This window comes from Natator depressus, chromosome 8 (genome assembly GCF_965152275.1).
Source record: "Natator depressus isolate rNatDep1 chromosome 8, rNatDep2.hap1, whole genome shotgun sequence".
NCBI classification, from domain to species: domain Eukaryota; kingdom Metazoa; phylum Chordata; order Testudines; family Cheloniidae; genus Natator; species Natator depressus.
This window is the reverse complement of record NC_134241.1, coordinates 54,200,168-54,480,935: the sequence shown is the minus strand read 5'-3', so window position 1 is coordinate 54,480,935 and position 280,768 is coordinate 54,200,168. Positions and strand designations below refer to the sequence as shown.

The 280,768-nt window shown below is 43.4% G+C and overlaps 4 protein-coding genes and 1 long non-coding RNA gene across 11 annotated transcripts; 3 read left to right on the top strand and 2 right to left on the bottom strand.

The window, feature by feature from the left end:
- The first annotated feature begins 7,518 nt into the window (after positions 1-7,518).
- Positions 7,519-94,633, top strand: COLGALT2 (collagen beta(1-O)galactosyltransferase 2). 2 transcript variants are annotated; one of them, XM_074962190.1, is made up of 12 exons: positions 7,519-7,862; positions 59,559-59,669; positions 65,225-65,342; positions 66,313-66,447; positions 71,286-71,490; positions 81,338-81,457; positions 83,092-83,168; positions 87,656-87,762; positions 88,816-88,948; positions 89,521-89,648; positions 90,813-91,019; positions 92,815-94,633. In XM_074962190.1, exons 1-12 carry the CDS (start codon positions 7,633-7,635, stop codon positions 93,089-93,091), a joined length of 1,848 nt encoding a protein of 615 aa, XP_074818291.1. In that variant the 5' UTR covers positions 7,519-7,632; the 3' UTR covers positions 93,092-94,633. The 2 variants fall into 2 exon arrangements, with proteins under 2 accessions (XP_074818291.1, XP_074818292.1); XM_074962191.1 differs by having other exon boundaries at positions 92,901-93,064.
- Positions 94,634-103,993: 9,360 nt separating this feature from the next.
- RGL1 (ral guanine nucleotide dissociation stimulator like 1) lies at positions 103,994-263,057 on the bottom strand. 6 transcript variants are annotated; one of them, XM_074961112.1, is made up of 19 exons: positions 262,954-263,057; positions 229,140-229,297; positions 212,784-212,894; positions 179,340-179,548; positions 159,912-159,989; positions 149,413-149,597; positions 143,839-143,963; positions 142,649-142,864; positions 137,452-137,555; positions 136,019-136,103; positions 131,279-131,368; positions 128,867-128,953; positions 127,301-127,333; positions 125,319-125,440; positions 124,547-124,636; positions 121,414-121,600; positions 116,393-116,647; positions 113,566-113,680; positions 103,994-105,618 (listed from the first exon to the last, which is right to left on the bottom strand). In XM_074961112.1, the coding sequence occupies exons 2-19, from the start codon at positions 229,182-229,184 to the stop codon at positions 105,431-105,433; spliced, it is 2,325 nt and encodes a 774-aa protein (XP_074817213.1). In that variant the 5' UTR covers positions 229,185-229,297; positions 262,954-263,057; the 3' UTR covers positions 103,994-105,430. The 6 variants fall into 6 exon arrangements, with proteins under 6 accessions (XP_074817213.1, XP_074817214.1, XP_074817216.1 ...); XM_074961113.1 differs by having other exon boundaries at positions 142,649-142,861; XM_074961115.1 differs by lacking the exon at positions 159,912-159,989.
- APOBEC4 (apolipoprotein B mRNA editing enzyme catalytic polypeptide like 4) lies at positions 259,331-260,674 on the top strand. The gene is given in 1 exon segment (XM_074962024.1): positions 259,331-260,674. A coding segment is annotated over 1 exon segment (1,344 nt).
- A 175-nt stretch (positions 263,058-263,232) lies between the features above and the next one.
- On the top strand, positions 263,233-270,654 carry ARPC5 (actin related protein 2/3 complex subunit 5). The gene is made up of 4 exons (XM_074961111.1): positions 263,233-263,495; positions 265,494-265,565; positions 267,878-268,054; positions 269,375-270,654. Exons 1-4 carry the CDS (start codon positions 263,352-263,354, stop codon positions 269,435-269,437), a joined length of 456 nt encoding a protein of 151 aa, XP_074817212.1. The 5' UTR covers positions 263,233-263,351; the 3' UTR covers positions 269,438-270,654.
- Positions 266,772-279,950, bottom strand: LOC141992254 (uncharacterized). The gene is made up of 3 exons (XR_012640560.1): positions 279,832-279,950; positions 277,975-278,169; positions 266,772-267,271 (listed from the first exon to the last, which is right to left on the bottom strand). It is a non-coding gene; the product is annotated as an uncharacterized LOC141992254 (long non-coding RNA).
- Positions 279,951-280,768: the final 818 nt, after the last annotated feature.

The window sequence follows — 280,768 nt, the reverse complement described above, 5'->3', positions numbered from 1 at the left end:
GTCTATATAATACTAATTATATAATAGTGTTTTACATGTTCAGTTGCCATACAAATATTTACCAATCATTTTTCACTATGGTCATGTAAAGTAGTATGGGACTTAAGGACGGGTGGAATGGGTGATGATGAAGGGAAGTGGGGAAGAGAGGAGGATGGTGGATGAGGGAAGGAGGTAAAGAAATTCAAGGTAAGGGAGGAAGTGAATGAGAGAGAAGCAATGACACAGAAAGGAGGGGAAGAAATAAAAAGAAACAGTGGGGGAAGAAAGGAAAAAAGCAAGAGTGATGAGGTCAAAGGGCACAGGAGAAGAAATGCTGAAGGAAAAAAAGAGGAAGAGAGGCTAAATTGAGGGAGGATGATGGCAGAAGTGTTGGTAAGATGAAAAGAGAAAATAAGTAAAGACAAAACCCTGACAATGTGCATACTAACAATTAGAATGAAAACATCACTGGGAAAGAGAGACTATATGGATAGAAAATATAAAGTGAGGGAAGGATGAGGAAGGAAGAATATGAATAAAGGTGGTATGGTATATTTTATTAATTTATTTACAGTTTGTAGAATCTGGGTAGATTCAAATTTATATATATATATAATCTCTAGAAATAATCACCATTGAGTCCTTTTGTGAATGTGGCTTCTACAGTTCAATGAATGCAGGGTTTCCCTTTGCAGAAGTTGTCAGCTCCTTGCTTGGCACCTGGATTGTAGAATTTCAAACACTGGCCCAAACTACACAGTCAAATCCATCCCTGGTTAGGAGGCATTAAAGCATAGCTCAGTGCTGGTGTCTGCTCAGTATGCAGCAGCATTAAAAAACAAATATATACTTGGTGCATTAAGAGAATAATAGAGAAAAAATGGCAATGACATAAATGAAACAATTAAATGTCCCCTTCTAGGGCATTGTGCCTGGTTTTAGTCAACCTAGCTCAAGAAAGATCCGGCAGAGACTAAAAACGACCAGAGACAGGCAACTAAAATGCTTAGAGGGAAGGAGTGGACTGGAATTATTTAGCCCGGGAAAGAGAAGAACAAGAGGGGACTTGACTGAGGTATTCAGACTTAGGCAGAGCATAGTGGAAAAATGAACAGTCCCTTCTCTTATCCTTTTATGATGATATGGTAACAACTGGGTCCATCAGTGAAGGATAAATAAAAAGACATCTCTATTTATTCAGCATTTAATCAGTGTGTGGATTACACTAGTGCAGGAGGTCACTGAGGGACCAGTCCTGCTCCTCTTATTCTGGCAGTTTTCAGGAGCTTTGCCTATCTAAGAAGTGTAGCTTTGATAGGGCACATACACCTTATTTCTTTGTGACCAATGAAAGGGCTAAAGCCTTTTAGTGGTCACAAAAGAGGTGGCTGGTTTTCAAAGACTGTCTGAGCTACCAGACCTGGAAGGAAGAGCTGGCGGCTGTGGCTTGTTTGGCTCCTGGACAGAGGAATGGACAGCTGTGCCTCCTAGGTATGGAAAAAATAGAAGAAAGTAGAGTCTTCCAAGGCCTGTGGGTGGTATGTTCCTAGCAGGGGAAAGAAGCTGCTCTCCAGCTGATCCAGGGAACAGCACACCTGAACTAGGTATCTGGGGGAATTTGCTGCCTGACTGAACTAATGGAGACTCTGGTTCTATTAGAGAGAGTACCCATAGTCAAACTGTTCCTGTCTGTTTGGTATGGACACTTGGAGTGGACTCAAGGAAGATGCCTGCATTTGTTTTATTTCCTTGGGATCTATGACCAAAGGAAAATGAGAGTGTTGCTTCCTCATGGCCAGAATAGTTGTTTTTTTCCTGCCTTTTTCTGAACCTGCCTTACACAGGCTAGTATCTCAACCCTTGGAGTGACTACCAGTCCTGTTATGGCACAATTGGGCCTTGAGTCAAATGCACTGGCTGGATTTTAAAAAGCAATGGGATATTTTTGACCAATAATAAACAAAACAATTATATGAGTTGTAAAAGTAGCTGCTGCCTCCTGCCAAGTATCAGAAATCTGACCTTTTGTAACCCTGACCCATGTTATTGGGAATAGGAAATGAAGTTGAGTCTGACTCCTGTGTCATATCTTTATTATACATGGATAAACACACCTCATGCTTCAGGGTGTAAACTAACCTCCTACAAGGGTTGAGGGAATTGTTCCCATGTACCAACATAGCACAACGGGCCAGGTGAATTGGCGGGGGTGGGGGGAAGGAGGAGAGAGGGGAAGCATTGAAGAGGAGCTACCTTCCTTGAAAGCATCAGATGCTGCTGGAGGCAGGATACTTTGCTAGACAGTCTGATTTGGAATGGTAACTCGTGTTCCAAAAGGGCCTTTGATGCCATTAACAAAACATGAAGAAGCAAGTAATATAAAAAGTGTTCAAACCACACATGGCTTTTGTTAAAGTCAGTGTGTTAAGAACATAAGAATGGTCCTACTGGGTCAGACCAAAGGTCCATCTAGCCCAGTATGCTGTCTTCTGACATTGGCCAGTGCTAGGTGCCCCAGAGGGAATGAACAGAACAGGTAATCATCAAGTGACCCATCCCCTGTCGCTCATTCCCAGCTTCTAGCAAACAGAGGCTAGGGACACCATTCCTGCCCATCCTGGCTAATCGCCATTGATGGAGCTATCCTCCATGAATTTATCTAGTTCTTTTTTGAACCCTGTTATGATCTTGGCCTTCACAACATCCTCTGGCATGCTGGTGCAGGTGGGCGGTCGACCCCCCTCTGTCCCTGGCCCCTCCTCAACTCCGCCCCTGCCCTGCCATGATTCCAACCCCTTTCCCAAAGTCCCCACCCTGGCCCCGCCTCTTCCCCTGAGTGCACTGTGTTCCCGCTCCTCCCACCTCCTCCCGGAGCTTGTTACGCTGCGAAACAGCTGTTTTGCAGCGGCAAGCGCTGGGAGGTAGGCAGAGAGGCGGGGATGCGGCGTGCTCAGGGGAGGAAGCGGAGGTGACGTGGGGCGGGGGGGCAGGGAGGGGAGCTTGGCTGCCAGTGGGTGCAGAGCACCCACTAATTTTTCTCCGTGGGTGCTCCAGCCCCAGAGCACCCACGGAGTTGTCGCCTATGCACAGGGATATTAAATTTAATTATATTATGGTCACTATTACCAAGAAGTCCAGCTATATTTACCTCTTGGACCAGATCCTGTGCTCCACTTAGGACTAAATCAAGAATTGCCTCTCCTCTGGTGTGTTCCAGGACCAGATGCTCCAAGAAGCAATCATTTAAGGTGTCAAGAAACTTTATCTTTGTATCCCATCCTGAGGTGACATGTACCCAGTCAATATGGGGATAATTGAAATCCCCCATTATTATTATTGAGTTTTTTATTTTAATAGCCTCTCTAATCTCCCTGACCATTTCATAGTCACTATCACCATCCTGGTCAGGTGGTCGGTAATATATCCCCACTGCTATATTCTTATTATTAGAGCATGGAATTTCTAGCCATAGAGATTTTATGGTACAGTCTGATTAATTTACGATTTTTACTTCATTTGATTCTACTCTTTCTTTCACATATAATGCCACTCCCCCACCAGCACAACCTGTTCTGTCCTTCCAGTATATTTTGTACCCTGGTATTACTGTATCCCATTGATCATCCTCATTCCACCATGTTTCGGTGATGCCTATTATATCAATATCCTCATTTAATATGAGGCACTCTAGTTCACCCATTTTATTATTTAGATTTTTAGCATTGGTATATAAGCACTTTAAAAACTTGTCTCCTTTTAGCTGTCTGCCATTACAAGGTCTGATTGAATGGGACTCTTAATATTGTTATTCTTTATTTGACTGTTTCTGATCAGACCCTGCCTGTATTTTATCATTTTCCATCCTCTCGTCCTCACTAGGACATAGAGATTCTCTATTAATAGATCCTCCCCGAAGGGATGTCCAAACCATGTGTTCCTCTGCACCCGTCGGCTTTCCCCCAGCCCTTAGTTTAAAAACTGCTCTACGGCCTTTTTAATGTTAAGTGCCAGCAATCTGGTTCCCCTTTGGTTTAGGTGGAGTCCATCCTTCTTGTATAGTGTTGTGTAGCTAAAGCCATGCTCAACCTTTTGAAAACATCCCATAGTGAATTAAGTGAAATAGGTTAGAGCTAGGTTGTCCCTTTACATTTAGCTGTGTGCGAGGAAAGGGCTGTGCTGCCCAAGGAAGGAATTATGTTTCTTCTTCCCTGCTCTCTATTTCCTCTTAGGAGAGTGTAATCTCTATTGCTGGCCCTGACCAGTAGCAGATGACTATAGCGCCCACCCTGCATTGGCTCAGCTGTGCTGGCTCTGTGTTAAGTGGGCAGAGTCAAGGTTCCCCCCTCAGCAGAGCAGGAGGGAGCACCAGGTGCTCAAGCCTTTATCTTGAGAAGGGCTTAGTACCTGCAGTGTCTGTTCATTTCTGTGGGAGCTGTGAGTACAATTGGCCCAGATCCACAGTCTCACACAGTATGTTCTCAAATGAACACACACGGGAAAATGATAAAAGACAAAAATGACCTAGCACCTCTGGGTGAACACCCTTCAAAGCAATCACTCCATAACTGACCTGTCAGTCCTCATCCTCAAAGGAAGCCTGCCCAGGACTTTCAAAAGACAAGCCTGAGAGCTTAATTTCATAACTTGACTTAAAATTGGTCTTAATAAAGACCCTGGATTTATGGCTTATTACAACAATCTGGAACCCAGTAACCCCCCTTTTTGTCCTATGCCTACAGTGGTGTTAATGGTCCACTTCATCTTTAGTGTCCCTTAGAATACATGCTAACTACTTACGCTAAGCTATCTGTTCAATCTTGTATTTAGCTGTCACACTTTGAGTATCTTTCCCTGATCTGAAGAAGAGCTCCGTGTAAGCTCAAAAGCTTGTTTCTCTCCTCAAGAGAAGTTGGTCCAAAAAAAGATATTACTTTATCCACCTTGTCTCTGAGATCCACAAAAGTGTTTAGGCGCCTAGCTTCTATTTAGGAGCCTAGATATCTTTGTGGATCTGGGCATATGCTCCTATTAAGATCATGACCCCAAAAGATAAATTGTTACAGTGGGTGTTGTGTGGTGGTGTTGTTAAACTGTAATCTGTTGCATTGATGGTCCTTTCAGGGCCATTCATGGGAACATTTCTGGAGAGGGTGAGTTAATGAAATGCAGTGAATATTTTAGTGTCTTAGCTAATTTCCAGCTGGGATAACTGCATTCTGCTTATCTAAATTTCCTCCTGCAGTTTGTTTTAGATACAGTATATTAGTTGATTTCATCTGGTTATTCTGAGGCATCTATTCGTAAAACACTTTGTACAAAAGTGCAAAATAACTTCCTTTCCTCAATTGCTAAGAAGTATGGCTGTGGGCTGTGAATTAGCTACTGCCTTCTATCCCAGAGATAGCATAGGTACGTAGTGGAATAAGAAAACTCTGTGTACCTACCGAAGCCCTGGGGATGGGGAGGTGCAAGCCCACCCACATCTAAGCCCCAACCCCCAACCTAAGGGGAGGAGCCACTGGTCTCAGGCAACAAAAGATTACGGGGGGACAACAAGGGAAAAAACAGGGACAGGAGTGTCAAAAGCAGGGATCCAGAGGAGGACACAGAGCAGAGAACCATGAACAGTGCCCACTGCTCCTCAAAGGCATCCTGGGAGCCAGAGGACACAGCCCAGAGGTGTGACTTAAGGGAGGATCAGAAGTAGGCCCCACAGTTCCAGTTTCCTCCTCCTGGGCCAGCATCAGGAGGAGATTGGTGTGGCGGTCTTGTGACTTTGTGGGGCCATGGATGGGGTGTGCATAGATCAGGAAGTGTAGGGAAAAGTGCAGCCAGAACTTAAGGAGAAGATTCTGGAGAAGCCGGAAAAGGGGCTTCAACATAGCACATTTGATGTAGATGTGCACCATGGTCTCCCTCTCACCACAGAAGGGGCAAGTGGTGGGGAAGGTGGTGAACCGCTCCAGGTACACACCCTTGTTTACTGCTCCATGAAGGAGCTGCCGGATAGTATCCCCAGTGGGCTGTGGGACCAGGGTGGAATATGGACTGGCCCACTGGGGTTCCTCACCCTCCATGGGTGGTAGGAGATCTCACCACTTGGTGTCAGGACGGGATACAAGGGTGAGGAAGTGAAGGGTGTGGAGCACGAGTGCGTATAGCTGTTTCCTAGGCATGGTTCAGAGGTGGACCGGCTGCATGTTGCGCAGCCAGCTCAGGTGGTGCAAAGGGGGTGGGTAGGGAGGCTCACCCGGCAGGGGCCCAAAGGTAAACTCTGAAGGGTCAGGGGTGAGGGATGGGCAGGGAGCACCCTCCCGAGGACCTACTTCAGGAAAGCCTGAGAGGTGGGTAGTAAGGCTGCCATCACTTCCTGGAGTATATGATGGGGAGTATATGATGGGGGATATGAGGAGTGGAGAGCCCCATGTGCCAGCTGAGAGCCAGGGGATCCACCCAATCCTTCTGGTCAGAGTCCAAGAGGTTTCCGATCCTGGTGGTACCAACCAGGACCAGTCTCCGGCACACCAAGGGGGACTCTGCTATCTGCACACTGAGGTGGAGGTTGTGTTGCATAGGCTCTGCAAGGAAGTCCTCCCCCTCGGTGGCTGCTGTGGATCTGGTCGCTGAGACTAGCTGCCAGGTCCTGAATACGTCCTGGTAAAAGACTGGCATCTCGGAGAGGTCTCGGAGGAGACCCCTCGGATTGAGGTAGAAGAGTTGCCGGTCATATCGGAGGCGGCGGAGTAAGGTATGCGCCAGTGCACTCCATGCTGGACTACTGGCACCATAAAGGAGTCTCTGAGGGCCTGGAGGGGGAAGAAAAGGAGCTGACTGCGGAGTGGGAGCAGGCCCTCCCTGTGCACTCTCCTCCAGGGGGAAGAAATCCCTGTGTCTCTGTTTTAATTGTGTAGGTTCTTTGGGATGAAAGGTGCAAAATGTTTCTTTTAAATGTTTACATGGTTGGGTTGGTATTTTCTTTGTTAAACTGATCTCTTATCCCTTGCCATGCCACAGGCCCAAACTCTACAAAGCACTTCAATGGGATTTAAACTGTAGGGAAGGGGAGCGTATGTTATAAAACACAGGGTGCAATTATAAAATAACAATGGGTGAGTATAAAGGCTGCATACAGTACTACTTTCTCTGAAGTCGTCATCACTTTTGGGTGCACAAGAAATATGGGGTTCGGACACTTGATGACAAGCTTGTACAATTCTGTTTGCCCAGGTCAGGGGACTTTGGTTTTTTCTCTTTTTTGGACTGGCTCATAAACGATTCGATTTTGTTCTGATCGTCCTGGTAAGGCCCAGCGAGTAGATTTCGGGGGCTGGTAAATATTCATGACTCGTTTGGAAAGCTGCTTTGTGGGGTTGTTCTTGAGCCTGACTGGGAGCGCAGGGGACACAGCCCAGAACAAGGAGGGTTTTACTCCCTCAGAGGCGAGGGCTGTGCGGCTTGACCCGGGACGGCTGGAACCGGAGGGAGGTGAGCACACGGGCGTGTCGTGTGTGCAGCCCCAGCCCCCTCTCCATCCCGTTCAGCCTGCCCACCAGTGTGCGCCGCGAGGACCAGCAGTTCCCCGCCACCCCCCAGCAGCGAGGCTCAGCCCAGCCGGCTGGCGGCTTCTGCCCGAGCGTCGCGCTCCGGAACATGGCTGCGCCGCCCGCTCTCCGGCTCCTGCTGTGCTGCTTGCTGTGGGCGAGGAGCGGGGCCAGCTTCCCCCCGGAGCCGCCGGAGGGCTCGGCCCCTTTGCCGGAGTCCCCTTTGCAGAAGCCCACCGTCTTCATCGCCATCCTCGCCAGGAACGCTGCCCACGCGCTGCCCCACTGCCTCGCCTGCCTCGAGCGGCTGCGCTACCCCAAGAGCCGGCTGGCCATCTGGTGAGGCGCGGGGCGGGGGAGCCCGGGGCGCCCGCTCGGGGGCAGTGGGCGGGGGAGCTGATGGCCCTGGCCCGGGCCAGCGGGAGCCGAGCGGCGGGCGCGCTGCTCTGTGGGGGAGAAAAGTTTCTGGGCAGCTGCCCGCGGGAACAGGCAGCGTCTGTCTGGCCAGTGCGGGCGGGGGGGTCCTGATGGCAGCGAAGGGGGGTGGGGGCCGGGCACGGGAAAGGGGGAAGCAGCGCAGAGGCTAGAAGGGAAGGGGTGCAGGGTAAGGGGGGGCAGTGCAGAGGTCAGTAGAGGGGGGCAGGTTAAGGGGGGCAGTGCAGAGGTCTGGAGGGGGTGCAGGTTAAGGGGGGCAGTGCAGAGGTCAGTAGAGGGGGCAGCTTAAGGAGGGACAGTGCAGAGGTCGGGAGGGGGTGCAGGGTAAGGGGGGCAGTACAGAGGTCAGTAGAGGGGGGCAGGTTAAGGGGGGGCAGTGCAGAAGCCAGGAGCATAATGATAAGAAAGCAAGGGAACAAGTAACCCACTGCCTCCAGCGCTTCAGCGATCGAGGACAGTGATTTTCAAGCTTTTTTCATTTGCAGACCCCTAATATTTCAAATGGAGGTGCAGCCCTCTTTAGAAGTCTTAGCCATAGTCTGCAGAGACCCAGGGATCCAGGGACCACAGATTGAAAACCACTGATCTAGGGCAAAGAGTCTTTGTCTTTGCTGAACATCTGAGGGCTCCCTGCGTTTCAGGACTCCTGATACACTGAGCAAGAGGTATCAGCCAAGGGCTTCCCTCTGAACTTTTTCTGTGCTGTGCTTTCCTAGCCCTAGCTGTTCTACTGAACACGAGGGTCTTTCCCTACTGCATTGGTTGGGATCAGGAGGAGAGCAAAGCTTTGCCTTACCCTTTGTGTTCTTAGCTGTAAACTTTCCCTGGAGCTACTGCTTCCTATGGAGAAAAGGATTTATTGGAACGAGCTGACAGCGTGGCTCAGATTTTGGGGTAACTCCACCCCATCCATGCTAAGAGGGGAGGACTCCAAAATTAATCCCCTTCTCTGCAACCTACCCACATGGCTTGATACATTAAACCAGGAGCAGATGTCCACTAGCCTCTCCGGAGGAGAGCAGCGCACACATCCCAAACTATGGAATGTGTGTTTTGGCTATAAAGACCATGAACACACTGGAGGTAGATAGGCAGCAATGATGTGTTTGGGAGGGCAGGGCAAGGCACATAAAGCAAAGCAGGGATTACAGCTCATGTTTTAACAGCCAGAAAAAACTTTGACTGAAACCACAGTTTTGTTGCAAAATTGCAGGTTTTGATGGAAGTTTGCCCACCTGCAGGCTTGATTGTTGGGGAAAATCCTTGATTCTTATGCAAAAATCCAGTCCTGGGGCCAAAATGAAAAACCAAAGTCTTTGTAGAGACAAATTGCTATTATATTATTGCCATTATTATACCGATTGAACAGCTGTACTTCAGTTATTAGAGAAACAAGGTGGGAGAAGTAACAGCTTTTATTGGACCATCTTTTGTTGGTGAAAGACAAGCTTTCCAACTACTCAGAGCTCTTCTTCAGGTCATGTTCTTGAGTTATGTTGAAGTATTTGTGATGTGATCTTAGGCGTGCTTAAAGCATGTATGAATAGGTGCCTTTCAGTATTTGTGTAAATCCAAAGAAATGAAATAAATAACATAGCTCAGTAAAAAGAACTGATTTGTCAGTGCTAACTAGGTCTTAAATATTAGTATTTTGCAGATGTCCTAGGGGTGGCATTTGCCTAGTTTGGAAGGTGATCATGCTGAATAGGTACTGGAAGTCATTGAACAGAATATATCCAACAGCACTGGTAAGATACATTAAAAGGACCATAGCTCATGAGCAGTGTGGTAATAAAACATATTTTGTGGGAAAGGAAGAAATTGGCCTTGAATTCAATTAGCCTACTGGTATCTGAAGGGGAAAAAATCCTTTCTACTCAGCCAGACATTAGTTATACATGACTGGAGCAACAGAAGCTGGTAGATAGGATTCTAAGAAGTAAGAACTTTTGTGGGGCCAAGATTTAAAGTAAGAAACGCTGTTTTAGAGCTTGCACCTTATCCAAAGTCTTTTGAAGTCAATGGAAAAATGCTTCTTGATTTCAATGAGCTTTGGATTAGTGATTCAGGAAGGAAGACTAGATTTTTAGGCCTCAACCAATACCAATGGAAGCTTGCATTAAATTACTTAATCAAACATGGACAAATATCCCTGCATGCATTTCAGGGAGATAGTGGTTATTTACCTTCAAATACTCTACACAAAATTACTGACTAAAAAAATGATTGGTTCTAATCCTCATGTATCATTACTTGGAAATGGGATCTCTGTTTTGTGCACTATGATGTCATCATAAGTATTGCATTCTGAACTACGGACCAGCAACATGACTTAGAATAGGGACAGGCAAACTTTTTGGCCTGAGGGATGTGCCTCCCCAAACAGCCAGGCGTGGACTGGCCCGAATCCCTGCTTCTTGCTCCCTGATGCCCCCCACTCCCCAGGACTCCTGCCCCATCCAACACCCCCTGTTCCCTGACGGCTCCCCAGGGACCCCTGCCCCATCCAACCATCCCTTCTCCCTGTCCCTTGACTGCCCCTGGAACCCCTTCCCCGACTGCCCCCCGCTGCCCCATCCAACCCCTCCTCTCATTCCTGACTGCCCCCGGGACCCCTACCCCCATTCAACCCCCCTGTTCCCCGCCTTTTAACCGCTCCAACCCCTATCCACACCCCTGCCCCTTGACCATCACCCCAAACTCCCCTGCCCTCTCTCCAACCCTCCTGCTCCCTGCCCTCTTACTGCCCTGCCTGGAGCACCCGTGGCTGGTGGCGCTACAGCTGTGCCGCCTGGCTGGAGCCAGCCATGCCACCGCGCAGCTCAGAGCACCGGGTCAGGCTGGGCTCTGCAGCTGCGCTGCCCCAGCAGCTCGCAGACCCGCCGCCCAGAGCATTGCGCCAGTGGCACAGTGAGCTGAGGCTGTGGGGGAGGGGGAAGAGCAGGGGAGGGGTCGGGGGCTAGCCTCCCGGGCCAGGAGCTCAAGGGCCGGACAGGAGGGTCCCGCAGGCCGCATGTGGCCCATTGGCCATAGTTTGCCCACCTCTGACTTAGAACCATAAACGGACATGTTAGGGGTAAATGAACAACAAATGCATGTTTTAAGGATCTGAGAGTTGAGAGGTATTCCAGCAATGTGTAACATAGCTCATTTTAGAAGTTTGTCTCTGGGCTAGTATGGTTTGCTAAGCATGTAGTCAATCCTGTTCTCATGTCAGTGGGAGTGCTAGGTTTAAACCTAGTTATTAGACATGTGTCAGAAAAAGTTTACTAGGCCTTAAACCTTGCCTGCAATTCAGTTAAATATGTTTACCTGACATTTAAAAAAACCCCACATTAATGAGAGAGAAGTTCAGATCTGATAACTAAGTAGGATATATCAGGGGTTCTCAAACTGGGGGTCATGACCCTTCAAGGGGTCACAAGGTTATTACGTGCGGGTCGCAAACTGTCAGCCTCCACCCCCAAACCCCGCTTTTCCTCCAGAATTTATAACAGTTTTAAATATTTTAAAAAGTGTTTTTAATTTATAAGCGGGAGGGGTCACACAAAGTCGTGCTGTGTGAATGCCCATAGTGACAGAAGCATTCTAGGGGACTCCCATGCAATTACAATACAAGATGACTAACAATATGGTGAGATTCATTATCAAAACTAAGTAAGACAAAAGAGTGAAAAAAAGAGAGAGGTATTCTTAAAAGGGGGCTCTGCACAGAGGTGAGGTGTGGTTAATATTGGAAATGCCTCTGGAAAAAGTGTCAGTTTTTTTTTAAATGAAGAAAGAAGGTCTGAAGTGGGTGTGCAGTGAAAAAGAAGTTCTATATCCTATGGATTGCCATAGAGAAAGACTGATTGTCTGATGATGATAAGGCATGAGGTAGATCTTCTTAAAGGGCTGTTCCCACTGAAGTCAATAGCAAAACTTCCACTGGTGTGAGATGGTGCTTAGAGGCATGGAGTATCCAGAGCACAAGATACCCACTAGGACAGAGGTGGGCAAACTACGGCCCGCTGGTCACATCCGGCCCGCGGGACCCCCCGGCCCCTCTCCTGCTGTTCCCCCTCCCCCGCAGCCTCAGCTCACTGCACCACCGGCGCAATGCTCTGGGTGGCGGGTGTACGAGCGCCTGGGGCAGTGCAGCTGCAGAGCCCGGCCTGACCTGGTGCTCTGTGCTGTGCGGTGGAGTGGCTGGCTCAAGCCGGGTGGAGTGGCTGGAGCACCGCCAGTCACCGGTGCTCCAGGCAGTGCAATAAGGGGGCAGGGAGCCGGGGGGTTGAATAGAAGGCAGGGGAGTTTGGGGTGGTGGTCAGGGGGTGAGAGTGTGGATAGGGGATGGGGCAGTCAGAGGGCGGGAACAGGGGAGTTGAATGGGGGCAGGGGTCCCAGGTGGGCAGTCAGGAATGAGAGGAGGGGTTGGATGGGGTGGCGGGAGGCAGTCAGGGGCGGGGGTTCCGGGGGTGGTCAGGGAGCGGGGTGTGTGTGTGTGTGGATGGGGCAGGGGTCCCGGGGGTGCCGTTAGGGGGCGAGAAGCGGGGGTCGGGGGTTGGATGGGGCAGGAGGAGGTTGGATGGGGCAGGAGTCCCGGGCGGCGGGGGGCGAGAAGCAGGGGCGGGGGCTGGGCCACGCCTGGCTGTTTGGGGAGGCACAGCCTCCCCTAACCGGCCCCTCCATACAATTTCCAAAACCCGATGTGACCCTCAGGCCAAAAAGTTTGCTCGCCCCTGCACTAGGATGAGAAGGTTCAGAGACTGATATGAAACAAATGAAGCCCTGCAAACGATAAGAGGAATTTTTCTGAGGTAGATTGCATTTCTGACCTACCATGCTTGACAGAGTCCCTTTAACAGACAGGATTTACCTTTACCATACAACAGGGGTTCCTAAATTTTTTTCCCTAGGGCCCATCTGTGCAGCTGAAATAGGCTCTGTAACTCACTATTAACCCTTCTTGAGGAAAATTATTAATTTTAATTATTACCTACATATAAACTATAACACTGTAAATAAACAATGTACATGTTTCCTTTCCATTGTAATGTAAACAATTGTAGTGATAGAAATCCCTAGCAATATGCACTCAAAGAAATGCATCAAGATCTTTGAAACCAAACAGTTTTAGTAAAATTACACTTTAAAAAAATGTTGAGAGCAAAATGTGGCGTTCAAACAGGGAAAACACAATGTATAAATGTACAATATATAAAATTGAACAAAAAGCAACCCAACAATGTTAACAAAATTGTTTAAAAAGTGTTATTTCTTGATTTTAAAACAAAATAGTTGTCCAACTTTGAATATTATATTGTGTTTTAAATTTTTTTGGGGTGTAAAATCTGAATTTGTGTGGTGTGTAAGTAAAGACCCAACCCTATTCTCTACTAATTAGAAAATAATCAAATATTGTAAATAAATATATAAAATAACATGTTATAACACACTTGTTATATTATAACAATGGGTACTCATCCTATCTGGCAAAGGAGAATCCAAACTTCAAGTATGTATTATCATATTTTCTTACCACTTTCTTTATTATTTTGACTGGCTCATTTCGTGTAGCCGTAGATGGTCCAGGACTTTAATTATCTTCTCCACCAGTGCTCCCTTCTCGTTTTCGAAAAATAAATTGATCCATGTCAGGTTGCAATCCGGCTTGCCCTTTTTTACTGTTGTAAATGGCGGACTGTGTGTACATTGGTAGGTTACCTTGCAATGAAACATACTGGTGCAACTGCATTCTCCAGTCAAGCTCTTAATAAATGTTTAACTCCACGTGACTCGTGTAATCTAAGTAAAAGCTATATAAATGTAATGTTTTAAGCTGCATATATTGGACAGAGTATAGAAAAATATTATTTATTTATTAATAAAACCAAGCTGCAATATGTCAAGTTTAATTCTCACGAATACAACGGTACGTTTCACCAATAGATTGGTGAGACATGACTTCCCTTTACAAAAGCCGTATTGATTCTTCCCCAAGATATCATGTTCATCTATATATCTAATAATTCTGTTCTTTACTCTAGTTTTAACCAATTTGCCTGGTACTGAAGTTAGATTTACTGTCCTGTAATTGCCAGGATCGTCTCATTGTGTCTTAGGGAAGTACAATGCCTCCCCTCGCTCCTGGGAAGCACAGTCTCAATTCCACTTTTATAGGAGGGTGCAGCGGGAACTCAGCACTGTAGCTGGCCACATCCCTGCCCCCTTTCCTACTCTCCCTGCCCCTGGGGAGGTGCTAACAAAGAACAATCCCTGGGACTGCTGTTGGGGCTACTTCCTGTGTGGAAGGCACGGAAGAAGAGAGGTTTCTTGAGCCCTCCCCTTAAGTACCTGTTGAAAGGTAAGACACAGTTTGGCCCTCCTGCAAGTACATAAGGTTGTGACAAAAGCTTCCAAAATTCGGGGGATGGAGTGCTTCCAATGCCCAGCCATGCTAGAGTGCCTTAAGGAAACAGGTCAGTTGGATCCTGGTTGTATCTAAGTGTTGAGGAATATTTGTGGCCATTCCATTTTAATGGCCATTTTCCCTTGTTTTTCCTCAGGCTGTGTCAAAAGTTAAAACTTCTTCTTGTGTAGTTTTAGTGTGCGTACACTTACTATGGAAGTTTTCACTGGGATGGGTTGGGCTTTCTCAGGGATGTGCCAGTTACAATCTGCTGTGAATCTAGGAGAAACTCATTTGGGTTAGGAAACTGGCATGTTAGGAGGATTTGCTAACACGGTTTCATCAGAATTCTATCCAGTTACCATTAAAAGTGAACTACAAATCAAAAAACCTCCCTTTGTTCCCTCTTTACCCTCCTTTGTCATGTGAAGAGAGGCTAAAGCTACGTTTTGTGTTTGTGGAGCTTTTCTCTGCTTATTTGGTACATAGGGAGTATCAGGTCCTGGCTCTTCCTCGTTTTTTTGGAGGACTTTGGGAAGATCTTTGGAGATCCTGTCTGGTGACATCACAGTCAGCTGAAACATGAGTGGCAGCTCTCCCGGGTCAATTTGACATTGAAGCTAAAATCTTACTTGAAAAAGCCACTTCCCAGTGGTGCTGAGTTGTTTGACCCTCACTTAGCTCAGCTATGTCTACAGCTGCTGCAGCTGCATCTCTGGTTGCCGTATAGACATCCCCTGAGAGGAATCAAAAGGCATTTTCTAAGGATCAAATTAGAAACTATGGGCCTGCTTCTGATCTCACATACAGCAAGTTTACCCCCACTGTATTTCTATTGACCAGTGGAGTTACTCCCAGTTTATATCAGTGTACATGAGCAGAGAATCAGGCCCTATTTCTCTGAGGTCGACTCAGATGCGAGAAAGGAATGTACTGTTTGTAAGAGTGCTAATTATGGCTAGCTAGAACCTGATGGACCAGCCATAAGACTATGTCCAGCAGAACTTAGAATGCCAGACTCAGACCTGTGGCACTTTGGCATGAAGAGTCCTTCATTTCTTTCTAAAGTACTTTTCAATGGCTTCATCTCACTGAGTCATAGCTTTTCCAAAGGTCACATTGATAATGACACTGTCAAGAAGGTTGCAGATCTCTGCCATATACCCTTAAAATGTAAAGAAAGCAAATGTCCTTAGTTTCATCCATCAATTCCTATTGCTTCTGAGTTTTGAGCCACATCTCACTGTTGCTGCTGAGAGTTCCCTTGCTGCTGATTGTTGGACTAATCCAGTGGCTGCTGAAGTCAATGGGAGTATTTTCACTGAGTTTTGCGAACAGTGGATCAAGCCTTTTCTGATTAAATGCGCATGGAGTCAAGTCTTGCAGAGTACAGTTATATGTTGTGAGATGCACTTTTGCAGGTCCACTTTGGAAATGATTGAGTATACAATAGGTGTGGCCATTGTTTGGTAGCAGCTTGAGATAAATCCCAGATGAGTGGAGGTAGCTCATTGCTGATGTACTGTAAAACTAGCAACACTAAGAGAATGGTTTATCCCTAAAGGTGTCAATGATGTGGCTAACAATGGAAGTTTATAAAAACAGTGTGATGGTGATGCAGTTTTCATAATGTCAAGATTGGTACAGGATTAGTCTACTCCTGTTTGATGCCAATAGAATGTGAATATTTTCCTATCATGTGAGTTCATAACATTTTTAAATGTGAAGCAATGTACATATATGGGAATTTCCATTAGTGAAGCAAGAATCATTTTAACTTCCCATGCTAAATACTCTTCACTGTGGAATATTGGAGTTAGGAATCTGCTGTTTTATGCGCTCACTTCTGTCTATTGATACTGTTTTGATGTATCTCTAAAATCCCTTTTCTGTGTTATGAAACACATCAGATTGTTATAAATGGAATAATTTTGTAAAATAAACCTACTCTTCACTGTTTGCTTTTTGCACATCACTCAGTTTGGATGGTGAAAGTTGACTTTGTTTTAGTTTCTTAGTTAATTTCTATAATCTTTTGTTAGTTTAACATAGTGACATATGGGTTGACTTTTATCATTCATATAGTACCTCTCCACTGTCTCTCATCATGAGGAATACCACATAATTTTTTTAAAATCCAATTTTACGTTTGTCCCACAGGAATTTTGTGTTATCATGTAATAAAAATTCTACTTGGAACTTACATTATTAGGTATTTTGCAGTGGCACTCAGATCTCAACTGAGATCAAGGCCCCGTTGTGCTAAGCACTACAAACACAGCTCCTGCCCCAAAGAGCTTACAATTTAAAAAGACAAGACAGACAGAAGATGGGAGTATATTATCATCTTTTACAGATGGGCGAAACTGAGGCAGATTGAAATTCACAAGGTCATCAGGGTTATCAGTGTCAGACCTAGTATTTGAAAACAGGGGTTCCTGACTCTTGCTGAGTTGCTGAGATCACATTCTCACTTCCAGTACTGTAAATTATTCATATCTGAAACGTAGAACCAATTATTCATATCTGAAACGTAGAACCAGGAAACTGAGATTATACAAAATTGCCTTTATACTGAAGAAATGATTTTCTTCTTTTGTGTGTTTCACAGACTTGGCAGGTTGAACTGTATGACATCATGAAATGCTTCAGTAGAAACGTTGGAAAGGAAATCTGAAAATTACTGCTGTGACTTTAGTCTGTACCACTATCCTCAAATGTATTGCAGCTAACAATATTGATGAATTATGGAGCAACACTGAGTAAAATGTCAGCTGTAAGAATATAAGCACATAGTTATTCCTAATTTCTATGGATCCCCTTCTTGTACTGGAAGCTTCTTTAAGGGCCAGATTCTGATAGTCTTACTCCTGCTGAATAGCACCATACTTCAGAAGTGGTCCCATTGAAATCAGGTGATATTAGGCATGAGTAAGAGTATCAGACACTTTCCCAAAATGAGTAAAGGAAGTAGTGAAAATAAAAATTCTGCACCGCTGTTGAGGTGTGTAGTGATTATGAGACCTGTTGGACTTCAGTGAGTGCTATGGGTGCTCAGTATCTGTGAAAATGAAGTCACTTTATTTCGGCAACTAAATTGTGGTGTGAATAAACTGGAAAACAAAACAGATACACCTCTACCCCAATATAACACGACCTGATATAATATGAATTTGGATATAAGGCGGTAAAGCAGCGCTGCAGCCAGGGCAGGGCTGCGCGCTCCAGTGGATCAAAGCAAGTTCGATATAACGCGGTTTCACCTATAACACGGTAAGATTTTTTGGCTCCCGAGGACAGTGTTATATCGGGGTAGAGGTATATTTGCTTTGTGTGACTGTCTGTCCAGTGCATCTGAAAACACACCCACCCACCTTAGGCATCAAGGTTACAATTTTCCATAGCCAAGCAGATGCAGTATGCAATAGAATGTGTGCAATAATCATTTGGCTGTGTGGATCAAGGATCACTTTCCAAAGGCCATATCCTATTGATGCTGTTCCCCACCCCCTTCCTCTGGTTTATACTGGTTTTAAGTTTTGGTTTTAAGGGTTAGTTTGGAAGTAGTTTCTTGGATGTTTTCAAAGGTCAGAAAGAGTTGGTATTTAGATGCTTTGTATATAAATGTACTGTCACACGTCTTTGAATCCCATTAGACTGTAGCTAAAGAATCTATGCAGCTTGTTGGAGTGCCTAGTAGGACCAGTTAAAGGCTACGCTGTTGCTAAAATGCCAGAATTTACTCTGTCCTTGCAAGATGGAGACTTCTGCTCCTGGGAACCCAGTGTGATTTTTGGAAGCTTACTCTCTTATGGATCTGGATGTAGCAATCAGTAAGCTGTGATAACCCAGTGGGGGTTGCCCAAATAGATTTTAAATTCAGGAGTATGCAAGTAAAACCACAGTGTGCTCCCACCCCTAATCTGCCAAAGATAACAAGCTTTCTTCATATGTTGTTTCTCCTGAAAGAAATCCTTATATTTATGAAGTTGTTGTGTGAAACTTGTCAATGCATCCCAGGTTTTTAAGTATAGAGTCTGAATCTATGCACGCTGTCTCTCTCTCTCTGGGTGAAGAACACTTCTATCAAGATTTGTTGTTTGCTCATGTCTGGTCCACATATGCTTTGTATTATGTATGCATGTATTTAGCTATATTTAAATCCCTCCCTCCACCTCAGTTTTCTTCAAAGTATGAAGGTTAAAGAGCTTCTCCTTGTGTGTCTGTAGGAATAGCCACCGAAGATTCTGTTTAAAGGATTATGTTTCTAGCCTGGTAATATCGAGCAACTGTTTGCATTGTTGCATACTTCTGCTGCTTTTAACTGTCATGTAAGGGGTGTCACTCACAGGCTGATTTTTGCTGCTTTACTGCTGGTTATAAATCAATGCTGAATCTCGTTAAAAGCTCACAGGATCCCAATGTTGCCTTCGCTTATCCCCCATGCAAAATCCATTAGACCAAATTCCGGGGGTCGACATGTGTATAATCAAGAGCAGAATTTGATCCATCATATGTTTCTATATTGTAGTAATAGCATATAATGTCCTTGTAGTCTCGTGTGACAGCTGGAATTAGAGCAGAGTGAGTCAATTATAGAGTTCATATTATCTAGTATAATACAATTTTAGAGGCTGAGCCTCAGAAGTAGTGAGTGCCCACATCTCCCACCAGCTTCAGTGGGAGTTGGAGGTGGCCAATACCTTTTGGGATGGGAACATTATCCTCTATAGCCTCTTTGATACAAACTGTAAGATACTTTGGGATAAAGAATTTTTAAATAAGATGGTCACAGAGGTAAAATAAATACAGAACAACTAAGAGGTATAAACAAGTGAGAAACTAGTATGGGAAACAAAAAAATGGGCCCAATCCACTGACCTCAGTGAAGAAGCTATTTTAAGTTATACCAGCTGAAGAACTGGCCATATAGGTTCTATGATGGATTTGAGATCTTTTTTTGTGTGGATATCATATGTTGTCCTGGTTATTTGGATGTTTGCTGCAGTAATGTATTGGGTTAGCTCAGTAGAGGACTGTCTTCAAAAGAAGGCAGGAAGGAAAAGAATGGCTCAGGATAGCCACCTCTGAGCAAAACATGTGAGAATTAGTAAGGGAAAATGCCAGAGCTATTAGCTTTGATGTTTTTGCCTCCTCTCCAACCAACAGACAAAACTGGTTTGGATCAGAATGGCCAAAGCTTGGGAATTCAGAACTCTGGCAGATTTTAAAAGGGCTTCTCTTTGAAGAGAATGGGGGTAGTTGTTTGGGGGAACCAGACTGAGACATAGGCACCCTCTGGTGTGTCTGGAGAAGCTAAGCCTGCCTAGGTCACCATCACAGGATGATAGTTTTAGATAAGATAGACACATCTGCAGATTGTTATTTCAAAAGCCTTTCTCTCTCTTTGCTTTGCTCCTACCCCTAAAACAAACAATACTTAGATTTTAAGAAGGCTGTCTGTTTGCTGTACGTCACTGGTCACAGAAGCCCAAAGGAAAGAACCGCAGTCAGACTTGCTGGGTAAGTACAGTTCATACATAGGGTAGTGTACCCCAGGGACTGGCCAAAGAGTGGGAAAACTGCAAAATTTCATCCCAGGAGAAGTAAAGGCACAAGGCCTGATACCTGTGGGGGCGATTCAGGGACCAGTGAGGGGACAGAGGTGCAGCTAGCCCTGTAACCATGATAGGTTGAACATAACCCTGCCCAACCCTCCCCCCCCTCGAAACTCTTCCCCCCACCCTGTTATAAAATTACACTAGAGCTGAGAAATAAATCCACCAAAGCAAGGACATTCCCAGTGTTGCTTTCTGCCATGCATATGCATTGCAACATGTGTGGTTATTTATCTGAGAGCCCGATGAAGCTGGATGGCTTCCCGTATCCTGTGAGGATTCTTTAAAAATGAATTGTAATGGTGCATTACACATGGAGAACCAAGTATTGGGAGCTGTCCACACAGCTGTCTGCAACGATGGCGAGTATTGTGGAATGTTTTGAAAGGCCATCTGTGTTGCAGTGCATAGAGAAGACTCAGCAGAGTGCAGGATTCTGTGGGTGACTTAACTCACAATTTCCTTCCTTTGGGATGATGTCTCAGACTTAATGTTATTTCAGCTTGTTTGTTTGCCTTTAATTTCCTGTGTTTTAGTGGAAGCATGGTCTACACTGACAATGGTTTTGCCCTCATTTTCGGGGTGGATTAAGGCTAAATGTGGCCCATATACATGCACCAAAAGTCCAGAGTCTTGAGACAGAGTTTTGTCTTCCTCCAAAGGGCTTAGCTCGCTCTAGCAGGCATTTGGCTGCCCGCAATAAGATGTAATGCTATTTGCTACTCTGCCTCCAATTTACAGCTCCTTCCAACAATTCTAATCCTGATAATCTTGCTTTAATAACTCTCCCCATCTTGAGATAGTAACAGGGTCTCTGCAGACCAGTGGCTGTCAATGTGTGAGTTGTAACATCCTCAGAAGAGGTGCCAACAGCTCTTGGTAGTTACCAGAAACCTGCTCATGGTTTTCTTTTTTCAGTCTTTGTTCGCTTATCCACTCTTGCAATACATCCTCCCTTGACACCAGGAAGGTCAGATAAACTTGCATTAAATCCTGTGGTGCCTCCTTGGTACTAAGGATTCTTGAGTAGATCTGAGAAGTAATTGTGATTGACTAGACTTAGAGTTGAGAACCCAAGCCATAGATCATTAGTGCTGTTTTGCTATTGTAATCTGGCCACAGAGTGAGGTGTCCATAGATTTCAAGTGACGTTATAACAAGGTAGAGAGAGTAAGACCCACATTTTTCAAAAGTGTCCAGTAACCTTTGGTGCTTGAGCTTTGGCTGCCTAATTTGAAACAACTTGGACCCGAGCAACTACAACACTTCCATTTCATGTAGTTCAGGCATTTGTAGTTCCCACACCTCTGACCAGACCCTAATTTTCTCCAGCCAACTGTAGAGACACACACAGTTAGTAGACGCTTTTGGCCTAAATGCCTTGCCTGAGGTCAGACATTTTATGGTGGAGCTATGAACTGATCACCTTATTGCCAGTCGTTGGTCTCAACCACAAAACCCACCTTCCCTAATTCTAATCTTGCAGTTGTCAGTGGCAGTCATGCAGCTGAAGGTCTCTCCTGTTCAGTAATAGCTGATGGAGTTAACTAAGGTGAATTAGAAGGTCTCTTTTTTGCTTATCTTGAAGAGAGTTCTTGGGCCAATTCACAGTTATGACAGAAATGAATTTGTCTCCTTGTATTCTTATTGGCTTTTAAGGTTATTGACTATGGCCAGGTTGTGGGCTCTGATGATGAATCTTCTGTTGAAGTCTTGACTGATTAGTAGAATACCCTTACAAACATCCACCCATCACAGTATTCTTTCATTTTTCTCATTTAAGATGCAGTGGTCTTCAGTCACAAGGTGTGCTAGTAACAGACAGACACAAATGGAGCTATTTAGTTATGCAGCACTGGAGAATGGCATCTCCTCCATAAGGCACTGCAGCCAGCCATGCCCTCTCAGCCATTCTGCTCTCCTTTCTTAGTGTATTATTTTTTTGTTTAAGAATGTCACAGAGCACTTAAGGTTTTCATATTCTAAAGACAGATTTTTGTCACTTATGCAGTATCTTGTCATTTCTGAAAATCTGAAAGTGCTCTATAAACATTGATTAAGCCTCATAATGCCATCTTGAGATAAGGTAATATTAGCTCCATTTTACAGGCTGGTAAACTAAGGTATAGAGATTAAATGATTTCTTCTTTCTACTTCTGATCTAGTCATTTGCTAAGGTAGGAACAGAACTCAGAACTCCTGACTGCCACTCACTTATTCTAACCACTTAATTATGGAGACACTACATTTATGTACAGTTCAACCTCACTGGCATATACTGCCTTGAAGATATGGCGATGGGCATAAATAAAGATGTATCTGGAACTTTGTTTTAGGTTGCAACTACCAGTTTTACATAACAGGCCAATCTGTTTCCACCTGCCTTCATTATAACCAGTCTCCCAAAGCATTTAATAACAAAGCTTCATTTTGTATCCTGCAGGAGAGAAGGCTGTGTTGTTATACAGGCTTCTATTCTATACTCACATTCTCTGGGCAAGGATATAATGAATTTTTAAGCAGGCAAAGTGCCGTCTGAACTAGTGGGCATATGCATCAGCAACCAAAAGGATCATGCATATGTATGGGGGGAGGGGGTGGTAATGCTATTTGAAGGCATGAGTTCCAGCTGGGAAAAGCTCTTTGAGCTGGGATCTTTCCCGAAGCTGCTCTACATACACATTCCTCACATGGGAAGTTCAAACTTGCCCCCTTCCAGGGGTTTGGCTTTAATAAAGAAAATAACGGTAAGAGAAAGATCAGGACTACTGACCTCTAACCCTCTCTCCCCAGAAAGTCACGCCCATCTCCCTTATATCCAGGTGAACTAACGAGTCACCAGCTTCAGTGAGTCACGAGAACGCACTTAGCCCTTTCCTAGAGGACCAACTCCTGCCAAATGCTTGGGATAAACACTATCAGCCTGTTGTCTGGGTGTTTTAGGTTTATATGACTGTTTAAAGTGGGGATATGTCATTCATAATCCAGCTCTGGGTTGTCTTAACTGTCAGTTTTTAAATAACATTTCTTTATTCAGTGTCGGAATCAGATTTAACAGTGTATTGATTGTTTCCAGTATTTTAATAACCTCTGAGAATTTCCCCACCCTGAGAGTTATGCCCCGTCTTTGTCACTGGATGTGAGCACATTTTGGATATTGTAGAACACCCTCATTTTTCTTTCTGGTAAGTCAACAGGTGTGTAGTAAATCTGTGGTGGTCTGAAATTCAACCACATGAGTAGAAACTGGTGCATGCATGTAATGGAGTTATCACACATTAGATAAAATTGACCGAACTGGGGTAAAGCAGACTTAATTATAAGGTTTATTCATTGAAGAGATCTGAGAATCATTATATTCACCACTTTGGTATGTAAAATGTTTACTCATTTATAGCCAGATCCTGCACATAGAAGAAAATGGAAGTTTGATCAAGCCATTCACTGGTTTTGTCTTGTATCAGGCTTTCATAGAAGGTGTTTCATTATAGAGGATTTGAATGGTGTATATTCTTTAATAGTTTTTTATATTTAGGTGAAGTGTTTGTGCTTAGAAGATGCTTCATCTACTTTAGATAATCATAAAAGAGTGATGTAAAGTAAAAGACTTCATTATATTTAAGGAGCAAAACCCAGTATATCTCTTAATATCATCACCACATCCTTCTGTGTGCAGGATCCAACAATAATTGAATAAACATTTTACGTACCAACTGCAGCTAAAATGCCTCTTCCACTTTCCTGCTGTAAGCGATGCCTTCAGGAAAGGTGATATGACAAACTGGACATCACATTGGAAGGAGCCTGTCATGGTTCCTGCAGCCGTTCTACCACTGACAGTGGGTAGGGTGTCAGCTGCCATATCATCACAGCTAACTGTGGAGTTGGGCTGTACAGAAGCCAGTGCATAAGTTCTTTCCGCTCCTCTGTCTTTCCACTTCTCACTTCCTACTCCAGTAGGAACCAGGCAGCTCTTCAGAAATGAACGAATGTCTCCAAAATATAAAAAAACTCTCTCTGGCTGGAAACCAGGTGAATTTGGGGGTATGACCACACAGCTTTGAAGCTTGTATGAATCCAACCTTGTAGTGAGGCAAAAGAGCGAGGGGGAGAGTATGTAAACCAAAACCCCAAGGCAAGCTTATTGTAAGTTCCTCGCACACCCAAAATGCCTAATTTCACACAGCTCCAGGTGCAGTGGGCCTGATTCTCAAAAGTGCTCAGTACTCAGCATTGGAACTGGGTTTTTTAAAAAGAGCTCAGCACCTGAAGTGCTGAACTGCCTGGGGAATCTGGCCATAGGTGTCACAATGGAAGCTTCTGGGGACAGAGCGCCTTTGAAAATCTGGTGCTTATTTAGGTTTCTAATGGGTAGCTGAGCTCTTCTGGAAATCTGGCTTCATGTCCTGATGTTTTCGGTCAAAAGATGACTCCCTGTATCCTGAGCCGAATAGGGAAAGGAAGAGGTGCCCAAGACAAGCGAAGAGATTCCCAAGACAAGGAGGGCAGTATTCTTCAAAGGACAGAATGAGGCAACTTGCTTCCTGGGGTGGAGTGGACTTGCAAGTGCTTCCAGCAGCACCTTTGGAAAAGTTCTAGTTTGCACCCCCAAATCTCTGCCCTCTGGGCACTGTCCGGGCAGGGCAAAGACCACACCCCTCAGGGCTGTTTAGTGCTGCCAGCTGTTCTTGCAGCTCCCTCCCTGCTTGGGGAACATACAGAACCACAGAGGTCCTTGTCCCCTCTCCCTCTATTCAGGATAGCCATTATGGGGCAGCCATAGTCTGGCCCTTTGGTCAAGGGCAGCTATGCTGAGGTGTGTTTGGATTACTGGCCCCCCAAGCCCTAACAGAGTTGGGTGTGGTATGGGTGTCCTAATTGCTATATCTCTGTGGCACCCAAGAAGTTGTGGGTTGGCTTTGTTTGTTAGCATTAGAAGGTGACAATTTGCTTTGCCATTTGAAAGAAAGGGTGGGCACTGGGCAGTGGTATTTTTCCCGGAGCTGCAAGAGAAGAAATATCTGATTAAAAAAAAATTTTTTTAAACCAGATGGTAATTGCTCTTCCCTCCCTAAAGGGATGTTTGCTTTTTCTGTTCTTTGGTCCCTCTGCAAAGGAAGGCTGCACATGTCTGCAATCTGTTTTTAATTTGATGCACAGAGGTGCTGAATAATAGGTTGCAGTAACCAGTAACTCTAAGGTCTGCTGCTCTCCTGCAGCTGTTGGTAGGTGATCATCTCTTGTGTCAGCAGATCCAAAGATCTGTTTGTCCTGCTTGTACGTTACCTGCTCCTAACATGGAGAGTGGCTGGAATCGGGGTGAGAAGCGTGGACTATGAGTTCTTTAACACTGTAGTAGTTTGAAGAGTATTCTCGATACTTTTAATCACTCCAGTCCTGAGAAGAAATTCAGTTGTTCTTAGGAAAACCAGAGAAAAGGCAAGTGCTACATTCCCAAATGCTAGTATTTTGAACAGCTTGTGACGTGGAAGCCGGATATTCAGCTCTGCCAAATGCAAACACGTCCATGTCTTCTGGTTATTGATTTGACTCCATGCATTATTCACCACAAACTTTCTGCAAAGTAAATTTAAGCAGCCTCCCATAAGTAATAGCCATGCGGATTCATGGTCTATGGAGGTAAGAATCACAAGGAAGAACAGGAGCCTAAGTCCCAGCAAGGGCTGAAAAGAGATCTCTGTGCCCCTGTAGTTTATGCAAGCAAGGCAAATATGAACGTGGAAAATATCCCTTTGCTGCTGTGCAACTGAGGTTACTGAGTCACTAGGCAGACTCTGATAGAGCTTTTATTCACCCTGTGCTTTTTCTCTGTCCCTGTGCTTTTTCTCTGTAACATTGACACAGTCTGAAGCTATGTCTTCACTGCCCAAAGAGGTGTGTTTTTACAGTGAGGTCACTGTGTGTTAGCTATCTTGCTTTGAAATCCATGGAGAGACAAGGCCCCTGTAGCTATTACCTCAAGGTCACTAGGTAAATCCCAGGTGTGTGTGGCGGGGGTATAAGGTTGACCTCGACTAGCTACATTGAGGTCAAAACTACCTGTGAAGTAGTGAAGAACTTGAGCTGGTCCCATTTAGTTCATACACCTTCTCTGCTGTGTAGGAGTGGGTTGATTATTAACTTTTGGCTTCTTCCTTTTGCTGCTGGTGGGTATGAGCGTTGCTTTTTGGGTAGTTCTCTCCTCCAGCAGCCACTCAAGGACCTGAGAAGATGGATACATTTTGCAACAGTAGCATCAACAGCAGTTTCACAAGAGCAATAATAGCACATTCTGGAGTTTTGATTGCCCCCCACCCCCATTTGCTTGTTCCTTCCCAAATTCACTTCACTGAGGCTTGTGTGTGGGCTGCAGAAAGTAGTGTTACCTTTGTACATATTTATATGATCTATAGCTATATATTAACTCCATCTTAACAATGTTTTCTGTAAGTGAAAGTTGTTGCCAACACTGTATTCTCAAAGTGGAAAGCGGAAGGAAATCAAACCCACAGAACCTACTTCTATTTCTGTTGCTGCTGCTAAAGGTATCCAACCAGTGGACCAAATTCTGTGATGAATCCCAGTCACATGCCACCTGAGGCAAGTTGGGCATACACTAAGAAGGAGGGGATTTTTTTGGTCTAAATTCTCAAGTTCCCTTGAGTTGTTCTGTCCTTCAGGGACAAGTCAAGGCCCACACTCAGGCTACTCAGCATTAAGAGACGGAAGCTTGAAATTTAGGGTGAGATTTGAAAGCCACAAATGGTAGTTAGGTGCCTAACTCCCATTGTCTTTCATTTGAGGTTAGGCACCCAAATGAGTGTCCCCAAAATGAGTGTGATTATCAGCTCCTTTTATCTAATGAGAGCATCATCTCATTTGCAAATATCACATCATATTTAGCATAACATACTTTTTAAAAAGTATTTGATTCTGTAATTAACAATATAAAAACAATAACAAACAAATCTAAAGGAAAATCAAGACCTTTAACTTTAACATACATGTAGAAATCATTATGCAAAAATAACTAAAACCATAGTACACTTTCATAGTAGAGTATGAAAAATAAAGGCAATTAAAAACAAATGGCACTAAAAAAAGAGGACAATTTTTATAGATGTGTAAAATACGTGGTTTAAAGTCTGGATAGATATCATAAGCAACCAACCACAAAATATCATAGTTACTTTGAGATAAAATAATTGTGGACAAAATTTTCAAAAGCTACCACTGATTTTAGGTGCCCCCATTTTTGGTTGCCCAACTTGAGCCATATTAAAGGGGCCTGATTTTCAGAATGTGAAAATTTAGGTTTCTCAAGCTGAGCCCCCAAAGTCACTGGTTTCTTCTGACAATTTTGGCTTATGTGTCTAATTATTAAATTAGATTGTTAAATTATATGCCTTTAAGACACAGCCCATAGTAAGGGGCAGTGCACAGCTTCACTCCCATCTGGGGAGAACAGGCTGCTATTCTGTTTGAGTGATTCCTCCAGCCACGCTAAGGGGAGAGCAATTTGCAACACCACTTGAAGGGATCTAGTATGTCATCCTGCCAACTCTGAAAACCAGTTCACCGGGTGGCAAAGCCATGGCTCCTTCTTGCTGCCCCTTATCAGTGAGTTGTTTCCCAGGGATGTGGGGGAGAGCAACTCCATTGCAGCATCTGTACTCTCCTGAGCAGTGCACTAGGAATGCTGTTCTGGCAGCCTCCTTAGTCCTTGCCCACTCTACTGCCTGGCTCTGTTAGCCTGGGCCATGTTCTAGCTCTACAGGAATATTTTAAAGAGTAAATCACAAAAGCTACTCTGAAAGTATCAGCTTTTTATCTAGAGTGTATTAGAGTATATTGATTTATAACAGTTTCTCTCCACGTGCTCTTGGGGAATTTCCCCAAGCCAAACAAAACTCAGCGAGTTCATTCTCTGGTTTATTAATCATTCATACGAAAGAAGCAATCTGAGTGGGATCCATATGCAAGTCTTTAAGTTGGGGGATGAATTTGGTACCTTGTGTACAGAAAACAAGCCTTCCATGGTTGCATTCAGCAGCACACAGCCGTTTATAATCGTACCGTCAAGCTTCTTGATGAACCGTTTACAGCTTCACTCAGTTGGGGTTTGTTGAGAAGTCCAAATACTGGGTCACCTATGGAAAATGACTTGGTACATTTACACAACCTGGAACAGCAGCTGTCTGAGGGGGAAAGAATGTTTGGAATGTTCTGAAAAGGAAACATCTGATTGGCTGAAAATGAGGGAATGCGATGTATCAATACACAACAGTTCTCCAACCCTGTCTGATAAATTCCGTGGGTAAAAGACTGTCACCAATAGCAGTCAGGCTTACACTTTAACACAAGCACATCAGCCTAAATATTCTTTATGTAGCTTTGGGACAACAGCGTGAAGTGGTACCAAAAGAACTGGAGCTGATGGCAATGGTTTGTTTTGGATAAATGACTGATCAAAGCCTGAAGCAACACCACACAGCATATAGTGATGCAGCGTATGAAGACATCGTATCTCTGATCTGACAAAGTTGCTTTCAATAACTGTTTTTCTGGTTCTTTAAAAGCATTTCATTTCATTATCTCCTACCAAACTCCATCAGGTTACTGGAAAAACCTATCCACAGCCTGTTCTGAAGCTCACAGAGGATAATAGTTGCCATTGGGTCTGCTGCCTCTTCAGATATTTTTTTTCCTACATGGGAAGGCTGTTTTTGAGGTTTTGGTTACACTGTCTTTTCAAATACTAAAATGACACAAGTTCAAAGAGCTTGACTTGAATACGAAAGTCTGTGCTGCTAAGCACTTCCCCACAATTTTATAATTTCCTAATTAATGCAGGGGCTAACTCACGTGGTGTCACGACTAAGCCATGGAGGGATGGAATGATTATTGTGAGAGAAATGTTGGAGTCCTGTTTCTAACTAATGTAGTTACCGTACCCACAAAAAATTCTTCTCAATGAGTTGTTATTTCAGACTGGTGAGCTCATAGCTGTCTGCTTGGCAAAGCTCAGCTCTGACTTCTTCATACAAAATAAGATTGCTGCCAGGTTTTTCTGCCTCAGACCTGAGCTTTCAAGAAAGCTCCATTTTGCAGAACAAGAGGGACACTTCCATCGGTGGCATTTCCTTCTGTCTTTGACAAGCTTCTCAAGAGGACTCAGAGCCTGCCTTTTTTGGTCTAGCAAGTCATACAAGTTTAAAGCCTAAGGATTTCCTGGAAATATAGTGTTTGCATCTGGTTTAGGTTGTGTTTTCAAGCCAGATCATGGGTAGGATTCAAATGTAGATATGATGGCACAGAAATGTCATAAGCTGTTCTTGTCAGATTTTGGTCCCAAATGATGGGAAATTGATACCTACCATCTTGAATTGTAATAGCCATGTGAGATTATCTGTGTCCATGTAATTTCTGCCATCTTGGACCAGACTCTTATTAGAGTGGTCATTCTTGTGAAATTTCAGTTGCATCCCTAGGGAAGACAGGTTCTTTCCAGTTTTGAATCCGATCCAGAACCCTAACTGGTGTGTATCTGGATTTTGAATACAAACCCCTTGTTTTTCTGACCCACCACTATTCAGAGGTTGTGATTTATGGCTCTGGTTTTGACCCAGCTCTGAGGAAAAACCTATAGAATTCTTTTGTACAACACACTGGTTTATATCCAGCTGAGTTAGGAGCTGAACTTGCTGCCCGCTGAAACTCTCATTTCGTGGGTGTGTGTGAGTGCGAGAAAGAGGTTGCTGCTTTATGTGTTGCATATTGTGTGTCTGTATGCACGCGCTATATTGTATATAATAATTTGTTGTGAAGGGTTACTGTTGCATGACCTCTGTTTACAAGTTATGCCCATATTTGGAAACAAATTGCCGAAGCTCTGAAAAGCAGATGGGTCTAAAGGATGAGCTGCTAGTCTGAATGGCACTGAAATAGTTAAGTCATGGGCCATGAAAGAAGTATGGGCAGCGTCTAAGTGTCCTCGAAGAGGACTGCTGTGCAGGCATCCTCCAAAATCCACATGCCACTGACTTGTGATGATTTGTGGGATCTGTCTGTAGCAGTTATGAATTTTAGTTGATATTATGAAGTTGTTACTCATGGGCGGTGGGTAAACCCCCGCTTTGGGGAGGCTAGCCCGGTGGCTGTGCCCCTTCCACCCGAGGCTCCGTCCCTCTGCATGCCTGAGCCTCGAACCCTCCCTCCATAACAGGAGGACTGGAGGAGTCCCGGTCTGTCCACTCCAGCCACCATGGCCTCCTCTCCCAGGCCTCCGAGCACCAGTCCGGGCCCAGCCACATGGGCCGAGCCATCACCACCACCCTGAACTGCTGATCCTCCTTGACCTGCTGGGCCAGCCCCGGCCACACTGGTCCAAGCCCCCATTCCTCCCCAAGCCACTGGGCTGGCCCTGGCCATGCTGGGCCCAGCCGCCACGGCCTCACTCCCCTGTCAGACCCTCCCGCCCACCACTGGCTCGCCGCATTCCCTCCTCGCTCCCCTACCCCCGAGGAGGAGGGATGCGCCAAGCAGCAGCAGGCAAGCAGCAGCAGCGTAGGCCATGGGGGTCGCTGGGAAGGGGCAGGGCCACCACTGCCCAGATGTCCCGCGGCAGGTCCGTGGCAGCTGCACCAGGGAAGGTTTAGTCTTCCCCAGCCTATTATACCTGCCACCCATGTTGTTACTATGAAAATTGCTATAGCATGAATGCTTCTATTTCTGTGTATTCACCATGACCTACAAGCCTGAAATCCATGTCTCTGCCAGACCAGCAGGACTATCTGCACCTGAATAAGTCTTACCTGGAGAGAACTAAAGAGTGACTGTATCCTATTAGAAATCAGTTCTCTCCACCTTCCCTCTGCAAGGGCTTGTGTCAGGGAGAATGAAAAATCCCCAAACACAGAAATAAGACAGCAGGGTGCTGATGCTAGCTTTTAAAAACCACAGAAGGGGAGAGGCACAGGAACTTTGGACAAAAGAGAGGGGTAAGGGATAGACAGGCTAGTGTCAGAGAAGAGCTGGGGGAGAAGGTTTCGTGTTTCAGAAACCAAGCTATGCACTGCAGCAGATGGACACTAGATGGCCCCGGAGCTCAGCCCAAAGAATGCTCTGGGTACTCCTGAGGGCATTCTGCACCAAAAAATTAAAAATTCTGCGCACAATATTTTAAAATTACGCAAGTTTTATTTGTCAATAAATAAATGCAGAGTTTCCAGCATGGCAGTGGGGAGCACAGCCCACTGGCTGCATGAAGGTGGAATATCACCCTGCAGCCCCCCACCCATCACTTACCACCAGGACACGGACTCAGCGGTGAGGCTGCACCTGACCCTTACACAGCAGAAGACCTGGGCCTGCCCCAGAAACATCCTGGGGCCCTGCCCCTCTACGCCAGGTGCACCAGGTGTGGGGCAGGTAGGCTCAACCAGGCAGGATCCAAGTGTAGAGGGGCTCAGTGTGGGGGGATCCAGGTGTGGGGTGAGAGGATCCTGTGTGGGACAATCTGGGTGCAGGCAGCTCAGTGCAGGGGGGTCTAGGTGTGGGGGATCTGGATGCACAGAGGCTCGGGGGATTCCAGGTGCAGGGGCAATGGGACTCTACAGGGGCTTGTTGGGGCCTGTGAAGGGGTCTGGTTTTGGGGGGCCTCAGCAAGGGGCGGGGGTTCTGGGTGCTAGGGGATTGGGGCTTGGTGGAATGGGGGTCTGGGTGCAGCTAGTTGGCTGTCAGTGGCATGGGGGTCTGGATGTGGGGGCTCACAGTGGGGCAGGGGGTGAGTCATCAGGGTGGGAGTTTGAGTGCAGGGAACTCAGTGGAGGTGGTCTGGGTGCAGGGGTGGGGGTCTGGAGGCATGGGTTCTGGGTGCAGATGGGCTCAAGATGGAGGGGTTAAGGTTCAGTGGAGTGGGGTTTGGGTATGGAGGGCTAGGGGGGTTCTGGCTGTACCCGGTGAGGCTTGGCAGGGGTGTCTGGGTGTGGGAGGTCCAGATGCACAGGGGTTGGGTGGATGCGGGAGCAGCTCCCCGTACAGTGATCCCTCCCCCCACAGCTGAGGAGTGATGGGGGCAGGAAGCAGGGGAAGATGCTGAGCTTCCTACAGCTGGGGGAGGTTTCTGGGGGTGGGTCTGACACAGCCCCAGCCACTCCTTACAGGGGAAGAGGAAGTCCTGTCCTCTCCTGACTCCAGTCCAGCTGGGACTAGCAGCTGATCCCGGCTCAGGGTAGGAGCCACTAGCTGGGGTGTCCCCCGTCCCGCAGTGATTTACCTTTCCACCTGCTGCTCTGGGTGCCTGAAATGTTGTACCTGCACGGCTGGGGAGTGGTGCGTGACTGCTCTTGCACCTTCCCTTTGCTTCTCTGTCAGAAAGTCATTTTTCTGTGGGGAAGCAAAGAAACTGAGGCAGGGAAATGCATGGTTTAGGGTTTATTATTTTTGCATAGATCTGTGTATTTCTTTTGTGATTTAGTAAAGAGCAATAATGTGTTATGCTTCTGCTCAAAGCATCTGTGTATTCTATGCTACACCTACTAGGTGGCCCCTTGAAGAGGTAAAACAGAAGGCCCACGCCTTCGAGTGGAGTTCTAGGGTGTGTTGGAGCAATGGGGGTGGGGGAGCGGGCAGTCTGAGGGGCCAGCACTAGTTTCAGGAACTGGGGCAGTGGGTTGTTTCATCTAAGCTGTTAGGAGTGGGTGTCAGATATATCTGCACCCCAAGAGTGTGATCAGAAAACAACAAAGGGATCCAATTAGTGTGAACAGTGGGAACCCAGGGAATACATCTGCTCACAAGGAACAACTCTACCATTACCGTGTGGCCAAACAATTGGAGAAATAGGGGACACATGGGCACTAGGAATTAAGGGTACAGAGTCAATGAGACACGGTCTGAATGGGTTAAGCAAGCGTTTAAAAAATAAAACTCCTACCCCGCTAGGGGGTCACAGAGCACAGCCAGTTCATGCCAAAATGAACTACTTAGGGTAATGTTTTTCCACCATGATTCCACGTGGTACATTCTGAGCTTTGAAAATCAAGTGACACTAATTGAAAACGCTTGCAGCAGAATTAATGAGTCAATTTTTCATCCGTTTCTCCTTTGAATCTTGTAGGCAACCGCAGAGAATAGAATAGAAGGATGTTTAGGAGGCAAAAGAGGATTTTAAACCAAGAGGCACAATTTTGTCAGACAAGTTGTTTGATGAGGGAAATCAATGGCAGAATGAGTTTTGTTTTTTTAATTTATTTATGTAACAAATCCCTCTAGTGGGCAATCAGTAACACAACACATACACAATATTGATTAGAGCTGTGAATGGGTTTTGGATGAAAAGCAGGCTGATTTCTTTGAAAGGATCTCCCAGGTCTGTAAGCCTGAACCTGATTTCATGGGAACCTGGGCCTGTATTATGGCTTTAGAGTGGCAAGCAGCTGGAACTTGGTGGCTTTAGCTGAGTGTGTTGGTTGGAACGTGAAAGTAAAGCAAAACTCGAGGACTGCAAACCCACAATGAAATGAAACAAGAAATTAGGTTTGCTTGCAAACTGAGGAGTTTTACAGGGGTCTTTCTCACTCTCTCATGCCTCAGCTCACTAAATAAAAACATAAGTCCCTTAGAACAGTGGTTCTCAAAGCTGGTCCGCCGCTTGTTCAGGGAAAGCCCCGGTGGGCCGGGCCGGTTTGTTTACCTGCCGCGTCTCCAGGTTTGGCCGATCGCGGCTCCCACTGGCCACGGTTTGCCGCTCCAGGCTAATGGGGGCTGCGGGAAGGGCGGCCAGAACATCCCTTGGCCTGCGCCACTTCCCGCAGCCCCCGTTGGCCTGGAGCGGCAAACCGCAGCCAGTGGGAGCCACAATCGGCCGAACTTGCGGACGCAGCAGGTAAACAAACCGTCCCGGCCCGCCAGGGGCTTTCCCTGAACAAGCGGAAGACCGGCTTTGAGAACCACTGCCTTAGAAGATCCCCAGTCCCTTAATTTTTTTTATATTTACCATGTGCCAAATTTTGTAACGCATAAAGCTGTCCATTGTCATGTATTATGTACTGTGTTGTGTTAGTGAGTACAGTGCTCCAATAAACACAGTGGCTATTGATTCGATGGTGCTTGCAGGGAGCACTTACTGTCGGGTATTGCAGTTTGCAGTGCAGTGGTTAGAGTTGTGTCTGGGGTGGGGAGGAAAAGAAGAAGGAACTGTTGGAGGTTGTGGGAGGAGGGAAACCAGCCCCAACAAGATGTTGGAACCCACATTCCCCCAGCTCACAGTGAGGAGTCAGGACCTGAGCACTTCCTTTCTTTCTCCCCTGTTGTTGTGTCTGTAGAGTGGGACTACTACCCCACCCCTCCTAAACCCTCAGCAGAACAGACCATGTGTCTGTGGACAAACCTGGCAGGTCTCAGTGGTCTGCAGGAGGTCAGGATCTTTTGTGTAGTGGTCTTGTGCCTTTACACCAGCTGCAAGCCCCAGGCCCATGAACCTGGTCCCTGGCAGTTCAGTTCCATTAGCACTCCTATGTTAGCGATTGCCCCCAGCTGCAGCTGCCCCTGAGTCGCCTGGGAGGTGAGTGTACAGAAAAGACAGCACATCGCTAATGTCTGATTATCAGTGATGCTAACAGCCCCCGTTCACTTCTGCAGGAAGCCCACTTCTACTAGCCCCTGTAGACCCAGGCCCTTGGTGTCTCAAGCTGTGCTCCCAACAGTTGCGGCCCCTTCTGGAAATGGGATGCCTTCCTTGTTCAGGTCCTACAATGAATTAGTGGGAGGACTGGGATCAGAATCCATGTGTCCTGATTCCCTATTCCACGCTCTCAATACTAAAGAGACTAGACACTGCTATTGCTACACTCATTAGCCTGAATAATTATTCTAAGATGCAAATTTCCTCCTTTCTGGAAATTAATGAAGTATTGCATTTAGCTACTCCTGTTTTTGGAGTATATTTATTTTCAGATGCAAAGGGGACCAATCTGAAGCACTTTGGAGGGCAGCATTTATAAATGAAGCCGTCAGGTTGGTAAGCGCAAGGTGTAATACTGCCTTGTACTTTACCTTGTATTTTACTGCTCTGTGCAAAGTACACTGAATCCTTTAGATTTCTTTTTTCTCAAGTGCAAATGCTTCAGTGCTCTTAAAAATAAATCTAAAAATGCAATCAGTGCCTGAAACCAGACCTCAGCAAACAGCTCCTGTAAACAGTGGAGACAATATTTTGGTTAGAAAACAAGTTTTTGTTTTTGAGCATCTGAAGGGTTATTATAAACATGAAGACATTTTTTTGGAAAAGATCATGAGAGTGCCCTAAATTACTGCTGTCATTGCAGGTCCTGTATGAATTAAACAAGCAGCCCTACAATCTGTGTTAGAGAAGATTCCTTCTCACCATGTCTAGTGGACTGAGCACAGGGCTGGAGTACCAATCTCAGCTCTGACATTGACTCCTTCTTCTGTGATCCTGGATAAATCCACTGATATATCTGCTTTGGTTTTCCCATCTGCGAAAAGAGATGATAACTCCCATTGACATCAATGAGAGCTTTTCCATTGACTTCAATGGCCTTCAGATCAGGCCTCTACTCTATCTACCCAGTCCTCATTTCCATGTATGTACTTCCCAGAGGTGTTGTGGAGATTAATTAGTAGAGCATTTCCCCCTCCCCTCCCTATTATCCCTGGTTCGCTGAAATTTTGAAATTCAGAAAATGTTGACCAATTAATTATTAATTTTGTGAAGTGTTTTGAAGATGGAAAAATGCTGTATGAGAGCTAGGCACTATTATTACCTTTCCAAATTATTCTGCAGTTTTTGAATGTAGTGGACAAAACTATCCTTCACTTTGTGTATAAATTCTGAATATTTCTATTTTCATCTAACCTGATTGGCTGAGATGGGTAGTTCTTCTAATTGTTTGATTTACTATATGTAGCTTTTAGAAAGTTGCCAACAGTTATGACGCAGTGCATTTATTTCAGTACACTGCAGTATTCCATCCGGTATGGAATAAATTACATTTCATAGCACTATTGGTTATTTGAGAAGTGTTAGGCCAAATTCTGCAGAGCTCCCATTTGAACTCATAGTCTATATTCTGCTTTCATGTATACAGGTGTAAATCCTGAGGAACCCCACTGACTTCAACAGAGTTATTCTGGATTTCCACTGATGTAACTGAGAACAAAATTTGGCCCAGTGAAGTTATGCCAGGGTGTGAAACCTCTATAAGGAAGAGGAGAATGAGGTCCATGGTATCTTTAGTTCACTCATGATGTCTGCTTTCTGGCACTGGATTAATGAAAATGCACAGCTAGCCAACACCACATGCTATGTGTAGAGTGTGGTTAACTTTCTCTTGTTAAATGCACAGGAAGTATTTGTTTCTTGGGCTGTTAAACTAGCTTTCTGTAATTTAATCTCCAGTATGAACACTTCAGTTTCCTATGCTGCTTCATTACCAATCCCTTCTTTTTGAGGTATAGAAAACTAAATGTATCCTTCATCTCTGGTTGTTTCTTCTGAGTGTTCTTTTTGAGTCTTTAATAGCTCTGTGTTTTTTCTGTATTTTCCGTTAAAAATAAATAAATAAAGGCCAAACCTTTGTTTTCTCAAGCCTGAGGCTATCTGGGGGCCCATATAGAGCATCCTAAGAGCTGCTCTAAATTACTTTGGCAGTCCTATTCTGCCAGGTGGGGATTGCTGGAATGCACTGCACTCTGGTCATGTCCCTGGCCCACCTTTGACATGTCACCTAGGGTGGCAGGCGAGGAGGAGGAGACTGGAAGCAGGTGGTGTAGAGGTGTCTATGTCAATATAATGCCACCCAGGGATTTGCCCATTGTAGGGAAATCCCCCCGCTGCCCCTTTATGGGGCCTGAGGCTCTGGCCCAGAATTTGGAGTAAATGGATTGGTGTGTCAGTCCTGATGATGCTCTTAATGGGATACCTGGCTTTAGGAGTGAATGTGATCATTTAATATCTCTAAACAGAGAGACTTTGTATTAATAAGACTCTAAATCCCTGTCATGATGACAAGTGCAGTATAGTACCAGAATACGGGTTTTGCCAAATTTTTCACAGGTATTGAAAAATTAATAAAGAGAAAATGTGAGAGATACAAACCTTCTCTTTTCCCCCACTCCTCCAGATTATCTTGGCCTTTGGGTAAAGCTCTTTCCAGCTGGAAAAATTACCATTCTTCAGCCACTTGTTATTTTTTATTTTTGAGCCTGGTTTCTAGCCAACACTTTTGCTCCCTTTCTTTTCTCTCCCTTTCCTTCCTTTCTCGAGTTAATATTCTCCAACATGGAATTGCATCAAATGCTTTTCATAAACCTATCAGCTTACTTTTTCTGCAAGACTGTCATTAATTTTAATAGGAGTCATGTGGCCAGATCTGCGTACATAGCTTTGAAGATGGACTCCTCCGGCATGGCCCATCACTGCTTTTCATTTGTCTACCATGTGGCAGACAGTGATATATTTCTGAAGCAACCATCAAAGTACAGTAGATACTGTGATCTCTCTCTCATTAATATTTCAAGGTGCTTTTCTTTAATAGTTCCCTTACCCTCCATCATGGTTCCTCCTGACATCTCACAGCTTTGCTGTAGCTGACATTGCTGTGATCAATGGATTTATTTTTTTTTGGAAGAACTAGGGATTGTGTGGGTTTTGTGCCTGATATCTCAGTTACCACCACCAAGCAGTATTTAGTGAATGACTGATTTTTTTAAACAGAATGGAACAAATTCTGACCTGCTGTCAGAAGGTTCAACTCCATTGAACTCAATGAAAAGTTGTACCTGCTTATACCAGGTCTGAATCTGAGTTGCTTAAAACATGAAATAACAGAAGGAGAGCATTTAAACTCATGCATGTGAAGAATGCCCCTCTGTGCTAGGATATCTGAGGCACAACCCACTGGCAGCCTCTGTCCTTTTTATCTATGAAGTTGCATAGAGCTCCCTTCCTCCAGAGCTCCTGGTCCTGCTGCTGAAATGTGTCATCTCTTGTACTAGCATCGACAGTAGACAATCTGCTCCTTTGTGTAGCCTTCCCTCAGCCTTTGTTCCTTTACTGTCCTTCTCTGGCCAAGCACCAGAAGCTGCTAAGGTTCTGTGCCACAGATCTTCCTAGCAGTTCTCATCCCTGCTTTGTTATGCTGCTTGCATGCTGCCTGGCTTATATATGCCCCGGTGGTCTTTGGGCTTGATAGGCACCTGTGGGAGGACGTTAGGAAGAGGGAAGATGTTTTTGGTAAAGCTCAGAAGATGAGAGTTCGGTCCCTAATTCTGTCTCAGACTGTCTTATGTGACTCTTGGCAAGTCCCTTGACTTCCGTGCTTTCTTCTCCATCTGGAAATGGAGATGATGATACTTCCCTGGCTCACAGACTAAACTCATTATCAGTTGTGAAGGCTAAAAAAATCTCACAAGTGCCAAGTCCCCATTGACTGTCAATGGCCCTTAAGTGCCTAAGTGCTTTGGTATCCTTTGAGAGAAGGTGCTGTAGCTGTGTGAAGTTGGACTTATTTGATTGTTTTACCTGTTGTCGGTTTGGGGGGCCAGATGCCAAGTGGGGAGCAAGCTGGATGGGGCCACATACCTTTATCCATAGGCCTTGCAAAACCTATGCCTGGCTCCTGCGTAACCCCCCAACTACCTTGTTCTTTTTTACAAAAAAACAAAAAACACAGCTGGCAATTCTCCTTTGGTCTGGTTCCCTGGTTGCCACTTGGCCCCAGACCACTCAGCGTATTTACTGGCCTATTTTTAAACACTGATGCCCTATCAATACTTTCTATTCCTCAGGAAATGGACCTGTCACCATAGAACAGATAAAAGCATCAGATACGAGACTCCACTCACTTTTATCCTCCTCTCTAATTCATGCTTGTACCTATGTTCTGAGCTGCTGGTGCTTTGTCCTTCTTATCCGTGTCCAGTCCCCATTGCTATCTATCTGTTCCTAAAGGTTAACTTTTCCCTGATAGGAAACATCATTCCAGTGGAGAAAAATTGGGATTGAAAATGTGATTGAGGTATTTAAAATTATGAAGAGAATAATATGAATCCTAGGGTTGGGTTGGGTTTTTTTTTCATTTTTTTCGAGACGCCCTCAGATACTATGCTGCTGCAGGTTACACAAGTATGTAGACAGATTTAGGCCCTTTAATTTATCTATTTTAGTCTATATAAAAAGGTTTTTATACTGCACTCATCCTTATAGTATCTGAACACCTGCTAGTAGTGCATTAAGCAATGTGACTGCATTCCTGTCACATGTTGTTTGTTCGCTCATCCTCTCCCAGAGGTATGATGCCAAGGAATCACTTGAAATGATAGACAAGCCCATTTAGAACAAATAAAAGGGAACACTATTTTATGGTTTGTATAGCTATCTGTGGAACTCTCTGGTGCAGGACAACATCTAGTCTAACACTGGAGCTGGGTTTCTTTGAAAAGGGCTGGATAACTTTCCAAATGCTGATAACATTTGTAACTGTGGAAGGTGACAAGGGTAATCAAACCTTGGGCTCCAGGCTGATCACAGCTGGGGATCAGGAAGGATTTTCTCTTCATAGAATGTTTGGGTGGATATTATTAGGTGCTTTGGCTTTTCTCTGAAATATCAGGTATTGACTGTAGCTGGTGGCAGCAGTCTAGACTAGATGGGGAAATAGTCTGATGTGATATAGTACATCCTAGTTGAACCTGTTTAATCTTCTACCTTCCTTGTAATGCAAGTATGGAGCCCTGCCTTTGGGCCTGATGCTCTAACTCTTACTTAAGCAAAACTGGGGTGAGAGAAGGCTGCAATATTGGGGCTCCTACTGGTAGCTATAATATTCTCTGCATCTCAGCAACAACACTCAGAATTTCTTCTTGCTTGTCTAATCTGTTCAACTGGGGCATACTTCTGTGGATCTCACAGTCCTTTCTGTCCCCAGACAGTGATTTCTTTCATGAGGAAGAAATGCAGAGTCATATTTGTGAATGCAAATGGGTGAGAGAGCTTATTTACAGTGCAGGGTCCACCAACCAGGTTTCTTCCAACAGCTGCACCACAGCAATACATACAGAGCTGTGACTGGCAAGTAGCACACAGACATGCACACCGCCAACAGAAACAATGTTAGAGGCCTGCTCTAATCTGCCAGTGATCACGGAGTGCATAGTTGAGGTTTTACCTGCTTTCCATGGGCCAGATCTTGGAAAGGGCCAAGCATTTCCTGCAAGGAGCTGAGCACCCTCCATACTGACCTATTCTGCACCTCCCAGGGTCAGGCCCTTGGCTGGAGCTTTGCAGCAGATGTACAAAGATTTGCAGTATTCTGAAACCTTGTCAGTCCCAAGGATACCAGGATGATTTTTAGTCCCTTGGAAGTTGATATAAATTCTGCTATTGACGTAAGTGGGAGTAAGATTCAGTCCTCAGCCTGTGTTATCATTAACTGGAGATGGGCCAAAGCAAAAATCTGGATCCAGACATTCCTGAACTTGGAACTGAATCCAAACTTTGCAACTTGGGCCCATCTTTAGCCTTAGCATCCAGTTTCCATCTAGCGGCAGATAAGACCAGCTGGTACTATCCCTTTCTGTGGGTGGTGTTTGTATGTGTCTGGGTGCCAGCTCTCTAGATCAGTGGTCTCCAAAGTTTTTGGATCGTGCACCCCCACAGTGTCCCCGAAGAAGGGAGAGGGGAAGACGTGCCGCAGACATGCAGAGCTGCCGCCGAAGAAAAAAAAAGGCAGAGTGCCGTCTGGCTGTGCTCCTCCTGCCGCACACCCCCTAGGATCCTCTGGCGCACCCCCTGTGGTGTACGCACCCGACTTTGGAGACCATTGCTCTAGATGTTGTGTAGATAATGGAAGAAGTCTTTCAAGCACCTGTGGACCAGAGTTGGTGTAAAAGCACAGGGCCTCCATGCAGATGGTTCTGGCCTCCCACGGATCCTTGTCAATTCTCTAGGACAGGGGTGGGCAAACTTTTTGGCCCGAGGGCCACCTCAGGGTTGCGAAACTGTATAGAGGGCTGGGTAGGGAAGGCTGTGCTTCCCCAAACAGCCTGGTCCCCGCCCCCTATCTGCCCCCACCCACGCCCCGCCCCTGACAGGCCCCACCAGGACTCCCACGCCTATCCAACCCCCCCCATTCCCCGTCCCCTGACAGCCCCCCCCAGAACCTCCTACCCATCCAACCCCCACCATTCCCCGTCCCCTGACAGCCCCTCCAGAACCTCTGCCCCATCCAACCATCCCCTTACCATGCCGCTCAGAGCGGCAGGACTAGCAGCCACGCCGCCTGGCCGGAGCCAGCCGCATTGCTCGCGCGACGGCATGGCTGCGGGGGAGGGGAGACAGCAGGGGCGGGGCTGGGGGCTCCCAAGCCGGGAGCTCAAGGGCCGGGCAGGACGGTCCCGCAGGCCGGATGTGGCCCGCGGGCCATAGTTCACCCACCTCTGCTCTCGGGTTATGGGCAAGCCCTATATAACTGGTCCATGGGGGAGCAAATCCCCACTCTCCCACTGTGTAACTAGAGGGGACTAGTGAGGATCTTTTCACAGCATTGAGATTTCCTCTCTAGAGTCCTTCTCCCATGGATTTTATCACCTGTCCTGCTTTTAGGTGGCTATTCTTTGCATTTCCCTGCAGAGACCTCTCCATCCCAGGCCCTGGTTCGCTCTGACTGAGGAGACATTTCCACCTTTCTGATATCCAGGGTGGAGTAAACAAGCCACACACACCACAGTGAGTGAGTAGGAAGCAGTTAGCGCTAGAGCTGGGAGAATTTCTCTTTTCAGTGAATAGTAAATTAGCTGAAAAACGCACCGGGGGGTAGGGGGGCACCAAAACTATTTGTAAATTTGGGTGAAATCTGGTGAATAGTTTGGGCTGGAGAAAAAATTCAGAAATGTCTAAATAGTTTGTTTTGACACTTCACTTCGAAACAACATTTTCTTAGTAGCCTTAGCACTCCTTATTCAACACTTGCTAACAGAAGAGCCCTATCTCCTTGTAACACTCCAGTAGTGGACCAGTTGATGGTATGATGGTAGCCTTTAGTCTGGAATACAGTAGAACTCTAGATACGTCCCTGACATGCTACTGTACCCTAGGAGAGAATGACAGCTAGGTGCCATGCTCCAGTGAACAATGACGCTTTAAAGCCAGTCAATATTCGAAGCTGGGCAGTGTTCCCTTCGCTGCGCTCTGGGGAGCGGTGCAGCCTTTTCAAACCTATTGGCTTTCTCCTCCCAACCTCCACAGGTTCATATATCTGAAAGGTTGGGGCTGCCCCCTCCATATGGCCATTGGAAGACTGTAACGTACAGCCCTGAAACCCGGCAAGGTGATGTACTGCAGGCTGCACCATGACGAATCGCATACCTGAAGCCTGAAGTGTTGAAGTCAGTCAGCTGCTTGACTGGAAGATGTCTCCTGGCAATTATTCCAAGTTTTGGAATGCTCTCTGCAAAACATTGCATACTCTCTTTTCAACCCCTGGAGCTGGCTGCAACATGCTGGCTGCTAGGTCTGGAGGACCCAGTGCTGCCTTTCCATGAGTAGGTTGTTTGCAGTCCTCAGCCTGCAGCAATGACAAAATATTCAATTTGCTGATTTCGGGAGAAGCAGAGGGTTTTGCAGAAAATCCCCACTAACCCCCTTGACCGTGTCTAGGTACCTCATGTTAAAATAAAAGCTGGCCTTGTCTTCCCTAATGTTTTATAGCAAGATCGCTAACTCGAGCTTGTGGTTGGTGATTACGCAGCCATAGAGTGACTAAGCTGATGATTGGTAAGTATCTTTTTAGTTCAGATAGTTATATATCTCCAGCTGCCCCTCTACTTAGCACCTGTTAGGTCAGTTTCATTCATTCATCCATGGTTGTGCTTGTTCCTGCAAAGCATTCTGGAGCTGATGGCAGCTGTATTTTGGAAAAGGCATGCTAATTATTTGTAAGGCGTCTGCACAAGACCAAAAGCCACTGATGCCTCAAATAAATGAAACACAACCCCCTTCCTGTGTACCTGTTGATATATTTAAAAAGTCCCTTATCATGCATTAATTAAAGTCCCAGCTTTCGTTACACACAGTACATATCTGTGTTCTGGAAAGGAAGAAGTTATGATTTGAAAGTGAAAGCATTTCCTAATGCAGCTCCCATGCAGACACTCTCTTTATTACCCCGTTGGCCTCTCTGTCTGAAGCACAGTTTACTGTCTGCTCTTGCATTCCTTTACTTCACATTTGGAGTTTGAAGTAGTTCTCTCCTCCAGGTGCTATATTTGTTTTTGTCCTCTGGAAGTATATTGTAAAACCGCCCTGTACATTCTTTTACCCCATACAGCTCTGACGGATACAAATCTTCTTGTTTCTGGCTTCTTTGAGCATATGTGCAGCTGCCATCGCTGTCTGTGAAAAATCAGGAAGAGCCTTTTGATGGTTATTATATATCAGCATGTTTTCCTTTGGAAGAGTTATTTGTTCAATCTAAACAAACCTACCCATACCCTGTAAAAGGACACTGTCAGCTTAGAAATCCTGGGCCAGATCCTCAGCTGGTATAAACTAGCATTAATGTCAATACCATGCTGATTTACACCAGCTGAGGAACTGGTCCCATATATTCTTAAGTGAACCATCTCCTTTTATTATTAATAACACCTTTAATTATTAAAACTGAATATTAAAAAAATCTCATTTATTTTCCTTAATATAGGTTGTTTGTTTACTTGTTCCAAATCAACAGAAGCCACATTTACTTTTGTTTGTAGCCAGTTTCTTAATTCTGTAATATTTGGGTTGCAAACTGCAGTGTTTGTGGTTTCTTAAAATTATTTTTAATACAGTATAGGCTATGAAATTTTGGATTAAATTGTTATAGAAAGCAAAACAGTTTAAAAATCAAAACCATTCATAAGAATATTTTTCTTAGAGAGAGTCTCACAAAAATCTTGATGAAAGAATTGAATGTACACAAAGCTCAGGTGCATCGTGTTAATCACATACAGCAAATACCATTGTTCAAATTGACATAAAGATAATCCTGAAATAGATATTCAGTAACAGTCCGCTGTATCAAAAGAATAACAGAATTCTGTTGGATCAGTATTGAAGCCAATATCCCTATTGACTTGAACTATCTTATTTTAGAAACAAGAAAAGGTTTTGCATTACAATAATCACAAGTATGAAGCTTTTGATCTTTAATCTAAACTAGGAAAGAAACAAAACAGAAGCAGAAAACCAAACACAGCAAATTCTGTCTCAGGCAGAAACTGCTTCCTCTCCCCTCAACCCCTTGCCATCTAGAAAGTGTGTGTGTGGGAATGTGTATATAATTGTTCTGCGTTTTTCCCAGACAAACTGTAAAACCCACTTTATATTATGAGAATCTAAATGTTACACTTGTGGTACTATAAGATGTACGAGATTGACCTATAGATTTCAATATTGAACTTTCATTAGGTAGATACATTTTTTTGATAACTGGGGGGAACATTCAAACTATTGCAAAAAATACAAAAACCAGAAATGGAATTAGTTAGAGCCTCCTTTCTCCAAATACCAAAGGTCCAGGGGGCGTGATCCAAAGCAGAGTCAATGGAAAGTCTCCCATGGATTTCCATGGATTTTGGATTAGGTCCAATATGTGGAGATCAGAAACTTTAATGAAGTTTTCTAGATTTTTCTGGTTTTGGTATTCTTTAATTAGAACACCTGCTAATATTTTCGGGGGAGATTTCCACTGAAAATCAATGGGAGTTGGGTGCAGGAGATGTTCAATTTCCAGAGCCAAAAATATCTTTTCAGTGTCCTGAAATTTCTTCCTGCCTGTTTCCACTTGATCATTCATCTGAGCGGTTTTATTGGTTAATGTCTCATTTAGGCATTAAAGGAAACAAACCATCCCTCAAGAGCTTTGATAAAGGTAGCTATTGACTTATTAACATAGTTAACTGGTTCAGAGGTCAACAAAAGCCCTGGTCCTTCCAACACTTGCAAATGTGATTGACTTTACTCCCATGAGTCATCCCTGTGAAGTCAAGCATGCACGTAAGTGTTTTCAGGACCAGGGTCAAATTTTATCTGCATTTTGAATGGTCTCTAATGTAGGGGTAGTTGATGGAGAACATGGGGAGGACTGGTGCAGAAGGGAAGGGGCCTGGAGTGAAGTGGCTGATGTCCCTATGGTTCAGTTTCACCTGGGGATTCCCTTTATGCAAAGGGAATACATAGGGAGCCAGTTTTTGGCCTCTAGTACACAGCAGATGTGAGCGGAGGATCACAGGCCTCATTTGGGTGGGCTACCTGTGGGATATTGATGCCATTTTAATGTTTGCTTCTGAGATGTGACCTGTGCCCACGGAGCTTAATGACATTGAATATTTTGGCCTGGATCTATTGTTAATAAATGTAAATCTTTCATACCAAAGTACTCTGAGAAATGGAATGGACACCCAAGAAGAACATCCTTAGGGCCAAGCTCTGGAAGGCTGTCTCTGCAGCTGAAACAGGTCACTGCACGGAGGAGGGGAAGGATTTGAGGAGGCCATAGTGGGGCTCCTCATGCCAGTGCATAGCTCATCTCTGTGTGGTGTCCCTCTGCAACAGGATTTGGGGGATGGGCAGGAGAGGGGCCAGTGCATCTGCTATGAAGATCCATTGGCCATATCCTGCTCCCTCTAGAGCAGGGGCACAATGCCTGCAGTGGCTGTTTGAGACTCCCCCTTAAGATGTGGATAGTATTACTATATTCAGCCATTCTTCATTACAGATTAAGATGGTATTTTGCCAGTTATATATTAAGGAGTTGGCTCTTTGGGAGCCAGTTAATCTCATCTTTCCCTCTATACCGAGCCCTGCCTGCCACAGATGCACCTCCTGCTATGACAATCTGTGCAATAATAGAAAAGAAAGAGCCAAGAGTGTCTGAGAGATTTCTCCACCTTGTGCCAAAACAATGACCCCCTCCCCCCCGTGCATTTCTATTTATGAATCATGCTCTCTTTTGTTTACACGGCCACTTAAGTTTCTACGTTTTGCTGCTGCCAGTGAAACACACCAACTAAAAGCTGCTGAAGAACATGAAACATGGCTTATTGAAGAAATGTACTTGCATTCCTTTTCTGTGAGGTTACACTCTTGTATGGCTGCCCAGCCTGGGGAGCGTGTCTGTCCTTGTTGGCTCAACGCTCTAACAATCCTTCATTCACGTAATCCCCTGTGATCTACTTGAGACCCAAACTCTCTCTCCTTCAGGATTATCCTGAGATCTGGAGGGATACACTTAAAGGTGAAGAGTTGAAATGAAAACCAAGTTATGCTCAGCATTATGGCCTTAATTCAGCAAAACGCTGAAGTCCAAGTGAAAAGTTAAGCACATGCTTAAAAACCTCATGACTTCCATGGAATTTATGCATGTACTCATGTATGTTTTGTTGCATTGGAGCCTGTGAGTTGATGCCCGCACCCACTAGGCAAGGGGGTTATCAGTGGTGAAATAATAGGTTTTGTGAAATCCATTGGCATTACCTGGCTAGCTGAATGTGTCCCATAATGCATCACTCTCTCTGACACCGTAGACAACCTGGGACTAATGGTACTGTGTCTGTAACTTCACAGAAGAATGGATTCTGGGCTGTCTTAGAAAACCAGGCAGGAATGCTGGATTTCTCAAAGAACAAAGCGAATTTTAAAGGAGATGAATTGTTCTTTACCTGAGTCCCCTCCACACCCTGGTGAGTAAGGGCATTCAGCCCACAGAGCGGGACTTCACTCACTTTTCCTTGCTGTTCACCTTGACAGGTGCAGTGAACGTCATTTGACTTGCTGTATTACTGTGTAGACCGATGCTTCAGCTACTGAGGTGGGAGTTGAGGAATTGTGATTAATCAACATTTGATAATATTATTTACTCCCCCCAATGGGGAAGGATGGTTTTGTAGCTGAAGTAAAGGACTGGGAATCAGGAGATCTGGATTCTACTCCCAACCCTGCCACAGAGTTCTTGTGAGACACCATGTAAATAACATAACCTCTCTTGGTTTTGGTTTCCCATGTGTAAAACCTCATTTAGCTGCAGTTAGAGTTATTATTTGGGTAGTGTGCCGAGACCCCTACGTAGAATGTGGTATAGCACTGATATTTCTGAAAAATGTGCAAGAGTCCACTGACTTACAGTAGTTGCTTCCAGTTAATTCTCTACTTGCTCTTGGAAAAGTCTTCTCCCTGGGTTTCAGAAGTTAGCCGTGTTTTGATATCTCTTCCTTTAGGAAACAAAAATTCTCTTCTAGTTTCTTTCCACTTTATAGTGTCCTAGTCAAGATTTGTCTTTGGTTTACAGGGAGATGTGCCAGTTGGTTGTTTAGGGATTTTTAAAATTCTGGCAGCAGCCGCACACCCCTAATGAAAAGACAGGAATAAATGACTTGTCTGTTCTTTATTTACCACTTGCTATGGGAATTCTAAAACCAAATTAATATTTGGCTCATATTAGGATGCTATTGCTTTTTTTTTGGTTACTTTCAGGAGGACTAGGTGTACACCAGAAATAAACACAATAATTAATCAGGACAGCATGTTAGCCACTGGGCCTGTCTCTCCTCTCACACAGGTGAAGTTACTCCTGATTGACATCATTCATATGAAAGATAAATCAGGCCCTCTATAAATGCGCCATCTGTATAATCCAAACTGTTTGGAGCCCTCATTAGCTTGAACAGGTCATATGAAACAGAAGTTACCTAGCTCTGTACCTACCCTCTCCTCTGAAGCTCTACCCTCTGTTAGTTTATCTTAAACTATCATAATTAGAATTATATATTAAAAACCCTTCTGTTACCAAATAACATTGTAGATTATTAAAACTGAAATCATTTTTAAAATCAAATTTACTTTTCAATAGTGACACTCATTTTAGTATTTTATACTTTGCTAAAGTTGGGTTGTGAAACTAAGCCAGTCAGTTTTCAGGAATCACTTGTAAAATTCTCTGGCCTTTGTTATGCAGGAGCTCAGACCAGATGATAATAATGGTCTTTTCTGCCTTAAAATATATATATCCATGGGTTTGACTCTCTGCATGCAGGGACTGATCCAAAGTCCCTGAAGTCAATAGAAAGACTCCCATTGACTCCAGTGGGTTTTAGTCAGATTCACAGTTAGCTCCACATTCTGCTCCTGTATGTCAGTGCAGTGGAGAGCAATGCTTAAATGGAATAAAAATCTGGCTTTAGTTTAACTATTGGCTTGAATAAAATTATGAAACATTTCTGTTGCTCTAAAGTTTTATAAAACCCTTCCCCTTCCTCCAGAATCGCACAGAGTCCCTACTGTGGCGGGCTCTGTGCCATGCAGGTATTATAGACCTTCTATGGCACCTCCTCAACTCCTGCCCTCTGCAGCATTGGTTCTGCTGCTGGAGGGCACTGTGCACCCATTTGGGAGTGGCAGGATTTGTCCCATATGCTTTTTAAGCTCACCTGTGCCAAGTGGCTTACCCAAATCTGCAAGCTCAATGAATGTAGGGCAAATTATGGATTTGAGCATGCAAACAGATTAGGTGACTGCACATCCAAATACCCCTTTGCTCCTGGAATTATCTGATTTGTGTGGGCCAAGGACAATTTGTTCAGTCACATACACAATTTGTGGATACAGGGGGGCTGTGCACAAGTTTTGTGGGCATAACTTGGGTGAGCGACTTTGACTATTTATAACCGTTTTCTCTACATTAGATCAGAACATGTAGAGAAACACTTCAAATGTAGCCTTCTTCAGGACTCCATTGCAAACAGGAAGGACCCTGTATAACTATTTATTGCAACAGCTAACCTGCCACAAACGCTTCATCCCTGGCTCATAGTCTCTTAGGAGATGAACAAGATGATCAAGTGGAGCATTTCTACCACTAGCTTCTACAGCATGATTGTCAAAGGACCTCATTACGAGCCTGATACAAAATCCATAGACGTCAATGGAGACTTTCCATTGAATATACAGTACAACCTTAGAGTTAGGAACACCTCGGGAATGGAGGTTGTTGGTAACTCTGAAATGCTTGTAACTCTGAGCAAAACATTATGGTTGTTCTTTCAAAAGTTAACAACTGAACATTGACTTGAGACAGCTTTGAAAGTTTACTATGCAGAAGAAAAATGCTGCTTTCCCTTTATTTTTTAGTCGTTTATGTTTAACGCAGTACCGTACTGTATTTGCTTTATTTATTTATTTATTTTATTTGTCTTTTTTTTTTTGGCTCTGCTGCTGCCTGATTGTGTATTCTGGTTCCAAATGAGGTGTGTGGTTGACTGGTCAGTTCGTAACTCTGTTGTTCGTAACTCTGAGGTTCTACTGTAGTGGCCTTTGTATACAGTTCTAGGGTCTCAACCCTGCTTCTGTTTAAATGAATAGTAAAAAGACAGTTAACTTAATTTGTGCCGGATTAGGCTTTTGGTTAACTGTTCCACTATTTGATCTTTACTGTGAAAGGTCTAAGAACCTTTAAAGCAGTCATGTAAAGAAAGAGAAGCTGCTTTTACCGTTGTCTTCTATTTTGGAAAACCAGTTGCCTAATGTTAATCTGCTTTCCAGTATAATATTTTAAAACTACAGTGAACTCCATCAGTAAAAGCTCTTCCTCCCAGCCTACCCAAGTGAAAGAGTTAGGGAATATTAAATGCAGTAGGAAAACTACTGCAGGTCACTTGTGTTCGATTTTTCCACTGCATGTGTTATAATGCTGCATGGAAACTGGGAGGCTAAAAGGCACACAGTGTTCCTTCTGCCCGACAGTACCTTTCCTGCAGTGGTGAAAAACAGCAAAATATTCTCCTGTGCTCCTCCGACACCACACCTGAGGTAAATAAACTGTAAATAATTTGAGAATTCAAAATAGGGTGCTAAAGGAGTGAAAAGCTGATGGAATTTTTTATAACTTCATTTTTTTTTTGCAGGGGGAGGGGCAGAATTGCCAAAACGTAAATTAACACACACAAAACCTAAGTTTAAAGAGACAGCAGGCTAAAAATACTATGCAGTATTTATAGCAGCAAGTTTCCTTACCTCTGTCAGGAATACGTTAATTAAATCTGTGAATGTTTTAAATGGCTTGCTTACTTTCACCAGCTGTGATACTTAGGGCTGGGTTTTGTTTTTGTTTTTTTGGATGGGGAGGTTGTACTTCACTTAGCTTGGACCGTGAGGGCTGAACTACATAGCAAAGTTAGATTGGTATAAGCTACGTTGTAAATTGAAACCAGTATAGTTGATGCTGATATAACTCCCCATGTAGACGGACATTCTTATTCCAGTGTAAGAGCAGCATTTTTGGTTCAGATTTCAATTCTTGGGAAGGGGTTTTAGTTAAACTGAAAAAAAGTCATTCAGACTCGATAAGAGTGTCTATGTTGGGGAGTTATACCAGTACAACTGTACTGGTGTAACTGGTAACATTTCCCATGTGGACCAGGCCTGAAAGTAGAGTGTCAGTTTCTCGTTTGTGACTTGTAAGCCCTGCAAGAGGATGTTTAACAAAACCTTTCTGTTAACCAAATCTAGATTTGGACTTTAAAATCTCCCTTTTAATTCAAGGATGAATGACCTGACTTAACCCCTTCAAGAGAAAGGACATTCAGTGTTAAAACTTCTACCCTTATTGATAGTCACAAGCAGAGCAGGTTACTACTTGAATTGAGGGAATTGTCTGTCAGATGTCTGATATCAGTGCCCTGGACAGAACTACCATAGTCAGAGTGGGCCTGTTTCTGTTGTACTAAATGGGAGTTTTGCCATTGACTTCAACAAGAGCATCATCAGCCCTGTTATTGCCATAGCCTGAACGCATTGAGGGCTGATCTAAAACCCTTGATGTCAATGGGAACCTTTTGAAAGGGGAAAATGGCAGTCCAGGGTTTTTCCCCTTTGCTCTGCACTGTTCCCCATTCTTGTGAGATCCATGATCACATCTTCCAGTATTTCATGCTTTACTTCAATCCCTAGCTTCTGGAGCCATTTCATTATCGTGCGCAAGTTTTAGTGTTATGGTTTGGGGTGCAATCCAGTCAGTGAGGGGTTGTGTCACCACTTGCCTGCAACCTTGGGTGCCTTACAATTAGGGCTGTTGATTAATTGCAGTTAACTCATACGATTAACTCAAAAAAATTAATCATGATTAAAAAAATTAATCACGATGAATCGCAGTTTTAATCTCACTGTTAAACAATAGAATACCAATTGAAAGTTATTAAATATTTTTGGATGTTTTTCTACATTTTCAAATATGTTGATTTCAATTAAAACACAGAATACAAAGTGTACACTGCTCACTTTATATTATTATTTTTTATTAAAAATATTTGCACTGTAAAAATGATAAACAAAAGAAATGGTATTTTTCAGTTCACCTCATACAAGTACTGTAGTGCAATCTCTTTATCATGAAAGTGCAACTTACAAATGTAGATTTTTTTTTGCTACATAACTGCACTCAAAGCAATGCAAAATTTTAGAGCCTACAAGACTACTCAGTCCTACTTCTTGTTCAACCAATCACTAAGACAAACAAGTTTGTTTACATTTACGGGAGATAATGCTGCCAGCTTCTTATTTACAATGTCACCAGAAAGTGAAAACAGACATTCACATGGGACTTTTGTAGCTAGCATTGCAAGGCATTTACGTGCCAGATATGCTAAACCAGGGGTAGGCAACCTATGGCACGTGAGCTCATTTTCAGTGGCACTCACACTGCCCAGGTCCTGGCCGCTGGTCCTGGGGGCTCCACTCCTGGCCTGGGGTACTGGCCGCTGGCCCCCTGCCAGCTGGGGTTCCGTCCGCCGGCCCCGCTCTGCCCACTGCCGGCCTTGGGTCCCAGCCACTGGTCTGGGGGCTCTGCTACCAGCCTGGGGCTCTGCAGCCACCCCCAGCTGTGGCCCACTGGCCCCAGCCTGGGGCAGTGAGGGGTGCAGACAGGGGCAAGAGGGGCTGCAGCTCAGCAACTCCACCTTAAAAATTGTTCCAGCACCACTGTACTGGGATATTTTTAAGTCTTGATTTGCTGCTTACATCGCTATCACGCCATTTGGAACAGCCCACTGTGTTTGACGTTGAGATTAGAATGTACATGCAAGAACTGGAATCAGAATTTTCTGACCGATTTCAAGATTTCCAGTGATTTGGCCCAGTGCTTTCTTTTCTAATTAAACCTGAAAAGTTCAATGAAGGCAGCTTTGATTTGTCTGTATTTCAGTGGATGGGTGTTGAAGATTTCAAAATGCAGCTCATTCAGTTAAAAAGCTCAGAATTGTGGGCATCAAAGTTTGGAGATCTGCGGAGTGTACTTTAAACTACCGAGAGAGATCATGGGGCCTCTATTCTGACCTGCTGGATGTCTCTGCCAGTGAAATTTAACTGTTTGAAGAAAATTGCATGTGCAATGCTTTCAGCATTTGGATCCACATACTTGTGGTATTTTCACACATGAAATCTGTCCTCTGTCCCTCTCAGAGCCGGTTAACAATTGATCACTCAGAAGCCTGTGTGCAGCTTAAAGTATCCAAATACGTGCCAGACATTGGAAAACTCAGCAAGGAAAAGCAAGGGCAAGGATCACACTAAACTGATGAAGTGAGCTGTAGCTCACCAAAGCTTATGCTCAAATAAATTTGTTAGTCTCTAAGGTGCCACAAGTCCTCCTTTTCTTTTTGCGGATACAGACTAACACGGCTGCTAATCTGAAACCCTGTCACTAAACTGATAAGATCTGCATTTTAATTTAATTTTAAATGAAGCTTCTTAAACATTTTAAAAACCTTATTTACTTTACATGCAACAATAATTCAGTTATATATTATAGACTTATAGAAAGAGACCTTCTAAAAATGTTAACATGTATTTCTGGCACACGAAACCTTAGATTAGAGTGAATAAATGAAGGCTTGGCATACCACTTCTGGAAGGTTGCCAACCTCTGTGCTAAACATTCGTATGCCCCTTCATGCTTTGGCCACAATTCCAGAGGACATGTTTCCAAGCTGATGACACTTGTTAAAAAAATAATGCGTTAATTAAATTTGTGACTGAACTCCTTGGGGGAGAATTGTATGTCTTCTGCTCTGTTTTACCTGCATTCTGCCATATATTTTGTTTTATAGCGTCTCTGATGATGACTCAGCACGTGTTCATTTTAAGAACACTTTCGCTGCAGATTTGACAAAAGGCAAAGAAGGTACTAATGTGAGATTTCTAAAGATAGCTACAGCACTTGACCCAAGGTTTAAGAATCTGAGGTGCCTTCCAAAATCTGAGGGGGACAAGGCATGGAGCATGCTTTCCGAAGTGTTAAAAGAGCAACACTCCGATGCAGAAACTACAAAACTTGAACCACCAAAAAAAGAAAATCATCTGACTCAGATGATGAAAATGAACATGCGTCGGCCTGCTCTGCTTTGGATCGTTATCGAGAAGAATCCGTCAGCATGGACACATGTCCTCTGGAATAGTGGATGAAACATAAAGGGACATATGAATTTTTAGCGCATCTGGCTTGTAAACATCTTGTGACGCCGGCTGCAACAGTGCCATGTGAACTCCTATTCTCACTTTCAGGTGACGTGAACAAGAAGGAGGCAGCATTATCTCCTGCAAATGTAAACAAATGTCTGAGTGACTGGCTGAACAAGAAATAGGACTGAGTGGACTTGTAGGTGCTAAAGTTTTACAATGTTTTACTTTTGAATACAGTTATTTTTTGTACATAATTCTATATTTGTAAGTTCAACTTTCATGATAAAGAGATTGTACTATAGTACTTGTATTAGGTGAATTGAAAAATACTATTTATTTTGTTTTTTACAGTGCAAATATTTGTAATAAAAATAAATATAAAGTGAGCACTGTACACTTTGTATTCTGTGTTGTAATTGAAATCATTATATTGGAAAATGTAGAAAACATCCAAAACTATTTAAATAAATGGTATTCTATTATTGTTTAACAGTGTGATTAATCGTGATTAATTTTTTTAATCACTTGACAGCCCTGTTTACAATGCTTTGCTGCTGTAGCTGCCAGCCTGGGACTCTCATAACCAGCCTACCAGAATACAGGTCACACCCTGATGTGTCTGTGTGCTAAACTGCTGAACCAGGGCTGTCCTCTCCCTAGCTGCCTGTCCACTGCTCCACAGCCCCACTTTGGCTTCCACTAGACTTGGTTACAACCAGCAAGGGGACCCAACATATTCTTAGGCCTGAATTCCCCCCGAACCAGGTGCTCTGCAAATGTCCAGCCCTCTCCTGGGCAGCTCAGAGAAATAATGGACTTTCATTGTGTCTGCCTGAAGAGCGGGATGGTCAGACAATCAAATACACGTTCCATTGTCTGGGTAAGATCTGTTTACCAACTTTCCTTCATATGCCTGGTTTCAACACACTTTATTAATAAGTCCAGCATATATCCACAACTCTTAATACACACTACATCCATACATCACCCAAGGATATTAATGATCAGTGAGCTATTAGTTTTCAAATGATATCTCATAAGTCATATTTTGTAGTAAGATTATTATAGTAGTTTGTAGGGTATAAATGACCAGTGCTTATGGTCACACTCAGCATACTGAAAAAAGAAAAGGAGTACTTGTGGCACCTTAGAGACTAACAAATTTATTTGAGCATAAGCTTTCGTGAGCTACAGCTCAGTTCATCGGATGCATCCGATGAAGTGAGCTGTAGCTCACAAAAGCTTATGCTTTCACGAAAGCTTTCACAAAAGCTTAGTCTCTAAGGTGCCACAAGTACTCCTTTTCTTTTTGCGAATACAGACTAACACGGCTGCTACTCTGAAACTCAGCTTACTGTCTTTTTTTTAATGAAAATTTCTAGCCCTCGTGGTTGCAGAGAAAATCTTGAAAACATGACCAGAGTGCATCCTAGAGGCTAGAAACCAGAAGAACAAGTTTCTTATTTTTTTTTAAACATCTCATGGCTTATCAGCCAATCTCATGGTTTTGGGGGGCTCAAATCATGATTTTTGAACGTCTGGGATTGGCAATATTGTATAGGTTATTCTACTACAGTTTAGGTAAATCAAAGGACAGGAATGGCTAAAATGGCCCAGTGAGTTCATCAACATGGCTCTAGGCCACTCTGCTCTTTCATACAGCGATGCAAGCCATGCAGATTACAGGTCCCAGCATGCAGTGCTCCATCTCTAGCTAAGCAGCTCTGTCAGTCTGACCAATTGGATCAGGATGGGGCATTGTATGCTGGGAACTATAGCTCTGTGCCAGCATGGCCATATTAACAATGGAGTTAGGGACTCTTGCCATCTGCTCCATGGGATGCAAATTTGGTGGAATTCCTGGAAACTTGTTTTAATACAGCACTCGGGCAGAATCTGGGTGCCCCTGATTTAGGATCTGTAGCTACCTGTAGGGTTTGATTTTGTTTTTACTACTTTACACCAGCAGGAGGCAGTCCAGTCACCATTCTTAATATGACCTTATTGCTGGTCACCTTTGAACTTTAATGAGGATTGTGTGCTGTCTACATACTGGGTGTGAACTGTGCTGAAATTTTGAATTTAGAAGTTGTCTGTCATTCATGAAACTCCATTGAGAGCTGGGGTCAGGGCAACACCAATACGCCCAGGCAAATGCTGCTTTAAAAAAAAATCAAGCTGTTTTCTCAGTGTCAGTTTTCAAAAGAGGCTTGTTTAGTGCAGAGCTGCATTCAGGATGAGTTTTTAAAATGTCAATAGTTTGAGCACAAAGAAGGCTCCTCTACAGTGGAGAATATTGTGTGTAACCGAAGCGTCAGGACTGGCTAGTGTGAAACTGTGCATCCTCACAATGAGTCCTCTGTCACTTGCATTTATCCCTGCACCACCACAGAGCATTATAATAAATTAGTCCATGTTTGTCTAGACAGGCCAAGTACAGCATACACTTTTCACACATTGCCCTGTCAATGTGCCTCAACCCTCTTCTGGCAGGAACCATTTCTGTAGGGGAGAGTATAGCCCTTTCTCCATGGCTGTTCAGTGCACCACCTCAGACAGCCAGTTAGGGAGCAAATGATGGTGGTGTTTTTCGTGATGTGGACACCTCTGTGATCTTGGAATTGGACTGAGACTATCAGACTCCTTTCCCTTATGCCACGGAAAACAATGAGAGAGTAACCTCTAAGTTAGAATTGGAGAGTTGAGGTTAAAAGGCTCTGAATTGTATTACCAATCTGCAACCTACTGGATGTCCGATTCTCCCCTGAAAGGTGACTGTGGCAGAGATTGTCCGTGTGATTACAGAAAAGCAGAGTTTGTAAGGGAAATCATGACACTCCTTTCGTAGCTCAGTGCACATGGCTGCAGTAGAAACTTGGGTTGGTGTTTTGTTTGGTTTTTATGCAATCGTTGTCATAAAATAGTCAACATTTCCCCACAGTTTCCAGACAGCAATATTGGAGACATCACAGTCACTTCTTATCCCAAGGACAGATGCATACTGCTGCTGTAAGATACCACTGTATGGAAACAATGGGTGAATGCCGACTTTTAATGGTGTTAAATGTAAATAGTTCTGAGAACAATAACAAAAATAGCTGTTGGGAATGGCCTATTTTCGAAGCTCTAAACTGGAAAAAGTAAAGGTTTGCCAAATTGCTAGTCACCGAGCATGTGTGATCCAAGAAGTGACTAACTTTGTTGTGTTTGAGAGTTTAAGGCTTATAAATACCACTGGATGGACACACCTGGAGACTGAAATCCTTTATCTGAGCCAAATCCTTGTCTCAGTGAAGTCACTGGCAAAACTCCAGTGGGAACAGGATTTAGCCCCTAACCCACAGAGTAGGTACAGCATAGGCTCCAGCTATCCAGGCTTCCCTCTAGTGACCTCTCTGGTGACCTAGAGATTCCACCAGCTTCCATTCCATTTCACCCCTCAGCCTCCCTTTGGCGAGTGCCAGCTAGTGCAGCTTTTTATGGAGGCTTTTGTGAAAAGGACGCTTGTCCAGTAGAACTGGACTGAGATCACAAATACATTTTTTGTCACATAAACTGGTGTTTGTGTTGATTGCAGTGTTTTATGAAAGACTCCAGAAATTAGTGTAGCACAAGTCAAGTGTTTATTTTCAAAAAGTGCTCCATCTTGGCTCAACCCGGAGCACTGCATGCTGAACATGTAGTCTGTGTGCGCTGTGTCTCTCTTAAAAATGAGGACAGGTATGGAGCTCACTGTAGAATTCCCATAGGCTCCTGCAGTTGCATCTCTACACTAACAGACAGTATGATCAGACTTCTGTCTCCATGCTTGGACTGGAACAAGCAAGGAGGAACTATTGATATAAGTGTGAACTAGCTGCTAATGGGAGAGTTGCTGTAACTCTGTAAAAAAACAGCCTATGTGTCTGTCTGCTTAACCCAAAAGGACGTCTGTTCAGCTAGTCAGCATTTCATTCCCAGGGGGAGCTGCTTTTCCAACCGCCAAGAACAGTCCTCATGTCTGTAGATCAACATCTGGCAAAGGGAACATTCCCTCATATTAATTATTTTTAAAGGAAATTGCTTTTCCTTTGTTAATGACTGTCTCAATCTCCTCCTATTCCTTCACTTTGCTCTCCCCATGATGCTGACATTTTGGGGTTGTGTAGTTCTCAGGGCTGAGTGGAGAAAGAGTCCACACTCGGCGTTGGCGTAATATGAGAGAGCATCCCCAGAGTAATAAAGGATCTGGCCCGACACCAGAGCCAGAGCTTCAACTCCCCTCTCCAAACTACAAGCAAACCCTCTCCTTCTCCTTTCCATGTAATCAGCAGGATAGAAAAATTGGGGGATGTTGTCAAAGGCACAAAGGGGAGTTAGGTACCTACCCAACCTGTCTTGAGCATGTTGTGTGCCTAACTCTCCCTTGAAAACCTCCCCCGTCATCATGATTAACTAGGGTCTTGTAAAACGTGATGGGAGGCACACTTGGAAGCTCTTTGGGGAAGACATGTCTTTTTGTTCTGTCTATACGGTGCCTAGTACAATGAGGTCCTGTCCCACGATTGGGGCTCCTAAGTGCTACTGCAACACAAATGATTGCTAATGCAGGGACACTAAAAAGAGTGCCCTGATGTTTTAGGAATGTGGATTGTAAATGTTAGACAACCCTTGAAGTTATTGGTGCAGCTGGCTAAAACCACTACTTTCTTCTGTTACAGGCCGTGGCTTTTTATATTCATTGTGGGCAACCAGGAGCACCAATAAGACTCCTAGGACTGGCACTGGGCTAATTCATTTTCTTTCTTTCTTTCTTTCTTTCTTTCTTTCTTTCTTTCTTTCTTTCTTTCTTTCTTTCTTTCTTCAGGAATAAATGTCCCATAAGTAAATAATACTGTCCTGAGGCTATTTAATTCTTTTTCAGCTTATTTAGCAATAATTACAGAAGTCTGTATCCTTGATTTTCCTCTCACTCAAACCAGGTAAATCCCCTGGAGACAAAAGCTTCACTGGTATGGAACCAGTGTAAACAAGAGGAGAATAAGACCCTGTTTATGTCTCATAAGATCATATAATATTGTAAGAAAAAATACCTAAGACCTTGTCCTGAAAGAGCTCAAAGAGCTGCACAAATTAAATATGGAGGGCACAGATCCTTAGAAGGTTCAACAGGGTGAAGTCCATGGAGCTATGCTAAATTACACAACTGAGGATCTACCCAGTACAGTGCCACTGAAATGTGTCTGCCTCTGGGACCACGGTAGTGCTCAGCACGCTGCATGGCTGTGAGGATAGGGAATATTTTGTCCAATGCCAGTGGGCAAATCCCAGCTCTTAGGAAAAGTGCTGTGGGATCCTTAATGTTACTGTGAATCTGTCAGGACTCCAGTCTGTAAGGTTTCCTGCAAAGGACCCAATCATAGCAAATTGCATTTGGAAATAGAGTGGTGCTCATCTTAGGGAGCATGAAGGGCTGAATCCACCCTGCTGAGATTTGATTCCAGTTGGGGTTTTTTTTATACCTGATTCTTGCAACATGGGAGCACACATGCAACCTCAGAAAAGTGGGTGGCAGAAACAGTTGAAGAAGCCGCTGGCCTTCTCCTATGGACTCCTGAGCTCTGGGACCCTCCCACCTTACAGGGTCTTAGATCCAGGGCTCCAGCCTGAGCCCTAATGTCTACACTGCAATTAAACAGCTGCGGAGTCTGAGCCTTTAGCCCGGGCCAGCTGTGAGTTTTTAATTGCAGGGTAGACATACCCGGACAGGTGCTGCAGAGACACAATCCCACGAGGGAAATCCTAAGGGATGGTTGCATGGATTTGTGTGTATGTCTCTTGCCAGGATTTGGAACTATACATACACTCCCAATGCAGATTATATGAGCTCTTGGCAGGCCTAATGTGTCCTGCGTTAGGGCAGGAGGAGTTATAGGGGTGCCAGCCAACATACAGGTGCACTTTACTATTTATACACAATGTATGTCCGCCCATTTGAGGGCATTTCTTTGTCGAGAAAGAATTTGGTCTTACCCTGTCCAGCCTGTGCCTGCTATTGAGATGCTACGTTAATGGGATTCTTTGTGCCCTTATTTCTCCAGGGCAGCCACTGACCATAACGTTGATAACACCACAGAGATCCTCAGAGAGTGGCTGAAGAATGTGCAAAAACTGTATCACTATGTGGAGTGGAGGCCTATGGAGGAGCCTCAGTGAGTATCATGGCCAGTGATTTCCTGAATGGTTTGCGGGTTTCAATATCAAGATTATAGAAATCTTTAAACCAATGGTGGTTTAAACAAATGATTGTTGCACGATTTACATTCAGATTCTTTAAGGCCCTGTCTCAGCAAAGCACTTCAGCACATCTTTAACTTCAGGGGGAATACTCATGTGTTTAAAGTTAAGGACTTTGGCTGATGGGGACCTATCAGCAGAAAGCAGTTCTATTCAGTCATTTCCCATCTGAGCCTGCCTTCCTTGCACACTCAAAATTCTCCATGAAAGGTACAATGAATTAAAGATTGGTTCCTTATTTTCCAGGAGACTCAGGGAAACATGCTCCATCTCCCCAACCCTGGTCAAAACTCTGTTCCTGGCTTTCAATATTCAGTACTTTTCCATCCAGGGAATTAGTGCAAGCCCCAGGAAGGATATCTTGAGGCAAACTATCATTTACTTAGAATCATAGAACCGTAGAATCATAGAACCATAGAATCATAGAAGATTAGGGTTGGGAGAGACCTCAGGAGGTCATCTAGTCCAACCCCCTGCTCAAAGCAGGACCAACCCCAACTAAATCATCCCAGCCAGTGCTTTGTCCAGCCAGGCCTTAAAAACCACCAAGGATGGAGATTCCACTATCTCCCTAGGTAACCCATTCCAGTGCTTCACCGCCTTCCTAGTGAAACAGTTTTTCCTAATATCCAACCTAGACGTCCCCCACTGTAACTTGAGACCATTGCTTCTTGTTCTGCCTTCTGCCACCACTTTGAACATCCTAGCTCCATCCTCTTTGGAACCCCCCTTCAGGTAGTTGAAGGCTGCTATCAAATCCCCACACACACACACACTCTTCTCTTCTGCAGATTAAATAAGCCCAGTTCCCTCAGCCTCTTCTCATAAATCATGTGCCCCAGGCCTCTAATCATTTTGGTTGCCCTCTGCTGGACTCTCTCCAATTTCTCCACATCCTTTCTGTAGTGGGGGGCCCAAAACTGGACACAATACTTCAGATGTGACCTCACCAGTGCCAAATAGAGAGGAATAATCACTTCCCTCGATCTGCTGGCAATGCTCCTACTAATGCAGCCCAATATGCCGTTAGCCTTCTTGGCAACAAGGGCACACTGCTGACTCATATCCAGCTTCTCGTCCACTGTAACCCCTAGGTCCTTTTCTGCAGAACTGCTGCTTATCCAGTTGGTCCCCAGCCTGTAGCAGTGCATGGGATTCTTCCATCCTAAGTGCGGGACTCTGTACTTGTCCTTGTTGAACCTCATCAGATTTCTTTTGGCCCAATCCTCCAATTTGTATAGGTCACTCTGGACTCTATCCCTACCCTCCAGCGTATCTACCTCTCCTGCAAGCTTAGTGTCATCCGTGAACTTGCTGAGGGTGCAATCCATCCCAACATCCAGGTCATTAATGAAGATGTTGAACAAAACCGGCCTCAGGACCAACCCCTAGGGCACTCCGCTTGATACCGGCTGCCAACTAGACATCGAGCCATTGATCACTATCCGTTGAGCCCGATGATCTAGCCAGCTTTCTATCCACCTTATAGTCCACTCATCCAATCCATACTTTTTTAACTTGCTGGCAAGAATACTGTGAGAGACCATATCAAAAGCTTTGCTTAATTCAAGATGTATCACATCCACCGCTTTCCCCATATTCACAGAGCCATTTCCCCATATTCTCATCATAGAAGGCAATCAGGTTGGTCAGGCATGACTTGTTTTTGGTGAATCCATGTTGACTGTTCCTGATCACCTTCCTCTCCTCCAAGTGCTTCAAAATGGATTCCTTGAGGACCTGCTCCATGATTTTTCCAGGGACTGGGGTGAGGCTGACCAGTCTGTAGTTCCCCGGATTCTCCTTCTTCCCTTTTTTAAAGATGGGCACTACATTAGCCTTTTTCCAGTTTTCCGGGACCTCCCCTGATTGCCATGAGTTTTCAAAGATAATGGCCAATGGCTCTGCAATCACATCAGCCAACTCCCTCAGCACCTTCAGATGCATTAGATCCAGACCCATGGACTTGTGCATGTCCAGCTTTTCTAAATAGTCCTTCACCTGTTCTTTCATCATTGAGGGCTGCTCACCTCCTCCCCACACTGTGCTGCCCAGTGCTGCAGCCTGGGAACTGACCTTGTCTGTGAAGACCGAGGCAAAAAAAACACTTTAGCTTTTTCCACATCATCTGTCACTAGGTTGCTTCCCCCATTCAGTAAGGGTTCCACACTTTCCCTGACCTTCTTCTTGTTGCTAACATAACTGTAGAAACCCTTCTTGTTACCCTTCACATCTCTTGCTAACTGCAACTCCAATTGTGCTTTGGCCTTCCTGATTATACCCCTGCATGCTCGAGCAATATTTTTATACTCCTCCCTAGTCATCTGTCCAAGTTTCCACTTCTTGTAGGCTTTCTTTTTGTGTTTAAGCTCACCAAAGATTTCTATGTTAAGCCAAGCTGGTCGCCTGCCATATTTACTATTCTTTCTGCACGTTGGGATGGTTTGTTCCTCAGCCCTCAATAGGGCTTCTTTAAAATACAGCCAGCTCTCCTGGACTCCTTTCCCCCTCATATTAGCCTCCCAGGGATCCTGGGCATCAGTTCCCTGAGGGAGACAAAATCTGCTTTTCTGAAGTCCAGGGTCTGTATTCTGCTGCTCTCCTTTCTTCCTTTTGTCAGGATCCTGAACTTGACCATCTCTTGGTCACCACTGCCCAGGTTGTTACCCAATTCTACTTCCCCTACCAGTTCTTTCCTGTTTGTGAGCAGAAGGTCAAGAGGAGCTCAGCCCCTAGTTGGTTCCTCCAGCACTTGCACCAGGAAGTTGTCCCCAACACTCTCCAAAAACTTCCTGGATTGTCTGTGCACTGCTGTATTGCTCTCCCAGCAGATGTCAGTGTGATTGAAGTCTCCCATGTGATTTGGAAACTTCTGTTAGTTGTCTGAAGAAAGCCTCGTCTACCTCATCCTCCTGGTCTGCTGGTCTATACCAGATGCCCACCACAACATCACCCTTGTTGCTCTCGCTTCTAAACTTAACTCAAAGACTTTTAACAGGCTTTTCTCCAGTTTCATACTGGAGCTCTGAGCAATTATACTGCTCCCTTACATACAGCGAAACTCCTCCATCTTTTCTCCCCCACCTGTCCTTCCTGAACAGTTTATGTGCATCCATGACAGTGCTCCAGTCATGTGAGTTACCCCACCAGGTCTGTTATTCCAATCACATCATAGTTCCTTGACTGTGCCAGGACTTCCAATTCTTCCTGCTTCTTTCCCAGGCCTCTTGTGTTCATGTACAGGCACCTAAGATAACCAGCCGATTGCCCGACTTTCTCAGTATAAATCAGGAGGCCTCCCTGGTTTCACCTTTATCCTTGTGTTTCCTCCCAGTATCCCATTTCCCCACTTACCTCCGGGCTTAAGTCACCATCCCCTGGTGAACCTAATTTAAAGTCCTCCTCACTAGATTAGCAAGCCTGCCTGCGAAGATGCTCTTCCCTCTCTTTGTTAGGTGGATTCCATCTCTTCCTAGCAATCCTCCTTCCTGGAACAATATCCCATGGTCGAAGCAAAGCCCTTTCTCTGACACCACCTGTGTAACCACGCATTTACCTCCACTATTCGATGGTCCCTACCTGGGCCTTTTCCTTCAACAGAGAGGATGGACGAGAACACGACTTGCGCCTCAAACTCCTTTATCCTTCTTCCCAGAGCCATGTAGTCTGCTGTGACCCGCTCAAGGTCATTCTTGGCAGTATCACTGATGCCCACATGGAGGAGTAGGAAGGGGTAGCAGTCCAAGGGCTTGATTAGTCTTGGCAGACATTCCATCAAATCCTGAATTCTAGCTCCAGGCAAGCAGCACACTTCTCGAGTTTCCCAGTCTGGATGGCAGATGGATGATTCTGTCCGTCTTAGGAGGGAATCCCCGATCACCACCACCCGTCTCCTCCTCTTGGGAGTGGTGGTCGTGGAACCCCCATCCCTAGGACAGTGCATTCCATGCCTTCCGGTCAATGGAGTTTCCTTCCGGTCCCTTCCCTCAGATGACTCTTCTAAACCATTCTCCGTCATAGTACTTAAGTTGGTACTTACAGGGACACTGTTGAGTTTAAAGAAGATCATAGAAATGTAGTGCAGGAAGGGACCTCGAGAGGTCATCTGGTCCAAGCCCCTGCACTGAGGCAGAAACACTTAAACACAGACCATCCTTGACAGGTGTTTGGCCAACATGTTTTTAAAAGCCTCCAATGATGGGGATTCTACAGTCTCTCTTGGAAACCTATTCTAGAGCTTAACTAACCTTAGAGTTAAAAAGTTTTTCCTAACATCTAACCTAAATCTCCCTTGCTGCTGATTAAACCCATTACTACTTGTCTTTACTTTTTGTCCTACCTTTTTTAACATCCATATTAAAGAATAAAAATCTTCACCTATTAACAAGATTTCAGATTATGAAAGTGAGAGGATTTTTAAAAATCTAATTTAATTTCCATCCTTTGTGCTGTCTTTTTTTTTTTTACTTTTTTGCATTTACAAGGACACCGAATTCACATTTGTATGCAATCACTTTCTCATTCAGGGTCTTATTCCCCAACATAGTGCTCTGGTGTTTGTCTTGCAAATCCAGCAGGGCAGTGTTTGCTTAATTTTCAATAACAATCCTCTTTCAACTGGCCTTTTTAAATTTTAATCTTGGAAACTTCCTCCTTTAGGTTTTTTTAAAAAAATTTGCTTTTTAGTGAATATGAATTTTTCAGACCCAGTTCCTCAACTGTTGTAAATTAGCACAGCTCTGTTGAGATCACGGAGTCTGATCTGTTTATATCAGCTGAGGATCTGGCCCTGGGTTTCTTTCTTTCTCCCTCCCATATCCTCATCAGTAAGGAAGATTCTGCTATCAGAACACAAACTCCAAGCTTCAGAACAATTAAGCACATGTGTAACTTGACTCACAAAATTAGTCCCATTAAGTTCAGTGTTAAGTGTTAGTTTGTTGGGATGGGGCCTTAGGTAACAATGGCTAATGAGGTACAAGCCATGAAAGAATCCAGATCGCTCTCCATGAGCTGTGTTGGCTCTGCTGGGTGTAGGGGAGTAATGTGAACAGATGTGACTCTTAATATCTAGCAGGGAGTGGCTATATGAGGTCAGATCCTCAGCTGGTATAAATCAACATCATTGCACTGACTTCAGTGGAATGACACTGGTTTACACCAGCAGAGCATCTGGCCTACTGAATGAGAAGCTGTTTTTGACATCACCCCTTTTTCACTATAGCCATGTGTGAGGCAGGAAACACTGTAGCACAGTGTGTTCTTTACAGCCTTGTGTACAAACTCCAGGAATAAACTTGGAATCACTTTTCTTCAGAACCTGCCTTTTTATTTCTGGTCTCCTACCACCTGGGTCAGTTGAGGTGACTGTCTGTTTTCCTTTTATGCTGAAGTCAGAAGGGCAATGTAATGACCAGGGGTGCTGCAGCATGGACGAGGCCAGAAGACAGTAACTGTTTTTCTTTCATAGGTCTTACCCTGATGAAATTGGGCCAAAACACTGGCCGAGCTCCAGGTTTACCCATGTGATGAAACTCAGGCAGGCAGCTCTGCGAACTGCAAGAGAAAAGTGGTCAGACTACATCATGGTAAAACAGAGGTTTGGTTTATTAACTACAGTTGGGCAGAACATTTTCAGGCAGTCATTCTGCAGCCATGCTCGGAGTGGGGGAAGTGGGCAGAAACAAACCATCTCTGAACTCTGATGAGTCCCCCAAATGGCTGCCAAAAGTTCCTCCCTTCTAAAAGAAGAGCTCTTTGTTTGCTCTGAATTCGGCTTGAAAAACACCTGTGGCATCAGCTGATCTGATCAGCAACAGACTGTGTGTATGAGGCGCCAGTACTGCAATTAGATCTATGTGCAGAGCCCCGCTGAGTATAATGGGGCTCGGCATGGGCCCAAGGATCCACCCACAGAGACCGGACTATGTTTGCCGGGGAATGTAGTCCTGCTGGTGCTGGGTGCCCTTTTTAGAATCCTGCTGGCTATCAGTGAAGTTTGGTGACACCAAAAAGAAGTTTGGCAGAACAGCATGGAAGGGTGGGATCCGAGCCACTTTACAGCAGTGATCACCATCTTGCTGTATCAGACTCCAAAAGGGTGGGGTGTGTCTGGTCTCAGGAACCACTGCTGCTATCTCTCCACATAGCACATAACATCCAGCATGGGCGCTAGCAGTGCAAGCCTCCCCCATGGTCTCCTTTAGGGGAAGAAGTAAGCTCAGTCTCTCTTCCCATTTAGTGGCCTTTCCACAGAAGCTGCTAATTAGTGCCACTGCTGGATGTGGTATTTTTATAGTGGATGCTTGTCCACTGGGAAATAGACTGAGCCCATCAACGCCTTTCACACGGGCTCTCAGTAGCCATGAGATGGTAACAACTTACAGTTACTGTCAACCTAGGTTGGATTCAGACCAGTGACTTAGAGGCAAAAGTGTCCCTAGCCCATTGCTAATCTCGTGAGCCATTCAACTACTGCCTCCCCTAGGAAGGGACATTGTAAAAGTTTATTACTTTATCTGGTGTTGAAAAAGTCCTTTCTCCCTTTTCCTTCTCTAGTTTGTAGACGCAGATAACTTGCTCACCAATCCAGAGACCCTGAACCTGATGATAGCAGAGAACAAGACCGTGGTGGCACCAATGCTGGAGTCTCGCTCTCTCTATTCTAATTTCTGGTGTGGCATCTCCCCTCAGGCAAGTCACATCTTCAGTGGGGTTAGTGAACAGCGTTGAGGGGGCTGCCTCATGTGTGAGCTTTCTCTGGAGTGTTGTATTAATTTAGGTGGAATATAGGGGCCCAAAGATGTAAACATAACCCCGTTACTGTCCAGCATTAAACAAGATTTGGTGTTTGGTCTACAGTGATCTCAGCCACCATGGCAAACACACCATTAAAAATCCTTTTAACTGTTTATTAAAAATACAAAAAAGAAGGAAAAACAGTTAAAGCATTTGAAATGTAAAGTGTTAAGTGAGGCTTTCATTTTAACAACAACCCTTGTTCCCTTTCTCTTGAGCTGGAGAGAGTTTTAGAAGTAAACCCCTCTTGTTTGACCATCTCTTAGATCAGTGGTGGGCAACCTGCGGCCCATGGACTGCACAGCGTAACCTGCTGGTGGGCCGCAAGACAGTTTGTTTACATTTGCACGGCCGCCTGCAGCTCCCAGTGGCCACAGTTCACTGTTCGCGGTCAATGGGAGCTGTGAGAAGTGGCGACCAGCATGTCCCTGCAGCCCGTGCTGCTTCCTGCAGCTCCCATTGGCTGGGAATGGCAAACCGTGGCCACTGGGAGCTGCAGGCGGCCATGCAAATGTAAACAAACTGTCTGACGGCCCACCAGCAGATTACCCTGATGGGCCGCAGGTTGCCCACCACTGCCTTCGATGGTATCAGAGATGGCGATAACTGGCCTTTTGGGGAAAAAAGAAGAAGGCAGTTGAGCGGAGATGGAGATTCTGCTGCTGTTGCTGCTGCAGTCCAATCCCATTTCATCCCAGGTGGTCTCTAGGGTTCAGCTGGAGCTGGTAAAAGTGGTGATGTTATCTGGCTCCCTCTCTCTTTAGTTTGGTCTGGTCAGGACATCTCAGGATCAAAGTGATGGAGACCCAGGGACCTGGGAAACGGGAGGGTTGGCAGCTATGATGGTGAAGCTCGCTCCAGTAGCTGCCATCTCTTCTTCCATATTCTCCCCACCAAAGTCTCTTTCTTTAAAGACCCAAAAAGGGAGTGACGGGTGGAATAGTCCATCTCCTCATTATTTTGTCCACCAATTAGGCCTAGTTTCTGACATGCCAATTTTGGTTCATTGATTTCTTGTTTCTACCGAGCATGATTTTAAGACAGTCTGTAAACCATATGAGAAGGCCCTTTTTGTCTGGACTAATTCAGTCTCTCTCTCTCTTTCTCTCTCTGGTTTTCATACATTTTCCCATAAACTTTGTTATTATAGGTTGTTGTGATGTCTTAAGAACTTTTGCATCCTTTTGACAGTAAACTCACTATTAGGGTAAATTTGGAGGCCCTGTTATTACAATAGGGCTCTGCTCACACCCCATTTGGCCGAGTTATTACAACAGGGCTTCACTCACCCCACATTTGCCTGTGATGCTGTGGGGCCCACGTCAATTTTGCTGTCCTCCTGAGTTGCCTAGCAGTGCAGGCTGCTCTCTATTCTGAAGGGATGCTGCTCCACCTCGGATGCAAATCAGGCTGATTTGAGCATTAGGCAGCCACCTAAGCTTGCTCCTTCCTCAGGGGCAGAGTTGCATACCTCATTATGGTAGGAGACCCTGGAGGTAAATCAGGGGACGCGTCGGTCAGTTTTTCAGGATCCTTGGAATAAATGGGGGAGGGAAAGCTTTTAGGGAATCCTTTCCTGAGCTAGTGCTGTTCTGACTCTCTCTGGCTTGGAATCTTTCCTCCTTCCTCTGCCTCTGAGCCTTGCCCCACCTCCTTCTGTTGCTGGGTCCTGCTCTCCTGCTTCCTGGTGGGGAGCAGCATGGGGTCAACCAGCTGCAAAAGCCATTAGAGTCTTGGCATGGCAGGCAGAGGACAATTGGGGTGGGTGGGGATGTGCTTGGGGATTATGAGGGTTTTTATCCATGTGGGACTAGGTGGCTCTCTGAATACTCCTGAAGGGCTGGGATCTCAGAGGAACAATAAGCAGGTGTGTGTGGTGGTGGTGGTGGGGGGGGGGAGTTGGGGGTGGGGGGGGGAAGAGTTCTCATTAATCAGCCAGGAGCATGAAGGCCTGCGGAGACAGGTGGGGCTGATATGAAGGAAGGAAATAGAGAGACAAGAGCAGAGTTAACTCAGCGGCCATCCATTATTGTAGACGTCAGAGAACTTGGCTGCTGCTCCCTGGGGTTCTTGGAGCTGACCCCAAGTGGACATTACAGTGTTCAAAGTCATCAACATTTTGAAGTGCTGGTTTTGTGTTATCGTCAAACGACAGCAGTGAAGCTTTCCCTCCCCCATTTATTCCAAGTGGCGTATAGCCTGGATGTAGAAAGGGCGAAATCCTGAGAAGACTGATCATGTTTTATGGGTGAGGCTGTTTGTAACCAAAAAATGCTGTGTAATGGCCCAATCCCACCAAGTACATAAGAAAACACCAGTACACCCGCAGCTGCACTGATGTCTATGGGAGGTGATTCCTTGTGTTCTGTGTAATCTGGATGAAGTTAAATACCACGGATACATAATTTTAGCCTGGGTTTTCCAGTATTCTGGCACAAATCAATTAAGAATTTACTCTTCTCCATACACTACTCCATTGTGTGAGCATGTCTCCTTGCGCTTCGACTAGATTTATACAGTGCCGTATTCCAGTAACTGATTTAGAGAGGAGAATCAAGCCCTGTTCTGTTCACGGCACTCCTAATAATTTATTCCCTATCTATACTTTGGTATATATTACTAACAAAAATATTGCACACTCTAGAAATTATTATATTTTTAGGGCCATAAGGAGATTGAGAGATTCCAAAGTTGATAAATGTCTCCTTGTCTGTAAATGAGTTTTGCAAGAGGATTAATTAAACAGAAACATCTTCAGATCCAGAGAAGATCATTTAATTTCAGGTTCTTTAATTGCTCTGACTCATACATATAAATATCTCTAATTCTATACTCCTGCCCTTACCCAACTCTTCGTTTTAATATTTTGAAGAGCCATCCAGAAATTCATTATTAATTTTATTGGTGCTATAGGGAAAAGAAGTGTAGAAAGAACTTCCTGCTCTTCCTTACTCTGTGGCCAATCTGGCAACTCCTTATTCTCCCAATGACAGGCCAGACTAAAGACTACTGATGTAAGTAAAAAATGGCAGGATAGCATCCTAAACTTCTTCAATTCTTTAGTTTGCTATTAGGAATTGTTATTAGTAAACGTATGGATAAAGAAAGTTTAAAAATGCATGAGAATGCTGGTGGTAGCATCCCTTTAAGCCTTCAGAAAGAAGGGGTCAGATTCACAGCTGACATCAGCATTGCTCGGTTGACTTTAATAGATCACAGCCAGTTTCCACCAGCAGAGGATTTGGCACAGAATGCTACAACTCTGACAACAAGTTTCCAGTTTTCCATCATTATTGATGTTAGCTGCGAAAAGACAGTAAAGAAAAGAAAAACAAGATGAAAATATGATCTACAGACTTCCTGGTAAATAATGGTTAGAGTGAAAACAAAACATCCACTTTTTTTTTCCTGGCCACTCCTAGTTTTTGCACTTCTAGCCGAACAGTTTCACACTCCTTCTGGTCCGTTTTCTTCTGGGGACTAGTGCAGGAATAGCAGCTAGAACATGTATTGAAAAGCAGGGTGCAGCAGCAACAAGTGCAGAGCACAACATCTAACTTGTCAGGAAAATAACTATTTGGCAGCAAAACTGACAGCTGGAGCCTTTCCTGATGATGCACAACTTATATGCAGAGCGAGAGAAAAGGCACTGTAAGATGTTTGCTCAACTTCCGTCTGTTGCTGGGATACTTGTGGAACATTCAGGAATTAGGGTTGTTGTTTTATTTTATGATTATTATTTCATTTTAAGAAGATCAGAATTTGCTATGGATCCACACCAGTCCTTGTCATTGTTCAGCCATCTGATCAATGTATTAGGACTGCCTCAGCCTGAGTATTAGGTCGTTATTTCCATCACTGATTGTGTTAGTAGCATTACACGGGCAAAGGCCAGATTTAAGCCACCACAACCCAGGTTGTGAGCCCACAATGATGAAAGGTCCACCTGGGAGGGGAACACAGTAATATGGTAATCAAGCACCTTTCCTAGGCAAACTCCTTTGGTGAAGCCCCCTGGAATTCCAAGTGCCCTGGAGTGAATCCACCCTCTGGTACAGCTAGCCCAGAGATGCAGGAAGAAGACAAATTGAGCACACCCAGTTTCTAGTGGGAGGAATCTGTCCCATTGTGACAAAAGGCCTGTTCTAGTTGCTATTGAGACAATGGGAAAATTCCCATAGACTTCAATGGATGCAGCATCAAGACCAGCATTGTGTCTGTCTGACAGCTCTGCAACAGAAAGGGGATTTGATGTTTAAGGGGATCGCTGTGAAAGGGCCTGATACTGTGAGCTGCTTAGTATCCTCCTGTCCCATTGACTTCAGTGGAAGTTGAGGGTGCTCAGCACCTTGCAGGATTAGTCTTGGAGATGTGTGTGCAAATGTAGGTTTTAGAGAGTCAGGGAGAAATACCTGGCCAGGCTGGCTTCGAAGCTTTTCCGCCCAGGAGTTTTGCGGTGGTACAGCTCAGGTCTCCGTTAGCTGCTGAAAAGGGAAGATGGATTCATGCTGTAAGGTTTGGGGGTACTTGTATCCAGGGGTTTGGGTCAGCCCATTAGAAAGAGTGGAGCAATTTGGGAAATTCAGTTCCAAGTGCAGATGTCAAACAGCCCCAAAGATTGGGAATGAGAGGACGTGGGATTTTGGCACCGGTCAGGCTCTCTTGAAAAGAGTCAGTAGGCTAGTCATTTGAAATGTCTCACAGTAATAAAGTGCTGGCTCTTTGCATTTCAGGGCTATTACAGAAAGACACCGGATTACTCCCTGATCAGGGAATGGAAGAGGTTGGGCTGTTTTGCTGTCCCGATGGTTCATTCCACGTTCCTCATTGACCTGAGGAAAGAGGCCTCAGACAAGCTGATGTTTTACCCCCCACACCAGGACTACACCTGGACCTTTGATGACATCATTGTCTTTGCCTTCTCAAGCCGCCAGGCAGGTATGTTGGTGAGCTCACAGGCTGGGAAGGCTGATCGGTGGAGATGTGCAGATTCCCTTCAGTTCAGAGGTTAATACTTAAAGGCAGTGGGTTGAATTCTACCCTCACTTACATCCCTAAAACGCAGCAGACTTTAGTAACATTTGGTCAATGTGTTTTTCTGCGATTGTATTTCTCAGAAACCTTTTTTAAATTGGGAGTCTCCTCTCTGGACTCTTGGTTGTTACACAGCTGTGCCTGACTGTGACTAACTTTAAGGCTGCTTCTGAATGGCCTGAAGTCTTTTATTCTAGTGACCACTGTCTCCCCTCTTCTCCCTTATTCCATCCCTTTAACTTTCCTGTATGAAGCTGTACTGACAGCTTCAGAGACCTTAATCCACAGAACAAGTATGGCCATGGGCAGCAGCTGTCCAGGCCTGCTCTATGCTGCCATTGGGCCTCAGCTCTATCTTCTCCCCTTCATGCTCCTTCTCCTCTTCTTGCCCTTTCCTCACCACCTGTTCTTTCCCAGGCACCAAGCCTCTTCTCTGTCCTATTTCAGCGCCAATCAGGTACCAGAAATGGTACCATGTGACCTAAGAGTCCTATCAGAGGTAACAAACTATGGACAATGAACAGCTCATTCATGATTGATGGGGCAAGGGTTATCTGTTGACATGGTTCCCTGAGTAATTTCAAATCACAGATAAATCCAAGGAGATCACAAGCTGCTTGGGGATCATGGACAACCAAAAAAATACCAACGGACCAACCCATTCATTCACCCACCTTTAATAATACCAATATGACCTACTTCACAAGGAAGTTGTGACTATTAATTAGTGCTTTGAGAATGGGAAGCACACTGGGATCTTTAGGTGGATGTTGCTATGTAAGTACCAAGCATGATTAGTATGTTTGTCATGTGGAGATTTACAGTGCTCTGTGTGCATGATCTCGGTTAAAGTCACTAGGATTTGTACTGCTAAGCGTCTGGTCACCAAATGAAAATTCACTCCCTGGGCATCACTTGTCTCCTCCCTGAGATTATGTTTGGAGGAATCCTCGAAATGGCCTTATTGCTTGACTCTCTCCTTCCTGTTAGAAGTGCTGAGCTGAGTAACTGACAGAGCTCTTCTCTAATATGTCTCTAAGCCATTGGGTATGGGAGGCTCCCCCCACTGACAGGTTTTCCCTGTGTGCATCTGTAACAAGGCCACCTGGAGGGGGGCAGTTTGCCCAAGGAACTCCAGCGGACTTGCAAACTGTGTGGTGTTGCAACCTGGTGCATGGGGTTGCAGAATCATTCAGATTTGATCCGGTCCTCCCTCTGTCATGATGGAAGGACAGCTGGGCCAAATCTGAGTGACTGGCATTGCAACCTGGGGCACGAGGTTGCAGCATCATTCAGGTTTGGCCCAGCAACCCATCCATCATGACAGGGGGTGGCCAGGCCAAATCTGAGCACCACTGCACCCCCGTGTCCCAGGAGTGAGGAACTGGGCCAAGCCCCACGGGACGAGAGCTGCCACTGCAGGGTGAGCTCACTCGCCAACCCTACCACCCCTGGGCCCATCTTCAGTGTTTATAGAAGGGTGGGAGGCCACAGTTTCAGATTTTGCTCCACATCCCCCAAAAGCTCTGTATTGGGGCCTTACATCCTGGCTCCCACAATGAAACAGAACAAGCACTTGTTTTTAAATCTCCTGAGATGTCAGAACACTGGAAGTGCAGCAACGCAGGTGGCTCTGCATTTAATCAGTGAAAATAATTAGAGCTGTCTGAGCTTTTTGTTCTGCAACCTCAAATTGCACAAAATCTACCCAATTTCAGGATTCATAGGAACTTGAATCTCAGCCAAGTTTCACTGCAATGTTCTTTTCAAGTTTGTATGTAGGTTGTAACATGGTTGACCACACACAGTTTCTACATCCACACACAGGATCAAATTCAGCTCTGCAAATTCCCATCAAAGTTAACTGCTAATGCCAGGGCTGAGCCTGGCCCTCAGGTCCTAGCCATCAGGGTGTGCTATAAGCAGGGCTGCAACACAGTCTCCGAGCTTGTAATGGAATCTGCACAGTTCTTGTGCACTGTACATGGAACTGCCTATCAGGCCTTTGTATGAGAGGACATCCCAAAGCGCAGGGGCTCCTGTAAAACACACATCAGCACGTGAGCGAATACGTGGTAATATGCACAGACTTCCCCACAATACACCTGAAACAAGCCTGGTGTTTGTGTGGCTAGGCCAGTCCAAAAGACACGCAGTTGTACTAGGAAAAATGCCTGCCTTGTGGATGTGCTGAATGGTAGTAGCTGTGCCCATATCAGATGAGCATGTCGGAGCCTGGGTATATTTACAGGTGACACGGAAAGGGGAAAAAACGGGGGTTGTGCAGGTGTGTGCTCGCTCTCTCTTTAGATTAATCCAATATTTTCTAATTATTTAGTCTTAGAAATATCAAACCATCAAATCTGATCTGCCTTGTTTTTGCTGGAGAACTCCCCAGGGAGTTTTCCCTAGCCCTTAATTGAAGGCGCAGGGTGCTGATGTTTTAACAAAGAGAGTTATTCTCCCAAGTGTTCAAGTTAACATAAACCACCAACCTTCACCCCCCCACACCTCCCAAAAATTTTTAAATCACCTGAATACTTTCCCATCTCAGTCAGTTTCTCTCATGCCATAAGCCTGCCACTTCTCCAGTCATCCATAGGGTCCTGAAGATAGTTAAGACCCTGAATTTCTAATGTAAAACTCCTGCGGGAAAAGCTCTCTAGCTGGCCCTATTTAGACTTTCTTTCTGCTTTATAACGAAGTAAAACAGGGCAACCCCGCAGTTCTTTTTGTGTTTCACATCCCGCTTAACCCCTTTCTAATTGTAATGTGGATGAGCCCAGGATCTTCACAGTGGAACCTGTTTCAGGCAACATAGGGCAGCTTACAATGTAATTTTGAATCCATGTGCAGCTCAGAGGTTTCTGCAAGATTTCACTTCCTCTTTTTTCCTGCTGCGGGGGCCTACATTACTTGACTACAGATAATGTGATAAAGGCAAGAGATATCTGAAATGCTTCGCAGAACCTTGTTGCTTCCCTCTTCTCCTGTCTGTGACAATGGTTTACTGGATTCTCTTGGTTACAGGACCATAGACAATCTGACAATGCCCCAGTGCAGTGAGCTCTAGCTAAAGGACAAAGCATACTGGATAAGATGCTCAGCTGGTGTATACTCGTGTTGATCCATGGACTGCAATGGAGCTAGGCCAAATTACCTGAAGATCTGGCTGCATGGGAATTTCAGGACCCTAAAGATAGGTTTTGTGAATGGAGCGATTAGTGGGGAGGAGACATACGCATCCAGCGACAGCCTCCAGGAGACACTGTGAGAAGGGAACTGAGAGGCTTTTCATGGGCTCAGTGGGCTTCTTGGAAAAGAAATCTGATCAGGAAGAAACTCACTTCTCTCCTATCACTGGGGAGGCCCTAATCACAGCCACTCAGTAGGAATGTTCATTATGTTTTCAAAGGACAGTCTCCTACTCAGCATGACTGTCAGCTTAATGATGTGGAGTCAAGTTTCATTTATCTTCAAGAGCTGTGCTGGGAAATCAATGTCTGGCATAGAAGGCCGGCGGTTAGAGCCAGGAGAACAGCATGCTTTAGCATAAGGGCTGGGATCGTCCAGTCAGCATTTTGAATGCACAGGTCAGATGAATGGGCATATTCCTGCCTTGAGACACTCAGAGCATAGCAGAAAGGGAGTTCCATGTGTAGTTTCCATTAATGTTAATGAGATCTGCTCTGTTAAATAATGGGAGGAGTGTTGTCTAGTTGTTTGAGCTGAACTGTGGGCATCTGGACTCCTGATTTCTTTCCCTGGCTCTGCCCCAGACTAGCTGTATGATTTGGTGGGGGTGGGAGGTGGAGCTTGCGGGGGACACAGAGTCACCAACTCTCCATGTTCAGTTTCCCTTTCCGCAAATGTCTCCAGTAGTGACACCCAAGTCACAAGGCTCTTCTGAGACTTCATTCATTAGCCCTTGTAAAGTGTCCTGAGAGCCTCCTATGGAATGCTGTATACAAGCATGAAATAGCCTACTACTGCTGTCACTAAAGATGACAATAATGAATCCCTTCTGAGTGGAGAATATTCAGTACCTTTAACAGCAGAGTAGTGCTATCCCAGAGAGGACTCTTTATTTAATGATTGGTGACAATCATGAGTAGCAAAACTATGCAAGGCAGAGTCTGGATTAAAGGATCTCTTTGGAAAGGTTGGGTTTTTTGTTTGTTTGTTTTTGAATAGCTGCCTGTATTTTTCATAGCTACTAGTGTGTTGAAAAGGGGGTGTCTTGGGCCCAACAGGGGATAAGATATTAATGAAACCCTTGTTCACTGTTACAGCATTGAACAGTGAAGTGTCATCTGGGGTTTTGTGTCAAGTTATTGCCGGTAACTCCCATTGTAACTGTCACAGTTCCAGGGTAACTGTGCCTGTATTCCCCAGCCTGTGGTCCACTCCAGGAGTGCCCAGTCAGTCTTCAGTTCTCTAGCTGTCACCTGTCACTGGGTAGGGACCCGTGTCCCACTCCCTTCTGACTGGAGGGTTTTAAACCTGCACAGCTCCCTGCCTTACACTGGGATATGCCCAGCAAGCCAGTCTGCCTAACAGCCAGCACCTGTGCATTGCTTTCTCTCTGAGGGCTATGACCAGTGTATTGCCAGCAGTTACAAGTAACCACACAGCTCTTTCTAAGCATGCACCGTTAGTCTGACAGTAAAAGCATTACAGAGAGAACGTATAAAAACCCATAAAAGTTCCTAGACGCATGCTAAAAGTGTAGACTGAGCCTGAGTCATCCTAATCACTCCCCCACTGAAGGATCTGGGGTAACCCGCCCCTAGGGCGTAGTCAGTAGAACAAAGTCATATGTACAATCCCTGGCCCGCAGTGATGCAGTAAACTTAAAACAATATGTCCCCCCCAGTTGCAATATCTGTCACAGTAACAATCATTATTAATTATTATTATTTATTTATTATTATATTTTACTCATTATTTATTTGTATTACCATAGCATCTAGGTGCCTCAGTCACAGATTAGGACCCCCATTGTGCTAGGCACTGTACAAGCACAGAACAAAAAGACGGTCCCTGCCCCCAGGAGGTTACAATCTAAGTACAGGACAAGAGACAACAGATGGATACAGGCAGACGGGGAGTACAAGGAAACAGTGAGACGGCATTTTGGTCAGCATGACAGGCAGGGCTCCCAGCATACCAGCAGCCTAGCTGTCATCAAGCGTTTTGTAGGCACCATGGCAAAGGAAGGTTATGAGGAGGGATTTGCAGGTGGATAATGAGGTAAGTTTTGCGATTTTCATGGAGAAATGCCTGCCAAGCATGTGGGGCAGCACAGAAGAAAGCGCAAAGATGCTCGTTTGAACATTTATGGGCTTTCATTAAAGTTATAGCAAAAGAAGGAAAAGCAGTTAAAGCATCTGAAATATAAAATATTAAGTGAGGCTTTGTTCTTAACGGTATCCCTTTTCCCTTCCCTTCAGCTGTATGGGGCTTTTAAGGGACAAACCCCTGTTTGACAGTCTTTTAGATGGTATTAAAGATGGTATGAAATTTGTTGGGAGTGGAGGAGGGAAGAAGTTAGTTGAGATGGTCTGAAGCTGTTGTTATTGTGAAGTCCTATTCTGTTTTCTTTTACAGTTTTCTGTCTACACTAGCGACCTTACAGTGGCACAGCTGAACCGATGCAACTGTGCTGCAAGATCGCTTGTGTAGCCGCTCTGTGCCGGCGGGAGAGAGCTCTTCCACTGACATAATAACACCACCTCCAACAAGCGGCAGTAGCGATGTCAGCAGGAGAAGCTCTCCCACCGGCATAGCTTTGTGCACACCACTGGTGCTGGTGAAACTTATGTTTTTTTAACACCTCTGAGCGACATAAGTTTTGCCGACAAAACAAGACAAACACCAGGGAAGCAAAGCAAAGTCAGGTAATGCAGTTTCTGCCATTGGTGCTGATTTCCATTTGCAGGCATGCTGCTGGAGAAACACAGGCCCAGCATACAGTCTGATTAGCCACTGTGGCAAATTTATACTGGTGTGTAACTGCCTCTCTGGTCACAGGCTCATTGCAGTGTTGCACCAGATGGAGTTGTTTTGACTGGCTGAGCCCAACTCTTTAGTGTGAAGATAAAAGGATAGAGAGAAGCAAGGGGAGAAATAAGCTGGGGAAGGAAAAGAACAGATGAGGCAAGGGGATCAGGATGCTGAAGGTCCAGTGGTGTCATGGGGGGAGGGGGGGCATGATGGTAAAGCTCATTCCATCCAGTCCATGCATCCCCCTTTCTCCCACTGAGTGATCCCTCCAGAAAAGCCATGTCCAGGAAGGTTTGACAGCCCCATCTCAATAGCATTAACCAATGAGACCACAGTGTGATGATTTTTAATTATTAACATTTTCTTCTAGAACTTTTCAGTGCATTGTGAGGCCGCCCTGTGACTTCCCCAGCAGCTTGGCAGCTCCCATAGCACGGCTCTTTTACTTAAACAATCTAGTTTGTACCAGTCTATTTGTCTCCATTTGTTACCTTGGACAGCTTGTATGTTGTTCCTCCAGGATGTGCAGCTTGGGTTAGCAGCTTGGGTTAGGCTCCTCCCTGGGGTGATAACTCTGGTTACTTCACTAGAGTCACCATAAGAATGACTTCTGCCCAGGCCAAGCATAACACTGGCCATCACTGCATTGCTAATAATAATAATGCCTACATCTATGTGTTTCTCATATTTTCTCAGTGGCAGTGTTTGTTTTTATCCCACATAACAGGAATTGGAGGGATATTTCCCCACAAAGTGCTACCATTTCAAGGTAGATAAGAACTTTTTCCTTTGTTAAGAGAGATTGTTTGGAACAACAGAGAGCTGCACAGTTGAAAGCAGGGCCGGCTCTAGGCACCAGCAAACCAAGCATGTGCTTGGGGCAGCACAGGTCCAGGGGCGGCGTTCCGGCCACCCTTTTTTTTTTGGCTCGGGCGGCATTCAGGCCACCCTTTTTTTCGCTTGGGCAGTTGCGCTCTCAGAGCTTGGGGCAGCAAAAAACCTAGAGCCGGCTCTGGTTGAAAGCCTGTTAAACAATGGAGGGTAAGGAGTGTTGATCGGTGAGCCAGATAAGATTGGCTGATTAGATCAGTGTCAAATCCATTAATGTCAGTGGGCAGTATTATTTTACTCTTCCATTTGCCTTAATGACTCCTGACAGTGGAATGTGGTTTGGCAAGGAATCCAGTCACTATTTACTTGTGGAGAGGAGTTTATAATGGCAGAAACATAACAGTCACGAAAGCAGACCATTCCACTTGACTGAAAATCCTAGGGATTATGGCTAGCCACTAATAATCTAAAACATTGACATGCCAGGTTGTAGCTGCTTTTAATTTATTTTTCAGTTCTGAGCTTGTTTTTTAAAAATCAGAGCTGGAAATATATCAAGTTTCAATTTTTCCATGGTTGTGAGTGTCTGGATTTCAACATCCTTCAGACAACAGGTAATTGACAAAGGGCACAATCAAAGCCCACTGAAAGCAATGGGACTTTTTTGTCAGCTTCACTGCCCTTTGGATCAAGCCCTACCTCTCTAAAGCAAGGTCTTCATTTTGATTCACAGAGATGTATTCACAGCTTATTGCCTAATGAGTTAGTGATGACACTGGGCCATATCGTAGTCCCATTAAAGTCTCTAACAAACTCCCATTGAATCGAGTGGAACCAGGCTTTTGCTCATAGTGAATTGCTAGAGAATCTAAAGTGAATGAAATCAGCAATGTATTTGTTTTCCCCTGACTTTGAGATCTAATATGAGGTTGGAGGTTGGTGCATTCTCTCCCACCCCCCAGTTTGAGATCCTTATCAGAGGATAAGGAAACCTATGAGCAGGACAAAGCTGTGCAACATTTTATTATATTTTGTTAATTAAAAAGCATCTTAGTATTTTCCACTTGCTTGTTTCTCTCGATATAGAATACTCTTTGGGCTCCTCCTTTTCCCTCCACTGTTTGGCAGGTTCTTGGCTATGGTAAGAAGTGGAACCTGGATAATAATATGCTTAGCACTTCTGTGGCAGTTTTCATCCATAGCTCTCAAAGTGCTTTACAAACACTGATAAGTATCATCATCTCTTGTTTTACACGTGCGAGAAACTTAGGCTCAAAGAGACTAATAGCAAAGTGCAAAATGTCACAAAGCAAGTCATTTGCTGAGTCAGGAATGGAATTCAAGTCTGTACCCAGTCAGTGCTGCTTTACAGCTTAATAATGCCTGATAATGCTCTGTCAACCCATTTCTGCCCTTGGCTGACCACATGCTGCTCCCACTGAAGTCAGTGGATCAAATTCTGCTCTTGTTTACACTGTGTCCTTTTGGAGTAAGTCAGTAGAGTTGCTCTGGATTTACACCAGTATAACAAAGTAGAATTTGGCCAAGCCAGGGCAGAATGTGGAGCCTTGCCTATACGGGGAGACTTCGGTCGAGCTGTGTATTTTTCCATGCTTGTCTTTGCCAGTGGTTCTGTGCAGTTTCCCAAGTGCAGTCCAGGGCAGAGGGGAGGATGGAGTCCCCTCACCAGCTATACATATTGAATGCTCAGAATTACTGATTTGCTTCATACCAAGCTGCTTTATCCCAGGGAAGAAATCGTAACCGTGCAGACTGATAACAACAGAGCCTTTGTGCACTGTCAACGGGGAGTGCTGCTCCGTGGGTGGAAATGCCTGCAGCCTGGAAGCACTTCTGATACTTGGACATTCCCCTGCTTCTTGGGCCATATTTTCCCCCAGGCTTGGACGTTATTACTAAACTCTCGGACTCGCCCTCAGAGGCTTGAGGCCTTCAATATGGGATCCTCTTACTTTGCTGCCGCCTTGCCATTTGAAAGTATCTCTCCTGTATGTTTAGACATTGGGGCCCCATCCTGCTGCCCTTTCTCACATCAGTCCCTTTGACTGTGAGTAAAGGCAGCAGGATCATGCTCAGGTTTTGGAACCAAGGGTTCACAGTAGAGAATGGATGATATTTTGTGAAAAATGAAAATGTATTTTTAGAAGAGATGCCAGTGCCAGGTGTGGGCTGCAGAATCCCCACTGATACCTCCCACCACCACTCCCTAATGTATTTTGCCCCCATTCTAACCAAGGACTTTTTATTTAGCATAGTCCATTGGAGATGTAAGTCTGTTTGAGACTTCAGCTCTGCTCTGCTCTTTGGTTCTGATCCAAAGCCAATGGAGTGACTCCCATTCGACTTTGGTGGTCACTGAATCAAGTTCTCACACTGGCCAGAACACAAAGCAAGCAGTTCACTTGGGGTTTTGGGGAGCAGAGAGCTCTTTATGCCTCACCACCTTTGATCTGTTTGGGGGTGGCATAGACTGGTTTTGATAGGAGTCACCACTGTCCATTGCTCTAGGGCTGGTCTCTACAGTGTGTGGGGTCGTGAGAGTGAAATGAGGGGTGTGAAAGTGAGAAAGATCACTCCTCTGGGCTGTGAGATGGGCTCCCCCCCAGGAGAGAACAACAGGCTGGCAACTTAAAAGACCGTGAAATCTGTTTTTATGGGATGTGGAGAAATCGGCTGCCTAGAAGTTGGTCATTAGCTAAATATCAAACAAAATTATACTAGAAACTGCACTGATGGTTTTTAAGTGGTTGCTTAAGAGGGGAGACCTGTTGGGGCTGGGGTCCATAGAGTGGGTTTCACTATAGCCATATAACCATCCTTTTCTCCACTTACAAAGCCAACAAGCAGCCTGGTAAATTACCTGATTCTGTTTCCATTTTCTCTTTATTCCCAGGCATTCAAATGTACATCTGCAACAGAGAACGCTATGGCTTCCTCCCGGTGCCACTGAAATTGCACCAGACACTACAGGAAGATGTGGAGAACTTCATTCATGTGACAATTGAGGCAATGAGTAAGTCAGAGCCTGCCCCATCTCTGCAGAACCATCCTTGGGATGCCAAGTACTTTCTTGTTGAATGGTGGCCCTTTGCCACCTGCCTCAGTGTTGCTTCTGTGCTTGACCTGCAGAGGGACAAGGTGGGGGAGGTAATATCTTTTACTGGACCAACTTCTGCTGGTGTGAGAGAGACAAGCTTTTGAGCTACATAGAGTTCTTCCTCAGGTCTGGGAAAGACACTCTGAGCATCACAGCTAAAGACAAGATCAAACAGATAGTTTAGCATCAGTAGTTAGCATGTATTCTAATGTAAGGGACCATTCAAGGTGAAGTGAAATGCGTTGGGTAAAATGTTCACTGGAGTTCTGTAAAAGTGTTGTTGGAAGCATGGGGGAGAGTTTGCTCATCAGATGCCCAGCTGTGTTCTCGGGAACTGGAGGGAGCAGCATCCTATGCTAAGAAGGTCCTTAAAGACTGGATTAAAAATCATGGCTGAGATGTTCAAAGCCACCTAAAAGGATCTGGGCATCAAAAATTAATGGGAGCTGGGGTTCCAAATCCCTCCTTTATCATCCTCATGTGATGGCTGTGTTCCTAGTGGTATCACAGTTGGTTAATAAGAGCTGGTTACAGGGCTGGGATCCCCCCAGTTTGCACCAGTCACAGGAAGAATCTTGGTGCTGGAACTAGAGGTGAGCCCTGCCAGGGCTTGTGCAAAATCTCCTTCTCTTTTATTGATCGATGTATTTAACACAATATTACACAATAACAAATAAAGGAAGCCAACCTGCCAGGGAAATTCCAGACAGATGATTAGATTAAATGCAATCGTCAGTCTCCTCCCAGCCAGAGGAACAATGATTTGGATTGGCTGCTGAGCAGCTCAGGCAAGACTCAAATCAATGGCATGAAGGTGCTTGGTGGAGCTGTGCTGCCCCGGAGGTCAATGCATAGGTTTGGTGGGGCAACCAGTTGTGCGAGGTCATGGATCTAGTGGCATGGTACTTCCATGTGGATCCCATAGGTCTATGGTGTTTCGGACACCTTGCTCCCTGCCCACTTCACATCATCTTACCCCCGCCTCCTGACGAGGGCACAATTTCCTTAAAACTCCGTGGGGCTGTCCTCAGGGAGTTCTCAACCCCCTCTGTCCCAGTCCTGAAGGTTGGTCAGCAGTGGGGAGGAGCAATCTGGCCCCAAAATCATTATTAGAGCTGCGGGTTTTACTGGTTTTTTTGCCTATAAGTCCCTCACCTCCTCCTCCCCCGATAAGTCACCACAGCAACAGGAAAGCTCCACCAGCAGCAACCCCCCCCCCCCCACACACACACACACCAGACCGTTATTTAAGTTTTGCCAGAGCTGAAACGTGAGCTCCTCTGTCATCCCAGCCGGAAAGACATGCTCCAGCATGTGCATTGATACACTGTTCTCGTGGGTGTTTGCAGTCCCATGGCGTCTGGCTTTCTGCCTCTCGAGGCGCTCCTCTGGCACATGACGCTGATTAGATCGCAGCATCACACGCCACATCTAGTGCCTCTCTGTTCCAGGGGAAGCAGTGAAAAGTGATGACAATGAATTTGGCTGGGTTTCTTTGCCACTAGGCAGTTCAGTAACCAGCCACTGTGGATGTTTCTATTCTCTTCCAGTTGATCATCCTCCACTTGAGCCCTCGCAATACATCTCCATTCCCTCAAAACACCCAGACAAGATGGGATTTGATGAGGTAGGTGTGGTGGGTTGTTACCTCCAGGGTGCAGTCTGGGAGCTGTTGGAACCGCTGTGCCCCCTAACAATTCGTCGGAGTTGGCCTCTCTCACACTGCTCTGCTAGTGATTCAGTCAGCCTCTCCAGGCCCTGTTATCACCCATCATGACAGCAGGTGGTGCCACACACCCAGCTGAATTACCTGAGTGCTTTCCCTAAGCCACTCATGGACAAACAGGAGGCCCCCAGCCAACTTCCCAGCTCCCTAGCCTTGCACCCCTACTGGAGTATAAACCCAGAATTATATCGTCTTGCACTGCACAGGGGTCTGTATGATACAAGCTCATTAATTAACTCGCTCCCGCCTTGATGTGGGGAAGATATGCAGCAGCCTTTGTTTACAGAGCTAGGATTCCCAAACCCTTCACTCAAAAACTCACTGGTTAAGATAAAACATAAAACAAGTTTATTAACTACAGAAAGATAGATTTTAAGTGATAGTAAACAGATCAAAGCAGATTACCCGGCAAATAAATAAAAGCGCAAACTGAGACTAATATACTAGATAGATAGGATTTGAATTAGCAAAATCTCACCCTGACTGATGATACAAGCAGGCTTATAGATTCTTGAGGGATCAGCTGCATCTGCTTTGCAGCTTGGGTCCTCTTTCCCCATTCCAAGGCCTTTGTCTTCCAGAGGTTCTTTCAGGTGTTCAGTTGTGGGAGAGTGAAGACAAATGATGATGTCACTCCCCACCTTATATAGTTTCTACATATGGCAGGAACTCTTTGTTCCAAGCTAAGTTCCCAGCCCAGTTTGTGGGAAAATACGGGTACCAAAATGGAGTTCACTGTCATGTGGTCTGGTCACATGCCCTTGCATGCCTTGCTGAGTCATAGCAACCATTACTCATAGGCTGACTGAAACATCCCCAGATGAGGACAGATCTTTTCCATGGTCCATTGTCTTTGCTGATGGGCCATTAGCACTGTTTAGCTTCTTCACTGTTGTACCTGAAAGGCTAGCTGTGGGTGTTTCCAACTTCACAACATCTTTCAATAACACATACACAATAAAACTTCATAACTTCACATACAATGATAGCACATACAATACAATAAGATATTAATCTTTGGCAGAGTAAGACTTTTAGAATGATACCTCACAAGCTATACTTTGTACAAAACATATCATAATTATATGATAGTGGTGAATATGAGTTTACCATGGTATAGTGCCTGTATGTACTTTTATTTTGTTGTGTGGACATGTGCATCATATAGGAAGCCTTGTCACTCCCACCACAGATAAGGCTGCAAATCAGTTTTCATTTCTATCCCGTCTTCACATGTTCATCAAAACTTTCCAAAACATTGATATGTTGGGTTGAAATTTTCCATGGGATGGATCCTGGTGTCTTTACTTGACTAAAACTCCCCCTGATCCAATGGGGATCCTTTTGAGGCATCCACATGTGAATTTTGATTCCTGATTTCATAAGAGCTGAGCAGCTGTACTTGATGTCAGTGGGAGCTGTGGGTGCTCAGCATCTTTGGACATCAAGCCTTGAGGTGCCTGATCTCAGATGTCCCAAGTTTGAAAAACTTGGCTGAATCCAACGTTCAGGGATACCAGTGGGAATCTTTCCAGTTACTTAAATGGTGATTAAATCAGGCCAGGCGTGATTTGGCTTCACTTCCAGTGACCTCCTGCAACCACTAAGCTTTACTCTTTCTATGGGTTAGGATTCCTATGGATAGGTCTCTCCATCCTAGGGTTAGGATTCTTATTAGTAGGCCACTTGGAGTTAGTGATAGGGTTCCTACGGGTAGGGCTCCCAGCCCTAGGGTTAGGATTCCTATGCATAGGCCACTTGGGGTTAGGGTTCCTATAGGTAGGGCTCCCCGTCCTATGGTTAAGGTTCCTATGGGTAGGCTGCTTGGAGTTAGGGTTCCTGTGGGTAGGGCTCCCCCGCCCCGGGTTAGAGTTCCTATGGGTAGGGCTCACCACACTAGGGTTAGTGTTCCTAGGAGGAGGACACTTGGAACTAGGTTTATGGTTCCTAAGGGTAGGGTACTTGGAGCTAGGCTTAGGGTTGCTAGGGGTAGCACACTTGGAGCTAGGGTTAAGGTTTCTATGGGTAGGGTTCCCCGCTTGCGGGTTAGGGTTTCTGTGGTTAGGATACTTGGAAGAAATGTTAGGATTGCTATGGGCAGTGCTCTCTGCCCTAGGTTTAGGGTTTCTATGGGTAGAGCTCCCCACCCTAGGGTTAGGGTTCCTCTGGGTAGGATACTTGGAGATAGCTTCATTTTTCCCGAAGAACTTTAGCACTTATGGGTTTTTTAAAATTTCTCCTGCTTTCCATTAAGAAGCAAGGACACTGTTTTGATGACCTCGCAAAGCTGTTAGAGATGGTGACTGAAGAGAGTCAGGTGTTTAAACTGTAAATACACAGCACTTTGGATCACTTGGGTTATGATGGGGTCTGTATGTATTCACTGAATATTCTATATTGTTTGTCCTAATCTTCTTTTCCTGTTTGGGAGCCACATTTCCACTGTGGCCTTTTTGTTTTGATTTTACTCAAGACAGCTGGGAACATGTTTGAAGCAGAACCCAGGAAGTTTGGTGCATAAATCATCCCTCTAGAAACTCCTGCCCCTGTAGTGATAGAGCTGGCTAGCCACAGTCAGAGGCAAAGTATCAGCAGAAAGAGACTGGGGAGGAAGAATTCCAGAGAGAGACTGTGCTATGAATAAACTGGGTTTACATTTTGTGTAGAGCCAAAAAAACCTGCATAGGACCGTGTAGTGCCTGCATGTGTAGCTGCCAGAGACAGTAATATAATCACAGAGGGAGCTACTAAAATTGGAGGAGGCTTGTTTTTTGTCTTTAAGATGTTTTGTTTTCTTGGGTTGGTCTGGAGTTTCTATTTGTATGGCTTGTGTCATGAAGTGCGGATTCTGTGTGACTGTTTGTTTGGCCATCTATGTTTGGAGTCGTTTGTGTTTCTGGGCTGTTTCTTGTGGTTGCACTTAAATTGCCTGATATTTTATTAGTATTACTGCCTTTGCACCAAGCTGGGTCTCAGTCTGGTTTTTATTTGGCCAAGGTTTGTTCCTCAGGCTGAACTTGTTCTTGCCTGCCTGAGGACAGAAACATGGCCCTGACATTCTGTGTTTTACCAAGGAATGTCTGTGCCTGGTGGGACCGGCAGTCTGCCCTTGACCAGGCAAAATATGTCTGCTTAGCTTGGGCTAAGTGCTGCCCTCAGATCTGTTTTCTGGCCCAGAATGTATCTCAGGAGCACACCTATGATTCTGATTGAATCAGCAGAAAATTTCCAGGATGTGCAGTAATTAAAGATACCCTGCATTGCAGAACCTGCTTCCACTTGTGTCCAGTTCTTAGGGTGATAGGCATATTGGTAATCCCAAAGATAGATGCAGCATTTGGTAAAGATCTGTGCTCTTTACCACATGCCAACCTCATCCTCCCTTTGAATACAAAAGGGATATATTGTACTGGGTAGAGACTGGCCCAAACAAAAGCCTGGATCCAAACATCCCAGTGTGCTGGGGAAGTTCAGATCCAGCTCCAAACTGCACAACTGGCCCCTGCTTTCTAATTCCATATACAACTGTGCATTCAAAGAGCATTACGGTTGCAAAGTGAAGCATTTAAAAGTCAGGAAATGCCGAAGTTAATGTTGCCCACACAACCTTGACTCTGCCCCCTGTGTATTTATATTACCCTCCGGTTTCTAATTACTCAGATACAGTTTTCTCATCCAGGCCCCTCCTTCACACAGTGTTGATGGTGCCTCGGGAATGTGGCACTGTTCATTTAGTTTTTTATTCTCACTGCTCAATGTATGAAGCCCTGCTGCATTCACGGTGCATCGTCCTACCTGGAATCCTCAGCTGTCCAGTTAGGGGTAGAGCTCTGCTCAGGCCTACTCTTAAAGCCCGACCTGGACCTGAACCCAAACTGAGCACAGCTGACCCGAATCCAACCTGAGAGTGTTGAGTCATTTTTTAGAACTGACCCAACCCTGATTACCCCACGAACCTGGGTCAGCTTTATGTCCCTGCCAGATTTCAGGTTTCTGCTCCAAATTGGTGAGGTGCTAGAATTGATCCAAAAAAATCAGATTTTGTAGGTTTTTTTTAACAAGGCAAAAGTGCTTTCTTCCCACCGCCCCCCTACACACATGCACACACACACATACACACACACACACTCTTCATTTTTGAACATCATTGAACATTCTTTCCTCAACCTTCCCATAAAAACCAGCAACTGGACTGAGAACAAATATTCTGAATTTCAGCTCAAAAGATAAATGTCTGACAAATTTATAGTAACCCGAAAACAACGCTCTTAAATGGAAATGCTCCTGGAGCTCTAACAGGGTTCAAAACCTGCTGAGCTCCAGCACAGGCTTGTATCTGGACTTTGCACTGAGCCAGAGTGTTCTGATGTCCTTCTTTCTTAACCCAGATTTTCATGATTAACCTGAAGCGTCGGAAAGACAGGCGGGATCGAATGCTGCGGACGCTCTATGAGCAGGAGATTGCAGTCAATATAGTAGAGGCTGTGGATGGCAAGTGAGTCTTTGGAAAGATCTGGTTCTGCATAGCAGAACTGTTGATTAGAAGTGCTACCTTGATTAATTTCAGACAATTCTCTTTGATGCCCTGTGATTATGAGTTATCATTTTTAATGTACTATTTGGTGCAGTTTTGCAAAAAAAAAGTTTTCATGCTGTTATTTTATTCTTCTCTTACTCTGATCAGTCTCCATTAGAGATCTGGTAAGATAGTTTAGGCCCAGAAGTAAAGTCTTCTTCAAGGCAAAGTTCTATGAATAGAAACATTGTCATAAAATTAAATAGGGGTATGACAATGAAAACATTTTTGTGGCGTTTACATGTTCTCTTGCAATATGTCCAACCCCATTGTGCTACATTATAGTAATGTAAACACTGATAAAGTTTTCTTTTAGTTGTAACTCTCAAAGCAATATACAAAATCTCCATTTTACACACAGGGAAACTGAGGCACTGAGGTCAAGGTTGGGGTTTACTAAAGGAGTCAGGTGCCCAAATCCCATTTGAAAGTCCCAGGCTGAGTGACTTTCCCAAGGCTGCTCAGAAAGTCAGTGGCACAGTTAGAAACAGATCTTGGGTCTCCTGGTGTCTCTCTGCCTTAGTGGCCTCTCTAGTGCTAGGGCATTAGAACTTGACAGTGAAACTGACCATAAGCAAATATAATGCTGACTGCGCTAGTGCTGTTGTTCAAGGTGAGAGAAATAAAAAAGCAAACAAAATCCCACCATGGTGGAAAGTGAGCTCGGTGTTCTCTAGCCTTCCAGTTTGACTATAGCTGAAGTGTTATTAACAATATTACAATGACCCTTCTAAGATTGCAGTTTCTTGAAACTGTTGGGGGTGAGAATCCTAAAAAATCTCTTATGTTCAGCATGATTTAGATCAAATTAAACTGCATTCAGCTACAAATACACAGCCTATTTTGGGAACTTCCCTAGCTCAGGGAAGTCTTTTCACTGCTAAACAATTTCACTGGTTTTGTGCCTGAGTAAAAAAAATAGTAACATCTATAAAAGTTCTTAATACTGAAAGCAGCTCTCTCTTTCCTCAGGGCATTGAATACAAGCCAGCTGAAAGCTCTGAATATTGACATGCTACCTGGTTACCAGGACCCTTATTCTTCCAGGCCACTAACCAGGGGGGAAATTGGCTGCTTTCTTAGCCACTATTATATCTGGAAAGAGGTAAATAATGTCTGTGCGCTGGCGGGTGTATTACACTTGGATGCTGTGGGAGGGAAGCAATGTTTTATTTTTAGATAGTCTCTCTTATTTTGGTGTGAATTATCCAGGGTCTCAGTAAAGGTTATGATTTTCAAAGACAGGATCAGCAGTTAGGCTCTTAAGTTCACACCTTGGCACATAAGCAACCTGATTTTCAAAAGTGCTGAGACTTGAGCAGCTCCTATTATGCTGTCAGTTTGCAAACAGCTCCCAGCCTGTGTCACACGTCTGGACTGTGGTCATGACCTTTTTCACAAAACCCTTCGCCAGCCTGTTTGGGGCAATGTTGTGCTTGGGGAGAAAAAAAAAAAGCAAAGAAATGTTGTTGCAGGATTTCACCTGTGAGTTTTCTCTGATTCTAAACCTGTGTAGAATTGAATGGCACCAATTTTGCTGACCTTCATACTTATCAAAGAGCAGGGGGGCTCAGTCCTGCTCCCAGTGGGGTCCTCGGCATAGCTTCAGAGGGTGCAGAACTGGCCCCTCAATAGCATATGGGCCATTTCAGTCCCATTTGAAAACATCCCTTTCAGGTGGTGAACAGAGAGCTGGAGAAGACTCTCGTTATCGAAGACGACGTGCGCTTTGAGCATCAGTTTAAAAGGAAACTCATGAAACTGATGGACGATATAGAGCAAGTCCAGCTAGACTGGGAGCTCATGTAAGTAGTCTTGTCCCAAGAGCTTTCACTGCCCTAAACCAGCTGGAAACTCTCTCCCCTGCGCTCACATGCACGGAGCATTTCAATAACATGGACGTACCCTCATAATAATCAGACAGGGCTGCCTGCAGGGAATGCAGCATGGAGGAATAAAATTCCAAAGAATCAATAATGGGGGATAATTTTAAAGGAGCTGGAGTAGTTAAAACCTCCATCAAATGAAGCACATTGCGGGTACTCTTTAATAAACAGGTGCCCACAGTGATATAGCCATGGCCTCCCAATAACCCTGGTCCCCACTCTGAACTAATTCCCATGACACAGGGTGCATGTTCTCACTGTGAGAACAGGGTATTTGAACCCTTTTGTTTAGTCATTTAAATACACACTCATTCTCACAAAGAGAAGCAAGAGGAGAATGGCACTGTCCAGCAAACAGACTGAGCTGGAAATCTTTGTCCTGTTTCTGAAAACAATTCCACGTTCACTGCCAAGGGAGCAGAGTTTTCGAACTGGCCAGCTGAAGAAGGGGGAGAAGACCTTCTAGGGGGCTCCTCCTCCAGGCAGTTTTTATAATCCCCCGGCCGTTTGGTGCTTTCTGGCACTCAGGTTGTGTGGGTCCCTGGATCAGTGCCTGCGACAGTCCAAAAGCAAAACGTTTTCTCTTCAGATGTATTTTTATAAGGGATAAGCCGTCTCTGGTGGCACTGATTTATCTGGGCTTCATCCAGAGAAGGGATATGGCTGGGGAATTACCCCAACCCTCCTGTCTGTAGGATGATGGAGTTTTAACAAGAGGCTCCTGAGAGGCCTCCAGCACCTCACTGGATACGCACCATAGCGAATTCAAATCCTTGCTTGGGTCAGGATGGCGCATTGGTTTTGGGTTTTGTAGTCTCCTTGGGCTGCACCTCTGGGTTAAAAACACAGGCAGATGTGGCACTGGAGAATTCCAGGAGTAGCATTTGACTTGTGGGTGCACTTTGGACCTGATCCATGGTCCAGTGACGTCAATGGAAAAACTCCCACTGACTTAAAAGGCCTTTGCTCAGCCCTGGTTGAAGTGGGAATGCCTGATGTCCCAGTTACAGTATAATTGCACTGCAGAGCTGATCATGGAAACAGGCCTTAGTTTCCACTGCGGTGGGTTTTTCTCCCCTCCAGCTACATTGGTCGGAAACGGATGCAGGTGCAGCGCCCCGAGAAGGCAGTTCCTAACGTAATGAACCTTGTGGAAGCAGATTACTCTTACTGGACCCTGGGGTATGCAATCTCCTTTGAAGGGGCTCAGAAATTAATTGGGGCTGAACCTTTTAGCAAGATGCTGCCGGTCGATGAATTCCTGCCGATCATGTACAACAAGCACCCTGTGTAAGTAAAACCCCTTCCTTGCTTGGGAAGCCAGCTGGCTTTGCGTGAGCTGTACCTTGCCAACTGATCTTAAACTGGACGTTGTGTTGCTGTTTGTACAGTGCATCTCCATAGCATAACCTAGTAGGCGGAGCAGAGGACTGGATATTAAGATTCTTGGATATTGCCAGTGCTGCTGCAGATGTTGAGCAAATCTCCGGACCTTTCTCTGCCTGAATTTATGTAATAATATCCTACCTCGGAGTGGTCTTTTGGGATTCATAAATTCATATTTTAATCTCTGATTGGAAGTAACTATATAGGTGTTTTATTATGATTATGTAGATAGTGTCTACTTTGGAATACCTTACCTGGCATAGGCCCTGGGAAAGATCTCTGTGCAACTCAGAGCCTTTCTTTTCAAAACCCTGCTTTTAGGGCCTTTTCAGAATCTACATGGCACCTTCCTACTTCGCTGTGTTGCAGAATCCAGGGTTTTCATTTCAAAGGTGTGTGGGGCAGGGAGAAGTCACATCTTTTAACCAGCTCCCAGCCAGACTTATCAACGTTGTCTCTCTCTTTGTGGGGAAAGCTCTGCAAGGCTCTCACTCAGAGCCCCGGAAAGTGATGTGGGTCTCAAGATACGGGAGGAATCTGTTTTCAAGGGTGGATCGCCTTGTTTTGTAAGAAAACAAGGGTTTTTTTTAATTCTCACCTAAAGCTCCCCCTAACCTTGTTTCCAGAGTCTAGTTACCCATTATGACATCTCCCCAAAAGAATTTGGGGTGCCACATCATTGGTCCCTGCTTCCAACAGGTACTGCAGTGTCCCTCTGACAGTTGTCTTCTAGTCCTGTATACAGGCTTAGTGATCCTCTGATAACATATCTGAGACAGGCCTTTGTTCTCCTCCAACACCCAGTTCTCCTAATTGGCCACACCACTTACTCTGTGGTAGCAGGGTACACTCTTCAGCCTCATCTGCATCAGTAGCAGCTTCTCTGGTGGTAGGGACGCTGGGAGCACTAATGCAGACAGGCTGCCATTGACTAACCATTGGGTTGCTCAGAACAGGTCTAGATGGGATTGGAAGTTGTGGCGCTTAAAACCCCAGTGGCCAGTTGACCACTTCGCAAGCAATGGCAAAGTAAGTCATGTGCTGGTAGCGATGCCATAGAGGGAGATTTTAAGACAACTGCTAGTATAGACAAAGCCTTTGTTATTTCTTGGCCTAACTTTGCTCCCATTGGAGTTGATGGGAGCATTACCATTGATTTCAGTGGGAGCAGAGTTAGGCCACCCCTGAACTCATCTAAAAATTGCACCCCAACAGTGCAAATAAGAAATGATACAGGGGGCCCAGCAGTTGAATTCCAAATGCCAACTCACATATCCAGGTATCTCTGCAAGACTGGGGCTACAGTCACAGTAGAATTTCCAGATGGATCCAGTATGCTTCCTGTCCTGTTCTCTCATAGAGTGTTGCTATTCAAATAGCTGCAGGGTCCTGCTTCAGAGGTGGCTGCTCCCTAGTGGCAGGTGAAGTGCATGTTTTCTGAAATACTTTGTCATTCTTTAGGATCCTTTATGTTATTGTATAAAAATCACTTTTCCAAAAGGACTAATAGGGTCCTCACTGTTCAGTTCATCTCAAGCCTGCAATCATTTGCCCAGGTTTCACCCTGCGAGGAGCATCTAACTCTACTGACTAGTCCTAGCTCAGTAGATTGGCTCATAACCCATGGAAAGGCAAAGCAAACACAGTGGTGCTGAGCAAGACTTATTTCTGCTAGTGATATTTGTTTTTCTTTCTTTAGAGAGAAGTACAAGGAGTACTATGAGTCCAGAGACTTGAAGGCCTTCTCAGCAGAGCCCTTGCTTGTTTATCCCACCCATTACACAGGGCAGCCGGGTTATCTCAGTGACACAGAGACATCCACCATCTGGGACAATGAGACCATGTCGACTGACTGGGACAGAGCCCATTCCTGGAAGTCCCGGCAACAGGGCCAGATCCACAGCGATGCCCAGAACAAAGATGCCTTGGCCCCCCAGCCATCTCTCGATGCGTCATTGTCGAGGGATGAGCTATGACTGCCCCCCTTGCTAAGTGACTCTGACAACAACAGCAGAACCTGCCTCACAATTTAGCTTTCATCTAGAAGCTTCTAGAGACGTCAGTGTGGTCTCCTTCTCGCCGTCTTTAGTGGCAAAGCAAATTGATTGGATCTGACTGACTTAACCTAACCAATCTCTATTTTTTGGGAAAGGGAGTGGGGGGAGGGGCTTGAACCAGAACGTTCCAGATTGGCAGAAAAAAAAAAGACTTCTAAAAAGCGTATCGTAAACTCCAGTCCATTCTCACAAGGGTTCGTAACTTTGAAACCTCTGTGGAGTGGCGAGTTGGCTCCATGGCGCACTGAGTTGACACTAGTAATTACAAAATTTCCTTGAATGACGTCTTTCTACAGTTCCTGGTGTAGAATACTGTATTTATAAAGATTAATATATATAGGGGTTCTGAGGTGGACACGTGTAAGTCCTTTCCAGATAGTTGTCACTGTGCTGCTGCATAACATTAACTGTTGTTGATTTGCATTTTTTAACCCCATTCTCTGAGAGAAGCCGCAAGTGTGTGTGTGTGTGTGTATGTATGTTTTAAAGGATCACTGTCAAGATCACGACTTCAAAAATGGCCTCATCTGTGTTGCTGTCTACACCTCTTCCATAACGTGAGTCCCCACTTCACATTGCAATACAAAATAGTTTCAGGAGTCCTCTCTCCTACGTTTCAAGACACCCCTCCCATCCCATCTAGCCATAAGGAAAGAGAGGATGGTCACAGTCTCCTGAGATGTGTCTGCAACCTCCTAAACTGACGCCTTAGCTGTTTCAGTTTTAATAATCTATTTTAAAATCCATTGTGCTTTTTGCCACTTATGCTCTTCGTTTTCTTTTTCTTTTTTTTTTTAATTTGTTTCATTCACACTGAACAGTGAAACTAAATCAGCCAGCGCTACTTCCTGTTAATGGTCAGTTTCACTTCCTGTTTCTTGGCTACAAACCTTTTGGGTTTCCTTCCCAATTAATATAATAAAAAACTATTTCAGTTTCCGCACTGATAGGTTTGGGCCTAAACTACTTGACAGTGTCCCTTTAAAAAGAAAACCATGAAAATGTTAATGGTGTCAAGTCTGCTGTTCTTTGTTGGATGGCTGCATTAGAATTGTATATTGCAGGACAAAAAAGGCAACTTGCCTTTTATATATTTTTAAATGTGAGGAGTGAGCTTGTTCTGTTTTGGATGAGTTCTGATATACTCAGTATTGGGTAAGATGTCAGCATAGTAAGTCATGTTGTTGTTTTTTAAAGTGTCCCATAAGGCAGGTGATCGTGTGCTACACTTCTTAGATTTAGCTGATGTAGATTTAGATCTTTTTCTGTACAACTCAAAGTTGGGGGGAAAAAAATCCTCCTGGCCTAAAATCTAAAGAGATTGTTTCACTTTCTGGATGAGCTGTACATTGGAGCGTGTGGTTGGTTTTGGTTTTTTTAATAATTGCTGATAATGTTGTGCTCTCTCCTAAAGAAGACATGTTACGGTCTATCAGCAGGTCTGATAATACATAGAACTGGATGCAAGATGATTAGCTGTGTGGAGTCTTAATTTACATGCAGCTCTTGGACTGAGAATGCTGGGTGAGCAGGGCTGGGGGTCTGCCATGCTGCTTCGGGGCATTTTCACAGCAGTGTTGAAATAAGGCACAAAAGGTAACAAAGAGACACAAAGATCATAGCTACAACATTCTGGAGCCTGATCTGACTCTCAGTGGAATCAGTGGGACTCTTGCGCTTAACCAAATCCATCATGGATTTAAGATTTTGTGAGCCTGTTCCCCTGGCCCCTAACCACAAACACATGTTCCACAACTACCCCATGTGGTGCAGCCTCGTCAACACCCCAAGCTGAAGAAAGTCATGAAACTAGGCTCATGTGGAATAAGGATTGTGGGTCATCCTTGGGCCATAGTGAATGATTTGGGGTTTTTCCCCTAGTACTTAATTTGTAATGAAATAGGTGCCAGAGCTCAAGCAATTAGATGCTGGGGCTTGAGCAATTTTTTTGCATTCATAACTGATGCAGCAAGCCCAGAGGTGCCAGGGCTATGAACTACCAAGCCCAGGCACAAATTAAGTGTTGTTTTTCCCTTTTTAAAAAGCTTCCATTCCCATAATCAGGTCTTTATTCTCCAGCCTGCAGGGCAGACCTGAGCTCCATTTTGAGCCTGGCTGGCCGGCAGGTGGCACTGTTCAGCGAGACAATGCTTGCCTTCTGATCTGCTTTTTTAAAAGCACCATTTGAAAAATATAAACATGCAGAACATGGTGGGGTGGTACAGCTCATCGGAAGGGGCTTTGCTTTGACCCACTGAAGTCAATACGAATCTTGACATGGACTTCAGTGTGGGAGCAGGAGCAGGCCTTTTGTGCAAGCCCACTTGGAGAACAACAGTGAAACTAAACATCAGTTTTAAAGTAGCCAGGGCTAGAAAGGGAAAACTGTGCAAGAATTCAGATTCTCTCACATTTCATTATGGATGTGAACACAGTGTCACAAAGATTTCACATGCTTCCCTCAGAAACGGGGCAGGTTTTGAGTATAGGACTAGGTGGCTTCGCCCAGGAAGCATATGGAAATGCTGATATTAGCATGCTTCTCGTTGTGAAAATAGCCATTTCTCTTCAATTCAGCAGTAACACTGCTTTAGACGGGAGCAATCCCTGGAAACCACAAGGGGAAGGACACTTTGCAGACGGAAAGTCCCCGGTTTGGCACATCTCCATGTGCATAAGTGTGTGTGTGTATATGGGGGTAGATGAGGGTTCTTGGGGCTAGGTAGCAGAGAAGAGAAAGCAACTGTCAGAGAGGTGGAACGGTGCTCTAAGCATTAGCTCTGATAACATGGTCACCGCTGAAATAGGCAGCATTGGTCCTTGTTGCTCACAGAGAAGGAGCATGGGCATGAAGCCAGCTGCCTGGGACATAGTCTCCAGAAGGGAGGGTTACCAACCCTCCCGGATTGGCTGGGAGTCTCCCGGCATCGGCACTGATCTCCCAGAGGCTACTGAAACCAATCTGGGAGATTTTAATAGGCCGCTAAAAGTCTGGCGGTGCAGCGGGGCCAAGGCAGGCTCCCTACCTGTCCTGGCTCCGCGCACTCCTGGAAGTGGCATGTCCAGCTCCTAGGTGCAGGGGCGGCCGTCTCTCTCCGCACACTGCCCCCATCCCGAGCGCCGACTCCACAGCTCCATTGGTCAGGAACCCGCAGCACGCACACACCCCTAGCCACCCCCTCCCTACACCCTGAGCTACTCCCCTGCCTTCACACAGCACCTAGCTACCCCCTTCCTTGCACCCTGAGCTACCCCCCAGCCCATGCACAGCCCCAAGCTACCCCCCTCCCTGCAGTCTGAGCTACCCTCCTGCCTGCACACAGCCCCAAGCTACCCCCCCTCTCTGAACTCTCAGCTACCCCCCAGCCTGCACACAGCCCCAAGCTACCCCCGTCCCTGCACTCTCAGCTACCCCCTCGCGCCTGCACACAGCCCCAAGCTACCCCCGTCCCTGCACTCTCAGCTACCCCCCCGTCTGCACACAGCCCCAAGCTACCCCCCTCCCTGCACTCTCAGCTACCCCCTCGCGCCTGCACACAGCCCCAAGCTACCCCCGTCCCTGCACTCTCAGCTACCCCCCCGTCTGCACACAGCCCCAACCTACCCCCGTCCCTGCACTCTCAGCTACCCTCCCCCGTCTGCACACAGCCCCAAGCTACCCCCCTCCCTGCACTCTCAGCTACCCCCCCATCTGCACACAGCCCCAACCTACCCCCGTCCCTGCACTCTCAGCTACCCCCCCTGTCTGCACACAGCCCCAAGCTACCCCCGTCCCTGCACTCAGCTACCCCCCCGCCTGCACACAGCCCCAAGCTACCCCCCGTCCCTGCACTCTCAGCTACCCCCTCGCGCCTGCACACAGCCCCAAGCTACCCCGCTCCCTGCACTCTCAGCTACCCCCCCCGTCTGCACACAGCTGCAAGCTACCCCCGTCCCTGCACTCTCAGCTACCCCCCCATCTGCACACAGCCCCAAGCTACCCCCATCCCTGCACTCAGCTACCCCCCTGCCTGCACACAGCCCCTCACTACCCCTTGAGCTGTTTTCAAACTTTTTTAGCTGAGTTCACTGCTTTGAGTTATAGTTTTTGGTTGCGTTTCCCCCCAACCCAGAAAGACTGGGTGGCCTGCAGAGGTGAGTCAGGGGGTGGAGAGGCCGCTCCCTCACTGGACCCTGCTGTGCGGAGCTGGCTTGAGCCCTGCTGGCCCTTTGCCTTTCTCCGCCCCCAGATAGAAGTCAAACTATGCCTATGTCCCAGGCCCCCCCCGCCCCGCCCCTGGTCTGGAGCCCCGAGTCCACCCCCCTGCTGGGCCCTCAGAAAGAAAAAGGTTCCGAACCCCTGCTGTAAAGCACACTTGCTTTCTTGCGTGCTACTGTTCTTTGGCTGTGTTTGGCTGCCGTGAGCTTATTACGCTGGTCGCTGCTGTCGGGGTTCCCAAAGGTGGCCGCAACACAGACTCTGGGGTGGTCCGCTGGCAGGCGTGGCAGTTGAGGGGGGGGCAGATGTAGAGGCTGTCCCTGCCAAGCCCAGGAGTCCCCTGCCCCCCCGATACATGGCATTCCCACACCTCACCCCAACCCCCCCCCCCCCAACCCCAACTGCCTCATCCCCCTCTGAAACACCATTAATGCTGCTTCTGCCCTCCCCCCCAATGAGCTGGCTTTGTGAGCCATCTTGGCTCAAACTGGTCTCGGTATTGCCCCCCGCCCCCCCACACCTCTGCCCCAGGGGGTGTCCCTGGGGCTGAGCTCCTGAGCTAACTGGGGTAACCGGTTCTGTTTCCTTTCTCAGTGTCTCCCCCCAGCTCGTGGGGGAGGGGGCGGTGCTCTCCGCCTGCTGCAGGAGACCTGGGCAAGCTGGTGCTGTGGCGGTCCCAGGGCTGAGTAGAATGTGCCACGCCTGCCACCGGTGAGAGGCAACACCACTGGCCCTCAGCCACCCCTCCTCCCCCTGGGTTCCTGGGTGGCGGGGCCAAGGGACCGCGTCACCTTGCTGATGGTAAGGAGGGACATGGCGCTTTGGCTCAATCTGGGGCAGGGTAAAGTCAGGAAGTTTGCCTTAATTCTGCAAGGGAAAGGGTGCTGGTAGGGTTGCCAACTTTCTAATCCCTGAAAAACCAAACACCCCTGCCCCACCTCTTCCCCCAAGGCCACACCCCCATCTCTCTCTCTCCCTCCTTCCCACCCCCACCCCCCCACTGCTCGGTTTCCCCATCCCCTGGGACTCACCTGCAGAGCTGGGCTGGGAGGAGCTGATGCGGAGCCTGTCTGCCGGATTGCCTCACCCCGGAACTCGGGGCACAGTGGGGTGGGGGTCCCTGGAGTGAGGGGGCTGGGGCAATCGGGGCACAGTGGGGGTGGGGTGTTGGTCCCTGGAGTGGGGAAATTGGGGCACAGCAAGGTTGGTTGGTCCCTGGAGCGAGAGGCCAGGGAGGGGAAATTGGGGCGCAGCAGGGCAAAGGCAGGGGGTCCCTGGAGCAAGAGGCTGGGGAAATCAGGGCACATTGGGGCAGGGGCAGACAGGTTACCCCCAGACGGCGCCACTACTTACTTTGGAGCCAGCCAGTTCTCTCTGTCAGGCTGGGGGCAGGAAGAGCAGCAGCTCCTAAACAGATCTGCTCCTCCAGGCGCCAATATAGCTGCTGCTCTTCCTGCCCCCACCCCCGGTGGCAGAGGCTGGTTACTGCAGGTAACCAGATGTTTAGCATCTGGTCAGGATGCCTGGCAACTCTCAGTGCTGGGCATCATGGGGCGCTCTGCCAGTGGGGAGGAGGGGTGGCACCTGCCCTCAGGCCCAGCTCTGAAGGGCAGTAGAATGATGTACCCCATGAGTACTGGCCCCCTGTTGGTACATATAGTATCCATGTATATAATAAATAGTAATTGTCCTCACAAAGTGTTAATAGTGGACTGCTGTGCTTATTGCCACTGCACAGGTGTGCCACAGGAGAAAGACATTTGGGAACCCCTGGTCTACGCCCCAGGCTGGAGGATGAGGGGACAAGGAGTGTAAGATTGCTTGTTACATTTTGGCAGGTGAGGCTTCTGCTTGGCAGGCAATGTGTGTCACAGCCTCAGCTGTATCGAACAGACCTTGTCTATGAAGAAAGGAAATCAGATGGGGGCCCAGGCTGTTAAGACGGCGCTCTCAGGTTGGTGCAGCGCAATCTCAGTTAAGCACATCTGTTGAATGTTGTAGCTGCTTGAGCAGGTAAAGTAAGGTCATAGTGTTTTATTAAAAACAAAACTTTTGCTGATCCATCAAGAATGTTTTCAATTCCTTTCAATACTACGCAGTGAATGATGCAGGGGCAGTAAATGCCAGTTTCAGAAAAAGGAAAGAAAAAGTTTTGCATAATTTCATGAGTCTTATTTTATTAGCTAGATGCCTCAGTGTGGCCTCACCTCTTCTCCCTGCAAAATGAAACTGATTCTTTCCCGCAACCTGCTACTTTCCAAACTTACTTATGAGCAGACTAGGAGCAGGAACATCCTGCTGTGACACTGCATTCCCACTTCTATTAAAACACTTTTCTCCCCCTTCCCTTTTGCAGTTGCTCATTACTTTCAAATGAATTCCTTTCTAGAGGCAGTTGTTCATGCTTTGGCTTAACCAGAGGTAAAGGCTTTTTGGAAAGGAGGTGCAAATTTAATGCACTTGTTTTTTATTATACATATCTAAGAGAAAAAAAACACACGTGCCTGGCTGTAAGTCAAAAAATAGCTGAAGCTAGTAACTTCAAACGTGGCATGTTTTTGGAGATCTCATTGCTGCCTATTATTATTGGACATGTTAAGAACATGCTGAGTCCTATACACCACAGATATCAAGACAGCCCCTGCCCTTAAGAGCTTACAGCTCTGATAATTTGTAATGAGCTCTGTGTAGGCACAGGGGTTCACCTCTGCTAAGCTGGTTGCAGCATTACAGCCAAACATTTAATGAATACATTAGAAGCAAGAGGAAGGGCAAGGACGTGGTAGGCCTATTACTCAATTGGGGGGGGGGGGGGGGGGAAGGGAGGCAGAAGTGCTAAATGACTTTTTTCTTCCAGTTTTCACCAAAAAGGTTAATAGCGATTGGACGTCTAACATAGTGAATGCTAGTGAAAATGAGGTAGGATCAGAGGCTAAAATAGGGAAAGAATAAGTTTAAAAATTACATAGATAAGTTAGGTTTCAGAGTAGCAGCCGTGTTAGTTTGTATCCGCAAAAAGAAAAGGAGGACTTGTGGCACCTTAGAGACCAAAAAAATTTTATTTGAGCATAAGCTTTCGTGAGCTACAGCTCACTTGATCGGATGCATGCAGTAGAAAAGACAGTGGGGAGATTTTATATACACAGAGAATATGAAACAATGGGTGTTACCTGATCACTCTTGTTACAGTCTGTATGGTAAGGTGAGCTATTACCAGCAGGAGAGAAAACAAAAAACAAAAAAAAACCCCAAAACCTTTTGTAGTGATAATCAAGGTGGGCCATTTCCAGGAGTTGACAAGAATGTGTGAGGAACAGTGGGGGGAGGAGGGGGAATAAAATAGTTTTACTTTGTGTAATGACACATCCACCCCCAGTCTTTATTCAAGCCTAATTTAATGGTGTCTAGTTTGCAAATTAATTCCAATTCTGCAGTCTCTCGTTGGAGTTTGTTTTTGAAGTTTTTTTGTTGAAGAATTGTGACTTTTAGGTCTATAATCGAGTGACCAGAGAGAGTGAAATGTTCTCCAACTGGTTTTTGAATGTTATAATTCCAATGTGATATATGCCATCATGTGCCAGCAATGCCCCTCTGCCACGTACATTGGCCAAACCGGAGAGTCTCTACGTAAAAGAATAAATGGACACAAATCAGACGTCAAGAATTATAACTTTCAAAAACCAGCCGGCGAATACTTCAATCTCTCTGGTCATCGATTATAGACCTAAAAGTTGCAATTCTTCAACAAAAAAACTTCAAAAACAGACTCCAACGAGAGACTGCTGAATTGGAATTAATTTGCAAACTGAACACCATTAAAATAGGCTTGAATAAAGACTGGGAGTGGATGTGTCATTACACAAAGTAAAACTCTTTCTCCATGTTTATTCCCCCCCGCCCCCAACTGTTTCTCACATGTTTTTGTCAACTGCTGGAAATGGCTCACCTTGATTATCACTAAAAAAGGTTGTTTTTGTTTTGTTTTTTTCTCTCTCTCCTGCTGGTAATTGCTCACCTTACCTGATCACTCTCGTTACAGTGTGTATGGTAACACCCATTGTTTCATGTTCTCTGTGTATATAAAATCTCCCCACTGTATTTTCCACCTCATGCATCCGAAGAAATGAGCTGTAGCTCACGAAAGCTTATGCTCAAAGAAATTTGTTAGTCTCTACAGTGCCACAAGTACTCCTTTAGATAAGTTAGATGTCTTCACATCACCAGGGCTTGATGAAATACATACTACAATATTCAAGAAGCTGATTGAAGAGATATCTGAGCCATAAGTAATTATCTTCAAAAAGTCATGGAAGACGGGTGAGATTCCAGAGAAGTGGAAAAGGGCAAATATAGTACCAACCTATAAAAAGAGGGAATTACAGACCAGTCAGTTTAACTTCATTACACAGAAAGATAATGGAGCAAATAATTAATCAATCTATTTGCAAACACCTAGAAGATAATAAGATAAGCAACAGCATGGATTTGTCTTGAACACAATGTGTTCAAACCAACCTAATAGCTTTCTTTGACAGGTTAACAAACCTTGTGGAGGGGCAAATGGTAGATGTGAAACAGTATCAAAAGCCTTACTAAAATCAAGATATATCACGTGACCTCATAAATAAACTAGGGAAATACAACCAAGAAGGAGCTACTGTAAGGTGGGTGCATAACTGGTTGGAAAACCATTCCCAGAGAGTAGTTCACAGTCAAGCTGGAAGGGCATATCAAGTGGGGTCCTGCAGGGATCGGTCCTAGGTCCCGTTCTCTTCATTAATGATTTAGATAATGGCATACAGAGTATGCTTACTAAGTTTGCGAATGATACAAAGTGCTTTGGAGGATAGGATTAAAATTCAAAATGATCTGGACAAACTGGAGAAATAGTCTGAGGTAAACAGGATGAAATTCAATAAGGACAAATGCAAAGTACTCCACTGAGAAAGGAACAATCAATTGCACACATACAAAATGAGAAATGACTGCCTAGGAAGGAGTACTGTGGAAAGGGATCTGGAAGTCATAGTGGACCACAAGCTAAATCTGAGTCAACAGTGTAAAACTGTTGCAAAAAAAGTGAACATCCTTCTGGGTTGTATTAGCAGGAGTGCTGTAAGCAAGACACGAGAAGTAATTCTTCCGCTGTGCTCCATGTGGATTAGGCCTCAACTGGAGTATTGTGTCCAGTTCTGGGCGCCACATTTCAGGAAAGATATGGACAAGTTAGAGAAAGTCCAGAGGAAAGCAGCAAAAATGTAGAAACATGACCTATGAGGAAAGACTGAAAAAACTGGGTTTGTTTAGTCTGGAGAAGTGAAGACTGAGAGGGGAACATAACAGTTTTCAAGTATATAAAAGGTTGTTACAAGGAGGAGGAAGAAAAATTGTTCTTGTTAACCTCTGAGGACAGGGCAAGAAGCAATGGGCTTAAACTGCACCAAGTGGGGTTTAGATTGGACATTAGGAAAAACTTCCTAACTGTCATGGTAGTCAAACACTTGAATAAATTGCCTAAGGAGGCTGTGAAATCTCCAGTGATGGAGATTCCACAAAGAGCAGGTTAAACAAGCACCTCTCAGGGATGATCTAGATAATACTTAGTTCTGCCATGGGGACTGGACTAGATAACCTATTGAGTTCCCTTTCAGTTCAATGATTCTATGAAAGGGCTTTGGCTGCTCTAATGGAAGTAGCTGGGTCTCAGCTTCCCTAAGGCTCCTGCTTGTGCACTAGTCTCTAGCAAGGAACAATCCAGTAGCTCAGAGGTAAGATACTCATTTTCTGTGCCTATTTTCCAAACAGCTTTCGTGCTGGGTGGAAAAAGGGAAGGAGAAATAAATCATGAACATGTATGTTTTCCCCATTTGTGTCAAAATTTTCGACAAGAATTTTCCAAGCCGCTTTGGAGCACCGAAAAGACGCGCTGGTGTCATTCAGCAGTTGAGTTGTCCGAAGAGCATTTTTAGATTGTTCTCTTTCAAATGATTTGTTTTTCCACTGTGCTATAGATGTCTGATCTAGACCCTTAACAGCTGTTGAATATTCCAGGGCCAGCTAGGTAACACACACAAGCTAATGCCTAATGGTCTGATTTCAGTGAAATATTAATGGAAGCTAGAACCAGAGGTTTGACGAAGAATCAGCAGAAGGAGAATTGCAAAAACATTTTGTTCATGAGAAATTACTTTTAAAACTGACCATCTTAAATAAATGAAACCATTTTTATCCAACAGCAATTTCTTTCCCTGTAAGAAAGGAAAAGACGTTCAACAACATAACCGTGGCACTATAAAATCCAGATTCGCAGCTCTTTATATTGTGTGGGTGAGGGGCTATGCATTATATACCATAATGTAAAACTCACCAACACATTTATGCATTGCCTTTACTGAAGTACAAAGGAAACTGAACTTTAGTTCTGTTGTAAACCTGATCCAACACTAGACACATCTAAGGCTCAGTTCAAAACTGGACCTATTCATCCCCGAAACAAAAATACAACTTGAATTTAAGATACCCAGACCTAGAGAATGAGCTGCCTTTTAAATGGGAATAATAATTCTTTTCATAGTAAAGACCCAACACCATTTAAGACATTTATTGGTACATCATGGCTATTTGGTAATGGAATCTAGGCCCAGCTTTGACAATCAGTGCTACAGAACTGGTAAAACATGCTCCAGACTTGTATAAAATTCAAGATCTGAGTTTATTTTAACCAACCCTAGTATTCTGAAAAGACAATCTGTTCTGTGAGTGTTGCTTACAATCCAATGTGTCATTTATGGCTTTCAATTAAAATCTTTTATGTGACCTTTTAATTACGCATGTGTTCTGAAGGGAGACTTGTATCTTCGAGTTAAGAAATGCGTCATTTAAAGTTTCACAGAGAATAGCAGCTATGGGAGCCTTTACAGAAGGTTAAATTCTTTATTCCATCTGGAAGGATGTACCATGTCAGGAAACTATTCAGTTAATAGAAGCATATAAGAGGGCGGTGGTTGAAGATTATGTATAATAATGCTACAAGTTTATAAGATCTGTGGTAACTTTGGGCACTGAATAATAAACATGCCTGTCTTATGCCACTTTTAAAACACAAGGTAATATAGTTGCTCTCACTGAATCAATGTGAATTAATGTAGAGTTCTGCACCTGAAGAGGGATTGCACATTACAAAGAAGTATATCAGTGAATTTGGAGAACTTGCAACTGTGCATGCAAAAGGCCTTGATTCCTGTTAAACAGGTTAGGTAAGCATAAGGAAGAACACACCGTAGTGGCATTAAGATGTGAACAAAGTCCAGAGAAGTAATGTTGGTTGAGTTTCCTTGCCTTGCTCATGAACAAAATATGACATTCATCCAAAAGCAACTGTGGCCCATTTTCTGGCTTTGAACAACTGCAAAAACTGTTTGTCAGTTCTGTGAAACCAACCTACGTACACACAATTTCATTCTTTCTTGTGTCTCTAGACTAGCATTTTGGGAGGGTCTCAACCCTTCTTTCTTCTTCACAGACGTGAACGCCTCCTGGAGGCAACACTTGTCAGACAGGGTGAAGAATTAGCAGCCATCAGCTCATCCACACCCTTTGGAAATTGGTGTTCTCATTCAGCTGATGGCTGCTCGGATCCTCCCGCTTGATTCAGGTGGAATTTAATTGCAACAGTTTTCTTCTCCAATGTATAAAAATAAATTTAAAGTTCTTGTTCTAGGTAATACTGGCACAAAGGAGAATCTGCTTTCCAAGGAGGAGATTTAGCTTATGTGGAATTCTTAAGACAAGGTTGGTTGGCAATTCCATTTTTCCCTGTATATGTGACCTCACCTTCCTAGGCCAATGTGCAAAATATATTTCCATAGTGACTGTCCCATAAGTCTCTCTCTCTCTCTCAATGTTCATCTCTATCTAGATCTATAGTGAACGCACACTTTGCATTCCAGTCTCAAATCTTTCCATGACACCTTCATCTTCCATTACTTTGTAATACTGGATGGTATCAAAGGAATTTTCTTTTTTCTAAACCGAATCTCCTTTGTGTTAGCTCATTCTCTTCAAAGTGTGATTTTGCTGTGTCTGTTAGTCCAGCACCCCCTTTTGGCAGTTCTGGGAAGTGTCAAGCTAGATCGGCTCCGCATCTTCACTTGCCCATCGAGGGAGTTTTTTTTCCGTAGGATGAAGTCAAAGTTGACCTGGCTGTTCATGGCATAAAATACATTAGCACTGTCGGGGATGACTAACTCTGCAAAGAGAGGAAACAAAGTCAGTGGTGATGTGCTCTACTATTGATAATACAGTTATCAGCATGAAAAGAAATCTCATGTGGGCAAATCTGGCTGCAATGCCCACATGCGACTCTGATTTGGCAGCAGTGCATTCTGTCCTCTCAGACTTTCCCCTTGTGAACAGGGACATGTTATGATGACAAAAAAACTATATTAAAAAACATTTAGGTTGCAAAGTCAAGCTCTTGGAAAGTTGTAAAACTGGCATTTACTAGTTGCCCATGCAACTATAATTCAGATTCCAGTGAGGGGGGGAAATTGGACGTGATCATGTAACTGAAGACTAGCATAGTGCAGATGAGCAAGGGGTCTGAAATAGGGTTACAGCACAGGCAACTGTAAGGCACTTGACAGCTAGGAAATGTGATTGTCCTTGCAATCTTAATGTGCTTTTAGTGCATTTTGTATGTGTGTAGTTTGGTAGGCTTTGGGTGGTTTTATTAATAGAATTTGGTTTTACCTTTTATGTGCAACTGTAACCACCCCCTCCCCAGCTGCAGACATGTCCAGTGATTTTGATAGACCCCCTTCCCCCCTGCTCTCACCCCCCACAAAAAAATAAAATAAACCCCCAGACACTCTTAAGGCCCAATCCTGCAAACATTAGATGAGTAAAGCGAAGCATGTGCGTAAGTGGATTGTAGGCTCTGGGCCTGGCTCTCCCACTGCAGTTCTGTCTGACTATTGAAACTGTATTTCTCAGAGCGAGCACTGCATCACCTCCAGCTGCTGCCACTCTCAACACATACCACCACCACAAATGCATTTCATTGTAGAGAGATCTACTGGAAAAGAGATCCAGGGCGGTGTCACTGTAAAATAATATACTAATAGGAAAGAAAGCTTTCCAGGCTGACTACATTAGGGACTTCCCTCATAGTCTACCAGCCCGTCCCAGTTTTGGGCACTAAGAGGTAACCATGTCATTGCTACCCCGTTAGGCACATATGTGGTGGTCATCCCACCAGTGTGGATGTAGATGTTGGAAGTGGAGTCGTTTTCCTATATGCTGTAATGTTTAAATGTTATCAGCATCCAATCGGGGAAAAAAGTAATGAAAAATCACAAAAAGGGCCATAATGCAGACTTTAATTTTGACCAAAATTGGCAGAAACCTTCTAAATGAATTGATAATGCACCAATGCACTCAAAATAGTACTGCTTTGAAAAGTTTGGGACATATTTAGCCCCTGATGATTTGTGTGCATTTTCCTGTCCTTTTTTGCCTTCAGTTAGAGTAAAAGGCTGTAGTCGCACGACAGCAAGAGCTTGTTTGCGCCACGTAATACCTCAAAATATCTGTCATCATTTATAGAATGGACTGATGGGAGCAAAGATTTTTTTTGTCTGCTATTTTTATGAATCTGTGCAGATAATAAGCCCCTCTACCCCTAATTACAAAACATATTTTTTACATTATCTATTCGGCCAGAGACATAAGCCTAAAGCACACGTGGTATAACTGTAATTATCATCTTACTATCACTGAATGCAGTGACAGTACATGTAAACTATTTCTACAAACAGTAATGATTCGTAGTAGGAGGACTATAGAATATCTTATGTGAATATATTGTGTAAATAACAAAGTATTACTGTGTACTCTTATATATAACTTGCATATAACTATGACCTACTGAAGGTCTCATGCAATACTCCCCAGAGCTATATTTATTCTCAAAAACAGTCTCAGTAATTTGCAGATAGCTGAACCATTTCCACTCCCCTTCAGAATCTGTGTCTGATGCGTTCAGTGCTCTTCTGCTACACTCATCACTGTCACAACCGAGTGCATTGCAGCACACCAAATCTTCGTGGTGGTATTTGCATCTCTTTGTTGCACAGATACTTTCCCAGCTATGCTGCACAAAGGCTCATGCTGAAAACTGCTCATGCTGTAGGTACTGGGAGCAAGCTTATAAATGACAGCATGCAGTTAGGTTACTGACACCCCACAGCTGATATTTCGCACATGTTCTTGGGATGGGAAGGAATCACTTCTCTTTTGCACAAAGCTGGGGGTGGGGGGGAGTAGTATTCACATGGCAAGTATCTCAGAGCTGACCAACACACAGCTCCAAAACCCAATAATTCAAGGATTATTAGACTTTCCTGTTGGTTCTACAACATGGTGCTGCTGTGAGTGAGATCTGGAATGCCAACAGGTGCAACAGAAACATGAAGGCTGAAGTAACATGTCTGTTTAAAGGCAAAGGTTCAAAGTGCTCTTACGTTCACAGATACACATTTCCAAGCCAATCTGTCTATGCTTGTAAAAGGCCTTGGGTGCCATTAGCATTTTGTGGTGCTAATTTGGAGTCATAGGCAAGGGCCTCTGTAGCTACAATTCCCTTCCCGCTCCTGGCAAATGACATGTTTAATTTTAAGGTGCACTAAAAGGCAAAGGCAGAGCCAGACTGGCTTGAGAACTGGTCTGGCAGATGCCTATGCAGAATAGTGCCTGGAGTACAATTTTGGGGTCACTTGGTGAACAAAGCCTCATCATTCTCCTAATCAGTTTTTACAATAGGGCAAATTACACAGGAAACTCCAGCAGCGTTTTAGTTGGGGGCACAGATAGTGCCGATGCAGAAGGCATGCGGTGCAGAGCTGGGACGTGAACTGAGAATGAGCATGCTCGGTATGTGCCACAGGTCCACAACACAGAATTCAGGGGAGCTAAGAATAGGCACACAGTCCACATCATTGGCACACAAACCAGATCTGTAAAGAGACTTAGGTGCCTAAGTTGGTCCCAGTTTTAGGCACTACTGTGATCTACAAAACCTGTGTTTGGCTGCTGCCCAACCCTGTAGGTGCCTAACCTCATTTGGCACCCAAGTTTTTGCTCTAGACGTTCCCCAGACACCAATGTTTCTGCCTCGGAGCATGTGTCCTGCTGCCTCACTTTAGGGACCAGGCACCTCTCATGCCTAAGCCTCAGGATGATTCTCAAACCCAGGGCCACCAGGCCTAGCGTCCTGTGGGACTTGATCTGGTAGGGATGCTCAGAGGCCACTTAACTCCACACAAGGCGGTCAGGGATGAGCCAACTTGCCCTATAACATTAGCTCAATAGTTAGGGATGAGTAGTCACACTGGATGCAGGTGAGCATAATGAGGAACAGGGATTTGGACAGGGACCTGTCACCTCCGTGAGGAGTCTCCTGACAGGAGGAACAGCTTTTGCTTGTAACCATTAGCCCAGTGGTTAGAGTACTCACATGGGATGGGGTAGACTCTAGTTCAACCTGCACCCCCACCCCTGCCTGATGAGAAGGGATTTGAATAGGGATCTGCCCTTTCTCACGTGAGTGCCCCAGTCCCTGAACTAAGGGCTATTCAGGTGTCGGCGGCTTTTCAGCTCTTGTTGAAGCTGTTCCATTTTAATTAAATAGTAACTGGGCCACAGGGAGTATGAGACTCCCTCTACAGTCCCCTAGTTTAGGTGTTCATCCAGGTTCTGCGAGAGTCTGGTTCAAATCTATTTTCACTGCACGTGCGATGTGGTGAAACCCACCAGAAAGGTATATGTAATGACCAGGTGTCAATCTCTGTCCACATGCCATGATCCAGTCACTGCGAAAGTTTGCAATGTTAGATTTAGTCTTTGAATTTGATATCATCTGCAAGCATTGCTTGGTAATGCTGTAAACAGAGTGGGGGCTCCAAATGTCTTGCATTTGGACATTTCCCCCTGTGGGCTCTCTCACCAGATTTGATTGATTCTTCATTTGCATAATTGTCACCAACAATAGCAGTGTATTGACACTGCAGTCTGACGATAGTGTGCAGCAGCTGATCAGACAGCTCTCCAAAAGTTTTGTACTTGCCAATATCATTGCACATCAGCAGCAGAAGCATCCTGAGTTTAAGAATAGCTGATGTTGGCTCATCAGATGCTGGTGGCTCAACCACTGACAGATTTTTCTCCAGCCAAGACAGCGTGTTGCTCTTTTGGATCTTTCTTAGAGATCCACCCAAGTTGAAGAGGGAAAGTGGGACAGGTGCCAGCTTATGCTTCATCAAACACTGGATATCAACATCTCTGGACTGGGCAAAAACTGTCAGCTTGCTGAATATCTGATGATCAATAGTTATCACTTGTGCTGATTGTTTTGTTGAGACTACCAAATGATTTCAGATTATGCCTTTCTATGGGCTAAAAGAGGTCTCCCTTAGCCCTTTGCAGACACCTGGTTATGAACGGCTTAATTTATTGTGTGCCAGTCTCTCTGATCGTGCACAAACCTTCTGCACTTTCAGGTGGGCCCACAGTAGATGTTGCAGTGTTCACAAGTGACTGTTGTGTGGGCTTGTTCCAGGTTCAATGTTAAAAAGATCTGTCATTCTTTCAGTCACAACTTTTTAATACCTTGGACAGCAATTTAATCGGCAGCCATGTGTTTTGTGGTAGCTTCTTTGTGGAGATTGAAGGCTGCATTCCACACCTTTGTTTTGTCACAGCTGTTACAGCTGCCTTAAAACGTGCAGTCAGGTAATCCTGGGTCAGAGCCTTATCTTTGGTGCAAAGATGCTGATGATTCCTACAGTCCTTGTTCAGAGATTGCTCAAGGGCCATGTCACGGTGTAAGTACCCCACCGAAGAGTCTGGCAGTCTGGTACACTGCTTCCTATCAACTTGGGCACAATATATAGCTGGCTTCTCCTCCTCCAGAGATCTGGCTTCTGCTACATTTACACAACCCATCTGGCATAATTCATATGACTACACTGTCATAGTGGGATCATCTCTGCAAAGGTTTCAAGCTCCATGGACTTGTTTTTGCCTCTCTTTGCTGCTATGTAATCCATCTGTGGTTGCGAGCAATGTGTTACCTAGTTTTCCCAGGATGGAAATGTATCTGAACAGTTTTTCCCTTGGGTAACATAAGTGTCCATGAGCTGGTACAATGCTTGGGCGCTGTTCGTCAAGTCTGCCAGAGCATTCTGTGCTTCCACTCCGTTTTCTCTATGTGCCTGCGCCACATCTTCAAAAGCTTCAATGTGTGTTCGAGCTTCCTCCAAGAGGTGGCTCTTCTCATCTTCTGGGAGAACATCAATGTTCAAGGAATTGCCAAGTGCCACCCACTTCAAGAGAGTCATCGCCTCATTCATAAGTTTATGGATTCTAATGCCATGGTTATATGCTTTCCCTCTTAGAGCATGGCTGAAGCACCATAAATACTGTATCACCCATGAAATTTGCTGCATGATGCATGCCTCCCATCTCAAGGTAGTCATTGTCAAATCTGTTTTGATTCCTCCATTTAAATCAACAGTGCTTTGCAGTAGATTGCTTCACCATACACGACATAGGTCCAGTTTTGGCCCAGAGAGTGGAACATATCCTGAAAATATTTCATCTTGGTGTGCCCTGAGTTAATATCAGTTGCCAGTGAAGGAGTCATTGGACAGTAGCCAATATTCATAAAATGTAAACTAGCAGCCAATTTTTTTTCTCAGATCACTCCATGCTACAAAGAATGACAAGTATTTTGATAAATTACATGGTACAAACAAGCTCATACTGTCGTATGACTGCAGACTTTTGCTTTAACTGATGGCAAAAATGTATGTGAAAATGCATAAAGTATATCACATGGGGCTAAATATTTCCCAAATTTTCCAAAACAGTACTACTTTAAGTACATAGCTTCTAAATACACTTGATAATGCAGCTCTCTGCCAGTTTTGGTCAAAATCGGACTATGTTTCTTCGAGTTGTGGCCCTTTTTGCAATTTAACAATTTTTTCGGATTGGATACCTGAAAATGTTCATACATTATGTGATACAGAAAAATGGCACCACTTCCACCATCTACATCCACCCTGTTGACGATCACTAGATAGGTACCTAGGCTGTGATAGCAATGAAATTTTTCTAGCTGATGGGTTACCCTAACTCATTAACAAGACACTTTTTTTAAATCTGGCTGGTAGACTATCAATAAATAGCTTCCCTGCACGGCAGCCCAAGGGATCTCTGCAGCAGCTGAGACTAAATGCAATTTCACAGTCCTAAATAAATTATTCCCTCTTTTGCATAGTCATGAAGTGTCCCATTAGGTTTGCCCTGTGGAGGGAGGAAGGGGCGGGCTGGAATGCCTCCAACAGATAATAATGAAAAGGCTCTCAGAGAGAGCTGCTTTTTCATGCCGGGTATACATCCTTGGGTCTGCATGGCAAGACTGAATGATCCTAGGGAATGAGGCAGAGCTTTGCTAATATAGTGATTTCCTGACAGGGAGGTTATGGTTAGAAATGTGAGAGCACAGCACTCACATCTTGGGTCATTATCCTTCTGTTGCAGTTCAAATCGGCTCAATTTACAGAAAAAGCTTGTTTGGATCTAACTACCAGACCCAGAACTCCACCGGGCATTTGACAAATCTGGCTGGGTTCTTTCTGCCTCTTACATCCATCGCCCAGAATAAGGGTTCAGAACCAGAGCTTAGATGACAAGTTTGTAGAGGATTCATTAGGCAGAAGAGAATCCAGTTTGTTCTTTCGCACTTGAATGGGCTTTTCAGCGATTACAGGAGTAACATCTTACTTTTAATTCAGCACATTAATAGGACAGGATTCATAGAGAGCTAATAGGGGCATTAAGCTGACTCTAGTGGAATTACATGCTTCAAATTTAGGCACATACCAAGTACCTTGCTGCATCAGGGTCTAAGCATGAAGGTATAAAAACCATTTTTACATCATCCCCATACTGACTCTAAACTATGCTTTAGTCATCTGATTTTTAACTCTAGTAATAATAATACATAATAATGATCTTATGTGGAAAAGGATCTTAATCTGCTTTACCAATAGATTCACAAACTGCATACAGTAGAGAAATCATTTCAGTGATCACTGAAGCATCGCCTTGTTTCGGGTGAAGCACATCTATTTAACAGTGTGCAGCCATAATGCACAGCAATTAAGAACAGGAAGTAAAGTATATTGTGCCCCTTTGAAACTGCTGGGAATTTAGGCAGGCTGAAAGCACCTCGTACTGGCCACTGTGAGAGACAGGACAGTAGACTAGACAGACCTCCGGATAGTCTGTTGGAGTGTGGCAACTCTTATGTTCCTGCATGGAGGCTTTGCTTTGCACGTGCCTATCTGATTTGTCGTGCTCACTACTTCATGGATCCGTATTATATAGGAAGGCAGGTAAGCTGCGCTCAACTCCACTCTGTATCATGGTAGGGAATCAAAGAATAGTGAAGTCAGATGGCCAGAAGGTGAGGGTGCAGGGTGAGGAAATACCTGCATGCTAACCCTCTGTGGGAAATGCTCTGTGGATAAAAAGGAACCAGGCCTGGCTGAGTGAGGGGGAGCCAGGGAGCAGCTGCTCTCTGTGCTGTACTGCAAGAGAATTTTCATTGCAAATTGCTGCAGAGACCACTTCTGTTCAAGACAGGACAAACTTCCCCGCGGTAGCTTGCACATGCCATTGAAGATGGTAGGGACCACATAGCTGGTGGAGTCCAGCTAATGGGAAACTGCCATGCTGTCAGTACAGGGGCAGGCTGGAAGGAGTATGCAGCTAGGCAAATCATATGTCCAGAGATCTCAGGGAAATGGCCCGGTGTTCCTTGTGCTTTTTTCGGCAGCATGGAATCTGCATGCTACACTCCCAGCTCTTTGTTCATTCCCCTGTGGCCCTGACTTCACGTCTCTTTACACTCTGAAGCTGGGATCTCGGACTGTACGTCGTCCCGTTCTGCACTTGCTCATATCCAAAGTGGAGGACAGGCCTATAGTGATCAATGAATCAATCACAGATCTACTGAAACTATCTGTCAGAAGAAAAATCCACTGTGTTTCTGTAGTTCCTTCATATTCACTTTCTTCCTACAAATTCTGAAGAGCTTTTTAAGCAGCAAGCATCGCTGTTTTCTTACCTTTGTCCTCAGCGATGACCTGAACAAGTTCGTAATCCTCGACTGGGTCAGCCTCCAGGTTGTGTTTTGACATAGCTCTCTGAATGACAGCCGGAGTCTTGTCTTGGCTAGTCAACTGGAAAAAGAATTTTGCAATGAGGGTTTTTTCTTCTTCACTTTACTTGTTATCTAAACATTGTAATTGATGTATAAAAGTCTGCTTTGAATTCATCACTGGCTCTGGGGGTGAGTTTCCCAAAGCACTAAGAAACTATTGCCTCTTAGGAATTAGATAGAAGCTATTAGTGGGCACAAAAATGTGCTACTTACGACTTTTATGCAGGAAGATAGATACTGCACCAACTGCGAGATCAGTAAATAACATAATCAGCTCCCTTGAGCAAATGTGTTGAAAGATGAGGTGTCATTTGTACTTGGCTTAAAATTTCTACATAAATAATTTCTCCATCTGTTGCTCATAGGCAGCAATTAATTTGGAATCTAATGGGGTAAATACTTGCTTCGAAACCTTGTGAAGATTTTTTGGCCTTGTATCTAGTCTGCAGTCTGCTGTGGAAGTGTCACTTGTTCTGAACTAACCTAGGGCCTCATCTCAAGCACACTGAAATCAGCAGAAAAATTCCCAGGCCCATAGTTCATTGCTCTTTGCAGCACCTGAGGGATCAATTCCTTTTAAAAAAAAAAAAAAGTGTCCTGCAGGCTGCAAAATATTTATTTGATTCACCCATTCAAAAAAAAACAAACAAAAAACAAAACAAAACAAAACATGGAGTGTTTGTTCCATGGCTTGTGGGTGAGGCATAGGTGAGGTATGTAAAGAAGTCAACATAGGAAAAGGGCCCAGCCCAGAGAAACACTGATAGCATCGTCAATAGTGACATTTACATTGTTATACATGCTTTGTTGTATATGCTGCCACCAATCCTAGAGCCTCTAAGTCTTGTCAGTCCCTGATATAAGAGACCACCATGAAGGCTGCTCTCTTCTATGGGTACGGCCTCACTACCCACAGGATAGGGGGCAGTGATCCATCTATCAGGGATTGATTTATCGTGTCTCGTCTAGAGGCGATAAATTGATCCCTGTACTCCGCCTGTACTCGGCAGGAGGAGTAAGCGGAGTTGACGGGGGAGCCGCCGCGGTCGACTCGCTGCTGTGAGGACGGCCAGATAAGTCGAACTAAGATACTTCGACTTCAGCTACGCAAATTGCTTAGCTGAAGTTGTGTATCTCAGTTCAAACCCCGCCCCCCTCCCCAGTGTAGCTCAGGCCTTAGTCTATAGCTGTGTGAGATCATTCAATCAGCTGGGATCCCCTGGACATAACAGAGTCCCAATCATGACCACTCTGCTGCAAGCTGGAATGAGGGAGTGATGAAGAAGCGACTTCAGCAATCCTGTGCCATCAGAGCATTGCTTAGATCCATTAGCTTTGTTACCACTTTGTGCCAGCAGCAGCTACACGGCTGCGCATCTGGTTCATGGTCTATATCTTGACAGTTTCCCTTTAAAAGGAAATGTTTCACAGAGGATCATCTACAGCTGGATGAGAGGGATTCCAAGTGGAGCTACAGGATGGAAGCATTGCTGCACACTTGCTGGTAGTTTTCATTATAGAGGGAACACTGCTCAGTTCAAAAGCTTGTAAGACCTTCCATTGTACAGTCACTAGTTTTAGGGGGTATTGAGAAAAAAAATTCCCTCCAGGCAGAAAGTTGGCACATGCAGTCTCAGTCAAACCTGCCACATTCCTCATCTGAGTTTAGAACCTCAAGTATAAAAATTTGTTATTTGTATCTTCTATCCCCAAAACTAACAGCAGAAGTGGTTAACATTTTTCACTTGGAGAAAACTGGGATAAATTTGGACATTTTTCAAAATGAAATTGAGAAAAATATTCTGATATTCTCAGTATTTTTCCATTTTTAAAATTTTCATTCTCAGTGTTCCTTTATTGTTTTTATTTATGATTTGAGGAGAAAGGGGGGTTCCATTTTCCATTTTGGTTTTCTACCTTCAGGGCTTTCTTTCCATTGCCAGTTTTGACTTGTCCACTCAACCGTGTGGTGAGATTTTTTTCAATATCAAAAATATTTATTTTTAAAAATTTTAGTCTTTGATATTGAAAAAAATGTTTTTATTACAAATTTGTTAAAATCTCTGGGGAAATTTTTGATAAACTAAAAATAGATCAGTTTCCAAAACCCATACAACAAAACCCTGTTTGAAATGTTCATGAAACTTATTTTGATTTTTCAACTAATTCTAATAAATACAAATAAAACTTTGAATTTGGGACAAAGATTTTTATGATTAAAATCCAAATCTCATAATGATGGATGCATTAGAGATAGATTAGATATGACAGAAGGATATTGTATCATACCACCACCTTACAATTATACGCCCTTTGAGATCCCTATATAGTTAAGTACCAGGTATTATTAAATAACATCTTTCACTCAAAAGAACTGAAACTCAAGAGGGATGTGTGGGGGGAGGAATCGGTGTGTGGAGCAGGGGGGTGTCCACTACTAAAATGCAGCTACCTCTAAAAGTGGAATGCAGTGCACATTTACCAGTAGCATTACACAACAATTTGGGACAAGCAATGAACTGAAGCCAACCGAAACCCCAGGGGGATTTCAGAAGATGGAACATATTGTGAAGACTGGAATGCACGAATCAAGGACATAATGTGGCCCTTAGCATTTAAAATCTTAGCTGCTTTGATTTGCACCAAGGCTGAGACCTTGCATATAATTGGTTACCCTGAACAAAAACATCTCAGTACTAATAAAAACATTTAACTCCTCCACATCACTGACCATGATACTCTTGTACATGTTGCCATTGTTGTCTTCTATGCTGATCCGGATGATGCACATGTCTTCGTTCTGCTGGTTGTAAACAGGAGGCAATACTGTTGAGGTAATGGATGTGACGGAGATGGAGCGCTTGTGGATCTTGGGATTGGAGGTTAAGGAAGGAGGGGGTGAGATAGTGTTGGTTAAAGATGACACCCCTGAGGAAGATGTGTCCATGGAATGGATGGAGGAACAAGAGGAGGAGGATTCAGAGAGCTAAGTAATGAAAAATAAATTAAGAAAAAAACAACAACATACAATTAGAAACATGACCATGGAATTTTCATTTCCGGGGTGGGGGAGGGGGGAGAGAGGCACAATCAGGAATTCAGTTACTGTAAAGTCCATGCCCGGTTTCTAAAGTTCTTAGTGGCATTCTCACCTCTGCAGGTAGTAATCTGACAATTTACTATTCACATTAAAAACTTTCCCACCCGCCAACCCTGTCCTGTCTGGGTGCTGCTGGACTCCACTACTAAAAACACTTTCTGTTTTCTTTTAGAGTAACAGCCGTGTTAGTCTGTATTCGTAAAAAGAAAAAAGAAAAGGAGTACTTGTGGCACCTTAGAGACTAACCAGTTTATTTGAGCATGAGCTTTCGTGAGCTACAGCTCACTTCATCGGATGCATAGCATATCGTGGAAACTGCAGAAGACATTATATACACACAGAGACCATGAAACAAAACTTCCTCCCACCCCACTGTCCTGCTGCTAACAGCTTATCTAAAGTGATCATCAAGTGATCATCAAGGAAGGCCATTTCCAGCACAAATCAAGGTTTTCTCACTCTTCCCCCCCCCCCCCCACACAGACACACATACAAACTCACTCTCCTGCTGGTAATAGCCCATCCCTCTTTGAAACCTCTCTTTATAATGCGCATGATAATCAAGGTGGGTCATTTCCAGCACTAATCCAGGTTTTCTCACCCCCCCCCCCACACACACCCCCTCCAAAAACCACACACACAAACTCACTCTCCTGCTGGCAATAGCTCATCTTACAATGTGCACAGCAATAATCCAAGTTTAACCAGAACGTCTTGGGGGGGGGGGGGGGGGTTTGTAGGAAAAAAACAAGGGGAGATAGGCTACCTTGCATAATGACTTAGCCACTCCCAGTCTCTATTCAAGCCCAAATTAATAGTATCCAATTTGCAAATGAATTCCAATTCAGCAGTTTCTCGCTGGAGTCTGGATTTGAAGTTTTTTTGCTGTAAGATAGCGACCCTCATGTCTGTGATTGCGTGACCAGAGAGATTGAAGTGTTCTCCGACTGGTTTATGAATGTTATAATTCTTAACATCTGATTTGTGTCCATTTATTCTTTTACGTAGAGACTGTCCAGTTTGACCAATGTACATGGCAGAGGGGCATTGCTGGCACATGATGGCATATATCACATTGGTGGATGTGCAGGTGAACGAGCCTCTGATAGTGTGGCTGATGTTGTTAGGCCCTGTGATGGTGTCCCCTGAATAGATATGTGGGCACAGTTGGCAACGGGCTTTGTTGCAAGGATAGGTTCCTGGGTTAGTGGTTCTGTTGTGTGGTATGTGGTTGTTGGTGAGTATTCGCTTCAGGTTGGGGGGCTGTCTGTAGGCAAGGACTGGCCTTTCTCCCAAGATTTGTGAGAGTGTTGGGTCATCCTTCAGGATAGGTTGTAGATCCTTAATAATGCGTTGGAGGGGTTTTAGTTGGGGGCTGAAGGTGACGGCTAGTGGCGTTCTGTTATTTTCTTTGTTAGGCCTGTCCTGTAGTAGGTGACTTCTGGGAACTCTTCTGGCTCTATCAATCTGTTTCTTCACTTCCGCAGGTGGGTATTGTAGTTGTAAGAATGCTTGATAGAGATCTTGTAGGTGTTTGTCTCTGTCTGAGGGGTTGGAGCAAATGCGGTTGTATCGCAGAGCTTGGCTGTAGACGATGGATCGTGTGGTGTGGTCAGGGTGAAAGCTGGAGGCATGTAGGTAGGAATAGCGGTCAGTAGGTTTCCGGTATAGGGTGGTGTTGATGTGACCATCGTTTATTAGCACTGTAGTGTCCAGGAAGTGGATCTCTCGTGTGGACTGGACCAGGCTGAGGTTGATGGTGGGATGGAAATTGTTGAAATCATGGTGGAATTCCTCAAGGGCTTCTTTTCCATGGGTCCAGATGATGAAGATGTCATCAATATAGCGCAAGTAAAGTAGGGGCGTTAGGGGACGAGAGCTGAGGAAGCGTTGTTCTAAATCAGCCATAAAAATGTTGGCATACTGTGGGGCCATGCGGGTACCCATAGCAGTGCCGCTGATCTGAAGGTATACATTGTCCCCAAATGTAAAATAGTTATGGGTAAGGACAAAGTCACAAAGTTCAGCCACCAGGTTAGCCGTGACATTATCGGGGATAGTGTTCTTGATGGCTTGTAGTCCATCTTTGTGTGGAATGTTGGTGTAGAGGGCTTCTACATCCATAGTGGCCAGGATGGTGTTATCAGGAAGATCACCAATGGATTGTAGTTTCCTCAGGAAGTCAGTGGTGTCTCGAAGGTAGCTGGGAGTGCTGGTAGCGTAGGGCCTGAGGAGTGAGTCTACATAGCCGGACAATCCTGCTGTCAGGGTGCCAATGCCTGAGATGATGGGGCGTCCAGGATTTCCAGGTTTATGGATCTTGGGTAGTAGATAGAATATCCCAGGTCGGGGTTCCAGGGGTGTGTCTGTGCGGATTTGATCTTGCGCTTTTTCAGGAAGTTTCTTGAGCAAATGCTGTAGATGCTTTTGGTAACTCTCAGTGGGATCAGAGGGTAATGGCTTGTAGAAAGTGGTGTTGGAGAGAGCAGGAGAGTGAGTTTGTATGTGTGTGTGTGTGGGGGGGGGGGGGAAAGAGTGAGAAAACCTTGATTTGTGCTGGAAATGGCCTTCCTTGATGATCACTTGATGATCACTTTAGATAAGCTGTTAGCAGCAGGACAGTGGGGTGGGAGGAAGTTTTGTTTCATGGTCTCTGTGTGTATATAATGTCTTCTGCAGTTTCCACGATATGCTATGCATCCGATGAAGTGAGCTGTAGCTCACGAAAGCTCATGCTCAAATAAACTGGTTAGTCTCTAAGGTGCCACAAGTACTCCTTTTCTTTTTTCTTTTTTCTGTTTTCTGCTGCTCTTTGGAGAACAGACCAGCAGATGGGAGCAGATACAACAAACCAAAGAAAGTTGTGGGATGCCAGACTGCAGAAGGAAACTGGTTTAGGAAGAAGCTCCCAAAGAGCAGGTGTAGGTCAGCAGAAATCAAAGGGAAGTGGGCTCTTTTATTAGGTGAAACACAAACAGTCAAATATCCCCAAAACACCCTTTTCCTCACTGGCAACTCATCCTTTGATTTGAGGGTAGCAGCCTGGTGCACTTAACAATCTCTCTGATGAGCTGCTCTCACGTCTAATGAGCACAGCAGTGGGTGAGAATAGGAATAACTACATACACACACACACACAACGTTTACAAAGGTCAAGAGGATAACTGTTCTGGTATAGAACAGAGTTCCCATGACCATCGTGGGCCATAAGAAGGACAAGGCGGGCTAGGGGCAGCTCTGACACAGACACCAGGAGTGGAATGCACATGTGCAATCACTCAAAGAACTCTTACACTGAAATAAGAGAGTCCACACAAGGGCTTGCACCAGTTTGACTGAAGCAGTTTAATTAAACAGGTGCAAGTCTGTGTGTAGACAAGGCGTCACTGTTGGTTTTTCCCTTCTCCAATTCCCCTCTGATTGGCTTGTCATTTTGATATTTTCTTCTCTCCTCCTGCCATATTGGTGGAGTCTCCCCTGGGCCTGCAGCATGGGCAGTATCTACCTTATTATGAATCATTTACACACACCTTTTTGTGTCAGTGCAGCTACCCACTTCCACACATCCCCAGCTTCCCCTGCACAGTGCCTTAGGCTTTGTCTTCACTGCCAAAAACCGGTGTGGTTTTACAGAAGAACAACACATGCACATTAGCTATCCTACTGTAAAATCCTAGTGGAGACAAGACATTGCAGTGTTACCGCATGGTGAACTAGGTGAGGTCAACCACAAGCAGGGGGATAGTGTTTACGTCACCTAGCTTCCCTCATGGTAAAAACCACAGAAGCCTTCTCTCTACTAGGATTTTACAGCAGTGTAGTTAATGTGGGTGAGCAGTGTAAAAAAACCTGCCTTTTCCGAAGTGAGGACACAGCCATTTTCACCATGCTGACCACTGAAGGCAGCTGCTTCCAGAAGAGGCAACTCTGTAGCAGAATCAGGGGCTCAACAGAAAATCCAACCACCCTAAGGCTAAGTGCAGATGAGCTCATTCAATCTGAGATGTTCCAGGAGAAAATGCTTGTTGCTGGTTCCATTAGCCTCCACAGGGCTTTGCCTCCCTGTTTTTTTTTAAAAAAGGAGAATGGAAATCCTCTAAGCCCTTCCTCTCACTGCCATTATCCCATCCACTGGGCCTCAGGAACACCGCAAGCAATCTGATATTTGCACACACACACACTTCAGTCTGTTGGTCCCACTGCCAGGAAGCCAATAACCTCCCAGCATAAACATGCCATTACAGACAGCTCCGTCACTCCCACAACTGGTGTCTTGAGAGAGACAGATCTAGCAGTGTGTTGTTAAATGGCCACATGACTACCTAAAAACCCCTCCAGACCCCACAAGAAAAGCTGACCCCAGGAAATTAAAAATGGTTCCCCCTGTGTACATGCTACAGATCTGGCAACACCCAAAAGCTGCTCATAAAAGGAATTGTATAAAAAGCCTGACCCGGATCTTTTCTACTTTCATCACATCTATTTTTAAGGATACTCCCATTCCTTGAAAGTAGTATCTTGGTCAGTTATAACAGTAGACATGAGTGTGCAATGCAACTGAAAATTCAGCTTTTGCTTATACTAGGAAGGGTCAACTATTCATCAGGGGTATTCATGCTGCAAGCCTTCTGAACTAAGTGTCTAGACCTTACCTTTTTCTGAGGCTCATCAGGAGTGTCTATGGGGGTGATGCAGACTTCTTCACCCTCAGAGTGGTTCGACTCACACGATGATACACTGACAGAATCCATGCTTTCACCAGAGCTCCCACTTGGAGTAGATTTGGGCTGCTCTTTGGTTGGTGTGCTATTAGTGATCACATCTGCTCCCAGAAACAGTCTGGCAAGAACACAAAATACACCAAGTAAATGATACAACTACAGAATGTTGCTGGACTGAGCAAAGAGATGACGCTTGATTCATATGTCCACCGTGTTATTTTGTTTCTCAAGTGGTCTGGTGTCCTGGCTCCATCCACATTACATGTAAGATTTGCCATAAGAATTCCTTAAACAGCAACACATTAGTACCCCAATAATATATAATACACACACACACACACACACTCCAACCACAGAGCCAGATTCAGGGGTAATGTACTAGGTGGGGTAAGTTAGACTCCATTACACTTATTCAAATTCCCTTAGACTCACTGACCAACGAGTGATTAATTTGGTGTAACTTACACACCAATGAGCCGGAAAAAGGTAAATTAAAGTAAGGGGCGGTCTACTTCAGCTCACACATTTCTACACTCTCCTGTTAGTTGCTTTTCTTGCTTCTTTTCTGACCTCTCTGACATGTAAATTACATCATCTTAGAATCTCTTGCACTCAGACTTGGGGAGTAGAGGGGGGGCAAAATTCAGAAGAGAGATTAAGCGTTAAGATACGTCAGTGAGTGGGTGAGAGTCTAACCGAACAAAGGACTCAAACTAAGCCTACAAAGGCCAAATTCATTCCTTGTGCGACTTTAATGACTTCAACAGGGTTGCACCAGAGATTAATTTCTCTCTAAGACTCTAAATGGGTATAATTTATACATACAATCTGAAGGCCAGAAGAAGGTGTAAATTATGTGACTTTATATTCTTTGAGATTCACTTAAACTCACCTCTGAGTTTGGGTCTAAGTCAGTCTAAGGAGTCTAGAGGGAACCTAATTTGGTATAACAATATGTTGAAGAGGTGAGGCAAATTAAGTTGGTGCTGACAAGGCATCTCATCAGCGGACAGAACCCAGAACGGTGCCATGTAACATCCAGAGAAGAATTATGCCAAGCACTATTATAGTATTAATTTGCAAAATATATTCAGGTTGCAGGTACCACAAGTTTTAAAACAAAGATTACACAGCAAACACAAATACCTCAGCCTAACTATCCTATGCTAATTTACAATACAAGAGCTACACTGAAATATGGTGGGAAATAGAAGGATAAACCCAGTACTCAACAGTGACACTTACCATACACAGTTTAGGCACAATGCCAGGGAGAAAGAGTTAGAGAGACAACTCAATTCAGACACAGCAGCTACAGTCTCCAACTCTGCTATTCCCACACCTCTTCATAACCAACTCAAAGGGACAAAACCAAACACAAATACCTTCTTGTCCAAACAGCTACCCTGATCTTATGAGGACCAGAATTGACATACTCCGCCATCAAGAGTCTATTGCTAAGGATCCTAGATTGCCACAGAGCTTGCATGGAATTTATGTTTGTCCACTGTTCTGAGGAACCCAGGGGAAAGACTAAGGCAGGAAAGGAGGCGTTAATAGCCAGGTTTCAATCTTCATACTAATTCTGATGTTGACTGTAAAATTCTTCATCTCCTGTTGTCCTGACCATGTCACCCCTCCACAAATAATTTTCCTGTCTTCTCTCATACCACACTCACCTTTGAGACTCTACACATTTTTGCTGAGCCCCCTTGATTTCTGCCCCCATTTACCCCTGTTTTCCCTACATTCCTTCAGATCCTCTCTCTTTATTGTTTCCTTTCCCTAATCTTTGTCTCTTTAGTCAACTCTTGGCTTCATGTTCTTTCTCCCCTCCCCACAATCTTGTGCTTGAATTGCTAAGCAATGTTTCATAGTCACCTGTCTGAACTAGACTGAACAGGTGACTGGGTAGATAGTACGTACCTACCTTACAGGCTGATTTTAGGGTTGTCAACTGTCCAATTGCACAAACCCAAACACCCTTCCCCGGCCCCCTGTCCCTTCCCGAGGCCTTGCCCCTGCCCCAGCACTTCTCTGAGGCCCCATTCCCGCTCACTCCATCCCCCGCTCCCTCTGTCGCTCGCTCTCCCCCAACCTCGATCACTTTCACCAGGCTGGGGCAGGGGATTGGGGTGCAGGCTCTGGGCTGGGGGTTGGGGCCGAGGGGTTTGGAGTGTGGGAAGGGGCTCTGGGCTGAGCCTGGGGCAGGGGTGCAGGAGCAGGTGTAGGCTCTGGGAGGGAGTTTGGGTGCAAAAGGGAGCTCAGGGGGTTGGGTGCAAAAGGGGCAGGGGGCTGGGGTGCAGGAAGGTGAGGGGTGTGGGCTCTGGGACAGGGAGTTTGGGTGTGGGAGGGGACTCAGGGCTGGGGGTTAGGGTGCAGGAGGGGTGAAGGCTCCAGGTGGCGCTTACCTCGGGCAGCTCCCGAAAGTGACCAGCATGTCCAGCTCCTAGGCTCAGGGGCAGCCAGGTGGCTCAGTGCACTGCCCCTGCCTGCAGGCATTGCTCCCGCAGCTCCCATTGGCCATGGTTCCTGGCCAATGGGAGCTGCAGCTCAGGGCAGGGTGTGAGGGCAGCACATGGAGACTTTATATATATTTATTTTAGGTGGCTCTAATTTGCATGTTACAATTCTGAAGGAAATTTTTGCACACACAATAAGTTAAACCAACTGTGGGCCACAGTCTGATCTCATTTACTTTGCTTTTGCACAGGTGTAATTCCATTGTATTTGGTGATGTTATTTCTGAACAACATCAACGTCACTGAGTTTATAAGTGGGCCCTAAATTTTTTACTTCTCCTATACCCCAAAAAGGCTGGTAACCACTGAATGATTTGTTTCTAATCTTTTTCAGCTGTAGTCATTGTAAGTATTACCTGGAACAATAATTTAGTAAACAGTTTCAGATGTAATTATGAACTTTTAGCTGACAATATCCCTTTAACATGATCAGATTCCCTGCCAAGCTCCTCGTCTGGTGGAATACATTTTTCTTGTTTGATTTATTCAGGTCATTCCTCTACTAATTCACTAGATGCCATGACCCCTTCTGGCATACTCACAAGCTGAGTCTCTTCACCATACTCTTCCGAGGTTTCGGTGACGTGGTGTTAGTGTCAGCAGCTGCTTCTATCTCACAGGAGAGGCCATAACTATGCAACAGGGAAGATTTGTTTACTTGAAAGAGTTAAATATCATTTTATTATCATTATTAAATTATATATTAATTTAAAAAGAGAGAGATATTCAGTTACTCCAGCTTCAACAAGAGGTTACCGCAATACAGCACAGAGAAACAAACATCAGCATGCACGCATTTTACCTTGAGGAAAGGAGTATTTGCTTTTTTTTTTACAATAGTTTAAAAAGAATTCAAATGTGTTTTTTTGATCATATTAACTATTATCATAATAGCAATCTAAGAAAAGGGATTATACAGTGCAGGACAGGACTGAACACCATAACTCTGTGTGAGTTGAAATTTGGTGTCCTTTGACGATGAATTTTATAGTACTGTGAAGTATGTATCATAGGTTCACACCTCTAGGTAATACTGAGTGTATATGTAAGCACACACACAGACCAACAGGTCAGACACAACACGCTATAACATTTTAAAGTTGAAAACCAAATTCCCAATCTCAAAACTAAGTCCTGCAAAGTGTTAACCAAGTTTTCACCAGCTGTGTGCTAAAAGGCACACATACGTGCTGTATCCCTGATTTACAGTCTATTTAAATACTATGAGACTATCTAAGCCAGATATAGCTCATACACATAGATGGGAGGCTGGACATGAAAAACATGCTCCCTTGAGTGCATCGATAGTCTCACCTCTCCTCCTCTGTTAATAGCCGCTGTCTCCTGAACCATCGGATGAATTTTTGGTCTGGCGTCATGCAATAGCTATTACAGGAAGATTGCAAGAGCTTAATTTGGGCGATTACTTCAAACTCCTAAGGAAACAAATAATCAAATAGGAATTTTAATTAGAAACCAAAACAAAGCCAAATACAGACTCATGCACATACAAAGTAAGGATAAGTGGGCAGAACACATGCACCAATAATCACAGGACAAACTAAAGACTGCTTCATTCTTAACTGACTACCCAGGCAATTTTAGACACCACAAAGCAGTTTTTCAACAACAAAATCTGGCTTTTGTTTTCCTGAACAGGTTTTGGTTTTTGCAGGTTTCAACAAAGCTCCACAGGTTAAAATATGGAAAAATAGGACAATCTTCCAACACCAGGAACTCTGCCTTTCAGTATAACTGATTTTGAGAGAGACAAACTCTAATGTGAGTTTAGCACTGGCATTAGATGCCAGAATGAGAGTGTTGCACACTGAAGTCATAGACTAGGGACATCATGGAAAACAGCAGTGAAAGCTTCCCTACACTGTCCCACTCACATACCTCATCCCTGACCCAGATGGATCACCCTTAGAGGGAGTTCATTCTCTGTGCTTATTTGGGCCTTACATTGCTGAGACTACAAACAAGGGTGTCCATAGTGATGACTGATGAAGAAATCTGTCTTCCACTGCCTTGTACATTGTGCAGCCATTTATACTTGTGTAATGTGAGTGTGTTATGCTACTTCTGGTGTGACTGAATGGAGAATTCGGATTTGGTATGGTTTTACACATGCTTTGCTGAGGTGTAAATTACAGCACAGGGTAGAAGGCAGGGCAGACTCAGCAACTAGGAACTGGACTGAGACTACCCATCAACCATCAGATGGCAACAACTTTCATTTGCTTCCAGTCTGGGCTGAACTGGGCTGGTGACTTAGTCACAGGAGCTTTTGTGCCTCACTATCAATACCCTGAGCCACCCAGTCATAAATAAAAGGGAAGTTTAAAATGTGGTTTATGGAGCTGGGAATCAGTTAAGAGTAAGGAAATGGGCCCTATCACAGCAAAATCAAAGTCTGCACTGAGTCCCTGAAAAGATTTGCCTTTGGTTTGTCTTTATTCTGACAGATATGACCCAAGCATGTTGTCTTCTACGCGGCTTTTCTTTACCTCTTTATCTGTGCAACCAATGCAGGGCAGACTGAAAGGGCAGGCTGAGAGCATTTATTTCTCCGCCCCATATCACCCTTTCATTCTCCCCCGCATCCTTTCTTTGGATCCAATGAAGCAGATTAATGCAGCAAACTAAGGAAGTTTACGAGACTCATGCTACGCTTTCTAAAAAGCAAACTTCACTTACTAGCAGGTCTGTTCTGCTGTTGATACATTGGATTTAGGAGATAACAGACTTCTTCTACTGATGCTCATGGGCAGTGAACGTACAGTCCCCATGCATAAATGTTCTATATACTGCCTAGTGCTTAGGACTTCCTTTCCCCTGTAGCACCCATCTAATTAATGGCAGTCCTTCCTTCACACCCCACCCTCTTCAGGCTTGCGTGGACTCACACATATAGCGCTTTACTGTTCTATCCTTATTTGCAGGTAACTCCCATTGAAGTCAATGGTCTTTGGGAATGCACCAGGGGAAAAGAGTAAGTCCCTAAAGCAGAGATCGGCAACCTTTGGCACGCGGCACATCAGGGAAATCCGCTGGCGGGCCGGGACAGTTTGTTTACCTGCAACGTCCACAGGTTTGGCCAGTCACAGCTCCCACTGGCCGCGGTTTGCCATTCCAGGCCAATGGGGGCTGCGGGAAGCGGCATGGGCTGAGGGATTTCCCTGATGGGCCGCGTGCCAAAGGTTGCCGATCCCTGTCTTAAAGTAAAGTACAAGCAGGATTCTGTACAACAGGGTGGCAGCAAAATGCTAGTCATGGAAGAAGTTCAGACTTACCCGTCTCCTCTTCTCAAAGTTTATCAGCCCACCCTGTATGAAGCAAAGAAAACAGGGATGACTGAAGAATCCAAAGTGAATATATTCAACAGCAGTGTAATAAAGTCAAAGATTGGAAGAAATACGGAATTCAATCATATGGTCTCTTTGAGCAAGGACCTTCTAGAGACCTGAGTTTTCTGATTGCATGGTAGTCCCTACTGGAGATCTGTCTCTGGACTGAATGGCAGTTTGATTAAGTAGGAAATTCCAATTTTGGAACAGGTATAGCATGTTTCAGGTCTGGCAGATGTGTGCTGACAGAACTGTGTGTGTGAGAAATCTGCTTGACTTCTGCCAGCACTATAAGTGGCTCAAGCCAGTGTTCCCAAACCTTGAGTTTGTAAGAACCAAGTGAACACACATGGATACGTGTACACACACATCTGGCAAACAAACTCAGTACAGAATACACACAAAACTTAATTCTGAGTCATAGCTGCTTCCTTTAGATCATCCTTGCAAAACTATCAAGAAAATTTACCAGCCCAGCCAAAAACATTCTAACTCATCCTCACTACAAACACCAACACCAAAATATTCAAACTTGAATACCTAAAGTGTAGCTCCTAATTCCATACTTAAGCACCCAAAAAAGTATGCTGATTTTCAAAGGTGTTCAGTATTTGCAGCTCCCAATGACTTCCCTGGGATTTGAGGGGTTTAAAACTTCTGAAAATCAGACCATTTTTATACAGGTGCCTAAATAAGGATTTAGGAGCCTAACTTCAAACAGTCAAGTTTCAAAATGCTGGCTCTAGAGTGCAACCCATTTTCCTGCAAATCACCCCCCACATTCTCTCTCATTGCTCTTTGGTCACACTCACCTGGCCACACGTGTCCCATTCACTCATAATTCACCTGTGATTTGTCCAGTTCTCTCATTCGCCGCCAGATCCATCCATTCTATTCACCTTTGGAATGCTATGGAACCTTTGCCCCCTGGTCAGGATCTCTTGGTCCTGTCCTTCCCTGCCTACACTAAGGTTGGCCAGCTGAAGAGGAGGGAGAATCCTTCCCCACGAAGGCCTTCAGTGCTCAAATGATTACAAAATGAGCTAAGACCATGTTGAAGAACTTAACTTCTCAAGCTGAAGAGCTGAACTTAAGACAAAATTGTGGTATTGAGTTTCCCAACACAGAAGATGGAAGTTTATATTTTTTAAAAAGTTTTAATTAAAATAAAATAATAAAAACTTTTATACTCTCATTAGGGTTTTTTCAAGCAAAATATAAATTTTGAGCATAAAGTACCACACTTACGAATGCCCTAGTAAATAAGTTCCATTATTAAATTTAGTAGAGATCTTTTTTTCCTAATAAAAATATTGCTCATCCTCCCCATCTATAACTTTTGACATTGCAAACTCCTCTATAAGTCTGTGAATGTTTCATACGAGGATGTGACAAAAGCGAAACATACAGAACCATCAAGATTTGTCCTTAGTGGTGGCTAGTAAATTTGCTGGCCCAATTATCACAACTGCAGGGAGAGGGGTTAGAATTCAAGAAGCTGCACAAACCTACCTCTATATAGTCCTGCAGCGCTGTGTCAAGCATGGTCAGGTCTGTAAGAAAGGTGCCAAGGTAAGGGACTGTACCCTGCATGACTCCCTGCAGACAATCAGAACAGCGTCTGGTTAATTGTCAGAGAGAGGCTATGAATTCAAGCCGCTACATTATGATATAAAATATTATAGAGAGAGTAGTCAGCTGAAAGCCTGCAGTAAAATTCTGGGCCTGATTCTGTTCCATTTAAATCAATAGGAATTTTGCCATTGACTTCAATGGGAGTGGGATGGGGCCATTGTTATTCAAATGAACAACTGGATATTGAAGAGTGGATATATTCAGGGCCTCTGCAACACTAGTTCCTGCACACAGAATTCCTACTGCTGTCCTACAGCTGGAATGAGTGTAAAATATGCTAAAAGGAGCACAAATGCCAGCATCCCACAGCTCCCTTCAGACTGGGCAGATGGCTCCTAACACCTTGTGTAAACAGGCCTTTTCTATGGCTCATCTTGGTGGGTCTTTGCTTTTTAATGAAGTTATAAAATTGTGTGATTACATTCACATTCCTTCCAAGCTGGGTACGTCCTCCTTGGGATAATCACTGTGTTCTAATTAACTCAGGACTCAACTTTCAATCTTCCGAAGTCTTCTACCTTATTTGGAGTCAGGGTTGTTTCTACATCAGTGAGAAAAAAATTCTCACTGCTACTAAAACCAGCAAAAAGATTCATATATTTGCCAGTCAACCAAAATGGAAGCCAGTTTTTGCTTCCATTTCCTCCAGTTTCCAGATCTCTCCTCCTAGTCAGTTTGTCTGAGAAAGCTGTTTGTTTCAGCAAACATTCCAGTTTCATCAGGGTAAAAAGCAGTTTTCACTGGCAAAAATGGAAACAGGCACGTCTTATGGAATCATCTCCTGTAAAAATCTGTCCAAATTCCATAAAAATTAAGCAGATCTCTCAAAAATCCTGGGAGTGCCTGTGTGTTTCATGAACTCACTGAAGTGAATGACAATTTCCCCTTGACCAGAACTAATTTTCCTGTAATACCATAAAATGTTTGGTTTTTTGCAGTAAACATTTTACCATGTAAAAATTGGTTATTTTCACACAGCTTTGTTTAAAGGGTAATAGCGATTGCTACTGGAGTCTGAATAAGAGCTCCTATGCTTCCTTAGGAAAGACAACCAGCCAGTCAGAGGCTATGGACATCTGCCTACAGCCATCAATCATTTATTGCTGTCTCATGCAGCGGTTTGAATAAATTTCGGAAAGTCTTGAAATTAAGGCCCAAGACCTCAGTCCTATATCCAATCCTGAGAAGCTGGCCTGGGCACTGGGTAGATGGAGGTGGAAGTGAAGGAAGTAGCTCTAGGCACCCTTGTTTACTCCTGCTGTGGACAGACAAGTGGCGATTGGTGCAACAGCAAACACTCTGGCACCACCACTTCTCCTCCAACTCCTGCAGTCTTTTACAGCCATCAGCACGTCCTTATTTCAGGCATTTGATAGATACTTATGTTTTGTAAATATACTTCCTGTGGCATTTTAGTAAATTTATGAGAGTTTTTGGAGCACAGGACAGCTGGGATTCTCAAATTATCTGCTCAGTGACAGGCTGGGTGACCAGATGTCTCGATTTTATAGGGACAGTCCCAATATTTGGGGCTTAGTCTCATATAGGTGCCTATTACCCCCCCATCTCCTGTCCCGATTTTTCACATTTGCTCTCTGGTCACCCTTGTGACAGCTTAGAGAGACAAGGTGGGGGAGGTGATCTCTTTTATTGGACCACATTCTGCTGGTGAGAGACACACACTTTTGAGCTTACACAGAGCTCTATTTCAGGGCTGGGAAACTGGAAGAAGAGTTCTGCATAAGCTCCAAAACTTGTCTCTCTCCCTAACTGAAGTTGGTCCAATAAAACATATTACCTCACCCACCTTGTCTCCCTAATATCCTGTGACCTGACACAGCTACAACACCACTGCATACAATGATGCTGTTACAGCTTGGCAGTTCAGCACCCACCATATAATATCTGTACAGTACATAAAGATGTATTACAAACTCCTGTTCATGTTCTGGTTTATACTGTAATGTCTGTTTATTAATACATAGAAATATATGCAGAAAGAATATTTTAGGTCATATGTAAAAAGGAACAGAGTTAAGGCTGAGTGTTCAATCTTCACTGTTAAGTTCCTTGACACGGTGTACTTGATTGATCACCCTCACTGTTGCATTGACTCTAGGGTTTTTGCATGGTGTAATGCATGTTTTACAATTTTTAAGTGTATAATGTGCGATGTGCTCTTTTTCTTAAAATGCATTTCTGGATTTTGCTTCTATGTATAATTCACTACAGATGGGATTATCCCAGGTATAAATTCAGAGAAAAGAGAGAACAGCATGCTGCACACACCATATCTTTCTGGAGCTGAAGCCGCCTCTGGGTCCTTTTCTGGTTCTCTTTCACACTACTGTCCAGATTTGCAAACTTGGATGTTCCTTCCTATGGAGTGAATGAAAGGGCAATTAATGGGGGACATTATTGGTAGGATTGAAATACATGAAATTTCACCCAACTGAGCCCAATCCACACTGCCCTGAGGTTCAGAAATGTGAGCTTAACTTTTTTGCTTGTTTCAAAAAAACAAAACAAAACAACATTTATGCTTCTGCACTTCTGGGGTTTGTTGGAAACAATCGTACCAAATTCCCACAAGGGAGTTTGTCTGCAAAACAGTCCTGGCCCAGGCGAAGCTTAGAAGAACCACAAATCAACTGACACTTTCAAATTCAAGAAGCTTGAATATGCATCATATATTTCATCCGAACCCAGCTTCTGGGTTTTTGTCCTTAGACCTCTAACTTATTTCACAATCAGCAGTTTTACAAATAAACATCTCCCCCTCTGTTATGTAACACAATGGTGTTTTTCTTTTTTTATACAGTGACTATGATATGATGACTAACCTCTACAGTTTTCTGAGTAATAAGGAGACATTCATGAAATAAAAGTGTTTGTTTTAGATTTTCACAATTTGAGGCTGAGGGATTTAGGTTTTCCAATAACTGTATGAATGGGAGCCATATTTCATAACAGTTCTGTAGCCTTTGCCTTATGGCATTAATTTATTTCTGAGATTATGACCCCCTTTTTCTAGTGAATCCCAAAACAACAATAAATAATAATTTGCATTTGTAAAGCTCCTTTTGTAGGATCTCAAGGTACTTTATAAATGTTAATTAATCAAGACTCCCAACATTCCTATCAGATAGATGAGTAATACAACATCTATTTTATAGCTGGGGAAAACAAGGAGTTTTAGTGACTTGCCCAGGTCATATAACAGTAAGTTGCAGAGACAGAAATGGAACTTAGTAGCCTGGACTCCCATAAGAATGGCCATACTGGGTCAGACCAAAGGTCTGAATCCTGCCCAGAATCCTGACTTCCGACAGTGGCCAATGCCAGGTGCCCCAGAGGGAATGAACAGAACAGGTAATCATCAAGTGATCCATCCCCGGTAGTCCATTCCCAGGTTCTGGCAAACAAACAGAGGCTAGAGACACCATTCCTGCCCACCCTGGCTAATAGCCATTGATGGACCTATCCTCCATGAATTTATTTAGTTCTTTTTTGAACCCTGTTATATTCTTGGCCTTCACAACATCCTCTGGCAAAGAGTTCCACAGTTCCTCCATTTTGTGTGAAGAAATACTTCATTTTGTTTGTTTTAAACCTGCTGCCTATTAATTTCATTTTGGTAACCTCTAGTACTTGTGTTATGAGAAGGCGTAAATAACATTTCCTTATTTACTTTGTCCATACCAGTCATGATTTTATAGACCTCTATCATATCCCCCTTAGTCGCCTCTTTTCCAAACCGAAAAGTCCCAGTCTTATTAATCCCTTCTCATATGGAAGGTGTTCCATACCCCTAATCATTTTTGTTGGACTTTTCTGAAGCTTTTCCAATTCCAATATATCTTTTTTGAGATGGTGCGACCACATCTGCACACAGTATTCAAGATATGGGCATACCATGGATTTATATAGAGGCAACATGATATTTTCTGTCTTTATTATCTATCCCTTTCTTAATGATTCCCAATATTCTGTCAGCTTTATTGACTGCCACTGCACATTCAGTGGATGTTTTCAGATCTCTCTCTCCTTGGTGGTAACAGCTAACTTAGACCCCATCATTTTATATGTATAGTTGGGATTATGCTTTCCAATGTGCATTGCTTTACATTTATCAACATTGAATTTCATTTGCCATTTTGTTGCCCAGTCACCCAGTTTTGTGAGATCCCTTTGTAGCTCGTCACAGTCTGTTTTGGACTTAACTATCTTTAGCAGTTTTGTATCATCTGCAAATTTTATCACCTCACTGTTTACCCCTTTTACTAGATCATTTATCAGTATAGGAGTGGTCCCAGTACAGACCCCTGGGGGGCACCATTATTTACCTCTCTCCATTCTGAAAATGGACCATTTATTCCTATCCTTTGTTTCCTATCTTCTAACCAGTTACCGATCCATGAGAGGACCTTCCCTCTTAGCCTATGACAGCTTACTTTGCTTAAGAGCCTTGGGTGAGGGACGTTGTCAAAGGCTTTCTGAAAATCTAAGTACACTATATCCACTGAATCCCCCTTGTCCACATGCTTGTCGACCCCCTCAACGAATTCTAGTAGATTGGTGAGGCATGATTTCCCTTTACAAAAACCATATTGATTCTTCCCCAACAAATTATGTTCATCTATGTGTCCGATAATTCTATATTTTCAATCAATTTGCCTGGTACTGAAGTCAGGCTTATTGGCCTGTAATTGCCAGGATCACCTCTGGAGCCCTTTTAAAAATTGGTATCACATTGGTTACTCTCTCATCATTTGGTATGAAAGCTGATTTAAATGATAAGCTACAAACCACAGAAGAAATACTCATGCACATGGTGCAGCAGGCTTGTAGTGCTCTAGATTTTAGAGATGGAAAGACCTCTTGGTTCACCCACCAAGTCACTTCTGGCTTATTCCATACAGTACTGTGACAGAGCGTTGGGCAACAGTAGCTGTACCAGCATTCTGAGCACTGACCAACAATTATGTTAATTACGTCTAACTGGTGAGTCTTTGCCCACATACTCAGGGTCTAGCTGATCGCCATATTTGGGGTTGGGAAGGAATTTTCTTCCAGGGCAGATTGGCACAGGCCCTGGGGTTTTTTCGCCTTCCTCTGTAGCGTGGGGCACGGGTCACTTGCTGGAGGATTCTCTGCCCCTTCAAGTCTTTAAACCATGATTTGAGGACTTCAATAGCTCAGACAGAGGTTAGGGGTTTGTTACAGGAGGGGGTGGGTGAGACTCTGTGGCCTGCGTTGTGCAGGAGGTCAGACTAGACGATCATAATGGTCCCTTCTGACCTTAAAGTCTATGATTCTATGATCACCCCCAGAATAAACCTGAGGGGTAAAGCTGTGCCTAATTGATAGGCTGGGATGGGCTGAGGAGAGCCCAAAAGGCTAATGAGTTCATTAGATTAGAAAATAGAAAAGTCACAGGAAGGAAATGCTGAAAGGAACAGAGAGAGACTGGCAGGCTTTTGCAAGTCAGAGCCAGGAGAGATCTCGTGGGGGAAAATCCTTTCTGTCTCCACACTTCTTGGCTGAGTGAACCAAGGACAGAATGCTTGTAAACACAATGCTGCACAAGTGATGGGGAGAACACTAATAAATTGTTCAAGATGTTTGAACAGAAGAAGGTCTCCCAGCAGTTTGTATCTAGAAAAGAGACAGGAGAGAGATGCTGCCCTGTCAAAAGTATATTCAGCTGTTTTGGTCCACTCCAGCTTTAGATGTCTCAAGTGATGAGTCTGCTACAACTTCCTTGGGGAGACTATTCAAGGATGTGGCAGTCCTCACAATTAGGAAAGAGAGACTTCCAGGCTTCATCTGAAGCAAGTCTTGGGGTTGTCACGAGTGGAACGAAGTTAATAGAACAGATGCGCGAGATCACCATAAGCTCATTTCATTGTCTTCAGAATGGTTTGCAGAGTAAGAGCTGGCAGGATCCAACAGGTCTGTTCTCGGGGATGTTTAACATTTAGTTAATTAAACTGCTCTGGATAGATATGGACTCCACTCAATATTTATTACCGCTTCACCTGCTGTAAAATGTTTTGATAAATGGCTCATAAATAGCTACTGCCCACCAAGTTTGAATAAAATCACCCGCCACCGCTGAACCTTTGCCCAAAACTCAGTGCTTGACACGATAATGCTGAGGTGAATGATAAACTCCTAGACAGACTAGATATAGACTGGATAGAAACAGAGTGAATTAGACAGAGCTCAGAGAAAACTAATTGAACTTTCCCTTAGTTTCTAGAAGGTTCATACCAACATGTTTCCCTGCCAGTATCTCTCATTTTCAGGGACCTCTGAACTTTTAGGGTTTATCCGGTCTGACAGCAGAATTCCCAGACTACTGCAGCATAGACTGTTCTGTGGCATTTCTGGCCACACACACAGCAGGAAGCCTGCTCCTTCCAGATTCCCAGCCCTGTTTTGTAGTTCCAAGAAGGTGGGGATAGTTTGGACGAACATCTTGGAAGAAATCCTCAGCTGGAGTAAACTGGCATCACTCCCACTGCAGTCAAAGAGCTATGACAATTTACAGCTGCTGAGAATCTGGTCTCTGTATTTTTTTATGCTCGTCAGTACCGAACCTTTCTAGATGAATTTATGACTAATGGAAAGGCTATCTAGAACAGCTATATTTGTGGGAAGTACTTCTGCATCCTTTGCCGTTGTGCTATTTTGCAACTTCTTTGAGCTGCGCTCCTCAGTGAGACAACAGGTACCTCAACACCTTCTAGAGCACCTGTTCACTAGTAGACAAATCCCATAATCCATCCCAACCTTCCATTTGTGTATGGCCTCAGTGCAAGTGGAATCAATGCAATTCTGCTGTGCCAGGGGCAGAAAGGTCACACAGGAAGCAGGCATGCACACTCCTTGCATGTCATAGAACTGTGCTCTGTAAGGCTCCCTACAATGGAGCTGGGGGGTGGGTTTGGGCGACTGGTTAGGGAAAGGGCGGAGTTCAGCACTGACACAGCTCATAACTCTTGCTCTCAGCCTCATTCTCACCTTCATTAGCAGCTCTCTACTAGTCAGATAATTGTCATGGTCTGAGAAGATATCGGACAGCTCTTCAAACATCAGCATCCTGTCCCTAGGCAGAAGAGGAATTAAGTCAATTATTGATTACAAAGCACCCTAAATCAAGCCTACATCATTATTATCCAGTTTTCCACAGCGATGAAGGACTAGACAACAATCAAACGTGTAAAAGGTGGGTCAGCACTGAGACCCATCCACTGAGGTGCTGAGCCTCCTCAACTCCTATTGCTGCTGGCTCAGCATTTTGCAAGATTGCATAACCATGAAAAGTAACCCTTTCTGTTGATGTTCTCCGTGGTAAGGTTGTATGGTGCCAAAATAGGGATATGCATGCCGTCCAGTGCTCCACTGCAGCCTGGGAATCCCATTGCTTCAGATCCATCCACTATGTCCTGCACGTTGCCGAGAGTCACAGTCGTAATGGTCCTGCACATACAACAGCCCCCAGAGTGGATTTTCCAACTCCAAAATGATTGCCCACTGACCGGTAGCAATCCGGCATTGCAAGTTTCCACAGTGCGATTGCTGCTTGCTTCTTTGCTGTCAGTGCAGCTCTCCTCTTGGTGTCCTTGCACTGGAGGGTTGGGTTGAGCTCAGCACACAGATCCAGGAACATGCCTTGAGTATCTGAAAGTTCTGAAGCCGCTGCTCATCGTCCCAAGCCTGCGTTATGATGCAATCCCACCAGTCAGTGCTTGTTTCTCGGGCCCAGAAGTGGTGCTCCAACATCGGCAGCTACCCCGTGAATGCCACCAATCACCTTGATTTGCTTCTCGCTATGTCCCACAGCAATCTGTCCTCCAAGAAATTCTCATGTTCCATGCTGATTAGTTTTTTTCTTACAGCTCTGCAAATACCAGAGGATTGTACATCCTGTGCTTGCGATGCTTATGACAGTAGTGCAGAGCTGTGCAGGCTCCATGCTTCTGTCAGAAATGGGGGACAGTGAGGACGGCTGCGTGGGTTTGTGGGATTTTTAAAAAAGGCACGAAAATTATGAGATCTAGGTAACATTATGGAACGGAGATAGTTGCATGCTGGGAAATTGACCTCGTGTTCCCAGTCATCCTTGCATGACTCACATCTGCCCCACCGTGCTTTGCCAAAAACTTCCCAAAAGACAGTGGATTGGATGGTGGGGGGATGCACACTAGGCTACCTACCCATGGTGCACATCACCGTGCATCAACACAAGCACTCTTGGTGAGCATGCGCATTGCCAACGCAGGAAGCCAAGTATGCACGCTCACAAACAATATACTAATTGTGGCGGTCTTATGCCGACATTATTTGTCAGCAAAAGTTTGTACTATAGACATGCCCTAAGCATAAACTGTACTTTGTTTTTGTTGTGGGCCAGTCATAGCGGAAAGGATATAAAAGGACAGTGGGAGGATTACTTTGGAACAGACGCCCAGGTCTTCTTTAACCGGTAGATGGAGTTGGACTGTAGTGCTGAAACAATGGCCCTCAAGGAGGAAAAATTCTTCAGGATCCTACATTCCTGTAAAGGGAGGGATTAAAAAATAAAGGAGAGTTAAAGATCAATATTACAAGTGAGCTGGCGATTTCCTGTTTTTCTAATCTCACAGCTGCAGTGAATTCTTACTACTCTATAGGCAGCTGTACAAACATAGGGCATCAAAAATGGCTCCCCTCTCCCTCCCCACCTACCAAAACCTTTATAGATTTTGGCACTTAATCCTTGTTTTCTTCACTTTCATGTTTTTTTTATAGCTTCCAGCTCTCCTAGTAAAAATACTAGTGGAGGTGGGTCTTTGAAGTCAAGCTAAAGAAAACAAACTTTATCCTATTAACAAGCACTTTATAATTACCATCTCCCCCTGCCGGGGAAAGTTGGGGCCTGCCTATTTGCAAGTGGAATTTAAAATGATAAACCTTGCCAAACTAAGTGACAATTTAAAAATACACACAAAAGATCAACATATTCCGGCGAGTACACTGTTTAAGGTAAGAGCTCGCAAACCTCTCCATAGGGGGGAGCACACCTGAACAGAGAGACGGGCTCAAAGACATCTCCCTCCCATTTGTGATCACACCACATCTTTGTGGCAATTATAAGAGAGGCTTATATGGAAGCAAGGAGGAGGTGGAAAAAGAACAAGCAGCCTGTGACCAACCCGCTCTCCGAAGAACTCATGAAAGTGTGTCCACAGCCCAGCAGTTCATGCACGCACATGCAAACACCACCTGCTCTGCTAGTCTCCAATATTAACATTAAAAGTCACATTTTTAACGTTACTCTAACGTTACTCATGTTTATGAGCATGAGCTGTGCACAACTTTAGATGCTGTTTAAGAATTTACCTTATAATGTTAATATCAGAGAGTAGCAGAGCATATGGTGATGGCATTTGGGCTAGGTTTGTACTAAGGTTGGTATCAAAAGACTGTAGTTGAGGCCAAAGCCATTATTCAAAAGTTCAGGGTCAGACCTGATGACACCAAAAGCTTGAAAGCTATTCTTGTATGATTTCTGGCACCTTGCGCCAAAATCTCACAAAACAGCTTTCTCACAAGGTCTTTGGCAACAGTAGAAAACAGGCTTCTTCTTGGTTTGGGCTCAGCTCAGAACCCAAACCATAGGGAATGGTTTGGATCCAGAAACCTGATCCTGAAACGTGAAAAAGGTTGAGATAGTAGGTGCCAGTGTGGGCCCATCTTTAGTTTACAGCTTCCACTGTATTTAAGAAAAACATCAGGACTCCCATTATAGGTCTATGTTTTCAGATGTTTATTTTATTCACTGCAGGCTAAACTTTAGCCAATATTTTTCTGCCTCAAGTATTTTTTTAAGAATTGCTTTGCCTCTTTTTAAGAGACACAAACATAAAACAATCAGAAGCTTTCCTGTACCTGAAATACTAAAAAATAACCTTTATTTCAAAAAAGGAATTTTAATAAATAGGCAATTAGTGATTCCTTTTTTATTTTTAAAGAAAATTTTTAATGTAGAAAATTGGCCATTCTTGCTCAGTAATTTTAGCTCCGAGGTGGAGTTTGAAGTGCTGGCCGTTAGAAAAAACATATCTTAACTTTTAAACATATCTAATGGGCTCTGAAGGTCATTAACAGACAATAAGCATGGAACCCCACACTGCCTTACTTACAGAATCATTTTTTAGTGACTAATTCCACTTTAACGGGCAGATTCTCAAGGACAGGCACCTAAATATGCAAAACATTCATTTGTGCACGCAAAATGAGCAATTCCATTTAGAAGTAGGTAAGTGTATGCGTAGCTAGCCATTCTGCCTGTGCAATTACTTGACTGAGTGTGCACATGCATTCTTCATGGGTTCAGCTAGGGCTGCAGTATTTAATTGTGTGTGTGAATTTAGGACTGGTGAAAGATACTGGATTGACAGTCCTGGAGGCTGAAGTCCAAAGATCAGATACGATGTGGGCAGTGACAGTCCAGACTTCCCCTGCCACTCCCACTACCCTCTCTATATGCATCCCCTGTCCTTGAGGGATCACCCCTAGGAATGAGAAAATAGCTTAATCTCCATACAGTGCTTCACCTCTACTTCCAAACAAGGGTGTCCGTTAATACCTTTTGATGATGGTTTTTGTGATCGACACCTGTGTACCAGAAAACAAGACTGATACCATCAAAGTCATTTCACACTGGCCATCAAAGAACCATCAGATGATAACAGAAATTGGTCAACTACTGATTTAGGCTGAATTAGAATTGCCAGTGTAGAGGTGAAAGACTTCCCATAATAATACCCAGCCCTTATGTGCACTTTTCATCAGTCAAGCTCAAAGTGCTTTACAAAAGAGGGATCATTAGCCCTGTTTTACAGGTGGGGAAACGGAGGCACAGAAAGCTGAAGCAACTTGCCCAGAGTCAGCCAGCAGAGTTCCCTGAGCCATCCATTCCCACCTGTCTAGATGCCTATACTAACAATTTTACTTCTAGAGGCATAAAAACATATTAAGATTGGAAAACTCAATATTTGTACTGATTTTTTAAGTATTGCTTATTTTGTATCTCTTTGCAAGAATCCACGATTCTTTAATGTATGTTAGATTTATTTTTAAAGGAACACTGAAGCATTAAAACAAAACTATCTCAGTGCCGGCAGCCCAGCCCTCAATGAACACAGTTCATGAAGCATCCAACAGAAGATACAATCTAGGAAACTCGGGTCGCTAAAGGAACTCAGACAAAATTATATCATGCAAACAAGTGAGAAACATATGGAATCAATTACTAAGGAAAGCAACTGAAGCAAAGAGTAAAAAGGAGTTCGAGAGACACATGGAGTATGGAGAAAAAGCCAGGAAACAGGATTAAAATGAAGCAAAGAAAGGGCAGGCATCTTGAACCAGACGGCCTGTTCTAACATTTCTTCTGTTCTTTTGAGTAAATCTGTAACTACAAACTAGTGAGCATGCCCACTGGAGACAGAAAATGATTCAGTAAGCAAATATATTGCAGTGTCAAGGGTTATTCAAAACCACAATACTATGAGCAATAACTTAATTTTTCTGCTTTTTCCCCAAAATACTTTTACTATTACTATTATCTATTTTGCATCTGATCATTTACCTGTCTTCCCATTTACTTTACTTTGAAATATGTTTGTGTTTAAGTAAGAAAAATATCTAGTTCGGTGATCTCATGTTTTAAGTTTATGGGATTTATAAATGGGGAAGGAAAGAAATTACAATTACCTGTTGAAGACGAATTATTTCTAAGGGATTTCGTATTTCTGGTAGCTGATGCATAGAATCTCACTTGCATTTGATTCCTTCAAAATCGTTTCCATTTGCTCAGAAGCCCAGTTTCCCATTTGAAACAGGAGAAACACAAACTGGGATTAAAGCAAAGGACAAAGGAAGCACCTTTTACTGTTTTACTCACATTTCTTTGCCCAGCCCTTGAATGTTGTATCCAGTTCTATTTGCCCCATCTCATAAAAGGATATAGTGGAACTAGAAAAGGTTCAGAGAAGGGCAAGCAATGGCTTCCATACAAGGAGAGACTAAAAAGATTAGGGCTCTTCAGATTAGAAAAGTGATGACGGGGGGGGGGGGGGGGAGGGGGGGGAGAATATGATATAGGTCTATAAAATGATGACTGGTATAGAAAAAGTGAATAGAGAAGTGTTATTTACCCTTTCACACAATACAAAAAACAGGGGTTACCTGATGACATGAACAGGCAGCAGGTTTAATACAAACAAGGGAAAGTACTTTTTCCACATAACACACAGTTAACCTGTGGAACTCATTGCCATAGTTTTTGCCATCACAACATCCTATAACTGGGTTGAAAAAAACTGGATAAATTCTTGGAAAATAGGTCCATCAATGTCTATTAGCTACGATGATTAGGGATGCAACCCCACGTTCGAGGCAACCCTAAACCTCTGACTGCCAGAAGGTGGGATGAGAAGACAGGGTTGGAGGACTCCAACTGCCCCGTTTTGAACACTCCCCCTGAAGTTCTGGTACTGGCCACTGTCAGAGACAGGATACTGGGCTAGATAGACCATTGGTCTGATCCAATATGGCCATTCTTATGTTCTTATGATATTTAAAGATTATCCCTGAATCATCTCACACAGTTTACTCAGAAGTCATGAAGCATCAACAGGGATGCAATCATTCCAGGATAGTTGATAAATGAGTATTAATAAATTTAGGCCTTGGGGGTCCACTGGTCTATTAATAACACAGAGTGCTACCATATGGAAAGGCCCTCGCTTAGAATGGAACTTGGTTTCTCACCCCTACTCCGCACTCTCATGGCATCAAGGACTAAGAGAGAATGCTGCAGAATTATTGCACTGAGTCTCTCAAAGGGAGAACACCTATCACTGTCCATTGACCCCCTCTGACTGACCGAGGCTCTAGAGGGAGCTTCATCCAGACCCTGCCTGTCCCAAATTATGGGGCAGGTTATCAGCACTGTGGAGGTCTTTAATAAAAGGAGTGAAGAGGAGTAAAAGGGCAGAAAAATTAAGGGATATTGGACAACTCTCCTCTCAAAACAACAAATGGGACAAACTTTCAAATAAGGATGCAACAAGGGGACACAAAAATGAGCATGCATCCTCTTCACTCATTAACATTTGACTGTGTGTAAGCAAAACACATATCTGAGTGAGCAAATGGGCTATAGAAGCAACCACCCAGTCTATGTGGGGTTTTGTAGGCACCATCATTGACCTTAGTACATTCTTGTTACACTTTCCTTGGGAAATGTGGCCTAATGCATCTAACTTTAAGAGGACCTCAACAGAATTCCACTTCCTTCAAGAAGATTAATCTTCCCTAGGAAAGAAAAATGACTAATTGTTTGACTTTGCAAACCTCTCTCACCATAATAATAGCACTGACACAGACTTCCTACCTTCGAAGCACATGCATCATCCACGTATTAACACTCACAATGCTGTGATAAGGCAGCATTAACAACCCCATTTTCAGGATTGGGAAATGCAGGATCTTGCCCAAGGCCACCAAAGGAATCAGTATGAAAAATAACCTGTGGACGAAGCACATGACCCCACCTCCCAAACAACCATTAACTGAAACAGGACAGAACGAATGCTTTACATGTGCAATATGAATCCACTTCTCGATGATCTTGGCTCTCTGCTGTGTTTTGAGGTCCTTGCCCTTCAGGATGGTGCTGACGACACATTTGGTAACTGCGTTGAACTGAGAGATGGTGGCTCTGATGGTAGGTGCCAAGTGTTTGTTTTCTTTCTTATCCCTCCGAGACCAGATGCATCCCAAGCAGTGGTGGGGCACCACTTTCTTAAAGAGCTTCTAGAACAAGAAAGAGGTTTGTAAATCAACAGGGCTCTCTGAGATTTCTGTTGTTAATATGTAGAAATACATCTTTTTATAGTATGCTGGATCTAAAACTGAGAGTGTCTTCACAGATAAATGCTCATTTTCTCCGGTATGAAAATTTACTCTGCTCCATATATACTTGAGGACAAAATGGAAATGTACCATGGTCAGCTAAAAAGTACTTAGAACATTTAGTTGGTTTGAGCCAACAGAAGGCTGCACACGGCTGGGTCTCGGGGAGGGGAAGCTGGGCAGTTGCCCTGGATGCCGTCTTCCGGGGGTGTTGTACCACTGTCACGTTCAGCTGGGTTCCCCCCACCCCCATGCTGATTGACCAGCCTTCTTCTCTTTGGTTCACTGAACGACTGTTTGTGCGTGTTTGGCGTAGGGGTTTAAATGTTGTCCACCCTGGCTGGCAAAAAGCTAAGGGAGGGCCGGGGGGGGGGAGGGGGGAACGTGTCTTGTGTACACACATCACATATACAGTAGGAGTATATTTATGTACACACACCCACCCACCCACCCACCCACACACCCCTTTATCTGCATATCAAAATATACCAATACTATTCACAAGAACAGACTAATATGAGCATAGTAATTATAGATGTCTATGTAAGAGTGAGATATAGTCACAACAGGTATCAGATATTAAACATATACTATGCTATCCTTGATTTTTGCAAAAAGGCCATGAAGTAGCAATATATATTCATACACACACAATTTTAAAAACCCTTGGCTGAATGAAGCAATCCAACTGGCTGAAATAGGATCAGGTAACCTAAAAGAGTTTTGTGTTGCTGCCCTGATAAGGCTAGCAGCTTTTTGGAACACTATATTTGTATTGGTTAACATGAGTTAAAAGAAAAATTAAAAAACAACAACACTAAGTACCCTGGCATTTTCTCCAGTAGCTTTTCCCCCTAAATGTACACAGTACTTACTGCATCCATGTATGTTAATTGCTCTGCCACAAGGTCTTCTGGGAAAAAAGAGAACTCTTCTGGCCCACCAGTCTCCATTCCCTCTTCCTCATCAAGGCTGAAAGTAAAGGTGCTATGGAACCCATCTGTACAGCATGGAAAACATAATATCACTTGGTAAAATACATGTGCTAAACAGTACATTAAAGCCATTGTTTATTATTACCATTATTTATCTGTATTATAGTGGAGCCTACAGATCCTAACAGATGTCAGGGCTCTATTGTGCTAGGCACTGTAGCGAGACACATAATGGAAGAGAGTCCTTCCTCTGAAGAATTTACAACCAACACAGACAAGACTTGCAGGTATAAAAATTTCTCCCTCCTATAGCAGAACCCCATTAATCCACCCTTTGATAGTCAGTACACTTATAATCTAAAAAATCAAACTATGAAAAGGGCCAGATTGTGTCCCACATTCAGTGCATAGGGACATTTCCTCAGTAGCATACTCTCCTTCCTGGGGTCCTATAGAAGTCCTGGTGTGGATCAAGCTGGGGAGAAGAGACAGTAACCCAATATGAAAAGGAGTACTTGTGGCACCTTAGAGACTAACCAATTTATTTGAGCATAAGCTTTCGTGAGCTACAGCTCACTTCATCGGATGCATACTGCGGAAAATACAGAAGATGTTTGTTTTCATACACACAAATCATGAAAAAATGGGTGTTTATCACTACAAAAGGTTTTCTCTCCCCCCACCCCACTCTCCTGCTGGTAATAGCTTATGTAAAGTGATCACTCTCCTTACAATGTGTATGATAAGTGGAAATGGCCCATCTTGATTATCATACACATTGTAAGGAAAGTGATCACTTTACATAAGCTATTACCAGCAGGAAAGTGGGGTGGGGGGAGAGAAAACCTTTTGTAGTGATAAACACCCATTTTTTCATGATTTGTGTGTATGAAAACAAACATCTTCTGTATTTTCCACAGTATGCATCCGATGAAGTGAGCTGTAGCTCACGAAAGCTTATGCTCAAATAAATTGGTTAGTCTCTAAGGTGCCACAAGTACTCCTTTTCTTTTTGCGAATACAGACTAACACGGCTGTTACTCTGTAACCCAATATGGTTCTCCTTCCTGCTCTGCAAAGTTGATGCAGAGTCTCCATGGCAAGATACTCCTTTACAGACTCCACAGGAGCAGCATTACTTGGGAGTGTGGAAATAGAGCTGGTGCAGAGAGACAGGGACTCCATGCAGATGGCTCTGACAGCCTGTGGCTCCCCCAAGACCCTAGAGGACTCTCCAGGTTTGGGGGGAAAACCATGGTTTATTCCACCACAAACTTTCCCCACCACTCAAGGATTAGGGAGGATCTCACCTAAAGGATCCATGAAGATATTTCATTCTCCCTAAGTCCCCATCCCATGGATTTTACTGCAGGAAGAGGAGATCTAGTCCAAAAAAATACAGAAATTGGTGGACTCTCCCATCTCTCAACAAAGATTTAACAGCAAAGCTGTTGTAATGAAGTCTGGATTATTAAGGCTTGACAAAATATACAATACATTTCAGAGTATCTCTGAAGTATTTCATATCAAATTACAACTAAGCAATTGTCAAAATAACTAAAGGACATTATGTGATGGTTCTTCCTTTTCCCCAAAAATGTTTGTTTTCTCTTTGTTCACTACCTTGCAAACTCTAGTAATTCACATCAGGTCTCCCAGTCATTAGCACAAGACTCTACGGTAACAAATTAGAACTATTGGAAGGTAGAGACAGGAATCCAGACACACCAATTTATTGACAGAGCTAAAGGAGGTATGTGGAAATGTCTGCCGCAGCCTTATCTGCAGATATTTTATAAAAATAAGTACATGGAAATGGATTTTCATTAGGGTTGTTAAGTGATTAAAAAAATTAATCGTGATTAATTGCACTGTTAAACAATAATAGAATACCATTTATTTAAATAGTTTTGGATGTTTTCTACTTTTTCAAATATATTGATTTCACTTACAACACAGAATACAAAGTGTACAGTGCTCACTTTATATTTATTTCTATTACAAATATTTTCACTATAAAAACAAAATAGTATTTTTCAATTCACCTAACACAAGTACAGTAGTGCAAACTCTTTATCATGAAAATTGAACTTATAAATGTAGAATTATGTACAAAAAAACCGGCATTCAAAAATAAAACAATGTAACTTTAGAGCCTACAAGTCCACTCAGTCCTACTTCTTGATCAGCCAATCACTCAGACAAACAAGTTTGTTTACATTTGCAGGAGAGAACACTGCCCTCTTCTTATTTACAGTATCACCTGAAAGTGAGAACAAGTGTTCGCATGGCGCTGTTGTAGCTGGTGTCACAAGATATTTACATGCCAGATGCATTAAAGATTCAGATGTCTCTTCATGCTTCAACCACCATGCCAGAGGACATGTGTTCATGCTCATGACGGGTTCTGCTCGACAATGATCCAAAGCAGTGTGGACTGACGCATGTTCACTTTCATCATTCGAGTCAGATGCCACCTGCAGAAGGTTGATTTTCATTTTTGGTGGTTTGGGTTCTGTAGTTTCTGCATTGGAATGTTGCTCTTTTAAGACTTCTGAAAACATGCTCTACACTTTGTCTCTCTCAGATTTTGGAAGGCACTTCAGATTCTTCAACCTTGGGCTGAGTGCTGTAGCTATATTTAGAAATCTCACATTGGTACTTTCTTTGTGTTTTGTCAAATCTGCAGTGAAAGTGTTCTTAAAATGAACATGTGCTGGATCATCATGATGACCGAGACTGTTATAACATGAAATATATGGCAGAATGCAGGTAAAACACAGAGTAGGAGACATACAATTCTCCCCCAAGGAGTTCAGTCACAAATTTAATTAATGCATTTTTTTTTTAAATGAGCATCATCAGCATGGAAGCATGTCCTCCAGAATGGTGGCCGAAACATGAAGGAGCATACGAATGTTTAGCATATCTGGCACGTAAAGACCTTGCAATGACAGCTACAAAAGTGTCATGCGAATGCCTGTTCTCACTTTTAGGTGACATTGTAAATAAGAAGCAGGCAGCATTATGTCACGTAAATGTAAACAAACTTGTTTTTCTTAGCGATTGGCGGCACAAGAAGTAGGACTGAGTGGACTTCTGGCGCTAAAGTTTTACACTGTATTGTTTTTGAGTGCAGTTATGTAACAAAAAAAAATCTACATTTGTAAATTGCACTTTCACGATAAAGAGATTGCACTACAGTACTTGTATGAGTTGAACTGAAAATACTGTTACTTTTGTTTGCCATTTTTACAGTGCAAATATTTGTAATAAAAAATAAAGTGAGCACTGTCTACTTTGTATACTGTGTTGTAATTGAAATCAATATATTTGAAAATGTAGAACATTCAAAAATATTTAATACATTTCGATTGGTATTCTATTGTTTAACAGTGCATTTAAAACTGTGATAAATCGCGATTAATTTTTTAAAGTCAATCGCGTGAGTTAACTGCGATTAATTGACAGCCCTAATTTTCATTACAACAGTTTATGAAAATCACCTCTCTTTCCTCTTTTTTTGAGCACACTGCCCCGTGCCGGAATCCTCCCACTGCCTTTCTGCATCCTAAATCATAGATTCAACTCCATGACACCCACAAGATCTTAAAAAATCTTGTCTTCAACTCTGTTCTCATTTCCTTTACACACCTTCCTGCCCCCCCCAGTCTTTTCCTTTACAGCCACCTTTATCTCCTTTTTCCGCTCTCATTTTCACACCTTCTGTCACGTTGTCCCTACACTTTAAGCAATCTCCCAGTCCCCATCTGCGAAGAACACTCTCTTTCTTCAAATCCTTCTTTAACACCCATCTCTCTAAACCTGCTATTCTCTTCCTGACATCACTAGTAATCTCCATACACTCCTTCACCTGAACTGCTGTCCTGTGCTTGCCTGGTTGCGTATTTTTAAGTTGCAAGCTCTTTGGGGCAGAGAACATGTAGTCTCTATGGCCACGATCTGGCAGTCTAATCCACAAAGGGTGGACCTGTGCAAAGCCCCATAGAGGTCTGCCCATATGAATCAGATTGCCAGATCCGGGTCTACATTTGTAAAGTTCATGTCAATGTATAGCATTAGATAATAATCATTGTTATAATTTAATGCTATCATATATTCAAATCTGAACTCTGAAATGAATTATTGTTTCAGTTTTACATAAGGTGAGCAGACATAGAACGGACATGGAATAAAATGAGTCACCACTATAAAGCAGCTCTCATCAGACCCTCAAAATAACTTGTTAATTTTTATTAACTGCCTTTATCCTTGCAGCATTCAAGTAATTTTATTCTCATTCAAGTGAAGTGCCTGTGACTCAAGTAGGAACCTTTTCAAGTGTTACTTCAGGAAATTAGTGCAGGAGCTGAGTGCCTGGGAACTTCTGCTCCTTTTGGACAACAGTTGGATCTAAAAAATAGAGCCTTTGGGCTTTCATTGTTTGGCCTGCTAGAACCAAATCCAGGAAAGAACATCATTAGACACATATTAGCAACACTGTAGACTTCCTTTTTTCTTATGAGGAAAACATTTGGATTTTACGCAATAGGCCTTTTTATACAGATTTAAATGCATAAATTCATTTGGCAGTGTGTCTGATTATGCAATAATTCCTCATTTCTGAAACATCCGGCAGGTAATGTTTGTGAGATGAAATGCTACTTTTTTGTTATTTGCCTTCTTCCTTCTTATTCCGTTTATCATTTCCTTTCACTCATCTGTCAAAGATGGACATTGAATCTGGTTTGCACATTGCACAAATTCCGGTAACTTTCTAGCTATGCTAATTATGTCACAGGAAACTTTCTAACTGGGGTACGGACTACGTGCCAGGTTTGACACTACATAGCATTTGTGTGTTACTACAGCTCACTATTGTTTCAGTGGATCTTTGACCTGGTAAAGTAAAATTTTCCTCTGTCCTTGGATGTCAGCAGCTTGTCACTTAAATAGGAAAAAACAGCCACAGACATTTCCTTTGACATGGGGGTAACTGGGAAGAGAAGCTTTCATGACAAATAGGCTTGTGACTGAAGCTGCATTTGGTCACAGCATAGTAACATTTGATGGGATTTTTAATGAATTAATTTAATGAGAAAACTATTTAGAGAGCAGCTGTGGTTTTACTCTGAAGACAGAGAATGCAATTGCAATTAACTACATGGCTGCTTCAGCAACTTCTGTGCACTGGCAGAGTTCTTAGAAATACTGAAGTTCCCAAATTTCGATCAGAATTACTAGACATACGATTCCACACTGCATGTTTGTATTTCATCCCCTATGGTAGATACAATCTCTGTGGGATTCAACAAGCAAACAGCTAAGCAAGACTCCAGTGGGCCTGATTCTACATCCATTGTAACCCCACTGGTTTCAGTGGAGTCACTCTTGACCTACATCACTATAAATGAGATCAAAATCATACACCCTGTAAAATTTACCCTGAAAATTCAGTTCTTCAGGATCGTCTGGGAGATTAGGCAATAATAGCAGTGCAAAAATGTAACTTACTCTCATTTTTCACTTCTTGCTTCTGAAGCTGCTCCAAGAGGTTTTGTGCCCTTCTCTCCGGGTCAGAGCCTGGCATGATCCGTTTCAGGTAATCCAGCAATTTCTGCAAACAAGGGTAATTGGGTGGCTCTCGGAAGTCTTCAGAGCATTGGTCAAGCCAGGCTCTCAAGATTGAGGCTATTGCACTGAAAAGAAGTACATTGGAAAAAGCTGATTGATTATATATGGTATATAAAAAAATCCACTTGTCACTTATACCTGTGTAAAGAGGGTACAGAATAAGTGTAATATATTACCACAGCTGTTAGTGAACAGCAAGTTCTGATTTGGTGGCATTTTTGCACGAGCTTTATTGTAATCTCGTTTACACAGATTTTTACCACTGACTACGGTGGTGTTATATACACCACTGTAAACAGGTGCTCAACCACTGCCCAAAGATGCAAGACAGTGGCAAATCAGATCCATTATTTTTAGCAGCACCAAAACCCGCCTATCTAATCCAGTATCTCTATCAAACAAGGTACCATTAGGCATGAGTGAAATGGTTCAGATAATAATAGAAACATCCTTGCTCCAAACACGCACAACCTTCACCCAAAATACAAACCAAATAGTTTTTTTCTTGTTATTAATAATTTTCTTGCACCTTTATACTTCTGTGTTTGCACCACTTTTTGCACTGTTTCTCTTTTAGTTTAGCAGACACAAAAAATGCAGATTGTTTGGATAAGCTTCAACTAAGCATGCAAAATAAACCCAAATGCTAAAGCTTCTGAGGTCTATCACCCTCTGTTCTATGTTCTAGCCATACTCCATGTTCTCTCTCTATATAGCCAATATATTTTTAAGACTATACTGACTTTCTATTTTACAAACATTTCCATATTTTCAACTAATGTTTCCTCCATTCCCTTCTATAATATGGCAAGCAACCTGCTTTTCTGGTCAGAAAGAGTGCTTTGAAAGCTGACAGTAATATTACTTGGTTAGAGCAGCCAGCAAGGGTAACTCTAGAATTACAAGAGCAGAGCTGCACAAAACATTAACAACTAAGGATGAAAACATGCAAAACTCTCTTGGTTTGGGGCTTCATTACAAACTCAAAACATAGACCGTACAACTCAGGTGGTTCACTTCGGACCAAATCCTGCCATTTTTACAGCCAACAATCCCTTTGATTAACGACTGAGTAAGGACTTCAGGATCTACGCTCTTTGTGGTTATCAGATTTATTCTTCTGAACAGCTTGGGCTCTTCCATTTCACCATTAATATTTTTCATTAAACAAGCTCATTCATTCCTCAGTCAGAGGTTAGTTTAAAAGTTACTTTTATTTAAAGTACAGATGTTCCTGCTTCTATGTCCCTAATGCATTTTAAAGAGATGTCTTGCTGTTTTGGAGGTACCAGTGTCTTAACCTACTTTAACAACAAACAACTAGTCTGTTGAATTTCAGGGGCCAGGGTAAGTTGACCTTTCAGACTTCTACCCGTCTGGGGATGAGTTGCAAGTGAGAGCTCATTTATAGCTCTGAGAAGGGGTGGTTGTTTTTTTTGTGTAGTGCTAATACCGTTCAACACATTTTTTATATTTAGTGCCATTGATGACGGGCACTTTCATACACAAAAAAATAAACAGAGTTTAACACAAGCCCAATCTCTCAGAGTGGAGTTGAAAAGTTCACAGTCGTTACAGACACTGATTTTGCCAGCAAAATAATTTCAGTCAAGAGGGGAAAAAAAAAAAAAAAAAGTACATTGTGCAGACAGCGGCTGTATCCCGCTGACCTCCTATCGGCTGATTAAACAATCAGTGTATTAGGGAGGGAAGCATTCTGAAGAAAGGCTGGACAAGTGCCCAAATCTTGTAGCAGCTTTATGTTTGATGTCCCTGGGAAGAAACTCCCTGTACTTGATAGGCCAAGAAACAGATAGGAATGTGAGACTTCCAAGATCTCAGACAGGAAAGCAACATCATAGAATCCATTCTTTATGGGGGGGATTGCAAGCCATAAATCTTTGTCTGTCCCCACATTGTATACTGCAGAGGTTCTCAACCCAGCAGTCTGGGGCCGCCTGGGGGTCCACGGGCAGGTTTCAGGGGGTCCGCCAAGCAGGACCAGTGTTAGACTTGCTGGGGCCCAGGGCAGAAAGCTGAAGCCCCACTGTCTGGGAACGAAGCCCAGGGCCCTGAGCCCTGCCACCTGGGGCTGAAGCAGTAGCCTGAGTAACTCAGCTTTGCAGGGGCCCCCGACAATTGTCCTGCTTGATACCCCCTAATGCTGGCCCTGGCTTTTATATGCAAAAAACCATTTATTATGGCACAGGTGAGCCATGGAGTTTTTATGGTATGTCGGGGGGGGGGGGGGAAGGGCTCAGAAAGAAAAAGGTTGAGAACCCCGGTATACTGTACTGCATATTTTGTGGGCTGCCACAGAACGTTGGATTTTAAATTCCTGTCTTGAGAGCCACACAATGTGGGCTCTGTTCAGTAGTGCTTTCAAGCAGTCATTCACTAGCCTAGAGGTTCTCCTTGCTCCACTGGTATGAACCCTGTCCCTAAAATTTTAAATCCCTCACTCAGCCCATTGTTGGGTGGGAAGAGAGCTGTAGTTTTGTCACCTTTCAAAATGGGTCCACAGGACACCACTCATCACCTCACATTATGCCCCCCCAATGCAATGCAATATCCCAATGCTGTGACACGCTATGAAGTTATTGCAGAGGCCCCAAAAGATTTGATTATAACCAGTGAGCAGAGCTAGTAGGACAGGGAGCACATGGAAAACCAGAGGGAGAGAGTCCCTCATATCTCTTAACAGCAACTCCATCAATTGATTTTGGAGTGGCACTGATAATCTGCAAGATGAGCTCTGCCCAATCCTCCTTGACTGGAAGGATAACTATGATGTGGGGCCTTGACGGAGCAAGTGCTGATGCAGAGGTCAAGCAGAGGAATCCTTAGGTCCAGATGGGAATTTTGAGAACCTCTCTCTGCAAAGATAGCCACACAGCATTTTTCTTACCCCAACTGGTACTAAAGGAAGAGTTTGGGCATCTTAGTGCCTTGGCTGGGGTTAAAAATTCTGCCAAGTCCACCACTACTGTCCCCAGGATGAGAAATTTTTATGAACATAAACTATGCTTTCAGCTCTGCGCCGCATCAAGTATATTTGCAAAAGGGGCTATATGAGATGGCTGACTAGTTTCTTACTGAATCAGCCAGCCAGACAGGAAGCATTTGTTCCTATGACCTCCCCGTTCCTAAATCCATGCTACATACCAACAGCCGAACTGTGCTTTGCAAAGGCCAGTCCCACCGTTTCCCTCACAAATGAAGTTAACCCAACCCTACTGTCTCAGTTTTACCTTGTCTAAAGTAATATGGGAATCACGTTGTTTGCTACTTTCAAATCCTCAGGAACATCTCCTGAAGCCAGGGAAAACCTTGTACAAATGTCAACCAAGGTTCACAGATTTCCTTCCCATTGTATCTGGATCTTTAAGTACACCAAACCCTTTTATAAGCAATGCAGTTGCTATCTGTAGAATGTCTTGCTCCTCTTCTCTTGCCCCTGCAAGACATTTACTTGGGTAGATTCATTGTTTGGCAGGAGATCCCCACCTTCTTCCCTTTAAAAGACAGATGAGAAGTCACTGTTTGAACAGCTCTGCTGGTTCTTCTTCATGTTAATTGGGGTGCCTCTCACAGTTTCTATTTGCTCCCCTAGTGATTCCTTTTACTTGGTTCTGCTTGTTTTCAAAACTCTCCCACTTCTCCAGTCCTCATACTGCCCTCCATGTGACTCTACACTTCTCCTCACTTAACCACATTGGTTTCTGGGTTGTTTTTTTTTGTTTTTTTAAAGCTTAACTGTCTTTACTGGAATAAATGTTGATTGTACCTTCCCCAAATGAATTTTTAATGCTTCCTACTATGGATTTCCCAGGCATGAGAGAATTCCAGACAATTTTTTTTCAATCGTCTCTCATTTCTTCAACGTCTGTTTCCCTAAAGTCCAGTGTTTTGGCACTATTATTATTACTTATACAGCACTGTAACTGCACATGGTGCTTTCCAGCTGAAATAATAAGCTCACCAGGTAACAAAAGACAAATTCTCTGTCACAAAGATCTAAAGACACAAAAGGTATCAATAGTGTATTAAAGATATCCTTCCCCCACCCCAAGCATTCTATAACAATAGCCCAAAACATTGCAGCATTGGTACTGCAGGTTCTAGTGTTTTGGATAATTAACATGGAATACTATAGTACTTTATTAGAGCTGAACCTCTAGGAATGTCACATGGTCATTATTACTGAGAGGCTTTGTGGAAGCCTCCTGTGCAGCAGGAGGAGGAGGGATTAGACATGTACTTGCTGCCTGATTCATTTCCTGCATCAGATTCCAAGTTCCTTTTATAGTTCTAGCTAAAGCAGATTCGGTTGGATTTGACATTAGCTGAGTAAACAAAGGCACCAAGCAGTTAGAGGTGTTTTCATTCACTTTTGCTCCTTGTCGCTTAACAGATACAGAGGGGATGTTGCGAACTGCTAAACTGAAATCAATTTTAGAAGGAAAAGTACAGTCTTCTCTGTTTCCATCTTCCTGGATGTGGCTTCAAAGAAACTCTATTGTGCTCCAGTTCATTTGGGATTCAAACCTCAATCCTCTGTCATGCTGGTGCAGCAGTAATGTTTGGGGATATGGGAGAAGAGAACGTTTGGGGGCTTCCAGTGGGTGTGAAGCTCACTGATTCTCTGCACTAGAAAAGTGAGCTTGTATATTTCCTAAACTTCAGTTAGTCTGGTTGAGACAAGCAACCTCCAATTTTATAGCACCCTTAATGTGGTTTCACCATGCTGCAAAGTAAAATCAAATAATTAAAATAAATAAAGCTAACTAAAAATGCCTACTAAATATCTGATATCACAATCAGGAAGCTGATTTTCTGACTCGGAAGCTCTTTTTTCAGTATCTTTGAGAAACAGAACTTTGGACAGGGTTTACTGATGCTCTTAGCTTTTCTATTTTGCCTCAAGAGCATCCATGTAAATAATGGATTCTAATGCAATTCACTTTCTTTACTGTGTAACATATGTGAAACATTTCCATTATTAGATTTTGTTTGCTCTGTCTATTGATACCCTTTGAATAGTAATTTCACTGGCTAAATATATGAGGCGTTTCTATGTACAGGTAAGAATATAACTTCATATTGTTTACAGACAACATTCTTTGGCATCTCTCCAAATCAGATTACTCAATGAAATGCCTAACCTGACTCAGCATTTCTCTGTGGACATACGCAAGTATCAGGACACTGAATAAATATGACCAAATCAGTGGCTTTGTGGCAATCTATTAACATTAAACTTGTCCCCCTTTATTGCAAATGAACCTCTAAATTTAGACTAGACACTTCTAATCTGCAGTGCAGAAGACTGATTCACGACTTCTACGAACTTTACTACGAGTCTTTCAAGTTGATGGCTAGATTCTACACACCTCCAGCTGGAGTGTATAATGTGCCACTTACCAATCACTCCCAGTGTCACAACCCTAGCAGTGAACCACAGGCACAAGATCTCAGCACTACATTTGACCCTGACAACTGGTAAAAGGTTCTCCAGTATCCATTTAAAGCACCGATCTGCAACACACACAAGCAGATGCAACACTTTGTCCTGCAAAGACTTTTCTATTCTCCATCTATCCTGAATGAGCTCTGGCCAACTCTAAATGCTTGCTATCTTAAGTATGGGAAATATTCAGTTTCTTTAATGCATTGCCTCTTGAACACATTTGGGACCACACCCATATGCCTAAATTGTGGGTATTAGTACAGCAGTCTGTCAGCACTAAACTAGCCCTGAATTCAAATTTAAAGCTATCTTCTTGGGGTAGATATGGAGAATGAGCTTTTTCAGAGATATCTGTAGAGAGTACAACCTCTATCAATGCCAAGAAGTTGATTCAGGACCTGTACACCACTGCTCTGGTAACTATTCTGTGATCGAGGGATCTCTCTTGAAAGCTTGTCTTTCTTATGCACAATACACTAAACAACTTCAATAAACCTGGGTCCCCTAAATAGCTTGAGCTGGCTGATCCACTCCACAGAATACTTAAAAGGGGCATGAAATCTCATGGATGTAGCTTTCTCTTTCTAGTGGCCCAAGGCTAATGCCAATGTAGCCTGTGGGGTCTTTGCACCAGAGGTGCACTGGGAATATTAATACAGCAAAAAATAATGTAGCATTTTCCTATATATTGGTTACAAGGTAACAAGAAAACCCAGGCACACATCTGAACTATACACCCTAGTTGTCAAAAAGCTAACTGGTCTATCGTGTAAACTTTTAGGCATTCAATACTATCATAAAAAGAAAAGGAGTACTTGTGGCACCTTAGAGACTAACCAATTTATCTGAGCATAAGCTTTCGTAAGCTACAGCTCACTTCATCGGATGCAAGATGTACTATCATACTGTCATACCTTTATTAAGCTTTCTTATTTCTTCTCTTAGTTCTACTCTTGATATGATTTTTAATTTTGCCTTGCTTCATGTATTCTATCCTGAACTGATGTACTCCTTATTTGCCCAGCACAATACACAACAGTGTGGGACAGGGTTTTTATGACCCAAAATGCCAGAGCAAACCTCTATTTAAAAAAAAAAAAAAAAAGAACCATGAGATCTTTAATAGCCTTGGAGAGCAGACAGGCCATTATTTTTTAAAAGTCTGATCCTAAAGTTGTTTTTAAAATCATAACTCTTATGTAGCATATTTGTACAAAACCAGCGGAAGTGTGGTTTTAAATTTTATGATGAGGGACTAAAATCCCAGACGTAAGTTTGAACTGTCACAATAGAAGGCTGGTAAAATATATGAGAAAGAAAAAATGTGTTGACTATATGATTCCCTGTGAGAGACTGTCCACAGAGAAATGTTGAGACAGGTTATTTCTAGCCACCAACACTACCACTTATTATTATTATTTCTTTCATCCTTACAAAAATGTGAGCATAAGATATATCGGCTTGCTCTTCTATGAGAAATGAGTTATGAAATCATATCTAAATTAGAACTGCAAGCCAAGAGAAAGTCTGAGTTACCAGTACCACGTGTTATACAAGATGACCAGAAAGCTATCCACTTCCTAGAATCTATCATTCAAGTTAGAGGAAAGTAGCCAGAGCAGCCAAGGGGGACGCAGTGGGAAATGGTGAGGAATGAGTGTGGATTTGTACTTATAAAGCATCTGTGTAAAGCATGTATACATATTATAGATTTATTAATCTGATGCATTTTGTTATAAATTTTTAGCATGAAACTTTCTGTAAATTAATAATAAAAAAAAGAATGTGGATAAAATTCAGACATGCTGTAAGAAGTTGCCACTCCCATGGAGGTCTTGGGATCAAATTCAGCAGTGCTGGAAATGTCAGTGTAAGTTACGTGATGGATGTAGATTCATTGGAAGAAGTATTTAAGTGATAAAGCAGTGCAACTTGCACCAATTTAGCATTCAGGGGCTGTGCAAAAGTGCATTAATTATGTATCAAGAGGGAAGAAGCTACGGGTGTAGCAGGAAAAACAAATAGCAGGAAGGTGTCTGATAAAGTGTGCAAGGCAGTACTGCTTAAAAAACCCCCACAAGACATGCTCTTGTTAATTGCTACTTCTGTTGCTCTTTCACTTCCACACACTTGACATGCAATTGACTGTCATTTTGCACATATGATGAATGACAATATCAGTGAAATACCTCACTATTGTCACCTATTTTCTCTTAAATTTGCATCCAGGGTCAAATTTTACTCCTACATGGGTATAAATCCAGAGTGACTCCACAAAGACATTGGAGTCTCTCTTGATTTACATTGGTGAAAGTATCTTCTCCATTTTTTGTTCTTGCCTCTTTCCCCCTTATGCTTTCAATTTTTTCCTTATATTTTTTCCTTTCATCTTGGTATATTTTTCAAGCACATTTTCAATATCTGTTTTTCCTATGGTACCAATGTTTCCAATGGTACATTTTAAAATTCACCACTTGTGAGTAACACCCCCATCTCAAACTTATGCTGACAAAACCCCTATGCTACACCACACCACTACGTATTCCCTATACTTCACATATATATATTTGGTCCTCAGCTGTTTATTTTCCCATGAAACTCACTCAGATCCATCATCTGTTTTGCAACAAGATCTTGCTTTAGCTCAAGTTTTATGGCTGGGTTGACCCAAACACAGAAAGGTCAAGTGGCTTGCCCAAAATCATAAGGGATTCAATGGCTCAGCTTGGATTGGAGCCCAGGACCCTTTGGCCTTCAGCCATTTTCTCTACCCACCACATTTTACTGCCGTCTCTGTATTTCTGACATATTTAAAAACTACCACATGTGCTTGAATGAGTGCTTTATGACAGAATGGGGGGACAATACAGCTAGATCTATTTTCCCTCAAGCAGAGAGGAATCAGGGACGCAAGCTGCTGTGTTGAACCCAGTACGAATGCCTTTACAGCCAGTCCATTTCTTCTTCCAAACGCTCAAACCTATCAATGGTTAGCTCTTAATTTCTGACCTCATTTATTTAAAGGTGATCAGCAAGTGTATAACTAAAAATTACTGCAGGATAATACTTTGTCTCTGAGTAAAGCCTTCTATTGAAGATCTCATAGTATTTTACAAACATTAATTAAGTGTAACTACACTCCTGTAAGATAAGTTTTATTACTGGTATTTTTCAGATGGGGAAACTGTAAGGCCCAGAGAGTTTAAGTAATTTGCCTACGGTCACCAAGCAAATCAGGGGTGGTCTACACTAGAAAATTAGATTGACCCAGCTGTGTTGCCCCAGGGTGTAAAAATCCACACTCCTGAGCAATATAGTTAAGCCCACCTAAGTCCCCAGGTAGATGGTGCTACGTTGACAGAAAAATTCTTCCATCAGCCTAGCTCCCACCTCTTGGGGAGGTGGATTTCCTATGCTGATGAGAGAACCCTCCCATTAGCATAGGCAGTGTCTATGCTGAGGCACTACAGAGGCACAGTTACAGTTCTGTAGCATTTCACATGTAGACAAACCCTCAGTTTAAGAGTGGGCATTAGAAGCAGGAAGTCTTGATTTCCAAAGCATGTTCCCTAACCACTAACCCACATTCCGTCCCTGTTAAACCCGCACAGCAAAGGGCAGCAGGGTATGGAGCCCACTGTCAAACTTACAGTTTGAGTAGGGTTTATACCATCTCAAGTCCAGATTCGCCAACTCAGTTTCAGTAAGATGCCCCACAACATGCTATGCTGTTACATCACAACCAGTACAGAGACCCAGTAGATTAAGGAGCTGGGCTGTGTGGGGGTTGGCGTGTCAGGTGAGTAGTGGTGCTTTAGAATATAGAATATTGTTTTGAAAAACTATGCCATACTATATAAAACCCACCTACCTGTGTCTTAGGAAGAGATAATGCTGGAATAGGGAATGCAAACCCCACCTCCTCCCCATTCCCAAAAACCCCAACTTCAGTTAAAATGTTATTTTAAAATGTTATTTCTAGCAGGAAAACATACTAGAGTACGAGCTTGGAAGACTGGTTATGCTGTATATGGGATGTGATTGGAAAGGAGTGTTGGACTTATTTTTTCAAAACAAACTGAAGAACTTGAAAGCCGTGTGGACTCCTTTCTTCAGTTATGCCGCACACAAACCAGCACAATGAAATTAAGAAACGTTTAATAATGCTTCCATGGATGGAATTTGTGACAGTATTATGGGGAAGTTGACAGCACTGACACGTTGTACAGAGCTGAAAGGAATCAAAGGTCTTTACTCAGGGTAATAAATACAATCATCCAGCTATTTTATGCTGCCATTGCAGATGCATATTGTAGATCATTCAGGTGTCCAAGTACAAATACTGTGACCTAAGATTCATTCTACTCTTGACTCTTAAAGATAAATAATATTTCACATGCAATAAAAAAGAGAGAGAAAGATAACTATTCTTTTACATTTAATATTTTTAAATAAATAGCTTCACCATTTCGCACACAACATCCCATCCCGTCAAAACTTAAAAATGACTTTAGAATTATGTACAGAGCCTGGCACAAGCAAGCCCTCATCTCCACTTGGGGTCTCGAGGCACTACCACAATACAATATAAAAACAATAATAAAGAATAATCATATATTTTTGTGGATAAGAAAAGCAAGGGAAACAAACATGTTTAGTTTCTCACTATAATGTGTTGGCCACTACATGAAACATGTCTGATCTGTTCTGGGAAAGTTCCCCTGCCTCCCTCAGAGATTTGATGTTTGTATTATCTGTTAGAGTTATGACAGAGTTACTGCTTTGTGTTATCAAAACGAGTATGGATTGCTGCGTATTTTCAAAGGAAAAGAGGATTATGTTGACCACATCCTTTCTCAATATCCAATCCTGACTGAGGTTTTGCTGTACAGCATAAAGCCACACTTACTTCCTGAGCACTGTTTTGGACTCTGAGGAATTCTGGCTCCCATCTTCTTCACAGTTTGAGGTCTCCAGGTTTCCATACCTATACAACAAGATGGATATTTCAGGCTGTTGCTAAAAATAGAGCCTAAATAATAAGGACTCAAAGGTTATAAGGACTCAGTTTCCACCTAATGGAATATTGGTGTATTATAATTATTGCAATAATTTTAAAAGCTTTCTTATCTTGGACTAGAAATGAAAATATAAGACATTATATACACATCCATTTATGTTTGGCTACTTGTATTACTCAGGCATCTGTGGCCATTCGCACAGAGTGAATGGAGCAAAGGCGTATACTGGATCTGTTTTTAAGTGTGCGGTCTCAAGCCATATAGGAAGTATGAAGTATTAATATAGACACAGTGAGCTTTCTAATTTGTGTAATATAGACACAGTGAGCTTTCTAATTTGTGTACACAAAGTAGATATCAAGTAGATTAGGGTCCATGGCTCACAGTGGAATGGTGACGAGGAAGATGCTGCTTCTGCATTTGTATGGATAAGAGGTGAGATTTTGATGTCTTCCACAATGATGGAGGTCATTTCAGCAATGTAAATGAGATACAGTGTTTGGGTATATGGGAGTTGTTTACAGAACCTTACTTTCAAATACCTTGGTTTTCATTTTTTGTTTGGTAATTACTACAACATTCTATCAACAATGTTTTAAATTAATGTGATATGTTGTTACAAGCTTAAGTCTATCTTGAGGCATTTTATCTAGGAATCTCCTTTGTTTTTAGAAAGGAAGTATGAAAACACTGACATTGACATGTACGTGATGTACATTATTGTGAACTGTCATTTTTATCTCCTTGAACTTGACTGATTCATTTGTAGTCTCCCAAATGGCTGTGGCAACATGTCTCTACCATGGGTGAGATGGGAATATGGTTGGGAATGTGACCTCTAGTGATTCAAGTAGGGAAGTGTGAGTAAGGATACCTAGGTTCTATTCTCAGGCCTACCATTGACTCCTGATAGGATCCTGTACACATCTGTTAGGCCAGCATTTTCAGAAGCGGCCTCTAATTTTAGGTTCCCACTTTCTATACCTTAAGCCTGATTTTCAGAGGTGCTCACCTCGAGTTGTGTGTGCTCAACACTTCTCAAAAATCAGACCCATGGTCAGGCTAGTGAAGCCCCCTATTCAAGCAACATCAGTGTTAGTTATATCCCTGGCTTATACCGAGGCTGAAAGGTAAGTAATTTATCTACATCAGAGCGATCCAGTAAAGCTACCAATTCTGCACCATTAAAGCCAATGGGAATTTTGTGTCTGATTCAGCTAGAAAAGGAGAAAGCCCATAATGTTTGTAAAGATGCTTGGATAAAAGAAGGGCAAGTATTATTAATTAATGGGGGAAAGGTTTATTACTTTTGGCACTTTTCTGGTACTGGATGTTAGTGCTATAACATGGCTTTATGCACTTCCCAGGTGTTCCAGGACTATACTGCATTTTACACCTACTAAGTATGGGGGCTGGTTCTTCACACTCACAACAGCAGCACCTCCAGACTCAATTTCACAACTCATCAGTGTAACATGATCATCACCTGTAATCAGATGTCATGAAGACTGAGGTTCTTACTTTGGTTTACTAAAATTTTCCTTTTAGTACTAGCTGCCCTAGGTAGACTGTAACACTGCAGAAGTGCAGAAGGAAGATATCTTCTAGGACAGAGAGATAACCAACCTCCATTAGTACAGGAACAAGGACTGCTTTGTAATACTGTTGAGGGCAACAACTAAAGTAAAAACGGGGTTTTACATAGTGAGGTTAGAAAGCAAAAGAGCGATTTGACAGATTACGGCGGTAGCTTGGAGAACATACCACTGGGTAACATGGAAGGATTTGGAAGAAAGGAGACCTGCCTCTAGATCCCTTTACCTCCAACCTCACAAGTGGTATGGGTTTAATACGACTTCAAGAAAAGAGGGCCACATACTGAATCATCAACACATCTTTCTACAGCACCTATATGTGAAGATTTCTTATCAAAGTACTGATCCACCCTCCCCTCCTGCTAAGGGATAGGCTGTGACTGGCCCTTGTGCAGGGGGACTTTGCAATGAGATTACCCTGGTCCCTTGTGTGCTCCATGCAAAGGCCTGTCCCAGCCTCTGAGCTTGCAAGAGAATTGAGACTGCTTTCTGTTGATCCTCAGTGTTGCATATTACCACAAAAGGGACAGGGAAGAGTCAAGACCTGGCCTTGATCACCTCTACATTCTCCTTTTACTCCATTGGCACAGGTTGACCCTTGGTTTGTAAGAGCCTTATGGATGAGAGCATAAATTGGTGTGGTTCCAGGCAGAGACAATTACTGTAAAAATCCAGACTCTTAAGAGAGATCTGGCTAAAGCTGTAAGTTTGAGATGGTTCCAGGCAGAGACAATTACTGTAAAAATCCAGACTCTTAAGAGAGATCTGGCTAAAGCTGTAAGTTTGAGAATCTTCGCCAAGATTTTCAGAAGTTACTAACAATTTTGAGTGCCTTAATATCTAGGAGCCGAACTTGAGATGCTTTAGAAGGGCCTGATTTTCAGAGGGCAGGTACTCAACACTTTGTGAAAACCATGCCACTTGAAGATGTCTCAAGATGGGCACCCTGAGGAACCCAAAATCATCAATCATTTTGAAAAATGAGCCAACTTGTTTCTCTAAGATGCAGCCAATGAAAAATAGAGACTTATTCATCCAACCATCTTAAAGGAGAATGATAATGCTGTGAAAGAGTATGAAGAGAGGAGCAAACTCTGCTCCTTCATCTATCTGAAGATTTTACATCAAGGCCACGATGATGCTGTGAAGGTCAACTGTTGGCATTTAAGCCTAAGAAGTCCTCCCAAAACCAGCCAGCTGCTATCTGCTACACGGTGAAAAGTATGTTTGAGCATTACTGTCCATACTAGTAAAAATTATTTGCTCTTCTATAGCACATTTCATCTGAGAACGCCAAAGCACTTTACAAATGGTAATGAGTTAAGTCTCAACAACCCTGCAAGGCAGCTGTAGTGTTGTCGTCATCCTTGCTTTACCGATGGAGAAACTAAGGCACAGAGAGGGTAAGTGACTTACTCAAGCTCTCATAGCAAGTCTGTGACAAAGCTGGAAATAGAATCCTGATCTCCTGAACCCCCAGTCCTCTACTCTAACTGCTAAATTACACTGCGCTTCTTACTCTATGTCTATATCCATGTTAGTGTTGAAACTTTCTGAAATCTCACCACTCCACCTTATCAGTCTCGGACATAAGGCAAAAGCCATGCACAAAACTCTGCAGACTCTTACATTCTTTAAAGTCTAAATCCTTCTCAATTATACCATTACAACTCACTTGTGCAATCCCATCAATGGGATTGCACAAGTGAGAGAGAGCACAGAATTTGATCCTCTGAATGAGCTTTTAGATATCAGTGCAAGTGTATTAATTTTGCTTAGAACTGTCATGCTTTCACTGAATAAATTCTAACATATGCAAAAAAATAAGCATCGCTAAACTGATAAGTGCAGATTCTTATACTCTTACCCATGCCGAATAGCACTTTATTCCGTGAGCGGTGCCCCTGAAGTCTATGCAACCATTCATGGCGTGTCACCACTACTGGTGTATAATTTGATACATATCCTTTTTTATAAGTGTGCCTTCTTTCTGAGTCTCTGCTATCTAAGTCTTCCCCACTGAATCCTACTTGGCCTCTCATAGTTCTCAGAGTTACCCTCAATCCTCATTTCCAGTATTTCCAGCATTTGCAATTCAAAATAAATACTAATAACTCTATTTGCTATACCGCCTAACGATTTATTGCAGCAATGAAATAAGACAGTACCCTGAAATAAGCCTTACCCTGAATATATTCCCAAATATATTTCAATTAATTCCATTTTTAAAAAAAAAAAAAGTACGGTATGCTGAATTTTACCCATATTCATTAACTTCAGTCAGAATTTGGTCCTATATCACAAAGTTATTACAATGACAGGTGATAACTGCCACCATAGTTGTCAATCTCAGCTAGCAGCCATGAAAAGAGCTTGGAGAATGAACTTTGCTCTTCCCTACCCCTAGGGGTGAGCTCTCCAGAACAGGGGCCAGGCACACTGATGGGGCAGCGTGCAGGGAGCTTGCCCTGTTTGCTGCCCAAGTTCTGTGAATAAAGAGAGGTAGGATTTCACTCTCCAGTGCCATTGGGCACCCTACACCAGAAGTAAATTCACTAAAAAGTATATTTTAAAAGTAAAATGGGGAGGGGGAAAAAACCTTTAATATGCAAATGATTTGCAAAGGCAAAAAATTTCCCTGCAAGCAGTGGCTAAGATAACTTCAGTTCTGAATGGCAGCAAATAATTACCTATAGATATTGATTGGGTTTTATAATTCACCATTAATTCTTTCAACAAAATTGAATAAGCAGTGGAACAGTGTCATTATTCCAGTTCTAGAAATCCTCCTTACATGAAATGTTAGCTAAACACGGACAGAATGTCAAGCATACACATCTAAATCCCATTAGTGAAACAAATGTTGAACTTAACAATCAAATAGCAATACAAGCAGGCAATTATCCATAACAAAACAGAATACCACATAACACTACTTTGGTTTCCAAATCACAGCCTGTCTCACTATGAAAGGGCTTTGGACGTACAACAGAACATTAAATATGGGTGAGGAGGAGTTTACAATGCCTGTAACATACAGAATAGCATTGCTGCAGACTTCCACTACTCTGCCCTCATCAGGTCCTGGACAAAGATCTAGTCACTGAATAGCGTCGTATCAATGCTTTGCATACAAAAAGAGACATGAGAAACAAAAGGATCCCACAGCCCATGGAACTTTTCAACCTTGTCCAGTGTTTGGAAGGTTATATACTTCATGCAGAGGGCCTAAATGAACCAATGAAACCAGAATGTGATTCACAGTATTTAAGTTTTAAATGCTGAACAATGGAATAAGAAATGTACCCTATCCATTGAAGTTTTTTGGGGGGTGTGGGGGAGGGGGAACTACTGTTTAACCACTTAATGGTTAGGGAATCATAAAAAGTGTGGCCCTTAGTGTGGATCATATATTATATACACACACACACACACACACACAGAGAGTGATGAGCTGCCAAAATCTTAACGGGTTCCCTCCTCACCCCACAAGGGGGTCGTTGCCCACCCCTGCCCCCTGGGACTCCTGCCCCATCCAACCCCCCCACGTTCCTTGACGCTCCCCCCAGGACCTCTGCCCCATCCACCCCCCTCCCCTGTTCCCTGACTGCCCCCAGAACCGGGCAGGAGGGTCTCGTGGGCCAACGTAGTGGGTGCCCACCCCACCCCTAAGAGTTAGAGGCACCTGCGGGGGGCGAGGTGGGGAGTCCCGGCGGTTCTTACCTGGTGCAGCTCCCAGAAAGCATCCAGCAGGTCCCTCTGGCTCCTAGGGGCGGGGGAGCGTAGCTAGGGCAGGAGCAGGGCAAGCGGCCGCTCCCCCCACTGATCACATCAAAAGTGGCGCCTTAGGTGCAGACTCCCTGGGTGCTCCAGGGCTGGAGCACCCATGGGGAAAATTGGTGGGTGCAGAGGACCCACCGGCAGCTCCCCGCCCTGCGCCCGGCCCCAGCTCACCTCACCTCAGCCTCCTCCCCTGAACCCACCGCCCTGCTCTGCTTCTCCACGTCCCCCCGCCCCCCGCGGCTTCCCGCGAATCAGCTGTTCGGCGGGAAGCCGGGGAGGACTGAGAAGCAGGCCGCAGCTCCCCGCTCAGGCCGAGGGTGGTGGAGGTGAGCTGGAGCGGAGAGTGGTTCCCCTGCACCTCCCCCCTGGGTTACCTGCTGTGGCGCGGGCGGCCCTCCTCGTGCCCTCCCCCACCCGAGCTCACCTCCGCTCTGCCTCCTTGGGCCTGAGCGGGAAGCCGCTGCTTGCTTCTCAGCCTACCCCAGCTTCCCGCACGAACAGCTGATTCGCGGAAAGCCTGGGGGGGATGGAGAAGCAGAGGGGGGCGGCGCGTTCAGGGGCGGAGGCGGAGGTGAGCTGGGGCCGGGGCGCGTTCAGGGAAGGAGGCAGAGCGGAGGTGAGGTGAGCTGGGGCCGGGGTGGGGCGGGGAGCTGCCGGTGGATGCTCTGCACCCACCAAATTTTCCCCTTGGGTGCTCCAGGGCTGGAGCACCCATGAAGTCGGCGCTTAAGTCGCCACTTTTGGCCAGTTAAATTTAGAAGCCCTTTTAGAACCGGTTGTCCCTCGCGGAACAACCGGTTCTAAAAGGGCTTCTAAATTTAACAACCTGTTCTAGCAAACCGGCTCCAGCTCACCTGTGTGTGTGTGTGTGTAAAAATAAATATGCTTCTTTCATTCACTAAGGATCCTAATACACTTTCAAACTATATAAATACTGCCCTACTGAAATGCAGCCACTTCGGAAGTGGAAGGAGGAAACCAGCCAGTATCTCGCAAAACAATACAGAAGGAAAAAATATTTGGGCAAATGACACTGAGCCAAATCCCTTTTCTTAAGAAAAGGGACTTGGGATCCTTAATGTCCATTCAAAGTAACAGTACTACAGGGTTGAAGAATCTAGAGGCCCACCCACTGTTTATTATTCCCATACAAAAAAATTGTCAAAATGCTGCCTGAGAACTTGGTTTGATTTTGATCAAACTGAAATTGGCTTAATATATTTTGATATGTGATGTTGACAATTTGTGTTTTAACAGTTATAAAGCTTTAACTTTGTGAATCTAAACATCTACTGTCATTAAATAATTGTCTGACCTCCCCCCCAGTTCCTACAACTGTGAAAATGTAAATCGAAAAAACAGAATAAAATGCTTAAAACCCATAATTTTGCACAACTATGAAAATGTAAATCCATAAACACTGGAAAAATACATAATAAACATCCGTCAAAATGATTACAAAAAAAAAATTTGAATTCTGTCAAACCAACCCTATATGTATGTCTTGGACCATGTAAGTGTAACCAGTGATACACTGAAAAGGTGATTTGTGGATCAGAATCATTACTGGAATGCATAAGGCCAATTTTCACATCCATAATGCCAATAACCAAATGGATGGACCTATCAAAGTCCTAGAAGTTCCCATAGAAAATATTATCCACCCGTTTTCTGTAGTACCAGGAAGTTCAAGCCAGCAGGGCTCCCCTCTTGAGCAACTTAAGAGGAGAAGGGGAGCCCTGCTGCTCAGAAGCTCCTGTGGCCAGCAGGCCAGAAGCCACACTGTTCCTGTGCACCTCCTAAAACATGCAAGCTGGGAGTCCTATTTCTCAGACTGTGTGAAGTACCCAGCTGAGGAACTCCCCTACGGCTTCATCCTGCAAAGTGCAGAGCACTCATCTGAAGGGCTGAGTGTCCTTAATTCCCATCAAGCACTCACTGGGTAGCTGAGGAGGTGCAGTGCTAGGCAAGGTGCCTGTCCTGCTGTGTTTCTAAGTTCAGTGGGAGCACGGTTCTGATTCTTTGGGCTCTGCTGGCCAGACACTATTATTTCTCTCTCAAAAGAACTCACATCAAACATTTTACACAGCAGAATTTGACAGTCAAACTGGAGGAATAATTTTCTTTTTATTCATCAGCTTCTGCTGAGCAAACAGACACCATTATGATGAAAAAATGCTAGTAACTTGGGCAGAGAGTTTCAAAGTCATTAGGGCAATATTTCTCAACCTTTTTATACCAGGCACCAGCTTGCTGCCTTCTAAACTACATCAGGGAGATCTCAGGGACTGGTGCCAGTCCACAGACTGGTTGTTGAGAAACACTGCTCTAGGGGATTCAGGTACCTAACACCCATTAATTTTAAGAGATGGGGACATCAAATTCCTTTTAGGTAGCTTTGAAAATCAAACCTTTGTTTTGTTTTTTTTTAATGCACTTGCCTAGGCACAAGATTTTGTTTAGATCTACTTCAACCTAAAGGGTCACAAGAAAGCCTTTGGAAATTGGAGGGATCCAAAAAAAAAAAAAAAAAAATTAAGCCTCAAATTTCTTAAGTATAACACAAAAACTCCCTTTAGCTCCTAAAGTATTGAATGGATTTACATGTAATCTTCCACAGCATTTAAATTTCACTCAAAGAGTACATGGTAAAACCTTGGCTATGATTAATATTTATTTTCACACCTGCTAAAGAGCCTAATCTAAAGCCTATTCAAGTCAGTGGGAGACTTTCCCAAAGGATTTAAACCCTGCCTTTAACTGAAAAATCGAAAACTGCCTTTGAGTGTATTACATATTTTTTAAAAATCTGACATCTATATTTTTACAGCAATTGCATGTTTGAATGAGAAATTAAACATTTCTTATTAAAACAAGTTAGATTTGAAACTAACGTTTCTGACTTGTCTTATACTCTGTGCAATGCTATTCATTTCAGCAGTGTAAATGATGGCAGAATTTGTTCCTGAGAGTTTTTCCTATTCTAATGCACAGATGCAAATTGCCAATTCATTTTCAGTTTTTGTAGTTCTTACATCTGACTTTTTCTTCCCAAGTCGATGTCCCATGTGATCATGTGCCTCCTGTTGTGAGAAGATTGAGCCCATGTGTGTTTTGGTTTTGGGGGACCCCCTCCTGAGAGCAGGATCCTGCTTTCCTATGTCATGCGGAGAGGATTAAAAGGAGCATAAATTACATATGGCTCTTTGTGCCTTCAGCCATATATGGAGAAAAAACAATCGATTCCCCCATGTCCATATATGAAATGAAGAGTACAATGCGTAGTCTGGAAAGCCTTAATAAGATTCTGTACAACTTGTTTCTTAATGTTGGTAAGGCAAAGTAACACCCATATTTTAATCAGTGGGGTGTCTTAGGACAGAGGTTCTCAAACTGTGGTCTGTGAGCTCCATTCAGGTTGTCCGCAGATAGTTCCCTCTAAGGTGCGTGCCTGGGCGGCCGCACACAAAAAAATGAAGGGCTACCCACCTAATTAGTGGAGCCATGCCTGCGTGGGAGAACTGGGGGAATTGGGACATGCCGGGCTGTGGTGGCCAGAGAAAGGTGATTTTCTGCAGCTCCAGGGCTGCGACTGCTGGGGAGAGACGGCCCTCCTTCCCAGCCCCAGGTTGGGGGCTGCCACGGTGGGGAGGGGGACAGAGAAAGAGAGACCCCCCCCCTCCTTCCCAGCCTGGGGGCTGCTGCGGCGGGGGAGAGAGGGCACATCCATTGCATTAGAAAGGTAAGACTACTGATATTAGAATATGAGTTGTGTGCTTTTATTTGTAGAACAAAAAATGTTAATTATTATTAAGTTCTTTTTATATAGCGCTTTTATCCAAAGCACTTTACAATAGTTAGCTAATGGTACAAACAACATTTGGATCGATCATTAAGTGGTCCACCGAGACCCTCAGCAATTTTCAAGTGGTCCGTGAAAAAAAAAGTTTGAGAACCACTGCACTGCCTTAGGAAAAGCCTGGGTTGGGAAAAGATGGATAAACCTGGATTTTTTCAGTTTCTCAGGGAGAAGATCACAAAAAAATCTCCTCAAGCTGCAGGTTAATTTAACCAAAGCACAAGTTATTTTGAACTTTCTGCACATATCTCAAAATACCTTTTCTGACTTGTCACTTCTCTGGCATCAGCTTTCTTTATTGTTTTCCCATTCACAGCATCAAACATAGCTTACAGGAATGGGTTTCAGCATAAGTACAACCTTGCCTATTTCTTGTTAACCAGAACACATTTTTTCACACCCAGAATTTGGATCATGCTTATAATACATCAAACATGATACCATGCAGAACAGGTCTGATATATGAACCATATCCACTCCCACAAACATACCATTCCTGCAGGCAAAAATTATTTTCTACAAGTGTAAAATTCACCTCCCAACCTGGGGCCAGGTCGTAGAGCTGAATCCTACCTGTAGCACTTGTACAAGGTATTTTGACTGATGGATCCAACAATCTCAGATCAAGTAGCCCGTTTTCTGGCTTGGTCCCATCACCATTTTTTATAGGACCAGGGAAGAGCACAGACAGAACAGTGACATTCCCTGCACAGCTACTCCACCTACGGATCCCCTTCCCCACTTCTACCACCAAGGGTAAATGTAGGGCTTAAGTGATTGTGGGTATGTCTACACTGCAATTAAACACCCATGGCTGGCCCATATCAACTGACTCAGGCAGCAGGGCTCAGGTGAGTGCGGATTCTTCCATCAACCTAGCGCTGTCTACACCAGGGGTTAGGTTGGCTTCCCTACACTGCTCAGGGGTGTCGATTTTTCTTACCCCTGAGCGACATACTTGGGTTGACCTAAATTTTTAGTGTAGACCAGGATTTATTGACATGAGGAGGTGCCATTAACTTCAATTCATCCACTTGCCTGAGTGAGGGTTGCAGGATCTGACTCATGTTTTCCAGCACCAAGTGCAACGGGGTCTCAACAGGTGACTAGGGCTTCTAGGTGCTACTGTAATACAGAATTATCTAAGAAAGAGAGAAAGCCCAGCCCTCTGAGGTGCTGCAACCCTTGGCTCCCACTGACTTTCAAGGCGTTGAGGGTGCCCAGCACCTCACAGAAGTAGGCTCCCACTGTATTTTTCACCTTAGCTAACAGAAGACACAGCAGTGACCAAAGTGTTAGAGACCGGGGTGTGGGTGGTCTTGCCTAATGGTCAGGGCAGGAGTTTGCCCTACTGGTTGGAACAGAGATAACCCGGCCTAGTAGCCAGACCCTGATCAGGAGCCAAGTTGCCAAGTACAAGGAGTGAGCCAGAGCCATGGTCAGAGGCCAAATATCAAGTTGAGAGAGTGAGATGGTATCAAGAGCCAGGAATCAGGAGCCAAGGGTCAGAGAAAATCATCCAGAACAGGGGCAGGAGTCAGGAGCAGCAACTAGGAACTGGGAGCCAGGAACAAGGAGCTGGAGGCCGGAGCAGAAGTCAGGTGCCAGGACCAGAAGAAGCAAAGAAGGACCCGAGAGCAGGAGCAGTACACAGAGCTGTGGCAGTGGAAGAATATTGTGCAGCCAGGGACCCAGGCCTTATGCAGGGTTTAATGATGTGCCTACTGGAGTCTTCAGCCAACCAGTCATTAGCTGAACCAGCTGAGGACACTGAGCTGGGTCTGGGTTCAGCTGCAGGTCCCTGACAATAAGGGGCTCATTTTTAGAAATGGGCTCAAATGCTTCACGTGCAACATAGGTAACTGCTTATCTACCTATTTGCACAGTCAAATGAAAATGTGGGTCATTTAAACAGAGCTCACACAAAATGTACATGCTCAAATTTAAAAGCTACCTAAAGATTTAGCCCTGTATACAAAATATACCCTTTAATTTTCTTCCCCTCCTCCCCGCCACTTCCTCCTTTTTTTCTTTTTTACTGACGCATGGATGAGACAATTTTATGCTGGTGGGAAGAGACTGGTATAAAATATACTAAAACACAAGAGTTATGGTCAGTCTAACACTAAGATTACAAGTTGAAATGCTCAAAAGCAAGGATATGAAAATATTAAGGACTTCACGGTAATGTTAACTCAGCCCCACTGCACAAAGTGTACATTTTAGGGGATAGCTTTAGCAACAAACATTAATATATTAGGCTGTGATTTTTAGAGGAAGCTTAGGGAGTTAGGTGCCCAATGGAATTTGGGTATCTCACTCCTTTAGGTGACATTGAAAACCCCTGCTAGAAGGTACACATTTACAAAGCAACATAGAAATAGAAGCCACAACCCTGATGTGTTAACTTTACCATGAGAAAAAAACTTACTTTTTTCCATTTCCTAACCTTTGTGAATCTAAAGTCATAACCTCAACATTACATTAATGTACATTGCTTAGACTTTAATTTCCTTGGGTCCATCTCTGCTCAGGAAAAAAGCCCGAGAGCAATCTGGGAGAGCCTACAAGCTTTCCTGGTAAAGCAAGGGTCTCCAAATGATTCTTTGTGATTCCATTAAATAAAAAGAAAAGGAGTACTTGTGGCACCTTAGAGACTAACAAATTTATTTGAGCATAAGCTTTTGTGAGCTACAGCTCACTTCATTGGATGCATTCCACACAAGTACTCCTTTTCTTTTTGCGAATACAGACTAACGCAGCTGCTACTCTGAAACCTGTCATTAAATAAATGTAGCTTACTGGAGTTTGATCATTTTTAATGGTTAAAAACAAAACACCCAAAAACCACCAACCAAAACCTTGGCTGATGGCTTTGGTATGGTCTGTTCTTGCAAAGGATTATCCCCCGATTCCCATCTGTCAAGGTTCCTTCCCCACTCTGAACTCTAGGGTACAGATGTGGGGACCTAAATGAAAACCTCCTAAGCTTACTTTTACCAGCTTAGGTTAAAACTTCCCCAAGGTACAAACTATTTTACCTTTTGCCCTTGGACTTTATCACTGCCACCACCAAACGTCTAACCGGTATATTACTGGGAAAGCGTCCGTTTGGAAACGTCTTTCCCCCCAAAATCCTCCCAACCCTTACACCCCCTTTCCTGGGGAAGGCTTGATAAAAATCCTCACCAATTTGCATAGGTGAACACAGACCCAAACCCTTGGATCTTAAGAACAATGAAAAAGCAATCAGATTCTTAAAAGAAGAATTTTAATAGAAGTAAAAAGAATCACCTCTGTAAAACCAGGATGGTAAATACCTTACAGGGTAATTAGATTCAAAACATAGAGAATCCCTCTAGGCAAAACCTTAAGTTACAAAAAGACCCAAAAACAGGAATCTACATTCCATTCAGCACAGCTTATTTTCTCAGCTATTTAAAGGAATCCGAATCTAACGCATATCTAGCTAGATTACTTACTAAGTTCTAAGACTCCATTCCTGTTCTGTCCCCGGCAAAAGCATCTCTCTCTCTCTCTCTCTCTCACTCACACACACACACACACACGAGAGAGAGGCTTTGTTTCTCCCTCCCCCCAGCTTTTGAAAGTATCTTGTCTCCTCATTGGTCATTTTGGTCAGGTGCCAGTGAGGTTATCCTAGCTTCTTAACCCCTTACAGGTGAAAGGTTTTTCCTCTGGCCAGGAGGGATTTTTAAAGGTGTTTACTCTTCCCTTTATATTTATGACACCATCCTGAGCTTATAGTTCTTAAATCCCCAGCTGAAGGGCATTAATTTTACTGGTTTCAGAGTAACAGCCGTGTTAGTCTGTATTCGCAAAAAGAAAAGGAGTACTTGTGGCACCTTAGAGACTAACCAATTTATTTGAGCATGAGCTTTCGTGAGCTACAACTCACTTCATCGGATGCATACTGTGGAAACTGCAGAAGACATTATATACACACAGAGACCATGAAACAATACCTCCTCCCACCCCACTCTCCTGCTGGTAATAGCTTATCTAAAGTGATCATCAAGTTGGGCCATTTCCAGCACAAATCCAGGTTTTCTCACCCTCCGCCCCCCCCCCTCCACAAACTCACTCTCCTGCTGGTAATAGCCCACCTTAATTATCATACACATTGTGAAGAGAGTGGTCACTTTGGATGGGCTATTACCAGCAGGAGAGTGAGTTTGGGGGGGGGGGGCGGAGGGTGAGAAAACCTGGATTTGTGCTGGAAATGGCCCAACTTGATGATCACTTTAGATAAGCTATTACCAGCAGGAGAGTGGGGTGGGAGGAGGTATTGTTTCATGGTCTCTGTGTGTATATAATGTCTTCTGCAGTTTCCACAGTATGCATCCGATGAAGTGAGCTGTAGCTCACGAAAGCTCATGCTCAAATAAATTGGTTAGTCTCTAAGGTGCCACAAGTACTCCTTTTCTTTTTATTAATTTTACTGTATTCATTTTGGCACTCATGAAAGTGCTGGAGTGACAACTTTGGAGACTGATGTTCCCTACTGAACCACAAAACAGGAACAGCACGAGCAACCCCAGTGCAGGCCTCCACCTTACCACCCCCCAACCATCCCCGGCTAACGTGCCTCAATCAACCCTGACTTAAACAGACACCCCAGAGATGACCAGTCCTTGGCCAACATTACAAACAACGGTGCCAATCTGTGCCAGTTGTGTCACTATGTTTTCAGATGAAGAAACTCATGTAGTAGGAATGAGTAGAGAGCGACTTATAATGAAAACTATGTCCTTAGCAGTTGCCCCCTTCTACAACAGTTTCCTAATGTATCAGTTGTCCTTATCTGCTCATTTTCTATAGTGACCTATGGCATGAATCACAAGAAATTGCAGGGAATATACAAATCTAGCAGAACACCCAGCAATAAGGGGCTAATCCAGCCTTCTTTTGTGTGGCCTCAGATGAGCCTTTGGAGGTGGAACAGAAGCAGTTTTGGCTGCAGAAGGGCTGAAACTGGTTATAGTCAGGTTACCCATGGCAAGCACCACCTGTGAACAGAATAGACTACCAGTCCATGAGAGTCCCCTGCACAGTAGAATGCAGTAGGCAAAAACAGGGCAAGGGTGTCTGTAGTTCTCAGGCGGCACATAAGGGCCTACAGAGTTTACTCCAGCTATCAGGCCGTGCTATTCCCCAGAGAGCTGCACTGCAGTCTGGGACTGATTCCTTCCTCCCAACCCCAGCACGGTGCAACAGTGGGTTCTGGATTTGCCCCTCAGTGCACGATTGTTTTTACACATTGGTAAGTTACAAATGTGCAGTATGTGAACTGGGAAGAGAACGAAGGTAACATAAAGAACAAGAAGAACAGGAGTACTTGTGGCACCTTAGAGACTAACAAATTTATTAGAGCATAAGCTTTTGTGGGCTACAGCCCACTTCATCAGATGCATAGAAGGGAACATATAGTAAGAAGAGATATATATATACACACATGCAGAGAAGTTGGAAGTTTCCGTACAAACTTTAAGAGGCTAATTAGTTTGTGACTTTGTCCTCACCCACAACTATTTCTCATTTGGGGACAATATATACTTTCAAGTCAGCGGCACTGCTATGGGAACCCGCATGGCCCCACAGTATGCCAACATTTTTATGGCTGACTTAGAACAACGCTTCCTTAGCTCTTGTCCCCTAATGCCCCTACTCTACTTGCGCTACATTGATGACATCATCATCATCTGGACCCATGGAAAAGAAGCCCTTGAGGAACTCCACCATGATTTCAACAATTTCCATCCCACCATCAACCTCAACCTAGACCAATCCACACAAGCGGTCCATTTCCTGGACACTACTGTGCTAATAAGCGATGGTCACAGAAACTACCATCCTATACCGGAAACTTACTGACCGCTATACTTACCTACATGCCTCCAGCTTCCATCCAAGACACACCACACAATCCATTGTCTACAGCCAAGCTCTAAGATACAACCACATTTGCTTCAATCCCTCAGACAGACAAACACCTACAAGATCTCTATCAAGCATTCTTAAAACTACAATACCCACCTGCTGAAGTGAAGAAACAGATTGACAGAGCTAGAAGAGTACCCAGAAGTCACCTACTACAGGACAGGCCCAACAAAGAAAATAACAGAACACCACTAGCTGTCACCTTCAGCCCCCAACTAAAACCTCTCCAGCACATCAAAGATTTACAACTTATCCTGAAAAATGATCCCTCACTCTCACAGATCTTGGGAGACTGACCAGTCCTTGCTTACAGACAGCCCCCCAACCTGAAGCAAATACTCTCCAGCAACCACACACCACACAACAAAAACACTAACCCAGGAACCTATCCTTGCAACAAAGCCCGATGCCAACTCTGTCCACATATTTATTCAAGTGACACCATCATAGGAGTTAATCACATTAGCCACGCCATCAGGGGCTTGTTCACCTGCACATCTACCAATGTGATATATGCCATCATGTGCCAGCAATGCCCCTCTGCCATGTACATTGGCCAAACTGGACGATCTCAGCGCAAAAGAATAAATGGACACAAATCTGACATTCAATCATAACATTCAAAAACCGGTAGGAGAACACTTCAACCTCTCTGGCCACTCAGTAAAAGATTTAAGGGTGGCAATTTTGCAACAGAAAAGCTTCGAAAACAGACTCCAACGAGAAACTGATGAGCTTGAATTAATATGCAAACTAGATACCATTAACTTGGGTTTGAATAGAGACTGGGAGTGGCTGGGTCATTACACATATTGAATCTATTTCCCTAAGTTAAGTATCCTCACACCTTCTTGTCAACTGTCTAAATGGGCCATCTAGATTATCACTACAAAAGTTTTTTTCTCCTGCTGATAATAGCTCATCTTAACTAATTAGCCTCTTACAATTTGTATGGAAACTTCCAACTTCTGTGCATGTCTATATATATCTTCTTACTATATGTTCTATTCTATGCATCTGATGAAGTGGGCTGTAGCCCATGAAAGCTTATGCTCTAATAAATTTGTTAGTCTCTAAGGTGCCACAAGTACTCCTGTTCTTTTTGTGGATACTGACTAACATGGCTGCTACTCTGAAACAAAGAACAAGGATGGTTTTGTGGTAAAGACACTAGATTTGGACATAGAAGACCTAGGTTAAATTTCCAAACTTCCTGTGTGAGTGGGCAAGTCACTTAATCTCCCTGTGCCTCAGTTTTCCCCCTATTAAAATGGGCATAATAATCCCTTTCTGTCTTGCCTCTTTAGAATGTAAGCTCCTCAGGCCAGGGGCTGTCTCTTATTGTGTGTCCGTACAGTGTGTAGCACAACAGAGCCATGATCTCAACAGCACCTAAATGACAACTACAAAGAAATAAAAGAGTTGAAGCAACCAAATTAAAAACCCATGCAAAAAGGGGAACACACACATCTCCTGGGCTCTTAAAGGCAGAAATACCATATATACTCGTTCATAAGCTGAATATTTTTGGTAAAAAAGTGAAGCATCAAAGAGCGGGGGTCAGCTCAAACAGGTCTACACCAAAATTTGATTATTTTAAAAACTCTATGAAATAATTGAATTGAATATCTAATACATTGTTGTTTTGTTTACCTGAAGCGTCTGCAGGCATGGAGCCCCTCAGTTCTCTGTGGCCACGGTTCGCCGTTCCCAGCCAATGGGAGCTGCGGGAAGTGGCATGCCACTTCCCGCAGCTCCCATTGGCTGGGAACGGTGAACCGTGGCCACTGGGAGCTGAGGGGCTCCGTGCCTGTGAACGCTCCAGGTAACCAAAACATCCCAACTCACCAGCGGCTTACCCCGACGGGCCAGGAGCCAAAGTTTGCCAACCCCTGAAATATAGGGTCGGCTTATGAAAGGGTCATACAATTTTTACTATTTTTACCTATCCATCTGGGGGGATAGGCTTATAAATGAACAGACTAATGAATGAGTATACAAGGCATGTATTTTATTTCAAATCAACCCATTTTTTAGCTAGAATTGTGTCATCTGGCTTGAAGCCCTCTTTGACTGGCTGATTTGGATTAATGTACCCACTGGTAACTTCTAATTGTTCATAGCACAAAAGGCAATCTTCTTTTGTACATATCTGATTAATACAGGAGAATGTAAAAGACATGGAAGAGAGTACAGTTTGGGAACCAGGAGGCAAGTCAAAAGCAACTGTACTGTCAGGGAAATAGTGTTTAAAATAGATGCTTTTAAATAAAGTCAAGTTGAATTTTTAAGTACTTATTTTAGTAATTCCAACCATTTTATAATTTTTTAAAAAGTTCCTGCTGATAGAAATATTTCCCTTTAAAATAGTTATATGCCATAGAAGTTTCATTATGGGATGTGACACAACAAACAAGCCAATCTACATGCATATACCCAGTTCGTTCACTCTCTAAATCTTTTTGGCAATTCATGTGCTTATGGGTGAGAGATTCTCAAGGCGCGCCTCTTTAATGTCCCTCATTTAATGTCCCTCTTTAATGTCCCTCATTTTGAGAGTCGTCACTCCTTGGAGCTCCGAAGTTCCCTACATTCCACAAAAAAGTGGTGTCCCCTCATGTTTATTGTTGAGAATTATTTACATCAGAAGCAAAGAATCATGAAACTGAGGTTATGGAAATAGTTTCTCACACTAAAGGAAGGAATCCTATAGCATTTTTAGTTCTCTGCATAAATAACATTTGTGTTCTCCTCATTGTCGGTTTTGGTCACCCATTGTGGATCTTTGGATCTTGGCAGATTAACAGGGGCATTCTCAAGTCTAAAGCTAACCTTGTTTTCTTCTTCCCCAGTGTGGCTTCTCTTTCACCACTCCTACATGTTACATGGCTTTTATGCTCCTACAGTTCTTGTACTTGAACAGTACTTTGAATCATAAGAGTCACACAGGGCCTGTCTTCTAAGCACTTTAGCATCATTATTAATGAAGTCACACAACAGCCCTGTGAGATAAGCATTATTATACCCATTTTCCAGATGGGGAAACTGAAGCATGGAAAATGTGTATGTCTTGCCCAGTACCACATAGGAAGTCAGTGAGATAGCCAAGACTAGAAAACCAGGTGTCCCAACTCCCAGTATCCTGCTCTAATTACTAGACAATGCTATAGCCTTTCTGTACATCACTTGATTTTGACAACATGCTAACTAAATAAGCACAAGAAATAAAATGTCCCTCTATCCCTTTGGAGATCCAGTCATAAATAGAGAGAGGAAAAAAACTGCTGAGATGGCAGAATGATTACACTATGGTGATGTAAACAACTTAAAGTACTCCTACCCAAAAAGCCATTCTTAACTTATAAACAGAATAAAGAGCATGGAATATTACAGACTGATAACTGATGTTGGTTATGTATGGACCAATCACCTTACTAACTCCACCTAAACCTGGATTCTTTTGAGTTTAAATGGTTTTCTACCTTAGATTTTGTATTCTGGAACCACTGAGCTCTCCAAAAAAAAAACCAAAAAAACCAAAAAAAAAAAACACACAGTGCCTGTGTCATGGCTTCCCTCAAAAATCAAAAAGGCCAATCTGCTGTCCTTTCACGACAGGAAATAAGGATGAGTATTCTGGCACAGTGTAGTAGGTATGGAACAGGCTTGTATGCTCATGCCTGTATAGTCTATGTCTTGACACAGCAATGGCCCCTTCTGTGTAGCCTGCATACAGGAGACTGTGCACAGGGATACCAATGGCTTGAATTCAGTGATAACTCTGACTTTGGTTGGTTATGCCACTTTCCCTACAGTGGTCACAATCTGGTTCTTTAGTAGCCCAAACTAGCCATCTCTCCCTATTTGGCGGCGATGGCATTATGAAGTGAGGAGGAGAGACATTTATCAACTCAATGGTTAAGCTGAAATACAGTACTGGATTTTCCAAGCTTGTAGGAATCATCACTGATTTTGAAATATCTAAATATCATGTAGCCTTTCAAATACATCTTCAATACATTTGAGCTAATTCCTTTCAATGCTCCTCGTCATGTACATGACACGATAGTTTTCCATATTATTATTTTCTCTATAGCTACCCACCCACTAACTCTTACCTGTCGAGGAGACGTTCCAATACTTCTTTAGTAGAGGCAAAGCCCCTATACGTTGACAGAAAGATGCTGATGTAGGTAAAGTCATTGTCCCCAAAAGCCGTCAGCAGGTTCTCCACAAGTTTCTCCAGAGTGCCAGCTTTTATTGTTCTGATCTTACATGTTTCGTACTGGCTGACGGTATGTCCTGGAGGCAATTGGTCCCCTTCAACCTGTGAAATAAAGGATCAAAAGCATGGGAGAAACCAAATACCCCAAATGAGAAGAATTACCACACCAAACAACAAGTTAAACTATGCTTTTTGGGTAAGGGATAAATGACAGCGTGCCTTCAATTCCTGAAATATTCTGTCATTTTTGATAACCATTGAACTCTAGAAGATGGGTCTATTGATGCAACACTTTAGAATTGTTTACCCTTTTAAAAATATTTCTTTGATATCCTTCACCTGATGTTTCAGTAGCTGAGTGTAGTCAAACCACCACACGTTATGATGCCATTAGATCTTACAATCTAAACCAGATTAGTACTTGGATAAGAGACCTGTAAGAAACATCTAGGTATGAGAGGAAATAATACTGGGGATTCAGTGGCTCTCATATTTCTAAATCAGTGTTAAAACCAATACCCACAGCCGGGTGTTTAGAGCTCGGACGCAGGGGGCGGAAATTATGTGCAGAAGGTGCCAATTTTAGATGAGATGTAAAACTGACGTCCTGAACACTTGTGGTCATCCAACATTCCATAATGCTTTTTGCAAAAGGAGGGTGTTAACTCCAGTGTCCTGGTCAAATCCCAAATGTATCATTACATTCTGTCGCTATTTCTCGTTGTTTCAATGAGATGCAATATTTCTCAGCATATCTACATTTTTGTATAGTATTTTTGTGTACGGTTTAGAGCCTGATCTAATGTCTGTTGAAGTCAATGGGAAGAGTTCTAGAGTTGATTATATGTCAGTAATGGAAAATGATCCCCGAGAATAGTTCATATACTTGTTTGTAAAGATATCTGAGATTACAAGTGCTATATAAATGAAAGATATAAATGCACACACTAATAAATAAAATATAATAGTAATGACTGCATCAATTTGATGAGAAGTTCCCTTTTTTGCTTTTAAATTGCCCAATTTTAAGGAAGAATTGTATTAGAGACTATTGGCATAAAAAGGCAGAGAGCAGGAGAGAGGAGACTTCAGCAAGGTGTATAGTTTTTTCTTTTTAAAAAAAACCCTTTGTGCCAGTGTAACTGGGGTACTGTAGATTCAACTTGAGGAATGTATGCTGAAGTGTATCTCCTCAGTTACCTTGTAATGAATGGTGTCATCCAGCCTACCTACAGCTAATATCAATAAACTTTCATGAATGGGAAAAAAAGCGGTTTCCTTGGAGAGAAGTAGATGGCTCATACCTGTCTGTGAGAGTCTGCAATCCCAGATGGGAAGAAAAGTGTTAACAATCCCCAGCAAGCAACATATTCTGACTTGTGTAAATTAACAATTGAAATACAGTTTGAATAAATGAAAATAGCTCTTTTAAATATAAAGTTAGTTTTATATAGATACAAGATGTGTACAATTTAGGGTAGGAAAAATGTATATATTGAAGAGTAATGGGATCATGCAAAGGAAAATTTAGGCTATCGAGAAACATTTCTCGACCACAAGGTCTATTAGACTGTAGTATGATCTCCCACAAGAAGTGGTGGACGCCCCATTGTTTAGACATTGTAATTCTAATTTAAAATTAGACTGGATGGAGCACTAATAAATATGTTGTAGGGAATAACCATGCACTGACCAAGGATGGTCTAAATGAGCTAATTAGTCTCATCTATCATTAATTTTTGCTACCGTTTCAAGACGGAATAGGAGGAGTTCAAGCCATTTCCATTGCACATCAGCATTAGGACATTGAATAGTTTGTTTACTGGTAGCTTTCAGACACTAGCTTATACCTGACATTCCACTGATACTTAAACTTGAGATGGAGACAGAGTGTCGCAGCTGGTTTCCCCACACCCAGCCTCTCTCCCCTGAGCTAACAGCAATATAATATCACCACAGCTGCTTCTCCTTTCCCCATCTGTCCCTCTGTGAAATTCTGTAATTTTTGTTAAAATAACTGTTTTTTTTAATCTGAATTCAACGTTTGTGAAAGGGGCCAGAGTCTGGGGTCCTCAATCTACAGAGCAAGTGCAACTTGAATAGCAGAAGTACAAATTTCTGCATGTTGCTTTGGCAACATAGTTCAACCTTCCCGGAAAGGACCGCCTCTAGGAGTTAGAAAGAAGTTCAATCTCCATGCTCAGCCAATCACTGGTCTCTCTCACGAGACTGCCAAATAAAGCACTTGTTAATGGCAACTATGAAGGCGCTTTCTGAGACACAAACACCTGGCACTGGACTGAAGCCACCAAACAGCCATGAGATGTTTGTGACTTTTGGTAACTACCAGCCTGGACTGGATTCAAACTAGCAAGACACAAACAAAGGCTTTTTAGTCAATCATCAATTTCCAGTCACTTTGTCCCACACACAGTTTTGTGATCTTTAAAATTCTTTTAGAAAACTGCAAGCCTGAGTCTGGCTTCTCTGAGGTAGCCAACTGCTGTTGTGTCCACACGTGATGCTCTGAGGAAGAAACTCTTGCGATTGATAGTTTCCAACATAGGTTTCCCGTCTAGAGTTCTTCCCCAAAATGGCTGCCACCATTCTTAGAGCACAGTCAACCACCTCTGCGTCTACTTTATGAATAGCTCTGCGGACCATATATTGTCTTCAATCTATTTGTGGCACTACTATGGACAGCAGTAAGAGAAATGCGTCTTAAGGTCAGCGTATGGCTTGAAGTGCTTGAGGGCTGGTACTCTTCTCCTTCATTGATGCAGACCATCCAATGGGACTCTAAGGGCTCCTTTGTCCATTCAACCAACCAACAAGATATTATGTTGTGTTTGTTCATATCACCCCACTTGCTATACTTTGATATCATAACGACAGATAGGCTGGCAAAAACAATCAATGCAGTCCAACAACAACTTTTTCACAGACAGATTTTCTCTCAGCTGTTTAGTGCAGGGAGTTTTAGTTAAACAAGTTTTAACAAAACCAAACCATAATAGGGCTCTATAAAGAAAAAGAAAAAGAAAAAAAAAGGTGAGGCCAGACCTGCTCTGCTACAACCAAGATGTCCTTTATAGAGGCAAATGCTATGTGCCGAGTGCTTGTCTACACACAAAAATGCACTCATTTACCAGTTTATTTAAAATTGTCCAAACTAATATCAGTTTAAAACTAATTATATCTTAGTTTGCCTCTGTACATTTACAGTTTCAACGCCAGATTTAAATTGTTAGTTTATGTAATGCAGTAGTGCCTAGAAGCCCTAGTTGAGGACCAGAACTCCATTGTGCTAGACACTGTACAAAAACTGAACAAAAAGATAGTCCCTGATTTAGAAGTGTCCACATGCAAAGTTCTACCCATTTAACTAAATCTAACTTTAAAACACACCTTTAGTTAAATCAGCACAACTGTATGTGTAGATCAGGCCTGACTCAATCAAGTAGTCCTGTTGGCTTTAACGGGACTACTTGTGCAACTAAGTCAAGCACTATTTGGAGACCAATCCAACACCCATTGACTTTAATGGGATGCTGAATCAGACTTTTATCTGCTAACTTGGTGTGGGGATCTTCTTCCTATAAGGCTGCTTAAGTTAGCCTGATACTTTAGTTCTCTTCTCATCTGCTTCTCAGATCATTTTTACAGGGCTCAGAGTGCTGACCCCACTTTGTACAAGTATTGGCAATACAGTGATAGATATCCGTGGAACTGTATTCACTCCTATTTACAAGAAGAAACTCCTTTCTTTTTTCTTGATAGTGTAGCTGGCTAGGAAGGATGACTGTTGTCTGGGGGTCAGGCCAGGAAAGTGGGAGTTAGGGCTTTAGGTCCTGGCTCTGCCAACAATTAATTGTGTGGCCAGGGCTAGTCAGTTATGGACAGATTGTGTCATTAATGTACAGCCCTCAGTACGGGGGAGATGTAGGGCCACACTGCCCCAGTAGGAACTCTGGGAGGTAAGGTAGCTCAGGGAGGCACAATATCTCCCAGAGCTCCCTGGCATGGGAGGAGAACATATGCCGGGCATTCTTTCCAGAGGGTGCAGTATATGCTTCCCTTTGAGGCCAGACAGCTACATAGCCCTGTTTTCTCCCCACCCACTTTGAGGTGGTCTACAACTGTGTCTAGCTACTTTGCAGGGGACTACAGGCAATGGAAGGCTCCTTGCACCTTGCTCACTCAGCTCTTATATGCAAAGCCAGTCATAATCCAGCCCTTAGCCTCTGTATATCTCAGTTTACCCATATGTAAAATGGGTATAATACCTAGCACACCTCTGATGCTATATAAATAATTAGTGATTAGACAGTCATAGGATACAAGTATTATTTGCACACACCAGCCTAAATAGGAAAGCAATTAAAATATCATTTAAATATTTATCAAGTCACTGTCACTAATTTTTAATCTTGATCCATTTTGCCTTTGTTGCTACTTTGCTTTAAAATCAGAGACCAATGTTATAATAAAGGATCTAACTAGCAATTTTTCTTCAGATCTCTTTTATATATAGGTTTGGTCACTGTCGTGTTTTAGACTATGGAGACTAACATAAGATTTTACATATATATATATATATATATATATATATATATATATTTTACTTCACTAACTTAAAACAATCCAGCCAGTTTGAAGACTTACTAATGATGAACAATCTTAAGAAGCTGTAAGAAACCAATTTGGGAACAAACTGTGGATTTGTATCATTCAGTGATAGGTACATGCAGGGTGAGAAGATAAATGGAAAATCTTTAGTTTGCTAAATTTCCCCTTAAGTGGCTTTAATCCCCGCTGCAAATCATTTTTACATTTATAATATAGCCTTTAATATTTTTTTTTTATAAATCACTTAAAAACTAAATCCTTCCTTCAGTTTGAGAAAATGAGCATTATCTGAAATCTTACTTTAAAGCAGCAGCATCTCACTTGTGAATGAGGACATTTCTTTTGTTTTAGCATATGCTTTGGGCCTGTAGACCAAGGAACAACATGCCTTCCCTCTTACAATAAACTATCATTAGCTGTTCTTATACAGATGATTCAGACAGGGAACCAAAACAGCGATGAGCAATAACTTCTACATTCCTAAAGTCCATGGAAAATTATTTATTATCATCATTTATTTCCAGTAGCATCCCACAATGTGCTAGGCTTTCTAAACTGTAAAGAAAGCACAATCCTTGACCCAAGGAGCTTGTTATCCAAGGTCTTAATTGCTCCATGTGGCTGGATACCTCTGGAGGAGTCCCGCTGACTTCTCCTTGTTTGGAGTAGTTTACAGGAAGATCAACAGAGGGTAATGAGAAAGGATACATAGATAAGTAGAGGGTCAAGGGAGTTAATAACCACATCTTGATAATACATAAGGTAATGCTAATATTATAAACAGATTAGGACCTTATTGTGAACTCACTGGCATGAAGTGCCTACACCATGGATAGCGGTATGGAGCAGAACCTGGTCTCAAGTGCACTGGTGTCAATGCAACCCCATTGAAATAAATGGAGTTACACCACTGTAACCTGAAGATTTTGTCCCACAAAAATCTTAGAATTGCCATTTATGAACCTTTTGTGATCGAAAAGTATGTGATTTGCCATGGCACTCTACAACCCCACTCAGAAAAGGCATAAAGCAACACGTTATTACTACTATTATTTTTGTAAGTAAAAAAATTTTCTAAGCAAAACTTAATTTTGTGAATAAACTAAAACAAGCAATTTGCATGTAAAAAAAGAAATCGAACCTCCTTTTTGATACTTCGCTGTTAAAGTTTTGATTTTTCAAATCAGCTATTAATTATTTAACACAGTTCCCTTCACTTCATTAAGAGGAACTTGTGCTTCATTGTATTTAACTTAACATTATTTTGTATCTAGCAGATTTTTTTTCCTTTTACATTAAAGTTAAGGCCATATTCTACTCTTATTCCACACGCAAAGCTCCCATTCACGTCAGCATGCAGATGAAGAGGAGAATCTGGCTCTAAGACTGAAACGCACACAAAAATACACTTTAATTGTAACTTGTCCAAGACATCATACTGCAAGAATGCTAACAAAAAAACGCTGACAACCCAAAATTGAGTTTGCCAGCAAAAGAGCAAGCTGCTAGAAATCATTTTAAGGGACTTTTAGGGACTGTTTTTATTTGCATTATTTCAGCAACTCTGCCTTGAAGTTTAAAAGGAAAAAAGACTTGGCAGACAAGAGTTCAATAACACAGACTTACAGAATAAGACATTGTGGGCTGAGCTAGCGTGCTAACAGGAAACTGCTCAATCTGGATTTAATCAGAGACCATCTCTTTACTGACACGACCAGGATACCCAAAAGCATGAGGAGTTTTTATGTTTGCTTTGGGCCAGCTGTCTGCCTATGAGAATACTGTACCTACTGCTTTTAAAAAGGGGCCTCTGAAGCGATTACAGACACGTGACATCCCTTAAAGTCACTGGAGGTCACATGCCAATTCTGAAATTTCAGTTTTAAAAAGTTTACCTCAATGTTTCCTTCAATATGAATGTCTAATGGCTTGGTTTTCAAAGGTGCTGAGCACCTCAGGCTTGCATTAACTTAACTGGGATTCATGGGACCCCAACAACTCTGAAAATCAAGCCATATGTCTCAATTTCACAGTGACTTCCTCCAATCAAAAGAATGCTAGCACTGATACTTTGTGCATGTGCTTGATTAGCAAACAGCTTCCTACCACCTAAGGAGAATATCTCAACACCAGACAAAACTACCTAAGAGTAAACTGAGATATATCCTTTATTCATCAGAATAGGTAGCTATTAAACTGATGTGTTTCTAACAATCTCTATCAACCCCCTGGAATGGTATGTACTGTGAAGGGCCAATCCAGTTTTAATGCTGCATTCTTAGGGCTTTATAGCACGCAACTTCATCCATACATACAACTCCCACACACAACAATGGTGCTCCATGTAGATTGAAAGTCCCTTAGGTTAAGATCCTGTGAGATGCTGAGCTCCCTCAACTCACGAGGACTTCAAAGAGAGTAGTAATAGGGCGATTGGCATATAACATTAACATAAAGGTCACCCACAGAACAGAGTTTGGTTCCATTGTCATTTACAATTGAGGCCTTCACCCTGCTGCAACTGCCATCATGCAGGCAGATGTCTGCACCCACATGGAGCCCCACTGACTTAACTGGGCTCCATGTAGGTACAGGGATCCACCACACAGCTAGCTGCAGGACTGGGGACTTAGATTGTAAACTCTTTGGGGCAATGATTTTGCCAGTTTCTCTTTTAGCGAAGAACCCAACACACACCTTCTGAACTCAATAAACAGTAATAATACAGAACCATACTCAGAGTGTCCTAAATTACAATGCGTTTGTTACTAGGACAGCAGGAAATGTATAGGCAAATGTGACAGCCATTATGAGTTCAATAACAGATCACACAGCCTATTATTATATTAGAGCCTTTCTGCCTCCCCCCGTTGAGGTTACTGGCCAGGAAGCCGAGGTTGTCTACTGCTCCTTCCACAAAATACCAGAGAAGCTTTAATTTCCACAAAGACACCACCACAGACAGACAGAAAGGAAAGCAGCACCTAGGCCAGGGGTGGCCAACCTGTGGCTCCAGAGCCACACGCGGCTCTTCAGAAGTTAATATGCGGCTCCTTGTAATAGGCACTGGCTCTGGGGCTGAAGCTACAGGCGCCAACTTTCCAATTTGCCGGGGTGCTCACTGCTCAACCCCTGGCTCTGCCACAGGCCCTGCCCCCAATCCATCCCTTCCCGCCCCTGAGCCTGCCATGCCGTCGCTCCTCCCCCTCCCCCCAGAGCCTCCTGCACGCCACGAACCAGCTGATCGGGAGGTGTGGGAAGGGAGGGGGAGGCACTGATCGGCAGGGCTGCCGGTGGGCGGGAGGCGCTGGGAGCGGTGGCGTGGGGCCGATGAGGGGCTGCTGACATATTACTGTGGCTCTTTGGCAATGTACGTTGGTAAATTCTGGCTCCTTCTCAGGCTCAGGTTGGCCACCCCTGACCTAGGCTATACCAGTACACTACAATTTAAGCACTCGGTATGTGCCCAAGTCATGGTATAGGACTTGAATCCACAGTCTTGTGGGCCAAACACAAGACTGCTATCCATCAAACTATAATGGCATTATAAAGGAATGGTTTATTGATGTCACTCAGTTAATGGTGTATATTAGTAGCAAGAAATACTGAAAGACTTAAAAGGACATCACCAACTGAAATTTGCTCAATATATACATTATGTTACACCAAGCTTTTACCAAAACAAAGACCTATAGAAGGTTTTCACTATTTAAAATATATGCCTTTGGAAACAACTGGTTTTGAAACAAAGAAACATTCCCCTGCAGCATCTGCAACCCAAACAGGTAGCATTTGGACTCTGAAAGTGAAACTGACTGTGAACAAAAGTGAAATTGATTAAATTTATTTTCAATATCCAAGTTGAAATATTGAAAGAAAACAAACAGGATAAACAGTGACAAGTAAACTGGATTTTAAATATTCTTCCAGTTTAATTATTTAAAATGTTAACATCTAAGAAGATTTGTTTGATTAAAAAGATATGGGACAGAATTTTCAAATGTGATTAACTCTGAAGACCCGTTTTCAACTGTGACTTAGGCACATAGGAACCTAAGTGTCATTGACTTGCTTTGATGCTATTAACTACCTATGTCACTTTTGACAATGGGACTCAGATACTTTTGAATATTTTACCCATGGTCTTTAAATTGACAGTGCACCTTTAAATATAGGATATTTAGCACATTTGTACAGTAACTACTTTCATCTTTAGAGATGCTGAGAATAAATCGTCCCACCATTTTTTTAAAACCATCAAAAGCACAACATTTGGAAGTGCAAACAGACCTGCTACTTGCCTTGGGAGAACAAAGGAAATCTATGGCACATTTAGTCTAAAACTTCACAGACAGATTCATAAATTCATATGTTGCTTAGAGAAATGTTAAAAGGGACCTACAGGGATAAATACAGCTTTGTAAACTGTCATGAAGAGAGATTAAATCCAAGACAAAACTAAAGAAAAGAAATAATACAACTGAATTGCCCAGCAAAGTGTGTCAGAACAGGAACTTCCAACCAACAACTCCTCAAGCACTGTACTAGGTAAAACACACACCTCACTTCAGTCAAATTTTTTTTCCAAAGAATTACTTTAAAGATAATTAATTAACAAGAAATTAACAGGTACATATTTCAGAGTAACAGCCGTGTTAGTCTGTATTCGCAAAAAGAAAAGGAGTACTTGTGGCACCTTAGAGACTAACAAATTTATTTGAGCATAAGCTTTCGTGAGCTACAGCTCACTTCATCGGATGCATACTGTGGAAAGTACAGAAGATCTTTTTATACACACAAAGCATGAAAAAATGGGTGTTTACCACTACAAAAGGTTTTCTCTCCCCCCACCCTCCTGCTGGTAATAGCTTATCTAAAGTGATCACTCTCCTTACAATGCGTATGATAATCAAGGTGGGCCATTTCCAGCACAAATCCAGGGTTTAACAAGAACGTTGGGGGGGGGGGGGGACGACAAGGGGAAATAGGTTACCTTGCATAATGACTTAGCCACTCCCAGTCTCTATTCAAGCCTAAGTTAATTGTATCCAATTTGCAAATGAATTCCAATTCAACAGTCTCTCGCTGGAGTCTGGTTTTTAAGTTTTTCTGTTGTAATATCGCAACTTTCATGTCTGTAACAGGTACATAGTGCTTTTCATTCCAGAAGGATCTAAATATGCTTCATAAACTGCATATTGAGTTGCTTGTCCTCTGAAACTAAGTGTGTAAAACTTTCGCTTACAGGTATGGCTAGTGGCAATCTACAGCAGCAGCTGACAATCTGACTGTAACTGATTCAAACCAGCATAGGTATTGTTGACACAACCTGCCAACTGGAGCTTCTGAGGAGATATGGGGATCATCATTTCATGCAACAGGGAGCAGCTATTCTGCCCTGGTAACTACACAGTGTATTTTAGGAGAGGAGATCAAGACTCATGCCAGAGTAGCAGCCGTGTTAGTCTGTATCCGCAAAAAGAAAAGGAGGACTTGTGGCACCTTAGAGACTAACCAATTTATTTGAGCATAAGCTTTCGTGAGCTACAGCTCACCTCATCGGATGCATGCAGGGGAGCTATAAAGTGCATTTTCTTGATGAAGACTGAGTTGACCAAAGTAAATTACAGGGGGGTGGGATCTACAATGGAGAGGGACAATATTGTGTAGTAAGTAATCGCAAGGAGTTTTATTAAACTCATGTCAAGTGTTCTTAAGCCTAAAGCCTAGTACGGATAAGCTAAAAATCTTACAGGCCTCAGTCTATAGGTCTTGCATTACAGCCATGTTTTATTTATATACCAAATACACATTCCTCACTCCTAAATACTTGTCAGTCTTGTATTCTATAAGCCTATCGTAATTACACAAGAGATTCTGAAACTGACATATTGAGGATCTGGCAGAAGACAGAAGTTAAAGTGGGGCAGGGGCTACTTTAACTCACAGTGTACTTTCTTATACCTTCTTCTGAAGTTATGAAAACTTAGCAAACTTCAGAGGTGATGTCTGAGGGAGTCTATGAATCTCGCCACATATTAAGCGGTGGGGGCCATTGTCTGGAAGAGGTATATGGCCCCTTTAAGGGCTAGAGAGCCAGAATGACTTCCTGTGGCAGCTTCAGACTAGGTCAGCATGAGGATGCTGACCCATCCCCCAGATGACAGGAAGAGAAGGGGGATTATTTAGGTCCCTGCCAGTGCAGGAAAAGCCCTCTTTTACCTGGACCAGGTGGAGCAGCACCAACCCTCCCACCCATGGAAGTAATTAAATGGCAGGTTGTGTCATGATCCACTGTGGGCGTTACGCTAGTTGCGCCTTTCCTGGGGTGCTGGGAAGGAATTTTTTCCCTCACCATCAGATTGGCCAAGGCAAGGTGGGGTTGGGTTGGTTTTTTTGCTTTGTTTTTTGCCTTCCCCACAACGGGTTTGGGGCTTAGTTGGGGCAAACATGAAACGCGGGTTAGGCTATAATGTCCAACTCTTTATGTAAGCTTGGGGCGGATGTCCAGTGCAGGTACTCCAGAGGGAAGGGATATGGTGATCAGATAAAATGGATTGGTACAGGATATAAAAGAGGTAATCCTTTATAAGGAGGGGAGTTTGGGGCTCCTATGACTGATACGGCATGGTATCAACCTCCCTCCCCCCCCCCCCCCTTTATAGCTCCCCTCAATGCTTAGCGAGTTGGCTGGGTAAAGGGGAGGGCTGAGAGCAGCCTCCACCAGGTATATGTAAATGATTATGGAATTACATGAACTGTATGCTTTTATCTGCCAGGTACTCCCAGACACATTTAAGAAGTAAGTTGCAGCTTAATTAAACCACATCCAGTGTCTCCAATCCTTCTAGCACAGCTGGACAATCTAAGGGAGTCTAAATAAGTAAACAAACAAAAGTGGCTGGGATTTTCGGAAGTGCCTATGCAATTCCCATTAAAATAAATAGAAATGGGGTGTCCAAATTTTCTAGATGGCTTTGAAAATCTCAGCCAAGTCTACTTAGACTCACCTATGAATTTGACCCATTTTTTGCAAGCTTCTATGCAGCTAAGGAGTGCACACTATTGCACTCATGGTGACGGACGTCCTCTGAGAATGGACAGGTTCATTATGCAGTACAGAAGTTTTTCAAAACAACTGTAGATGCACTGATCACTCAGTCCCAGCCTTTATCTCTAGCTGTCTCATGTGATTTACATATTTACCTTCCCTTTGCTTCCAAAAAAGCGTGAAACTTCCTAGGTCTTTCCTACAAAAACTAAACTAAACTTAAATAAAAAATCCCTCATCATTCTGATTCTTGCCTAGCTTCTCACAAGGACTTTCACCCACCTCTCTGATCCAACTCTGCCCTCACTGAACCAAGACAACTGGATCTGAAAGATCAGCATGGGTCATTTCTCTTTCTTTGATTTCACAGTTCTATCAGATTTAATAATTCAACAGTTAACCTGTACCCCATTCTCTCTCACACACACATACTTTTTCCCCCATTGCGAATATTAAAATTGTACATGCTAGAGGAAGCAAAAAATATAAAAGGAACATTGCCTACAAGATGTAATTATAAAATCCTCGTGGGCCAATTCTGGGGCTGGTGCCTCTGTAAGCAAGACACAAGTTACAACCATCCCGCATATGCAAATATTTTTGGGGTGGTGGGAGATTAAAGTACAGTGATGCTTAAACAAAAGAAAGTGTAAAATAAACCAGGTAGGAGTGTGTTAACCATTGGCATTTCACACCTCTCCAGGAGTACGTCTTCAAAAAGAGATTTACTAGAAAGATTTTTCCAAATTAACTGTGCAAATCAAACATACACATTTAGCTTTCCTTGAGTATGTTTTTGAGAACCCTTCCATACCCTAAAAATTGAGGCATTCAAGATTAGTGCACACTTGAAAATTTGGGCCTGTCATGGTTCCTTCCCCACTCTGAACTCTAGGGTACAGATGTGGGGACCCGCATGAAAGATCCCCTAAGCTTATTCTTACCAGCTTAGGTTAAAAACTTCCCTAAGGTACAAACTTTGCCTTGTCCCTGAACAGTATGTAGCTACCACCAAGCGTTTTAAACAAAGAACAGGGAAAGAGACCACTTGGAGACGTCTTCCCCCAAAATATCCCCCCAAGCCCTACACCTCCTTTCCTGGGGAAGGCTAGATAATAATCCTCACCAATTTGTACAGGTGAACACAGACCCAAACCCTTGGATCTTAAGAACAATGAAAAATCAATCAGATTCTTAAAAGAAGAATTTTAATTAAAGAAAAGGTAAAAGAATGACCTCTGTAAAATCAGGATGGAAAATACTTTGCCGGGTATTCAGATTTAAAACACAGAGGATCCCCCTCTGGGCAAAGCCTTAAAGTTACAGAAAACAGGAATAAACCTCCCTCTTAACACAGGGAAAATTCACATAAAACAAAAGATAAACTAATCTGCCTTGCCTGGCTTACCTACACTGGTTGCAATATTGGAGACTTGGATTAGGATGGGTTGGAGAAGATGGATTTCTGTCTGGCCTCTCTCAGTCCCAAGAGAGAACAAACACACAAACAAAGAGCACAAACAAAAGCCTTCCCCCCCCCCCACAAGATTTGAAAGTATCTTGTTCCCTTATTGGTCCTTTGGGTCAGGTGCCAGCCAGGTTAGCTGAGCTTCTTAACCCTTTACAGGTAACAGGATGTTGCCTCTGTAACAGGAGGGATTTTATAGCACTGTATACAGAAAGGTGGTTACCTTTCCCTTTATATTTATGACAGGGCCTAACTCCTTGCTCTTTTATGGCTTCATGTTGTTCCCATTGCAGCCAATAGAAAAATTCCTATTAATTACAATGACAGTAGGATTGGGCCCTTAGGCTGTGGGCCTGAGCACCTCCTGAAGGTGCCAAGTGCTCTCTCAGGAGGCATTCGGCACTTTGCAGAATGGGGGCCTTCATTCCCAATCTCAAATTCAATCTCACAGATAATGAGGATCCCCAACCTAACCCCTACTTCCAGATTCTTTTCATTTTAACAAGCAGATGAATGAAGTTACAAGTGGTGACTGCAAAACAGCTGTGTCCATGCCCTGATCTCAGAGATCATACGGACTCTGGGCCAATGTCCAAACTCACCCCTTCAATGAGGTTTGGCTTTATTGGTAACTTAAAAACAACAGAACAACACACATTTCATCCTGATTCCTTCCCAAGCTTGGCTAGTCTTAGGATTTCCCTCCAAGACCACCTCTGCATAACTAGTCTGGAGCTTAATATAGGGTTTTAGCACCTGAATGATCTCAACAGAAGAACCCTGAATTCCTACAGGGCCTCAGCGTCTGCTACTGCTACAGTGACAAAAAAGACTGAGTACAGAATACCATCAGACCCCTTCCTGACAGGATGAGAAGGCAGGCCAGGAAATGGGGATACATTAAAAAGGCCCATAAAGGAGGCAATAGCACAAATCCAACTACCCTAAACGAACAAGAAAATAAACTGACAAAAACATACATATCTTTTAAAATAAAACGTTAGTCTTTACAACACCACCATAATGCTTTTTCATAGTACACTTAGATATGCATTATGTGCTGCAAAGGCAGACTATACAATATGTCATGTGAATAACTGACGAGGTTGCTTAAATGGGAAACATATAAATTGCACCAATTTAGCAGCAAGTCTAAATAACGTACACTACTAGTAATCTTGCTTCCTTACTTTAATCACTTACACAGTCTGAAGAGCTGATCTGGAAATACCAGTTAGCCTTATTCCCTTTTGGTCTTTCCAGAACCACATTGTCTGTGTGTATTAGAAAGATCCCGCATGGAAGAATTATAGAAACTACGGAAAGAAATACCATTTAGTTAATCTAATCCATATCCCTATCACTGCAGCATAGTTTCCCACGGCACATTTTCTGGTGTTTTATCTAATCTAGTTTTAGAAGTCCCCTGTGATAGAATTTTCATGCCTTCAAGACATCCACATCACCACCCGCCAGCTGCTAAAATCATCATCCTAGCCTGTCAATCTGCTTGTGCTACACCCATCTTTGAAATTGTACACTGACTTCTTCTCCATGCCATTTAGTTTTTCTTATGCTCATCTTCAAATCTTTGCATAATCTTGCCCATTTACAGAGTCACCTATTGCACCGCCCTTAACCTTTCAACGTAGCAATGATGCCAGCTTCAGTACCCCATTAGTCCACTTCTCCCTCAGCTATCCCCATCTCGTTTCCTGTACCACCCCATACAGACGAACTGCCCTGCCGGAGCTCACCCCATGAGACCTTTCCACATTCAAATCCCTCCTGAAGACTCATTTGTATCACCATGCCACAAGAAGTGAGTCAACTTCACCGTGCTGGGCACATGCCTTTACTCACTAACTGTGGTATCTTACTGTTTTGTCCCCTTCTCTTTCCTCCCTAATCTCCACCTGTTTGTTTTGTTCCTCCTTCATTCTACCATTGTCTCAAATTAGACTTGAATCTTTTCAGTGCAGGGATCATGTCTTATCTGTATTGTGAAATAGCCGGCACACTACTTGGTGCTGTAAAATAATAAAATAAGTAATCCCCCTAGCTCATCTGCAATCCCGCACCCCCTCTGTCTTGAGGGAAACCTTCATTAGAAACTCTGCCAGGTGACTGATCCTCTGAGCTACTCCTATTGGTTTTATCAGAGGAGTGAACACCATGGCCCTAGATATCAGCATTTCCCAGAACTGGCTTTTCTGAAATCAATCCCCTTGTCCAGCTGCACTCCATGAACTCATGCCTTCCCAAACTGCATTAAGCAAGCTCGTGCTCAGTGATTCGAAAGTTCTCCATAATCCTCACCTTCTCAACCTGCTCAGATGTTGCAGATTACACGGTGCATACACAGAGTGGAGATTTTTCAGGGACTGATCCTGCTCTCCTTACTCCCGCAAAACTTCCACTGCAGGAGGTTGCTAACAATTTACATACAGAAACAGAAACTAAATTTGTCAAAGTGGAATTCTAATCTCTTAACCACATTCAACATTTGTTCACAGGGATGGTTTTCCCCCAGATCTGCACTCTCCTGTTTGGTCACAGGAATTATCAATACAGCAAATATAGTCAGTTGGTTTTAATGTGGCAAAAGTCACTTCGTTGTATGAAAATAAAAGGTCAACATCACGAAAAACAAGATTCACGTGTAGTCAAAAGGAGTAAGGCTTTTTTTTTTTTAGTAGTAGTAATTATATTTTTGGGTTCTCAAAAACTGCAATACCTTCCCCCATAAAAACAACATTTTTCTTTCCAGGAATGTGATTTAACTTAATTATTAAACTAATAATCACTTCCTGTGCACTTGCTAGAAACAAAGAATGACTGTGGGAGACAGTAAACAATACTGCTGAACTTGAGATGGATTTAAAGATGCTGCAAGCAATAATTCTACTGCAGAACTACTGCATATAAACATATTGCATAAGTCTACATAGCTTTATTTACTCTCATTGGATCTGTGGCTTTGTTTTCAGATTACAAAGCTTATTTAAACAGTACACAGCATTGTATGGCACAGAATGAAAAAAAAAAATCATATTGACTCAAGAAATCAGAGAAAACTGCTATTGAATCCAATGTAAATAATCATGCAGGAGTGAGAGATTTTCACTGTCTGCATCACTTAACTACTAATCCATCTCCCCAAGACTTAGACTTTGTCTACATGAGAAAATTGCACTAGTTTAATGTAAATCGGTTAACCTGGTTAAGGCAGCGATGAACTCTGTGTAGACACTCTTATTTTGTTTTAAGAGTGGCTTATTTAACTTTAGCTCAAATTTCTTAAGCTAAATCACACACATGCATGTGATAGCATCAAATGGGGATGTAAAACAAGTATAGGTTACATACAAAGCAATTAACATGAGGGAGTAAGACAAAGCAAGTGCTCCCCCAGGGTGTTCTTACATCTTCCTGTTCAATATTTTTTTAAATGTCACAACAGGAGCTGGCACCCGGTGTTCTTCTCTTCTCTGCTCTAGCTCTTCTTGCCAATCAATGTTTCTCTAAACAGAGAATTGTTTTTGCATAGAGAGGAATGAAACTGTTGTGGCTTGAGTAAGTGCGCAAGAGTTCATTCACATTTTGTACAGCAAATGCAGCCAGCACGCTGACAGCCCAGCCAGCATCAATCTGGAGCACTCAATGGGAGAAAAGAACTGGGATTTAGAAATGCAAGGAACTTGATTTCCAAATGGAGTGCATTATTAGTACTTATTATTTGTTTCCAACAGCACCCACATTAGCTGCTGTATCAAAATACAAGACACCATCTCTGTGCTGAAGAGCTTCCAGTCTGAAAAGGTAAATGGACAAAGAGTAAGGGCAGGAGGTACAACCCAGAAAGAAAGTGGTCCAAGTGATGAATGGCTGTCTTCACAATAAAATATTTGCTGTGTGTATTTGTTTCTATTAGATACTTAAACTGTCCTCCAACTGCTCCCCTGCATGCCCTTATTCAAATAATGTTTCATACACATTGCGGAAGTAATGAAACTGTGGAATCTGGGTTAATTCAGAAAGATACAGAGAACTGTATCTGTACTAGGATAACACTGCAGCCCAAAAGTCTCATCAGCTCCTCTAATGACCTTATATACAGGTGAATACAACATACAGCTGCCTTTTGGAGCAGCTCATTCAGGAGGACACTACTCTGGATTTAGAATATGTGACAGCAGTTATTACATAAGTTTTAATGCTGGGGTAACGGGCATTGGGGCTTTCTGAAGAGTTGAAACAGGGGCTCTACAAAGTGGGCTGACTTATACCTACTTCCCGGTACATGGCTATTATGAAGCTTAGTTAAGGCTGGCAAATCATTTTGAGATCATTGGATGAAAGATGCTACTATATATAACTGAAATATATAATATTTATTATATTATTATTACACCTGAACAAACAGAGAACGCATGAACTGTCCAAGAAGAAAGAAAAAGCTGCTGGATATATATCTTAAGCTAATGGCGAGGAGAAAAGAACAGGCACAAGAATGGAACCTCCATGGAAGAGCTGTAATATGCATATGAGAAAGAAAGGAAAAACCAATACTTAGACGTTAAACTGCTCCCCAGAGCAAAGGGTGGGAAGAATGTTAAAAGAAAAAAAATGGATGAAAGCATGGAATATAACAACGTCACACAGAGGGAAGTGTTTGAAATGCCGACACCTTATTGGTGTCTTTATGGTTCAGGGGGTAGCATTCTTGGCTCTGGCCCATGAGGCTGAGGGTACAGATCCCATACTAGCACTTGAATGCATTCCAAATGCTGACACAGCAGCCCCCTTCCAGGAAAGTACTATCCTGTGTATGTTAAACTATGCCCTTTTGCTCGACTCCAGTGGGGTCTGCGTGAAAGTCAAAGGGCAGTTTTTAGAAAGAGTGGGGGGGGATCAATCTCAGTGCCTTTGCCAGAATCCTTCCCCTTAACAAAACAGGTTCTAATATTCAAGACTATGCCTGGGTGTGAGCTTTGGAGTGTATTTACCTACACAGTCACTGCACTACTGGTATACACAAGAGAGAGTTTCATAGTGCGGATCAAGAAAATTTTGCCACGGTACAGAACTACTTGTTATAACGTATGAACTGCATAAGACTTCTTTCTCAGAGGCATGTACTCTATGCCATGATAATAAAATATAATACTTGGCTCCAAGGATCTCAAAGTACTTTACAAAGATGGGTAAGCTTATCATAGATGAGGAAACGAAAGCACAGAGAAGTCAGATAGCTTGTTCAAGGCAACACAGTGAGTCCATAGCAGTCCTAGATCATGATGTGTGTCTAGTTTAGATGACACATTTTGAGTATTCATGTTCTCCATAAATTTGCATAGTAAGTAATTAATATATAATGTATTTAAGAGAATAAAACATACAGTTTATTCTTAATGAACATTAGTAATACTTATGTCACGTTATTTTTTAAATGATAGGAGATGTAAAGATGCAGGAGGAAGCATTTTGGAATGGCAGCTATAATCTCATTTGTGCCTCATGCCAGCAATGAACACCTTACTAGTGCAAGACTCTGCCCCTACAGAGCTGACTGCAAAATCAGGGCTTTAGTTTGCACATCAGTATCACATTAGGACCAAAAAAGCCTATCAGGCCTTAGCCATAGTTGTTTGATGGAGCAAAAGGTCAGTGCTACAATGCAAAATGGCAGACGTTTTCACACCCAGGTCGGAACTACCAAATTTGCCAATTTCACTTTACTTGCAAAAGCGGTCATCAAAATCAAAGGGCAGCCTCATTCTGATGAGTTAGGAGAATGAGCAACAGATGGCTTATGCAATTAAATGTAGAGAAATGTAAGAGGCTAGCAGGAAAATCTGTTAAAAGTATTACCCTCAAAGGTCGGGCACTACTGAACACAGATCAGGGGAAAGATCTGAGGGGTTAAAGTAGGCAGAACATTAAATCTTTCAGCACAATGCTTAGAAGCAGTAACAAAAAGCAAACACAATTCTGCAGTGTATAAATAAAGGGTATTGAACACAAAAGTCAAAGGACATTATTCTTCCATTTCATAAGGGCCTGATGAGGCCACATGTAGAATGTTATGCTCAGTTCTAGCTGCCTTTTTATTTTTTTTAATAAGGGCTATTATGTAGCTGGGTAGAGTAAAGCAAAGAACAAGCCACATGACTCCTAGATACATGCAAACCTACACAGAACAGTATGAGATACAGCCTGTTTTGCAGAAAGAAAATAATACAGGACCTATTTCAGTGGAGCTGGGTACTCACGGGTCTCATTGACTAGAAATGAGGTTGCAGGTGCTCAGCACTTCTGAAAAACAGGGCCCACAGGGAAATCAAAAATGATGTTATAATAAGGTCCTAACACAGGGGTGGGCAAACTTTTTGGCCCGAAAGCCACATCGGCATTGCAAAACTGTATGGAGGGTCGGCTGTGCCTCCCCAAAGAGCCTGGCCCCCGCCCCCTATCCGCCCCCTCCCACTTCCCGCCCCCCTCAGAACTCCCGACCCATCCAGTGCTCCTTGTCCCCTGACTACCCCCTCCCAGGACTCCACCCCCTATCCAACCCCTCCTTCTCCCTGTCCCCTGACTGCTCCAACCCCTATCCACATCCCCACTCCCAGACAGGCACCCCCGGGACCGCACCCCATCCAACCCCCCACTCCCTGTCCCCGACTGCCCCGACCCCTATTCACACCCCCACCCCCAGACAGCCCCCCCCCCTCGGGACTTCCACGCCTATCCAAACCCCCCTGCTCTCTGTGCCCTGACTGCCCCCTGGGACCCCTTGCCCCTTATCCAACCCCCCCCCCCCTTACCATGCTGCTCAGAGCAGCAACGCCCCACTGCCCGGCAGGAGTGGCAGGCCAGAGCGCTGGCGTCGCACTGAGGCTGCAGGGAAGGGGGGAAAGCGGGGGAGGGGCCGGGGGCTAGCCTCCCTGGCCGGGAGCTCGGAGGCCGGGCAGGACAGTCCGGATGTGGCCCACGGGCCATAGTTTGCCCACCTCTGTCCTAACATCTACTGGTCACTAAAGTTCTCATGGCTCTTTTCATGAGTTTAGAGGTATTAGCCATGGTGTCCTGTCAAATTCTACTGTGAGTAACTGTAATCTGTCTACTAAATTCTGACCGCAGACAAACTGGAAAAAGAAACTGATGAACATAGGCACAAAGTAATTGACACATCACTGTCCACACTGTCTCTGACAATGGACAGAACCAGATGCTTCAGAGGAAGGTACAAGAATTCTCATAATAGACTTGTGGAATAACCTGCCCATTGGGAAAGAAAGTCTTCCTAGACCCAGGAATTTGTGGTTGTTTTATGCCCTGAAGCATGAAAGTTTTTCTCTTCTAATCTTATCTAATGTAACTGTGATTGTTCTCATTATCCACATAAATATCTATTTCTTCTTGAATCCTTCTAAGCTGTACAGTTACGTCTTCCAGCAATGTGTCCGCCAGGTTAATGATGGCTGGTATAAAAATGTATTTCCATTTTAAAAATTATCACTTTTCAATTCCATTGAACATCCCCTCAATATTAGGAAAACAAGAGCAGCCAACTTACCTTCCCGATACCATTCATTATTTTAATATACCTTTCTCATGCCCTCTTATTCATCTCTACTGTAAGGCCCCAATCCTGCAAAGGCTTATACCTGTGCTTATAGTTCAATTAACAAGACTTTATGAGGTCAGGGCCTAAATTAAATAATCCTAATAATTTCAGTCTTTTCATTTGAAAATCTCTCCAGGCCTCTAACTGTTTTCATTTCTCATCTCTGGACTCTTCTGTTTGTGTTACATCTTTTTGAGATGGTGTGATAAGATCTAAACACAATTTATCTAATAGCATTACAATATTTTTATGTTTTCTTGCCCCAGTCCTTTATAGAACCTAATATTTGCTTTGTTTTCATGACTATTGCTGCACAGTGAGTAAATATTTTGATAGAACTGTCCACTATGAAGCCCAGGTCTTTTCCTTGAGGGTTACAGTTCACTTCCTGTTCTAAAATGTATCATTGTCATGCTGTGCGTTATTAAATAGTTGTTGCTTTCCATATATGGTACACTCCTATTTATCCAAATGGTCTGGGGGACAACCAAGAGTTTTGGATTACCAGGCATTTGGATAAACAGAAGAAGTGCAATTAACTAAGAGCTACACTGGGGACACACTGTGGATTCAGATAACTAGGATTGTCAGATAACTGAAATTATACTGCATACGTCACATATGTGGAGAAGATACTCATGATAAACTGTAGAGCCATGAAATAAATAATACCTTGCATCTTTCACAACTAATCCATCTCCCCCAGGATTTATACTAACATTTCAAATCCCTCAGAAACTTCAAAGAGCTTCCCCCCCCCCTTTTTTTTTAAACCAAGCTACCCCAGAAATATTTCCTCCTCCCCAACAAAACGTAACCCAGCACAAACACCCAGGTAACAATGTCACTCATAAATTACGTGCCCAAACCAAATGTATGCATATGAAACCTTTATACCACATCACACCATAAGATTTTCTAGTTAGTCTGTCCAGTCAATATTTGTGGCAGTGCTTTGAAAAGCATTTGGATGATAGGTGTTGTAAAAATGTCAGATCACTATCATTTTAATTGGATATAAGAACATAAGAACAACCATACTGGGTCAGACTAATGGTTCATCTAGCCCAACATCCTGTCTTCCAACATTGGCCAATGCCAGGTGCTTCATATGGAATAAACAGAATATGCAATCATCGAGCAATCCATCCCGTTGTCCACACCCAGCTTCTGACAGTGAGAGCCTAGGGGCATGGGGTTGCACCCCTGATCATCTTGACTAACAGCCATTGTGGATCTATCCTCCATGAACTGACCTAATTCTTTTTTTAAACCCAGTTATACTTTTGGCCTTCACAACATCCCTTAGCAACAAGTTCCACAGGTTGAATGTGCTCGTACTTCCTTTTTTTGTTTTAAACCTGTTCCTATTAACTTCATAAGGTGACCCCTGGTTCTTGTGTTATGTGAAGGGATAACTTCCTTATTCACTTTCTCCACACCATTCATGATTTTACAGACCTCTTATCATTTCCCCCTTTAGTCAAGCTAAGAAGTCCCAGTCTTTTTAATCTCTGCTCTTATGGAAGCTGTTCCACACCCCTAACCATTTTTGTTGCCCTTCTCCATACCTTTTCCAACTCTAATATATCTTTTTAGAGATGGGACGACTAGAACTGCAAACAGTATTCAAGGTGTGGAGTACCATGGATTTATATAGTGGCATTATGATATGTTCTGTCTCATAAGAACATAAGGATGGCCATACTGGGTCAGACCAAAGGTCTATCCAGACCAGTATCCTGTCTACCAACAGTGGCCAATGCCAGGTGCCCCGGAGGGAATGAACCTAACAGGTAAGGATCAAATGATCTCTCTCCTGCATCCATCTCCACCCTCTGACAAACAGAGGCTAGCAACACCATTCCTTAGCCATCCTGGCTAATAGCCATTAATGGACTTAACCTCCATGAATGTATCTACCGGTAGTTCTCTTTTTAACCGTTATAGTTTGAGCGTTCACAACCTCCTCAGGCAAGGAGTTCCACAAGTTGACTGCGTGCTGTGTGAAGATGATCTTCCTTTTTTTTGTTTTAAACCTGCTACCCATTAATTTAATTTGGTGGCCCCTAGTTCTTATATTATGGGAACAAGTAAATAACTTTTCCTTTTTCACTTTCTCCACACCACTCATGACTTTACAGACCTCTTATCATATCCCCCCTTAGTCAAGCTAAGAAGTCCCAGTCTTTTTAATCTCTGTTCTTATGGAAGCTGTTCCACACCCCTAATCATTTTTGTTGCCCTTCTCCATACCTTTTTCAAACACTAATATCTCTATTTAGAGATTGGGCAACCAGAACTGCAGACAGTATTCAAGGTCTGGAGTACCATGGATTTATATAATGGCATTATGATATGTTCTGTCTCATTTATCCCTTTTCCTAATAGATCCTCTCATTGTTAGCTTTTTTGACTGCTGCTTCATATTGAGCAGATGTTTTCAGAGAACTAACCACAAATGACTCCAAGTTCTCCTCTTTGACAGGTAACAGCTAATTTAGACCCTATCATTTTGTATGTATAGTTGGGATTATGATCTCCAAAGTGCATTAATCAACACTGAATTTCATCTGCCATTTTGTTGCCCAAATCACCCAGTTTTGTGAGATCCCTTTGTAACTCTTTGCAGTCTGCTTTGGACTTAACTATCTTGAGTAATTTTGTATCATCTGCAAACTTTGCAACCTCACTGTTTACCACTTTTTCCACATCATTTATGAGCAGGAATCCTAGTTTTCTGTGATAAAAATCCAAAATTCTCTGATTAAAAAAAACTTATAAAAATCGACGTTTTTCCAGTTACTGATCCATGAGAGGACCTTCCGTCTTACCCCATGACTGCTTACTTTGCTTAAGAGCCTACGGTGAGAGACCTTGTCAAAGGCTTTCTGAAAGTCCAACTGCATTATATCCACTGGATCACCCTTGTTCACATGTCTATTGACTCCCTCAAAGAATTCAAATAGACTGGCGAGCCATGATCGTCCTTTACAAAAGCCGTGTTGACTCTTCCGCAACAAATCATGCTCATTTATGTTCCTGGTAATTCTGTTCTTTCCTATGTTCTTTTACTTCACTTCCAGTCCCTAAATTATTGATAGTACAGTGCTGTGTTGCGTTAAGCAGCAGCTATATGAAGTGAAGTGATTGCTATATGTAGTATCTTGATTTCCCTGGCCCAAATCCAGAAGTCCTTATTGAATATTTTTCTCAGTCTTCACTCAAGCAATGCTCCCAGTTTTCAATATGAGTTTTGCCTGAGAATGGCTAAGTAAAACCAGAATAAGGACTTCACAGTTTGGCCCTAAATGTATTCTATATGTATCAGTGACTTCTATATCTATTTCTGTGATATGCTTTGAGGTTTACAAAAGGGGCTTTATATAAACATATAAAGCTCATGTTAGCCTTTAAAGGATAGACACTACAGGCCTAATCCTGCACCAGGGAAGTTAATGGCTGTGTTGTGACTGATTTTAATGGGCTCAGAACTGGTCCCAAGCAGATGTAATGCACATTGCCTGCATTTCCCTCTTGATTTCAGACTATTAGAATACTTTTGTAGTAGAGTATTTATTTGGCAAGTAGATTTCTAAAGCAGTAATGAAAAATACAAGTTGAAAGCCTGCATTTCTAGATTGTCACTGAACATATTTTTAATTAACTTTACAAAGGCTAAATTTAAAACCAAGCGTGGCTAACATATCCACCGTACAGCAGTCTGTTCCTTAAATGAAAACACCAAAAAAACCCAGCTGTTAACTAATGGTTACTCCAGGTCTCCTCTCTTTACAATGTCTCAATGCAGCTCATATGTTGCTTCTCTGAGGCTTTCCAATGACACATAACCACACTGCTTGCCAGCACTCCTTTAACCCTAATGGTGACCTACATCTTATAACATTCAGAACAAAAATGGTAATTTCCTTTCAGCATGAACTGATTTGTTATTTCTTCAGTTTATCTGATCTTGAAAGAATAACATCACTAAATTTTACCCTGCTAGTTAACAGCAACACAATTATTACTGCAGATCACCTGAGAAAAAGACACTGCAACCAAGCGAGAACCCACTGTCCTCCTGAGAATGATACTGCAGACAGGTGAGCACCGCAGATTTCCTGAGAAAGATACCAGTGGAGTTCAATTATTGTGTAAGGTTCTGTTATTTTCTTGTGTATCACAGATACGCTTGAAGTATGTCACAAGCAATTCTCTCAAGTCAGATTGACAGTCAAATCTCTAACATGACAATTACTCCTTTACAGGCACTTCTGGTGCAAGAATTACACAATGACAATTTAAAAGCCTAGTAAGTGATCATTCTGGATGGTGACAAGATGTTCATCTTCTATGGTAAGGCCTCCTTTTCTCGCTTTTTGATGGCTTGTTCTTTGGGGTCATGGGGAGGGAAGAAATAGGAAAGAAGTCTTTGTCCGCCCCAGAACACAGGGAGCATAGCGACAGCTAGTGCAAGATGTCCTTATATAGTCAAACAAGGAGGGTGGTGTCCTGCTCATCCCCAAGACAGTCCCATAGGAAAGAAGGCAGAAGGGGAAACATCTCTCTCACTACAGACAATAACCCAGCATGGTGTCTGCTGGGATAATGCCTGCCAGATCCCTGGGAACTATTCTGCTGCTTTTGCCAAACACATCATTAGAACTGCTCCCACCAGTTCCTGCCTTCAGTTGTGCAGTGGGGGGGGGGAACCGGGGGGGGGGGGGGGGATCTGAGCTGCCTTAGTCAGAAATGGCCCAGATGCAGCAGTAAGCCAGTTACAAAACAAATGCCAAGCCCTTGCCTGCTGAGTGGGCTAGGAAGCTGCACTTAACAAGAAGTTCAGTGACCTAAGATAAAAGGACATCTTGAAACTGGCAGAAAGTCTGTCAAAGGGTAAAGTGGGCTCCAATAAAGTCTGTCCACAGGTGACTTGAAGGTTTAGGTGCTCCTGAAGTTTTGGTGGCTCTATGTTCCATTTAAGTCTTAAGCTATCCCTGGCAGGCAGAGGCTGGAAAGACAAAAATCCAGTCTAAAAATATAACTTATTTTCAAAGATCTTTTTCAAGACCCCAATGGGAGGGTTGCTCCCAAGGCTATAAATGTGGCTAGGGACCCAGACAGAGGGAACCACACCTGGAGTAAAAAGTTAGATTAACGTTCCAGTGATGTTTTTCTGTTTACCCAATATAACCTCACTGGCAATGCATGTGACTGAAGCTGTGCTTAGAAACCAAGCAAGGCATTATATCCAGCTTTCTGTGTGTGAAGCAATTAATTGTAATCCAGTTTTGAAACAAAAATATGAGATTCTCAGAAAATATATTTACCAAATACTCCACAGCCCTTCAGATCCAACACAAAACTGCAAGTGGCCAGGTCTGTATTAAGCTACCCTCCCACTGCAGTTTAATGTTTATTTCAGTTATATGTTAGCATCTAAAAGAGGAGCAATTCAACAACATCAGAGAGACCCCCATACAGGTTGATCCAAAACATAAAAACCCCACAGGACAAAGGCTTAATTATGGCAAAAAACAAAGCAAAAAGAAATAGTCACATCTCTGAAACCTCACACTTTGGAAGTAAACAAAGCCATAAAGCTGACTCAATGGGCTACTGAAATTGATCTCACCGGTCAGTTATTTATTTAGCAGGTTCCCAGTCTTCTTAAGGCATATCTGAGATCCTTTGTAAGAAACGCTATTACAGTACACTAGTCTGTATCTCCCATCAAGAAATGGAGAAATTATTATTTGAAAGTTGTCTCTCAAAGCTTAGCTATCATTTGTAAGGTGCAGGAAATCAGCTTCACATGGTTTCTATCTTCTTTAAGCACCAGAGACATACTTCTGTTCCAAGATGTTTCCCTCCCAACCAGATCTTTCCAGGTCGGAGCATGGCCCTCCACTTCCCCCTCTCTGGCAGGGTGAAACAACACACTCCAGCTGCCTTCTAGAAGTAAAACTTCACAACATTTTTCAAATTTTATTTTTGTAATCTTGATCATCTGCCACTCACCCATGACTCTCATCATGCCTCTCTTTTGCATCATAGCATCCGTTCTCCTCTCAATGTCCCCCCACTGGCTCCATTTCCCTATCCTTATTACCTTCACCCCACTACAGTTCTACCTGCTCCTCTTCCCCCCCGCCCCCCATCCTTTCTCCTCCCCTCAGCACAAGTCCATCTCCACACCTCCTCCTCTTCACCTCTGGTGACATTTGTCCCAACTCTGGCCCTTCATCCAACCCTGCCCTCTCCAACTCCCACATCCATCTCCACCCCTCTCGTGACACCATTCTCAGCCTCATGCCCATCCCCTCCTTTCCCTTGATGTCTCTGGAAAGCCTACTCCATGTCTAAAAAGATAAGTCATCCACAACCTCTTCATATCTCACTCCCTCCAGCCCCTGGCTCTCAGAGACCTCAACCCTATCTTCTGTCAGGAGACTCTGCAACTGCCCTCTCTTACAGAGGCCTCTCCTTCTCTCACACTCCCTGCCTAGATCAGACCATGGCAGAGATGTCAGGCTTCTCCTTTCCCATTCCTACCGCTTCCAACCTGTCCCTCCTCCCCCATCCCCCTTTTTCTTCTCTTTTGAACAGCACTGCATAGAGAGTCATCTCTCCTCTGTCCCTCCATGTTGCTGTCATCTACCATCCACTCAACTCACTCCTCCCCATCAGCCTTCCTCTCTGATTTCAGTTTCTAGCTCTCTCTTGTCTGCCACACTCATCCTCGATAACTTCAGCTCCACGTTAATGCCCCACCTGACCCCTTAGCTGCACATTTCCTGGCCTGCATGTCTTCATTTAGCCTGCAGCCCTGGCTCGGTTCTCCCACTTACCAAGAGAGCCCATCACTTGACTTGGTCTTCACCAAGCACAGCTCTGTCTCTTGTCTCTGGTGCCACAGGCGCCAACTTTCCACAGTGCCAGGGGGTACTCTGCCTCAGGCCCCGCCCCCACTCCACCCCTTCCCCCAAAGCCCCACCTCCACCCTACCTCTTCCCACCCAGTTCCACCCCCTCCTTGCTCCTTCCCCCTCCCTCCTTGCACGCTGCAAAACAGCTGATTGCACTGGGTGAGAGGCACAGGGAGGGGGAGAGAGGCACTGATTTGTGGGGCCTGCCAGCCAGCGGGAAACACTGGGGGGAGCTGATGGGGTCTGCCGGTGGGTGCTCAGCACCCACAATTTTCCCCGTGGATGCTCCAGCCCCAGAATACCCACGGAATCGGTGCCTATGTCTGTTGCTGATTTCCCCCTTTCTGCCATTACCTCGTGCCTTTCAGCACTGTCCATCAGTCCCCCACACTATGCCGGTCACTCAGCCTTTACTTTCAGTCCATTAGCATTGCTGATTTCTCATTTGCTCTCAGACTTCTCCTCCCTCCCCTTTCTTTCATTTATATGGTTGTTGATTCTCTCCACACTTCACTCTCCTGCCCTCTTGACTCTTTTGCCCTTCTCTCCCATTGCAAAGTCTGCCCTACCAACCACCAGCCCAGCCTCACCCCCAATATCCACTTCATTTGCTTCGGCTCTCACGCTGCAGAATGACTCTGGCGGAAATCCTGTGTCAGGTCAACTTCCTCCACTACAAAATTCTGTTCTCTTCTCCTTCAGTTCTGACATCTTCCTAGGTAAGTAACTCTACTTCTCCAACTTAACTGGATCACACACCCGCGATCCCAGTCACCTTTTCACCACCTTTCACTCACTCCTCAAACCCTCCCCTTCTCCAGCCTCCACTTCTTTCTCGGAAAAGAAAACTGACAAAATACAATGGGAGCGTCCTCCTCCCTGCGGCTTGCTTTTCCTTCCCCATCCCCACAACTCTATCTCCTTCTTCTCCCCATCACAGACACAGAAGCTTCTCACCTGCTCTCCTCCTCTAACACCTCTACTTGCCCTAGAAACCCTATCCCACCTCCTGGTCTTCTTCACACCACTCTTGTCCTCTCCCTTACTCTTCCCCTTAACCTCTCACTCTTGTCTGGCTCTTTCAGCTGGCAATACAAGCATGCTTTAGTCTCTGCTATCACAAAAAACCCACCCTTGACTCCACTTGCCTCTCTAAGTACTATTTCACCTCCCTTTCATCTCTAAGCTCATTGAATGTGTTGTTTACAGCTGCTGTCTGGCGTTCCTCTCTTCCACTTCCACCCTAGGCCCTCTCCAATCTGGCTTCCACCCCTTGCACTCCACTAAAACGACTCTCGTCAAAGTCTCCAATGACCTCTTCTTAGCCATAGCTCAGAACCAGTACTCCATCCTCATCCTCCTTGATCTCTCAGCTGCCTTCAACACCACTAACCATACTCTTCTTCTTGACTCTGTCCTCCTACCTTTAATCCCTCCATCAGCCAATCCTCCTCACCCCCACTCCAAACCTTATCTCTGGGTAATCTCCTCTGCAAACACAAAACTCAACTACCATCTCTATGCTTACAGCTTTCAGATCTACCTTTCTACTCCAGAGCGCCTCCTTCTGCCCAAACTAAAATCATGTGGTTCTCTAGGAATCAGCTCAAACTCAACATGACTAAAACAGTGTTCTTAATCTCCTCTACCCTCCAAGTCCACCCTGCTACCTCCTTTTTCAATCTCTGTGAACAATATCACCATCCTGCCTGACATGCAGGCCTGTAACCTGAGTGTCATTTTCAGCTTGGACTTCTCTCTTCCTCTTCACATCTTGACTTCCAGGCTAAGTGTAAATTTTGCAGATTCTTTCTGTATAACATCTTTAAGATATAAGCTTTCCTATCCAGAACACAGATGAAACTCTCATCCAGGCTCTCATCATATTGCATCTCGGTTACTGCAGCATCCTTTTCTCCGGTGTTGACAAATGTAATCTTACCCCATTCAGAATGCTACTGCAAAGATCATTTTTCTAGACTGTCACTTTGAATAGGTCCTCTCTCTCTACCTCCATCCATTGGCACACCCTCCTCTATTGCATTAAACATAGCTACTTGTCTTTACTTTGAAGGTCCTTCAACAGCCCGTCCCCACTCCACCCATCATCTCTCATTGACTATTGAGAGGTTGACTCCCACCTCCCATCGGCCCATGACACCAGCCTCCACAGCCCAATTGTTACATTTTCAAACAAGCACCTTCGTGCTTACCCATGCTGCCCCTCATGCCTGGGAGGAGCTACCCATAAACATCCATAAAACAGTTAAGCTGCTGGTATGCAGAGAGTACTGCATAACATGTGGACCAATATGGTCTCATTGTTTCCTTGTAGTCCTCCCGTCTGTCTGTATCCAACCGTTGTCTTATATATAGACTGAAAGCTCTTTGGGGCAGGAGCAGGTGTTTCTGTAGCGTCTAGCACAACAGGATCCTGGTCCATGACTAGGGTTCCTTGGCATTATGGTAACAGAAATAATTAACAACAACAAGTTTTTAAACCACTTAAAACTAAATCCAGTGAATCAAACTGATGATCTTATGGGGGTTTATCGTATTACAGCTAGCTTTCATAACATTGCCTCTGGTGAAGGATACCTTCTTAAACACAGCCTTCTGCTAAAACAAAAGCTGAGTGGTTGGCTGTTTATATACCAGACTCCTGTTTTCACAAAGGTTTATTACTGCTATAAGCATTTGACTCTTGGCAGACCTTTGCTCACATGGCCTCAGCCAAAGAATCTTTTTTATTATTATTATTATCACTACAAAAATTTGAAACACCACAAATTAGTTAGAGTTATAGGGATGCAAAGTGTTAAGATGCTTAACTGATACCCTATGACTGACCTTTTTGCAGACCGCTCAGTTGTAATGGGTCCAGTTGGATGGGTGTCTTTGGATGCTCTCTTAGGGTAGGGAATTTTGTTTAAAAAAAGAAGTTTAAATATGAAAGGCTGAAACAGACAGAATGGACTAGATTCATACACAGTCTCACTCTGTTGTCTTTTGTGTCATTACAATAGAGATGAATTTGTCCAAGATTTCAAGCCTGTCAATACTCAATGGTACTTTGTTAAGCGTAAAATTCTGATATAATTGAAATAAACAAGCAGATTTCTAATTCACTCACATTTTCAGAATGAATTCTGCAGCGCTCTCTTCAACATGGTAAACAATAATGTACATTTTTACCTAGTGCCTGTCATCTAAAAGGATTACAAAGCACTTTATACACACAGCACCACTGAAAAGCAGCTACTTTGGGGTCACTGGGTCAAACCACTACTCTGATGAAAAATGCCACAGGATATTTAATATCCATGCACAGTAGACAGGCCTTCAGTTTTTAAAGTCACAAAGGAAAGATACCTACCCCACTGCAATAAACTACAAAGAACCCAATTTCTCTTTCTTAGGAGGATGAAGGGCTGAGTAGACCTTTACAGGATTTGCATTGGTAGTTCCAGGGAGCCTAGACACTCTCCAACTTGACTTTTTTAAAGGAAAAATCATTTAATCATAAAGAGTTCCTTTATTTTCCAGACTAAAGCCCACATCCTGCTGCTGGATATGTATGCATTACTCTCCCATTGTCTTCAGTTTGGCCCTGAATCAGCAACCCACACATGTAGGACTCACTCATTAGAAAGAAAGAGAACTCCAACACTGGGAAACCCAGTGGGTTTTTGGAAGTAATTTATTTTATACAAACCATTGAAAAAGTTAAATACGTAGAGTAATAAAACCACATCAGCTCCAGATTTCAAAGTAAAGCAAAACAAAACTCATGACACTTGTAAAAAACAGTTCTGCTTTTCACGGCAGAATTGCTGATGGAGTGCACATTAATTACCAGTGCTCCAGCATAAGGGCTGTTTATTGATCAGGGGACCAGTAATGTTCCCACTGAAGTCAACAGCAAGAGCAGGCTCAGGTTCCATCCACGTAAAGGACTTAAAATATTTTAAGTTCTGAAGTGCTTACAGGGAACAAACAGGCTGTGGGACTGTTCTGATTTTAAAATAATTGTGCAGGATTATTGCTCAGAAAAGGTGCCAGCCTGACAGCCCAGGAGACTGATTTTATCCATTTATGAACAGAACAGCTGCAGACTTTCTAACATGCGGCCTCTCTGCCCACAAATATACCTCAATCCTGACCTGGAGGGACCAGTTCTATCCCGCAATAAAAGAATAGCTCATTTTCCATGATGCTTCAGTCCTTGACCTCTCCCTATAATCAAAGTAGTATACCATCTCCTGCCAGTTGTGGTGGTGGTCTCTGTACCATGGACACCTGTGCACTGATTACAGGTCTGAGCGCCCCATACATGGACACTACTGAACAGTCGGGACTCCAATCTGAAGAGTGCTTCAACTGTGGTGACTACATCTGTGGGACACAATCTCACTCCAAATGGTTTTGACCTGTGGCAAAACTACCATCTGTGCAATTAACAGGAGCTCAAAATACATTCAGATATTTTCCCCCTAACCCTGCTATAAACAGGAGGCAGAGATGGGAAATCTGCCACGCATCAAAGGAAGCAGATTTGAAATAATCTGTTCTGCTTAGAACTCTGTGTACTTCTTGGAAATAGGGAAAAGGGAAATTCTGAACACTATCTGTATGCAGGGCAAAGTTTGCTTATCTTTCTAGACTGTGTTTTCAGTACTGCTGTCTCGCATATTGCTTTATGCCATGATACTTGACAAGAAATCTATTTGATTTAAATCTCAAGGTAGCCCTAAGAGTCTTTAAATTATTGACCTTATATGGATTGAGGAAAGATGTTTTTCAAAAACTGGTAAATAAAACTGATCTAGAATGTGTATTGTGCCTTTCATTCTGAAGGAACTTTACAAATAGATAAAAATATGGGCCAGATCCTCAAGCAGTGTACTGACATAGTTCCATTGGCTTTAATGGAGTGATGGCATTTGATGCCAATGGAGGGTCTGACCTTATGGAAGTTTAGAGCCCACAGCATCTTGCAGTATTTGGCCTTCTATACAGGCCTTGTTTCATCCACCACTAAGGCACCACCTGTCTTTGGGATGAAACACTGCACTTGTGTAACAGCACACAGCAACACTGCACAACTGTGTAGGACAGAAAGGGAAGATGAAAGGTGTATGCAACTGAAAAAGCAGTGGAATTATAGCCCAGTTCTGCTCCCATTGTAATTAATGGGAGTTTTTCCATTGACTTCAAAGGGTGATGGACTGGGTTCTCAGGTAGGCAGAATGTAGGTACTATAGTTAGAGTGTGTCCAGGTCCAGGGGCCTGATCCTGAGGGATACCACTCTTAGTGAAATGATTGCGAGTGCTCAGTAATTTTCAGGATCAGACCCTGGACTAAAATCCTTACACCTGCAAAAAGTACTATGAGATCCATGACCGCAACTGATCAAATCCTAGTTTTATATATCATCCAGAAGATTAAGAGTTGAACACAACAGAACTTTTTTCAGGTAATGCAGATACAGAGTTGTTCTTTAATGTTAAAACCAGTCTCTGCTAAAAGTTAATAACATAACTATGCCGTGGAATTCAGCTCTTTGGACCAGGGCTCCAAAGTCTACAGGTAATTTCTCAAGATGCCACTGTGCCGGTTTTACTCACCCCTAGCCATCTTGCTCCTTTATTGGCAGCCTGTTGAATCTGCACTCTTTTGAGGGTGACATGGTAAACAGCTCCTTCCTCTACCTCTTCACCCCCGTCCTGAATTGAGCTCTGCCATGGAAGGGGAGAAAAAAAAAAGAGAAAGGAAAAAAAAAGGTACTTTTCCCCCCTTCTCTGCTAACCACAATCTGTACCAGCTGCTATACTCCTTATTGCAGAGCTCAGCGCACAAGATGGGCTGTATAAAGTAAATATAAGAATCAAAGCATTATAGGACACTTTTCGATTGAGGGAATGCTGAGATACTCTTGGCAAGCTGCCATTTCCTATGGTATCAGGATACCCTGACTTTCCATTTAGTTCTTTTTCCTAGACTTGCACATATTTTAAATAGTTTTGTTGTCTTTTTTGAAGGAAATGATTCCATTCTGATTAGTAAACATTTTTAAAAGCAATTAATCTCTTTGGTTTTCCTTTATGGAAGGAATTATACTTTAAAACAGAGGAATTACATAGGCTGAGATCATTTAAACTTAGAAACTAAAAAATTATTTAAAATACAGTTGTCTATTTCTTTTGACATGAGGGACTAAAAGCACTTCTGTTTTGCTTTTTAATATTATTTCAGGCTACAAAAACTTCACAGGGCTAAGACTAGGAAAGTTACGAATATCAGAAAGCAGAAGCAGCACCATATCATCACACTAAAACTCTAATTGAAACATAACCTGAAATAATTCTCCATTTTATATTTCCTAATCTAAAGAACAAAATATAAAAACAAAGACAAACCACTATTGCTGAGCCAGGAAAAAAAAATCCTGAATTCATCCTCAAGGACTCATCTAACTTCCCTTTCGCAAATGTTTCCCTCTTCTGTGCCACTCCACAAACAGACACAGAAAGTCAATTACTTTGCAGATAAGCATCATTTTAAAAGCAGTAATGCACACTGAGAGGTAATAATAAGGAACAATGAGAAAGAGACTTTAAAAGTGGGTCTCAAGAGATTGCAGACACAAAAAGTTGCACACAAATATGTCAGTGTGCCAGATTCATTTCAGAAAGAATACAATCCAGTCCTGAAATAGGGATTCTCCATCTAGGAAGTCTTTAGAGAAGTCAGGGAGCTCTAGTTACCATTTTAGCTTTCCAAAGCAATTTCATTCTCAGTTTCCTCTTCAGGACATCGACGGGGCATGATGGATCCTGTTCTGAAGCAAATAGCTTTTACAATCCTCTCACATACTTTCTCAACTCAGTAGACACCACTCTGCCTCTATTGCTTGGGTTCTGCAGTCAATTCATGACCACAAAGAACTGAGAGTGGTGTGCTGGGGGAGAGAGAGAGAGAGAGAGAGACTCCTCCCCCCCACGCACACACAGTGATGTAACGTTTTCCTGTTTATGCTTATGAATTTAAACTCCCCTTTCTAAGCTCCACCATATATAAAAAGTTATTATAAAATAATCTTTCAGTGCTTAAAGACCCTTCAACATTGTGCTAAGCCTCTGAAGTTTATCTTAGTTTCCTGACATATACTAGGTACCAAAGTAATTCCCCCACCCCCCTTAACTATAAGAGACAAAGAGAGGGGAGTGGTGAAGGGGGAGGGTTAAATAAACTGCTATTATCCACTTGCGTAGACTTCTTTGAATAATCTAATCAGAGTGACTCCAGCCAGGCATTAACAATGTAAAGCTGCAATACCAATAGAGGAGTAAGTTTATCTTTCAGAAGCACAAAAATGGTACCTCAATATTCTAAAAGCCTTTAGAATTGAAAACCATTCAGAATTGAAACATTCAAAATGGGTTTAATAGTGCACTGATCTGATAGCAGAACTGAAGATCATGACTTTCTGAAAACTTCACTTAAAAGACTTAAAACATAACACATTCTCACTTCAGCAAAATGAGACTCAGGAGTTTCCAATCAAACAAGAGAGGTTCTTTTTTTTCCTATTAAGAAAACTCAAAGTTTTTCAGTGGTGATTCTAGTTATGTTCATGGGAATCCTGCAGTATTATTTACTTACCCAACTCAATAAGTGTAAAATGCACTTTACAGAACAAGTATAAAATGACAAGATCACTGCCTTGAAAAGATGACAGTCTCACTCAGGATGATGTGATACACAGTTCAGCTCTCTGGACACAAGGAGATGCAGAAACCTCATGGACGACAGAAAATTAAGCCAAACTTGGAGTTTTTTGGCCAAATTGTTTTTAAATTATGAGATGGCAAAAAATTACCTGGAGTCCTTTTGGAGGCTCTCATCACATTAGTTCTTAGTCCATTTTCAAAATCAGTAATGTACATGAAAGTGTCACAAGCAATTCACAAACATGGGTTGTTTTTTTAAACGAAAAAGGCCACATTTTTTTAAGTGTCAAAAAAATCAAGTAGGCTGAAGAGTTCTGGTTGTGAATATATATCAGTGACATAAGGGGGGAAAACTAACAGAGTGTTCTAGTTTAAAAAACTAATAATCAAAAATTAGGATGTTCAAAGCTAAGATTGCACATTAAATATCTCCAGAAGTTCGAAAGTATGGCTCAGGATAGCTCAAACTATTGTTAGTATATCATCCATACCATCTATGGCTCTCCCAATGATATAAAACCTTACTGTTACGCACTGTACATCTTCAACCTTTGCAATACAAGCCACTCACTCTCATTCTATTTACCCATGCCTGGCACACTAATGAACACCAGCCACCCAATACCGCATGTAAGAGCCATCTACCCCAAAGATCAGTTCTAGCTCTTCCAGTTCACCTTCTCTTTGTAAGCCACCTTCCCACTATTAACCAAGAAAACACAACATTTTCACATCTTATCCTCTACATGCAATCCATAAACAACACTGGCCTGTACCTACCATTCCATTATATGCCACAAAGTCCTAATTACCCTCACCACCTTCTCTACATAGACTAGAAACCCCTGCACAGTTATTCTTTTTTATGATTTGTATTATCATAGCACCTAAGAGCACTAGTCATGAACTGGGAACCCCTTGTGGTGGGCACTGTACAAACACGACTTACTATTCTTCATAATGACAGGTTTCAGAGTAGCAGCCGTGTTAGTCTGTATTCGCAAAAAGAAAAGGAGTACTTGTGGCACCTTAGAGACTAACAAATTTATTTGAACCTTTGGGTCCAAGCCACCTCAACCTCCACACTCAATCAGATATCCACTCTGAACCTTGCCACTGTATAAATAATAGGCACAGACACGAATGTGCCTCATCTAAAGATCTCAAAGTACTTTACTGACACTAATTAAGTTCTCTTCAGACCATCTCAGTGAGGCAAGTAAATAGTATAGTATTAGTAACCCTTTTTCAGATCAATAAACTGAAGCACACAGAAATCAACGTCACAGGATCACTCAGTGAGACAGTAACAGAGCCAAACACGGAATAAAGGCGCACCGACCCCTGCTCTAACTACCGGTAGACTTACTTATACATATTGATGTTATTAACTGTTAGGGCAAGCATGGTGCTAACTCACGGAGACTATCACTTGCAGCTGCTAACAACAGGAAACAAGGAACATTATTTTAAGCTATGAAACTAAGACTGAAATGTATTGCCATGGTTGAACTGATTTGACTATTTTTCAGGCTGTGTGTGTGTTTATTTTTTGGTTGTGTAATACCAAAATGATCCAGGATATGTTCTGTGCTATATCAGATAATGTCTCTCTGTGTGTTATAAGTGACTACTAAGTCTGGTATCCTACAAATTTAGAACTATGTTTTCAGCTCAGCTAGCCTATAAAATTGCACCTAAAATTTTGCATGCTGAAAGTGGCACATAATTTTTCACATTCAAAATTTTCTACATGCAAACACCTGGATCTGTGTTGAATACATAAAACTGAAATCAGCAATTTTATAAACCGGTTCTAAAAAATTGGCTAATTAAGAAGCAAAATATAACAGGTTACCACGTGAAGAGGGGAGGATTCATGCTGCCAAGAGTAAAACACCAAGTCTGGACAATTATCTATTATCAAAAAGATGAGTTCTTGGTCAACTGTCCAGTTGACGGTACACTGAGGTATGATGTTCCAGCACCAGAGTTAGCAGTCACCAAAGAGGCAATTACTTCTAATCCATTCTGTTTTCATTGCAAGAAATTGGCAACAAGTTGATGCAAAAAAGAAGAAAGCAACCCATATTTGACCGTATCTTTCTCCTATTTAAATCAGTGACAAAACTCCCCATTGATTCCCAGTGACAAAGACTGGGGCCTTTGTGATTGCCTGGCCAGTGAAAGCCAAGCTCAGCACTTTGCACTCAAAATAGGGTTCAGAGTAGCAGCCGTGTTAGTCTGTATTTGCAAAAAGAAAAGGAGTACTTGTGGCACCTTAGAGACTAACAAATTTATTTGAGCATAAGCTTTCGTGAGCTACAGCTCACTTCATGGGTGTAATCCCTCCTCCTGTGCATGTCTGTGAATCCTACTGGTTGCCAATATCTGAAAGAAATGGGGGGGGGGGGGGAGGGCGAATAGGCAGGAATGTCAGTCAGCACTTCCACATCCAGATAGCAGGTGAGACAGACAGCCACCCTTGTAATTGATTCAACTGGCCATTATTAATTTGGTCATGATTTTGACAGATCCATGGATTTACTTATTAGCAAGGGTCAGGATGGACATTCTAGAAGTGTGGAAGGGGTTCTTCAATTAAACTGTAAAGGGCTCACAAAGCTGATTATTTTGTAAATTGTTATTTTTAATTATGTAATGTGTCAAGATGCTTCAGTAATTGGCACGGATATAATTTCTAAACAAACAAACAAACCATACCTAAATAAATCAACCAGTAGAAGGGAGGATAATATTCAAGTATGCATTGAGCCTTTTCTTTGTTTACCAAATTATTATGGCTTGCTTTTTATAACAGCAGTTTGCATTTATACATCATCTTGCATCCTGAAGAACTGTAAATTGCTTCACAGAAATACAGCCACCTCTGGGGTGCCAGGCAGCAACCCATACCACTGCAGACAGAATACTTCATAACAGTGTGGGAAAGGGAAACTTTTGGTCAAGGGCAGCACAGTGTCATGGGATCGAATATCAACGCAAAACAGATAGAAACTCTTTTAAGGACTGATTAAAAAAAAAAAAAAAACCAACACCACACAATAATCTGCATAGAACTAAATTTATCTACTTTGCAAAGATGAAGGATTAACTGGACTCTCCTAGATTTGAACATGTAATTTCACAGAGTCTAAGTATGTCAGATCTTGGCAGGCTTATTATCAGACACAACCGCTATTGAGGTTAGCACGTAAGAGCATATACATATCATACCAACCCCCTTCTCTGCCAACCTGTTTCTTTCCCTGATGAGGCTGGGAATATTGAGGTATAGACATCCAGCTCTTTCCAGCATCATCCATCTCTCACTGTCATAGGCACTAAATTCACTCATATTTAAATACATTTTCAAAGCAGTAGATTTCTGAGTGAGTCTTGGAGGTGAAGTGTGTGCAGCCAAAGGGAAGTAGGGAATAGGACAGAGTATATTTGTTCCCTAGTACTCTCAGTCAGCTGACCCTGAGGGGAAGTGTCAAGATCAGCTTGGAGGAAGAAGTTACATTCCACAATAAGAGTTATCGCTTTGTAGGGAAGAGGGAAAATGGAAAACAAGATAAAAATACAATAGTCTTATCTGGAAATCTTTAATGTTTACTTGATCAGAACTGAGACTTTAATTAGACTTTTGTTTATCTATCTCCTTAAATCATTTTAAATAATTCTTTTTAGTTTTTAAAGTTATTTCCCCAAACTAGTTTAGTAGCTATGAAAAAATTAAAACGACCATGGCCAAGCCTAATCAAAATGTAACATGGAGCCTGGAACAACCAACTCATTTGATCTTACATTTGTCCCTACCTAAGGCCCCAATTTAGCAAAGAATTTAAATACGTGCTTAAAGTTAATTATGTGCTTAACACCCAATGGAACTTAAGCCCACGCATAAGTATTTTGCTGAATTGCGTCCTAGATCCTGAAGTCAATGGAATTGAGGGAGCTCAACACCTGGTGGGATTACACCCTCTATCCACCACTATTACATCAGTTATATTATCTAACAATGATCACACTTTAAAATGGATTTTAAAGCCAACTAAGGGATTTGGATTCCTAGTTAAAAACTGAGTGTCCAAATCCTCTAGCCAGCTTTAAAATTCTCACCCTTAAACTTCTGTTTTGCGAGATGATGGGTTCCAGTGGTATTCCCCACATTAAGTACAGGGAATCTCTCTCAAACTAGTAGAATTTTTCAAGAGGAAGGAAACATTTTAATCATGGCCACTGTACAGGCTAGAAATCTAACACAGGTGCCCATTTTTATCCTGTACTCTAGTATGTAAATTTAGAGGTTAGTAGAGACAATTGTAAATGTTGTTCTTGCAATTAATTTTAAAAATAGAAAAATAAACTCATTTTATTTTAGCCCTCTAGTTACCACACAGTCAGTGTCTGCTAAATTTAGGTATGTAAAGACCTACCTGGTATATGAACACTGAAGTTCAATACAGAGAGATGCTCATGGCCACCTATAAAGTGGCACAGGGAAGATTTCTCTTCTGCCTATCTAGGAAATTATAAGTCCCCATCATTGTGGTATCTGACAACCTATCCAAGGTGAGGAGCGGAGATCAGAATGCATATACAATACCAAGAGGATCCAGGCTCTGATTAATATAAAGGATGATCCATAAAGATCTCAGGGACTGATGGTAATACAGAAAAGAATAACTATTCTGAGCCAGCTGCAGCTTGGGTTACTACAACTATTATTTTGTAGTTCCAGCAAGGTTTAATGATTATTAGTTAAACAAGATTTGCCATGATCTATACTGGCTGGTCAGCCAGGGTCAGCAATGTGTTAACTAATTTGACTTTCCATAATTGTGTTCAAACACGATAATATTTTCTAGTGAAGACAAGACGTGTTTCTGCCACTTCTGCTATATACATTATATATGTTTCTGCTAATGCCTCTCTCTGTGCATTCTTTCACCCTTGCAAGGAGAATGAACCATAAATCCACTTGTGAATACAAACTCAACCTTTTCACTGTGTGACACTTTAAAATATAGTTAACCCTGGAAAGTTCCGAAGCTGTGAACCATGGATCACTGGTGTGGTTCATGGAGCACTTACGGATGGTCCACAGAGAACTGAGAGAGTTACATAGTGCTGACCCCTCCTCATTTTTAGTTGTTGCTATAGCTAGCATCCAGGTTCTTCATTGAAAAGACAAGTCAAAACACCTATAACAGTACCTGAAAACAAGGAGGAACCAACTTTGCTGACTAACAGGGGCCACTCCTGCCTAACAGGAGAGGAAAGAGGACCATCTTCAGGGACCAGAATGATCAGCCTCTAGCCGAAGAATGTCCAGGAGAGCAAGGGAAAAAGGAACAAGGTAGCCAGACTCTAGGCAGTAGATCAGGGGTTGGCAACCTTTGAGAAGTGGCACGCCAAGTCTTCATTAATTTAAGGTTTCCTGTGCCAGTAATAAATTTTACATTTACAGGGGCCCCCCGACGGAACCTCAGACTGGCAGCGGGCTAAGTGGGCCGGCGGCCAGGACCCCGGCTGGCAGGGGGCTGGGCGGCTGGAACCCCGGACCAGCAGCGAGGTGAGCGGGGCCGGCGGCTGGTATCCCAGGCCGGCAGCAGGCTGAGTGGGACTGATGGCCGGGACCCCAGCTGGCAAGGGGCCAGCGGCCGGAACCCCAGACCAGCAGTGGGCTGAGCGGGGTGGCGGACAGAAGCCCAGACCGGCGGCAGCGGGCTGGGCGGCTCAGCCCGCTGCTGGTCTAGAGTTCTGTCCGCCTACTCCTGCCAGCTGGGGTCCCGGCTGCTGGTCCCACTCAGCCTGCTGCCGGCCGGGGCTTCTGTTCACCCAGGCAGGCAGCGGGCTGAGTGGGGTCGGCGGCTGGGACCCTGGCTGGCAGCAGCGTCCCAGTAAAAATCAGCTATTTCCATGCCAGATTTTAGCACTCCATATGTTTTATGGAAATGTGCTCATTAGTGTGAATATGATGTAACTGGAATATGCATTATGCAAAAGGTCTATTGTAAGGTATCATAACAAAGGTTATAACCTACTGAATATATTCCTCCTATTTGTATGCATGTATCGTTCTTGTATCTGAAGCTAGAAATATGAAATATAACTTTGAGGTCCTATTGTAATTATATGCAAAGTGTGGGCCATCAATGGTGGTTTAGAATCTTGATGGCTCCCATTGACTAGGACAATTGGTTGTAAATGGTTTATTTATCTGCAAGCCTTCCTGCGTACATGTGGGCCAACCGAACGAAAGCTTGTGCTCAAATAAATTGGTTAGTCCCTCAGGTGCCACAAGTACTCCTTTTCTTTTAACCGAAGAATGGAGACTAAGGGTCTTATAGTGACGTGTGACCATGTCACATGATACTGGAATCCATCTTAATTCTTGTACTTTTCCATTGATGAGGCGGGGGTAGGGACAAGCACAGACAAAAGATTCCTGCCTTGTGCCAAAGCTATAAAAGGGGGTGGAGCAGGACAAAAGGGGCTGCCAGTCATGAGAAAACCCCTGCTTACCACCTGAGATGTCTGCTGGAACTAACAAGGACTGTACCAGGGGAAAGGATTGGGCCCAGACTAGGAAGGAGTTTAATTCCAATAAGCTTCTTTCAGACATCTCTGAGGGTGAGATATTACCTGTAATCAGTTTCTTAATGTATTAGGCTTAGACTTGCGTGTTTTTGCTTTATTTTGCTTGGTGACTTACTTTGTTCTGTCTGTTATTACTTGAAACCACTTAAATCCTACTTTTTATACTTAATAAAATCACTTTTGTTTATTAATAGAATCAGAGTAAGTGATTAATACCTGGGGGAGTGAACACCTATGCATCTCTCTCTATCAGTGTTATAGAGGATGGACAATTTATGAATTTACCCTGTATAAGCTTTATACAGAGTAAAAAGGATTTATTTGGGGTTCAGGCTCCCAGAAAGGCTGAACACTGGGTGCTGGGAAAGTTCCTGTTAACTGAGAAGCCCCTGGGCTGAGTGAATCTCAGTTTCAGTGAACTGCAGAGAGGCGTGGCCCAACTTCTGGGTCTGTGCTGGAACTAACTGGAGTGTCTAACTCAGCAAGACAGGAGTTGAGGGGCGCCTGTTCCAGCAGGAGGGTTGTTCTCAGTGGTATCCCAGCTCATCAAGCGACAGTCTCGAGGGGAGTTTCTGTGACCGAATCCGTCACACAGCGCAATAGAGAATTAGGCCCTATGTCATCCAGAGTGAATACTCATCAGCTCGGACAATTATCTTTCAAATGAATGACATCCAGTACACCCACAATGGATCGATTGGAAAAAAACTGCTGGGATCAAAAATTACATGATTTTCAGGCCACTAAGTGTATTCATCAAAATGAAAATTAGCTTACAGGAAATGCAAAAAAATTGCTTCCAGCATTTCAATTCCAGACAGTGAGCACTGTACTACCAACTATGGGGCTGATTCTCCAATGCCTGGAACCTTCCTTGCTGAGTCATTTACACCTGTGCAAGCTGAGGGTAAAATGCTACCAAAGCAGAATGGTAGGTGTGACGTTGCACTCTATATGATTTTATAAAAATATGCTAATGGGCGTGAATATAATGTAACTGGAATATGCTTCATGCAAAAAGTCTCTTGTAAGGTATCATTACAAAGCTTATAATCTACGGAGTGTGGTCATCCTATTTATATAAATGTATCACTCTTGTATCTGAAACTTGAAATATGAAATATAACTCTGAGGGCCTATTGTAATTATGCAAAGTGTGGGCCATTAATGGTGGCTGGGAATCTTGATGGCTCCCATCAGCCAGGACAAATGACTGTGGATGGCTCTGTTTGCAGGCAGGCCTTCCTGTGAGTCAGGGTAGGAGGAATGAAGACTTGGAGTCTCACAGGAAATGTGACGATGTCACCTGGTACTGAAATCCATCTTAAACCTGGTGCTTTTCCATTTAGAAGGAGGGCGGACCCAGAGAGACAAAGGATTCCCGCCTTGTGCCAAAGCCATATAGGGGGTGGAACAGAACAAAGTGGGCGGCCATCATGAGAAATCCCTTAGCTACCACCTGAGCTGGAACAAGGGCTGTACCAGGGGAAAGGATTGTGCCCAGACTAGGAAGGTGTCCAGTCTGTGAAAGAAACTTACTGAAACATCTCTGAGGGTCAGATTTTATCTGTATTCAGTTTCTTACTGTATTAGACGCAGACTTGCGTGTTCTGTTTTATTTTACTTGGTAATTCACTTTGTTCTGTCTGCTATTATTTGGAACCACTTAAATCCTACTTTCTGTATTTAATAAAATCACTTTTTACTTATTAATTAACCCAGAGTATGTATTAATACCTGGGGGAGGGGGGGCAAACAGCTGTGCATATCTCTTTATCAGTGTTACAGAGGGCGAACAATTTATGAGTTTACCCTGTATAAGCTTTATACAGGGTAAAACGGATTTATTTGGGGTTTGGACCCCTTTGGGAGTTGGGCATCTGAGTGTTAAAGGCAGGAACACTTCTTAAGTTACTTTCAGCTAAGTTTGCAGCTTTGGGGCACGTAGTTCAGACCCCGGGTCTGTGTTGGAGCAGACTGGCGTGTCTGGCTCAGCAAGACAGGGTGCTGTAGTCTCAAGCTGGCAGGGAAAGCAGGGGCAGAAGTAGTCTTGGCACATCAGGTGGCAGTCCCAAGGGGGTTTCTGTGATCCAACCCATCACAGTAGGTTTTATACCCACTTTACAATCAATTGGCGAGATTTAAATGACTACACCTGGGAAAAACTAGGTCCTATGAACCCACTAGATTCAGGGCTAGGCCTAAGGGCTTTGCCAGCCATGGCAGAAAAACATATTGGAGCCGTCACTCCCAGACAACAATGGAGCAAAAAGAAAAAAGCAGTGTGGCACCCCCTCGCCCAAAAGCTGGCATACAGGGCAACTTCCCAACTCACCTGCCCCCAAAACTAGCCCTGACCAGATCAACCCTTCTTGTGAAGCTAGTAGGTAGCAGAAGCCTTCAAGTCATTAAAGAATTCCCCAGCATGATTGTAAAATGCCAAAGGAAATACAGTATATATTCCCTACACAAAACTATGCTACCAGAACATTAAGGTTGCATAGTTAAGAGCTCTAAATCAGGAAATACCAAAGTTAAGAATGAACATGCAACCTTAACACTACCACTTGTTCACATTTATGTGACAGAGACTACAGTTACATGGGCATGCACTGTGTCTCAGTGTACACAATATAATAGGATATACTTTTCCTGCATGTGTAGCACCTCGTACTACTGTATAAGGAGTTTCACTTGCCAGGACTTTGAAACAATGCTGCTTGCAAAAACAACACACACACACACAAAAGGGGGAAACAACACTGGTAAACTTCATAATCTGGAATGGTTTCTCTAGAAACACTGGATTATTCTAGTCTATGCACTTTAGGAGGTACCCAGGATGAACTCCCTCTCCTGTGAGCCATATAAACTATGCAACTTACAAGGTCTGTAGCCCTTTCTACAGCTCCAGGTGTCCCCACCTCTTCAGAGAAGTCTCTCTCACTACTTTTTACTACCTAATTGGCAATGCATGCATGCATTTACAGCAAATCCTCTCTCAGCTGCAGCCTTTACAAGCTTTAAAGACAGATCTAAAGTGCATGATCTGTACATGATTTTCTAAGGCTCATAATTGGGTCAAATCAAAGCCAAAAGCTCTAAAGCACTTCCCCACAATTAGGGCTATTTCCATGTCAGATTTTAGCACACAGCCCCCAGCCTCTTAGGCTGTAGAGCTGTTCAAAAGAAGGGAGCAAAAAAAAAAAAAAAAAAAAAAATAATAATAATAAAAAAATTCTCTCTCCTTATATTCACAAATGGATTAAATGTTTTGCTCAAACTTCCCCAAAAAACTTTCTTTGACTAGAGTCCAAAGGCCTGATTCTCCTCTCATTTGCACCATTTAAAAAGTTTGTTTATACTTTGCAGACTTTTAGCAGATACAAAGAAAAGTCATTGTTACATTTCAGTTTGATGATAGGTAACTCAATTGACAACAGTGGAGCTCCTCTCAATTTACATTGCTGGGAGACCAGTATCCACCTCCATGTCAGGAAAAATCCAACTACCCCAAAATTAGTATTTTCTGGAATATGATGGCTGAATGAAAACAGGAGGCTAATATAACCTGGAAACCTTTACATCACTATAATAGTGGTCGCCACGACACCACTGTTACATCACAACACAAAGCAAAAACGAACACGCTGTCACGGACATGCTCCACTCTCAGTAATTTCTTCATAAAAAACAATTGTTTTCAAAAGAGGATAAAATATTTTTCTCATAAAAAAGTCAGCAGTTTTGTGAAACTCCAAACTGATTGACAGATTTTCCTTTTTAAATGTCTTTGGTCAAATTAGTGGATTTCAGCTCTTGTGAGATATTGATATAACTGGAGTGACACCTCGGCTAGACGTCACAAACAGAATCACACCTTACAGGGACTTACAGATTCTTCAGCTTTTTGTTTCAGTCAAATCTAAGTGAGCCAGGAATTACATACACATGCACCATCTTGTTTGCTTTTCATTCTCAGGTTAAAAAAAAAAAAACTTTTATAGTCATATTTGTTAGTGTTTCTTAGTTGTGCTACCTGTTGTCTTTTGGGAGAAGTTTAAAAAATAAATCCAGCATTTAAACATCTCCATCCTCCCGCCTTAGTTTCATTTGGTTCTTGCTCTCCCTTTTCATCTGATGTTCTGTAGCACAAATCTCTGCTACTTACTAGGCATCTTTGTTATCTTCAGTTATGAGCCCCACCCTTTCCCTCAGTGTCTCTCTTCCAGATAGTCTTCCCTCCCTTTCTGATTTATCCTCTTTCATTTTTTAGGCATTGATGCTTAGCCCCCACTGCTTTCTGTTTTGCAGCAATGTTTTAGCCTACTCTGTACACACATGCTTTTAGTTTCCCTATTGCTCAGTATGCTTCTTGTGCATGCATTTGGACCAGGTTACAATCTGGTTTTATATAGTGCCTTTCATACCCTGGATATCCCAAAGCACTTTATAAAACAAAGTACTAGATACTGCAGGCCAGATCCTCAGGACTGTCCCTTCTGCCACCAGCACAACTCGGGGAAGAACAGCACAAACATGGCTCTAAGTCCTTGTAGCGCCCTGATCCTTGAACGGCCAGGCTGGTGCCAATGAGCGATGCAGAGTGGCCTCAGGGCTGCTCTTAGTTGTGCTGGCTGCAACAGCCTCCAGGGGGCATTCCAACAGCCATGGACTGCAGAAGTACAGCAATGCTCTGGCTATACCCCCTTTTCTCCTAGTTATACCCCATACATGTTGGGCTGTGAGGGAATGGCCAGTTTTAGGGCACTGGAGGATTCCTCTGTGCAGTGGGAGGACTGAGCTGATGTCATAAACCAGCTTTAAGTCTGCTTTGTGCTGCCAGAGTAGCAAGCAGATTTAACCAGACCAAGGATTTAGCCCTAGATGTGCAGTGACTGTTCAGACTTTGGAACCGCGCAAGGCTTTAACAAATTTCCTGAACTTCTGGGTCTCTTGTTCTTTGCGATAAGGTTCTTTTTCTCTCAAAAATCTAATAACCTAAAAATTGCTCAGATTTTTAGAGAGCATTTCCGCAGAAAACAACAAGAGAGCCAACAGTCCACCAACCCTCTCCTCATCTCATTACTGACCCAAGAAGGAATAGCCAGGTGTGTATTTCTAGGAGAAGAGAGAGAAAGGGAACTTTACTCATTTCTCCTCCTCCTCCTTCCTTTCTGAGGAAGAACTGGGTTCTCCATCCTCTCCCCCGCCCCACTAAAGCAAGGTAAGCTATCACTAAGGCATCCACACCAGACTTCCTCCTCCATCTCAAAAGAACATCCTATTGTCGAGTCCGACACAAATATATTGTAATATTAAAAGACATCTTCATGGGATAGCATACTACTGAAAAAGAAAAAGCTTTCTCGTGGTGAAGCAAGCAGTTCCTCCTTTTACTTGCAAAGTTGAGTTCGGGGGGAGAGGGGGAGCTTATTCATGGTTTGAGACCCAAACCGGCCTCTGATACAAGTACCCATTTAAAGAGTAACTTCCAACATACTGTTTCTTTCTCTGTACACCTCCTCTGGGATTTTTTCCTCCTCATTCAAGTAATGATTAATACTCCAATCAGCAGCAAGGACAAACACATTCGCAGTGGTGAAAACCACGGCAAAGAAATCGTTAAAATCTTTGAAAAGTCCTCATCTTCCTTAATTGCTCCCCTAATTCCCTGGTAGTCTAGCAGACCTACCAATTCCCTAGTGAGCTTCTTGCTTTTTGATAAACTTACAAAGCTGGCAGGGGGTTGGGGTGGGGTGTGTCTTTGGCTGTTTGCTTCTAAAACACCCTTCTAATTTCCATTTTATATGCCATACTTTATATTCTTTTTTATTGGCTTTCCTCAGGTTTGATTTCCATTTTCTAAAGGATTATTCAGTTTGAATAACCTTGTGAAACTTCCTACTTAATTATAATGTTTTTCTTCTTGCCCTCCCGCTTCCCATTTTCACTTGGGGTATGCATGCCTTCTATGACTGTTATGGTATGGTTACGTAGCATCCATGCTGACTAAGGATTTTGATTTCCTTAATTTTGATTTTAGGGTCTTTTTGACTAGCCTCATTTTTTCTTTAATTCCCCTTTCTAAAATTTAGCATAACAGTGCTAGTTTTATTACAATTATTCCCCAAAGGATGCTGAACTTAGTAATTACATCGTGGGCTCCCTTATTCAGTGGCACTATCAGTACCTTTCACTCTATCTGGGGCCTCTCTCTGCTCTTGAATAGACTTTTGCCAGTTAGCTCTGTCTTTATACCTTAACTAGTTCAAAGCAAAAGGACTTTGCCCCTCCCACCCATTCAACTGCAATCAGTTGGCTTGTCTTTAGTTTGACTCATTCACTTTGAAGACACACAGATTTCAAAAGAGGTCCATTCAATAATTTAGTTTTATTACTTCTAAAGAGACTAGTTCCAGAGATTAGTTTTATTAGCTGCCCCTAGAACAGCTACTGCCCTAAGAATTAGTTAATAGCTTCTAAAATATCTATTTCAAAGATCAAGATTTAAGTCCCGAAATTAACTCTGCATCTTAGGTTCAAAAGGTTTAATTACAGCATTAAAGTATCATCTTGTGAATTGTGTAGGTGTAGGGACCAGCCCAGAACCACAAAGCAAAGCTGAGCCATATGCTACCGCCACCTTCTTGTCCCCTAAGACAGCCGGAATCAACCCTTCAATAATAGGGAGCAACTGATAATCAACCATTACATTATTTTGTGGTTTCTATTATAGTTAAGAGAGACCACACAGGTTGAACTCTTCCATGGGATGTTCCAACAGGAAGGCCAACCATTCAGAAATCCAGCATTTTGAGAGTTCTGCCAGGTGACAATCTTAGAAAAATAAGAGGGCTTCAAAATATCAGGGAACCCATAACACTGCAGTTAGATTCCATAACTTCCTCCCCAGGTCACCCCACATTCTTAAAATGGACCTGGAGAAGGCACTCACAGCCTGTGAATCAGAATGAGCACCCTAAACCCAATTCTGTTCTCAGTTACAATTATGTAAATCCACTGAAGTCAATGGAGTCTCACTGGTGTAACTGAAAGCAGGATTTAGGGCTCAGTCCAACTACCCTTGAAGTCAACAGAAAGGCTCTAATATTCCAGCTGGTTTGGGACCTCACCCTTTCTTTTTCTTGGAGTTCAACCAGAAGCAGCATCTTCTTCTGCTTCACTGGAACAAAGTGGACAACATTAAAGTGAAGTAAGAATTCATTACTTATCAGCATGCCCCTTTGGATCTATTTTGCAGCATTTATTCTACCCCATTTCACCCCATCCTGTATAACTTTATTACCTCCTTGTAGCCCTGCTCCAGAGCTGAACACAACATTATGCACCATTATATCAGAGCTCCCCATTCTTTACAATTTTCTTTTGAGCACTGCTCCTTGCTCTCCCCTTCAAATCTGAACAATGGAACTAAAAAGACATACAGAACAAACAACATTTAAATTAATATACTGCTCTCTACAACCACATAACTCTGTTTTATCTGCTGTTCATTTCCTAACTGAAACTTCAGGGCTTTATTGATCATCATGATTCTGAACAAAACTATAGATCTATTAAATTAGACTTGGCAAAAAGGGCAAAGCAATAACAATTTGTCACCTCCAGTTGATTTACCTCCTCCATCTCTAAAGTATCCCATATTCGGGTATAGTGGTCCATACATCAGTGCCGTGTACTCTCCAGCTTAGTGGGAGCTTTGGTTCTAGATGCTGCTTGTGCAGTCTTCTATTAAATCTCTGCAGAACCAGATACTTGTAGGAGGAATTCTGTATCTGTGTGAAAGAAATAAGGGAGAGGTGTTTTAAATACAAACAGTAACGTGTTTCCTTATATGTTCTCATGGTCTCTTTCTTATGAGATTAATCCATTGAATATAGTCATTGTATAGATAAGGAGGCAGGCACATGTAATATTTGTTAGTTACATAGAAAGCCACTGGTCAGAGTGGATGGCATAGTGGAGTAAGCCTCAAATCTCCCTTTCCAACCCTCCCAATTCCCCTCTTTCTCTGTCATTGTTGAAGGAACCATTAACTGCTTTGCCACTAGGGCCTGCAACCTGGGTGTCATATCAGACTCCTCCCTCTTGTTTGCACCGCACATGCAAGCTGTGTCCACATCGTGCGGCTTTTTCCTCCATAAGGGTATGTCTAGATTAGGAAAACAGGTTGGGAACACATTTTCAAACAAGATCCGGTCTAGACTAGGAAGGTAGGTTGAACACCTATCAAGTCCAGCCTTCTCTTTCTGTCCACACTGCTAGAACTCCTACCCAGGCCCTTGTCTCCCATCTCGACTACTGCAAACTCCTCCTCTCTGGCCTCCCTAGCACCAGACATCACCCCTCCTCCAGTCCATTCAAAATGCAGCTGCTAAAATGGTCTTCCTTGATCATTGTTCTGAACACATCCCCTCTCTGAATCCCTCCACTGGCTACCATTTTCTGCTGCACTGAATTCAATCGTCGAGTATTCACCTATAAGGCCTTCACAACTCTGCTCCTCCCTACTGATTCGCTCTTTTTGAGACCTCCGACCCCTGTAGCCTAATCCACTCTACCAATGATGCCAGGCTTGATCTTCTTCTCCAACCATTATATTCATAGTTTCTTCTCTGTCACCATTATGCATGGAACACCTACTTTGAACTAGCTGATAAAACCACTGTCCTTCCTTCTTCAGATCTCTCTTCAAGATCTACTTCTATTGTGATGCCTACAAGAGATCACCAATTCATAATGGCTAGGTAAAGGGCCAGTGGGGACTGCTAATGTTTATTTCTGTTAAAAACAAAAGTTGAAATGACTTAGAACAATCGAGTTATGCATCTAGCCTATCTAAATGCATGTTCTCATTTCTGTTACTTTGTTTCTCTGTCCCACATCCCTCCTGGTTGCTACACACCCTTGCCACATCTTGACTTTCATTAGATTGAAAGTGCTTTGGGACAGGGGTTGTGTCTTCCTATGTATTTGTAAAGCTTCTAGCACAATGAGGTCCCAATTCTGACTAGCACTGATAATAATAATAATAATAATAATAAACAACATGGGTCCACAGGGTCAAATACCATCAACTCAATCTTTTGCCCTTCTGACTTAGGCTAACTGAATATTATGCAGTCCAATGAATTTGGATCCTTGGATGAGACTTCACAAACTCTGGTCCCATCTGCTTGGCGAAGCTATTAACAGATCCAATTGTACTTTTGGGAAGAGTATGCCTAAGTGTTCTTAGCTAAAACTTTCCTTCTTGTCACTTGTGCTCTTTGCTGTTTGGCAGCTGCATTACAGTCCTGTAGTAAGTATGTACACAGGACCAAATCTGGTTCATCTTTAGTACACAAGTACTCCTATGGACTTCAGCAGAATTACTTGCAAGTGACAAGTTTTGAACCATGGTTTGTAAACATGTTAGGGTCCTTTCAGATTAAGTTGTTTATTATTATTGACACATTTGTGTTCGGATGCCAAAATATTCATTTGAGGATGTTAGTTTCTATTTCCAGCCATATGACATCTATTTTTAATTCCACATTAAATAAAGACACACAGAAACAAAAGACAGGAAGGTGCACAATGCTAGAGGCACCGTACAATTACAGGAAGTTGACCATGCTTTGAACGTTCACCTTATTCCTGAACAGTTGAACCGTCCTTAAGATCCAGCCAAAGACCAAAAAGCAAAACTAAACCCAAAAGGAAACATTGTAGAGGGAAATCCTTCTGTGTTCAGATACCATGATGATGGGAGATGTTAGAGAGAACCCAAATTTGGAATAGTAGGTAGCACAAAAGAAAATGAGATGTATAATGATATAATAAAAATAGAAAGAGGACTGAGGGATAGCTACACATACAAACATAACAGGAACATCAAGAATAATTGTTTGCCTGGGAATAAAATTAAAAATCATAAAATACCCTAATGTATTATAAGAACATTTGTCTACTAAAAACGACAATGGCAAGTACCTATGTTAGGTATTTCCAGGGTGCCCTTTACTGTAATAGACGAGCACAGAAATGGAACATTTCAGGCAGCTGAAGCCGCAAAGTGATCTGGTGAGGAATGCCCTTTGCATTTAAAACATTTATTCAAAAATAACAATTATAAACCCCACCAGTATTAGCAAAAGGTTAAAAAAACATATCACACAGCATGAGAGAATCTACAGTGTTTTGTGTTGATTTTTACAAGCAGCGGCTGGCCAACTAGGAGAGCACTAGCTAGCAAATCAACCCTATTCTCAGGGCTGAGGAGACATTACTAAAGATATGAGATGAAATCTGGAAATTTTATATGCAAACAGAACTCCAGCTGAAGTCAATGAAAGTTTTGCCTGAGTAAAAACATGGAGTACCAACTTCAGAATCAGGCCCATGCTGAATGATGCTGTATCACAAACACACACACGGAAGACTAAAAGCAAAATCCTGATTATTTTTTTTCTCCAGGGGTCAAGTAGAAAAGTACCAGACAAATGGAGAATGAAATATTAGTGTTAGGAGAATATTATAAACAATAAACTCTTTGCCACAAAATATCATTGTGGCCAAGAGCTCAGTAGGATTCAAAAAAAGGATTAGTCATTTATGTGGACAATGAGAACATGCACGGTTACATTAAAGAGGATTTTTTTTTAAATAAGTAGTAAATAAACCCTCCTGCTTCAGGGCATGTGCAAACCACTATCTGACAGTAGTTAGGAAGAAACTTTTCCAGGAGCAGGTTATTCCATAACTTTCGGCTACTGTTTTTTTGCACCTTCCTCTGAAGCAGCCGACTGTCAAACCCTAAATACTGCACCGCTTGTCTGATCTGGTGTAGCCCTTCTATAATTCTGGATGAAAAAAATTCTGACAAGACTACAGAAAAAAGGGACTTGGTGGTGGGAGGGATAGCTCACTGGTTTGAACACTGGCCTGCTAAACCCAAGGTTGTGAGTTCAATCCTTGAGGGGGCCATTTAGGGATCTGGGGCAAAAACTGGGGATTGGTCCTGCTTTGAGCAGGGGGTTGGACTAGATGACCTCCTGAGGTCCCTTCCAACTCTTATATTCTGTGATTCTGTGGTGTTCTTTAAAAGTGAAGTAACATTAAAAATGAAATTAATACAAAATCTTTCTGCTGACGTAGAAATGTCTGAGTCACTTGCAGGGATAATAGATATGCTCTTGCCAGATCCTGGTGGCCAAAATGCATTAAAATAAACTATTATTCCAGTAGGATAATGGTAGGTGTTCCATGCTGCTATATAGGAGGCACATGATTTTCTCCCCTTTTTTAGTACTGGTGAGCAGACCCAGACTGGAAGCCTTGGAGGCGTTAAGTCCTCAAGTCACAGAAAAGATACACAGCATACACTGATGCAATGCAAGCTTCGCCATAATGCCTTGCCAATATGCCTCAACTCTTACCTGAAACTGCCACCTTGAAGAGGACAGTTCAGTCCCTAAACCCTCTGCTGAGGCTGCCAATAAAAGTGCCAGATAGTATTACCTGTAGCGATGGGTTTTGTGATGTGGACATCTGTCCACTGAGGACTGGAATTAAACCACCAAATCCATTTCATGCTGGCCACCAAACTGCCATCATGTGGTAACAGCTTTCGGTCATTGAGGAGTTATTCTGGATTAAAACCAGGAAGCTAGAGGTGAAGAGGCACTGTATCCCACCGTAAACACCATTCAGTTACTTTTTATGGTTTGTTTTCTTAAGCTTTATTTGGGGAGCAAGGGAGAAGCAAAGAAATCACTGCACTTTTTTGCTTTAAAAGTTGGTTTAGACACACAGTACACCAGGACCAGATGTGCATTTATCGCTATAACGTAGCCTGATGTGTAAGTCAATAATTTGGCAACCTCCTTAGAGAAGGAATTTGCTTATTTTTTGTTCCACTAGCTGATCCAAAACCATTTCCAAAGTTGCACAATCCTTCTCCAACTTAGTCTCTCTGTTGAGAAGCAATACTCAAAACAGAGATTTGTGGGGGGAGGAGGGCAGAAGCAGGTCTCTTCTGGTTACGTGGTTAAGTGCTAAAAAGCAAGAGTTTAGAAGAGAGAAAACACTCTGCTTGCTTTCTGAGGCAGGTTTCCTCTCTTTTCCAAGGGGACTCCAGTCTTCATACATTCCTCCCTTTCCCCCCCATGATAGTATTTGGCAGGAGCTTTTAATTAAAAAACAGCCAGACTGCGTTTGTGCTACCCCAATGAACCTCTCTTGGGAAACGATGTTCTTTGCTCAGCAATTCCTGCTCAGAGCGCTGAGTGCCAACAAAAGGAAAACAGCTGGAATGACTTCCTATCCTTCCTATTCTCCATTCAGGCCTGGTGGCCTCGTAACAATTATTTTTTTATTTTTTAAGACCGGGGCTAAAATAACAAGGATTCATTCAGGCTTTAAAGAAAGACATGATGCCTTTTGTAAAACATTATTTATGGCTCATTTCTTAAATAAATGCATTAAAAGTCTAATGCTAATACAGATCTAATAGATTAAGGGCCTGATTCAGCTGCCCTGAAGGCAGTAAGGTTCCTGTCAACTTCAAGGGGAATTGGATTGTGTGTTTAATGACAGACTAATCGATTAATAAACTGGATCATATATTTGTTTGTATATGAACAGCACCTAGAACCAAACCTGACTGGAACCTCTAGGCACTACTGTAAAGTAAAAATTAAACAATAATGTCATGTGACTGGCCTATGCACTATGTCATCACCGACTTGCAAATCTGTGCTGCAGAGATGCAAATATATATAATTACTAATTAAAATTTGCATCAGACAAAACACAAATAAATGATGGGTGCCATGTTGTCAAATTTCACAATTTTATTACATGTGTTATGACATCTCATGTTTTCCTAAAAGCCCCAGCTGGAGTTATTACCTGAAAAATCATAAGGGGGGGGGGGGGAGGCGGCAAAGAGAGAGAAAATTCTAGACCTCATAATTGTGGAGAAAAGTTTGAAAACATGAACGCTGAAGACTCCCACACCAGAAGGCAAACATATATTATTTTTAAAACCACATGATTTTTAAGGCAATCATGTGAGTCAAAATCCTTTTGGGGAAGAAAAGTAAGAGAGGTTCCACTGCACAGTGATCGGGGTCTTCTACAGACCCTCAGAATCCAATTTGGACATGGATAGAGACCTCTTTCATATTTTTAATGAAATAAATAATACTGGGAGTTGTGTGATTATGGGAAAATTTTATTTCCCAGATATAGATTGGAGGACAAGTGCTACTAATAATAGTAGGGCCCAGATAGAAATCCGACAGATTTCTTCACCAGTCGCTGAACCAACAAGAGGTGATGCCATTTTAGATTTAGTATTGGTAAGAAGCGACCAAGGACCTCAAAGAAGAGCTGGTTGTATCAGACAATCTTGCTTCAAGTGATCATGACTTAGTTCAGTTTAAACTAAATGGAAGAACAAACAAAAATATGTCTGCAACTAAGGTCCTTAACTTAAGAACAGCCAGACTGAGTCAGACCAGAGGTCCATCTAGCCCAGTATCCTGTCTTCTGACAGTGGCCAATGCCACATGCTTCAAAGGGAATGAACAGAACAGGCAGTCACTGAGTGATCCATACCCTGATGTCCACGCCTAGTCTCTGTTTGCCAGAAGCTAGAGACACGCAGAGCATGGGGGTGCATCCTTGACCATCTTGGCTAATAACCATTGAACTTGATCTTTAAAAAACTAAGGGAATTAGCTAGGGAAGGGGACTAAACGGAAGAGCTCAAGCATCTGAATGTGAAGGAGGCTTGGAATTATGGTATGTCAAAGCTGAAGAAACTATCTGAAGCCTGCATCCCAAGAAAGGCGGAAAATTCAAAGGGAAGGGGTGCAGACCAAACTGGATTAACAAGCATCTCAGATAGGTTATTAAGAGAAAGAAATGAAAGCGGGGATGGATCAGCAAGGAAAGCTACTTCTTGGAGGTCAGAAAGCGTAGAGAAAAAATGAGAATTTCCAAAAGCCAAGCAGAGCTGGACCTTGCAAAGGAAATAGAAACCAATAGTAAAAGGTTTTTTAAACATAAAAAGAAAAAAACAAAACAGGGAAAGAAAAAGTGGGATGACTAAACACTGAGGATGGGGTGGAGATTAACGATAATGTAGGTATGGTGCAACACCTAAATGAATTTTTTGCCTAAGTTTTTAATAAGAGTAATGAGGAGTTTGGGGACAGTGGCAGGGTGGCTAATGGGAACAAGGTATGGAAGCAGAAATTACAACATCCAAGGTGGGAGCCAAACTCAAACAGCTTAATGAGACCAAATCTATGGGCCCCGGATAATCTCCATCCAAGAATATTAAAGGAACTGGAACATGAAATTGCAAGCCCAACAGCAAGGATTTTTAATGAATCGGTAAACTCAAGGGTTGTGCCCTATGACTGGAGAATTGCAAATACACTATCTATATTTAAGAAAGGGGAGAAAATGATGCGGGAAACTACGGGCCTGTTAGTTTGACCTCAATGTATGCAAGGTCTTAGGAGAAATTTTGAAAAAGAGAGTAGTTACGGACATAGAGGTAAACAGTAACTGGGATAAAATACTACATGGTTTTACAAAATGTAGAACATTCCAGTCAATTTGATCTCTTTCTTTGAGAAGATAATCGATTTTTTAGCAAATAAAATGCAATAGATCTAACCTATCTGGATTTCAGTAAAGTATTTTATACAGGTCCACATAGGAAATTATTATTTAAATTGGAGAAGATGAAGATTAATACAAGAATTGAAAGGTGGGTAAGGAACTCGTTAAAGGGGATACTGCAACAGGTCATGCTTCAAGGTGACCTGTCAGGCTGGAGGCAGGCTTCTAGTGGAGTTCCTCAAGAATCAGTCTTGGGATCAATCTTATTTATCATTTCCATTCACGACCTTGGCACAAAAAGTGATAATGCGCTAATAAAATTTATGGATAGCACAAAGTTGGGAGGTATTGCCAATACAAAGGAGGACCAGAATATCATACAAGAAGATTTGATGACCTTGAAAATGGAAGTAATAGAAACAGGATGAAATTTATTTAGTGCAAAGTCATGCCTTTAGGGACTAACAACAAGAATTTTTGCTATACGACGGAGATGTATCAGTTGGAAGCAACAGAGGAGGAGAAAGATCTGGCTGTATTGGTCAATCACAGGATGACTATGAGCCGCCAATGTGATGTGGCCATGAAAAAGGCTAATGCAATCCTAGGATGCATCAGGCAAGGTATTTCCAGTAGAAATAGGGAAGTGGTATTACCATTACAGAAGATACTAGTAAGACCTCATCAGGAACACTGCAGGCAATTCTGATTTCCCACATTTAAGAAAAATTAATTCAAAGTGGAACAGATACAGAGAAAGGCTACTAGGATGATCAGAGGAATGGAAAACCCACCTTATGAGGGGAGGCTTAAGAAGCTTGACTTGTTTAGCCTAACAAAACAAAAGTTGAAGGGAGATATGATTGCTTTTGAAATACCTCAGAGGCGTTATTTAAGTTAAGATCCAATATTGGCACAAGAACAAATGGATATAAACTGTCAGTCAGCAAATTTAGGTTTGAAGTTAAACTAAAGTTTCTAACCATTGGAGGTGTGAAGTTCTGGAACAACCTTCCAAGGAGAGTAGTGGGAGCAAAAAATCTAACTAGTTTCAAGACTGAGCTTGATAATAATATAATGAGATTGCCTACCATGACATATGACCCATCTGCGACTGCTATTAGTAAATATCTTCAACAGCTGGAGATGGGACGCTAGATGGAGAGGGCTCAGAGTTACTACAGAAAATTCTTTCCCAGGTCTATGACTCTGTGCTCAGGGTCTAACTGACTGCCATTTTTGGGATTGGGAATTTTTCCCCAGATCAGATCTGCAGTGACCCTTGTGTTCTTTTTTTTGGCCTTCCTCTGCAGATTGTGGCACCATTCATTTGCTGATTTGAACTAAATTAAATGATGGATTCTCTTTAACTTGAAGTCTTTAAACCAAGATTTGAGGATTTCAGTAACTCAGCCAGAGGTTATGGGCCTATTACAGGAATGGATGGGTCAAGTAGGGTTGCCAGGTGTCCGGTTTTCAAAAGGGATCCTTGCGGCTCCAGTCAGCACTGCTGACCAGGCCGTTAAAAGTCTGGTTGACGGTGCTCCAGGGCTAAAGCAGACTATCCCTACCTGTCCTGGCACAGCAGTGCACCCCGGAAGCAGCCAGCAGGTTTGGCTGCTAGGCGGGGAGGCCACAGGGCTCCGTGCGCTGCCCCCACCCCCAGCACCAGCTCCACACTCCCCTTGGCCATGGTTCCTGGCCAATGGGAGCTGGGGCGGTGGTGTCTACGTGTGAGAGCAGTGCGTGGGGCCTCCTGGGCAGCCCACCTAGGAGCTGGACCTGCTTGCTGCTTCCAGGATGCAGCACGGAGCCAGGACAGGCAGGGAGCCTGCCTCAGCCCCGCTGCGCCGCTGACTGGGAGCCGCCCGAGGTAAGCCTGCACCCCAACCCCCAACCCCAGCCCTGACCTCCTCCCCAACCCAGAGCCTCCTCCTGTACCCCAACCCCCGCCCCAGCCAAGAGCATCCTCCCACACCCTGAACCCCTCATCCCCACCATCACCCCAGAGCCCGCACCCCCAGCGCACAGCCCATACCCTCTTCTGCACCCTAACCCCCTGACTCAACTCAGAGCCCCCTCCCGCACTCCGAATCCCTCGGCCCCATCCCCCCCAGCCTGGAACACCCTCCTACACCCCAAACCCTTCATCCCCGGTCCCACCCCAGAGCCTGCAACCCCTCAAAGATCCCAGTGTAGTGAGCAGGGTGGGGGTGCCTCGGAGAAGTGGCAGGGCTAAGATGTTCAGTTGTGTGTGATTAAAATTTGGCAACCCTAGGATCAAGTTCTGTGGCCTGCGATGTGCAGGAATAGGAGTTGAGAGTCATGCTGTCAGAGGTTTTCCCTCAGGTCTAAATGGAAAAACAGAGGGCTGCGTATAGTTTGATGGAGCCGAGAATGAGACAGAAACAATGAGCAGAAACACCACAGAAGCATACAGAAAAGGCAGCAAGAAAACCCCAGAGATAGCCAAGAAGGTGATCCTGAGAAAAAGCTAAGAGATAGAGCTTTTGGGAAGACTGCTTACTAGAAAGAGTCGGGGAACTGCGAGCAAAGAAACTCTCTCCTGTTGTTTGTTTCCTATAGCGTTCAGGGAAACAGGACTTTATGTACATTCTTTGTAAATAAATAGGATTGTATCAAAAAAATACTTGACTCCATCATCAATTTTTCCTACTAACAGAGACAATCTGCAAGACTCTGATTATTGGCTAAGCGCTCAGGTCAAAAGGGGTAACAATAGTGAGTACAATACAAGGGGGAAAGTGGTCTCCTGGTTAGGGCTGAGGATTGGGAATCAGGACTTTGCCACTGACCTACTGTGTGACTCTGAGAAAGTCACATGACCTTCCTGTGCCTAAATGTATCCATTATTAAAGGATGGGTAATACTTCCCCATCTCAGATGGGTACTGTGAAGCTTACTTAAGGCCAGATCATGGTTCTTCACCCACTACCCCTGCTCTGCCTCCAAACCAACCAACCTAGCAGTGCCTTTTTAAAGATCCCCTTCACGGCTGTTGTTGATTTGTGTTCAGATCCTATGCAGGAGGGAGTTTCCTTCTGTGCTCTCCACCCTTACGCACCCAGGCAGGGCTAGGCACAATTCTTATTCGTTATTTGTATTATGGTAGTGTCCAAAGGGCACAATCAAGCTCAAAGCCCCTAGGGCTAGGCACTGTACAAAGACATATGACAGCATGGCCTCTGCCCCAAAGAGCTTACCCTTAATGTTTGTAGAGTGCTCTGAAATACTAAGACAGAAGGTACAAAAGATACCAAATTTTTTTTCTTCCAAGCAACTGAATTTTCTTCCAAGCAACTTCCTACAGAACACCGCTACAGCTATTACAATTCAAACCATGTGGGTAATCTAATTTATCTATGACTCAGTGCATGATGCCTGATTCATAACAGAATAAAGCTATACACTTGCAATAAATTTAAAAGTGGATTTATATTTACTATCTATTCATGTTTATGAACATGGCTCACTTTCATGTATTTTCATTTCAATCAGTCATTTTGCTTAACCAGTTTAACTTTACTTGGCCGTGTTTCACTGTACTACAAATATAGAGATTCCATGTGAAATTTCATCCGCCAAACCCAGATGAAAGAAAAGGCCCCTCCTCAAAGGCTGCAGGGTAGGATGAGGAGAAACACTGTCAAGGGCTGGTATGGTGGATTATGGGAAAAGGCCCTTCATCAAAGACCTGCTGATGTGGATGGAGGGAAGGAAAGAGGAGAAAAACACATGCAAAATTTTAAAAATGGTCTTATCCTGCAATCCAGGTGCAAGCAGAATAGGAGCTGAAATGATGTGTCAGAGTTACAGTAATACAGAGCAGGAATATCCTCTGTCCTGTGCACGGAAAGTGATATACCATCCCTGCGCAGACTAGGAAACTGAGAGGCAGCAAAATATTCCATCTGGTGCATTCCAGACTGGTACCAAAATGGAGATGCTGTATTTCACAAATTGAGCTATCAAGCACTTGTATATAAAAAGGGAGCTAAAAGGGGCCAATTAGATGGCAGCCACATCTGTAAAAACTTTAACCCTTAACCTTAGGAAAACATAATCTAGGATCAAACAGACACACACAAGTCATTCTCCGTTGCTTTTGAAAATGCTGTTATGGATTACCCAAGGTATTATGAAGAGCTGATGAGAAACCCAGACATAGCCCTGCTGAAGCATTTGAAATCTTAAAGAAAAAGAAGTACATTCCAGTTCTTAAAGCATTTAATATATCACAGCTAGACCCTTCTCTCATACTAAGAGGAAAACAGTCATGGCTTCTTTGCAGACAGTATGAGGTGACTGTCTAGCAATTTTTTCATCAAATGTATTTTAGTTTTCCTTTGAATGGAATTTGGTTTTACAATGTACTTTTCATGCTGAAGTGTATCAACGCACCATGTACATAACACTGAATTACATACAGTTATGCACTGACTTTGTAGGGAACCACAGCAGCACAAAGCACTCCCCATAAACTCATGCACAGTCTTGGACACCACAGCTTGTTTTATTTTTACAATTAATAACACTCAGCACTTCTAAGACACCTTTCATTAGAAGATCGCAAAGCACTTCACAAACATTATTAGTGAATTAAGCTTCCTGACCCTCCTGAAAAGAAAGGAAGTATTTAAAAGATCTACTCGTTGCCAGAGGATGCTATGAAGGCCAAAGCTCTATGAGGGTTCAAAAAAGAATTAGATAAGTTCATGGAGGTTGGGTCCATCAATGGCTACTAGCCAAGATGGTCAGGGATGCAACACTATGTTCTGAGTATCCCTAAACCTCTGAATGCCAGAAGTTGGGACTGGATGATAGGGGTCAGATCACTTAACAATTGCCTTGTTCTGTTCATTCCCTTTGAAGCATCTGGCATCAGCCATTGCCAGATGACAGGATACTGGGCTAGTTGGACCAGTGGCCTGACCCAGTATGGCCATTCTTATGTTGATCTCTCAAGTACATGAAGATATCGGCCCTGCTACTTGCATAGGGGGATATGCTCCCTGCCCCACCTTTCCCTTCCATTTTGGGGGGTACAGCTTTAGCAGGCCGTGCTGCATATGTAACCCCTACTAACAATAATGAGAATTATGAATTTAAGTCACTATGCACTGCATTGTAAACAAGCCCCCAGAAGTCTGCAGTACAATTGTCTGGAAGGAATCAGTTGTGTATTTTGTACACAAATAGCTGAAAACATGTAAATGTAATATACAGCGGTTAGCAACATGCTGATTAATACAAGACTCACAAAAGCATATAAGTGGGGGAAATAAATCTTTTCACCTCTATGGTCTGAGCACGTTCAAAGCCAGAGCTGCAACAATCAGGATTAGTGAGCTTTGATCAAGGATTAGATACTTATATGAATAAGAATCATATCTGCAGCACACTATCTAAAATGAAAATTATATGAGCTAACAAAGCTCCCGCTACAGGGCAGAACCTGATCAGATGATAGGATAGTACTGCACAATACAGTGAATTAGGAAAGGATATAGGAGTCTTTGAAGCATCCGAAACTGGTCACTGTTGCAGATCTGATACTGATCTAGGCAGGCTACTGATTTGTTCTGCAATAGCTGTTCTTATTTCCGAAGGCCAAATTTGGAGGGGACGGGGTGAGCATGGTAGGATGCCAGAGAGATCTGCATCCTGTATCTGCTATGAGCACATATTCAGTAGAGTTGCCGTACTGACATAGGCAAGGATAAGAATTGGCCTATGGAAGGAATTGCATTCTGTATGTTTTGGGGCAGGATGGTCTTGTGGCTCAGACACAAATCTGGGAGTTGGACTACCTAAATTCTGTTCCTAGCCTAAAGAAAAGGAGTACTTGTGGCACCTTAGAGACTAACCAATTTTTTTGAGCATAAGCTTTCGTGAGCTACAGCTCACTTCATCGGATGCATACTGTGGAAAGTATAGAAGATCTTTTTATACACTCAAGGCATGAAAAAATGGGTGTTTACCACTACAAAAGGTTTTCTCTCCCCCCACCCCACTCTCCTGCTGGTAATAGCTTATCTAAGTGATCACTCTCCTTACAATGTGTCTGATAATCAAGTTGGGCCATTTCCAGCACAAATCCAGGGTTTAACAAGAACCTCTGAGGAGGGGGGGGAAGGGTAGGAAAAAACAAGGGGAAATAGGTTACCTTGCATAATGACTTAGCCACTCCCAGTCTCTATTCAACATTTACAACACACACTTTGCTTCTCTACAAAAGAAAAAGGACACTAAACTTTCTAAACTACTACATGCCACAAGGGACCACAGCAATGGTTCCCTCAACCCACCCAGCAATATTGTTAACCTATCCAACTATACTCTTAGCCCAGCAGAAGCAGCTATCCTATCTCGGGGCCTCTCCTTCTGCCCCTCCACCCCCACGAACATGATACAGTTCTGTGGTGACCTAGAATCCTATTTTCGACGTCTCCGACTCAAGGAATATTTCCAACACACCTCTGAACAACATACTAATCCACAGAGACCTCCCTACCAACACTACAAAAAGAAGGATTCTAGGTGGACTCCTCCTGAAGGTCGAGACAGCAGACTGGACTTCTACATAGAGTGCTTCTGCCGACGTGCACGGGCTGAAATTGTGGAAAAGCAGCATCACTTGCCCCACAACCTCAGTTGTGCAGAACACAATGCCATCCACAGCCTCAGAAACAACTCTGACATCATAATCAAAAAGGCTGACAAAGGAGGTGCTGTTGTCATCATGAATAGGTCGGAATATGAACAAGAGGCTGCTCGGCAGCTCTCCAACACCACTTTCTACAAGCCATTACCCTCTGATCCCACTGAGAGTTACCAAAAGAAACTACGGCATTTGCTCAAGAAACTCCCTGAAAAAGCACAAGATCAAATCCGCACAGACACACCCCTGGAACCCTGACCTGGGATATTCTATCTACTACCCAAGATCCATAAACCTGGAAATCCTGGGCGCCCCATCATCTCAGGCATTGGCACCCTGACAGCAGGACTGTCTGGCTATGTAGACTCCCTCCTCAGGCCCTACGCTACCAGCACTCCCAGCTACCTTCGAGACACCACTGACTTCCTGAGGAAACTACAATCCTTCGGTGATCTTCCTGATAACACCATCCTGGCCACTATGGATGTAGAAGCCCTCTACACCAACATTCCACACAAAGATGGACTACAAGCCGTCAAGAACACTATCCCTGATAATGTCACGGCTAACCTGGTGGCTGAACTTTGTGACTTTGTCCTTACCCATAACTATTTTACATTTGGGGACAATGTATACCTTCAAATCAGCGGCACTGCTATGGGTATCCGCATGGCCCCACAGTATGCCAACATTTTTATGGCTGACTTAGAACAACGCTTCCTCAGCTCTCGTCCCCTAATGCCCCTACTCTACTTGCGCTATATTGATGACATCTTCATCATCTGGACCCATGGAAAAGAAGCCCTTGAGGAATTCCACCATGATTTCAACAATTTCCATCCCACCATCAACCTCAGCCTGGTCCAGTCCACACAAGAGATCCACTTCCTGTACACTACAGTGCTAATAAGCGATGGTCACAAACACCACCCTATACCGGAAACCTACTGACCGCTATGCCTACCTACATGCCTCCAGCTTTCACCCTGACCGCACCACACGATCCACTGTCTACAGCCAAGCTCTGTGATACAACCGCATTTGCTCCAACCCCTCAGACAGAGACAAACACCTACAAGATCTCTATCAAGCATTCTTACAACTACAATACCCACCTGCGGAAGTGAAGAAACAGATTGATAGAGCCAGAAGAGTTCCCAGAAGTCACCTACTACAGGACAGGCCTAACAAAGAAAATAACAGAACGCCACTAGCCGTCACCTTCAGCCCCCAACTAAAACCCCTCCAACACATTATTAAGGATCTACAACCTATCCTGAAGGATGACCCAACACTCTCACAAATCTTGGGAGACAGGCCAGTCCTTGCCTACAGACAGCCCCCCAACCTGAAGCAAATACTCACCAGCAACCACATACCACACAACAGAACCACTAACCCAGGAACCTATCTTTGCAACAAAGCCCGTTGCCAACTGTGCCCACATATCTATTCAGGGGACACCATCACAGGGCCTAATAACATCAGCCACACTATCAGAGGCTCGTTCACCTGCACATCCACCAATGTGATATATGCCATCATGTGCCAGCAATGCCCCTCTGCCACGTACAGTGGTCAAACTGGACAGTCTCTACGTAAAAGAATAAATGGACACAAATCAGATGTCAAGCATTATAACATTCATAAACCAGTCGGAGAACACTTCAATCTCTCTGGTCATGTGATTACAGACATGAAAGTTGCGATATTACAACAAAAAAACTTCAAAACCAGACTCCAGCGAGAGACTGTTGAATTGGAATTCATTTGCAAATTGGATACAATTAACTTAGGCTTGAATAGAGACTGGGAGTGGCTAAGTCATTATGCAAGGTAACCTATTTCCCCTTGTTTTTTCCTACACCCCCCCCCCCCCCGAGGTTCTTGTTAAACCCTGGATTTGTGCTGGAAATGGCCCACCTTGATCATCGTACACATTGTAAGGAGAGTGATCACTTTAGATAAGCTATTACCAGCAGGAGAGTGGGGTGGGGGGGAGAGAAAACCTTTTGTAGTGGTAAATACCCATTTTTTCATGCTTTGTGTGTATAAAAAGATCTTCTATACTTTCCACAGTATGCATCCGATGAAGTGAGCTGTAGCTCACGAAAGCTTATGCTCAAATAAATTGGTTAGTCTCTAAGGTGCCACAAGTACTCCTTTTCTTTTTGCGAATACAGACTAACATGGCTGTTACTCTGAAACCTGTTCCTAGCCTAGTCCCTAATTCACTGGGCAACAAATATTTGCAAGGCTATTACCTGTGCCTCAGTTTTCCTCCTGTAAAATGAAGATAAGAGGACCAGATTCTCAATTACACTAAGCCCCTTGACACTGCTCAGACTAGTATAAAGGGGCCTTAGTATAAATGAGAATCAGGCCTAACATATACCTAGCTCAGAGTGGTGTTGTGCAGTATAAGTCATTAACGTGTGTAAAACGTAGTGGGATCCTTGGATGAAAGGTGCTATAGCAGTATGGAGGATAGTTATTCTTGAAGAATTTTTTATTTTAAACACATCTAGAAATAGGGAACCTGATTCAGAAGTACGATACCTTTTACCCCAATCTTTGTCGATTTCTAGACCTGAAGAATCAATGGTTCTGGAGTTTCTGAAATGTTTGGGTAGAAATACCAAAACACCAAAAGAGAGGCTGTTCTTGTGATATTTTTAACACAACCAGAAGCAAACCCAAGAAGTCTGATTTAAACAAATAACTTTGGTCTTTATTTGATCTGCATCTGAACTCTGAACCTTGTGAGATCAACCCACCCAACACTAAACATGACACCAGCTGAAAGCACAGGAACTGACAGATCTGGCAAAGAAACGACACATGTAATTAAATGAGGTCATGCAATTCTCACTGTGTAAGACTGGCAAATGATAGGAATTTAAAGATGAAGTCCATTATCCGTTGATATAATTTAAGCTGTTGTTCCACAGGAACCAGAATAAATATTTTTTATTTGTGTTTATGTTTTCACTGTCTTTTTTGCCTCAGCCGTCTCACTGGATTGCCACCAGCAAGGAATAATATCAGGAGAAGCCGAGGTCTCTTGTTATTTCAGATCCACAAATGTCTCCATGTTTCGTTTTTTGAAAAGCCATGATAAATACTAACACAAATACTAGAACTGGCACATGCTACAAACAGGATATTCAGTCGATTTCTTGTTGAAATTTACTGCACATCGAAGTAATGAATACAACTCAGCTTGTGCACATAACAACAAGCAGGATTAGTGAGCTTTGATCAAAGATATCTTCATGTACTTGAGAGATCAACATAAGAATGGCCATACTGGGTCAGGCCACTGGTCCAACTAGCCCAGTATCCTGTCGTCTGGCAATGGCTGATGCCAGATGCTTCAAAGGGAATGAACAGAACAAGGCAATTGTAGCCCATATAGCAGTCTTCCGTGCAACAGGCAAAAATACAATCCATTCTCTTGTCAGCTGTTAAAAGGGCACACAGCCACTTCACACCACCCATACTAAGGGCATCACTCTATCGGATTAAGATCATGAGATAACCAAAGATAACAGTTAACCTTTTGCTAAACTGAAAGGCAACAGCCATGTTCTGAAATTGTGTCTTCCTGGCAGTTCTCCAAACATGCTTTATTTTCAGTGGCTAAAACAACACTAACCAACAGCAGAAACTAGATGTGTAAAAAAAAAAAAAAAAAAAGACCTCTCACATTCTAGTATAGGTCCAGCAAAAATCCTGAATTTTCTTACTTTCTACCAAACACTCATCTCTGTATACTGCAATAATGCAAGGCAGTTAAATAAGGAAACGTTATCTCTCTGTCTTATTCACTCTCCTTCCAGTTCCTTAATAAGTAGATTAGACGTAGGCCTGTACTGAAACACCAAACCTACGCCTCACTGAGCCGTACAAAAATTTGGACTGGGCAGCCCTAATTTTTGCTTCCTATCAGTTTTGAATCCATAACAGGATTTTCTCTCTACTTCCCTAAACACCAAGTTTCTCGAACAGCATCTTCTGACGGATTGTATCAAAAGCATTTTTAAATCTCTAAATAATTCTAGCTCCTGGTTCTCCAGTGCCCACTCTTGTAAATAATTTCAAGAAGTTAGAGAGGCAGTTGGAGAGGCAGAGAGTGGATCAGTTGATGTACTCAAGCTCATAGCTGGCATGTTTAACCATCTCTGGGGGCTTGCTGACAGGGTGTTCCCCGAGAGGAGCCATGGTCTCTGGTATCTCCTTTCTCCTTGGCACAACACGGACAGAGTGTGTTGATGCAACATGGCCTATGTGTTTATTCAGGCTCTCTATGTGGGGTTAGTTTGGGGGTTTTTTGGGGTAGGTGGGGTTGTCCTTTTGTTTGCACTAGCTAATGTTGGTTTGCCGGATTTATAGTATTGATGAATTCGAGTTTGATCTTGGTTTTACTTCATTGATTTAAAAAGAAGTGTCCTGATTTAAACCAATGTGAGACAAGAATTATACTTAATATTCTTGAATTGTTTTTGTAAATATTCATAAGAACATAAGAATGGCCATACTGGGTCAGACCAAGGTCCATCCAGCCCAGTATCTTGTCTGCCGACAGTGGCCAATGCCAGGTGCCCCACAGGGAGTGAACCTAACAGGTAATGATCAAGTGATCTCTCTCCTGCCATCCATCTCCACCCTCTGACAAACAGAGGCTAGCAACACCATTCCTTGCCCATCCTGGCTAATAGCCATTAATGGACTTAACCTCCATGAATTTATCCAGTTCTCTTTTAAACCCTGTTATAGTCCTAGCCTTCACAACCTCCTCAGCCAAGGAGTTCCACAGGCTGACTGTGCGCTGAGTGAAGAAGAACTTCCTTTCATTTGTTTTAAACCTGCTACCCATTAATTTCATTTGGTGGTCCCTAGTTCTTATATTATGGGAACAAGTAAATAACTTTTCCTTATTCACTTTCTCCACACCACTCATGATTTTATATACCTCTAGCATATCCCCCCTTAGTCTCCTCTTTTACAAGCTGAAAAATCCTAGCCTCATATGGGACCTGTTCCAAACCCTTAATCATTTTAGTTGCCCTTTTCTGAACCTGTTCTAATACCAGTATATCTTTTTGGAGATGAGGGGACCACATCTGTACGCAGTATTCAAGATGTGGGCGTACCATGGATTTACATAAGGGCAATAAGATATTCTCCATCTTATTCTCTATCCCTTTTTTAATGATTCCTAACATCCCGTTTGCTTTTTTGACTGCCGCTGCACATTGCGTGGACATCTGCAGAGAACTATCCACGATGACTCCAAGATCTTTCTCCTGATTAGTTGTAGCTAAATTAGCCCCCATCATATTGTATGTACAGCTGGGGTTATTTTTTCCAATGTGTATTACTTTACATTTATCCACATTAAATTTCATTTGCCATTTTGTCGCCCAATCACTTAGTTTTGGGAGATCTTTTTGAAGTTCTTCAGTCTGCTTTGGTCTTAACTATCTTGAGCAGTTTAGTATCATCTGCAAACTTTGCCACCTCACTGTTTACCCCTTTCTCCAGATCATTTATGAATAAGTTGAATAGGATTGATCCTAGGACTGATCCTTGGGGAACACCACTAGTTATCCCTCTCCATTCTGAAAATTTACCATTTATTTCTACCCTTTGTTCCCTGTCTTTTAACCAGTTCTCAATCCATGAAAGGATCTTCCCTCTTATCCCACGACAACTTAATTTACGTAAGAGCCTTTGGTGAGGGACCTTGTCAAAGGCTTTCTGGAAATCTAAATACACTATGTCCACTGGATCCCCCTTGTCCACACGTTTGTTGACCCCCTCAAAGAACTCTAATAGATTAGTAAGACATGATCTCCCTTTACAGAAACCATGTTGACTTTTGCACAACAATTTATGTTCTTCTACGTGTCTGACAATTTTATTCTTTACTATTGTTTCAGCTAATTTGCCCGGTACTGACGTTAGACTTACCGGTCTGTAATTGCCAGGATCACCTCTAGAGCCCTTCTTAAATATTGGCGTTACATTAGCTATCTTCCAGTCATTGTGTACAGTAGCTGATTTAAAGGACAGGTTACAAACCATTATTAATAGTTCCACAATTTCACGTTTGAGTTCTTTCAGAACTCTTAGGTGAATGCCATCTGGTCCAAGTGACTTGTTACTGTTAAGTTTCTCAATTAATTCCAAAATCTCCTCTACTGACACTTCAATCTGTGACAATTCCTCAGATTTGTCACCTACAAAAGACAGCTCAGGTTTGGGAATCTCCCTCAGTCATGAAGACTGAAGCAACGAATTCATTTAGTTTCTCTGCGATTACTTTATCGTCTTTAAGTGCTCCTTTTGTATCTCGATCGTCCAGGGGCTCCACTGGTTGTTTAGCAGGCTTCCTGCTTCTGATGTACTTAAAACACATTTTGTTATTACCTTTTGAGTTTTTGGCTAGCTGTTCTTCAAACTCCTTTTTGGCTTTTCTTATTACATTTTTACATTTAATTTGGCAGTGTTTACGCTTCTATTTACCTCACAAGGATCTGACTTCCACTTTTTAAAAGATGCCTATTATCTCTCACTGCTGCTTTTACATGATTGTTAAGCCACTGTGGCTCTTTTTTAGTTCTTTTACTGTGTTTTTTAATTTGGGGTATACATTTAAGTTGAGCCTCTTTTATGGTGTCTTTGAAAAGTGTCCATGCAGCTTGCAGGGATTTCACTCTAGTCACTGTACCTTTTAATTTCTGTTTAACTAACCCATTTTTGCATAGTTCCCCTTTCTGAAATTAAATGCCACAGTGTTGGGCTGTTGAGGTGTTCTTCCCAAATAAATTAATATATTCCCCAGGTCTCTACAACTTCTGTCTCTGAACATATGCACCGTAGGGGCACTGGGTTATCATAGGCTGAGAGGGAAATCTGACCTAATGAAGTCAGTTTCAGTTAAACTGAACATTGATAATTTATATAAGTTAGGAGGAGCTTCTCATCCTGTGACTTGAGCCATCACCTTATTAAGCAGGAGCTGGGGGGAGTAAAGGAGACACCTTACCCTTTTATGACCAAATTAAAAGCAACAAACAGCAAACAAACACTCTACCCAAAACAAAATCCGGTCTGCTCCATCCTGTCTCCTTAGGGAAGGTCACCTCTCACTTAAACTTCCTAGTGGTATCTCTATTGCCCACTATTTGAGTAATCAGTTCCTCCTACAGCATACAGAAATTCACAGCTTTGTTCATCTTATAAACTACTGCTTATATAGGACAATTTCTGCCTTTTTATATTACTAGTCTTTCAAAGCTGGAATACGTTATCTTCCATTTTCTCAGGTTCAATCTCTTTGCACAGCCAGAGGCAATTGCCATCTATTTGTTTAAAAAAAAAAATCTTTGTTCATTATTCTTCCAGTATTGAACAGAAATCATGTGGCAAACAGTTTCAGCTCAGCCAATAATTTAATGTATTTATTGGTTTCTATAATGTGCTCAATTACAATTTCAGAGCCCATGTATATAACTCTAAAAACCTCGGGGCCAGATTCTGATATCAGGTTAAACAAAGAGTAACTCCATCAGGTGACCTACTTTGTATTTTCCCTGCAGTGGCCAAGATGAGAATATGGCCCCAGAATTTATAAAAGAAAGGACAAATTGCTAACCAAATTACCAGCACCACCCTCAAGCAAAATCCAGAGTAAAAAGAAGAGTCTTGTGCAGTTCAATTTATGATTCCATATTGTTCCTAGAGCATTTATTATACTTGGCCAGAAATAGGACACTGACAAATAATTCATCAATTTAGCAATCGGACTCCCATGCCACTAGCACACATCATTGTTCAGCAACCCCCATTTAAATAACTGTGCACAAGTTCAGTAAATTCTTTGTACAGCTTTCAATTGCTGTCATTTCATTTTAGATATCACTAGCCGAATATAGAGTACAAGACAGCTTTTTTTTGTAAGGTAAAAATAAAAAATATATATCCATAGTTCTGATCTTTACCAACCACAGATGTGACACATAGGGCTGGCCCGAAAACAAAAATTCACTTTTGCAAAAAGTTTGAGGTTTCGGCATTGCTTTCATTCTACATCAGAACAAAAACTAGACCTTTAAAAATTTAAAGTAGAGAAATATTCACCTCAGAATAGCTAATATGCCATTGGCGAGACACTCACCTAGGATGCGGGAGATGCTGATCAGCACCAGTTGAGCACTCAAACCACCCAGCTATTGGCTATTCTGGGGAATAGGGGTCTCTCTAAATGCCATCCAGAACCTGAGAAGCCTTCCTCACAAATTTTTTGTTGAAACTAATAAGTTTCACAAAAAGTTTCAGCTTTGACAAATCAGCATTTTCTGATGAAAAAGCATTTTATTGAAAAATTCCCAACCAGCTCTAGTGACATCACTTATGGATACTGTTTTCAATAAAGAGAAAGCAGAACATCCTAAATTAATATACACATATGGATTGATAAGGCTAAGCAACACTTTGGTGGAACCAACACGCATTCAGGGTCTGATTCTGATCACATACTTCATTTACGCCACAGTAACTCCATTGACTTTAATGGAGTTATTTTTGATTTACACTGGTATGAATAAGAGAATCAGACTCAGTATTTTTAGTGATATGAAGCAAACTACTCTCCCTCCACTGGCAAGCTGATGTCAACAGGGGCTAGATCCTCAACCAAATCAATTAAAAAGAAATGTGTGTGTGTGTGTGTGTGTGTGCGCGCGCGCGCGCGCAATAGTCCCAGATACATAATGTGCCCATCGATGTCACAGCGGGGAGGATAAGCCTATCTGTGTAGCAGCAGATCTTCCAGCCCCACCTTCCTTACACTGGTACACAGGGAACTATGCTGGAGTTGACAGCGTGAGAGTGGCAATACACCGCCCACCAGTGTGGAAAAAGAAAAATGTTGGCAACTCCCTAGCATTACAAAAATATCATGGGCACTTTAATGTTCATACAGCATGGAGAGGGCTGAGGTTTTTAAGATCTGGGTGGTTTGTAATGGGAGTCTCACATTATTTGGTGCTTTTGTTAGAGTTCCAGATGGTGGAATCAGGTTACTACATAAGAAGCTCAGCTTTCCTTTAAAAACACAAAAAACAAGAAAACCCAAAAAGATAATTTTATAGCCCTTGTGGCTAAAGAGAAAAGCATGAAAATGTGAAACCTAAACGTTCCAACACCAGAAGAAAAAGAAACTACTCCCCTGCCTCCCCATTTATTTTTTAAAATCTCATGATTTTTCTAGTGCTTGATTTGTGATTTTTGAATGCTTGGGTATGGCAATACTGCTAGAGCAAAATGCATAGAACTAAATTTATTTATGTTGAGAGGATGCAGAATCCTGAAATTTGAACTTGTGATTCAGGGTATCTGGCCTCTGGCTTCCATTTACACACTTTCAACCAAACATACATTGAGCCAAATTCATCTCTAAGGTAAACCAGGTATGAATTTAGCTAGCTTTCTATAGTATTTATTACAGTTCTTAGATGTCTGTTCTCATCCCACGTACAACAAACAAACTAGCTTTAACAGGCATTACTACTTTGATCTCCAATCCTGCAAAGACCTACACATGTACTTAACTTTATGCACAAGAGCAGTCCCAATGACATCAATTTGTTCTTTTGTTCTTTTATAGGACCAGAGCCTTGATCAGAATTTTTATGAGCAAATAAAACGTGCCTTAGAAATAGTGATTTCTTCACTACACTGACTTACTATCTCTCTTCAGGCTCCCATTCCTCACTGAACCTTCCTAGGTGATCTTTGGTTCAAATACATATATGTTACCTTTTTCAAGTCCATAGGCTACGGAGCTCTCTCTCTTAGGAGGACAAAACACTGGGTGGAGGGAACAGCCTGTTTCTTTAAGAGGAAAAAAAATTAGTGCAAGTTGCAAAGATGGCAACCTGTCCTGATGATTTTAAAACTATGTTAAAAAGTTAGTTACGGAGATTATCCCATAATAGCTAAACTACTGGGAGGCTAAATGGTGGGCTGCACCAGTTTTTCATTCTACGCATCCGATTTGAAAATCCTGGTGTAATTCATCAGTGAAAATGTATTTAGTATCTTTACCCCAGTCTCCACCATCAATTTCATAAAAACCACCGGACAGTTCAGTATCATTAGCACAGTCTGCTCAAAGGAAGGCCAGCACTGAAATATTTGGGGCAATGTAGATGAGGATTAAGAAGCTTTGGTGTTCCTGGTTAAAGACAAAGCTGTTTCCTATTTTTGCATGCTCTGAATTCACAAACCCTGCACTCTGGCTTTCACTTTTCACCAGCCCCCAACAATATTTTCATCAGCTGTCTATTGCTGCTACAAATGCCAGGTCATCTTCCCTTTGTTACAGTCTCCACTGTTCACCACCATATTGGGATCAAGGGGCCTGATTCTGATTTCACTTATTCCAGTGTACATTGGGAATAACTCCACTGAAGTCAGTGAAGTTACACTTGTGTAAAAACAGTGAGACACAAACACCAGGACACACGGGACTTGCGGGCACGTTGCAGGATCCAGCCCACAGTCTCCAAATGAAACTAAAGCATTAAATCAAAAACAGCTTTGGATCACATCCTGCTTCTCCCTCCCCGCCCCCATATTTAAAGTCTTAAGATAGAACAGAAACATTAAGTTTCTGATTGTTTAAGGACCACATGACTCTTCTGTACTTTGAACTCAGATAAACTTATTACTGAATGAAGTCATGTGTAAAATGCTTTCCAGTAGAGATTATTTTGAACCAGGCAGTGTTAAGAAATGCTACAGAATTTCAATGCTCAGAGATTTCAGCAGAAAAAAAAAGGGGGGGGGGGCATTCTTGTACAAAGTGCATTACTTAGAGGGGGAATACTAGATCCCCCTTATGTAAATATATTCGTACTAGAGACAGCAAACTTTGGCTTTTTAATTTGGCTAATTAATGGAGAAAAATCATTATCACACTTCTGGAACTATATCTATACTTTAGATAAATGTTTGCCAAGTTTCTATATAAACCCTTAATCCGTGTATTTCCTTCGATGCAAAACAAAAATCTCGATAAATCATGTTATCCTTATTTTAAGTAAATAAAACCAATATCAGTAATTACACTCAAAATTGGCAAACTTGGGATAGATTGGGGTGTAAGGAGCTTCACAGATTCTGAAGAGGTACATGATTGCATCTAGTATTTGGAGAAGATGTAAAAGTGAGGTCCTGACCAGTTGGTATATTTCTCTCAAGAACAAGAACATATGGCCTGTGTCTTGGCCAAATTCCAACTTGAGTAATTATATGCTGACCACTTAAATTCACCCTGTAGTTTTAACTGAATACAGTAATTCTCTTCACTTCCTTCCATAAACAGTTGTAAAGTGCTGTTGTGCACCATTAAATGGCAACTGCTGTCTGCCCCAGAGATGGCTGCATTTCAGGCATAGATGAAGGGATTCCTATATATAGAGAATACATGTTTGTATTGTGGTTTAAAGGTTTTACTGGAATGAGTTTGGAATGCCTAGCAAATGCCCTGCCTATCACTGTATTATGTCAGGATGATGCTTTTATGCAATGTACCCATATTCCATACAAAATGATTTTTTTAGACACTTGGCAGATTTCACCACCCCCCCAAAAAATTAAAGACCCACTCTCCACACTGCTGCAGCCCAAAACTCCTGTGTTCCTCCTGCAGATGGAAAACTCCCCCATTGATCAATACAGGGTTAAGTCCATAAGGAAAGCAGATAAGTAGAAGAGAGGGTGCTGGAAGCGCTTTTGGCTGAACACAGGGGCAGCCAGACAAAACAAAAGACTTCTGAGGGTCCTTATTGTTCCCTGAGCCTGTGCACTGGTTAATTGTTATGAACAAACAGAATGAAGCTAATAAAATATTTATACTCCTACAGTATAATCTAAGGAACTCAGAGCACATTACAGATATTAATTTGTTGGCTCACAACCCCTTGCCTCTGCAAGGTGCTGTATATAAGTACTATATCCCCATTCTACAGAAGGGGAAACAGATACAGAACTATAGGACCAAACCCTGGGCCCTTAGTCAGGCAAATGTCCCATTGGAATCAATAGCATTTTTTCCTGAGTAAGGATTGCAAAATTTGGCTTTAAGGCTAACAAAAATGATTACTGATTTGGGGTGCCTCAGGTTAAGTGTCCAATTTGATACACATTGAGTCTGACTTTCACAAGTGCTGAGCACCCACAGCACCCATTAACTTCAACTAGAGTTCTGAGTGCTTAGCACTTACAAAATAAATAAATAATCAGACCCACAGTGTCTCAAATTAGGCTCCCAGAATCAGAAGCCACTGTCTCTGTAAGCAATCCAGCCCAGTGGCACACTCAGAGGGGCAATGCTGGGGATAGTGCCCCCTCACCAATCTGTATTTTAACCACTAAACCATTTGCTAATGTTTATAAAGTGCTTTGAGGATGAGATGTGCTAGGTAAGTGCTCAGTGTTATTGACTACAGCTGTACACTTGACAAGAATTCCGTTTTGTGGAGAGTTCCACAACGTCGCCAGCTGCTTCATCCACCAGACCTGGACATTTAAGAAAGTTAAATAGAGCTTATACAACTAAATTGGCATCTAGCCTTTTTCTTTTTTCAACAATTTAAACAAGGCACAGAAGCTGACTTGTCCTCAGAACCTGCTGAGTGGTCAGTTTTGTTCCATTTTGAACAAACTTGAGGGTTTTTTGATTTTTTTTGCCACCCTTCCTCTTTTGACCCACATTCCTCCACTATGAGAACAGTGTATGTGGCAAATGAGAAGCAGAGCTCTGCTGTATTCACTGATTCATTTGGAGTCCGCTCCCCTGTCGGTTCCGTTCCTCTTACTTAGGAGGGGATTTAAATTGATGAGAATGCTGCAACCTGAAGCACTACAGTACAGGATCCTTGTCAATTTAAGCCCCTGCAGGCTCATAAGGACAGAGCTGGCAGGGAAGCAGAGGGCAGATGCACATATGCACGCACTCAGGTCACATGCACACAGTCCCAATTAAACCCAGAGTCCTTGACAGGTTACCCTGGGGCTCCCAGCTCCTCAGTTAGGATACTGCAGCACTAACCTGGGAGGCTGGAAGATTTGCTGTTGTTGTATCAGAGCTACATGCAGTTTTAGGGGAAGAGGTCAGAGTCTCTTTGGCAGCACGTTGTTAAATGTCATAATAAGGTTATAAGATGGGTGAGGTTATATCTTTTATTGGACCAATAAAAGAAATTAATTCAGCCACCTTGTATATCTAACATCCTGGGACCAACATGGGTGAAACAACACTGCATACACAGAATAAAGTTGGCATGGCTACAACAACACTGCAAACAGAGAATAAAGTTCAAACCATTCTTATGGCCAGTGAGTATAAAATGCTGAACACCACGTGTGTGCTATGCTGCCATCCTGTGGCCAGTCTGGCTGCTCATGGAAGGCAACAGTAACACACACCTTTCTCCAAATGCTTCACCTTTTTTCTATTTGCTAGTATTGGCAAACTACAGGAGGTCTGGAGAGGTGCAGATAAGCCCCTCAAAAGGTGTTTATCCAAACTCTGAGGATTTTTTCTTCCTCAGAACCACTCTTTTTTATTACGAGTACTATTTACCATTTAAGCACCAATGTGTTCATCAGTGTAGAAGACAGATACAGAGTCCTTGCCCTGATGAAATTACAGTGATCAAGACAGACACATACAAGACTGAACACAATAGGACACTCAGTGTGAATATTTTCAACATCACACGGACAGTGTTTGTGGGCTTCAGGAAGAGACCCTTTAGGACAAGCGTGGGCAAACAATGGCCCGTAGGCCAGATCCGGCCCGTCAAGGCTTTGGATCCGGCCTGCGGGACTGCCAGCCCCATGGGGCAGCGGGACTAAGGCAGGTTCCCTATCTGCCCTGACCCCGAGCCACTCCCAGAAGCAGCTGGCACCACGTCCCTGCGGCCTCTGGGGGAGGGGTTAGTAGAGGGCTCCATGCGCTGCCCTTGCCTGTAGGCACTATGCCCTGCAGCTCCCATTGACCTAGAACAGGGAACCACGGCCAATGGGAGCTTCGGGGGAGGTACCCGCAGGCAAGGGCAGCGCACAGAGCCCTCTGCCTCCCCCTCCCCCAGGAGCTGCAGGGACGTGGTGCTGGCTGCTTCCGGAAGCAGCGCGGGGCCAGGGCAGGCAGGCAGGCAGCCTGCCTTAGCCCTGTTGCACGCTACTGCCACCCTGGAGCCGCTAAAAGTAAGTGGCACCGGGCCACAGCCCACACCCCAGACCCTCCTGCACCCCAACCCCCTGCCGCACCCCACACCCCTCCTGTACCCCAACCCCCTGCCCGGAGCCCCCGCCGCACCCCAACCCCCTGCCCTGAGCCCCCTTCCACACTCCACACCCCCTCCTGCACCCCAACCCCCTACTCTGAGCCCCCTGCTGCAGCCCGCACCCCAACCCGCTGCCCTGAGCCCCCAACCCTCTACCCTGAGCCCCCTCCCACACTCCACACCCCTCCTGCACCCCAACCCGCTGCCCTGAGCCCCCAACCCCCTGCCCTGAGCCCCCTACCGCACTCCCTCCTGCATCCCAACCCCCTGCCCTGAGCCCCCGCCGCACCCCAACCCCCTGCCCTGAACCCCCTTCCACACTCCACACCCCCTCCTGCACCCCAACCCCCTACTCTGAGCCCCCTGCTGCAGCCCGCACCCCAACCCGCTGCCCTGAGCCCCCAACCCTCTACCCTGAGCCCCCTCCCACACTCCACACCCCTCCTGCACCCCAACCCACTGCCCTGAGCCCCCAACCCCCTGCCCTGAGCCCCCTACCGCACTCCCTCCTGCATCCCAACCCCCTGCCCTGAGCCCCCTCCCACACCCCAACCCCCTGCCCCAGCCCTACATTCATGACCCTGCATACAATTTCCCCACCCAGATGCGGCCCTCGGGCCAAAAAGTTTGCCCACCCCTACTTTAGGAGAACCCTAAAGGAGAAGCAGATGGAACAATCTCCTGAAGCAGGTCCTCATGCACAGGAAAGAGCAAGGAATTTGGCAAAAAGACAGGAGTGTGACAAGGAAACAAAAGGAGTAGTGAAGCTCGAGTCAGCGGAGCAAAGAGGATTTGCAGGAACGTAATAAGAGCCAAAATGCAGGTGGAAGGAGGAAAGCCAAGCAGGGCCTTGAAAGCAATGATGGGAAATTTAAACTTGAATCAGTGGGAAAGGGGGAGCCCGCTGGAGCTTTTTGAAAAGGAAGTGACCAGGTCCAACTGAAAAAGGAAAATAATTAGCCAGAGCATCTTTAAGCCAAATCTTGTTTACCTTACACAAAACTCCTATTACCTCCAATTTGGAGTTGTTTGAGAGTATGATTAGCATGATTTGGCCCACTGTATATCAGACTGCTTACACACTTATTAAAGATCCAATGATAATAAACCTACGCAAGGACTTTAGCAAAATCAAGATTGAAGCAGGGACTATTTTGTGTTACGTGTATGCGCAATACCTAAAACAATGGTGCCTCTTTGTCGGATTGGCACTACAGATGAATAATAACTAGTTACTTGGTATCAATATGCCAAATAAATATTTTGGTTTGTTATACCTGTGCATCTTTTATCCCCTCCCCCTCAAAAAAAAAACCAAAAAAAAACCCCACGTGTACCAAAATATCTGAAAAAAAATAAGGGAACTTAATAAATGAAGAAGGAAAATGAAATACTGACAGGCAAAGGAAAGAAAGCTAAACACAGCAGACTGTTTGAAATACAAACAAATGAAAAAGTCTCGTTTGTGTCTGCGTATCCTAGCATTTGGCAATTGCAAACATCAAAATGAGGTTGCCTTTAGAGTCCTCACCACGACTGTAGTAGGGTTGTCACACCTCAGTAAAGTTATACAACAAAACTACAAGCTGGTCTATGGGAGACAAGGGGACAAGTTTTTTTTTTCCAATTGAACAAATGATCTTAACGCCCACCCCCTGAAGTTTGTAATATTTATTAGACTAAAATGGGAATCAACAACTGGACTTAGGAAAGCCTGTGAAGTCGACTACATACACATTGACTACTATCCTGGTCTGGAGATGTATTGATGGTAATTACACTTTTTTTTTAAACTATTTGATTGTGCTCAGATTGTATACAGCAAATCTAGTGATCCAATTTCTGAAAAGTATGCAATGCTTTTATATATATATATATATATATATATATATATATATATATATATATATATATATATATATATATACACACACACACTTTGTACTTTTGTGGGAGGGGAGGTAGTAGCAGGAAGAGACATTTTCTGATTAATTTATTTTAAACACAGAAAGCAGGCCTGCAAAAACAAGGACAATCTGAAACTCATATTGCCAACTTGCCCTCTCTTCACTTGAAGCTGCAATCCACAAAGCTTTCTTGTCTGTACTTGTGCACCAGCATATTCGTTGGAGACGAATATGCATTATAATGTTTGCTGTGTAAGTGCAAGGGAAATGGGAGAGATAAATGATTAGTTTCTTTTTTCTTCTTTCAGGACTGTCAATTACAGAAATATGAGTGGGGAGATTTTCCAGTACAATATGAACCCAGAAAGGGAAACTTTGTTCCAGGAATATCTGGCAAATCAAGGAACAGTAGTAAAGCCCTATTATTGGCAGACACTGAGCAAAAGCTGTGCCAAATGCCCCTATCATATACGGACAAGTGAAGAAGCAAGAGTCCCTTATATGGAATTTCATAAGGCCTTTGGATTCCCATATGGGCTAATGAGTCCTCAAAACAAACACCTTATATTCTATGAACTGAGGAGCTTCTCTGGGACATTAGTCCAAAAGGGCCATGCAACCAACTGCATTAAGTATAACATCCACCCAGAGTCCATGTTATTTGAGATGGGTGGCTATCTGGATGCACTTACATATGACTATGACAGCATCAGGTACATAATTCTTTATTCCAACTACTCTCCTTGTAATGAAGCTGAGCACTGCTGCATAAGCAAGATCTACAACTTCTTGACAAAGTACCCAGACATTACCCTCTGTATTTATTTCTCTCAGCTTTATCACATGGAGGATGATTTCCCCGTGTCCATATGGAACTGTGAAGCTTTACGAAGCCTTGCCAGCTTGTGGCCTCATGTGACTTTGAACCCATTATGTGGTGGGGTCTGGAATGCCCTCCTTTGCAATTTTGTGAGTGGTATGCCAGAAGCAACCCTTTATCATCCAATTTTACCTGCAAGAGCATTAGCTGACCAACAAAATTCACATAAAATTAACAACATAACAGGAATTAAATCTTACTTAATGAAAGCATCTCCCCAGGCAATATATGAAAATCTAAAACCTCAGCAGAATTTGCAGCAAGACTATTTTGCTAACACACCCTCTCATCAACTTTCACAAATGATGAACGGCAGATTGCCACCACTGATGAGTCACAGCCATTTGGTGCCTTTCACGAGCAAGTTTCTGCCTTTTGGGGGGCAACATTTATATCCCAAACCTAAAAATATTGTAAGGCATTTAAAGATGCCCAAGGAGTTATTTAATTATACCAATCATTCCCAAACCTTTTCCCATGGAAGACCTGTTCAGGTGGTAGAAATCACTGAACGACTTTTAAGTAGCAAGACCACAAACACCAAAGGGCAAAAAAAAAAAAAAAAAAAAAAAAAAAATCCATCTCTTATGAAAGTTAATACACAGAGGGACTGGATGGTTCAGAGAACTGTGATGTTAAGGATATGGAAACTTTCACCTTTAGAACACTCGTTTAAATCCAGTCTAGGCCAGTAATGATGAAAATTCAGTACCTGCCCATGACTTTTAGTGACTTACAATAAATGAAGTTGATGGTCTCAATCTGCTTTTTACTGGAGAGGTGTCCACATCATATAAGATGTCAGCATAACTAGTATCCTTGTTGGAAGCCCCGGCACAAGGCAAGGATGAAAAGGACAATATAGATCAAACACTGCCTGAATCCCTAGAAGTGGTTCCTTCAGGTAAGGGTGGACATACATGGGGGAACACTATACTCCCACTACTTGTCTTGTGAATAAAAAAGCCTTTACCCTCCAAGGTTGCCACCTCTCATTAGCCAGAAGTTCATGTAATATGATTTTTAAATTAGATTTTAAAAATATATACGATTAGAAATATATAAAAAATGAAATTGAGTGAACACCAAAGAGATCTCTTTCATATCAAATTTAAAAAGGCAGTGCTGATAGCATATAGAGTATGAAGAGTGAGTTGTTTTATAGATCAGTGCTTTCACTGTTGTAATACAAAATATTTGTTACGAATATTTAAAGTGTTTTAGTTGCAGCGTTCTATAGCAAAGCAGGTAACTTGTGATCTCTAGCAAAAGGGGTTTTGAGTGATGTTACAGAAACCTTAACCAAAAAAATACCAATTAATTCTGCAAAATCAATTCTCCCACTGCCTTTTTATTTTTGTGACCATGGCATTAAGAATCTAATTGTGCGTTAGTCCTTACATAACTCCTCAGTAGGGGCTCAAACAACACTTAACCTCTCACATGTCCATACAATATAGCAACACATATTCTGCATCCAAGAGGTTCACACTTCCCACTCTGATGCTTGATCTTGCAAGGTGCTGAGTGATTTCACTTCAGGAAGTTCAGGGGGACAACTCACTTGCATGAATCTTTGCAGGGTTAAGGTCACAGTATGAGAACTCCCTAAATCTAAGCTCTTCTAAATCTTAGTAACATGCAATCCTCTGTGGCCCTCTTCAATCCCGATTGAGTTTTTCCATTGACTTCAGTGGGAGTTGGACTGGAATTTTAAATTGAACTTCTTAATGTATATACAATTATTTAAAAAATGAACACATTTATTTAAAGGAATGCATGATAAAAATCTTATTTAAAAATTTTATGTTTATGTTATTAATACCTTAGATGATTAAAATGGAGTGTTTTTTAAAATGTACTATGTCTGTATTACTTTCTGCATTTCACTCAGCTTGAACAGTAAAAGTTAGCTAGTCAGTTTCACTTTTGGTTTAAAGTCAATTTTAATTTCCCCTTGTTATGGATTAGCACAAGGCTTTTGAGTTTGGGTTCCCAGCACCACAGGACAAAGTTTAATGTCCTAGAATAATATATTGTTTTGAGTATTAGGAAAGCATTATGATTCATATTAGATTCTGTAAAATCCTTTTTTGTAAATCCCAGATTTTGAACTCAAACTACTTACCAATGTCTATTTAACATACAATACTAATATAACTTATACCTCAAATCTGATTTCAATATGTATTAAGGACTATTGATTAAAATGTTTATATCAATATAAAGGAAGGGATTACTGTTTGAAAATAAGAGTAGGAACAGAGAGTCAAGTTTTGGGGTTTTGGCCTCGACTCTGCCACTGACTCATCATATGACTATGAGTAAAACTCACTATAGCCCAAATTCTTGTAGTTACCTCGATTTTTTAAGAGCCTGATTTTGGACACTTTGGGCTAGCAACACCGAGCATGCCTGCTCAAAAAGGAAACAAGTGAAATTGAAAACCTGCCCACCTAGAAACTGCAGCAGCCAAAATCAAGGGGCACTGCTGAAAGTTTGGGCACTTCCGTGCCTCAGTTTCCCCATCTACAAAATGGGGCTGTGAGCGCTAACCCTTCTCCCGAGCAGCTGGGTGGGGTGAATGAATTCGTCAGCACCAGGAAGCACTCAGGGGCGCCCCACTGGAAAGCGCTAGAGAAGCATTGCAGGAAGGGAGACAGGCCTCGGGAGCAGTAACCTCCTTCCTGCGGTAGCCCCTGAGGACAGACGGGGGGAGGGCCACAGCGGGGCTGCCAGATATAAGCCGCACCCCGTACACCGGTGCGTACCGGGGGCTCACACCCACCCGGCGCGCAGAGGCTCAGCCTAGCTCAGTGGGGCCGGATCGGGGGCTTCGCGCCGCGCACCCTCAGGGGCCACGACGCCCCCATACAGCACCGGCTGGCTGCAAGAGACCGCTCCTATGGTAACAGTCCTCCTCACCCTGGGAGAACACGTGACCACCCCCTGCCGACCAATCGCAACAGCTCACCTGCTCCTCCCCAGACCCTGCCTTCCTCCGCCCATTTGAGGGTTGCTTTCTCTACGCCTCCGCGCAAGGCCTGCCGGATGCCGCAAGAGAAAGAGGAAGTCTGTTCAGAACACATGCGCAGAATAGGGGGGGTGCGGAATTTAAAACACGCATGTGTAAAAAGAGACTCGCAGTTGTGTTGCGCATGCGCCCACCCACGAACGGCAAGCATGCATGGCTATTACGTAGGAAGAGACTGTCGATCGAGCGCGATCTTTCCTACTGCGCATGAGCGGAAGTGAGAGGCGGAAGGAACTCTGCTACTTGCGCATGCGCAGTGTTGCTCGCTGCGGGCAGTAGGGGGCGGGCACCGCCTTGCAGAGGGGAGTAGACGGGAGGCGCCGGTAGGTTCTGGGGCGATGGCGAAGAACACGGTGTCCTCTGCGCGCTTCCGCCGCGTGGATGTGGATGAGTATGACGAGAACAAATTCGTGGACGAGGAGGATGGAGGCGACGGCCAGGCCGGGCCCGACGAGAGCGAGGTGGACTCGTGCCTGCGGCAATATCCTTCCGCCAACGCCGGAGAAAGAGTCCTGGCCCCTGGCGCTGAGGCCAGGAGCGCGAGGGGAGGAGGGGGCTGGTCCCCTGCCCCGCCCTGCCCGGTTCCGTGCCGAGCCCCGGGGCGGGGAGGGGTCCCCAGCCCTCTACTGAGCCTACCAGGCTTGTAGGATGCCCAGGGCACAGGAAGGGGGATGGGGCTCGCCTGTGCCACCCTGCACTGAGTGTGCCAGGGTCTTGCTGGCCTGGAAAGTTACTGTCTAGGGGAAGGGGGAGAGGATCCTCCATGTCCAATGCTCAGATTCACCACAGCCCTCTCTCTCTCGAACTGGTCTCCCCTGTACATCTGTGGCTCCCTAGGGGCAGGCTTCAGGTTGGGCAAAGACAGCCAATACCACCTAGTCCCACAGAATGAAATAAATGACTGTTGTCTTTGAGTGTAAGTGCAGGAGTAGGAAACAAGGTTAAAACCTAGGTGTTGGGTTCTTAAACAATAGATTTTCAATTAAATGTGTTCCAAACAATGTAAAACTTCCTAGCGTGTCTCTGTCTAATCCCTGGCTTGAGCACCCTGCCATCCATGGAGACAGTTGCCCCTGTACAATTGTATTTATATATGTTAATATCAGTCAGCTTTTTTTATTTCCAGTTCTCTGGGGCGGGAAGACACTTGAGGATGTGGTCTTGTCTGACCTTACAAGAGCAGGAGGGAGGGGCAAAGAGAAAGCCCTGCCCTCAAACCCCTTTTCTTAGGCTTCAGGGTTGGAGGAAGTGTGCACTCTGTGTGGTTTTCCTTTTATGGGAATAATTGCACCCAGTCCGTGACAATCTAATTGCTTTTCACTTCCACATATTAAAGCATTTCTCTTCAGGAGTGCCTTTTCAAGGTGAGGCTGAACCACATAGGATTAATGACAGGTTTCAGAGTAGCAGCCGTGATAGTCTGTATTCGCAAAAAGAAAAGGAGTACTTGTGGCACCTTAGAGACTAACCAATTTATTTGAGCATAAGCTTCCGTGAGCTACAGCTCACTTCAACGGATGCATTCAGTGAAAAATACAGTGAGGAGATTTATATACACACAGAACATGAAAAAATGGGTGTTTATCATGCACACTGTAAGGAGAAAAGGAGTACTTGGGTTTTGTGATTCAGTTTTGGCAATTCCTGGAGGTGGGGGGAAAAAAACCTGAAAGGCAAATTTCTGTGCTCAAAACTGTGAAACCCTTTAAGAAAATTCAAGTGGGAGCTGCTTAGCTTCCTTTTCTGTACAGTCAGCAGGAAGCCTGAATTACCTGTGTCTCTAGAGCATGTTTTGTGCTCCTTCTGGTTCATGACAGTGATGAAGGCAGTCTTGGAATCTTGTTGTTCTATAATGAACTCCATCTGTGGTGCATATTAGTCATGTCACTTAATGCACTACTGGGAGGTTTTTAGATACCACAGTGGTGGATGCAGTATAAGAATCTGAATAGAAAACTCTCCTGAATCATAATCAACTACAGTGTGATGAATTGACTGACAGATTGACCTTTCCTTTCAATGTTTAGTTTGAGGTCCTGACTGATGGTATTTTTTCAATTTATGGGCCACAGATGTTTCCACTAACAGTTTATTTCAGCAATCACATCGTTCTGTATTTTCCAAACAGCCGTGCTGTAGCTTGTTGGATGATATTTTGCCATTATGTGTGGTGTTTGAAGATAGAATGGGTGGAATGTCTAAGTGTTTCTATTATTTGGATCCTTGTTCTGTGATTGGTGCTCTCCAGTACTGAAAACTGTACCACCTTAGTACTGTCCCATTGCTTTTAGTAATTGGCTAGTATTTGTTACCTTACGTTGCACTCACTGAAGTATTCAGTATGGAAGATGTTCTCTCAGCAACTCCATAGCTGATATTCCGAGTAATGAACAAGTTCCATGTGAACCCCACTGTACTGTGACTAGCTCTACTGCTTTCCAAGTCCTTGTTTCCCCATCTTTCCTTAACCATTGTTCACAGGGAACATGATGGCTGCATTGCAGGCAGCCCTGAAGAATCCGCCAACCAACACCAAGAACCAAGCAGTAAAGGTGAAGTAATCAATAACTCTCACATTTATATGCCATGCTGTGAATTTTCCTAATTCTTTGTCCTCTATAGATTTCTCACTTCCCCTCTCAAGACTTATTAAGCTCTTCCCTGTTGCCAAACTATACTCTGCCAAAGTAGGCCTATGAAAAAGGCCCCAAAACAGTAGGCACTGATTGGCTACTGTGTTGAGTCCATAATTCTAGCTAACAATAAGAACTTAGAAAATATAAGCACTCCCAGGATAGAGCTTTGACTATACTGTGCACACATACTTGCCTGTTGGACAAGGCTCCCAAAAACTAGTTTTGAGCGTTATGGATGCCCAAAGACTGAACGATGCACAGATAAACTGTAGGAATCTACCATACTGTAGCCACCCACACAGCTCTATTTAAAGTGGAGTTCTGCTCTAAGCATTCACTCTGTAAGAATATATCTGTGGGATTCCATGTTTGTTTGTGACACTAGACCAAATTTCCCAGTAAAGATTGCCTCCCCCAACTGCCAGCCCTACAAATTTACTTGGGATTCTGAGAATCACCTAACGATCTTGGTAGCAAGGGCATCATCAAGTAAGAAATTCTGCAGGTAATTTTGCCGTTTTTTACATCTGTGACAATGTTTCCTTCACTAGAATTGCACTGGTATCATTGAAGGTATAATACAAAGACATTAGGGTTGCATAGGGGCTACTGTAACTTAATTCTGATGGAGGGGGCAAATAAATCTAAGTTGTTCTCCCACAGTTAAGTTGCTTCTGCAGGGCTAACTGTAGTAAAGTATTAAAACTTCTGACAGTGAAATACACGACACAGCACACATGGGGCAGATCTGCTGTACAAAATAGTGCCATTGTACAAAGTGTTTTTCCACTTGGAAAAAAGACTTAAAATATGACTGGTGTCCCAAAGCCTTGTGAAAACCTGCAGACCTGGCAGCTCTGTCTCGCGAGCTTGTTCTTGGCGTCATTCTTATTTTAGAATAAGAGCCTCCCACCAAATCAGTGTTGCTACTACATATCTGAGAGGGCTCACTAAATCAAATGTTCTGATGCATTGTTCTGATGTTCTAAATGCAGGATGTGTCTGCTTATTGGGAAAGATAATGGCTATAATTCCTTTGGGAAGCAACTGCAGACAGTACTTGCTCAGTGGGATTATACACAGGAGGAATCCATTCTAACAGTTAAGGTTTCTTATATTGCTGCCTCTCAAGTGGTTGAGTGAACAGAGGAAGAAAACTACTTTTTGGGGGCGGGGGAGAAGAGGTTGATGCTTACAGAATGGGTGGTGATAGGACCTAGCCATGCTACACAAATTCTTGATCCTGAAATGGCATCAAGGTCAGTTCTCAAAAACAGTTACCTGAAACATTTGGTGCTAGTAGTTGTATTTCAGCATGGATGTGGCAGTTCAGCTGCTTTTAACTGTGGCTTCAAATGTTTGGGTTGGCCTCTGTAGATTAAGCAATCATATTACCAGGAACTATTTCATGCTGGTAATGCTGACTGGGCCTTAAAGATGTTTTCCAAGGATTTTGTAAAACATTGCGTACACAGAATTAAAGCAGTAGTTATAATACAGTAGTCAATGGGGGAAGAGAAGGAGTAAAGCTAAGGTATCAGACGGTGCTGAGTAGGGATACTTCTGAAATTTGGGAGCAGACTCCTTTAAGATCACTTCTGTTCCACAGCAGTACTGTCCATCTAGACAAAATGTAAAATAAGAGGAGGCTTAGGTTGTGAGAGGAAAGCCAATCAAACCCTTAGTCTTCTTAGTTCAAAAGAAGTTGGAACTTTCCGACCCATGACACATTAACAGTGATAAAGTTCAGTATAGCCCTTATACAGTACTGTGGGTGGAGTCCTGCAAACAAAAGCCAAGTTTGGTGAGCAGAGATAGAAACCTGGAAGAGAACAAGCTTGTTACAAACCAGTGAAGAAAATGAGTGCCTCTTTTTTGAGACTAGCTTCCTTCGCCCAACTGGGGATGCGCTACCTGTTTAACTTATCTAAAACTTAATTTCAAATTAATTACATATGTTAGCTGTAAATTGAAATTCATTTAGAATTACAGATCTGTGTAGCAAAGTCAGTTGAGGTCATGCTGTCATAGGGCAGAGGTGGACATCTGTTCTACGGTATGCTTGACAGATTGGTGTGTGTATGAGCTGCCTTAACAGAACATTTTCGAATTGTTAAAAATAGAAACATTCTGCCTCCCAGAGCTGAGAGATCATTAACATTTGGCCGCAGACCATGTGAGTATGGATCAGCTCAGTTCCAGGTTGTGACTTTTTCCCTCGTTTACAGGATCGTGCAGAAAGCATTGTCCTGAAAGTCCTCATCTCTTTCAAAGCCAATGATATTGAAAAGGCAGTACAATCTCTGGACAAGAATGGAGTTGATCTGCTAATGAAATACATCTACAAGGGATTTGAGAGCCCCTCTGACAACAGCAGTGCTGTGTTACTGCAGTGGCATGAAAAGGTGTGTTGATCGTCTGTCACTTTTGGCCTGATAATTTGCGTTAGCAGAGACCCTTACATCCAGGACTCTGTCTTGAGTCCAATAAGAATCATCCTTTGTGACAAAGTTCCTCCTCTGCCTTGGTGGGTCCTGCGGTTATTAGCAGATTTGCTCACCTCTGAGATTCACAGCAGCCCTTGCTTGTGGCTCAAACCTGCCATTCACTCAGCTAACCTCATCACTGGCCAGCATAGAGAAAAGGAAGGAGAATAATCCCCACAGTCTCGGGGGGGGACCTTTCCCTCTGGTAGGACCCACAGTTCAGGTCAAACACTTACCCCTCCCCCTTCCTGGATATCGGGGGAACCCAGGCCTGCCCTCTACTCCAGGTTCCAGCCCAGGGCCCTGTGGATCACAGCTGTCTACAGTGTTTCGTGTAACAGCTGTGTGACAGCTACAACTCCCTGGGCTACTTCCCCATGGCCCCTTCCCAACACCTTCTTTATCCTCACCGCAGGACCTTCCTCCTCATGCCAGGTGGCGTTTGTACTCCTCAGTCCTCCAGCAGCACACCTTCTCACTCCCTACTCCTTGCACGCCCCTCACTGACTGAAGTGAGGTCCTTTTTAAACCAGGTGCCCTGATTAGCCTGCCTGTCTTAATTGGTTCTAGCAGCTTCTTTATTAGCTCCAGGTGTCCTAATTAGCCTGCCTGCCTTAATTGGTTCCAGCATGTTCCTGATTGTTCTGGAACTGCCCCTGTTATCTTACCCAGGGAAAAGGGACCTGCTTAATCTGGGGCTAATATATCTCCCTTCGATCACTCTTCTGTAGCCATCTGGCCCGACCCTGTCACACTGTCTTCCCCTTAAAATTCCAGTGTTCATATTGCAAAGTTGGGATGGGAAGGACAAGGTTCCCCAGGGAACCATGTGAAATTAATACACACTTCCTACTGCATATTGATGCATGCAGACTTTAGAGGTGAAGTTTGATCATGTATTAGGTAAAAATGAAAATGAGCCATTACACACTTCCTAAAAACTGTCGTCTTGCACCGAGGCAATATAATCTAAAGGTCAAAGCTGGGGACTTAGCTGGGAATAGAACCCAAGAGTCCTGACTCCCCCAGTGACTCTGGCTTGTGCAAGTTATCTAATGCCTGAATCCATTTCTCCATCTATAAAATGAATGTAGTAATGCTTCCCTATTGCAGAATGCTGACGTTTAGTGTCTGTAGAACACTTTGAGATGTTCAAATGAAATGTACTGAAGTCCAAGTAGTAATTGTTTGTCTCTGGTTATTGTGGCTTTATATTAACTGTTACTTCTCTGTTTTCAGGCTCTCGCTGCTGGAGGTGTAGGGTCCATTGTCCGTGTCTTGACTGCCAGAAAAACGGTTTAAGTTCAGCAGCCAGTGACTGCTTGCCGTGGGTGTGCAAAATGCTGGTACAATGACCAAAACAACCAAATGCCACTGCTGCCCTGGGGGTAGCATCTGTCTCTCAGCTTGCCTTCTTGCTTCCTCTCTCATATCTATGACAAAATATGCATATCTGAGTTCCTTTTGCTGTTCGGGTAATAATAGAGGTGCCATTTTATTTCTAATAGGAGTATTTGGTACTCTCAAAAGCATTTCAGTGACACATACACAAGTCTTTGTGTAAGATGATTTGCATTCATGTATTATCATGCCAGATTTTGACTTATCTTTCCAAGCAGATACTGAGGGACTCAGGGCAGTGTCTTAATTCTTTAGCTAACCAGGCAGTGTTCAATGTAAGCTGTATGTTTTAAAAGATGGTGCAGCTATTAATGGAAACTGGACTATGCTTCTCCTGTTCAAACTCTGAACCCTACAGCAGCAAGTACAGTAGAAGAACAAGCTCTGGCTCAAAAGAACCAGAATATCCATCCAGTGAGTTGAGTATTTTTTCCTATCTCACATTTATGGTTTATCTCGGTTTCCTTTGATCATTCAAGTCTTGGGTCCACAATGGGAGAGTCACACTGTTGCAGAATTGTCTAAGGCATCACAACACAGTTGTATGACATATTTAAGGATGACGGTCCATTTCCCCTGGGCTTTAACCTAGTGAAGCTTTCCTTTTTTGGACCTGAGATCCTGATGAGGAAAAGTAGAAGGGGCTGTTATACAGTTAAATCCCATTGCAGCATGTTGGGGCGGGGTGGGGGGGCAAAAAGTGATTGTAGCTAACACAATGTAGTAGCTGCCTTTTGGTAATCTGAGAAATGCAGACTGGTGCCTAATGTGTCCATTGCAAAGCCCCTTGATCAGTGTTCAGGTACATGGGATCCAGAAGAGATTAATTTCTGATCCTAACAGGTACGCACTCCGTGTTATATTTCAGTACAAAGTGACTTGGGTAAATCAAGTCAAGTCCCCCAAAAAGACAGGTGCTTTTTAAAATAAAAATTTTCCAAAGGCCCAGTGCACCCCAGCCCAGGGATAACGTTGAATGTGTATGACCAGGAGCAAAGCCAGCCTGTGTCTTACATTCACATTTTACACCAGTTTAGGAGGAACTCTTGAAAATCTTTGCTGTTTTTTGATACTTGCTTTTTTTGTAAAATTATAAAGATCAGATAATAAATTGTCACTGAATATTTATTTAATGTTTCAAATTCCTTGGTGTTAATTGTTCTGATAGCTTTATTTCTGAATTTGGGAAATTCACACAGTAACAGAAGGATTGAGGAAGGAAAAAAGCCGAAATAGTCACCTGACTTCTGCTCTTCACCTCCAGTCTTTTTCCTGCCAAGGTTGTTTCTGCAGCAGCACTTTGCACGTGTAAGTAATCATAGGCCTGGATCATATTGTAGCAGTCTTGAATGCTCTACCTAAATCAAGATGCGTGGACACCAACACTATTCAAAAATGTAGCTGGCTTTTCCAACTTCATTGGGTCCTTTTTTTGCACACGGACATATCAGTAAGAACAATGAAGAGCTTTTTAAACTCATTCCCCCACCCTACTTTCCTTATGAAAAATGATTAGGTAGGAAAGGAAAAAAACAGTAGCTCCTGAAGTCTCATTCTTGTTAGTTCCTGCTTTTTTTTTTCTTACATTTTTTTTAAGTGCTGAAAACTTTGTGGCTACTTCATGTCTAAGTGAATTCATTTGAATATTTTCATCCTGGCCTAATTCCCAAAGAAATACTCCATCACTGAGCAGTGGATTGCATGGTCACTTTGAAGTGCTTATGCATAGACTAGTTGCTCTCTGAATAGGACTTAGGCCATTTCAGTGAGTAATGATTTTGGGTGCATCCATTTTTTTTGGTGCCCAACTTGACCATTTTAAAGGGGCCTAATTTTTCAAAGGCAGGCACTTTGACAGTCAAGGCTCAAAGATGCCTTAAGTGAGGCAACCAAAGTTACGAGTCACTTTTGAAACTTGCATCTAACATGTACAGTTTTCTTACCAGTACTAAGTTTACATTTAGTTGTGAATTGGAGTTTGCGGGGAGAAGTCATGAATGTACACGTAAGGATGAGGAATAGTGACATTTGTTCCACTAGGAAAAAAGCTTTCTAAGCTATATTATTTGCATTGAGTGAATAAGTCCAATTTGTTAGCATTGTCGGTGTTTGCTCAACAGTGGTCTCCGCAGTAACTAATTACAGCTCTTCATGTAACTTTGCTCCCTCCATACCAGCTCCATTGCTCTGGTTGGGGAGTGGGGGATCACAACCTGCACTCAAGCAGTTACCTATTTATGCTGCCTTTTCTGAAGTCCGTCTGAGGCAGCCAGCAGTGATTTGCCCCACTGCTAGTATCCACCACCTAATTCAGGTAGTCTTAAACAAAACCAAGATGTATTGACAAATTACAGAAAGAAAAAACAGAAACAAGAGGGCTAGGGACAAAATACTTTGGCTAGTCAAACACTACAGAAAATTTTGGTAATCCGGGCCAAGTTCATGTTGCACAGTGTTAAGATAAAATATGGGAAAATCAGGTTTCTCTCTCCCAGCCTAAAGTCTGTTTCCTTTTCCCAGTTCAGTGTGTCTCACAAAGAAAAGGTGTTAACTAAATCCTCTTACAACTTATGGGGATCAGTTCTCTGCCCTATTTAACATACACAAAAACAAACATCCTACCAGCATGATGTACTACATATTTTATCTGGCTTTCAGTCAACCAGGTCTGGACAATAGACATTATTCCCATTTCCACTAGTTCATGTACTGTCAGTCTCTTGCTCATTTTAATGATATGAGATACGTTATTTAGGCATGACTGCAGTACATTTGATTCATAGAAATCTATAAATCATATCCAGTTATAGCTGTCTTTAAGGTCTATGTGAGGAGCTGCATATGGAAGCTTATTACTGAAAGGACACTGCTCTTCCTAGGTCATGGTGTTAATAAAGAGGAAAAACCCAGTACTGAAATTACTCAGCCTGCATTTGAGTGGTTGAGAGAGAAAGAAGATATAAAGCATGACAAGGTCACACTAGTCCTGACATGCAGAAGATGACTTCAAAATTCCAGCTCTACTGAGTAATAAGAGGGCCGGGGTAATAAATGACTGGTTTTAATGTGTAATCAGGCTAGGATAATTCATAGCGCGTTGCTCTGTGAATGGCCCCAAAACAAGCTCTATTAACAGAGAAATAATTGTATAGTTTGTCTACTTCCTGTAATGTTCAGTTTTACTTACAATGACTATCTACTACCATGCACTACTTAGCCTGTAAAGGAGCCAAGGCCTTTCACATTGCCTTATACACAGATTTTTCAGTGGGATCTCCCTGTACTCCTGCAACATGTCCACCTTTTACAAAAGGCAGAACTACTCTAGCAAATAGGGAAACCTGCATAGGCATTTATAGGCTTTTAGGGTTGTCACCTTTTCAGCAGGGAAAATATGAATCAAGCCCAGTCCCTTAAGGTAACGCTCACTCTTCCCAAAGTGGATAATTCTAATCACATCTATACAAGGTTAGTTGGCAGACTCATCTCTCCTAATATGTCCTCCACCTCGCTTTCTATTCCTGCTGTCCCCTGTTCATACTTATACTCCTCCAGCTAGTTCCCATCTCTTTAGATGCCTTTTCTTCACCATCCCCCTTTGCCCTCTGAAAGTAAGGTCCATCATACCTGATTCTGCCATTCCTTCCTCCTCCTAGCCAATGTTAGTGGTGGCTCACTTTCTTCCATCCTAAATTCAAAGACCTGATTATGATCTAGCAGGCAGTGACTCTGAAAAAGATTTGGGGGGGATCCTTGTAGATAATCAGCCGAACATGAGTTCCGAGTGTGATGCTGTGGCCAAAAGAGCGAATGCATCCTGGGATGCCTAAACCGGAATCTTGAGTAGAAGCAGAAAGGTTATTTTACTTCTGTATTTTGCACTGGTATGACAACTTCTGGAATGCTGTGTTCAGTTTTGGAGCCCACAATTCAAGAAGGATGTTAATGAATTAGAGAGGGTTCAAAAAAGAGCCACAAGAATGATTAAAGGATTAGAAAACATACTTTATAGTGATAGACTCAAAGAGCTGACTCTATTTAGATTAACAAAGAAAAGGTTAAGAGGTGACTTGATTACAATCTGAGTATCTACATGAGGAGCAAATATTTAGTAATGGGCTCTTCAGTCTAACCGAGAAGGGTATAACGTGATTCAGTGTGTGGAAGTTGAAGCTAGACATATTCAGACTGTAAATAAGGTGTACGTTTTTAACGGGTGAGAGTAATTAACCATTGGAACAATTTACTAAGTGTCGTGGTGAATTCTCTGTCACTCACAATTTTAAAATTGAGATTGGATATTTTTCTAAAAGATCTGCTCTAGGAATAATTTGGGTACGTTCTATGACCTATGCTATACAGGAGGTCAGACTAGATCAGGGGTTCTCAAACTGGGGGTCGTGAGATTATTACACTGGGGGTCGTGAGCTGTCAACCTCCACCCCAAACCCTGCTTTGCCTCCAGCATTTATAATAGTGTTAAATATATTTTAAAAGTGTTTTTAATTTGTAAGGTGGATCGCACTCAGAGGCTTGCTATGTGAAAGGGGTCACCAGTACAAAACTTTGAGAACCACTGAACTAGATGATCACACTGGTCTTCCTGGCCTTGGAATCTATGAACTGAGCTAGGCACTGTACACACATCTTTGAAATCAACTGATGCTAGAATGTGTCAGCTGCCTTCAGGTGGCACTAGATATTCCAAGGCAGCAAGGACAGCTACTTCTCGATGCCATGGATTGATTGCTATAAATATCTGTGTCTTCTCCATGTGATGTGTTAAGTAAAAGAAGATGCGTATAGATGTACGTGAGTATGGGATAAACAGTAAATGAGTAGAGTTGTGACTATTATTTGTATATTGCACATTTCATTTATGTAGGGCACAGAAGTTCCAGTCATTAGAAGAGGGGGAAATAATCTCAAATTAAAAAATATATATTCCTGGTGTCCTGAAACAAATAAGAGAACCAGTTGATTCAGAGAAGAGAGAATCTGCTAGAATCCAACAGAGGAAATAAGGTTTATTTTCTTTCAGAAATTCTATAGTGATGTTTAACTTCAACAACATTTTCTCACCGCTAAATGAGGGTCGAGGATTTATTAAGACACAATGTATACAATGATCACTTTGCGCACCACTGAAATGCAGCCACCTCTGAGGTGAAAGACAGCAGCTGTTAACAATGCAAAGCAACATTTTAGTTACAGGAATTAGAGAATACTCTTTTCAACTGAAATTGCAGGGGGTATTTAGCTACATAAAATATTATTAACCTGATAACCCAAGAGAGTGGGTTTATCATTCTCTGCTCTTACGAAAAGTCCTAAACCTAAGGAATTAAAATTAATAGGAGCTTTTAAAAACTGAGTTGGCACTTCAGAAATGAAAACGCTGCTTTGAGGGGAATTCTAGGGCATGTCTGATGTGCTCTTCATTTTCTGAGACCCACGGCTGAAATGTCTGCAGGCCTGGGCACAATTCAATTGTCGGAGTAGAATTTGTTGCCTGATTTCCCTTCCTCCAGAATTCAGGCATATTCCCAAGGGCCTCGGCAGCAGCCCCTCCATGCATAGAATCATAGAATATCAGGGTTGGAAGGGACCTCAGGAGGTCATCTAGTCCAACCCCCTGCTCAAAGCAGGACCAATCCCCAATCAAATCATCCCAGCCAGGGCTTTGTCAAGCCTGACCTTAAAAACTTCTAAGGAAGGAGATTCTACCACCTCCCTAGGTAACGCATTCCAGTGTTTCACCACCCTCCTAGTGAAAAAGTTTTTCCTAATATCCAACCTAAACCTTCCCCACTGCAACTTGAGACCATTACTCCTTGTCCTGTCATCTTCTACCACTGAGAATAGTCTAGAACCATCCTCTTTGGAACCACCTCTCAGGTAGTTGAAAGCAGCTATCAAATCCCCCCTCATTCTTCTCTTCTGCAGACTAAACAATCCCAGTTCCCTCAGCCTCTCCTCGTAAGTCATGTGTTCCAAACCCCTAATCATTTTTGTTGCCCTTCGCTGGACTCTCTCCAATTTATCCACATCCTTCTTGTAGTGTGGGGCCCAAAACTGGACACACTACTCCAGATGAGGCCTCACCAATGTCGAATAGAGGGGAACGATCACGTCCCTCGATCTGCTCGCTATGCCCCTACTTATACATCGCAAAATGCCATTGGCCTTCTTGGCAACAAGGGCACACTGCTGACTCATATCCAGCTTCTCGTCCACTGTCACCCCTAGGTCCTTTTCCGCAGAACTGCTGCCTAGCCATTCGGTCCCTAGTCTGTAGCTGTGCATTGGGTTCTTCCGTCCTAAGTGCAGGACCCTGCACTTGTCCTTATTGAACCTCATCAGGTTTCTTTTGGCCCAATCCTCCAATTTGTCTAGGTCCTCTGTATCCTCTCTCTGCCCTCCAACGTATCTACCACTCCTCCCAGTTTAGTATCATCCGCAAATTTGCTGAGAGTGCAATCCACACCATCCTCCAGATCATTTATGAAGATTTTGAACAAAACTGGCCCCAGGACCAACCCCTGGGGCACGCCACTTGACACCGGCCCTGCCAACTAGACATGGAGCCATTGATCACTACCCGTTGAGCCCGACAATCTAGCCAACTTTCTACCCACCTTATAGTACATTCATCCAGCCCATACTTCTTTAACTTGCTGACAAGAATACTGTGGGAGACCGTGTCAAAAGCTTTGCTAAAGTCAAGAAACAATACATCCACTGCTTTCCCTTCATCCACAGAATCAGTAATCTCATCATAGAAGGCGATTAGATTAGTCAGGCATGACCTTCCCTTGGTGAATCCATGCTGACTGTTCCTGATCACTTTACTCTCGTGTAAGTGCTTCAGGATTGATTCCTTGAGGACCTGCTCCATGATTTTTCTGGGGACTAAGGTGAGGCTGACTGGCCTGTAGTTCCCAGGATCCTCCTCCTTCCCTTTTTTAAAGATTGGCACTACATTAGTCTTTTTCCAGTCATCTGGGACTTCCCCCATTCGCCACGAGTTTTCAAAGATAATGGCCAATGGCTCTGCAATCACATCCGCTAATTCCTTTAGCACTCTCGGATGCAATTCGTCCGGCCCCATGGACTTGTGCACGTCCAGCTTTTCTAAATAGTCCCTAACCACCTCTTTCTCCACAGAGGGCTGGCCATCTACTCCCCATGTTGCGATGCCCAGCGCAGCAGTCTGGGAGCTGTCCTTGTTAGTGAAGACAGAGACAAAAAAAGCATTGAGCACATTAGCTTTTTCCACATCCTCTGTCACTAGGTTGCCTCCCTCATTCAGTAAGGGGCCCACACTTTCCTTGGCTTTCTTCTTGTTGCCAACATACCTGAAGAAACCCTTCTTGTTACTCTTGACATCTCTTGCTAGCTGCAGCTCCAGGTGCGATTTGGCCCTCCTGATTTCATTCCTACATGCCCGAACAATATTTTTATACTCTTCCCTGGTCATATGTCCAACCTTCCACTTCTTGTGAGCTGCTTTTTTATGTTTCCACATAAAAGCATCTCCACAAAGATCCTTCCAGAAGCCTTTCACAATGGAAAGAAGGAAAGGGAGCTTCACCAGCACCCCATCAATAAAACAAACAATTCCACCCTCTGTATCATACAGTGTAACCAACTTACCAGCTGTGTGTACAGCCCTCTGCCCATCTTCAGATCTAGAACAAGATCACTCAGTAGGGTATCCCAGCATGTGTCCTCTCCCCCAGTAACTACAACCCAATGTTGGCACACTTCCCTGCAATACGGCCTACCACTGGTATGCTCTGTTCCCCTCCAGTGCTGTGCTGTGCCTCCAAGAAAATCCCGCTGATCACGTTTCTCTCATGATTTAAAGACTTTCTGGTAGAAGGAATATTGTCAAGTTAGAGGGCAGCACGGGGGCTAACGAGTCTGGAGTAGAAGTCCTAGCATTGGCGGTGACTCTTAGGCAAGTCACTGAACTGCTCTGTGCTTCCTATTTCTCCAGCAGTGAACTAGGGAATCACACACACCTGTCTGACATGAACAGGCAGTTATGGTGCTAGGCTGGGACTGGAGAGACTAGAGCTCATGTTCCCTTCTCCACTGCAGACTTCCTGTGTGACCTTGGGCAAGTCACTCAATCTCTCTGTGCTAGGGATCCCCAGCGGTACAATGGAGACAATAGCATCTCCCTACCTCACAGGAGTGTTGTGAGGATAACTACACTGAAGAGTGTGAGGCGCTCAGATACTATCGTAAGGAGCTATAGAAGTACGTAAGATAGGTCTCACAGGGCTGGTTAGAAGGCCCATTCAGAAAGTGCTTGCTGGTTCTTGGATGAAGACAGTCATGGATAGGTGAAGTGGTGCTATTCTTTTCTCCCTTTGGCTCTGCCATCTCCTCCTTTTAGTACACAATGACATGAATGAGGGTAACCTTACCTGGGAGTGTCTGAATGGCTTTGGATGCTAGTCGTTGGGAAAGGATGGTTGCATAGTCACGAATTGTCAGGTGAGCTGCAGACGTGGAGCAGCTCTTTCCAATACAGCAGTGAGGATTCTTCTGGGCGGAGACCACAATTGCATCACACTGTGCCACCCTGATGCCATCCATGGCTGTGTCACCCATGGGGATGGCTAGCAGGAGGAAAAGGGCAAAAAGCAACTGATTAGTTGTGGGGGCCAGACAGTAACCACGCCGATCAATAATATTCTAGTCAGAGAAGCTGAACCTTTCTCAGTCTCCATAAATCTGCGTTGAACTGTGCAGCCGTGCAAAACAGGGAAAGGTGATCCATCGCTGAGGCTGAGAGAAGCCAGTTCACTGACTAATACAGCGCAGAGAGCGGATAGCCATAACTTCATCCTATGACTGAAGTGTATCCTGGAATCAAATAAGCTCCGAGTTCTACAGTGTGGCCTAGCTCTTCCATCATCTCATCAATGGAATTGCAGCCTGTAAAGTCTATAAGGCCAAACATGCAATGTATTAGCTTGAGCTGTGCGGCAAAGACACCTGGTACATGCGGGAGTCTGTGGTTGCTACAGGCCGTATTGCCCTACAGTCTGCAGTTTAAGCAAATTAGGCATGGCCTTGGGGGTGCCTGGCAAGTTGTTTCATGTGACCTTTGGGTGGACAAATGCTGTGCACTCTTGCTTTCTATGCAGTGGAATTGTTGGGATTTATGCATTGCCCCATATAGCATCAGGAAATGCCTGACTGATCACCAGTAGTATTGGATGGGACCCTAATAAGGCTACATTTTCCCTCCAGCAAAGGCAGAATTCTACTGCTTCAAGACTGGTTGTGAGGGAAAGGGAGAGAACACATGCTTTATGGGTAGCTGAGTCCTTCCCTCAAACCAGCTAATCAAAATGGGGGAAAGAGAGAGTAATCACTTTCTTTAAAAACCGGTCAGAATATTTGTGGGAACCGGAGGCCTGCGGGCCACACAGTCATCTTGTTTATTAGATTGACAGCACAAGCACAAAGGGAAATTAATTGAACGAATTATTTATTATTTGTATTGCAGTACCCCCTTGGCGCCCCAGTCATGGACTAGGACCCCATTGTGCGAGGCTCTGTGCAGATACAGAACTAAAAGACACTCCCTGCCTGCACCAAAAAAATTACAATCTAATTACATTTGGCACGTACTGGCTAGTTCAGGGGCTTTGGGGATATGGAGTCTTTCACTCTAGATCACTAAATCAAACAGAGGCAAGATCAGTACTTGTTATCATCTACTGACTGTTTGAGGGCACATCTGAAATGAATTTGTGGCTCTCAATCCAGTTCCTAGTGAACACGTGTCCAAATCACAAAAGCCATCATCCTAGTTAACCCCCCCTTCTAGCTAGAGCTGGGGTGGGCAAACTTTTTGGCCTGAGGGCCACATCTGGGTATGGAAATTGTATGGTGGGCCATGAATGCTCATAAAATTGGGGTTTGGGGTGCGGGAGGGGGTGAGGGCTCCAGCTTGGGGTGCGGGCTCTGGGTGGGGCCAGAAATTAGGAGTTCAGGGTGCGGGAGGGGGCTCCAGGCTGGGGAAGAGGGTTGGGGTGCGGGTGAGGGCTCTGGAGGTGGGGCCAGAAATGAGTTGAGGGAATGGGAGGGGGCTCTGGGCTGGGGCAGGGGTTTGGGGTGTGGGTGGGGGAGTGAGGGGTGCGGGTTCTAGGGTGCAGGAGGAGGCTCTGGGCTGGGACCGCAGGGTTCGGAGGGCAGGACAGGGATCAGGGCTGGGGCAGGGGGTTGGGGTGCGGAAAGGGTCAGGGGTGCAGGCTCTCGGCAGCGCTTACCTCAGGCAGCTCCCGGAAGCAGCCCGTGGGAGCTGCAGGAGCCTCACGGAGCAGGACAAGCCCCCGACCCTGCTCCCTGGCAGGAGCTTGTGGGCCTCATTAAAACGTCTGAAGGTCTGGATGCAGCCCCGGGCCGTAGTTTGCCCACCCCTGGAATAGAGCCACCAAGGACTGAAGGGATTATGGATACTGAACTATGTTCTCTCCATTCACCCCTATAAACAGTCCATTCAGAATAGGTTGAATCATAGTAGATTAGGGTTGGAAGAGACCTCAGGTGGTCATCTAGTCCAATCCCCTGCTCAAAGCAGGACCAACCCCAACTAAATGATCCCAGTCAGGGATTTGTCAAGCTGAGCCTTAAAAACCTCTAAGGATGGAGATTCCACCACCTCCCTAGGTAACCCATTCCAGTGCTTCACCACCCTCCTAGTGAAATAGTTTTTCCTACATGGCAGGTGGGACAAGACCTCCTTTGGTTGCTCTGGAGTTTTTCAAAGCAAAACATGGGTGATGACATTCTGCTCTCACTCAGTCCCTGCTGTACCTATTCTGTGGATCTTCAGATCTCCAGGCTGTCCACACGGCACCTTTCACAAGCACTGAGTTCACTGTAACATGAACAAGATGCACGCTTTGTAACGGGGGACATGAACATTTTGATTTTGGGGCTCATCTTTGCTCCCAGGTGGTGCAGATTTTAACTGGCTGACGTGTGCCCATCAGGAACTTCTCTAACACAGCAGTTACAACAACGTAAGCTGTTACAGTGAGAAAGTGACAGAGACAGGAAGTAGTGAGGAGGCACAAAGGGCTAGTAATTATAACTGCTGGGGTGGGAGCTGATTCACTGGATGTAGGCAGCATAGGCGAGGAGGGCTGTGAGATGCACATTTTCAAGGAGATTGAGAAAAACTAAAAGGCGGGAGGGAGGGGA

Excerpts from the sequence above, each read along its gene's own strand:
- COLGALT2 (XM_074962190.1), top strand. The coding sequence starts at position 7,633 with ATGGCTGCGCCGCCCGCTCTCCGGCTCCTGCTGTGCTGCTTGCTGTGG. Across the intron at positions 71,491-81,337 it reads CTTCTCAAGCCGCCAGGCAG|GCATTCAAATGTACATCTGC; the intron begins GTATGTTGGTGA and ends CTTTATTCCCAG. Across the intron at positions 88,949-89,520 it reads ACTATTATATCTGGAAAGAG|GTGGTGAACAGAGAGCTGGA; the intron begins GTAAATAATGTC and ends CATCCCTTTCAG.
- ARPC5 (XM_074961111.1), top strand. The coding sequence starts at position 263,352 with ATGGCGAAGAACACGGTGTCCTCTGCGCGCTTCCGCCGCGTGGATGTG. Across the intron at positions 263,496-265,493 it reads TGGACTCGTGCCTGCGGCAA|GGGAACATGATGGCTGCATT; the intron begins TATCCTTCCGCC and ends CCATTGTTCACA. Across the intron at positions 268,055-269,374 it reads TACTGCAGTGGCATGAAAAG|GCTCTCGCTGCTGGAGGTGT; the intron begins GTGTGTTGATCG and ends CTCTGTTTTCAG.
- RGL1 (XM_074961112.1), bottom strand. The coding sequence starts at position 229,184 with ATGGACCACTATACCCGAATATGGGATACTTTAGAGATGGAGGAG. Across the intron at positions 128,954-131,278 it reads TTCAGCTCCAGAAAGATATG|GGAGTCATGCAGGGTACAGT; the intron begins GTGTGTGCAGCA and ends GATTGTCTGCAG. Across the intron at positions 124,637-125,318 it reads CTATTAACAGAGGAGGAGAG|TTATGGCCTCTCCTGTGAGA; the intron begins GTGAGACTATCG and ends CCTGTTGCATAG.